The 288,358-nt window shown below is 48.6% G+C and overlaps 1 long non-coding RNA gene across 1 annotated transcript; it reads left to right on the forward strand.

Annotated features, from left to right (window-relative positions):
• The first annotated feature begins 23,277 nt into the window (after nt 1-23,277).
• LOC138283179 (uncharacterized) lies at nt 23,278-232,179 on the forward strand. Its single transcript, XR_011201110.1, has 5 exons — nt 23,278-23,620; nt 103,510-103,770; nt 104,536-104,637; nt 231,894-231,976; nt 232,144-232,179. It is a non-coding gene; the product is annotated as an uncharacterized lncRNA (long non-coding RNA).
• The last annotated feature ends 56,179 nt before the right edge of the window (nt 232,180-288,358 follow it).

Genomic DNA, 288,358 nt, shown 5'->3' on the forward strand with positions numbered 1-288,358 from the left:
GTTTCCGCGGGGGGAAAGGTTTCCTTCAACTCCAGTCCTTGAGCGGTTGAGTAGTCGGTTTTGGCTAAAGGGCCCCTCATTAAGGTGTTGTGTGTGCTTGTGTGTGTGTGTGAGTGCATGCCTTACAAACCTGTCTAATATCTGTAGCAAGCACTGAGCATTAATGCTGAGTGACTGCGAAGAAGTGAGTACCTGTAAATAACAACATTGTACTGCAGTGTTGCCTGACACATCGATTCTTGCCAAGTGTATTACATTTTACCTGTGTGTCCCTGGACCACAAGGCTATTTAAAAGTGTTATAATTACCTATGTGTACACATTACCACTATTGTTGTGAACCAGGATGCACCCTCTGTGTGGGATTGAATTAGAATAATTGCCCTGGTGGGTCTCATGCTGACAACGTTCGCACTGCATGAGGTTGCTGGGGGTAAAGTAGGATCTTTCCCAAAGTGTCCATATTACTGATGTTATTTTTACTCGGTTGGGCCTAGTACTGTGTGACCGGGTCGGCCCGATCTCCGCCGAGGCGCCTGCAGGACAAGAGTCGATTCCGCGTTCCCATGTTGCCATGGGAACGCTTTCACTGCGAGGCCGGCGTTCGGAGGTTGCCTCGGCAACCTCCGATGACGATGACTCCTCGGATTGGCCGGCGGGAGGCCAAATGCCGGGAAATCTCCCAGAGAGAGGAGGAGCAGGGCGAGAGGAGGACGACGGCGGCGGCGACAGCGGGAGAAGCAGAGAGTGGAAAGCGAGCAGAAAGGAACCCCGGGAAGGAGAGGAGAAAGGCGGCGGCGGCGGTCGGAAAGGGCAGCCACACCATCCTGACGGCAACCTCGTGGACGGAGGACATCCCCAGTGGTCAGAATCCTACGGAGACAACGCCAGGAGGAACAGAGCTGCACAGGAATCCAAGGGGACCAGACCAGACGACAACAGGACAGGAGACCAACGAGAGGACCTCCACAGAGCCAGCCACGGCCCCGGAGGGTCGTGGCTCGGGAAGGTACAGTCCTTGTGGACAAACCGAGGGGCACTGTAAAGGGAGACAAGCTGGGGAAGAGGGGAGGACAGGGAGGGAATCAGAGGGCACAACAAAGGAAGGGGCACGTAAAAAGCACCAAAAGCAAGCACATTTAGTATATAAAGTAATAGGCACATAGCCCACAGTCCTCACTGGCACCCCCCCACCTCCTTAACCCATTCCTCAGTATTTCAAATAATTAAGGGACGTATGTAAAGGCTTTCATTCCACTCACCCACGGTATTTGTTCCCTCTTTTCCTATATGGTACCCGGGACCCCATGAGGAAGATCCAAAACGACGCCTAAAGGGAAAAAGAAGAGGGATACCCATTAGGAAGAAGAAGCTCACCACTCAAAGAAGAAATAGATCCTAAACCGTTTTGAGGATCCGATACATCATTCCTTTGAAATTAACAAATAAATACTTACCTTAATAATCCAAACTTACCTCTACTGTGTGTCTATACTGTGGGGACTGCTACAGTGGTGTCAGAAGTGGGATTTCGTTAACCCCCCCCCCAATTGCAGTCCAAACAGTATCCACAATGAGTGAAAGTCCGTCATTAGAGACCATGGTCAAGCAGCTAGCAGAAGGGCAAAGACACTTACAGCTGGTATGGGAGGCCCAACAGTGAGAAGCCAAAGAAGATCGAGAGGCCCTACAATCTGCACTGAAGAGTCAGGCGACCATACTGGCGAATAACCAGCTAGTCCATGAAAGCGCGATGAAAAAACTAACTGAGACTATTGCCGCTAGCAAGGTACATCCGAATGTACCTAGTTCGGTACTACAGAAATATCAGGAGGGAGAGGATCCAGAGTCCTTTTTTACCAATTTTGAAAGAGTGGCTTCCTCCGCCCTGTGGCCGGAAGATAAGTGGGGACAGTATGTTGCTCCCTTGCTCACAGGTATCTTACAGTCAGCATATCAAGCAGCCAACCCGGGCGGTGTCACCCCTTATCAAGACATAAAAACTAGTATACTAGAAAGGGTGGGACACGACACAGAATATTACCGGGTTAAATTCCGTAAAATCAAATGGGGCGTCAATGAAGATCCCAGAACCTTTTATTTTCGAGTAAAGGATTTGGCATTGAAGTGGTTAGGCCATGTTGGAAATAGTCGGGAGGAGGTTATCAAAACCATCATACTAGAACAATATCTAGACGGTCTACCCCCATCCACAAAACACTGGATCAGGCAACACCCAAAGGTAGACACTGAGACGGCCATTGATCTCGCCTGTGCTTTCCATCGGTCTACCGATGTCAGGAACCCTCCAACGCGAAACACCCTTAAACCGATTCTTCCGAATCCAAAGCCTTTTTTTAAAAATCCACCAGACCACATAGTACCATGAAGATTTCCGGAAGGCCCACCCTCAATGGGACCCCAATGCTATAATTGTGGCGAATGGGGACACATTGCACGTATGTGTCCCCAAAAACAAGATATCGGGGAACCAATGGAGATAGGAATGACAAAACGAAGGGTACTATGCACGGGAAAGGGTGCCCTCAAATTTAAACTAATGATAACCGTTAACGGGAAAAGGGTGTATGCCCTGGTTGATTCCGGCTGTAGCCAATCGGTAATCAGAAAAGACTTGATGCATGATGACACAGAAGAGAAACAATGGGTATCTATATGTTGTATACATGGAGATAAGGCCCAGTATCCTATAAAGGTGCTCCCGATCGTGTGGGGACCCTATCAGGATTTCCTGCCAGTGGGAATAATGCCCCAATTAATCGAGGAGTGTATCATCGGGACAGACTATATCCACTTCCAAGAGTTGTTGGATCACGTCAGAGATAACAAGGTAGTCAAAGATTGGTGGAGAGAGGCTCCTTTTGCAGAGAGTTTCATTGAGTGTCCAGCTGATCGTAGAAAATTGTCACGAAGAGAAAAACGACATGAGAGGGAGGAATATCGGAAAACTACAGGTGAAAATTCTTGCGGAGAAATAGTGGCAGAACTCCATGAAGCTCCTAGTAGTTTTAGCCAACAACAGAGAGAGGACCCCTCCCTTACCCATGCTTGGAGGTCGGCCGTACCAGAGGAGACTGAGGAGGTGGGTCCCTACTTTGTAGTACAGAAAAACGTATTATATCGGGTAACTACCACCCGGCTGGGTGTACGTAAACACCAACTTCTAGTACCTACCGACTATCGGGATCATGTCCTCACACTAGCACATAATCACCCAGGGGGAGGACACTTTGGGAGAGAGAAAACCGAAGAATATTTGCTCAGAAAATTTTACTGGCCTGGGGTATACGCCCACATACGAAGGTATTGCGCCCAATGTCCCCGATGTCAGTTAACCGAACCTGGTAGGCCTAGGAAGGCACCTCTTTTACCCCTTCCCATTATAGACATTCCCTTCAAAAGAATAGGGATGGACTTGGTCGGACCCCTAATTCCTTCATCAAAAGGACATACCTACATCCTAGTCATTGTGGACTACCCCACACGATACCCAGAGGCTATTCCCCTGACGAGTATGACGACCAAGACTGTTGCCCAAGCAATGATTAATGTCTTTGCTCGACTTGGGTTTCCCCATGAAATCCTTACAGACCAGGGTACCCCTTTTATGTCCACCCTAATGAAACAAGTGTGCAAAACATTGGGGATAGCTCAGATCAGAACCTCCGTATACCATCCACAAACAGACGGACTAGTAGAACGATATAATCGAACCATTAAAACGCTACTTAGAAAAATTGTCAATGAGACAGGGAAAGATTGGGATCAAAAGTTGCCACTCGTTCTGTACGCCATACGAACACACGAACAAGCATCCACTGGGCATAGCCCATTTGAGTTGGTGTTTGGACGCCAACCTCGCTCCCTGCTAGACATGGCGGTAGAAACCTGGGAGGCTGAGGCTGAGGAAGGGGGAACTCCTTTGTTAGAATATGCTCAAAAATTGAGAAAACACCTACACAGCTTATGGGCCGACGTACATGCGAACATGGAACAGGCCCAACAAACTCAGAAGGTCCAATATGACAAAGGAAGCAAACTACGAGTTTTCCAACCCGAGGACCAGGTCCTAATAATGAGGCCCACCTCCGAACACAAACTCCTCGCCAAGTGGCAAGGGCCATATCGAATAGTCAAAGCAGTTTCCCCCGTCACCTACCTTATTGAAATATCCTCCCATCCGAGGAAAACACAAATATACCATGTAAACCTGCTAAAAAAATGGGAGACACCCGAACAGCCTGACCATACCGTAGAAATGGGTCAGTTTATGTGTCCCAACAAGACACTAGATATCGAGTTTTACCCTACCACCCCATCCACGGAGGTTACTCTACCCTCAGTGGACGATACTTTATCTGAGGGGCAAAAACAACAAGCACATAAAATATTAAAACAGTGGCAACCGTTGTTTTCGGAAAAGCCAGGAAAAACTTTCCTAATACACCATAACATACAAACAAATCCTGGTATTATCACTAGAGAGCGTCCATATCGCGTTCCAGAAGCTAGAAAACAATTAATTGAGGAGGAAATCAAAAAGATGTTAACCTTAGGAGTCATCGAACCGTCCAATAGTCCCTGGTGTTCACCAGTAGTCCTAGTACCAAAACCTGACGGTAGTGTCAGGTTCTGTATCGATTTCCGCAGACTTAACGCAAGCTCCCTGTTCGACACCTATCCCATCCCGAGGGTAGACGACGTTCTCGAAAAACTAGGAAGAGCAAAATACATGTCCACTATTGACTTAACAAAAGGATATTGGCAGATTCCCCTAGCTGCTCAGGATAAAGAAAAAACAGCCTTTTCCACCCAGTCAGGGTTGTATCAATTCACAGTACTACCGTTTGGGCTTCATGGAGCACCAGCAACCTTTCAGAGGTTGATGGATAGGATCTTAAAACCCTATCCTACATTCTCCGCCGCATATCTAGACGATGTAGTCATTTTTAGCAAATCATGGGACGACCATTTAGTACACCTACAGAAAATATTCCACGCCCTTAAAACAGCCGGCTTAACAGCCAATCCCAAGAAATGTATCATAGGTAAGACAGACATCTCCTATCTGGGTTATCGGATTAATCAGGGTACTCTCCAACCTCAAAATCCGAAAGTGGATGCTATTTTGCATGCCCCTCTTCCGCACACTAAAAAGGATTTACGCTCATTTTTAGGATTAGTGGGCTATTATCGACGTTTCGTTCCGCATTACTCCACCATAGCAGCCCCTCTTACGGACCTCCTCGCTAAACACCATCCCAATCGGCTTTTGCCTTTTTCAGAGACACAAAGTGCGAGTTTTGAACTACTAAGGAACTTCTTAACCTCTAACCCCATCTTACGCTGCCCGGATTTTACAAAACCCTTCCACCTTTACACCGACGCCTCGGATGTTGGGCTTGGAGGGGTTCTAACGCAACCTGATGATGAGGGGCATGACCACCCCGTCGTCTACATCAGCAGGAAGCTATTCCCTCGAGAACGCAATTACCCAGTTATTGAGAGAGAATGTTTAGCTATAAAATGGGCCATCGACTGTTTACAATACTACCTCCTGGGTCGGCCTTTTATACTATTCACGGATCACGCTCCTCTTACGTGGTTAACTGCACATAAGGATACAAACTCCAGAATACTCCGCTGGTTCCTTGAACTCCAACCATTCTCTTTTCAGGTCCGCCACGTACCCGGATCTCGCCAGGCCCCCGCGGATTATCTATCTCGGTTTCCCCTGTCGGCAACTGTCCTAGAGCAGGACAGTTCTTGGGGAAGGGTGTGTGACCGGGTCGGCCCGATCTCCGCCGAGGCGCCTGCAGGACAAGAGTCGATTCCGCGTTCCCATGTTGCCATGGGAACGCTTTCACTGTGAGGCCGGCGTTCGGAGGTTGCCTCGGCAACCTCCGATGACGATGACTCCTCGGATTGGCCGGCGGGAGGCCAAATGCCGGGAAATCTCCCAGAGAGAGGAGGAGCAGGGCGAGAGGAGGACGACGGCGGCGGCGACAGCGGGAGAAGCAGAGAGTGGAAAGCAAGCAGAAAGGAACCCCGGGAAGGAGAGGAGAAAGGCGGCGGCGGCGGTCGGAAAGGGCAGCCACACCATCCTGACGGCAACCTCGTGGACGGAGGACAGCCCCAGTGGTCAGAATCCTACGGAGACAACGCCAGGAGGAACAGAGCTGCACAGGAATCCAAGGGGACCAGACCAGACGACAACAGGACAGGAGACCAACGAGAGGACCTCCACAGAGCCAGCCCCGGCCCCGGAGGGTCGTGGCTCGGGAAGGTACGGTCCTTGTGGACAAACCGAGGGGCACTGTAAAGGGAGACAAGCTGGGGAAGAGGGGAGGACAGGGAGGGAATCAGAGGGCACAACAAAGGAAGGAGCACGTAAAAAGCACCAAAAGCAAGCACATTTAGTATATAAAGTAATAGGCACATAGCCCACAGTCCTCACTGGCACCCCCCCCCCCTCCTTAACCCATTCCTCAGTATTTCAAATAATTAAGGGACGTATGTAAAGGCTTTCATTCCACTCACCCGCGGTATTTGTTCCCTCTTTTCCTATATGGTACCCGGGACCCCATGAGGAAGATCCAAAACAACACCTAAAGGGAAGAAGAAGAGGGATACCCATTAGGAAGAAGAAGCTCACCACTCAAAGAAGAAATAGATCCTAAACAGTTTTGAGGATCCGATACATCATTCCTTTGAAATTAACAAATAAATACTTACCTTAATAATCCAAACTTACCTCTACTGTGTGTCTATACTGTGGGGACTGCTACATACTGCTAGTGATATTTCCAAATGTGATTTATGTCCAGAGATACATGATGTTCATGTTGTGTAAAGTAAGTTGTGTTGAATACAAACTTTATTTACATACACCTCAGGTGAAGTCTCTTTTGTGACGCTCATGTTATTTGTTGTGTGGGAGTTCTGTGCCAATGCTTTACACATTGCCTCAGTGACAAACCTGACTGCTCAGTGCCAAGTTACCCAAGGGTGAGCGCAGGTGATACCGTGAGTGCAATCACCCACCACTGACAGGAGTGGTAGGTTCTGCCTGGCTAGGGCCTCGCCTCAGCCAGCCAGAGCATGCCACCTCCAACACTAACCCGCACTAACATTACAACACTCAGAGCTCACCAGCCCACTGCAAACTACTTTTGACAGGCAGGTAAGTTAAGGAGGGCTGACCTATAGTTCGCCGGAGAAATAAATAGCTACATAATTTAATAAATAAAATTTCTGACCCACACTAATATTAGAACACTCAGAGGTCACCAGCCAACTGCAATTTACACTTCTTACATTCCCAGAAGATGTATCTGCTACAAGGGTTGCCCATCACCAGTTCTCTGCAACCAATAAAAAAAGCCATCACGAAATAATAAGCATGGAATAACTGAAGATGACTGTCACACACTGCGGGTCTATGGGAGGACTTTAATCTAGTCCAGGACTTGAGGATCCAAATATCTATACACTTTGGCCACTTCTTTACATCTCACAATGACACTCAGATATGGGATGACACTGCACATCCCAGCAAATCTCTCCACTTCTCTCTCTACCTTCACCCATGCTAGCTAAGGTCCACACTATACACAAGATTTTTGATTGGACAACCCAGTGCAGTTACCAACTAAGCAGAATGTAATCATGACAAATACCATAAAGGGACCTGAAAAGCTGTTCAGGTGTACTGAAAACCCATAAACCGTGTGTTTGTGTCTCTCACACCTCATCATCCACCACTTCTACATGCTGTGTCCCATAACACAATAACCATACCTCGGTAGTCATCACACATAACATGGAAACACTTCCCTTGTAGAATTACAAAACAAAGACAACTCCCCCCCAACCACACACTACTCTATATGGCGCAGTTAGCTGCCCATGTATATAAGTACTTCAGTGCCACACAGAGGTACTAAGTGATACACAAATGCTGCAATACAATATTTATCATTTGTGCATCACTGAGATTTATTTTGATCTTATTAGAATCTTTGTTTCCATCACACTTCAAAATTATAAAACTATTTGTGCTTCATTTTTGCTTTCATAATTGCTGATGTATGTGGTAATATTTGTACAGTTCTCATTTACAGGTATTTATATTTTTTGTATATTAGAAGTAGACAAACATCTATCAGTCTTTGTTTTTGCACTCCTTGTACAGAAAGCCACTGAAATTATGTGATTCTGCAGCTGCGGCACTTTATATATAATTATAAATTTGTGTATTTGCCACATAATCCATCATTTTCCACATAATCTACAGAGGTTAACAAAATACTTTTGTTTTTAGCTCAAGTGAATCAAAAGTTACTAAAACATGCTAAAACACATGCTGCTGCACGCTAGAAGGTCCTTCGCAAAGACTGACTTGTCACCCGTTAGTTACTTACAGCTGTGTTTGGATTTGGAACTGGTACTGATAAAACCTTTGGCCAAACAGTGCTAACGCGTAAAAGTTAGGGGAGGGTGGAATTTTTAATTTCACTAGCGAAACTGGAGTAGTTTAAGAATTACTATTCAATTCATCCGTCCTGCTGGCGGAATGAAATCAGCACTGTAAATGGTTTTAAACAGTGCTGGAAGAGGGAGCAGTCCCTCTATGTTTAAAAACCAATGCAGATTAAACTTTAATCTGCAGTGATTTAAGCATAGAGGGATTGCTCCCTCTTCCAGCCCTGTTGAAAACCACTACAGTGCAGCGCAAACCCCTCGGTGCCCTTACATAGGTATGTGAGGGCACCAAGGGGTATGCTCTGCTCTGGAGTGCGGTGCATATCTCTCAGTGCCCATACATAAGTATGTAAAGGCATGAAGGGGTATACCCTGGATTAGATACCCCTTGTTCCCTTTTTATATGAGGACACCGAGGGGTATGCACTGCATTACAGTGCAGCACATACTCCTTGGTGTCCTTACATACGTGTATATATATAAAGGCATCAAGTGGTATGCTCTGGAGTGGATACCCCTCTGTGCCCTCACATAAGTATTTAAGAGTACCAAGGGTATGCACTGAGAGGATCCTCCTTGGTGCCCTTACATACTTATGTAAGGTCTCCGAGGGGTATACACTGTACATTGCGGTGTCCACTCTGGCCCTTCTCAGAATTACTCAGAATGAAAATGTAATTTCGCAGAATGAAATTCCACCATTTCTACCCACCCCTAGTAAAAATGACAAAATTATGAAGTAATACTATCACAAGATATGCTGCATTAAGCAGCGTAATGTGTGTTTTCTTTCTGCCTAATTTAGTCAACCTTGTTCATAATTTGGGCCTCCCCAGCCATATCATTCTTGTGGTCACAGTGAGATTTTCGCACAGTTCACTTCACAAATCCTCTCACTTGCAGCGAAAAGTAAACAACATCACAACATTAAAAGAATAAGCAGCAATTTATCTGACATCGCCTGACATTTAACCTCTGTATTTGAACATGCAGCAAATGTAATAAGATATAAAGGCATTTTTTTTTGGCTCGTGCACCTTCTGAACTCCAGCATGCGTTTTTATGATTAGACTGTGTGGATTCAAACTTAAACTTGGGGCCAGATTTACGGAAAGTGGTGCTGCATCAAGTGCAGCACCACTTTCCCTACATCCCTTAGCGCCCCCCTTCTGCCACCACGTGTGCGCCATATTTAAAATACGACTCACCATGGCGCAAGGTAGGGGGCAATAGTGTCATTCTATGTGACGCTATTGATGTACTCTGTAGGAGTAGCGCCAAAATGTTGGTGCTACTCCTGCATAGTACATAGAGGCCCATTCTAAATAATGGAAGCCCCCTTTTAATGACTGCTCAAAGCAGGTGTTAAAAGTGCCAATAAAACTGGCGCAAGGAAATCTCATAGATTTCTTTGCGCCATTGTTTCGGTGCCCCTAATGGGGGAACGCCCCCTTTGCATACATTATGCCTAGCGCAGGCATAATGTAGCGCAAAGGGTTACAAAGTGGCGCAATGCACGCATTTCGCCACTTTGTAAATATGGCATGAGGACTTTGGCCTCGTTGGGCCACGTTAGCGTACAAAAATTACATTAATGTGGTGCAAGGTGGCACTAGGGGCTTATAAATATGCCCCTTAGTTTTTTATTAATACAGTGCGAGCTGCCTCAGTCATTTGGGAACCAAAAATTAGTATGGGCTGCCCCATCCCCTCTGCATGGCTACAGCCCTGGACGAGTTACGCCGCTGCTCACTCCCATCATTTCTCCTGACTCTCCTTCCAGTCCTACTGCCAGCCAGGAGACTCGGGGGCTGCGCAGGTCACAACAGCCTGCTTTGGAGTACTGCTGAGCGGCGGACCAGCAGAGTTGCAGTGCACTAGGTACGGGGCCAGAACCATAGAGTGCAGAAGCGGACAGCACAGTGGCTGGTGCGGCTTGGTGCCAGGGATTCAAGCGGCTCACGACGGCGTACCAATCCTTCTTACCTCCGCTTTCTCTGTCTGGTGTGTGGCTGTCAATCAGCGGAGGGCCCATGGGAAAGTGGGCCCTTTCTTTTTGCCTGAATGTATGAGTCTGTCCTCCGCTGTCCTGCCCTGCAGTGATCACCATCCTGGCTCATAACTCCCGCATTTGGCACACTACAGAGCAAGCATATATCATGCAATTCCTTAAATATGTCACACTGTATTACATGCATGAAAACAGACTTTGACAACGCCTTATGTAATGGATAACAATTGGCCACTTTATTAATATGGACAAGTGTGCGACTGCCCATGATAGTATATATTGAGCATAAGACCCAATCACTGTCAATCAACATTTGTAAATATGCCAATAAAACATCAGCTTATTCCTTTAACACATCTAAAGTCCAAACTTTTCACAAATTGCAGTGAGTGACTGGTGGGCCCTCAAGTCCTGGCCTCCATTTGTCACGTCTCCTTTTGCCCTTCGATTGTTTAGGCAGTCCCACCTTTCTTTTTGGAGGGGCTCACTCCAATAGAGTTTTGTTTTACCATGTTGTTTAGGGGGTAGCTTCAAGTTCTTTGGATTAGGCCCAACTCGCTACCTGGCGTGTCCTATGCCCTGCCATCCCACTTGGCGGGTCTGGGCTGCGAGTGCCGTGTTCCGCTTACTCCCCTTGCCTGGCCATCTTACACCTTGCCATAAGGCATCCCCAGGGTGTGGCTTTTGTTCACACACCCCCTTACTAGGTGTGTCTTCTGATCAATTATTTGGTAAAAACTTGTTTATTTACGCATTTACGCCCCTTGTATCTGTCCGGTGTTGCGACTGGTTGCCTTTTCGCCGGGGTGGACGGGTGGTGTTTCTCTTCTTCCAGGGTGCGAGCGCGTTGTCCCGATCGGATTGGATTGGGGGGTTTAAAAGATAGCGACCCCCCCCATTGGTTGTTTGGATCTTGATCTTCCCCTCCCGCCTGCTGGCACACTGGGGTGGGGGTGCGCCGCCACCTGGTTGTCGCGCTTCCTCGCTGAAAACTGGTTTGACCGGTCCCTTCCGGGCCAAGGCGGCTGTTCATTCCCCCTATGGGGGCGGCCTCTGCACTAACTCCCGCACTTGGCACACTACAGAGCAAGCATATATCATGCAATTCCTTAAATATGTCACACTGTATTTCATGCATGAAAACAGACTTTGACAACGTCTTATGTAGTGGATAACAATTGGCCGCTTTATTAATATGGACTAGCGTGCGACTGCCCATGATAGTATATATTGAGCATGAGACCAAATCACTGTCAATCAACATTTGTAAATATGCAAATAAAACATCAGCTTATTCCTTTAACACATCTAAAGTCCAAACTTTTCATAAATTGCAGTGAGTGACTGGTGGGCCCTCAAGTCCTGGCCTCCATTTGTCACTCCTCCTTTTGCCCTTTGATTGTTGAGGCAGTCCCACCTTTCTTTTTGGAGGGGCTCACTCCAATAGAGTTTTGTTTTACCATGTTGTTTAGGGGGTAGCTTCAAGTTCTTTGGATTAGGCCCAACTCGCTACCTGGTGTGTCCTATGCCCTGCCATCTGACTTGGCGGGTCTGGGCTGCGAGTGCCGTATTCTGCTTACTCCCCTTGCTTGGCCATCTTACACCCTGCCGTAAGGCATCCCCAGGTGTGTGGCTTTTGTTCACACACCACCTTACTAGGTGTGTCTTCTGATCAATTATTTGGGCAAACCTTGTTTATCTATGCCACGCTGCCAGAGAGGCTCAGGTCTCCTGGCAGCTCCCCCAGTTTCCACAATCCCCCTTTTTTTTTTTTTTCTCATTCTACTTCATTGTTGCTGCTAGATTGGACCAGAAAATTCCCATCCCTTCTGTCGATAAATGTACGCCGTCCGGCGCATAGAGCTCTGGTCGCCGGGGGTGGATCAAGCCATGGCGGATGCTTTCCAAGCCGTTAATTTTACAGTACTTGGCGACCGCGATGTTTAGCTTCCTCCTGGAGTTGTCTACTGCTTTGTCCGATGTTGCTCCCCGCCTAGTGATTCTGGGGATTATTTCTGACCAGATGATGGTGGTTTTCCCAAAAAGCCTAGTAAGGTTCCTTATTGCTCCCCTGATGTCATTCAGGAGTACCTTTCTTCCCAAAGTGGTCAAATCATTCCCCCCCAGGTGTATAATTAACGTACCTGGGTGTTTCTGCCCGGACTCTAATAGCTTGTGCAGGGTCGGTTGGAGCTGTGACCATTTCATGCCCGGGGAACCCATCCATCTGATTGAATCTGCTGGTCTTTCTCCTATGCTCAACTTCTTGTTTTGCTTCCATCATGCTTGTAGCTGTCATGACCACACAAACTTGCCAAATCAAAGAAGTGCATGAGAAAAGCAAAGATATATCCTCAGTGGAGACAGCAAAGCCCAAACTGGAAGAAGGTTTGCAGAGTAATCTTGCGCTTATTTCAAAGGAAGAATCAAGAAGAGAAGATCCAAGATGGCCGCTGTGAGTCCTGAAGGTTAGTTACAGTTCTAGTCTTGCAATCGGTTGGTTGCTAGGTTACGAGCTCTCCAGCTGGAAGCCTTGCACTTCAACTGAGGTCTGACAGGAATCAGCTGTGTGGAGATAGAGCGCGCTTCAGAACAGAAACTCCTGTGAGGTAAAATTACATTTGAAGATTATATTACAGAAAACGGATAAATATTGTCAAGGTTTATTCGAAGAGTTTGATAGTAGACCGTTCCCGTGGAAGTCGGCAAGGCTACAGAGTTAATGTATGAATTAACCTTATGTTTACAAGGTTCTTGTTTAAGATATTAAAGTCAAAGAAAAAATGAACTTTAAAAGAGCAAGTATCTACAAATGTCAAGGTTATAAACAAAGGCCAAGTTTAAAGGAGAAACAAACTGTTAACAAATAAGCATTTACAAATTCAATGGTAATAAACCAAAATAGAGTTTAAAAGAGAAACGAACTTAAATAAACAAGCATTTACAACTACAAGTTATCGACAGATGTCGAAGTAAGGAAGGAGAAACTAACTGTAATAAACAAGCATTTACAAATACAAGTTATCAACAAATGTCGAAGTAAGAAAGGAGAAACGAACTTTAATAAACAAGCATTTACAAATACAAGTATTGACAGAAGTCACAATAAGACAGGAGAAATTAAATAACATCAGCTGATTTGAAGAACGCATTATCACCAGCTATATATATATATATATAGCAACATATTCCCAATCTCTAACAAAGGTTGAGAAGTTCTTCCAGAATCAGTAATAAGCATTTTTTTAAGAAGAGCTATCATTTATAGAGAGAAGCAAGGCTACAGAGAACTCAGGGTGAGTGAAGAAATAATAGAATTAAAGAGAATTAAGTATTGAGAGTAGAAAGTAAAAAACTGATGTTGTATGTCCCTAGTAATTGCGACTGTGACTCTTGCAGGTGCTGTATCCAATCTTAGATGTGAAGAGGCAGACTGAGTACTGGCGTTCATCATCTCTGTGGCAGTCTCTCTACCATCCCATTCCCCTTTCCTCCTCCGGGGTACTCAGCACGAAGGATTAATATTTGTTGTGAGTAGCTCGGGTCGGGACTGAGGAGTTATCTTCTGCTTCTGAGGAAATCGAATTGAAGTATCCTGACAGATTGAAGTGCCATCACCCTAATTTTAGGGAAAAAACAGATTTCCTCCTGAGCTGAATGGCAGAAGGAATTGATATAAAAGCATTAGCCACCGTTTTGGAAGGGTTACAGAAACAATTAAATAACACCATAGAAGAAACAGTCCAAATAAAACAGCGAATAAATGAGTTAGGGAACACCGCTAAATCAAATGAATCTGTGTTTTCACAAATCCCTAGCCCTTCACAGTCTGCAGGTATATCCACTCAAGTAATTCATGCGGTTTCCCCTATTATTCCTTTGGCTCAACCCGAGCGCTTCGGTGGGGATCCAAATAAGGCGCAGATTTTTCTGACCCAATGCTCATTGCATTTTTTATGTAGACCAGTCATTTTTTCCGAAGACCAGTCCAAAGTGGCATTTATATTGTCTCATCTGATAGGAGATGCGGCCGCATGGTCCATGCCAATAATTTCCAGAAATGATCCTGTTTTATATAATTTCCAAAATTTCAAGGAAGAGTTCTTAAGAATATTTGATCGGCGAACTGCAGCTCAAGCCACTGACAATGAACTACTGGAAATCAGGCAAGGTAATAAAGATCTAGTAGCCTATCTGGCTCATTTCAATAAACTCATTGTAGAGACTGCCTGGCCGGAGTCAAAAAGAGCTGCCATATTTTATCGTGGACTGAGAGATGAATTGAAAGATGCCTTGGCACAAGTTCCAAATAGACCCACCGAAATTTCGGAGTTAATTGATCTTGTGTTACAGATTGACCACCGGTTAACTGAACGAAGAGCAGAAAAGAGAAGAGAGTATCGACCATTTCCCCTGAGAATTGATCGTGTAAGAAATGATCCTACCAGAGCCCGAGAAGGGATAACGTTAGAAGAACCAATGCAAATTGGTTCCATCCGAGGTCCTTTATCTAAGGAAGAAAAAGAGAAAAGAAGAATGAATCAACTATGTTTATATTGCGGTGCATCAGGGCATTTTGTTAAAAACTGTCCCAAGAAACCCAAAGCTCTTCAGTCGGGAAAAGGCCAGCTTCATCAGTAGAGGGAGTTGCCCTGATGAAAGCAGAACCCAAGACAACTCCTTTAGATCAACAAGTGGAGAATACCTTACAAACCGCAGCGCCACATTTGGTACAAACAGTATCAGTTAAGACCCTTGAGAAGGAAATTCAAGGGATCTCAGTTATGATAGACTCTGGAGCTACGGGCAACTTCTGTGATATCAAATAGGCTCGTAAAATGGGTATTCGATTTATCAAGAAATCTACTTTGGAAGTAGTAAGAGCTGTGGATGGAACCAATCTTTCTTCAGGACCCATTTCCCATGAGACCGAACCAATTCAGATGCAAGGTTTTGGTGGACATCAGGAGCAGATAATCTTTAATTTGATAGATGCTCCACAATTTCAACTCATTTTGGGTCTGCCCTGGCTTACAGAACATAATCCACAAATTGATTGGAGCAAAAGAACGATCAAGATGAATTCCTCTTACTGCAAAGAGAATTGCTTTCATGATGGAGTGGAAGTGTCCACCAAGTCCCAAGCGGCCTGTTTATCATCACACTCTTCAATGATCTGTGCACTAAAGACAGCAGAAATCCCAAAAGAATGTTGAGGATTTAGTCGCCGTTTTTGATGAAAAGGAGGCTGAGAAATTGCCACCACATCGACCCTACGACTGCAAAATTGAACTGGAGCCAGGTGCGATATTGCCATGTAGCAGAATATACGCATTGACCGAAGCAGAGAATCAACATTTAAAGGAGTATTTGGATCAATATCTTGCTAATGGTTTTATTCGTCCTTCTGAATCTCCAGTGTCATCCCCACTATTTTTCATACCAAAGAAGGATGGGAGTCTTCGAACTTGCATTGATTATCGAGCCCTCAATCAGGTTACCATCAAGAATCGATACCCACTGCCTTTAGTGTCAGTTTTATTAGATCAAGTAAAGAATGCTAGAATCTACACCAAATTGGACCTGCGAGGAGCATATCATTTGATTCAAGTGGCTTCAGGGGATGAATGGAAAACCGCTTTTCGGACTCGATCCGGATTATTTGAATATCAAGTGATGCCTTATGGGTTATGCAATGCTCCCGCTGCCTTCCAGCATTTCGTTAATGATATATTACGAGAATTCCTCGACCGGATTGCCGTGGTTTATATAGATGACATTTTAATCTTTTCCGACAATCTACAGGAGCACATTTCCCATGTTCGATCCATCCTCACAAGGTTGCAAGAAAACCATCTCTATGTAAAATTGGAGAAGTGTGCATTTCATGTGGAACGAGTTGAGTTCTTAGGATTCATTTTGTCACCAGAAGGAGTTAGTATGGATCCTGCCAAGATAAAGACAGTGCAACATTGGCCTTCTCCTTGCAATGTCAAAGAGATCCAGAGTTTCTTGGGGTTCGCTAATTTTTATCGAAGATTCATATCCAATTTTTCTCAAACAGTTACACCCATTACTCGATTGTTGAAGAAAGGAGTGAAGTTTGAGTGGACAAAAGAAGCTGAAAATGCTTTTAATTTTTTGAAGAATTCCTTCGTCTCAGCTCCAATCTTGCTCCACCCCAATCCAGATGAGCCATATTATGTGGAGGCAGATGCTTCAGATGTTGCCATAGGAGGTATCCTTTCCCAGCGTCATAAAGATACAGGTCAATTACATCCAGTGGCCTATTTCTCTCGAAAATTAACACCACCAGAGATAAATTATTCAATTGCGGATAAGGAGCTATTGGCAGTCAAAGAAACTTTTCGTGAGTGGAGGCATTACATTTTGGGAGCTAAGCATAAAGTGACCGTTTACACGGACCACCGAAATTTACAGTTTTTAAAATCAGCTCGAACTCTAACAGCTAGACAACTGCGTTGGTCCCTATATTTTGCAGACTTTGATTTTGTTATCACTTTCAGACCAGGAAAAGTAAATGGGAAGGCAGATGCTCTATCTCGAATTGATACCGGTGCAGTTAAAGAGCCTCCAGAAAAAGAATTGATTATTCCACAAGAGAAGTTCATATCTGCCATATTGTATGAAAATTTAACCAAAGAAATTCAAGAAAACTTAACATTCAAAGGAATGCTGAAGTGGTCCAAAGAAGGCCAAGGAAGAGAAATCAAAAAAGGTTTGCCATACTTTAAAGGTGCACTGTATGTTCCGACTGTGGAGCTGCAAGAAAAAATTCTTCAGGCTTATCATGACGATCAATTGGCTGGACACAAAGGAATTCAAAAGACTCAAAATCTAATACAACGAGAATTTTGGTGGCCAAAAATGAAAACTCAGATAAGACAATATGTGTCAACTTGTGACAAATGTCAAAGAGGGAAATCAAATAGAACAGCTTCACAAGGTCTGTTAAGACCTTTGCCCACTGCACCCCATGCCTGGCATACTGTTACTATGGATCTTATAGTGGACCTCCCTAGTAACCAAGGTTTTAACACTATCCTAGTTTTGGCCAACCACTTTCACTAAAATGGCGCATTTCATTCCTTTGAAAGAAATCCCTCGAGCCCCACAGGTTGCACAGTTGTTTACACAACACATAGTACGCGCCCATGGTATCCCAAAAATTCTAGTTTCAGACAGGGGGTCCCAATTTGTTTCTCGCTTTTGGAAGGCCTTTAGTAAAAGATTAGGAATTGATTCTCGTTACTCTACCAGTTACCATCCTGAAACCGATGGGCAAACAGAGAGAGTGAATCAAGAGTTAGAACAGTGTTTAAGACTCAATTTATTCGATAAAGAGAAGGAATGGCCCGAGTTGATGTGGGCAGCTGAATTTGCTTACAATAATGCTGTTCATTCCACCACTGGGTTCACCCCCTTTTATCTGAACCATGGTAGACATCCTAATGTAATGTTGGGTAAAGAAGATGATTCAGTGCCTGCAGTAGAAGAGATGGTGAGGGATTTGCAGACCACGTTAGTTAGGGCTAGAAAAAACATCATTCAAGCAAAAGACTCATATAAGACTCAGGCTGATGGAAAAAGAAGAGAGAGACCCATTTATTCGAAAGGAGACAAAGTTTGGTTATCCACTCATCATTTACGTCTCAAAGGAAATCGCAAATTTCAGCCACGATTTATAGGCCCATTCAAAGTTGACAAGATGATCAATCCAGTGGCAGTTAAATTGCAGTTGCCAGCTCATCTAAAGATACATCCTGTTTTCCATGTCTCCTTGTTAAAGAACAGTCCTCCAAATTTACGTCAAAACTCCCCTCCAATTCCTATCCAGATTAGCTCTGCAGAAGAGTATGAGGTCAATCAAATCTTAGATTCCATAATCCGTAATGGCCAGCTTTATTATCTAATTGATTGGAAAGGTTATGGTCCAGAGGAACGATCCTGGGAGCCGCACGAGTATGTACATGCTTCAAGATTAGTGAGAAACTTTCATAGAACCTACCTAAGCAAACCTAAATTGGAGAACTGTTCCTTGAGGGGGAGTACTGTCATGACCACACAAACTTGCCAAGTCAAATCAAAGAAGTGCATGAGAAAAGCAAAGAGATATCCTCAGTGGAGACAGCAAAGCCCAAACTGGAAGAAGGTTTGCAGAGTAATCTTGCGCTTATTTCAAAGGAAGAATCAAGAAGAGAAGATCCAAGAAGTAGCCTGGATATGAATGAGTGTCCTATCACCCAAATGAGTCTGGGGGGTGCATCTGTTACTGTAATGACAAGATACCATCACAATAGGTGTGGGCGAATGTAACCTTTGTACGCTTTTGACCACCATCTGCCAACCGCTTTGATTGCATTTGGATCTAGGCCTAAACTGGCGGCTGTGGTGGCTGCCCCGATGCGAAATGAATGTGAACTAAAGTCTGCTGGGAGCAGGCCACCCTTCCCTAGTGTTTTCCGCATGACCGCAGTAAATTGAAATCTGCTCAGGTAGTCCCCATTGGCATGTCTGAACAGGGGGCCTGGTCCCAGGGGCCGTACCTCAAAATATTCCTTCATGCTGCAGACCGGGCAATACTTTGTCTGTTAGGACAATGTCAGTGCCCCTGCCCAACTGGTCCGTTTTGGATCGTCTCAGGGTTAAGCGTACCCTGTCACATTCTAAGTGGCAATCCCTATTTGCAGGCAAGAGTTGCCCCCTGAATTTCTCGCTGCTGCCACCAGCTCGCCACCTCTAAATGCCCCGAAGAAGGCTATGGCGAATGCCGATCTGAACACTAAGAGTTCATTCCGGTTCTCTACTATGGGTTGAAGTAAATCTATTAAGAGGCTTAATTTGTTAAAATCGATGGGGTGTCTGGTGTCTTTTTGTGCCCTTCGAGGCGTTTCCATCCTTTCATTGCAGTTTTGATGTAGTGTGAGGCAGTGGGATCTGTGCCCGTTTGTAGCTTTGAAAAATGGGCAACCGCCGCAAGGTGTGCCTGTGCCCAGGACTTCGTTTTCCCCTGCTTGAAAGCCCACATGATGAAATGTTCTGCAGCTGCTCTGATTGCTGGCTGGTCGGTTAGGGACTCCAGCCCCCCAACGTCCATGAGGACCTTGGCGTATTTATTATATCTCCGTTGTGTCTCTGGTGTGAGTGCGCGCAGTACTAATAGGGACAGGTCTGTTCCGCCAGGTCCCACAGCCCTGCTGGAAAAGGTGTCATCCTGCTGTTTGCTTCTGGGACGAGCTTCCTGAACTTGTCCATCTGGGAACGAGAAAGGGCATCCGCCCGTGAGTTCTTTATGCCCTGGACATGTCTGGCCCTGATGTCCAGGTTACCTTTGAGCTGGATGTGTACCAGGCGCCTTAAAAGCCTCAGTGTATTGGGGCATGATGCGGACCCTTTGTTTATTGCCATGACCACACCTAGATTATCAGACCACAATGTTATTTTTAAGTTTTGCAACTGGGATTTCCAGATTGTCAAGGCGACCACTATGGGAAATACTTTCAGAAATGTGATGTTTCTGTTAATCCCTAATTCGGGCCACCTGGGAGGCCACTTGTCTGCGCACCATTCCCTGCCTAGGATGGCCCCAAAACCACAGCCCCCTGCGGCGTCTGTGTAAAGCGAGATCTCTCTAGCTGATATCCAGCCATCTCTCCAGATGAGCCGACCATTAAATTCCTCTAGAAAAGAGTGCCACATGGCGAGATCACCTTTGACCCCCCTACCAAGTCTCACGTGGTGGTGTTTCAAGCGCAGCCCTGCTGTCAGCCTGCTTAGTCATCTGGCAAAGACCCTGCCTGCTGGGATCACTCTGGTTGCGAAATTGAGTTTGCCAACCATGCTCTGTAATTCCCCAAGGGTTGCTTTCTGTTTCCCTAGCAAGGACTTGATATCTGCTCTTAAGTCTGCCACTTTCTCATCTGGTAATGTCGAGGTTCTGGCGACTGTGTCTAGCTCTATGCCTAGGAATACAAGTGATGGGGTAGGGACAACCGTCTTGTCACCTGCTAGAGGGACCCCCATCTCTTCCGTCAGTGAGTGAAGGGCTTTCAGTAAGCTGGAGCATGTTCCATCGTCAGCTCCCCCTACAAATAGGAAATCATCCAGATAATGCATTTTCCCCCCTGTCGGGTGCCTCCTGTGTAATGCCCATTCCAAAAATGTGCTAAATTGTTCACAATATGCGCATGCGATGGAACACCCCATTGGCATAGCTTTGTCCACGAAAACCTGGCCCTTGTGTTGGAAACCTAGCAGATGAAAACTGTCCGGGTGTACAGACAGCAATCGGAATGCTGACTCAATGTCCACCTTTGCTAACAGTGCCCTTTTGCCTGTTGCTTTAATCATGTTGATTGCATCGTCCAGTGTGGCATAACCCATCACACAAGCTTCTTCCGGGATGCTATCATTCACTGATGTGCCTTCAGGGAATGATAGGTGGTGTTTTAGTCTGAATTCGCCGGGCTCCTTCTTGGGAACCACCCCTAATGGTGAGATGATTAAGTCTGTGGGGAGGGGGGCGGGGAGAGGGCCCTCTATGCGCCCAAGCCTCAATTCCTTCTCAATTTTGTGGATGACTACCTGTGGGTGTTCTCTAGCAGATTTCAAATTTTTAGGGGTCCCACCAGCTATACGTCCTTTCACTGGGATAATGAAGCCTTCCTCAAAGCCTTTACTAATGTGCTTGCATCTTTTTTGTTATAATATTAATTTGCTAGTCTTCTCAGGATATCTGTATTGATTGGAGACTTGGCCAGTTTGAATTCCAATTGGTTAGTTTTAAGACTGGTGGGGGGGTTGGTACTATTGCTTCTTCTTCTTATCTTTTCTGTCTGACTTGTGCTTGTGCTTTCTACATGTGGACGCCGGGTGTTCGCCCCCACAAGCGGAGCAGGAGTGTCTAAATTTGCAGCTCTGCCCCCAGGAGCACTCGTCTGTCTCAAACTTCCAGCATATGACTTGTGGGCCAATGTCACCCTCTGTTTTAGTGTTGTGCCAGGTTTTGTGTCTATGTGATGTTTTGTATTTGTCATGCCTCCCCTTGTTGTGTGCATTCCGAAAGGACTGCTCCCCTTTGCCTGCCCATCCGCTCGCTTCTTTGCGACCATCATTTTGTGGATGTAGCTGGAGACATCCTCTTGGTTCCACTCCATCTCTGGGTGGGCTTGCATTTTTAGCCTAAAACTCTTACTCTAGCCAGGCATCCCCTGGGAACTGGCGGTGCGCTTCATGTATTTTAGATTCGTACAACCAGAGGTCAGCGGCGCAGCGTGGGAATTTCTCAACTATGACACAGGCCATAATTCTGAAAGGGTCTAACCAGTTCTCAAAATTCTTCTCTTTCCTAGCTCTCTTCCTCTCCCTTCTGTCATCATCTTTTTTGTCGCATACGGTAAGATCTAAACCTTCCAGTTGTATTTCTAGTAGTGTAAAGATATCTATAAATTATTTTCTCCATATACATTCCTTTACCGTCAGAGGGATGGCTGTTGCAAGGCCTGCTGCCCTAGTTGTCATGGACGGGGCACCCAGGGATAGTCTTGTGTAAGATTCCGGCGCGTTTCCCATGTTAAGTGTGGTATCTGGTACTTTTGTTGTCGCGCTCCAAGCTGCTAATGGGTCCCCAGAGGAATGGTGCTCCCTGGCCGCTGCATGGGTGCTTGCCTGCCTGTCTAAGGGTGCGATCCCCTCTGTGACTACCCCATTACCCCACAGCAGCAGTGGCGCAAGTGATTTAAAGCATTCTTGAATAATCGCGCTTATATGCTCACCCTCTGACGGCGCTCGTGCTATGCTGGACCCCGGTTTTGGCGCTGTGTCCTCCTCGGTGCTCCGAACCGCGACCCTTGGTCTTTTGGCTGTCTTCCTTGCAGGTTTCCCCTCAGACTTCTGCCGCTTGCTTGCCTTCTGTGATGGGGTGAACTCTGCTCTGTTGCACCCACCTCGTCCGGTAAATTCGCAAGTGCTGGGGCCTCGTGCGCTCGGGATTCTTCAGATGTATCCACCATCTTTGCGCGCAGCCAGTCCTTGCAGCATTTTAGAGCCTCATCACGCATGTGGGCAATCATCCTTTCCAAGTCGTCTTGCTGCTCAACCACCTGATCTTCCTCCATGGCGGGCTGGCTCAAAGGGGAAGTTTCTTGGCCTCTAGCCTAGGTGCTCAATAGTGTTTTGTCAAAGGCTGGGTTGGCTTGGATGATGCTGGAACCGTGTGGCACACAAGTGAACTTGGGCAGTGAGATCCGCCCCCTCACTGAATTGCTGTGTTCTTTCGGGGCACCGATGCAGGAGCTTCCACTAGGGCTTACAAGGATAGAAATCCCTTGGGTGCCCTTGGTCCCCACCGTAAAAGGATGCTGGTCCTGGGGGAGGGTGTAAAATGCTCCTGTTTGCTCGGGGTCGCGTCACACAACTGTTCTGTCCCCCGGAGCAAGTGCCTTATCTGTAGGTGCTCAACGGGGTCGCGTCACACAGCCGTGCTGTCCCCCGGAGCACGAAGGGTCAGTGGTGCCGGGGATCGGAGTTCCTTAAACAAGCCCTTTCGAAGGGCGGGCTTGGATGTTGCGGTTGGTCAGTTTGGGCTTAGCTGGGCAGCCCTTTCCGACCGCGGAGTCCGCGTCCGCCTTGCTTCCAGTTGACCCTCCTTTAGAGGAAGGGACCTTAGGCACTGCCCGCGTGCCAATGCTGAGGCTTCCTGCGGGGTCGCGTCGCTTGGTGAAAAGCGGTCCCCCACAGGAACGGCGGCTGGTTGCCTGTTGATCAGGCGCCGGAGCAACGAGGGGGTGGCAGCGGGTGAAACGAGGCATACCGGTCTATGGGGGTACATGGGAATTGCTGGAGCCGGTCTGGTGGTCCATAACTGTGCTTCTGGAAAAAGAGGCGTGCCGGTCTGAGAGTCCTCGTCAGCGGGGGAACACGGGGATTGCCTGTTCGCGTGCTGCTTTGCCGCGGTCCCATGGGGAAAGCTGGAGCTGGTCGGGTGGTCCGGAGGTGTGCTTCTGGACCCGATCTGCTGACCTGGAAAGCCGACGTTGGTGGTCCGGTTGCTGCTGTAGGGTCGCGTTGCTTACAGCAATCCTAGGTAGGTGATCTCGTCCGTTTCTCTTCTTCCAGGGTGCGAGCGCGTTGTCCCGATCGTGAATGAAAAACCCCCACGGGACCGCGCCCCTTAAATGCACCTTTCTTTGCCCCCATAGATTTAAATTTGCCATTTGGATTGGGGGGTTTAAAAGATAGCAACCCCCCCATTGGTTGTTTGGATCTTGACCTTCCCCCCCCGCTGCTGGCACACTGGGGTGGGGGTGAGCCGCCACCTGGTTGTCGCGCTTCCTCCCTGAAAACCGGTTTGACCGGTCCCTTCCGTGCCAAGGCGGCCGTTAAGGCGCCGGCCCTTTATGCCCCCTACGGGGGCAGCCCTTGCACTTCTTGTCCTTGTCGTCTTCACTGTCCAGACACAGCTACTGCCATATTTCCAGCAAGCAGGGCTTAGATGAGTTTCTTACACTTTACATGATTAACAACCATTAGCAACCGTTTTGCAGCAGTACCTGCCGGACACTGTTCATCAGTCTGACCACACACAAGCCCTCTTAAGTGCATTACAACTGCAGTTCTAGAGCTACCCTAATTATCTCTCATACCTTTGGATTGGCTCTCACATCAGTTTTCATCTTGTCCCTGCATCTGCACCGTCCATTGCTGTCCCCGTGCCCCCTCCTCCCTTCCTTTCTGGAGAAGGTGAACTTGCACAGAACCCCCAGAAGATAAATCGGGGGCTGAAACCCTAAAATCGCAGGGTGGGGAAGGGGGCGGAAGGAGAGACAGCAGCGAAATCTGTGACTGCGGCAGGACACAAGAATTCTGGGACTTTGTGCCCGCCCGCACCCCATACCTTGCATGTTCAGGTCTTTACGGCCACACTGTTGCGGAATGTATACAAATAGGTACGCAGACTTAAATGCAGTCCTACTATGCACTCCTACAAGCGTGGAAACTTTGGCATAAAATGCCAACAGGAGGCGTAAACAGGTGCGAGCCAAAAAGGCTCAATAGTAAGTGCCAACAAGTCACTGACTCTCAGTATCACAGACAAATGTCCCAAGTGCACCCAACGTCTGGCCCCATCAGCTGGATGACAGGCAATGTCCAAAGAGACGTCCAGAGACGCTTTGCCTACGATCAAGCACTACCCTCAGATTATTGAGCCTCCATCGGGTGCACCCATCCACACCATCCACTGCACAATTATACAAAACACTGACTCATATCCGGGCACGAAATCTGCAATCTTTCTATTATGTTTTTTTACCAATCTCTTTATTGACATTTAAAGTATTACAAAGGTCTACAAAATTGACATTGTCACGCATTACACCAAATCCTGAGCCCCCCAAGGCCCCTACACGTTCGCTTTTCCCTCGTCCCTCCCTCTAGGGAGAGAGTGCGTGCAGGGCATGCACGCTTCAGTTCAGTCGGTTGAGTGAGTCACATATATTGCCTCAATATATGTTTCAACCCAATCCTTCTATTATTGAACTCTCCTCGACATGGAGGCGTTCTGCCTCCATCCGTCTAGTACCAGCTCGGGTATGCTGATAATCATTAAGCTGATGCTGACTCCTTTAGGTCACCACATAGAGGTGACAGCACAACTTTATTAAATCCCTGGGTTGGCCAAGAGTCTAGGACGGCCCATGTATCAGACTCACCATTATACAGCCAATAATGAAAAAATGTAAGGGAGTTGCATCGAAGGAACTCTGCAAGCTTCCTACTCAATGATTCAGATGATAAGTTATTAGGAGTGATTGAACTTCCATCCACAAGCACAACCCCACCGGCGGAGAAACCTAGGTCAACTAGTGAAAACCCAATAGAGGCCACTCTGCAGTTAATCAACTCAACCCTCTTAGTTGCCACAAACGCTCTAACTTGGCAGTCTTAAAATCAGAAGCCCAGGTTGACTTGATGTAAACTCTTGCAGGTGCAATAATCAGTTTGGATTACAAACTAATTAACCTGGAAGCCCAGCTAGGTGCGCACCTCCATAACCAGCGGAGGAAAGATCTGCACTTGTACTCCAATACTGGATAAGCTGTGCACCCTCCCAGAATTACTTTAAATTCTTGTAGACAATCTTAAAACTAAGAACTTCACAAAGGATGAGCATAAAGCGATCGACCCTGGCACAGAATCATCTGTTTTAGAGGAGGAAAGAATGTCTGAAGTAGAAATACCTGAAGCAGTCCAAGGTAGTCCAGGGGTTGCTAGTTCTTGGTCAGAAGCAGTGGACCAGCCTGTCTCTACTACCAGTCCAGTCATAAACAGTAGTAAGATTGTACTCTCAGGGGGTTCTCAGCCAAATCTGCTTGCACCAGAGGCAACACAACGGTCCAAAGTGAAGACATGTGGTGTATTATATGGTGTGGTGTGCAACCTCACTGTGTAATACACTTACCAAACCCTTGGATTTTGTCTTTCAAACCCTCAGCTCAATCCTAAGTAGCTGTAGCACTGAGCCGCAAGACTTACACAGAGGAACAAGTGTTGAGCAGCACCAAAACAATTGCAGAGGAAATCAACACAACTCATAAGAAATCCAACACCAATTTATAAAAATAGGTTGTATTTTTATGAAATTTTAGACAACAAAATGAAGAAGAACCACCGGAGGGTTCTGAAGATATAGAATTTACATGAAATAATAAATTAGTGCAATTTTATTCAAACGTGAACAGGCCTTGGGAAAGTCAATGAATTGGACACTTAGAAACCTTTTTGAGGAAAACTTAGGTAGCTCTCAATGCGGTTGGTTAGAAATACCTGGGGCGACCTACTCTGGAAGGGAGCTAGTCAGGGGGACCAGCAAGGTCCCGAACAACAGCAACATTTACAGGAGAAGCAGTCCTTCAACAGTTCAAGGCACTTTATTTGCATTCCAATGGATTCCTTTAGAATGGTCCTGATGCAAGGGATGAAGGATGATGAAGATGCTCTAAGGATGCTGTATATGAGATGTGGTCAATGGGGATCATCCTGCATGGATTCCTTGGGTCACAAAGATGGTGAGGGAGTCCCGGATTCAGGGGTCAACATTCCACAAAGTCCTAACCGGTCTGGCCGTAGTCAAGTTGCCACTGTCCTACCAGTGGCCCCGCAGTTGCAGTCGCAGGCCAATCTGTCTGTCACTAACTTGCCTTTTGAGGGTTTCAGCAACTCTCCAACAGCACTCCAGGATTCACAGCACTCAGATGTCTTGGTCCTCCGTGCTGCATGGCGGCGGCGGTAGCGCCTTGAAGACTTTGGGCTACCAGCTACCTACTTGCCCCAGCATGACTGTTCAGATGTTGTGTTCCTGTGCTATGAACAGGAGGCCATTCAGTTGGCCCTTGTAGTCTTCTTGGCTTGACTAGGCTCCTGAGACAACTTCTCCTTGAGCAGGACACAGCAGGCACAGTCCCTCACTTCACTAGCCATGAGGTGCGGCAAGTGCATGCAGCCTCTCTTTGCTGGTACCCCAGTGCAGCAGGGCTGTCCTCCTTTGGTCATTCTTCCAAGTCCGTTGAGGTCTGAGGTCTAGGTGTCAGGGGTGCCCTTCTTATGCTCCGAAAATGTCCTAAGCACAGGATGTAGTTGGCAGCCAATTGGCTACCAGGACTTCTACCTGTGGAGTGTGGCATCTGGCTGGCACAAGATGCACCATTCTTCCCACTCCAAAAATTTTGAGACCCCTCTTTTGGTGCTCAGACCCTCCTAGCCCAACCCGTGGTTATACGCCCCTGAGAAAACCAGTTTAGACAGGTTGGTTCCCCATGCCAACCTGTCTACCTCAACCATGGGGCAGCCTTCCCCTAGTTTCCCACATCTGCTCTTCAAAGATGACTTCACCTTTGAAGCCTACATTTTGGGGCTAACACCCAAGTGGCTTCCTGCAGGATGGAGGTGACACCTCCCTGCCCTGCAGACCCTCATTGTTCTCCTCCCTGAGAGATGTTTGCACGTCTCTCCAAGAGGGCAGAAAGCTGTCTGGTGGAGCAGGCCCCATGTGTGCCTGTGAAGGCACAAGAGTCTTGAGGGAAACAAAGTGGCAGCTCAGCTAAAGCTGCACACTGCAACAAGTTACAATAATTTCTACCTGAGATGCAAGTCGGGCTTAATGTAATGTAAGTTGTTTGATACCTTGGAGTGCCCACTTTGCTCGTACCATTCAAGAGTTAGCACGGCTGAGGGGTTAGCATGTAACCATGTACTCGCCAATTGGGCGACCAAGTCTTTCCACCATAAAACAGGAATCTCATGAGTTTTTCCTGCCTTTAGGGCTCAGTAGGCCTGCCAGAGGAGTGAATTACACATGTGTACAGGGCAAACATTGGCTTTGCCATTGCTTTCAATGGCAAAGTAGGGCTTGCACTGCAGGACTGCTCTACCGGTCTGCAGTAGCGGATCAGGGGACGCGATTTGTGTAAAAGATCCTCAGAGTGGCACAATCAGTGCTGCAAGCCCTGGGGTACTCTCTAACTTACACGTCCTGGGTGCGAGGGTACCATTAAATAGGGATTTACAGGTAAGTTAACCATTTCCAGTTGGGTATAGCCAATTCAATACACACTTTCAGGGTCAGGGCACTGAGGTCTGAATAGCAGGCCTCAGGGAAGCCTAAGAGTTGAAAAACCAGCAGCATGAGTCAAAAGACATGGGTTTTACAATACAGAAAGAAGTAATTCCTTACAACCACCAAATCTCTATCTAGAAAGAAGAAGAAAAGGCTCAAGAAAAATAAGAAAAACCCAACCAGATTAGCAGGCTGGGTACCTGCCCTAAACTCAGACATCAAGCCCCAGATAATGGTTTCTCCCAGCCAAAATTGCCCTGAATCTCTCAAGCGGTTGTTACTACCCTTCCACTGCTCACAGCGAAAAAGGAAGGCTGCTTGAAAGGTCACACATCATTTCCAGGATTTTTCATGGAAACTGGCATGTGGCACAGCTTCTAAGGCGTACTCATATGAACTTTCATGAATAGGGAATAGTCATTAAAGTATAAGAAAGACAGAGATCTCTGCACATACTTTCCTGACTGTTTTGTTAATGGGGTCCTCAGTCTTATCTGCAAAATATTTCAGAAATTCTGCATAAACTTCACATTGGCCTAGTAATTCATTCTTGAGCTTCAAGGATGATTCCCTTTCAATGCTTTCCATCAGGCTAGTCGTGGGTCTTACAATGAGGTCTCAAAGTGGGCACAAACCTGTCCTTGTGCTCCCCAGTGCATTCTGATAAAAGCAGTTTAAAGACGTCCTTGCATTGTGTGTGTGGTTGTGTTTGATGGTTAAAGCTGAGACAGTGATGCATAGGCTTTGACATGAACCTTTAATACTTGTCAACTCTCAGGTGGGCAAAAACCATGCTGGCGAGCAATTTGACCTGCTGCTGAGTATCTGTGGGTAAGTGTCAAACACCTTTTAGCTGCTGACCTCTGGATCCAAAAAACAACCACCGGTTTCCCAACTAGTGTAAATATTATTAAGGGATTTAAAGGGATGAGTAGCACACTGGTCTTAAGCGAGTCTCAGTCCTCTGATATCAATAGCGTAATTTAACACTCAAGTGACCACAACTGAGTAAGGATGCCAAGGACGAGATAGTGAGACTATTTGTGGAATCCCTTGCTTGATGGCCTGAGGAAAAGATGATTCTTCTCAGTAGCCATAGTACCACTCCGCACAGACTAGTATATAAGAAAGGTGTCAGTTATACAATGAACAATAAGGGAACAAATGCATAGTGACACATCCGTTACTTGGCACTCTGCCTCCTCCCATATGATTCAAACAGGAACTGGCATTACAGGAAAAAGCTTCTGTCCATCTTAGATTGGGAACCTTGAATTATATCCTTAGGAATGACCTACATCTTTGGAAAGGAAAGGTTTTCAGGCTTGTCCACAGCCCTTTTCTGAAGGTCATAGGATTTGTTTGGTAAACATCCTTTGTTCCACACTCAATTAATCCCACCACCGACCTTCATGCCTGGTGCTTCAGGCAACCTTCAGATTGCCAGAAGATAGAACAATTCCTCCTGGAGGCTACTGTACCGGGCTGCATACAATTATGTATATTAAAGGTACAAGTGTCTAGTTAGGAGCTAGGAGAGAAAACCCATTAAGGGGAATATACCTCCTTGGCAATCTCATAAGACTTGATTAAAGATAAAGATCAATAAGGAAAAAAATAGTAAAGCCCAAGCAAAAAACTGAAAGCAAAGGGACAAGATCATAACTGAAAAAAAGAGAGCAGGGCATGACCAAGGGAGTTGGAAGATGTCAGCATCAACTCCTTTAGGCACTACTTGTGGATGGGAAAAAATTGTCATTGTTGCACATGGCGGAAGAACAGAAATGGGGGAAACAGCATGAGATGGGACCTGGGAGTACTGTAAGACTGGATTCAACGTGTGTGTGTGTGTGTACACCATGAATATCGACCCCAGAATATCGATGGGACACACTATTGAGAATATCGACAGAATATTGAAGGGGAAAACACTGACAAGTAAACAACTGTAGATTTTGTATACCTAACCCTTAATATATGTACCTATGCAGTGCATCTTTCTACAGGGTACGTAGATATGGAGTCAGAAATAGCAAATCTACACTTCCCAATATGCACTTACCTTCCAATATTTTGTTTGTTGATATTCTGCCATCAGTATTCTTGTATCATAATATTTCCTGGGGGTCAATATTCAGTATAATCATATTCAATAGTGGTCAGAAAAGACAAGGAGCAGTGCTCACGAAGAGAGGAGGTGCAATGTCTCTCTCTCCACTCACTGAGGTGGTAGTTAAGCAGGCCACAGTGACGAACATAAGCCAGGCCTGCGTTGTAATTGGTGTGGTGAAGGGCCACAGGCATGGGTGGAAAAGCTGCTGAATGCCTGTTTGCCAAGTCAGGGTGGTGAGTGGAGTGAGTGAAGCCCATGGCCTAGAAGGTGCAGGGAAAGGTGCGGTGCAGCGGAGGAGACAATCTGGCCCTCATGGTTGGGAGACCTTCATTACATCCAGCCACGCCTCTCGCCCAGCTGGGGCCACAAACAAAGGACCTAGGGGCATATTTATCAGCCTATAGTGTCTCCCTACGCCGCCCTAGCATCATCTTTAGCCAAACCACCAATGTCATAAAATGGAGAAAAGTACCGCCAGCCTGTTGGCAGTACATTCCTCCATATTAACGCCGACCGCCGGGGTCATAATGGCCCCTATAGTGTCAAAGTTCATATGATGTCACTTTCACAACCCCTGACATTTTGATGAATCAATGTCCATGGTGTGTGGTCCCTGCTCTCTGCAGATACAGGTAATTTTAAATTCAGTGGCAGTATGTCACTCGTAAGCATCACTATCTTATTGCAAGTACATTTGAAAAAGACTAAGTAGCATTTGTGTATAGGTATTGATGTTGTGCCGCGGTGGTCGCATTCTGATATTGTTTGCTCTGTTTTAATCATAATTAAGGCTCTCTCACAGTGTCACACATAAGGCATAGACTTTCACATATAGGCAAATTGAATTGATGGTAATGTCACACATAAGAAACGTGAAAGACTTGCAGCTGTGGGGAGAGAGGCCGGAAGACAAGGCCTAGCCTAGACCTGAGTTAACACACTCTGATGGGAATCACTGGAGAATATTGACCTGTGGTTGTTAGAAGCTGGCAGCAGGGATTGAATGGATTAATCATGGGCATCTAAATAGAGGATTAAGAGAAATTAAACAAGGTAGCACAGCAACACCCAGGCAGCATAGGGGAAAACAGACCAAAACAATAAAGGAGGCACTGGGGCAGGAAAGTGAGGTGGACGCTGCCACCTAAGTGATGATCAAAATAACACAAATCACTCACATAGGACCTGACACAGGCTGATGCCTGCAGACTCTAGGGAGTAATACAGGTTCAGTGATCTGAAACATACCACTAAAAGGCAGAGGGCCATTGTGAGGTACTAAATCTGGAAGCTACAGGCAATCAGGAGAAATGCCGTTGACTAAAGAAGTCCTGAAAGGGCTGCTGCAAGACTTTTGGAAGCAACAGAGAGGAGCAAACATGGTCAAAGATAGCTTGGCTGTTCACTCAGATGAGATAAGGATGGCAAAAGAGCAAATGGGTATGCTATTCGACAAGTGCAATGATTGGGAACGCTTTCTCCAGGCATGATAACACCAGGATACACAATATAAAAAAGAAAAGACAGAATGCAGCAATCCCAAAGAGTGTGTGTGTCAAGGCCCTATTTTCCCAGATCTTAAACCTCAAAAAAGGGTAAGAAATTGGTATTAACTGTATACGCAAAGTGGGCCAAAAAGAAGAAAAATATTGCAGCAAGACCACAAGATAGCCTTCTTTCCTCACAAGTAATTATTGATCAAAGAAGTCTGACGCTAAGCGCCTATAATATACAATGGTAACACACTAATTCTTCACCAAGTCCTATTGCAAACTACACTCATGAAGAGAAAGGCCTGGGAGGGCCGTGGCCGGCAGCCGATGAGGCTGCAAGCTTAGCACAGAGCTCCGGCCTTCAATACTACCGCGCAGAGCTCACTGAATCGTCCACTGTCCGCTGGGATCTTCCTCGGTGGACAGCTAGCATCTGAGGTGACCACGTCCTAGGAGATTCCACCCCTGCAGAAGTGGCTACAGGCGGGCTCCTAGGACGACCGGGGGGCAAAAAAATAAAAACAAAATGGCGACTGCATCTAGCGAAGCGGACGCTGAAGAGACAGGAGAGGTGCAGAGGCTTTGAGCATCCGCGACGGCCGAGAACTGGACGCCACGACCTGAGGAGTCCGCTAAGAGCAATTGGAGGCCCCGGTCTAATCGTTAGAATCCGGTGAGTGCGAGATCGCGTGAGCAGGGGAGAACGGTAAATCCCCGCCCGGGCTGGACTGGAGTCCGACCGCCCACAGAACGGGGTGAAAGTGATGGCCGGCCCCGGGGACCTTTGAGAGCCATAAAAAGTGTTGATTAGAGAGCGAGGGGCCCTCACCCAGCCTACGGCCTGAATAAAAGAGAAGACACAACCGGGAGGCGAAGCGTTGCGAAGTGAGGGGTGGGCCCATGCCCACCCTGCGTCAGGGGCCCTGGGTTGTACGGGGCCTCGGAGACGCCTTCGATCCGGGACCTCCCCCGGTGACTTGGTCTGGTTGACCCCCCGAGCAACCCCGGAGCTGTGAGAGGAGAGGGGGAATTGGAATGGGATACCCCTGCCCCTATGCTTGCACATTGTGGGCCCCAAAGCACTACCTACGCAGGTAGAATCGTAAACCACGTCACCTGCACCTGCGGTTGGCCTCCTGTCGTTGGAACGGTGGCTGGGCCGTTGCGGGGGACCCGCCGGCCCGGGGGAGGGCAGAACAGCTAACAGGGAATTCCTACCGAACACTCCTGGATGCCCTGGGAGGGTCTAGTACCCAAATACACTACCTGGAGGGCTGAGTCTAAGCCACCTGTGGTCCGTAAAACATACAAGACCCTAAGCTTAAAGGGGCACAAAGAAAGCGAAATCGCGAGCAGAAGACGACATCGCAACCTCCATACAGTGTTGGCTCAGAGGGGAACTGGTCATAGAACACTCCTCACATACCGACCACCCCACTATACCCGGGATCTGAAAGGATCCTACAGACGATACCAGCAAACGGAGGACATAGAGTGGAAAAGTGGGAGAGTCTCTCCTCCCCACTGATTGGAACCTGAGAGAGGAGGAAGACCAGGGCAAACAGAGAGGACCAGCTGAGCTGAGGCTGGTGACTTGGACCCCTACAGTGGTTTAGGCACACAAATCATCCCTCCCAGTCACAGCACAGTTTTAAACATGGGGAAACCTAAAAAGCGAGAAGACCAAACCCAAACGGAGTTTACAAATGTGAAAAACCCTACTCAACCCTTCAACCTGGCCAGCACAGGCAATTTGACTCCTCAAGAAACAACTCTGGACACGGTCCTCCTAGCTATTAAAGAATCCCGTGAAGCACTTGAGCAAAAAATTGATAGTCTGTCGTCGGACCTCTCACTGTTACGAGACGACCACCGTAAACTGAAAGAGAGAATGGGGACGAACTAAAAATCTCTATCCGCAGTCGCCCTAGCACAACAAACATCAACTAAGGAAATAGCACATATTACCGCCCGAATTAAGACATTAGAAACCAGAGCAGAAGATGCTGAAAACCGAGCACGCAGGAATAACGTCAGACTTATCAGGGTGCCGGAAGGTTCGGAATCCTCAGCAAACAGCACAGAATCCTTCTTGGAAAATTGGATTAGAAACACAGTGGCATCCGAGGGCCTTTCGGCTTACTTTGCAATAGAAAGAGCTCATAGGATCCCCAACAGGGCACCAGCGCCGGGAGCTAGACCACGCCCTATCATAGCTAAACTGCTGCATTACAAAGATAGAGACTATGGTGGTCATTCTGACCCTGGCGGTCTTTGACCGCCAGGGCGGAGGACCGCGGGAGCACCGCCGACAGGCCGGCGGTGCTCCAATGGGGATTCCGACCGCGGCGGTAAAGCCGCGGTCGGACCGGCACCACTGGCGGGGTCCCGCCAGTGTACCGCGGCCCCATTGAATCCTCCGCGGCGGCGCAGCTTGCTGCACCGCCGCGGGGATTCCGACCCCCCCTACCGCCATCCAGATCCCGGCGGTCGGACCGCCGAGATCCGGATGGCGGTAGGGGGGGTCGCGGGGCCCCTGGGGGCCCCTGCAGTGCCCATGCCACTGGCATGGGCATTGCAGGGGCCCCCGTAAGAGGGCCCCTAAATGTATTTCACTGTCTGCTGCGCAGACAGTGAAATACGCGACGGGTGCAACTGCACCCGTCGCACAGCTTCCACTCCGCCGGCTCGATTCCGAGCCGGCTTCATCGTGGAAGCCTCTTTCCCGCTGGGCTGGCTGGCGGTCTGAAGGCGACCGCCCGCCAGCCCAGCGGGAAAGTCAGAATTACCGCCGCGGTCTTTCGACCGCGGAACGGTAACCTGACGGCGGGACTTTGGCGGTCGGCCTCCGCCGCCCGCCAAGGTCAGAATGAGGGCCTATATACTCTCCCAGTCACGGCTACTAGGCGAAACTTTATGTAATAATCAGCGGTTCATGATCTTCCCGGACTTCACGAAAGAAACCCAGGCGCAAAGGGCCTCCTTTCACAGTCATAAACGCACTCTACGAGAGAATGGGATAAAATATGCAATGCTTTTCCCCGCCAAGCTCAGAATAGAACATGAAGGGAAAACGCATTTCTTCTTATCACCACAACTGGTGGGGGAGTGGCTGGATTCCCTGAACTTGACCGCCTCGGCCCTCCCCCCCAGCCCCCGCCACGAACTGGGGAAGAAACGCAGCCAATCCTCTAAGCGGACCACGGAGGCGGCCCCCTTAAAACATCAGTCCCTTCAGGAGATGCGTGCCGCCGTAGATGCAGCCGCTGCCCTCAGCGGGAGGTCCTGCCATAGACCTCGGACTTCCGGCAGCCTTTCAGACCTTGACTCTAGCTGCGGGGGCTCCTCAATATCCTCACGAGACACTACCACCAGCCTGCCTATAATAACTCCAGGAACCTCGGAAGAAATTATTTGACTCTACTGTGTGCAGACTGTTCTGTCCGTGAGTATCTAAGCGAAAACAATTAACTTTGACTATGGTCCCTGTTCAACTCTCGCCCCGGAACACTGCTTTAAAACTTTGAGACAAAAGCAGATACTATAAAGAAATGTCCATGATGCGGCCGGGCCCCGGGAGAGGCTTGGGTCACGTGCTCTCGGCCCCTGCCACGCCACCCACCTATAGGATTTTATAATAAGAATGTTAACGGTTTGGACGGGAAGAGTTTTAGTTTCCGGTCCTGGGGAGTGGGAGTTGGGATTTATGTTTATTCAATTAGATTTAGGGGAACATCGTGCACTGAGGCCTAGAGCGATAAATAACTCTCGAACCAAACGCTTGATAGGTAGTTGTAGCAGCAAATTGCCCTTGGGTCCTTCCCCTATTAGTAGCCAACAACTATTAAATCAAGACTATGACCTCAAAATACAAATTAATAACCTGGAACGTCAGGGGGTTAAATAATATAGCCAAGCGATATACTGTAAGGTGTACAGCTACCTTAAACGTAGAGGGGCACACATAGCTATATTGCAGGAAACTCACTTACTCGAGCAGGAGATTACGGCACTTAGAAAAAGACGAAGAGGCCAAATATTCGGTACCAACTATTCGGCATTTGCAAGAGGAGTTCTGGTTTGGGTGCGCCCCGGCGTCCCATTCCAGGCTCTACTCACAAACTTAGATAAAGACGGAAGATACGTTGTTATCAAGGGAAGGCTACATGGGAGGGTAATAACTATAGGGGGCATCTATGCACCGAATCAGGATCAAAAGAAATTCTTTGACACTTTGTCTAGGAACTAGGTCTGATTCTAACGAGCCCGAAAGTGATAGGTGGGGACTTTAATTGCATAACTGATATTAATATGGATAGATCGCACCCTCCCCTTTCACAAACTCAGACTCTAAAAACTGCTAAAGCTTTTACAGAATGGCAACAGCACTGGAAAAAAAGAGACTGCTGGAGACACCTCAACCCGTATAATAGAGAATATTCCTTCTACTCAGCAGTACATGACCTACACGTAAGACTAGACACAGTACTAGTTTCCCCGGAACTTCAATCCACAGTAGTATCAGCCGAGTATCTGGGCCGTACCATTTCAGATCACAATCCCTTACTGGTTTCATTGGCTTGGCATAGAGAAAATACAGTGATCCCCACGTGGCGACATGGGGCAGAGGCATTAGAGGATGAGGCCTTCAAACACTCCCTTTACAATAGTGTCAAAGACTATTTCAAACTAAACACAGGAACAGCATCCTCTAGATCAATAGAATGGGAAACCAGAGACAACTGTATTTGGGAAAGTGTAGGAGTGCCTAGATCTATCGGATCTGAGCTTAAAAAGCTCAAAGACTCCCTATGAGACACCGAACGTAAACATCCCGCGCACCCTGAGCTGACCCCCCTTTTGCGGGAAACTAAAACGAAAATAGTCGAAGAAAACATTAGGCTCTCTCGCTTCGACTATAAACAGTACTTAAGTAGGCAACACGCTGAAGGAGATAAGGCAGGTGCCCTGTTGGCATGGCTAGCCAAACCCTCCAAACAACAAACTATTATACTCAAAATTGAGAAGTGTCAAGGTGACAGCGTACTTGGCCTAAAAGAAATGAATACTTTCTTCTTCGAATACTACTCCTCCCTATATGCATCTCCCACCAACTCAATTAATACCACCCAGATCACAGAACTAGAAACACTTGCTCTCCCTAAACTAGGAGTCGAAGAAAGCGCGACCCTGGCTGCCCCTATTTCATTAGCTGAAATCAAAACTGCAATACAGAGCATGGCAAAGGGTAAAGTACCGGGGGCAGATGGACTCCCTTCAGAGTTTTACCAACTATATCAGGACACACTTGCTCCAAGACTCCGCACACTATACACAGAAGCGTGGCATAATAACAGATTACCCCAATCTACTAAAGAGGCCATAATGATCCCCTTACTTAAACCAGAAAAAACATCTACTGAGGTCCGTTCATACCGACCTCTATCTATGTTGAACCTAGATTATAAAATATTAAGCAGGATATTAGCCAATAGACTCTTATCCTTCATGACCTCATTGATTCACCAGGACCAGTTGGCTTTCATCCCACTACGTAGTACAGCACAAAACATCAGACGCTTAATCTCAATTCTTCACTCCGTGCCTGCTACTGTGCTTCAAGCAGCAATAATTTCAATAGACATTGAAAAAGCCTTTGATAGTTTAAGATGGGGCTACCTAGAGCAAGTTATGTTAAAACTGGGATTAGGAGAGGGTTTCACTCGCTGGATGAAACTATTATACATAAACCCCACAGCAAGAGTACGCACGGGTAGCACCTTCTCCGAGCCCTTCACTGTGGGAAGGGGGACTAGACAAGGCTGCCCACTCTCCCCTCTTTTATTCGCTACAGCGGTGGAACCCCTTGCGCAAACTGCAAGATCCAAAAAGTATTTTGAGGGCATTCTAATTAATAACTGGACACACCACATCGCCCTTTACGCCGATGACATGCTACTTTTTCTCAAGAACCTAGTTACGGACCTACCTGGGGCGATAGAAATTCTAGAAAACTTCGGATCAGCCTCGGGACTCCGGATTAATTGGAGGAAACCCTCAATTTTCCCATCGTTCAAAGGCACCCCGAGGCCCTCTGACACTAGGGGTTTACCCTGGTCACTGAATACATTTAAGTATCTAGGAGTCAACATTTATCATTCAGTAGAAGACTTGCTTGAGGGGAACATACATGGAGCAATTAGGGGAATCAAAGCTAGCATGCAATTCTGGAGCACCCTGCCACTAATGTCGCAGGAAGAGTTGCTCTGCTTAAAATGATAGTATTGCCCAGACTTTTATGTTATTTCTCCACGCTCCCACTAATAATCCTGAGTTCGGTATTTAGGAACACAGATTCTATAATTTCAAGCTTCATATGGGGACCTAGCAGACACAGAATAGCACTCCACACTCTACAAAGACCTACCTTGGAGGGAGGCCTAGCCGCCCCTAACTTAGAAATTTACTATTGGGGCGGGACAAGTACAATGGTTGGCAAAATTGATTAATAAACCCCCAGTCGCAAAAGATTTACAGATTCCATTAAATTGCCCACTAGGAAAAATCCTACATATAGTATTGAATCCCAGAAAACCGAAAGAGCCATTCCCACTGGAGTGGGAAGCTACTAGATACTGCTGGGATTACTACTTAAAAAGCTCTCATACAAAGACTCCCTACGCTTCTGAAATCCCTTCGGAGTCATTGAATTGCCTCCCAGGTAACCAAATCACCAAACATGTCAATAAATTAGTCCCTTATAATATTACGAAATTGGGTGACCTGTTTCTCAACGGAAAACTTTGCTCTTTTGTAGAGCTGCAAGACCAATTCGACCTCCCGCCCGGATTGTTCCTCACCCACAATGCCCTCAGTAGAACCATTCAAAAACTGTGGGGCACAGGAACCTGCGAGCCCCCGATCCACGGGGGTTGCGACCTCCTCTGCACCATAGGAGACCAAAGGGGGATAATATTAGGGGTATGTAGATTCATGCAAAGCGGAACCTGCACTCCGCTAAACAAACTCAAGACTAAATGGAAAATAGATCTTGACACCTCATTAGAAGATACCCAATGGGCTAGAATCACATCCCACATCTATGCAGTATCCAGAAACGCAAGATTTAAACTGATAAACGTACATTTTCCATAGAGCCTACTTAACCTCCCAAATGATAACTAAAATATATAACACAAATTACTCCTGTTGCCCGCGCTGCACTGAACTAGCGGCAGACCTAATGCACATGTTATGGAACTGCCCTCAAATTAGCTCGTACTGGATAGAAGTATTCAGGAAAATAGCCAGCTGCACTGAAAGACCACTATCACCAACCCCAATGGTTGCAATTTTGGGGAATTTCCCGCGCCCGTCGACACATAAAACCTCAAACAAATTCATAGACCTGGCACTGATTTTAGCAAAGAGAGAGACAACCTCACATTGGAAAGACCCAGGTGGTCCGCTAGTAAATAGATTGCAAGGTGCACTAGTAAAGTGGGCTGAAATAGAGGGCACAGTGTTAATGAAAGAAGCATTACGGGGCCAAAGACCCAGAGAAAATGTAACACAGTGGGACTCATTGCTGGACAATATAAAGGCTGTAGATGCCCCTTCTGCGGAGGAAGACAATTCAACATCGGACTCGGACTCCGAACAGATAGCTACAACTGCTTTATAAATATATTGGAACTACGCTCTACCTCAGGACTTCAGAGGTTTGTCGTAATAAGATCCGTATTTGATGTACTTAATGTACGATGGGGGGAGGGAGGGGTTACGCAGTTGGGGAATATCTTAATGGTTTTTGATTTATGCTATCATCTTTATAAAAGCAGTAAAAGATATATTTTAAAAAAATACAGGAGTACAGCAGAGCAAGCAGTAATAAGCATGAGTTGTATTGTGAGCTCTGTAGTTTGAGGGTGTGGTCTATTTACTGAGTGATTGGTAAGTGAGTGTTTGGTTCTTCTACGTCTGGTTGTGATTGTGGGAACTGACAGCATGGGGTGCTGGGTGAACACATGCAGGTACATGTTTATCGGCAAGTCTCAGTAGAACAGAAGTTCTTTCCCTTCATAGGGCAAACAGGCAATGCCCTTATCTCTGTCTACTCTTTGTGGGGCAACCTGGACAATGGGACTCCCTGAAGAGTTTGATGAAGTTGGAATGTCACTTCCTGTGTGTAAGGAAATGCCTCCTTGGCATGGTTACCCCCTGACTTTTTGCCTTTGCTGATGCTATGTTTTGAATTGAAAGTGTGCTGAGGCCTGCTTACCAGGCCCAAGCACCAGTGTTCTTTCCCTAACCTGTACTTTTGTATCCACAATTGGCACACCCTGGCATCCAGATAAGTCCCTTGTAAATGGTGCCCCTGGTGCCAAGGGCCCTGATGCCAAGGAAGGTCTCTAAGGGCTGCAGCATGCCTTATGCCACCCTGGAGACCCCTCACTCAGCACATACACACTGCTTGCCAGCTTGTGTGTGCTGGTGAGAACAAAACGAGTAAGTCGACATGGCACTCCCCTCAGGGTGCCATGCCAGCCTCTCACTGCCTATGCAGGTGTAGATAAGTCACCCCTCTAGTAGGCCTTACAGCCCTAAGGCAGGGTGCACTATACCATAGGTGAGGGCACCAGTGCATGAGCACTGTGCCCCTACAGTGTCTAAGCAATACCTTGGACATTGTAAGTGCAGGGTAGCCATAAAAGTATATGGTCTGGGAGTCTGTTCTACACGAACTCCACAGCACCATAATGGCTACACTGAAAACTGGGAAGTTTGGTATCAAACTTCTCAGCACAATAAATGCACACTGATGCCAGTGTTCATTTTATTGTAAAATACACCCCAGAGGGCACCTTAGAGGTGCCCCCCTGAAACCTTAACCGACTATCTGTGTAGGCTGACTGGTTCCAGCAGCCTGCCACAACCGAGACATGTTGCTGGCCCCATGGGGAGAGTGCCTTTGTCACTCTGAGGCCAGTAACAAAGCCTGCACTGGGTGGAGATGCTAACACCTCCCCCAGGCAGGAGCTGTCACACCTGGCGATGAGCCTCAAAGGCTCACCCCTTTGTGCCAGCACCGCAGGACACTCCAGCTAGTGGAGTTGCCCACCCCCTCCGGCCACGGCCCCCACTTTTGGCGGCAAGGCCGGAGAAAATAATGAGAATAACAAGGAGGAGTCACTGGCCAGTCAGGACAGCCCCTAAGGTGTCCTGAGCTGAAGTGACTCTAACTTTTAGAAATCCTCCATCTTGCAGATGGAGGATTCCCCAATAGGATTAGGGATGTGACCCCCTCCCCTTGGGAGGAGGCACAAAGAGGGTGTACCCACCCTCAGGGCTAGTAGCCATTGGCTACTAACCCCCCAGACCTAAACACGCCCTTAAATTTAGTATTTAAGGGCTTCCCTGAACCTAAGACTTTAGATTCCTGAAACTACAAGAAGAAGAGGACTGCTGAGCTGAAAAACCCCTGCAGAGGAAGAACAGAAGACACCAACTGTTTTGGCCCCAGACTTACCGGCCTGTCTCCTGCCTTCCAAAGAAACCTGCTCCAGCGACGCTTTCCAAGGGACCAGCGACCTCTGAATCCTCTGAGGACTGCCCTGCTTCAAGAAAGACAAGAAACTCCCGAGGACAGCGGCACTGCTCCAAAAGAACTGCAACTTTGTTTCAAGGAGCAGATTTAAAGACCCCTGCAACTCCCCGCAAGAAGCGTGAGACTTGCAACACTGCACCTGGCGACCCCGACTCGACTGGTGGAGAACCAACACCTCAGGGAGGACCCTCCGGCGACTCCGAGACTGTGAGTAACCAAAGTTATCCCCCCTGAGCGCCCACAGCGACGCCTGCAGAGGGAATCCCGAGGCTCCCCCTGACCGCGACTGCCTGAACTCCATTTCCCGACGGCTGGAAAAGACTCTGCACCCGCAGCCCCCAGCACCTAAAGAAACGGAACTCCTGTGCAGGAGTGACCCCCAGGAGGCCCTCTCCCTTGTCCAGGTGGTGGCTACCCCGAGGAGCCCCCCCCTTGCCTGCCTGCAACGCTGAAGAGATCCCTAGATCTCTCATTAAAAACCATTGGAAACCCGACGTGTGTTTGCACACTGCACCCGGCCACCCCCGCGCTGCTGAGGGTGTACTTTTTGTGCTGACTTGTGTCCCCCCCGGTGCCCTACAAAACCCCCCTGGTCTGCCCTCCGAAGACGCGGGTACTTACCTGCTGGCAGACTGGAACCGGGGCACCCCCTTCTCTCCATTGAAGCCTATGTGGTTTGGGCACCTCTTTGACCTTTGCACCTGACCGGCCCTAAGCTGCTGGTGTGATAACTTTGGGGTTGCTCTGAACCCCCAACGGTGGGCTACCTTGGACCCAAAACTGAAACCTGTAAGTGACTTACTTACCCGTTAAAACTAACATTACTTTACCTCCCCCAGGAACTGTGAAAATTGCAGTGTCCACTTTTAAAACAGCTTATTGTGTTTTATGTGAAAAGTATACATGCTAATGTAATGATTCAAAGTTCCTAAAGTACTTACCTGCAATACCTTTCAAATGAGATATTACATGTAGAATTTGAACCTGTGGTTCTTAAAATAAACTAAGAAAAGATATTTTTCTATAACAAAACCTATTGGCTGGATTTGTCTCTGAGTGTGTGTTCCTCATTTATTGCCTGTGTGTATGTACAACAAATGCTTAACACTACTCCTTTGATAAGCCTACTGCTCGACCACACTACCACAAAATAGAGCATTAGTATTATCTCTTTTTGCCACTATCTTACCTCTAAGGGGAACCCTTGGACTCTGTGCATGCTATTCCTTACTTTGAAATAGCACATACAGAGCCAACTTCCTACATTGGTGGATCAGCGGTGGGGTACAAGACTTTGCATTTGCTGGACCACTCAGCCAATACCTGATCACACGACAAATTCCAAAAATTGTCATTAGAAATTGATTTTTGCAATTTGAAATTTTTCTAAATTCTTAAAAGACCTGCTAGGGCCTTGTGTTAGTCCCTGTTAGCATTTCCTTTTAGAGTTTAAAAGTTTGGTAAAAGTTTGAATTAGATCCTAGAACTAGTTTTAGTATCTTAAAAAGTATTCCAACTTTTAGAAGCATAATGTCTAATACAGATGTGAATGTGGTGGAACTCGACACCACACCTTACCTCCATCTACAGATGAGAGAGCTAAGGTCACTCTGTAAACTAAAGAAAATAGCAATGGGCTCCAGACCTTCCAAACTACAGCTCCAGGAGCTGTTGGCAGAGTTTGAAAGAGCCAACCCCTCTGAGGATGGCAACACAGAGGATGAGTATAGTGACTTGGAGGGTGATTCCCCCCCACCAGTCCTATCTAGGGAGGACAGGGCCTCTCAAGCCCTGACTCCACAAATCATAGTCAGAGATGCTGGTTCCCTCACAGGAGGGACCAACCTCTCTGAAATCACTGAGGATAACTCCAGTGAAGAGGACATCCAGTTAGCCAGGATGGCCAAAAGATTGGCTTTGGAAAGACAGATCCTAGCCATAGAAAGGGAAAGACAAGAGATGGGCCTAGGACCCATCAATGGTGGCAGCAACATAAATAGGGTCAGAGATTCTCCTGACATGTTGAAAATCCCTAAAGGGATTGTAACTAAATATGAAGATGGTGATGACATCACCAAATGGTTCACAGCTTTTGAGAGGGCTTGTGTAACCAGAAAAGTGAACAAATCTCACTGGGGTGCTCTCCTTTGGGAAATGTTCACAGGAAAGTGTAGGGATAGACTCCTCACACTCTCTGGAAAAGATGCAGAATCTTATGACCTCATGAAGGGTACCCTGATTGAGGGCTTTGGATTCTCCACTGAGGAGTATAGAATTAGATTCAGGGGGGCTCAAAAATCCTCGAGCCAGACCTGGGTTGACTTTGTAGACTACTCAGTAAAAACAGTAGATGGTTGGATTCAAGGCAGTGGTGTAAGTAATTATGATGGGCTGTACAATTTATTTGTGAAAGAACACCTGTTAAGTAATTGTTTCAATGACAAACTGCATCAGCATCTGGTAGACCTAGGACCAATTTCTCCCCAAGAATTGGGAAAGAAGGCGGACCATTGGGTCAAGACTAGGGTGTCCAAAACTTCCACAGGGGGTGACCAAAAGAAAGGGGTCACAAAACCTCCCCAGGGGAAGGGTGGTGAGACAGCCAAAAACAAAAATAGTAAAGAGTCTTCTACAGGCCCCCAAAAACGTGCACAGGAGGGTGGGCCCAGAGCCTCTTCACAAAACAATTCTGGGTACAAGGGTAAAAACTTTGATCCCAAAAAGGTCTGGTGTCGTAGCTGTAGTCAGTCTGGACACCAAACTGGAGACAAGGCCTGTCCCAAGAAAGATACCACTTCTAACTCCAATCCAGCTAAAACTGGAATGGCCAGTCTCCAAGTGGGATCAACAGTGTGCCCAGAGCAAATCAGGTGTCACACTGAAGCTACATTAGTCTCTGAGGGTGGGGTGGATTTACCCACACTGGCTGCCTGGCCCCCTAACATGCAAAAATACAGGCAGCAGCTCTTAATTAATGGGACAAGTGTAGAGGGCCTGAGGGATACAGGTGCTAGTGTCACTATGGTGACAGAGAAACTGGTTTCCCCTGGCCAATACCTGGCTGGACAAACTTATCCAGTCACCAACGCTGACAATCAGACTAAAGTACATCCCATGGCTATGGTAACTTTAGAGTGGGGAGGGGTCAATGGCCTGAAACAGGTGGTGGTCTCCTCAAATATCCCAGTAGACTGTTTGCTTGGAAATGACCTGGAGTCCTCAGCATGGGCTGAGGTAGAACTGAAAACCCATGCAGCCATGCTGGGTATCCCTGAACTGGTGTGTGTCAAGACAAGGGCACAGTGCAAGGCACAGGGTGAAAACGTAGAGCTGGAGTCTGGAAGAAAGGCCCAGCCTACCAAGAGAAAAGGAAAGTCAGCTGGGAAACCAGCTGCAACACAACAAGAAAAAGGGAACCTCTCTTCTCAGGAAGAAGTTCTGCCCTCTGAGGGAACTGAGCCTATGGAGCTGGAACCTTATCAGGTTGAGCTCTTGGGCCCAGGGGGACCCTCAAGGGAAGAGTTGTGTAAGGGACAAGAAACCTGTCCCTCTCTTGAAGGCCTTAGGCAGCAAGCTGCTGAAGAGTCCAAAGGCAAGAGAAATGGAACACATAGGGTCTATTGGGAAGATGGACTCCTGTACACTGAGGCAAGAGATCCCAAACCTGGTGCCACTAGGAGAGTGGTAGTGCCTCAGAGTTTCAGAGAGTTTATTCTGACCTTAGCCCATGATATTCCCCTTGCTGGGCATTTGGGACAAACCAAGACGTGGGAGAGGTTAGTCAACCACTTCTACTGGCCCAATATGTCCCAGAAGGTTAAGGAGTTTTGCCTCTCCTGTCCCACCTGTCAAGCCAGTGGTAAGACAGGTGGGCATCCAAAGGCCCCCCTCATTCCACTTCCAGTGGTGGGGGTCCCCTTTGAAAGAGTGGGTGTGGACATAGTGGGTCCACTTGAACCTCCCACAGCCTCAGGAAATATGTACATCCTAGTAGTAGTGGATCATGCTACTAGGTATCCTGAAGCTATTCCCCTTAGGTCGACTACTGCCCCTGCAGTAGCCAAGGCCCTCATTGGTATCTTTACCAGAGTGGGCTTCCCTAAGGAGGTGGTGTCTGACAGAGGTACCAACTTCATGTCAGCATACCTAAAACACATGTGGAATGAGTGTGGAGTGACTTATAAGTTCACTACACCATATCATCCACAAACTAATGGCCTTGTTGAGAGATTCAACAAGACATTAAAGGGCATGATCATGGAGCTCCCAGAAAAACTCAAAATGAGATGGGATGTCCTCCTGCCATGTCTGCTTTTCGCTTACAGAGAGGTGCCTCAGAAGGGAGTAGGGTTCTCACCCTTTGAACTTCTGTTTGGCCACCCTGTAAGGGGACCACTTGCTCTTTGTTAAAGAAGGCTGGGAGAGACCTCTTCATGAGCCTAAACAAGACATAGTGGACTATGTACTTGGCCTTCGCTCAAGAATGGCAGAGTACATGGAAAAGGCAAGTAAAAACCTTGAGGCCAGCCAACAGCTCCAGAAGTTTTGGTATGACCAAAAGGCTGCAATGGTTGAATTTCAACCAGGGCAGAAAGTATGGGTTTTGGAGCCTGTGGCTCCCAGGGCACTTCAGGACAGATGGAGTGGCCCTTACCCAATCCTGGAAAAGAAGAGTCAGGTCACCTACCTGGTGGACCTAGGCACAAGCAGGAGCCCCAAGAGGGTGATCCATGTAAACCGCCTAAAACTCTTCCATGATAGGGCTGATGTGAATCTGTTGATGGTAACAGATGAGGAGCAGGAAGCTGAGAGTGAGCCTCTCCCTGATCTCCTCTCATCAGACCCTAAAGATGGCTCAGTGGATGGAGTGATCTATTCAGACACCCTCTCTGGTCAACAGCAAGCTGACTGTAGGAAGGTCCTACAACAGTTTGCTGAGCTCTTTTCCCTAACCCCTGGTCAGACACACCTGTGTACCCATGATGTGGACACAGGAGACAGCATGCCTGTCAAAAACAAAATCTTCAGACAGTCTGATCAAGTTAAGGAAAGCATCAAGGTGGAAGTCCACAAGATGCTGGAATTGGGAGTAATTGAGTACTCTGACAGCCCCTGGGCTAGCCCAGTGGTCTTAGTCCCCAAACCTCACACCAAAGAAGGAAAGAGAGAGATGAGGTTTTGTGTGGACTACAGAGGTCTTAATTCTGTCACCAAGACAGATGCCCATCCCATTCCTAGAGCTGACGAGCTGATTGACAAATTAGGTGCTGCCAAATTCTTAAGTACCTTTGACTTAACAGCAGGGTACTGGCAAATCAAAATGGCACCTGGAGCAAAAGAGAAAACAGCATTCTCCACACCTGATGGGCATTATCAGTTTACTCTTATGCCCTTTGGTTTAAAGAATGCTCCTGCCACCTTCCAAAGGTTGGTGAATCAAGTCTTTGCTGGGTTGGAGTCCTTTAGTGCAGCTTATCTTGATGATATTGCTGTCTTTAGCTCCAACTGGCAGGATCACCTGGTCCACCTGAAGAAGGTTTTGAAGGCTCTGCAATCAGCAGGCCTCTCTATCAAGGCATCCAAATGCAAGATAGGGCAGGGAACTGTGGTTTACTTGGGACACCTTGTAGGTGGAGGCCAAGTTCAGCCACTCCAGCCTAAGATCCAGACTATTCTGGACTGGGCAGCTCCAAAAACCCAGACTCAAGTCAGGGCATTCCTTGGCTTGACTGGGTACTATAGGAGGTTTGTGAAGGGATATGGATCCATTGTGACAGCCCTCACAGAACTCACCTCCAAGAAAATGCCCAAGAAAGAAAACTGGACTGTAGAATGCCAACAGGCCTTTGACACCCTGAAACAAGCTATGTGCACAGCACCAGTTCTAAAAGCTCCAGATTACTCCAAGCAATTCATTGTGCAAACAGATGCCTCTGAACATGGGATAGGGGCAGTTTTGTCCCAAACAAATGATGATGGCCTTGACCAGCCTGTTGCTTTCATTAGCAGGAGGTTACTCCCCAGTGAGCAGCGTTGGAGTGCCATTGAGAGGGAGGCCTTTGCTGTGGTTTGGTCCCTGAAGAAGTTGAGACCATACCTCTTTGGTACTCACTTCCTAGTTCAAACTGACCACAGACCTCTCAGATGGCTTATGCAAATGAAAGGTGAAAATCCAAAACTGTTGAGGTGGTCCATCTCCCTACAGGGAATGGACTTTATAGTGGAACACAGACCTGGGACTGCCCATGCCAATGCAGATGGCCTTTCCAGGTTCTTCCACTTAGAAAATGAAGACTCTCTTGGGAAAGGTTAGTCTCATCCTCTTTCGTTTGGGGGGGGGGGGGTTGTGTAAGGAAATGCCTCCTTGGCATGGTTACCCCCTGACTTTTTGCCTTTGCTGATGCTATGTTTTGAATTGAAAGTGTGCTGAGGCCTGCTAACCAGGCCCCAGCACCAGTGTTCTTTCCCTAACCTGTACTTTTTATCCACAATTGGCACACCCTGGCATCCAGATAAGTCCCTTGTAAATGGTACCCCTGGTACCAAGGGCCCTGATGCCAAGGAAGGTCTCTAAGGGCTGCAGCATGTCTTATGCCACCCTGGAGACCCCTCACTCAGCACATACACACTGCTTGCCAGCTTGTGTGTGCTGGTGAGAACAAAACGAGTAAGTCGACATGGCACTCCCCTCAGGGTGCCATGCCAGCCTCTCACTGCCTATGCAGGTGTAGATAAGTCACCCCTCTAGTAGGCCTTACAGCCCTAAGGTAGGGTGCACTATACCATAGGTGAGGGCACCAGTGCATGAGCACTGTGCCCCTACAGTGTCTAAGCAATACCTTGGACATTGTAAGTGCAGGGTAGCCATAAGAGTATATGGTCTGGGAGTCTGTTTTACACGAACTCCACAGCACCATAATGGCTACACTGAAAACTGGGAAGTTTGGTATCAAACTTCTCAGCACAATAAATGCACACTGATGCCAGTGTTCATTTTATTGTAAAATACACCCCAGAGGGCACCTTAGAGGTGCCCCCCTGAAACCTTAACCGACTATCTGTGTAGGCTGACTGGTTTCAGCAGCCTGCCACAACCGAGACATGTTGCTGGCCCCATGGGGAGAGTGCCTTTGTCACTCTGAGGCCAGTAACAAAGCCTGCACTGGGTGGAGATGCTAACACCTCCCCCAGGCAGGAGCTGTCACACCTGGCGATGAGCCTCAAAGGCTCACCCCTTTGTGCCAGCACCGCAGGACACTCCAGCTAGTGGAGTTGCCCACCCCCTCCGGCCACGGCCCCCACTTTTGGCGGCAAGGCCGGAGAAAATAATGAGAATAACAAGGAGGAGTCACTGGCCAGTCAGGACAGCCCCTAAGGTGTCCTGAGCTGAAGTGACTCTAACTTTTAGAAATCCTCCATCTTGCAGATGGAGGATTCCCCAATAGGATTAGGGATGTGACCCCCTCCCCTTGGGAGGAGGCACAAAGAGGGTGTACCCACCCTCAGGGCTAGTAGCCATTGGCTACTAACCCCCCAGACCTAAACACACTCTTAAATTTAGTATTTAAGGGCTTCCCTGAACCTAAGACTTTAGATTCCTGAAACTACAAGAAGAAGAGGACTGCTGAGCTGAAAAACCCCTGCAGAGGAAGAACAGAAGACACCAACTGTTTTGGCCCCAGACTTACCGGCCTGTCTCCTGCCTTCCAAAGAAACCTGCTCCAGCGACGCTTTCCAAGGGACCAGCGACCTCTGAATCCTCTGAGGACTGCCCTGCTTCAAGAAAGACAAGAAACTCCTGAGGACAGCGGCACTGCTCCAAAAGAACTGCAACTTTGTTTCAAGGAGCAGATTTAAAGACCCCTGCAACTCCCCGCAAGAAGCGTGAGACTTGCAACACTGCACCCGGCGACCCCGACTCGACTGGTGGAGAACCAACACCTCAGGGAGGACCCTCCGGCGACTCCGAGACTGTGAGTAACCAAAGTTGTCCCCCCTGAGCCCCCACAGCGACGCCTGCAGAGGGAATCCCGAGGCTCCCCCTGACCGCGACTGCCTGAACTCCATTTCCCGACGGCTGGAAAAGACCCTGCACCCGCAGCCCCCAGCACCTAAAGGAATGGAACTCCTGTGCAGGAGTGACCCCCAGGAGGCCCTCTCCCTTGTCCAGGTGGTGGCTACCCCGAGGAGCCCCCCCCTTGCCTGCCTGCAACGCTGAAGAGATCCCTAGATCTCTCATTAAAAACCATTGGAAACCCGACGCGTGTTTGCACACTGCACCCGGCCGCCCCCGCGCTGCTGAGGGTGTACTTTTTGTGCTGACTTGTGTCCCCCCCGGTGCCCTACAAAACCCCCCTGGTCTGCCCTCCGAAGACGCGGGTACTTACCTGCTGGCAGACTGGAACCGGGGCACCCCCTTCTCTCCATTGAAGCCTATGTGGTTTGGGCACCTCTTTGACCTTTGCACCTGACCGGCCCTGAGCTGCTGGTGTGATAACTTTGGGGTTGCTCTGAACCCCCAACGGTGGGCTACCTTGGACCCAAAACTGAAACCTGTAAGTGACTTACTTACCCGTTAAAACTAACATTACTTTACCTCCCCCAGGAACTGTGAAAATTGCACTGTGTCCACTTTTAAAACAGCTTATTGTGTTTTATGTGAAAAGTATACATGCTAATGTAATGATTCAAAGTTCCTAAAGTACTTACCTGCAATACCTTTCAAATGAGATATTACATGTAGAATTTGAACCTGTGGTTCTTAAAATAAACTAAGAAAATATATTTTTCTATAACAAAACCTATTGGCTGGATTTGTCTCTGAGTGTGTGTTCCTCATTTATTGCCTGTGTGTAAGTACAACAAATGCTTAACACTACTCCTTTGATAAGCCTACTGCTCGACCACACTACCACAAAATAGAGCATTAGTATTATCTCTTTTTGCCACTATCTTACCTCTAAGGGGAACCCTTGGACTCTGTGCATGCTATTCCTTACTTTGAAATAGCACATACAGAGCCAACTTCCTACACTGTGCATATGGATGATGCAGAATGCAGTGATGTCATTACCTGTACTGATGGGTGATAGGAAAGTCAGTGATGTCACTTTTTGTGTAGATGGATGATGAGAACTGAAGTTCTCTTGCATGGCTTTTTCTTTTAAAGATGGTTTTGACTGGGAAGCAGTGATGTCACTTCCTGTGCAGATCAATAATGGGAAATTCAGCATGGTTAACCACAATCTATGCATCAGCGATCAGGCCAAGACCTTTTCCCACAAAAAGTGTTGTACACACTGAAATGCTTTCAGAATGCAGTTATTTTTAAGGAAAGTTAATCAAGGAGTGGACCACGAAATGGAATGATCAGGTATGGGTGCATGAACCTCCAAACCAGTTTCCACAGAGCTGAGAGAGGACTTAACTGACCTGGGACTATAGGATGTGTGGAGTCACTCCATCCAACTGACAACGATTACACTACATTTTCACATGTACATCACACCTGCTCCAGGATAGGCATATTTTCCTTGTCACAGGAAACACTAACTGAGGCAGAGAATGCCAGCATGGTCTCTATCAAAAATGTAATCATGCACTGTTTACACTTGACGTACAAAGCGTACCAATCTGCCAACAGCTGGGAGGTGGTGCATGTGAAGGCACATTCTACAAGATGCAGCTAATAAGGCTGAACTTAGGGACTAGATCAAAGACTAATCATAACTCAACAACACCCAGGACATATTCATTAAGATGCTCTGTGATGCACTTAAGGCAGTGGTGTAGGGGAAAATGATAGCCCTCATGACGGCATCCTAGGGGAATAAGGAACTGGTCCCATAAACGTGAGCAATGACTAAAACAGGCAGAGAAAATACTTAAAAAATACAGGGGCTAGAAAAGACCTTAGATGGTTGATGACAATAAAGGGTCATTTAAAGGTGTTGCTGACAAGTCAGAAAGAGGCCTATGTCAAGTCCTGGGACCAGGTGAAGCACAAGGGAAGACAAACATGGCAGAGATGGCTCACAGGGTAATAGAAATAATGCAGTTTGATGCATAAATCTACATTTCCAGAAGCCACAGCCATAGCCACAGGGGGGCCAGTGCCCTCAGACGCACTTCCATATCACTAATGGCAGACAGAGCATTTAGGTTTGATGAACAATGAACTCCCTTGCCTGACAAAAATGGCTGTTGTGACTCCTCATTATTCATACTGGTTCACACATGGATTGATTTGTTCTCTCACATTTATAGTTTTTCTCCTGTTTGTTGTCCAGGGTTCTCCTGAATTCTATCCTCTTTTGACTTCTTAACTACCTAAATACCCTTTCTTTAGTTTGTATTTCCCATCCTGTCTTTCTCCATCCCACTGCTGCTGTGTTCTTCATCTTCGTCTCCTGCGTTGGTTTTGTGGTACACCAGGGTCTAACTTGAGTGTACCATCTTTAAGTTCCAATCTTTTTTATTTGCATGTCTTACCTCCCTTCTGTGGTAGGGTCCCTTTCTAATTTGTGTTCTCTCACCCATAGGTGGAAACCTAGCCTTGATAGTCTGGGCTTCAGTCTTGTACCTAAGGAATCCAATTCAGATCTCCCCACTACCAACTTGCAGGAGTGTCTCTCGGTCTCTCCATTTCTTCACACCATTTTTACTTTAGCCAGGTTCTACATTGACATCCATGAACTAATTCCAGAGGGTGAGTCGACCTTGACCTCTAAGTGGAGAGGTAGTGATTGGCTTCGACATCTTCACGTTCACACTCCCAAGTCCATGATACCCCAGTGGACCTCAATCACAAGGTCTATGAGACTGGCAACAAAGTACATATTCTATTGTCCAAAGTCCTGAAAGGAAAGCAGAACAAAACTGCTGTTGCAGGGATACAAGGTAGGCAAGGCACCTTGCAATACAAGGGTGTAGAAAAAACACACTTTTTCTGATAATACTAAAAAAAGCTATATATCAATGCCCTGCAATCGCCAGACAAACAGAAACTATTCCTAGGCAAATTAGCTTTCCCAAAATTAACAGCTCCTCAAAGGAAAAAGCACTAGGCCCCCATAATGACATCAGAAGCATCAGCTGTGATCAAATGGATTAAGTCATTTAAGTCCTCTGGACGTGACGACTTTGTAGGAGAATTTTATAGGACATTTGCCAGCTCCTTGACATCCATCTTTATAAAGGTTTACCAATTTATAGCAGAATGAAGTAGTTTAACACCGTCTATGACCAAAGGAGATGTGGTGGTGCTCCCCAATCTGGGAAAAGACCATAACCATGAGGAGACCTACAGCTCTCCTCAATGCAGATTATAAAATATACATGAAAATCCTCACAACCAGACTGATGGTGGTCTTAACTGAAATAACCCAGGAAGATCAGGCACGGTTCATTAAAGACCGACAAAGGTTTGACAATGTCGGAAGAGTATTCCAGCTTATCAAAAGGTATACAACAAAGAAACTACCAATAACTGTGATTGCGTTGTGACGTGTAAAAGGCATTTGACAGGCTGAAATGGTCTTTTATGGTGAAAACAATGAGCAGACCATTTAAATTTGAGGTTTTATCCATACCCCTATTCACAGATGATGCAGTGCTAACAATAACAGACAATCAAATACCCAACCCTAACGGCAATAGAACTTTAGGTAAGTATCTAGCTACAAAATTAATACAGAAAAGTTATTTTTGTTTGCAGTTAGACAAGATAGAACATGGAAGAACTTTTTTAGCTCCTCAAGCCCCTTCTAAGTAGCAACGGTGCGATCAAACTGTGATGGACTGCAAATGACGCTTAAACTAACCACACTTCATGGAGATGACACACCAAGAAGGAATGCACATATTGATCCCTTGAATTGGGAGTATAACAATCATCAAATCAACATTCTCTATAGACTAATCTTTGATTCACTATCCATCCAAAACATATACAAACATTTATTGACTTCTTGTGGCAGGGCAAACCACCACATGAAGTGATAGGACATCCTGACATAGGAGACTATTACATTGTGGCACTTGTGCAAACAGGGTGGAATGGACACAAGGACAGTTAAATGATTACAAATGGGTTGCACCATATTAGGATGGCACGCTGAGATATAGTTTGGCTACCAAAAAAGGTAGACCAAACTGACTAAATCATAGCCAACTCACAAGTACTTTCCTAGACCATTGAGACTCAATAGTGCTAGTTAAAAGTCTGATAACTTGCCCATCACAAAATAAGCATATACACTACATTCCTAACTTGACTCCAGCATGCGACAAAAGAAATACAAGAAGTGGAGAGACAGGGCCTTTAGACTTCTAGATGACCTATTTGAGAAAGGGCAAATTGGATTACCAGAAGAAGAACTGTTTAGGTACTATCAACTGAGGCACTGGACCATGCAGTCTGTTAATACAGAGGCAGCAGTGAAACAAAAGACCAAATTTGACAAAGCGGTATAGTTGTTTGCAAGTACTAAATGCTGTATATAAATGTTTTCAGTTTATATAAACTACTTACACATCCCACAGACATTGTAAAATGGAGATGTATGGAAAAAATGGGATGAAGACTGGGAAGGGACATTGCCTCCGAAAAATGGGACATCCCTGAATATTAGATTTAAACACAATTAGGCCCATATTTATACTTTTTTAGCACTGCGTTTGCGTCATTTTTTGACGCAAAAGCGGCGCAAACTTGCAAAATACAATTGTATTTTGTAAGTTTGCGCCGTTTTTGCGTCAAAAAGCGGCGCAAATACGGCACTAAAAAAGTATAAATATGGGCCTTAGAATCTAGACGAGTGTACGGGTGCACTGTCAGTTTGAACTGGCCAAAGCTAGCATGAGAGTTGAAACTGGATCATAAATTCAAAGCTGTTCCGAACAGGGGGCCCCGAAATAAGCTTGGCCCAGGGACCCGCAGATACCGAAAATGCCCCTGCACACGTGACAAAAGACTACTTTGTCCAGCATTTACCAAAGTCACTGGCGCAGACTGGGATGTTGCGAACCTTGCAGTGAAACCATAAAAAGCAGCACAGGACAAAGCCAATACTGCAGTATGCCCATGTAGCAGGCCCACTCACTTAAGCATGTATCTCGGAGCGTAGCAGTCACCAAAATCGTCTTCACACCAAGACCAGCTGGCCAGCACCAGAGGGCTATAATACACCCAGCCTTATTAGGAGTCTACATAAAAAGGAAATCTAGCTTCCCAGAAAGGACAGTGAGGATTGGCCTCACCCCGCCCAAGGGCCCTGGAGGGGATAAGTGGACATGCAGGGATAGTTTAAAAAATAAATACCCATCTCGAGGTGAAGGCAAGGGGGTTAGGGTGGCTATTGCCAACCACCTTGGACTTAAAAGAGGCTGGAAGGGTCACATTACACCTTGGCATCTTCTAGCTGTCTAGGTGCCAAAGTATTTTTGTTACCATTCGGCAAATGAGGAATCAGAAAAACCTTTCTAGGATTGGTGTATCGGAAAAACATTTTTATAGTCACAAACGCCGAATCGGAGCGTTTGAGACTACAAAAATGGTCAGTACATCCGGCCCATAGCTCTGTTCAACCTTCGAGCTATTTTTAAGCGCTGATGCAAAAGTGGATTTTCCCAACTATGTTTCTGCCTAGTTATCCCACGCCCCAGTCACACTGTGTCTGATTCTCAGGTATGTTGCTTGAGGCAAACATGTTCCTTAGCCCTTGCACACATAGCAATTAGCACCAGAAAGCAAGAATGCCGCCCTCCCCCGCTCATGCGTGCAGCACAACACACCTCTAGCAAAAAAAAAACTTTTCTGAAAGTAGCACTTAAATACCTCAGCTTACAGGAAGGATGTCAGAACCAGAGGAGGTCAGGGGACAGCTACTGAAAGCGGGGCAGGAAGTATGGCTTGAGAGAGACAGGAGGAGAATAAAGAGATACCAACAATGGTAAAAGGAACCATAGAGTGAATTAAGGAAGGCGAGAATGGATGAAGGATTGGGAGAAAAGAGAAATATAGAAGAGTAGTAGATGAAGTTAGTGAAATACGGGTGCATAACAGAACAGGAGAAGCTGGGGTGGATAAGGAAAGATAGAATGAGACTGAAAGAAAGAGGCAGGAAGTGAATAACTGAGAAAGAAAGAGGAAAAAACCTATAACCTTAGATACTTGAAGATTTACATTTGCCACTACATATCCAGCAGTATATGTCCCAGAATGCACAGGACTGGATGGGAGAACTACTTCTTTGTAACAAGACACAACCTACGTCTCTGTAAGAGATTCCATTTTTTGCATGAAGAGAAAGTGAACACAAAAAGGAAAATAGCATACTTTTTCAATACCTAAAATATTTTTGTTTTGTAGTTATGAAAACGAAATGCCAGCAGACAGTAGATTCCTAGACAGACTTCCCATGAAAGAGAGCGTCCAGATTGAGATGTGTTGATTGGTTTAGATTAAGAGGGATGCTTGCCCTGTAAATGCCTTCATGGCTTAGCTCCACTTCACTTCATGCAGTCTATTCACGTTCATGCACCCACTACAAATTTGAGAGGCGCCCATCTCCACCTGGTAGAGAGGCGCCTTGATACTACCCAAAGGAGAAAAGGCATTTTCTTACCAGATCCTCACTCGCTGGAATTCACTTCTTTAAAAAGTCAGGTACTGATTTATGTAAAGTTAGCGCTGCCTTTGCATTATTTTTTACGCAAAAGTGGCACAAACTTACAAAATATAATTATATTTTTCAAGTTTACGCCACTTTTGCATCAAAAAAATACGCAAATGCGGCACTAACTTTTCATAAATCAGGCCCTCAGTTCTTCTAAGGAGTGAAAATACATCAGTTCTCATTGAGCTGTTCACCAGGGGCATATTTATACTCCATTTGTGCCGAATTTGAGTCATTTTATTTTACGCAAATTCGGTGCAAAACCAACTCCATATTTATATTTTGACGCTAGACCCGTCTAACGTCAAAATATTGGAGTTTGCACCAATTTTTAGAAGCGTGAACCTGCCTTGCGTCAATGAGATGCAAGGTAGGCATTCCATCTAAAAAGTGGTGCTAACTCCACAACCCCATATTTATCCCTGTGCTAAAATGACACAGGGGTGGGAAGAGAGACTACATAATGGTGCAAAGCTTGCTTTAAACCATTATTTAATGCCCGGATGAGACCAGGCATTAGGGGACCTGTGGACCCATTTCCATGGTTAAACACCATGGAATGGGTCCACGGGTGCCCTCCTCAAGCCCCCTGGACACCCCTACCTACACCAGAGGGACACTGGAGGATGGGAGACCCCATCCCAGGTAAGTAGAGTAAGTATAGGAAAGCATTTTTTTATTAATTAAAGTGCCATCGGGGCCCAATTTGGGGCCCCCTGCATGGCACAGGGTGCAATGGCCATGCCAAGGGGACACAGGTCCCCTGTGCTGGTCATTAGTGTGGTGGGCATGACTCCTGTCTTTTCTAAGACAGGAGTCATGTGGTATGGATAATTTAGCGTCAGAAAATGACGCTAGGGTGGTTAGAGGCATTTTTTTGCCTCTAACCAGCCTAACATCATTTTTCAGTGCAAAATCCCCTTCTCCCATTCCGCCACCCACACCTAGCTAATGTCATTTTTTTTATGCTAGCCCACCCTTTACGCCGGCTTGCAGCATTCCATAAATTTGGCACCCGGCTGGCGCTCTGGAATGACACAAGCTGGTGCTATACGTTTTGATGCAAAACTGTGTTTGCGCAGTTTTGCATCAAAAAGTATAAATATGGGCCTCAATGTATAAAATGCTCCATGATTGGAGTAAATTAGTGCTGGGCTCTGAACTTCTATAGATTCCTGGCAAACAGAAAAAGACAGTTTCTAAGAGCCCCAAGTTGGTGTTTTTGGACGTCTACTGCACTGGTACTGAAACATTCCAGTTGAATCCAGATCTATTTTGGAATTAGTTGTTGGTGTTTAAATTTTATCAGTTTATCACGTAATTTACCCCAAATAATTTATTGTTTTCTTCAGTGTTCGAGTCAACTCAGAACAAGGTCATGCTGTTATTTTTAACCATTGTCTGAGCCATTTTTAGCAATGAGGCAGAGCTAAAATTTGAGAAGTAGACGTAGTTTCAATCTCTGAAGCACAACCTCATATTGGAAAGTTTTGTTTCTTTGAGTTCGCTTTTATCATGGGTCATATCTCACATGCTCCAGTCATCTCTCACACACCGAGCCTGGCAACATTCTCTAATACTTGCCCTACAGGTTTTTTTTGTTTTGAACATTGCATACTCCTGCATGTACGCATGCTGAAATGGAAAGAGCCACCCTGCCCCACGTCCGAGCAAACTGATCCTCTGTAAACTTACATCAACAGTGACAGTAACCCTAGGCCATTGTTTCCATTTCATAGGGACTTTGCAACAGGTCGAAGTTCCTACAGAACATTGCCAAGCGACGACATACTGGCTTTGCCAAGGAGCAAGGCATTTCATATGATGCATGATAACTGTTAGAAATTGGGTCTTTGTTGCTGTCAGGTTAACCCCTGTCCAAGGACCCTCACTCTAGTCAGGGTAAATCCCACACAATCCAAATTATCCTGTGCCCACCCTCTGGTAGCTTGGCACTGAGCAGTCAGGCTTAACTTAGAAGGCAATGTGTAAAGTATTTGTGCAATAAATCATGCAATAACACAGTGCAAACACCCAAAAAAATACACCACACAGGTTTAGAGAAATATAGAATATTTATCTGAGTAGATTAAGGTCAAAACGATCAAGATTTGATAAATACAAGTTGAAATATCACTTTTGTAATGATAAGATGAGGTTTAAGTTCTTAAAAACAACAATGGTCTCTTGCAAACATAAAGTACCTGTTTGGGTCTAAATTATCTGCGCGGGACCGCAGAGGAGGAGATGCGTGGAAGACAGGGAGATGTGCGTCGGTTTCTCCGGATGCACACAGACGATCCTTCAATGCTTTTCTACGCAGCAAGGGCTTTGCTTCGATTTCTGGCGTACAGACTTGGATCCTCCTCAGGTTGCGGGGTATTTGGATGCCCTAGGGACAATGCAGGTAAATCCTGGGCGTGCAGGACGAAGTCACAGGAGCTGTGTCGATCCGGTGGGCGATGCAGGGAAATATCTGTTGCACGGCAGGTGCTGCGTCGATTCCTCTCGCATAAAGCCGGGCTGCGTCGTTCCGGCTGGGCAATGCGTCAATCCGGTGGGGCGTGCGTCAAAGTTCCGGTCGCAACGCTGGCGCTGCGTTGATCTCCACTTGGGGAATCAGGCTGCGTCATTCCAGTTCAGCGATGCAGTGATTTTCTCACCGCAGGGCAGGCTGTGCATCGATTCCTGCAGTCTGTGTGTCGATTTTCACTGCACAAGGAGTTCTTTGCAGAGATGAAGTCTTTTTGGCCATCAGACTTCCGGAAACAGGAGGCAACCTCAATCCAAGCCCTTGGAGAGCACTTCTCAGCAGAGCCAGAGGGCAGCAAGGCAGCAGTCTTTTACAGCAAAGCAGTCAGGTGAGTCCATTGGGCAGCCAGGCAGCTTCTCTTAGCAGGTTGCAGGTTCTGGTTCAGAGTTCCTTTCCCAGTAGGTATCTTGTCAAGAAGTATCTGAGTTGGTAGGGTGAGGGACCCAGTTTATATACCCAAATGTGCCTTTGAAGTGGGGGAAGTGGGCGAGTGCACAAGGTCCCCTTTCAGTGGAATCCTATCTGGCAAGCTCCCAGTAGGGGGTTTGGCAGTCCATTGTGTGAGGGCAGGCCACGCTCCTTTGAAATGTAAATGTCAGGCCCTTCACCCTTCCTGCCCAGGAAGACCCATTTAGTATGCAGATGTGTGCAGGTGTGACTGAGCATCCTGTGTTTGTGGTTGTCTGAGTGAAATACACAAGGGAGCTGTCAACCAATCCAGCCCAGACGTGGATTGTAAGGCACAGAAGGATTTGAGTGTAGAGAAATGCTCACTTTCTAAAAGTGGCATTTCTAGTATAGCAATATTAAATCCAACTTCACCAATAGGCAAGATTTTCTGTTACCATTCTGGCCATACTAAACATGACCTGGTTACCCTTTTCAGATCATAAATTATCACTCAAAGAGTATATGAGGGTAGCCCTAATGCTATCCTATGAAAGGAGCAGGCCTCACAGTAGTGGAAAATTAATTTAGGAGTTTTACACTACCAGGACATATAAACTACACAAGCACATGTCCTGCCTTATACCTACATAGCGCCCTGCCATATGGGTTACCTATGGCCTACCTTAGAGGTGACTTATATGTAGAAAAATGGGAGTTTAAGGCTTGGCAATTACTCTTAAATGCCAAATCGAAGTGGCAGTGAAACTGCACACACAGGCCCTGCAATGGCAAGCCTGAGACATGGTTAGAGGGCCACTTATGTGGGTGGCACAACCAGTGCTGCAGCCCACTAGTAGCATATAATTTACTGGCCATGGGCACATGTCGTGCACTTGACTATAGACTTACAAGTAAATTAGATAAGCCAATTGGGTATGAGCCAATGTCACCATGTTTCAGGGAGAGAGCATATGCACTGTAGCACTGGTTAGCAGTGGTAAAGTGTGCAGAGTCCTAAAGCCAGCCAAAAAGGAGGTCAGAAAAAGAGAAGGAGGAAGGCAAAACGTTTGGGTGTGACCCTGTAGAAAGGCCATTTCCAACCATAACTATGGTAGATGAAATAGAATTTGTGCTCCAGATTAGAGGCTCACACTCACTGTGGACATCATCGACATTGTCAATCACGCAAACCTCCTCACTTACTTGTGACTAGGATGTAGGGATATAAGACTCCATCACTGGTTTAGACCACACCAGACAACCTTTCTAACTCTGGCCCTCATTATGAGTGACCTCTTTATTCTTATTGGAGTTGGTATCAAAATTAAGAGATCTGCGGGAACACCCAGATCTGTTTACTTCTACCTGGAAACTTCAGCTACTGAAAATGGCCAAAATCTCTGTGTAAAAATACAGAAAAAAAGGAAATTGGACCCAGAATTACAGATTCTCTGGTAATTCCTCATTTCTCAGATGGATTCTCTGGGGCCAATTTATAAGGGACCAGGTTTCCCCAGACCCAAAGTTACTAGTAGTCTCCATTGAAAAGTATCCCATATAATACTTCTGCTTCCCTTTTTTATCACTTATGAAGCATTGCACCCCTGCCAACGAATTCGACCATTTAAGCTAAATGTCCACCACTTCCCACTGTCGATCACCTACATTGCTTCTTGAACCCACCAGCAACTTTAACGAAATAAATCTGTCTGCATATTCCTTTTAATCAGCACATGCTCAATCTCAAATTTACTGTGAACAATAAATGAGCAGTTGCAACTGTACACAGATGCTTCCAGGCATGGGGGATTTGGAGCAATATTCAGTACAGCTTGGTGTGCCAGGGCATTGACAGCTGCTTGCCGCAAGTATAGCCTGACAGGGAATATAACAGCGTTAGAGCTCTTTCCCATCCTGGTGTCATTGCTGCTTTGGTCTAATAGACTGGGCAACAAGAAATTGGTCATACGGTCAGACAACATGGCAGCTATCAATGCCATTAATGTGCAAGCAGCATCATGCCCCACTGGTGTACAGACTTGGATCCTCCGCAGGTTGCATGGTATTTGGATGCCCTGGGGACAATGCAGGTAAATCCTGGGCGTGCAGGACGAAGTCACAGGAGCTGTGTCAATCCAGTGGACGATGTGGGGAAATTTCTGTCGCACGGCAGGCGCTGCGTCGATTCCTCTTGCAAGAAGTTGGGCTGCGTCATTCCGGCTGGCGATGCGTCAATCCAGTGGGCTGTGCATCAAAGTTCCAGTCGCAATGCTGGCGCTGGTAATTCCTCATTTCTCAGATGGATTCTCTGGGGCCAATTTATAAGGGACCAGGTTTCCCCAGACCCAAAGTTACTAGTAGTCTCCATTGAAAAGTATCCCATATAATACTTCTGCTTCCCTTTCTGATCACTATTGCAGCATTACACCCCAGCCAACGGATTCGACCATTTGAGCTAAATGTCCACCACTTCCCACTGTCGATCACCTTCAACGCTTCTTGAACCCACCAGCAACTTTAACAAAATAAATCTGCCTGCATATTCCTTTTAATCAGCACATGCTCAATCTCAAATTTACTGTGAACAATAAATGATGCAAGCAGCATCATCCCTCACTTTATTGGGACTGTTAAGGCATCTGGTGCGTACATATCTCCAACACAATATCTAAGCTAGGGCTAAGCATATGCTGGGGGTTCGGAATCAGGCAGCTGATGCTCTTTCTTGCCTCCAGTGGGAATGGTTCCAGGTAGAATGGCTGGAGGTAGAAGTGGAGATGATGCCCTTCCAAGAGGAGTTCTGGAAACTGATGAGCTAGAACTGCAACTTTAGAGCATGGAGGAGAAGACTCTAGCTGTTGGAATAAGGCAGTGGTACTGGCATTGCATGGAGACTTTTGCAGACATGGCACCAGGGGTTCCTGGCACAGAAGAGGATTTTGAGGTATTGGTGGTGCAGGTCAAGCAATTTGTTGTGTGGGCTAAGAATGCAAAGAAATCCAGGTTTTGAGTCTCTGAGCACTTGACAACAGTAACAAGGAAACGCTAAAGGGTTAAGAGGACTCCACAAAAGGATTTGTGCTCAGGGAAGCTTTGAATGGATAGGCCAAACATGAAAGTAAGAAACAAGTTACTAGGTCACCAATAGACTTTTCAACTGTACTGATTATCCACCTGCCCTTAGTGTGCCACTCACACTTTGAGACTATGCTATTTAGTACATCTTTCTCACTTGCCTTTTTTGGGGCTTTCAGTGGAGCAAGCTGGTAGTCAGAGCCAAAGGTGACCAAAGCAGCAGGGCCCTTTTGGTTAAGGATGTGCACTTGGACCCTCACAACGTGGCCATCCGAGTCAAGCAATTTAAGACAGATCAGACGGGCAGGGGACAAAGTATTATACTGAATAAGATGAAGGGGTACAGCCCATATTGCCCAGTTAGACTCCTGGCAGGGTACATACGTGAATAGGCAGGGGTCCAAGACGAGGCATACCTCCTCACTCACAAGGATGGGACACCTCTGACAATATATCAGTTTTAAAAGGTGTTGGCGTCAGCAGTTAAGATAGCGGGGCTCCCGGGGCACCACTTTACCACACTTTCATTTTGAATTGGGGAAGTCACAACAGCCTTCTAGGAAGGAATGTCTGCACATGCAATTAAAAAAAATAGGGACATGAGGGATCTGATAGATTCCGGTTATATATACGCCCAAGCATCGGGCAAGGAATGGGCAATTAGGATGCTGGTCCGTGGAGTGACTTGAGATTGATGGTGGCGTGATAATGTATGCTAAAATTAAAAGCTTGCTGAATGTAACAAATTCATTATTGTGGGCTCATTCTTCACTCCCCATTTTTTGAGTTTGTGTTCTTCTCCACAGAATACACAGCCATGTGAGTCGTTGGGCACTCTTACGTGTGCATGGCGGCAATAAGAGCTGGCATCATTGCGAGAAATCCAGTATTACTGTTTCAGTGCACAAGGGTGGAACGGTTTGGAAAGCTGTGTTGCAGTGGGGGGAATTGGAAGGTGTCATTTGGGCATGCCAAACCTGGGCAAGAAACCCAGACATTTTGATCATCCACTTGGGTGGGAATGACCTCCCAGCCATGGGTAGGGGTGAAATGTTTCAGGTTATGACTGACCTTGCCAGGATCATGGAGGCCACAGAGGTGGTATTGTCAGAGATCATTCCCAGGGGCTCGATCCCCAGGGGGTACAGAGTTGTCAAGAAGTAGACTAAACAGCTTTATGGACAAATTCCTGTGGGGGTGGTCGTAGGTTGGATTAAGCATAGTCTAATTATTTGAGGCAACCAGACTATCATGGTCCTGATAATGTGCACCTGTCGGACATTGGGGTGGATGTATTTCCAAAGAGTATAAGGGCGGCATTGAATGCAAGGGGTTGGCAGTACGTACAATGGAATCCTAGAGAAAAAATAGCAGGTTGCCAGAGGAAAACAGGCCACAAACAGATGACAGGAAAGAATCAAAGGCAGAGCATGTGGCCCGGAAGAATTTGGTGTATAGGTGAGTGGGTCAAATGGCAAAGAAGGGTGGAGACGTTCACCCAGGATATCAATTCATTCGTAGCCTGGAAGCAGACGCTTGTCTTGAATGAAATTAATAGTTACAACAGAATTGAATGGTGACCCAGCGGGCTAGAAGACGCTTGCCCAAAAGAAAGGTTTGGCTATGCTGAAACTGAAAGGTCACCTGGGTCGGTTGGAAGCAGATGCTTACCCGGAAAATACTGAGTGGTTGCACTGGAAGACAAAGGGCGCTTCGGCTGGGGCTGGAAGCAGACGCTTGCCCGGAATGTGAGTGAATGGTTACACCCAAGGTGATAGAACACCTGGAGCAGACTGGCTGGCACTGAATGTGGGACACAGAGCTTGTGGCTAGAACAAGGAGAACACAGGCTCATTGATTAAAGAAAGAAATGGTGGTTGAAGGCTCACATGCAAGTTGGAAAATTGCCTAATAAACTGCAACCTCAATTCTTCCATAAAAGTGAAATTGGTGTGGTCTGAGTTTGTGGGATGTGGGGTGCTGCCGCTATGGTGGTGAATCAGTCTGTCGCTCCACCTGTTCTCTCTTCCTGCAGTCTTCTTCTTCTCTTCAGCACGTCCTTAGTTGACCTCTGTTCACCTCGACTCTCACATCCCATCTTGTTGCTCTCCTTCGGCTCATACTCCTGTGGGCAAAATAAAAGTATTTTCATTGTTTTCTTGTATGACCTCGTCTCCACCACCTTTTGGTGCTCTTTCTATTACATTTTTTTCCCTTGCAGTTTGCAAGAGGGCTGGCCAGAAGGCAGGAGCAATGGTTGCATAGGTAAGTCATCAAGACCATCCTTTCCTTCACAGTCTGGTGCCCCTTTCTATATGAAAGGATGCAGGCATTGTGTCATTACTCCTTATGCATGTCTAAGGGTGTGTGTACAGGAGTTATACATATTGGTGGCAAAACTGGGCCAAAATTAATCCTCTCCAGAAGGAGAAACAGAAAGGGCCAATGCACGGATCAAAGTCGTTCTCGAAATCTATGGAGAACAGGGTTCGCTGCACCCTGCGATCCACTGACCTTGCTAGAATAGTAATAAATCATCTCAGGCACTGTTGTGTGTGACGACTGGGTAAGAAGGCATTTTGATCATCTCCCACCAGACTGCATATCACCATCCATGATCTATTAGCCAACACTTTGGCAAGTATCTTGGCCTCCAGGTTAATTAAGGATGTAGGACGATACATTTTGCAGTCAGTAGAAGGCTTACCTGGTTTCAGCATAACACAAGGTGTGTTCCAACTGCCGCAATGATACCGAAAGAAAACAGGTATCATTGAGAGTTCAGTGTGTTTTGAGTGTTCTGTGGCTGGGCAGAGTCTGGCCTTGATGACCTGCTGCTGACATCTTTGTTATCCCTTCCATCCAGACTAGACAGACTGTTTGTGCTGGGGTTCTCCATCATGCCATTTCTCAGTTCTTGTTTCCATGAGCCCCAACGCGTCCCATGTCAGAATGTCCGGGTGCTGCATATCTGCTCTATCCGGGCAGGCGATCTGTCTCGCACCACAACCCTGACACTCGGTTTCCATACTTCCAGCCAGTCCCAGACTTCTTGGGGTGTCTCAAAGAAATGCCATTTGCATGCAAAACTTTCCGTTTCGCAGGGAAGATGAGCATGCATGTAAGCTGCGTCACTCTCAGCTTTTGCTTAACCTACCTAAAAGATCTGCTAATCCGAGACTGGCGGAAGCTGGCATCTCTGTCAGCATAATTTATTAAACAGTGGATCAGGGCCCTTGGTGCTGCCCCGGGCAGTGGTCTAGGCCGCAGTGCCCAGTGAGCTCTCAATTATGAAACAGGTCTATAATGAGTTCACCAGGGCCCAGGACTTGGGCCAGGCAGTCAGGTAAGTTTCAGGGTGTGCTTTTACAGACCCTTCAGGGACCCCATACGATTTAGAGATTGTTTCATCATGACCTTCCTTTTGCATCCTCAGCCTTCCATTCCATATAGTCCACCACAGCTTTTAGATGGGCTACTTCAGTGGAAAATGTGTGCATAGTGTCCGCCGCTGTTAAGAATCTAGTTTTAGTTCCTGTAAATCTTTCCTCCAATTTCCTAAACTCATGGCCTCGGGCCATCAGGGCTTGAGGATTGGGGCTGCTCAGCCTCCCATACCTCACAGCCTACTTCACTGCGTACCGCCACCTCCTACATGGCAGTCAGTCCAAACGACCCCGATTGTCTGGGTGGTCATCAGCGGGGCCTAAAGGACAGTCCGCTGGCCGACTTAACTGGGCAGGTCAGAAAAAGCAACACGATGGGCAGAGGGGCTCAGCGGAGCTTCTCTAAAACATGTCCACCATCCTGAGCACTTGGCCTCGCCCTCTGGAAAAACTTTATAATAGTTTTCAAACAAAGAAGGACCATAATTCAAGACTGTTCTTCTTTCAAACTTAGATTGGACTCACAGTTTCTATAGAGGAATCCCTCTGTGTCTTTACTGGCTTCAGTAAATAGGTATACATTGGTCATAATTGTGGCCTGCTAGCCCATTTCATACGCCATTAAAACATGGCAGACATTCCCTCCACTGTATTACAAAGTGCATAACAGTCAATGCACCACACATAACAGTGGACAGGACATTGTCAGCGTGCCCTGTCCGCCCAACCCAAAGATACTTGGTATTTTTGGAAGTTCTTTTTAAGGAGCTCAGGAGAGCCTGACCCAGAATTTTTATCCGAGTTTTCGAATGTAGTTATGCTCACAATATCTGAGGAATGGGCCGCAGATCCTACTCGCACACCCCCAATTTACTACCAAACACTGGGCTTGGTTGGATTTTTGAGTACTTTAAAGGTGCGTGAAAGAAAAGCCTTTGTGGGCCTCAGCATGGTCCTCACCCCACCAGATTCTCAGAGGAGTTTAACCATGGCAGAGATGGATTAGTCTCCACAGTCATCAAACTACAGTGAAAACAAATTTAAATAGGATGGGTAGGTCTCGGCGGTAAGGGAACTATTGCGACCAAGTTCCCTCTCCACCAGGACATACATCAGGCGCTGTATCCATCAGATACACAAGTGTTGTATGTGTGAGGATTATGTAATAACGTTTCACATGTCCTCATTGGTTACAAAGTTTTATTGCAGATTAGCTCCAGAGGTGGAAAGGGCACCTCTATTGTCATTTACAGGCTACTACTATTGCCAGTTTTTGCCCTCCCGGTTGTACTGAAGTTGACCTTGGCATTTAGATATAGGATTCCAGATGTTTCTTCTGTCCTGTATACAGGATGATAAGAGGTGGTAGTTTAACTCACTCGGGGGTTATATGTTTGTTCTGGAATGAAATAAATCCTGTGGTTCCTGAGCTGCCCAAGAGGTAGTTGAGTGGTACTAGCCTTATGTTCATGCTTAAATTGAGTTTAATAATTGTCGTCTTCTACGTAAAGTAGTGGACATCTGCGGTTTCTTCTAAGAGTGGTATGATTAGCTGAGTGGTAATCTGGAAGCATAGTGTCCTCACTGATGGGTGTCATCTCACCGTTTCACCAAGTGGCAGAAGGAAAGTTCCAGTTACTCACCATCCTCCCGAATTCAAGTAACTTACCTAAATGCAATGAACGCATTTAATGACAAGTCAGACACCTTCGGCGTAGATTAGAATTTAGGAGAAAGAACCCCTTCGTTATTCTCTCCGTTCAAGTCACTGTTTTATTTATTTTCTAAACCCCATGTCTCTTTACTGTCAAAAATGTGACAATATACTGTAATATGTTATTTGCCCACTTGATGGCGCTCTGGTTTCACACCGAATACCACATGACCCCCTTTCGTTAATCGCTCTGATGTGATTCCTTTACATTATCGCACTATACAATTACATTTAGTCTTTCGTTCATTGAGGATCGTGGCTATGTGAGTTACCAGGGAATATGGGGTACACGCTGTGTATGTCCAGCCCCCTAAGAACATTATACTCCTTCTATAATTGAGACCTCTCACCTCTGAAAACACCTATATTCTGTATGGTTTTAAGAATGATTTTGTCTCTAGTTTTGTTGAAAAAATGAATTTGTTCCGTTTTTAATGTGTATGACATTTTCTTATGCTTAACTTGCAACGGATATAGACAATACATAAAATGTAACTGCAGTATGCTCCGGTGTTGCCAATGACAGGTTCTAGTGACATAATAAACCAAGCAGGGCCGGCTTTTGGACGGTGCGACCGCACCGGGCGCTGACCCCTGGGGGGGCGCTGTGTTTAGCATTAACTTCCGAAACTTGCGATTTAAAGGCACTTGCTGAAAAGTTGATTGTGCGTTTAGCCTTCAAGAAACAGTTAAAATGTCAAGATACCTCTTGTGATTAATGTTCCTGCTAGCGAGAGATGGGAGTTTTGCCTAGTGGCAGCTTTGACTCAACATAAAGTACCATAGAGGGTTAATATGCCTGCTGCAAAAAACAGAACTATGGGTCATATTTAAGAAAAGTGGGGCTGAACAAAGTGCAGCGCCACTTTTGTTGCACTCCTTAGCGCACCCCTAACGCCACCATGTATGCGTCATATTTAAAATACGGTGCACCATGGTGGTAGTTAGGGGACTAGCATCAGAATGTTTTACGCTAGTCCGGCGCTTTGCACGATTACAGTAAAAAAAATTGATACTAATCTTGCAAAGCACCCAGAGGCCCATTGTAACCAACGCTCTGAGCAGGCGTTCAAAGTGCAGGAAAAAAATGACGCAAAGAAATCTGACAGATTTCTCTGCTCATTTTTTGGGGGATGCCCCCTTTGCATAGATTATGCCTGGCACAGGCATAATGTAGTGCAAAGGGTTGCAAAGTGGTGCAATGCATGCATTACACCTCTTTGTAAACATGGTAAATTGGTCTTCTAACACCGCATTTGTGTAAAAAATTACACTAATGTGGCGTTAGAATGACCCTAGGGGCTCTTAAATATGCCCCTATGGCAGTGTTCAATTTGTGCTTGTTGTTTCCGGTGAAGAGCACCACACTTATTTTTGAGGGCTAATGTTTATTTTTCTGCCTCAAGCATTTACTGTGAGAAAAAGACACATATGGGAAAGACGGAGGAAGAGAAAAACGAAAAAGCATCACAATGGGAAAAAGCAGAAATCCGCAAGAGTGAGCTGAAGGGACAGAGAGTGCCTGTAAATGGATTGAAGAGGCCCAAGATGGTTTCAGGATTACGCTGCCTCTGTATTCCGTGTTCACACATTTAATTGCACCAGCCACATGTTTAAGAGGAGAGTTTAGGGCACTAGCACCTTTTTATTTACAAATTAAGCACTTCCTTATGGGGCATATTTGAAAAAAGTGGCACTGCACACAGTGCTGCGCCACTTTTATTGCTCCCCTCAGCACCCCCTAACACCACCACATGTGGTTCAGATTTAAAATACGGTGCACCATGGTTGTAGTTAGGGGACTAGCGTCAGAATTTTTTTGCTAGTCCTCTGCTTTGCAGGATTAGCATTAAAATTGTTGACGCTAATCCTGCAAAGCACCTAGAGGCCCATTGTACCCAACGGAAGCTTCCATTTAATGACTGCTCTGAGCAGGTGTTAAAAGTGTTGGAAAAAAATGACGCAAAGAAATCTGTCAGATTTCGTTGCGCCATTTTTTGGCCCCCTAAAGGGGGGATGCCCCCTTTGCATACATTATGCCTGGTGCAAGCATAATGAAGCGCAAAGGGTTACCCAGTGGCGCAATGCATGCTTTGCGCCACTTTGTAAACATGGTACAGTGTTTTTGGCCTTCTAACACCACATTAGCTTAAAACAAATTACACTAATGTAGCATTAGAATGGCATTAGGGGCTCTTAAATATGCCCCAGTGGGGCATATTTGAAGAAAGTGACACTGCACACAGTGCTGCACCACTTTTCTTGCGCCCCTTAGCGTTTCCTAATGCCACCATGTGTGCGCTGAATATAAAATACGGTGCAACATGGTGGTAGTTAGGGGACTAGTGATAGAAGTTTTGATGCTAGTCCAGCGCTTTGCAGGATTTGCGTAAAAAATGTTGATGCTAATCCTGCAGAGCACCCAGAGGCCCATTGTAACCAACAGAAGCCTCCTTCTAATGCCTGTTCTGAGCAGCCTTTAAAAGTGCCAGAAAAAAATGACACAAAGAAATCTTCCAGATTTCTTTGTGTCATTTTTTTGGCCCCCCTAAAGCGGAATGCCACCATTGCATACATTATTCGTGGTGCAGGCATAATGTAGCACAAAGGGATACAAAGTGGCGCAGTGCATGCATTGCGCCATTTTGTAAATATGGCACAGTGTTTTTTGCCTTCTAACGCCACATTAACATAAAAAAAATTAGGTCCATATCTTACATGTTACTCGTTATGTATTTTTTGTATTACATGATTTGATAAATAATTTTAGTAGTGTGTAAAAAGGTTTAGTTGGAGCGGCGTGGCCAGTGAGCTTTTGGTGAGGATTTAAAAATGTGGTGCTCCGTCCGGACTGCAGTAAAGCAGGGAACTCAGCACTTCCAAGATACCACAAGGACATCCCAGCTGAAAGCTTGCTGCGAACCTAAGCATTACATCAAACAAAAAGGGGACACACCAGAGAGCACTAAAACCCTACGACATGCTGTCTTCGGCGGCTGCTGGGAGGAAAGCCGCCATCTTTTCTGGGCTTGGACACCTCATAGCAGTGGCTCCTGTTATGTCTGCTATTTTGCATATGCCTCAATGCGGCGCTCCGGTTACCATTCATAAATAATCACTCTCACATTCTGTACTGATGTTGTGCGAGCACGCGGTCCTAGAGGGCCATCTTAGAGCCAACTCGTGTGCCCTGTGATCGCTGCTATTCCATCCACACGCCGCAGCTACTGACCCCCTAGACCACGCCCTCCGTTTATTTATAACCCCGCTCTCTAACCCGAGAGCAAACCATTCCAATACAAACCAGAGGTGGGGCACACCTCAACACATCCGGGGCTCACAGACTCTTAATGAGTTGGAGTCACCCGCAATTAGTCTGACCTGTGTCACGTGGGCAGTTAACGCACAGCCCAGCGACACCACATTCCTCCAAAAAGACAACAAATAAAAACAAACACCAGTGTAATTAAAGTCACACATCTACTAAATGGTCACGGAGACGAATTGAAGGGCCAGGATTACTGCGAAGGTTATACCTGGTAGACTCAGCCCGACCACCAACTGGAACAGGCTCCCCTGAACTATTCGGGGAACTCACTGACTCTTCGGCCGCAACTCCTTCCTGACCCGTCACCGGAACAGGATGACCCTCGCCACTCGGGGAGGGAACTACCGGCGGGAGATCATCTTGGCGGTCGTCAAGTACATCAGGAAGTCTATCCCCTGATGGGACAAATCGTTTAAACAGAGACACGTTCCTCGTGACTACCTCTCCACCTCGCCGGGCTACCACCGCAGATCCTTTCCGACGGATGACCACCCAAGGGGTGGGGCTGTACGTCATGCGAAACTTACTTCCGCTGGAATGGTTCTTCAACAGCACAGCATCACCCACAGCAATATCCGAATGAGCTGAACGCCTGTGCACACTGACGCGCTGGTTGGAGGCCAACCGTCTTTCTTGGACCTGATCCGGGTTGGGAGGTAGAGGCATCCACGACGGGTGGTGAGGAATCAGATCGGTAGCCACTCTCCCGAAGGACATGTGACTCGGAGACCGATTAGTCGTAGAATGAGGTGTTTGCCTGTAGTTTCGCAGGAAAGAATATATGGCATAGTCCATCGTTTGGTGGTTGGCCTGAGCGATGCGAATCACCTTGTTCAAAGTCCTCATGAATCTTTCCACCTCGCCGTTGGCCTGGGGCCACCTTGGGGTGATCCTCCGGTGCCTTGTGCCAACATTTGCTAGATATTCAGAAAACTCACGACCTTGAAAGGGAGGACCATTGTCTGTCTTGACCTCTGAGATGATGCCATGGGTGGCCATGACTTTCTCCATACTTGAGATCACTACATCGGCGGTGAGGGATGAGATGATCTCCACTTCAGGATATTTTGAAAAGTCGTCGATGATGACCAGGGTGTGCCTGCCATCCGGCAGACTGCCAAAATCCAGACTGGCCGACACCCACGGACCTTTTGGAGCAGGCTCAGTCTCAATGGGTACAGGCCTTGGTGATTCTCCTGTAGCCTGACACCATATGCACGATCTCACCACTCTCTCTACCTGCTCGTCCATGATGGGAAACCACACCTTGGAGCGCAACCGACTTTTGGTCTTGACCATACCCTGATGACCATTGTGGGCCAGTTCCACTGCCTTGCCCGTGAGGCTCGAGGGAAGAACCAATCGAGTGCCACGTAGCAAACACCCTTCTTCATCCATCGTGAGCTCGTCTCTTACATGAAACAAGCTCTTCAGAATGCGCTGGGACTCGGAGTCCAGTAGAGGTACTTGCTTCATCACAGAGTGCCATTTGTTGGGTCGCACCGCCATCAGTGCCTTTTGCAAACACTCATCTTCGCTAGTGGCCTGAACGATTTCAGCAATCGACATTGGGAGTGGTCGGGATCGGTCAATGACATATCTGACGTACTCTTCCGTCTCTCGTGCGTCTGACATTTCTGATTCGGAAGCGGTTCTCGGGTGACAAGACAAATAGTCTGCGGGATTTTCCGCCCCGGGGTGATACTCCAGTCTACATCGATAGTCCTGTAGCTGTAGCATCCATTTTTCGATCCTTGGTGGCGGCTTCGAGGCGGTGCCATTGAAAAGGGGTAACAGGGGTTTATGGTCAGTGGTCACCACAAAAGGGCGGCCATATACGTAAATGTGATAATGTTTACAACCCCAATGCACCGCAATGGCTTCCTTTTCTATTTCGGAGTATCGTTGCTCCGTATCGGTAAGAGATCGGCTGGCATACGCTACAGGAGACCACACTCCTCCCAATTGTTCTTGGAGCAGCACGGCCCCCAAACCCTTCGGTCCCGCGTCAACTGCAATCTTTGTATTTTTTTGGGGATCGAAATATCTCAGTGTTGTCTCACTGGAGAGTGCCTCCTTGATGGCCTCAAATGCCTTTTGTTCATCTGGCCCCCAGTCCCACGACTCAGAGTTTTTGGTTAACCTCCGGAGAGGTTGGGAAAGATTCGACAGGTCTTTAATAAACCGGCCACAAAAATTTACCATCCCCAGAAAGCTTCTGACCTCGGTGACGCTGTTGGGCGGTGGGGCAGATCTGATGTCATTCACCTTGGCCGGGTCCGGGTCAACACCGTTGGCAGAGAAAATGTATCCAAAAAATTGAATCCGATCTTTTAAGAATTCGCATTTGCGGCGGTGTAAAGTGATTCCTGCATCCTGTATGCGCTGGAGTACACTTTGAAGGCGAACGTGGTGTTCGGCCATCGTGGGGGCAGGAATGAGAATGTCATCACTCACGTTAATTGTTCCCGGTAGGTCAGCCAACAGTTCCTGAATGACATTTTGGAACACCTCAGCAGCGCTGGACACGCCGAAGCTCAGCCGTTTGGATCTCCTCAGCCCTATGTGAGTGGAGAAGGTTGTGATGTATCTCGACTCTTTGGCTAGTACTAGCTGATGATACCCTGACCGAAGGTCGAGCTTGGAGAACCAACGCGATTCGCTGAGTTCACCCAGGATATCGTCAATGGTAGGCGTTAAATGCCACTCCCTTTTGATGGCGGCATTGGGGAGGTGCATGTCCACGCATATGCGGACCTCTCCCGGCTGTTAGGGTTTTCGTGCTACCACAATCGGTGACACCCACGGTGTAGGCCCTGATACCTTCTCGATGATGCCTGCTTTTTCCAATTGATCTAGCTCCTTCTCCACCTGTGGCCTTAGGTGGAAAGCCACCCTCCGATGTCGGAGAGCGACCGGTTGGACAGTTTTGTCAATATGTAACTTTATTTCACGGCCTTTTAGGCACCCAATCCTTTCGAACACTTCTTTATATCTGGCCAGCAGGTCTGCCATCGATTCTTGATGAATGCTGAATGCGAAGGTAACTATTCCTAGTTCTTCCGCCGCCTTGCACCCCAGCAACATGCCTTGTCCCTCCTCCGTTACATACACTCTGGCTGGGATAGACTGTGAGCCATGAGTGATGTTAGTCTGAAACGCCCCTAATAGGGCCAGAGGCTGGCATTGTCCGTAGGCGTAGACCCTTACTTTGGCTTTGGTCAGTGTCGGGGCTGGTACCATTCGCCGATATTCTTCTGCCGCAATGAGGTTAATTGACGCCCTGGTGTCTACCACCGCAACAGTCTCATGGGTGCCAACCTGGACTTGGCACCTTGGGAGCTTCGCCTTCCTGCTGTCAGTGTTCCCTACTGTGAATATGGCATGTACCACATGCACGACATTCTCATCTTCATCCATGTCGCTGCCATGTTCTGACTTGCTCGAGGCTGTATTGATGGAGGCGCTGCCTGGTCTTGCCTTCTTTGACCGACACACCCTCGCAAAGTGGTTTGTCTTTCCGCAGTTTGAGCACGTTTTGCCTCTCGCTGGGCATTCAAACGGTCTGTGTGTTCCCCCACAGTACCCACACTGTCTCCTTTGCGATCCGCTTGGCTTCGTCCTTTGCCTGTTTGCGGGCGCCATGACTGCATTGACGGCCTCTTCTTTGATGTGGTGTTGCAATGAGGCCTCCATATGGGATGCCCGAACTTTCGAGAGTTCCTTTGTTCTCCCCATTTGTAGGATGTCAGGCAGTGACTTTCCTGATTCTTCCAGTATGCGATCCCTGAGTTTCAACGATGAGCACCCTTGTATTATTAGTCCTCTCACCTCCTCCGTTTCGTCCGTAAATCTGCATGAGCTTGCTAGGTCTTTAAGCCGCAGATGGAATGCATCCAGTGATTCCTCTGCTCTCTGTCTGGCCTGTCGGAATATGAACCTCTCGTAATCTGTGTTGGCCATGGGTTCGAAATGTCTGTTTAGTGCGTTAGTAAGCGTGGCATGTGTTTTCGGGGTATCCTCTACCAGATCCTTGGATATTTTGTAGATATCCCTTCCTGCCATATGGAGTAACATGGAGTGTTTCTCCGCATTTCCGACCTTTGTTGCTTCAAAATAGAGAAGTGCTCTCTCTACCCAGTCTTTCCATTTGGGTGCCTGCACTGAGGGGGCGCCTCCAACTACGCTATAGCTGACATGGTGGTATTGCGTTCTCACCGATGGCTGACACTGTTCACCTCCGGGGAGAAGCGTGACTTGCCTGTCCTGTGATTACTGTTTTGTGTCACTTTGTGCGCAACTTGTTCACGTCGGAGTGGTTTATGTCGTCCCTCATATAATGTTCTCACATTGGAATTGTGGCTTAGCTTACTGGGCGTGTGATAGTGTTGGCTGTGTTCTTAATTTGTGGTCTACGCGTTGGGCGTCATCTCTCTGGCGTCCCCTGCTGCTTAGTGGTATCGTACTAGTAGTGGCCGTTTTCACACCTGAACAGCACGAGCACCACTCGATGAGTAGCCGCCGTTCTAGGTGTGTTGTTTTCTCGTTTTTTTTTTTTTTTTAACACGTGGCACGAGTACCACGTGTCCAGTGGCCACCTTGTGTTGTGGGCGAAGAGCGCTGTCGAACGCACTCTCCGCGCGAGCGCTGCTCACCGTTATGTCGCACGTGCATTAGGCTGATCCACTGGGGCCGCAGCGTGGCTCCATCCGCCCTCGTCGCCAAATGTTATGTCTGCTATTTTGCATATGCCTCAATGCGGCGCTCCGGTTACCATTCATAAATAATCACTCTCACATTTGGTACTGATGTTGTGCGAGCATGCAGTCCTAGAGGGCCATCTTGGAGCCGACTCGTGTGCCCTGTGATCACTGCTATTCCGTCCACACGCCGTAGCTACTGACCCCCTAGACCACGCCCTCCGTTTATTTATAACCCCGCTCTCTAACCCGAGAGCAAACCATTCCAATACAAACCAGAGGTTGGGGCACACCTCAACACATCCGGGGCTCACGGACTCTTAATGAGTTGGAGTCAACCGCAATTAGTCTGACCTGTGTCACGTGGGCAGTTAACGCACAGCTCAGCGACACCACAGCTCCCACAATTCAGTGAGAAGGGCGGCGAGCCGCTCGGTAATGATCACTGGTGAAGAAAATTAACCCTGAGTAAGCTCCGACTCTGTCGTCACTAGGCAAGGAGCGATCAAGGCCTGGGTTCTTTCTGAATCCAATGACCGTAAGGAGGGAGAGCGGTTGTGAGACCAGACTGCTAGTCCCAAAGGGGACATCCATCCTCGTGGCAGTATTAAGAAAGAGCGGAGCACACTGCCTTGTATCGCACGGTGCCCCTAGACGGCTGGTGGACAACCGCAGCAATGACAATGGATGGTGTAGGCCTTGTAATGTTACAGCGTAGTTCTTGGCAGTATGACCTCTAGTCACCAGTGTGATCCCGGTAATGCACTAATTACATCCTCTGGCCAGGCGTGGCCAGAGACTATATATAAATCGGGGAAAGGCTGCACTGGGTCTTCTGCCCGAGGTTATGTCACAGTGTGTGTGTGTATTACTCAGTCTGCCTCCAGTGTTATACTGCTACACGGTATAGCTGTGGCCCTGTCAACGAGGCCTCTACATTGGCGACGAGGGTCCCTGCCCACGAGTCCTGCTGGTAAGCTGCCTACATCCTCGTTAGCCGCCCATACCAGCCCCAGCAGAAGCCACGCGACTGGAGTGTGGTGCCCGCACCCTCGTGGTTAGGCACACCACGTTCCAGCACAGCCTACCTGCCTTCTGACACCTGTATTGGACGCCACTGCTCTCCCCATGCACGGTCGGCACACTGCCTGAACATCAGCCCATGCACCTGTCTTCCCCGCAGCCTGTTCTGCCTGTCAACGCGGCTGGCTCTGAAGTCCGCCCGAGGCCGCACCAGAGCAACCATAGGCCCAGGAGAGGCTCCCACAGCAAATCCCAGTGATCCGCTGCCATCAGGACGACACAGTGCTGATTTTGCCTGAAATCATCTGCATTCATGATTCCCTGATGATGGCCTGCACGTTGGTGATCTGAGGCAAGTGAATGGGTTTTGTCTGTTGTCAGTGGATCACTGCACATGAGCTGTCCTGCCTGCCAGAAGTTGCATATGATCTTGCATAGCACGCCTGTTGAATAGCTCTGTGCACTGTCACGGCCTGCTGCCGCCTCACACAGTCAAGTGGGTACTGTGGCAACGTCATGATTATCATTGTTCCTTGTGTCACCATTCTGGCTGCTAAGTAGATTCAGGAGTGAAGTGAGAGGCATACTACATACCTGGTCTGCACAGCAACACTGTGACCACCAGAGACTTTGTGGTGCACTACAGCTAAGTATCATTGTCGGGGGCTGCTTATTTATCAGCCATGGCAGGCGACCCACCGCCAGCAGCCAAACTGCAACAATCGCAACAACACACAATGGTGGGGGCACTCCCTAAATTTAGTGAACCAGCAGACCCCACCACTGCATCCCCTCACTGGAGAATATGGGTTGGCAGGTTGGAAAATTATTTTGCTGCCACTCATGAGCATGATGGATCAGTTAAGAGGTCCCTTCTCCTACACTTCGGGGTAGACAAAATATATAAACTCTTCAGACACCTCCCAAACAATGGCACCAATAACGACTACGATGCAGCAGTGAGGGCGCTTAATGCTCATTTCGACCCAGAACTCAATCAAGACTTTAAGCAGTTTAAACTCAGCCGGGCACATCAGAGAGAGGGGGAGTCAATTGATCAAGTTTACGCTCGGCTTAGGGACCTTAGGAAGCTTGCGAGCACATGCACGGAGGATGACCAACCAAAAGGGATATGTGTGTGTACAGATCATCCAAGGGTGCTGAAACAAAATGCTCAGAGGCCTCATCCTGAGGCATTCTGAGTCAAACATCAGCCTTGATGACATTTGATAATGCCGAGATAACATGACCTATCAACAACCAAGGCCACTGAAATGGACTTAGCGATTACACAGGAAACTGAAAAAAAATCCTCAATAAAAACAGAACCGCCCGATGCGATGCAGACACAAAGTACAAAAGGGAAATCCAGGCTCTACACCCTAAATGAACAAGGGGCACGCTACACATATTGTGGAAAGGAAGAACATGCTCCAAAAGACTGTCTGGCGCAAGGAAGGGTATGCTCCAATTGTGGAAAATTGAATCACTTTTCAACTGTCTGCAGAGGTGGCACCAGAGGTAGAGGAGCAAGAAGACACGCTCCCACAAGAGCGGTCAAACACCTGTCACTGGAAGACCTGCCGTTGCATGAAACGCACTCCTGATGACTCATCTCAAGATGAAGAAGTATTACTCATATCGTTCATGAATGACTTAAAGCGCCACCGGAGACCACAGCCAACCTAAGTGATTGAAGTAGCATGATCTCAGGTAAAGGCCCTCATAGATATAGGAGCCTCAGTCAACGTAATGGGCACGCAGCAATATTGGCACCTTCAACCACTTCCAACATTGGTACCCTCTACCACAAAAGTCTTCACATATGGGAGCCTCACACCCTTGCCACTAAAAGTCAGATGGCAGTAAGAGTCAAGTCGGATGATAAGGAGATTTAAGCCATGTTTCACATTGATGATGCCCTTCTGGGCAGCCATTCAGCAGAAGATCTGGGATTGGTGTCATTTTCCAAAAGTGTGAAATCATTCCAGTTAGAAGAACTGTTGAACCAATTCCTGGAATTGTTTGTTGACCTAGAGTGTTTAAATGCAAAAAGAACAGATGATGGACGGAATGCGGAACAAATCAAACATTCACTCCCGTCACAGATATGGGTTTCATCCATCATTTTCTTTTTGCATGCCACGCCACTCGAGTTTGGACCCAGCCATATGTAAATCAGTCTTGACCCTGCTCCCCATGAGACCAGTCCAGCCCGGACTACTAGGCCAGGTCCACTCTGGACCAGAAACAAGCATCCTGGGTCCGGTTTCAGGGTATCACCCCTCATTAGCCAGGCTAGCTTGAATCTGGTGGCATAGCAAGCACGGGACCCACTTCTGGGCATACCCTTCCCACTTAGGGCGACAAATGCAAAAAGAACAGATGGTGGACGGAATGTGGAAGAAATCAAATAGTCATGCTTGTTTCTGGTGGTTCATGATTTGCCAGACCAATTAACTAGGAAGCTGTTTTGACACAGGAAGTAGAGCCTGGCTGGTAGGCAGCACTCGCTTTTGCGAGCAAAGCATTAGCACAAACTGAAAAGTGCTACGTGGAGATTGAAAGAGAAGCCCTCACTATAAAATGGGCTTGCGTACATCTTCACCTTTATCTCTATGGAAGAAAGAAAAAAAGGGGGTGTAATAACAGGGGATTAGTGGCGCTCAGGAAGTCACTCGGCCTAGTGTTTCATCAGGGGTTGCCTACACAAGGGAAAACGCCCATCCCTTAAAGGTTTTAAACAAACCCAACAATAATTGACACAATGTGAGGCCCCCTTAGCCCAAATTATACATTCACAAGTAAAATAGGTCAAAAATCAAGTGAGTAATGTTGCAACACAAGTAAGTCAAATCCAAGTGAGTTAAATTCTCAGGAATGCAGTCCAAAATTTCACATCAATTAATAAACAGTCCAATCAAGTCCAGAGATTTATTAGATCATATCTTCTACTTTACAGCATCATCCAAAGACAAACATTCCGAGCCAACACGTGTTTCGTCATGGGGAAGTCCTCTAGTTCCCAACGACTTCTTCAGGGCTCTTATGTATTTCCCAATCCTGAATAATATTTTGTAGCTTCAAGAAGTAAGTAATGTTCCAATTGTGACTATCAGGTATAATACCAAGCACGGCGATTTCCTCGAATATCGAATATTCAATGCTTGAGAAACCGTTATGTTCAATGCTATTTATTTAGCAATCGATCCAGGTACGGCGTTTGCAAGTTGAGAGAGTCACTGACCATCAACCACTAGTGCCATTTTTCAAGGGTACTGCACCACATCCTCTCCCGAAGTAAGAAGGCTGGGCCATCCAGCTTCAACAGTAATGCATAGAGGTAGCATTCTGTCCTGGAGCGAGGAATCCGTCTGACTACTTATCACGACACCCGCCGCAACCAGCTTAAGAAAGCATGACTGATGACAAGACGATTGAGGAACGTGTGCAAGTGCTAGCTCACAACAGTTGTCCTAGAGCCCTCGACCTGAAGGAGATCTACGATGCTGCAACTGATGATGCATTCTTGCTGAACGTAAGGAATGCTTAAGATGGTGGCTCCTGGCATGATTTTCTCAAAAATCCCAATGATTGGACAAGCCCTCATAAAGCCAGGCTGACAAAATTCTGGAGAATTTAGACTGAGCTCAGCAAGACCCAGGATGGTCTCATATTAAGGGGCCAACCGTAGATGATTCCCATCATCCTCCAACAACGAGTGACCATGCTAGCACATGGAGGACATCAAGGCACAGCGAAGATGAAGGCACACATGCGAGAAAAGGTATGGTTTCCTGGCTTTGAAACCACAGTGGATAACTTTGTGAGGTAGTGCCCGGCCTACCAATTGAGAAGCACCCTTGATGTGCCGGTGCCAGTCATGACGGACGAACAGTGCACGATAACTTCGTCCAAGGTCATCTTGATTTTGTGAGTTTCCCAGATGGAAGGACCACGTTAGTTCTGATCGGTGGGTACTCATAGTATCCCGTGGTAGAGGTCATTGACTCCACCGCTTTCAGCAAAGTCACGTCTGTCATCAAGAAGATATTTGCAATGTTTGGGCTCCCTGGAGAGATTCAACAGACAATGGGCCCCCTTTTCAAGGAGCCAAATTCCAAGAACTGATGAGGAGATTGGGCATCCAACACTGACGAATCACCCCTCAGTGGACACAGGCTTCATGCGTACACTTAACAAGGCTCTACGGATTGCCACACTTGAAGCCAATGATCCAGAGCTCAGCCTTCAGCATTTTCTGAGGCAGAACTGTGGAATACTTTACTGCACCACGCAACAGGCTCTGTGGTCGCTGATGCTATAGGGGGAAAGATGGGGCACTATCCCAACTTATCCAGGGTGGAAGCCACCTCCCTAATGCTCCAAACAGACACAAGCAAGACGGTGAGAGACGAATGCTCAAGCAAGCCAGAGAAGACGTGCAGTGACGTGGCATCTACATCTCGGTAATCAGCTGATCATCAAGGACCAGGGACCTGGCTGGAAGTTCAGAATGCCCTATGAGCCTGGGGTATGGATGGTCACTGGTGTCACCAGCACTATGATAACGCCAAAGAAGGGAGTTGAGAAAGTATCCTGGATCATTTCATGGTTTCCGAAGGCAACCTTTGCCGAAACCTTAGGCGAGATGTCAGACCTCAATGACACCAATTGGGGACTACCACTAGATGAACAAGATCCCAGAGACCCGACAGCCAGTGACACCGTCCCTGGCAGGAGCCTGCCAGGACATCAGTCAGACAACCATCCTGTGAACCAGTAGGAGGCAAGCCAATCTCGTCACCAGAGGTGTAGTCTCCCGCCCAATCCACTACCCAGTCAGAGACTAAGGGATTTTTGTGTGTTACTTAATTAGTTGAACATTCAAGCCAAGTTGTGGAGGGATGTAATGATGCCACCCAGTTCTTGGCGAAATGTCCTCCAGTCACCAGTGTGATCCCGGAAGTGCACTGACTGTATAGACCCTTTTAATTAGAAGCACTTTCCTATTTGTTACATGTTGCAGTTGTGAATGTGCTTTCTTAAGTAGTTCTAAATTTGAAATATTTTGGGGACTATTCCTTATCTGATAAATGATAGTTTATGTGTTAGATGTTTTATATACATTTACAGTGGGAGAATATGTATAAATATATGTATTTTATTTATTTTTATAGGTTTCTTCAATATTTTTGTTGATGCTATTTCTGTCTTGATATTGTGATATTGTTTTATTACTGTGCTTAAAAGTTAACATTTCTTCTTTCTGTATTTTTGTGGTGAACATTATGTTATAGAGGATACTTTAAACATTTTTGGTATAAATATTATTGTATTTTGTGAAGAGAGTTTAAAAATTCAATATTTTTGTACTTACTGTTTTGAGAATGATATTGGGCGAGAAGGCACACAACGATCAATGCTCAGACATTGTTAAGTGGTAAAAGGCTGCTTTAATAGAACAGGTCTGGCAACTTTATTACCAAACTTTGACAAATGCCTTACAGAACTAACCAACCTCACTAATACATTGAAACAAACCTAACACTCAATCCACCCCTCTAAGAAATCCTCCCCTCCCCACAGATTATCCTTTCCACTCCAACCTTGTACCCCAAATCCTGTACCTCTCTGCTATGCTCTCCACCTTCCGTTGTTACCCTTGCCCCTCCATCCCTTCGGTCAATATCCCTGCCATCTTATTGCTTTGACTTTAGGACCCCCTCCCATCCAACAAATACCTTCTAGCCTGCCCAATGCCAGACTTAACTAACAGCTGCAACCTCCCCAGATGCCTAGAGATCTATACTTGGTATTGACATCTGCAATACAGAAGGTTTTCGAGCCCTTAGCCACACTTCTGTGTAAATAAATGTTGAAAGAGCCAGTCAGGAGGTAAGGTTCATACAAGGTGTCCATGAATGTGGACAATACATTACTATATTTGAAGTGTCCCCAGGAAATGGTGCCATATTTGTTAAATGCCTTTATTTTGGAGATGGAATACAGAAGGGTTTCGAGCCCTTAGCCACACTTCTGTGTAAATAAATGTTGAAAGAGCCAGTCAGGAGGTAGGGTTCATACAAGGTGTCCATGAATGTGGACAATACATTACTATATTTGAAGTGTCCCCAGGAACTGGTGCCATATTTGCTAAATGCCTATATTTTGGAGATGGTTTTTGTGAAACAAAAAGGTTTGCTGAGGAACCACATGAAATATGGTAGCCTCTCAGCAAATATTTTGTGCCTTCAGAGAAGTCACTGTAGTAGCTTCTATTTTGAAGACAGAGTTCTCGAAATATGGTGGACATAAGCCCAAAAAGGAGGCAGAATGAATGGCCTATGTCACCCTGGTGGACGGCGGCCACAGATCAAGCTCTAAATGAGGCCATTGCATCTCTCTCTTTAATATCTTATGCCCAGAGGTTGCACTGTGCTCTTCCTTTTATTCTGGTATGTTGAACAACATTCTGCAGCTTTGTGTGGTTGAGGAAGCGATGTGATCAGATAACAGCATTTTTCATCCCTGCTCTGCTTATGCCACACATACGTTATTCCCACACAGTAATAAGTAGCTCAGGTCACGCAGGAAGCACTGAAAAAGAAAGAACAAAGTGAAAGTTTGACCAGATGTTAATGGCTCCCAGGTAGGCCAAGAGGACCCCTTGGGAACTAAGTTCACTAGATGACTCCATATCACCAAGGATATAGTACTCTGGACTTGCATTATCAATCAAAAGCCAAATGCATACAGTGAATTGTAGTACAGTTGATCTAACTGAACTGACATAGCTGAAAACAAAGATATGCAAAACAAAAGCACAGGACTGGCACACTGTTTCCTTGATGAAACTGAGTCAGCTGGTAAACTTTCGGGATGTCCTAGCCTAACTTATCATAGGCTCATCAGATGACTGACATTTCACCAGCAACGTTTGTAATTCCAACTCAAGATCGGTGATGCCACAAACACCAGCAGTACATTGTCAGGTAGTTCTGTTCATCTCTGCCTTTGCAATCATAGAAGCACTTGCTGCAGCCCTGCCCTACTTTCAATATAGAATCCACTCAGTCTGAACTTTGTTAGTTTGTGCATAAACGAAGCAGCAGCTCCTTCTATGGTTTAAAGCCTTCAGAGGCTGTCGGCCTAGTGTCCACTGCATCGTTTTGAAGATAGTTCTCTGAGATAAAGGCCCGTATTTATACTCCGTTTGCGCCGAATTTGCGTCGTTTTTTTCGACGCAAATTCGGCGCAAAACTAACGCCATATTTATACTTTGGCGTTAGACGCGTCTAGCGCCAAAGTATGAAGAAAGAGCGTCATTTTTTAGCGTGAACGCCTTCCTTGCGTTAATGAGATGCAAGGAAGGCGTTCCCGTCTAAAAAAATGACGGCGACGCAAATGCGTCGTATTTATACTCCCGGGCAAAAATCACGCCCGGGAGGTGGCGGGTCAAAAAAAACCGCATTTGCGCCTGAATTTAACGCCTGGGTCAGGGTAGGCGTTAAGGGACCTGTGGGCTCAGAATGAGCCCACAGGTGCCCTCCCCTGCCCCCAGGGACCCGCCCTGCCACCCCTGCCCACCCCAGGAGGACACCCAAGGATGGTGGGACCCATCCCAGTGAAGTACAGGTAAGTTCAGGTAAGTATAATTTTTTTTATTTTTTTATTTTTTTTGTGGCATAGGGGGGCCTTATTTGTGCCCCCCTACATGCCACTATGCCCAATGACCATGCCCAGGGGACAGAAGTCCCCTGGGCATGGCCATTGGGCAAGGGGGCATGACTCCTGTCTTTACTAAGACAGGAGTCATGAAATGGCGTCTGGGCGTCGAAAAAATGGCGCAAATCGGGTTAAGACGATTTTTTAGCGTCAACCTGACTTGCGCCATTTTAAGACTCCCTAACGTAATTTTTTCCCAACGCCGGCGCTGCCTGGTCTACGTGGTTTTTTTCCACGCACACCAGGCAGCGCCGGTCTGATTGCGCCGTCTAACGCCATTCCATAAATACGGCGCCCGCATGGCGCTTCAGAATGGCGTTAGACGGCGCAAAAATTTTTGACGCTAAACTGCGTTAGCGCAGTTTAGCGTCAAAAAGTATAAATATGGGCCAAACTATTTTGAAAGACTCGTTGATCGGAGTCAGCAGTCTCTCATTACTCAAAACAGGGCAAGGAAGGCTTCACTGCTTATAAGTATAAATTCATAAAGCAGAGTGATTACTCTGGAACATTAAGCCCTAGCACAAATATCCTGCTCCCAACATCAATATCCTGCTATCAGCATGAAGACATGAAAAAGACTGATAAAATATGCCAGTAGTCAATGAGCCAGACATTCATACTCTAGTGGGACATAAGTGGTTTTATGTACACCTAAGCATGTGAGGCAGAGTAGTCCAGGCCTTTGCAGTGATTACACCAAAGGCAGGACCACTAGGTCTGGACTTTTTTTAAACCTAGAACCGTCCAGAAGATAAATAAAAGAGAAACATAAAGGAAAGCCTAGGGTCAAGCTAATGAATCTCTGTCCAAGGAGGAGAGGCCTCTCCTTGAGGATGGTGTGATGACACCGACACATGGAATAAACTGGCAATAATCCTTTAGAATTTGGGGCAAATGAAGAGAGTTAAGGTGGGCAGAGATGTGGGAATCTCTACTCAAACCAATCATGAGGACGGTAGCAGCATTTTGGGACACTTAGAATGACCCCAGTTCGCACTTTTGGTAGCCCATAAACTTATACATTGGCAAGTGAAGGGAGTGTTGAACCTGACTCAGGTCAAAAATGTGACTCTGGCTTGGCTCTGGAGCCCAACGCGAAAAACAGCCACAGATGAACCAGGGGACTGCTATCTCCCTCCCTCTTATTTGCATGGGAATTAAAAGACAATGATTTGTCAAAATGAATCCGAAGCTCCAGACCATTTTAGTCAGAGCAGACACATCCCCTAGTTTTGTGAGCCACCAGATGGCTGAGGGTGGTGATGAGGGATTCCCAAGAGTGAGGATTCTGTTTTATCAGAACTGATAAGCAGGATGTTCATTTCCATACAATACACAATGGCCAGGAGGCAGCGTTTCAGACCCAGTTGAGTACTGGCTACATCATCCTGCGTGAGGATGTTCAATTGCTATGCCATCACCAGAGGTATAAAAGTCAACCCTGGGAAGTGGATGAGAGCTGCACAGGGTGACAATTATACATTGAGGGTAGGGCTCAGGACCTTGAGTCAGTTTGCAGGTCAGGCTTTTAGGTGAGAACTTAAAAGGAAAGAATAACTGACTGTTGTCGGACCTAAGAGAGCTAATTCACTGAAGGGCTGTTATGCCAATAAAACACAGCTGATGCGGGCAGCTTAAGTGCTCTCATCAAGAGCAAGGCAGCAATCGCTGGAGCCACTAGTAGAACACCTTTAGTCACATAGAAGGGGCAGAGTTTTACCTGTGCTGAATCTGGGATTGTCCTTGGCATATGTTCTCTATGACTGAAGGGTCTCCAATTCTAGTTGGGAAATTAATTCAAAGGAAAAGTGTAATTAAATGACTCTATTTCTGTGGTCACCCTCATGTTTTTTGACTATGCTGCTGGTTTTTGGACTCTGCGAGTGCATTGAGGCCTGCTAATTAGACCTCAGTGCCTGTGCACTGTTCCTAAAGTGTATGTCGAATTAGCTGTTGCCAACTGGAAATGGCTAACTTACCTATAAGTCCCTAGTAAATGATACCCTGGTACCCAGTGCATGTAAGTTAATGGGGAACCCCAAGACTTGCAACTGTGCTTGTGCCACCCTGGAATTCCTCCAAGTGAAACAAGCCCTCCAGCCTGCCACTGCAGACTGGTAAAGTAGTCGTGCACTGCTAGCTTGACTTTGCAATTAAAAGCAATGCCAAAGCCACATCTTCCCCTGAGCATGTGTGAATGTCACCCCTTTGGCTGGCCTACGAGCCCTAAAAGGCAGGGTACAGTATATGACACGGACAGGAGATGTAGTTTACATGTTCTAACAGTAAAACACAAGAAACAACTGTTTTACTATGGAAAGATTTGATTGCCCATTTGACAAGTACAGGATTACAAGCTGACCCATCAGTTGTGCTAACTTCTGAACAACGCAACCAAAGTAGACAACTCATTACATTAAACTCAACTTGTATCCCAAGTCGAAATCAATGTAACTTGTTGCTGTGTGCAGCTTTAGAAAAGCTGCCACTTTGTTGCCTTTAAAACTCTTTTGCCCTCTTGGGCACACATGGAGTCGGCTCCATGAGACAGGTTTCTGCCTTACTGGAGAGATGAGCCAATGACTTTCAGGAAGGAGAACAATGAGGGATTACAGGCCAGGGAGGTGTAATCTCCCTCCTGCAGGAAGCCATTTAGGTGTTAGCTGCAAAAGGCAGGCTTCAAAGGTGAAGCCGCCTTTAAAGAGTAGATGTGGGGCACCAGAGGGGAAGGTTCCCCCTTGCTGAGGTAGACAGGCTGGCACGGGAAGCAGAGGGGGGAAACCAGTTGCCAAACTGGTTTCCTCAAGGGCATGTAGCCCTGAGGTACCCAGTAGCCTGGAGTGAGCTAGGGAGGTTGGTGTACCAAAAGATGAGTCCCGCCATCTTGGGAGTGGGCAGAATGGTGCATCCTGGGATAGCCAGATGCCACACTCCAAGTGGGAAGGAACCTGGTACCCCACTGACTACCAACTTCATCCACCCCAGCGAGCACTTTTGCAACATAAAGGGGGAACTCCTGGCACCCAGACTTCAAATCTCGACCGACTAAGGGAGAACGACCGAAGAAGGACTGCCCTGCTGCACCGAGGGACCAACAAAGAGAGGCTGCACCAACAAGGTCTGCACCTGCTGCACCTAGTGGCTTGGCTAGTGAGAAAGGGACTGTGCCTGCTTGCCCTGCTCAGGGAGAAGCTGTCTCATAGCCCAGTTAAACCAAGAGAACTCCAAAGGCCAGCTGACTGACCTCCTGTTCACAATACAGGAACACAACAGCTGAAGATATCTGCTGGGGCAAGTTGGTAGCCTAAAGTCATCAAGCTGCTACCCCTGCCTCTTTGCAGCATGGAGGGCCAAGACCAAACAACGAGTTGTAACCAAGTTTGCTGAACCTGGGAGTGCTGTCAGAGAGTTGCTGTGGCCTGTGACTGCGACAGTCGGCGACTGGTAATCCAGTGGCGACTGGACTTTGGCCAGACCGGAGAGGATTTCATGGGACGTCCACCCTGCAGGAAGACCCCAACAATGGTGTTGCATCCACGGCATCCTTAGAGCATCTTCAGCATCCTTGACCCCTCGCTTCAGTGGAGTCCAGTGCAACACAGATAAAGTGCCTGGAACTCTTGAAGGACTGCTCCCCCTGTGAAGGCAACTGGTCTCCCTGACTGGCTCCCTGCTGGAATAGGTCACCCCAAGCACCTCTAACTGAGCACATTGACACTTACCTAAGTTTTCCAAAGTCTAACTGTCCAGTTCATTGACATTGCCAAGGCTTGTTCGCGGTTGAGTGAAATTGCACTGATTTATTATTGCTTGAAAATCTATAGCTCTGATGTCTAAATTCATCTAGAAATGCAACCTATTTTTAAAAATTGGTGTTAGATTTCTTGAGCTTTGTGTTAATTTCTTCTTCAATTGTTTTGATTCTCTTTAAATGCTTAACACCTCTCCCTCTGTGTAAGCCTTGCTGGTCAGTGCCGCAGCTGCCCAGGATTGAGCTGAGTGTTTGACAGACAAAATCCAAGGGTTCTAAAGGGGTTGGTAGGTATATTACATGATGAGGTTGCACTACAACACTGTATAATACACTGTATTCCCTCACAGAAAGTGTCCCCACCAGCAGTTGGTCCTGGCGGTATAAGTACAATTTTGCTTACAAAAACATTGCATGGTGATCTTCCGTGTTCTTTATGCTATTTGATATGATTCTTTTATTAGGCTGCACTCCTTTGAGCTGGGAGGGCACATTACATTATGCAAGCACAAAAGTGGTTCTTTTGACAATCAAGTCTAGCATATGATGATTCCAGTGCTATACAATGGTGAGAACATGTTTGTCAATATACTGCTGCAGGTTCTAAAGAGCTGGGATACTAGAATGTACCCTTAGTATTTAGTAACATAGCACCTTGGCATACACTAAACACACAGCAGAACTTGAGTATGTGGTTTGCCGATTTCTCTTCTGCATTTGATGAGGTCCATGGAGCTCAGCTTTTATAGTTACTACTCAAAATTGAAACTTGACCTCAAAAAGCTGAGGATTTTGGCTCAATTTTAAGGCAGATGGGCACATTTTAATATAATCTGTCCCTTGGCTCCGTTTTAAAAAATATTTTTCTGTCTGCTCTCCTGACAAGCATTTGTGAACTGAAACCTCGGGTCCCACAATTCTAGCTATTTACTGTATGTGGGAGACTTTACCCTGGAGTCACAGATCCCCATGTGGATACAAAAACATATTGGTACCACAACTATTTTTTTTAGTTAAAGACCGTAAAATTAGTCTTAAAAAACTGCAGTAATGAACATCGAGGCTAATCCTACTAATGGTAAATAGTCAACTGGTGGACGAAATCCAAAAAAGTAACTATTTTGGCGTGATATGAACTGGCAGAAGTTGGGTGGCACACATAAACTATTGTGCATATCTTATACTAAAACCAAGGGCAAAGGCTCAATCATTCCCATGATGAGAGTCTATTTGGGGAGGGTATGCCAGTAGCAGTAAATGGAGCCAAAGTATGGAGGGTGACATTAGAAGAAGAATCTTTGTATCTGGACCGGTGCATGATGAGTCAGAAAGAAAATTCTGCAATTCTCTTCGGACTTTAAGGAACAGCACTCAATAACTCCAATTTGTTACAAAAAACGAAAGCGATGCTGCTTAGGCAGCAGTTAGTTTAAAGTTACATCTTTCTAATCATATTGAATGAACGAATCATCTTTAAACACATTAAACATGCATAGCTGCTAAGTAAGAAGGCATCGTACAACATCACACATGGATACTATCAATAAATATCACAACAGCAATTTAATCCAAATAATATTAAACCTAAAATATATTAAATATTCATTAATTTGTGCCAAAATAAGACACTTTAAAAAAAACAAGCCCCAACAGCAACAGACAGCCGGCTCCGATAGCATTTGGAGAAATAAAAATGCAGGTCTACGTTGGCGAAAGCCCGGGTTGTAAGAATTGGCAGCAAATACCTGCGCTTCAAGGGGACATAATACCGGCAGAAAAGAAAAAAATGCTCTAAGGACTGTAGAGAGTTATCGTCACAAGGGGAGACCAATATGGTGCTGGGGTCAAATTGGGCTGATGGAAAGCACAGGTGAGACCTAATCATACCCAATCAAAACATTGTTAAAAGAGATCTTTCCCATTGGTTTCTAATCAATCAGAAGTAAGTTTTGGTGCCATGGCTGGTCTTAATGACCACATAATCTCTCGGGGTTGACTTCCCCAAAACCATTCTCTCTCTCACTTCCGAGGCATGCTTTAGGAATAGTTGTTTGACATGCGGGCGGTCACCTTTGCTATCTCGTTGAGGAGAATAAAACAGGTCTGGCCTACCCAAGGTTACTGTGACTCTCCTAACATAATCTAACCAAGGGATTTTAAGGCCAAGCTCACAGTTAAGGCAATCTTCAATTACATCACAATTGAGAGCGGTGTGCTGGCAACTCAGACTGCTATCCACAAGAGGAGCAGTACAAGTTTAATAAAGTCCTTCATATAGCCTAGGTTCAGTTCTTCATGATCAAAACAACTAGAGCTAGTGGGACCCAGGCCCAGCAACCTCCTGCAAAAGTGATTCTCCTCACACTGTAAATTCGAGCAGTCCCAATATCCCCAGCACCATAGATCAAAACAGGAAAACACTTAATTGTGTACACTTCTAGCAATGGTAAAATGGGTTTGCTGCCAACACTTGCAGCGAATCTGAACAAAACTTCACAGGCTTCATTAAAGCGCAGGCACCGGTTAGCAAGAGAGGGTAATCAACCATTCTGTGAATCTAAGATGACCCCCAAGTGTTCTCCTTGATGGATATTGACCTTATTGTGAAGGACTGCCTCCCACATGCCATGTAATGCGTTTTAGCGAAGTTTGTATCCAAATCTAAGTCATTCATGTAAATTCAAAAGGCCAGGGCACTCGTATGAAATAAGATAAGAGTCTGTGCAGTTAGGTTCTTGGTCTTCAGAGAATCAATATATAACCCAAACAGAGTTAAAGTTCAGTGTCTTTATTCTTGTGCGAGGTTTTCATACATGTTCATCACATCAGAAAGATTCCATATGTGGTCATCACAACAACATCCAACAGCCAACACGTGTTTCGTCTCCGAGAAATTAATCTCATTGACTTCCTCAGGGCTGTAAGAAACATAATAATGAGCTTGGTCATAATCTGTAGTTATACATGATTATGGAAAATGAATACCTGGCACTAAAATCGTGGCCAAGTCCTTCACCAGTACCGCGTGAGTGTCTAAAATCATCAAGTGACATTACCAAACGGAGCCACAGAGAGAAAACTGTGATTACAGTCTACCACAAGTGATAAAATTGTTATTATTATAAATATCACCAAATGTTTGATGTGCACGTGAAACGAAGTAGAAATTGAGAATTAGAAATAGGGATAAAGACTCCCACTAGACATGTGGCAATGAGAAACGGAAACTAAGGTTGAGAAATATACTCTTAATGACAGGGTGTCATTGGGAAAAAGGGAACAAAAAGGCGTCATAACACCTAGGAAATTGGTGAGTGAGTGTGCTAAATTAAGCATTCGCAAGTGTGTCTGAATAAAAAAAAATGTACCAAAGTATAAGTAAGGTGTTAATATGAGTAAATGGCTTATCCTAATCAAGTAAAACTCTTCAAGATAATGTACGATCTGAAATAAAATGATTGTAAGTCATTAGGAGGAAGATAATGAGGAAGCTGAATTTAAAAGGAACTAACAAACGGACTATCACGTACCAATAATGAAAGAGTAGAGGGAATCACGTGACGGGGGCAAAACACTATTATCCCCGAGTCTTCGTGAGGGAGTACTCATAAGTCAGCAAGTATGGATCCAAAACCTTTTACTTTGCGATCCAGAAGAGAAGATCGCTATGCTTAGAAAGTAGTGACAAGCATAAGCAATATGGCATAATTCTAAAAGTAAAAGTTCACGTACCTATAAACATAACAGTTCTTTTGGGTAATTTCTTGTGTTGGGGGCGCTGTGTCTTGCTCCCCGATAATTAAGCTGGTGTGTATGTAGAGAAAAAGGACGTGTAAGCCCTCCTTCTCATCTGAAACCGATGTAACAAAGATTATAATCTTATGTTGCTTCTAAGTTGAGCAAACCGACTAAGCACCCTCAGAATAAAGTGCAAATACATAAGTTAACATTAATGTCACCTACCTAGAGGTATAAGGTATAGAAGAGACACAGAGTAAGGTCTCAGGAGTGTGTGTGAAACTCCTCAGCATGACAGGCAGTATGTTTGTTTGGTCCTTCTTTTATTCGATGATGAGAATCATCAACTGGTTCGAAATAGAAAAAGGACAGAGTTTTGAAAGAAAAAGTGGGCGCCATCTTGGAATGTGAAAGACACAACTAAAAGACAGTGTCCAACTGAGTGGATGAAATTTTATTACAAGACAGGAGGCTCATATTATGCTTTTCTTTTCATGTTTTATTTTAAACAGCAGCCAAGAACTACAAATCCCAGAATCCCTGGGAAAAAAAACGACCAAACTGCATCACAATGGGGTCCTCCAATCACACGATGAGCCCCATAATAACGATCTTGACTGAGAGCAACAAGCCCTCTTTTCTTGCTGCTCGCAGTCAAGATAAGTACACTGCTCGCTTTCTTATGTATTATGTATATCGTATTATAGTATTTGGTGTCTTTATATATATATATTTTCCTTTTATTATGTCTCCGTTCCCGTGGGAATTTATGTTGTATTTAATTGCCTCCCTAATAGTTTAGTTTCCTTAAAACGCGCTCGCGCGTTCCGGTGAGCACTTTCGCGCTGACAGGCCGTCTGTCAGAACGTTCGGTAAACGTTCTGACAGCCGCGCCTCTAGCAACGGCATTCTTGTCATTCCTGCGTCACACGCGGCAGCTTCGGCTTGGGTTTAACTTCCTTCACGCTCGGTTTGGTTTTACGAGCGTCTGTTTTCAATCCTTTCCGCTTCAACAAGCGGCTACAGCGTGTTCAGCTTACACGCTTGACTGCCTGCTCATTCATTGATTTTCTCCAAGGAAATTGCTCGGCCCTCACACGCTTTGCTATATTTCAATCGCGTTTTCTCTTGAGGTTAGTGCCACACCCCCTCACACCCCCGGCCAGCCTCCCCTGTCCATTTAACCCTTTCCCAATTATTTCTTTAATTTAAACAGGATTTTTTCCTGTCTTTTCTCCTTATTATACATTTTAACTATTGTTCTTTCTTCCCACCATGTCGGAAGACGATCAAACCCAGTCCATTAAGGACAATTTAAAATCCTTCATTAAGGATTCAGTCCAACACGCTGTCTCAGTGTCTATGTTGGACGTTTCAAAGAATTTGGAGGCCTCTATTTCAAAAATGCTTCACGCACCCAGAGTAAACCCTCTTTTGAGAGGTAAGAAACGTGTGTCATATTCTAAGGACAGTTCTAAAGGCATTTCTCATAAATTTGGGCCTCCAACCCGAAAGGCGAAATCTTCGGGTCTCCCCTCTTCCCCCCTTAATATCCTTCACTTACGGGACACAGACAGTGATGGGGATGATGATGTCTTACAAGACACTATAGATGACGATTATTTTGATGGGCCTTCGGAGAAAAGGCGAAAAATTTCTCCTAACGAGTATTCCCCTCACTTAGTGCCCGAGGACCTGGTTGACCCAGTTGGCGAACCTTTGTTCGACCCTACTTCCATCCATCATCCCAACTCCTCTGAATGGTTCCCCTCTGATCACGTTTCAGATTACGTCTCTTTCTATCTCCGACACCCCCTGGATAAATCATCCAGAAATAAATTAAAATCCGAATGTCCCAGACCTTCCCTCCCATGTAAAGTCACAGATACCCCTGCCATTGATCCTAATATGCTCCTTTTCTTCACGAAATTCGGGAAAGACCCCAAGAAGGGAGTTGACCGCGCCTGGTCAAATTGTCAAGACAGGCTCCTAGACTTAGTGGGTCCCCTCACCAGGATATTCGACCTTGCTGAGGACGCCAAGTTGGAGGGCTCACATGTGGATCCCGACACCCTCTCCAACTGGGCTCAACGGGCAATCTGTATGTTGGGCAACGCCAACTCTTACATTTCCCAGGAACGTTGTAAAAGCCTCCTCCTCAGGATTGATCCAAAGAGATGGGCAAGTACGTCTCTACTTTTAATTCTCTGGACAAAGCCCATTATTCAATGAAGAGGATATTTTCCAATCAGGTTTTTGGAAGGGCCGGCAAAGGAAGGAGCCGTTTTGCCGGCCGCTTCTCTGCAAGAGGTCAACCCCTCAACAGAGGCTCCTACACCCAGTCTAACCAGCTTGAAGTGTATCAAGGATACAAGCCCCAATTCTACCCCCGCAGATTCCGCGGTGGCCGCAACAGGGGTTATAGAGCCAAAGGAGAGCAACTTGTAGGTAAGAACTTTCAGTTCTGGCCTTCCTCCAGTAGGAGGCAGACTACCTTTGTGTTTAAACGCTTGGTTGTCAATAACTTCCGATCCTTGGGTAATTCAAGCCGTCCAAGGCTATTGCATAGAGCTTTACCAGACTCCCTTTCAACCCTTCCTTCCTCACCCTCTTCGGTTTTCTCACGATCAATCTCGCCTCATTCAAGTCGAGATACAAGATTTACTGTCAAAGCAAGCGATCGAAGAAGTGCCCTTCGACGCTTCGGGGTTTCTCAGCAATATCTTTTTGGTTCAAAAGAAAAACAAAAAACATCGCCCGGTCATAAATTTGAAGGAGTTCAACAACTTTGTAGTGTATCATCACTTCAAGATGGAAACTATTCTCCATCTCAGGGATATCCTTCTTCACAACGACTGGTTAGTTCGTATAGATCTCCAGGATGCCTATCTCTCGGTACCGGTGCACCCTTCATTCAGAAAATTTCTCCAGTTCCGGTGGGAAAATACTTTCTTCCACTTCAAAACTCTCCCCTTCGGTCTTTCTTCTGCCCCTTGGTGCTTCACCAAGATACTCAAACCAGTGGTAGCCTTTCTCAGGGCTCAAGGGATACGCCTTATCGTCTATCACGACGACTTCCTATTGATGGCCCAAGACCAGTCTTCCTTGAAAGCCCATCTAAAAATTTGTCAGGACCTCCTTTCTCAGTTGGATTTCCTTATAAACTTCCAAAAGTCATCCCTTGTTCCTTCTCAGACTCTCGAGTTCTTGGGATTCCTCGTCAACACCGCCGAATCGATTCTCCAACTTCCCCAGGACAAAGTTTATTTGATAAAGAAAGAAATTTGTCGTGCCCTGTCGCTACCTTGTACTTCCCTCCGGGCACTAGCTCGTCTTGTAGGCCTCCTTTCCTCTTCCATTCAAGCCATATTTCCAGGCCCTCTTCATTACAGAGCCCTTCAGAGGCTCAAGATCCGACACCTTCAACAGGGTCTGTCATATTCAGATCAGGTTGTTCTCGACGCGGACTCCAGGGAAGAACTCACATGGTGGATGAGTCATTTAGACGCCTTAAACGGGAGAACGATTTTCTCTGCCGCCCCGGATCTTGTCTTAGAGTCAGATGCAAGTCTGACAGGATGGGACGCAACATGTGGTCCACACTCGACTGGCGGACCATGGTCCGTTCAGGAGTCGTCAATGCACATAAATTGTTTAGAGATGCTTGCAGGTTCCTTTGCCATCCAGTCCTTTACCAAAGACAGAGTAAAATGTTCCATTCTTCTCAGAATGGACAATCTTTCGGCAGTAACTTACATAAACCGTTTGGGCGGGACTCGCTCCAAACCGTTAGCTCTCTTGGCCAAGAGTCTTTGGGAGTTTTGTCTGCACAAAAATATTTCGGTCAGGGCGGAATATCTCCCAGGCAATCTCAATGTGGTGGCCGATTGGTATTCAAGGCACTCCCACGACTCAAGCGATTGGCGACTTCACCCTTCTATATTCAAGCGTCTTTCTTCTATCTTCGGCACAATGTCCATAGACCTCTTTGCCTCAAGACTCAACTCCCATCTTCCCAAATTCTTCAGCTGGAGACCAGATCCCTTAGCATTAGCTACCGACGCTTTTCTCCAACCGTGGCCTCCTGCCCTGTTGTACGCCTTTCCCCCCTTCCTCTTTATTGCTCGGGTCCTAGCACATGTCCGCCGTCAGGGCTCCTCCCTAGTGTTAATCACCCCTTTCTGGCAGTCTCAACCCTGGTTTCCGACCCTTTTAGAACTCTCGTCAGATCTTCCAGTTCTCATCTTCCCTTTCCCAGATCTTCTCCTGAATCCCCAAGGACATCCTCACAACCTCATAATACAAGGTTCCCTATCCCTCATAGCTTGGAGAGTTTCGGGGCTTCCTGGAGAACCCCAGGAATTTCGCAACAGGCTGTCCAATTCATCCAATAATCTTGGGCTCCGGGCACCTCGAAGGTTTATCGAGCGGCTTGGGCAGTATGGTGCAGCTGGTGTGTGGACAGGGATTCCGATCCCGTTTCAGCTGACGTTACCTTAATCGTAAATTTCCTAGCTTCCTTAGCCTCTCAGGGCAAGGCGTATCGTACCGTCAATACATATAGATCAGCAATTTCTTCAAAACACGTCAGAGTGGAGGGTAGACCAGTGGGAGAGCATCCCTTAGTTTGTCGCCTATTAAAAGGAATACGCTTTTCCAAACCCCCAAACCCCAAATATGGGTCTATGTGGGATGTAAATTCCATCCTCCATCTTCTTATTTCTTGGCCCGATAATTCAGAACTTTCGTTAAAATATTTGTCTGCTAAAATTACCATGCTCCTCTGTTTGGTCTCTATCAAACGAGTTTCTGATGTTAAAGCTCTGGATGTTTCCTCCTTTCATTTTTCTGCCTTCGGTGTGTGTTACAATGTGGCTAGGCGTACCAAGACTAATTTGTCTTCTGTGCTTTATCCCTTTTTTCCCTCCCAACCTAAGTTGTGTGTGGCTAATTGCTTAAAAACGTATGTTTCACGAACTGCAGATCTCAGGACAGCCTCTTCTTCTCAACTGCTGATTTCCTATAAAAAAAACCATAAACCTGTCTCATCTCCCACTTTAGCCCGTTGGCTCAAGTGGCTGATGAATTTGGCTGGTGTCCCTATTGACATTTATGGTGCCCATTCCGTTAGAGGAGCTACGGCTTCTAAGGCCTTCTTTGCGGGGGCTAGTTTACAGGATATCCTTAGATCTGCAGATTGGTCTAACGTCAATACATTTAGAACGTTCTATTGTAAACCAGTTGATCATCCTATACAAAATGTTGTTTCATTGCTTTGAACAAGCATAATATGAGCCTCCTGTCTTGTAATAAAATTGAGATTTTCCTAGCCTTGGTGTCAGAAAGGCTAGATTTTATTAAAGACAAGGAGGCGAGTATTATCCCGCCTCTTCTAACCCTCCCTGTTCTTTTATTCTAGTTGCCTCAACCGCAACCAATAGCAACGCTACTGTCCGACCAGCTTTCTTCAGCTCCCCCTTCTGGACCTTTTCTTCAACCAACAGGATCTACACAAGGTCATCCTTTCCTCAAGGCCTTCGGTTTGGATGTACTTTCCGCATTTTTGACTCTTTATGGTTTACTGTTGTTTTTCTTGCATCGTTATATTGACTGACTTTAGCAAGAAAAGAGGGCTTGTTGCAGTTTGGTAGTTTTTTTTCCCAGGGATTCTGGGATTTGTAGTTCTTGGCTGCTGTTTAAAATAAAGCATGAAAAGAAAAGCATAATACTCGCCTCCTTGTCTTTAATAAAATCTAGCCTTTCTGACACCAAGGATAGGAAAATCTCAATTGCTAAGCATTATCTAATGTGAATAATCTTAGGCGCTTACACAAATTGATAGAAAGACATCGAATAAGGACCTACACGACACAGAGTAAGGTCTCAGGAGTGTGTATAAAATTATTCGGCATGACGGGCAGTATGTTTGTTTGGTCCTTCTTTTAATCAATGATGAGAATCATCGGCTGGCCCAAAACAGAAAAAGGACAGAGTGTTAAAAGAAAAAGTGGGCGCCATCATGAAATTGCTATGCATTATTTAATGCGAACAGCCTTAGGCGCTTACACAAATTGATAGAATGGCACCGAATAAGGTGTCACACGACACAGAGTAAGGTCTCAGGAGTGTGTATAAAATTCTTCGGCATGACGGGCAGTATGTTTGTTTGGTCCTTCTTTTAATCTATGAAGAGAATAATGTAACTTAGAAGTAATTTGTTTGAAGGGTCCCGAGAATAAGAGATGATACAAACTAGTAAAACAAAGTGTAATCAGCCAAGTAATCCTAAGTAGTCATCGTCCTAATTATTAATTTCACGTGAACATCAAAGATTGGTGATACCTACCAATTGATACCAAATAAAAGTGTGAATTCATATATAATGTAAATACTGTAATGATAGTAACACTTCACATTTGAACAGAATTCACCATCTTAACACCAGAATTAAACTGGGCTCATTCTTCCATATTAGGTAGTGTTGTATACTATGTTGATAGAGTTTGACAGTAATGATTAAATTCATACTGTGTACAAATTATACGTTATTATGATAGTAAAATTAATCACCTAGGAAGTACTCCATTTCATAATTTGTGTTAAGACCTTCCTCCACTGCTCTTAATTTGAGGATCCAAGTACATTCACATCTTCTAAGGTGTAATTCTATATTACCTCCTCGTGGGTCTTTGGATATACTCTCAAACCCATAAAATTCAAAGCTTTTGGTTAGGCCCTGGGCCGGGCATTGATTGATATGTATTGCCACAGGATACCGACTGTCATTTTGTCTCACTGCTCGATAGTGTTCGCTCATTCTTATTTTGAGGGATCTGATAGTGCTGCCTACATAGTATTTGCTGCACATGCAAATGATCATGTAAATTACAGGTAGCGGGTCAGTTGCCTGTTGACGATCTTCTCGATGACCTTCACTGGGAACGGAAGCAGGGAGATGGGCCAGTAGTTTTTGAGGTCCTTAGGGTCAGCCTTAGGTTTCTTGAGTAAGGTGTTGATCTTGGCATGCTTCCAGCTTTCCGGAAAGGTGGCGGTCTTGAAGGAGCTATTGATGATCATATGGAGTTGGGGGTGATGATGGAGCTCGCTCTGTTGTAGATGTAGTGCAGGCAGAGGTCAGGAGAGCTGGAATGAATGGTGCTCATTACTTTGGTGGTGCCAGCGTCATTGACATGTGTCCAAGAGAGCAGGAGGTTGGTATGATTGGGGGGCGGTGAGTCGGAGGTGTTGGCAACTGCTGGTGGGGTCTTGGTGTTGAAGCTGTCATGGATGTCTGTGATTTTTTGGTGAAAGAAAGTGGCGAGGGAGTCGCAGAGGTCTTGCGACGGTGGGACAGGCAGAACACTCAGCCTGCAATGGTAGTGCTTGGTGCTTCTGGACACATGGCTCTAGATGGTGGCACAATCTGTACTGCTGCACTCAGGGGCCTACCCTTAGTACCCCAAGCCCTGGGTACCTAAGTACCATTTACTAGGGGCCTATAGTGGCAGCTAAAGGTGTTGCCAGTTGTGCCAATGCATCACAACAGTTTGACGGAAAGAGATCTGGCCCAGGGAGCCTGGTTAGCAGGGGCCCCAGGCACTAACAACTTTGAGGTTGAGACCACATCAAATACCAGGCAAACGTGGGGGTTAATCAAGACAAAAGAGATCTTTTCTCACACCAAATGAAGATGACATGATGAAGGACACTGAAACAGAACAGCAAAGGATAATTACTGATTCCAAATAATAACTTTGACTCAACTAACATGTTAGGAGGACACATATACTTAGGACAATCAAAGTTAATATATGGCAACAAACCCATTAGTCAATGTAGGCAAAGTCTGATCCACTAACATCTTTGCCTTGGACTTTCCTGAACTGACCATTCCTACAAAATTACCATTATAGACGGATATGTTGCCTATGTCACAAGTTGTACTGACATTGGAGATTACAATATGTAAAGGCAGACTTACACTCAGGTGAAGAAGTGGTAAAAGACATCTTAACGTAGGTCATTTACTTCTTCACCACTGTCATCTTCATTGGGCATTTCAACATCCTCACCCGGTGGCTTTCCGTGGTCTCCCTCCCCTGCAATTATTGGGTTGCTCCATCATTGGGCTATGTTGTGGAGCATGCAGCAGGCAATCGTGATTTGGCACACCTTATTGGGTGAATAGAGGAAGGTTCCACTGGTCTTGTCCAGGCACCTAAACCTGGCCTTGAGGAGCCCAAAAGCCAGCTCCACAGGCCTCTGTGTTCTTCCATGGGCCTCATTGAAGCAGACTTCCCCTGGTGTTGTTGGATTTCTCAGCGGTGCTAACAACCATGTGATTTGCGTGACTGGGCTGGCCAGGGAGGTCAGGGGGCCAAGGGCATGGGCAGTGCGAGGACTCCCCTGGGGCCACCGGCACCCCGTCTCTGCCTGCATTTACATGGCGGTGCAACCGCCATGTAAACGGCAGTGGAGAGAGGGATCGTAATCCCCAGGGCAGCACTGCTTGCAGCGCTGCCCTGGCGGATTGAGACTGCCGGCACCACCAGGCCATCAGCCAGCAGAAATGTTGAGGTGCTGGCGGTCCAACTGTGGCGCGTTCGCCATGGTTGTAATGTCACGATTGGACTGCTGCTTTGGCAGCGGTCTGAAGACCGCCAGCCTCATAATGGATGCCTGAGGCTCTTACATGGAAGCAACATATCAACAGATTAATATCATAACAAGCCACTGTCCCTTCCTAAACTAGGATTCAAGCAAATGATCCTCAAGTCATATTTACTTACCAACAAGCCTGGCCCTCTCAGGTCCAGGTTGTGACATATGCATGGGCATGGTGCTGCTCCAGGGTACAAATGAATCATGTGTTGACCCAGGAAAACAGGTACACACACTTGACATGTACAAATTTGGTTAGCAGACAACTTGCACATTGATGGAATGGAAGTACTTCTGATTGTGGTAAATCTGTTCCCTTGCGTGTGGTGGCATCAAGGCAATTTGTGTGCCATATATTGCTCAAACCACATGTGGTAATCCACCCAAAGCATAAAAATCTCTCTTCACAGTGGCCAAATCCTGTTGTCGTGGGAACTGGGTGTAGCTGTTGATGTGTCTCAGCAGTGAAGACAGAACTTCTTGTAGCACACCACTAAAAAGTTGGTTGGGACATGCCCCCAGATACTGCCACAGTGTATTAAAAAGAGCCAGTGGCCACAAACTGAAGTACTGCCATGAGTTTCACTATTGGTGTTATTGCTGTTGTATTCCTATCGTGAGGCAGGAGATAAGGCTCCAGCTGGTGACACAAATACAGGATAGTTTGCCTATTTAGCCGAAATGTTTTTATCACATCCCTCTTCTCCATGGTGGCAAGGTCTGGAAATGGCCTGAAGACAAGAGGCCATCGTCTCCAAACCATGCCTGGGTTTAAATGTCTGCATGTATGAAAAGAAAACAGCTTAACTGGTCACACCATACCTTGATAATAAATAAATAAATCTAGAATTTGTAAAGTGCTGCAAATCACCTGTGAGGGTCTAAAGGCGCTGATCAGGCACAGAGAGATTAAGGGGCCTATTTATGAGCCCCTAGCGCCACCAAAGCATCACTTTACATGACGCTCCGGTGGCGCTAAGCCCTGCGCCGTATTCACAAGGTGGCGTTAAGCCACTTTGCGTGGCTTAACGCCTCCTTGTAAATACGGCCCCTTCACACGCAGCACTTTGCATGGAAGGGGCATGCAATGAGTGTTGCTGTGGGCGTGCCACAGCAACACTCGTTGCATTTTGAAGCTGCCCCAGATTTACATGTCTTCTTAAACTTGCAGTAGCACCAAAATCCATTGTCACACCAGAGGTGGCGTAAGCAAGGCACAACGAGGAGGAATACTTTTATTTTTCCTAGTTTTTTACTTTTTCTATGTGTGCTGCATTCTGCAGCATGCATAGAAAGACCAAATGCCAGAAATTATTGTTTATGTGCGGGAAGGTGTCCCTTTCTGCACATAAACAATCATTTGAAAATGACGCTTTGGCACTTCTGCATGAGCTGCATTCTGCAGTACACACAGAAGTGCCAAATTGCTTTGAGTGATTGTTTATGTGCAGAAAGGGACACCTTCTGTCATATAAACAATCACACCCCTCAACGCAGACATCCTTGCATGATGGTGCAAGGATGCCTGCATTGGCACTGGCAGCTAAATTTAGTGCCAGAGCAGGGGACAACACAGGGGTGCACCGTATTCAATTAAATATGGCGCATACCTGCATTGTAAAAATGACAGAGCGTGGCACTGCCAATTTTGGCGCAGCGTCACACTCCCTTATTTTCCCATAAATATGGGCCTAAGTGATTTGCCCAGGATCACAGAATGTTGAGCCAACGCCGAGACTCAAACTTGGTTCCCCCAGCTCCGAAGTCAGCAGCTCAGGCCATTACGCCACATCCCTTCCCTCTGATAATGAGCAGACATCTGGTATCTTTATAACATTATTCATCTCATATGTACATACAATGTTTTGAAATATTTTCTAGAGTCAAAAAACGCTTCTTTCCCTGTCTATTGTTTTTAATATTATGTGCATATAATACATTTGTAATGTATTATTTGCACATAATTATTATTATTATTTTTTTCAAAATAGCATCAACGGACGTATTACTTCCCCCATGGCACTATCGATGTCAAACACAGTCACGGTTCACCTTTAATTTGTCATATCTTGTCAAAAGCAGTGTCATTTGTATCTGACATTTATAAATACACTTGCCTCCATTTTGAGCGCTGGATACGCACTAACAATTAAAAAATGCACAGCTTCATGCCCTAAACTGGCAGATGTCTGACCATGCCATCAGGACATTGGTGACCCGACGGCCATTGGCGGAGGTTGACTGCATAGTAGGTGGTACCCTCCAGGACGATCCCTCCAATAGACTAACATGTGTGACGGCTATGCAAGAAAGCCAGTGGCTCTGTCCGCCTCGTCACGCATCACGTCGGCCCTGTACTTGTATGTGGCGTCTTGATAAAAACTCAGTTGCCTCCTATCACTGCAGCCAACAACCTCCTCCTTTTTTGCTGTTGTTACTGACTTCTGGGAGCCAGGTGAGGTCTTATACAGCCAGCTCTGTGGAATAGGTACATGTCTGACTGGGAAATGTTTGACTAACTAACTGGTTCCTTTTTTTGACCACTGCCTAATATGTTTCTTTTTGTTCATGGTTGAAGTGTTGTGATTAGAGTGAGGTGAACTGAATGATTTTGGTGTGGACGAATGTTGTTTGCCAGCGTTAGAAATTTCTGTGCATGGACATGTAAATCACCTGAAAGGAGAAGCTGTAATATCTGTCTATGTAAATCACAATTTCAGTTTCATCAGACAAACTGCACAAATCAGACAGTGTACCAGTAGTATGTGTGACAACATACAGTCAATAACAAAATGATAGTAATGTTAAGAGGAAGAAAATGTTTTAAAGTTATGGAGTAGTCTGATGCTGTCCTGTAAAGTGGGATTACAGCCTATGTTGTAGAATGGGATGCTCTATATGGTTTTAGACATGTCAATGTGCCACATGCAGGGAAAGTTATTTCATGTGCAGCAAGTTCAAATGATCCAGGCACTCAATCATCCACACAAGTATTTCCCATTCCTACACACACTTGTTCATACACCCTCCAAATCCCTGCTCTCGCTGATACATAGCTGCCATTTCATACTGCCCTTAGGTATTTAGGCATGAAGCCAATGTAGCTGTGCGTTGGGTTATGCGCAAGGATTGTACAGGTAGTTTAGCCTTAGTACCTCATACTGATTGTGAGTAATCAGGAGTGGGTCTCACAACAGGAAATGGTACCTAGCCCTGGCCTAAATGATGTTTTTGGGATGAATTGGTAACATGACCAGATAGAAAGTGTTGAGGGTGCTCAAACGATCACTGCAAATCAGTATTTCCTAGGAACCTCTAAATGTTTTAGGAAAAGATAATAAATGCATGTGAGCGATGCAACAAAACTGTGTTGCAGTATTACAGCCAAACCAAACCACTCAACACTTCTCTTCTTGTTCGTTTCTATCATCCATACAGGTCAAAGTCCATCAAAAGTGGGAAATCTGGAAGGTCATCAAAAGAACGTGCAGACCCTGGGGGTCCATAAGCGGCACAGCCTACATTGTCTGTAGAGGCTGGAGGACCTGCAACACGCGACAAGGAAGTCTGCAGAAGGGCAGCTCAGGCAGTCCTCCCAACGATCTCACCATATCCTGACCCCTCTATTTGCCCACATTCTTGCAGTGGCCTACCCGGAGCTTCATGGGCAGCTGAGGGCCCAACATCAGCATCAAGGGGGTAAGTTATTGTCTGTAGCTATTTTTGTTTGTATAACCTTTTACATTTTCAGCAATGATGTATGGCATCAACATGACGGTTGACACATGTCCAACACACATGAGGATTTCTGGAGGTATAAGTTAATCAGACAGTGTCTGATGCCGTGTCTGGTGCATTGTTTTGTGCTAAAGGTTGCCACAAGGTTCTTCATCACAAGCCACGTACTGTTTTGAGCAGACACATGGCTGCATGCTTACAAAGGGGTGCCTGAATTTTCTCTATGTCATGAGGGACTGTTGGACCAAACATGCTCCATTTAATGATCGGGTCCGGTGGGATGCTCCATCACAAATTTGAGTAGGTAATGTAGGCCCTATTTTTCACAAATGTGTAGGTAAGCCAGTGTGTGTGAAACAACGTAAAATTTTATGCCAAACTGTATTGATTGCAACAGCCAGGAATGTGTCCACATTGGTGAGAGAGTTACACGTCCCCCAAACAACATTTTGGTGTCCTTAATTCTGCCAGATGAGAAATCAATGATGGTGAAAAATGTGATACTTAAAAGGACGTGCAGATGGAAGGTTACATCAAATAAATGTTGTGGCATCCGATCTTGAGAAGTCAATTCCCAGCACAACATATAGATAAGAGGCAAAGGCATACATTATATAGGAGCTAGCATAGAGAATTTCTATATTTTGAGCAAATGTTGTGTGATCAAAGTTCATGTCGAATTGTATTTGCACAGATTCCCTCACACTGATTTATCTATCTTTTCAGCATCGTCTAGGCAAGGTGAAGGTGACAGCGGCCATGTCAGCGGGGAGGAAGCTGGACACTGTGGCTATGGTGTGGATACCACTGACATTGAGAGAGCCAGAGGTACGTAGGGGGAGGAGACTGGCACAGAGGCCACAAGTGACTCTACATCTTCTTCAGAGGCCTCCAATGAAGACCAGTCCTTAGTGGTGGCCGTACCCTAGAGTGACTGTTAAACCTGTGTCGTCGTCCGCCACCCTCCCTCTTGCTCCTCCCAACTGGCCGCAGCCGCTCCCCTAGAAGGTGTGGCATTACCTTTGCTGCAGGCACCTCCCCCTGCCCGGGTGTCCCAGGCTATGCTCAATCAGGTGGCTGTTGATCTTTCAAGGAATATCGCTGTAGGCTAGACCACATTACTGAATGCCATCCAGGGGCTGGCCGGCCAGAATACCCAGATGCTGGTTTACCTGGATGGCATTCACGGTGCCCTGTCTGGCCTACAGTGGTCATTCCAGGGTCTTGCCTCCTCTTTGAGCGCAGCCTCCCACTCACACCAACCTAGTGTCCAGACTCCCACCCCTTCCCAATCCCAAATCTCTCCACCCAGCCCTATCCCAAGTAGACTCAAACATTTGTACGCACCCACTACAACAACCACAAGCAGCACATCCTCACACTGACATTTCAAGAAACACAGACACACATGCAGACACCACACACCCCACCACCACAAGCATACTCACAGGCACCACACCCACGCCGACACAAACACATCCACCCAACACCTATACACGTGCAGACACCACACCCACCATGACACAGACATCCACACTCACCACCAGCACACCCACAGACACCTCACCTACCACAACACCAGCACCCACACACACCACCAGCACACCTGCCAGACACTACAACACACACTACCTCCACACAGACACAGACACCCACACACACACACACACAGAACACAAATGCCCACACTCACCCACCCAACAGATACCAAGTAAGAAACACAAATCAAAACATACAGCAAATATGCCAGACCCTCAGGCACCCACACCTTTAAAAGACACATGCATATCAGACACTTCCACTCCCTCTACCTCCCAACTGGAAGTCCCTGCCAGCCTCCCTACCCATTTACCCAAAGAAGACCTTCTTTTTCTCCCTGGCCCTAACCCCTTCCACATCCCAATCCACCCCTCCCAAACATCTTTCTACCCCTTCCAAATCCCAACCAACTGTTCCAAAATGTAAATCCACCCCTCCCAAATATCTTACCACCCCTTCCAAATTCCAACCCACCCCTTCAAATCCCAAACCACCCCTTTAAAATCCCAACCCAACCCACCCCTCCCAAACCCAAACCGTAACCCAAACCCAATCCTCCCAAACCCAAACCCGACTCTACCCTCCCAAACCCAAGGACCCCCCCCCACTGACATCACTGAGGTGCCTGCTGTCTGCCCACACATACCCCTTCCAAATGAGATTTATTTTGGCACTGATATTAGGAGGCACGTTGTGGACATGCAACCCATGCTATGGACTGATGGTCTACTGGCTTTGTTTCTTTCCTTGCTGTATTCCACATTTTAATTATAAGAGAGTTATCTTGTTACATAATTCATTTTTATTTCGAGAATACCTTTGTCCTGGCCTTATTTAATTCTGAAAATGTTATTTCTGCTAATGTGTGTGCCATGAACTTACTCTTATTTGTGACAGTGACCACCAAAGTTTGTGAATTTTAATTATTTTTTGTTTTTAAATGCATACATTAGTGTTGTAAATTTGTGATATACATATTTATTTTGGTGCAAGAATACATCTTGTTACTGGACAATTACACCAAAATGAAATGTGTTTCTGTTATTGTGACTGGAGAATTCATATATGTTAATTGTGACATGATGTGTCAATGATATACACAAATGCATTACACAGGGAACCTGGCACTTTACAGTTAAGTGACATCTAATATTTGTGCTATATTGTACATACCAAAGGGACATGTGACCTTCGTACATCTCAGTCATGTTTGCAGTTTAGAGGTAAGATTGGTAGTACATTCTGTGTACATCCACTTGTAGCATGCTGTAGTGGAATTGGTACATTATCATGGGATTGAGTAGCTTTATTGGAGAATTATTGGACACATTCATATTCGTGATTGCTGTGACTTTTTGTGTAGGTGTTCATTGTCATTAAGGCAGTTCATACCAGATTAGTGGGTGCTACTAATATCTTGGGTGTGATATGATACAATTTCTAAGCAGGGCTGGTTCCTCTATAGGAAAGTAGGGTCGTCAGTTCCCTGCCCCCACTGCATGCCACTACATCCCTATCTCTTTATTTGAAAAAATCCAGATTAAAATACTTTCCCTCTTACCGTGTCATTCATTGCTTCCTTAATGGGGGCGGGGACACACAGAGCTGTCTCTCTGAGCAGCAGGCATGGTTGATTGGGGCTGTGTAACTGAACTGTGTACGTCAGATTTACTGGTATTTTTCTGTGGCCAGCCTGACGTGCAGTTCAGTCATCCCTATTCAGCACTGACAGGGGCCTAGGAAAGGAGAAACACTGTCACAAAGGTCTTGGCTGGAGCACTGTGTCCACCTGTCCTAGCCAATCCTGGCACTGCTCTTATGCTGTTTATTAATATAGACCAAATGAGAGCAGTACTTGGATTGGCTGGTAGGGAGGCGTGGCGTTTAGTTTTGGCGGGTCTTCCATGCAGTCCTTTACAGCTACGCAGGGAGCAACGGGTGTATTTTTAAAGTGGTGGCTTGCTGCGGTATAACATTTAAAAGTGGGTTAAGATTTTTATTTCGAGACTAGGGTACCCAATTCACAAACACGTCTCTTTCCCCCGCCGTCCCATACTTTTCAATTTACACAGATGAGTCTGTTCAAAATGAAAATACAACAGTGCACCTTAAAAAAGACAGTGGTGGTCATTACAACCCTGGCGGACGGTGTTAAAGCTGCGTAAATACCGCAAACAGGCCGGCGGACAAAAAAAGGGAATTATGACCCTGGCGGTAACTGCCAACAAAGACAGCCACTTTAACACACCGCCCGCCACGGCGGTACAGACAAGCAGCGCGGCGGTTACCGCCAACAGACAGACGGGAGACAATGTACCGCCCACACTATTACAACCCGCCACCTTTTCCAGGGCGGATTCACCGTGGATAAAAACACGGCGGAAACAGCTTTTGCTATGGGAAAACGCTCACCTCAACACATCCCACGAGGAAAGAGGACACCATGGAGCCCGAATTACAAATCCTACCTGCCCTTGTCTTTCTGCTCCTCTACGACCACCAGCTACGTAGGCGCCGAAGACACCGGTGAGTACTGCACCTACGACACGGGGGGAGGCAAAAGTTAGGGGGACACCCAACAAACACCCCCTCCCCCACCCTCGCATACTACAACATGCACACCAATGCAGTCACAAAAATCACAGTAACAACCCACAATCCCCCCGGAAGAATGAAAACACAAAGCGAATTTCGGGCAAACATTGTAATGTGGCAATATACATGTCATACAAAAATATACAGATATATATATCTCAAAATCACTCTTATTTACACATACAATCCGAGAAGTAGTGCAGATATGTACACAACAATGTCCGTGCACCAACAGTCCAAAAATGCATGGGCGAGGCCCACAAACTATACCTGAGCAAAATCAGAGAGAACACTGCTGGGGCATCAGATAGAAACACTACAGGCACCTCAGGGGGAAGGGAAGGGGGGGCACCTCAGCCACATGAATGCAAAGCCAGATCCACGACGATGCTCCATGCCCATTGATGTATCCTGGGGAGTGCAAAGCCACAGTCTCTCAAGTCTCTACAGTGGGTGGGTTGCCCACTGTGCCATCCTGGGGAGTGCAAAGCCACAGTCTCTCAAGTCTCTACAGTGGGTGGGTTGCCCACTGTGCCATCCTGGGGAGTGCAAAGCCACAGTCTCTCAAGTAGATGCAGTTCTCTACTGGTACTGGGTGGGACTGGTGCCCAGACTGGATGAGTCTCCCCGTGAAAGTTCATGTCCTGCCACTGTCCCAGCTGCACATGGGAGAAGGATGCCTGATGTGGCGGCCTCTTCATTCCTACACGGTGCATGCCCTGTTCAGCGGTGCTTTGCCATGGCGGTTCTGGACTGTTCAGCGGTGCTTTGCCATGGCGGTCTTTGCCCTGTTCAGCGGTGCTTTGCCATGGCGGTTCTGGACTGTTCAGCGGTGCTTTGCCATGGCGGTCATTGCCCTGTTCAGCGGTGCTTTGCCATGGCGGTCTTTGCCCTGTTCAGCTGTGCTTTGCCATGGCGGTTCTGGACTGTTCAGCGGTGCTTTGCCATGGCGGTCTTTGCCCTGTTCAGCGGTGCTTTGCCATGGCGGTCTTTGCCCTGTTCAGCGGTGCTTTGCCATGGCGGTTCTGGACTGTTCAGCAGTGCTTTGCCATGCCGGTCTTTGCCCTGTTCAGCGGTGCTTTGCCATGGCGGTCTTTGCCCTGTTCAGCAGTGCTTTGCCATGGTGGTCTTTGCCCTGTTCAGCGGTGCTTTGACATGGCGGTTCTGATACAGACATTGGTGTGTGGCATGACGATCTCTACACTGGGCATTGGTGTGTGGCATGACGATCTCTACACTGGGCATTGGTGTGTGCCATGATGTTCTCTACAATGGGCATTGGTGTGTGGCATGATGTTCTCTACAATGGGCATTGGTGGGTGGCATGACGTTCCATCATTGCCCAGCGGGGCTGTGGCATCCGGGCCCCTCCTGGGCACTGACTCCGGCGATGGTCTCCTGACCAGTAACGATACTTGGGCCCTCCTGTGCTGTGACTCCGGCGGTGGTCTCCTGACCACTGACGATACTTGTGCCCTCCTGGGCTGTGACTCCGGCGGTGGTTTCTGGACCAGTGACGATAGTTGTGCCCTCCTGGGCTGTGACTCCGGCGGTGGTCTCCTGACCAGTAACGATACTTGGGCCCTCCTGGGCTGTGACTCTGGCGGTGGTCTCCTGACCACTGACGATACTTGGGCCCTCCTGGGCTGTGACTCCGGCGGTGGTTTATGGACCAGTGACGATACTTGGGCCCTCCTGGGCTGTGACTCCGGCGGTGGTCTCCTGACCAGTAACGATACTTGGGCCCTTCTGGGCTGTGACTCCGGCGGTGGTCTCCTGGCCAGTAACGATACTTGGGCCCTCCTGTGCTGTGACTCTGGCGGTGGTCTCGTGACCACTGACGATACTTGGGCTCTCCTGGGCTGTGACTCCGGCGGTGGTTTCTGGACCAGTGACGATACTTGGGCCCTCCTGGGCTGTGACTCCGGCGGTGGTCTCCTGACCAGTAACGATACTTGGGCCCTCCTGGGCTGTGACTCTGGCGGTGGTTTCTGGGCCAGTGACGATAGTTGTGCCCTCCTGGGCTGTGACTCCGGCGGTGGTCTCCTGACCAGTAACGATACTTGGGCCCTCCTGGGCTGTGACTCTGGCGGTGGTCTCCTGACCACTGACGATACTTGGGCCCTCCTGGGCTGTGACTCCGGCGGTGGTTTCTGGACCAGTGACGATACTTGGGCCCTCCTGGGCTGTGACTCCGGCGGTGGTCTCCTGACCAGTAACGATACTTGGGCCCTCCTGGGCTGTGACTCCGGCTGTGGTTTCTGGGCCAGTGACGATAGTTGTGCCCTCCTGGGCTGTGACTCCGGCGGTGGTCTCCTGACCAGTAACGATACTTGGGCCCTCCTGGGCTGTGACTCTGGCGGTGGTCTCCTGACCACTGACGATACTTGGGCCCTCCTGGGCTGTGACTCCGGCGGTGGTTTCTGGACCAGTGACGATACTTGGGCCCTCCTGGGCTGTGACTCCGGCGGTGGTCTCCTGACCAGTAACGATACTTGGGCCCTCCTGGGCTGTGACTCCGGCAGTGGTTTCTGGACCAGTGACGATAGTTGTGCCCTCCTGGGCTGTGACTCCGGCGGTGGCGGTGGTCTCTGGACCAGTGACGACGGAGCTGGCGGTTTTGTCTGGACCGCCGGAAATGATGGCGCACTTCTCCGCCGTGACACTCACAACTGGCTGGGCAGACTTCCTCTGGACCTTCCCCACCTTTGTTGGAGTTACACCTGACTCACCAATCCCCTTCGAACCCATGTCACTTGTTGTCCCACCAGGAGTCTTAACACGGTCCCGTCGGCCACTCTCCAATTTTAGAGCCTTTACAGGGGGTGGGCTGCCAGTGCCTTGGCTCCGGGTCCTACTGCCTGCCCTGGTGGCCGGTGCACTCCACAAACCTTGAACAGGCACCACTGGTATTAGAGGCTTTTTGGCTGAGGCGCTACGACGGTTACTGATGAATTGGATGGGGGGGTGGGGGCAAAAAGGTCAATTTGACATAGGGACAGTTTCTGACGGACACTGGGATGGGTAGCTGGAGGGGGTCTGGGAGTGGAGGAAGAGGAGGTGGTTGTAGGAGGTGTCACTTTAGGTGTTTTGGGTGCAGGTGCAGGTACTGGAGGATGTCGTGAGGTGGATGGATGTTGGGTGAGTGATTGCCTGCGTTTGTGTACTTTGGGAGGGGGCGTCACAGACACACTGGGAGAGGACACATGGGATGTGTAAATGGCAGTGGAGGTGGTGAGTGCAGGTGAGCGGCTTGTGGTGCTGGGTGTCCTAGTGCCTGTAGATGTGGTGCATGCAGGTGTGTGTGTAGACAAGACTGGGAGGGAGGAGGGAGGAGGGAGAAGAGGAGGAGGGGGACACAGTGGAGACAGTGGATGTTGCTGTGTCTGTATGTGGGTGAGGCTTGCGTGAGTGCCTGTGGTGTGTGTGGTGCCTATGTTTGCTTGAGCTACTTGTGTGTGTTGACTTGTGTGTATGCTGGTCTGTAGGTGTGCTTGGGATGGGCTGGGGTACAGGGGATTGGGTCTGGGTGGAGGAAGTTGGAGGGGGGAGGCTGGACACAGGGACAATGGCTGCCATCAGTGCTGAGGCCAGAGATTGCAGGGTTCGCTGAAGGACAGCCTGACCAGAATGAATGCCCTCCAGGAATGCATTACCATGTTGCAACTCTCGTTCTACACCCTGGATGGCATTCACAATGGTAGACTGCCCAACAGTGAGGGACCTGAGGAGGTCAATGGCCTCCTCACTGAGGGCAGCTGGGGTGACTGGGGCAGGGCCGGAGGTGCCTGGGGCGAAGGTGATGCCCACCCTCCTGGGTGAGCGGACACAGGGCGAACGCTGAGGGGCTGCTGGGAGGGCGGTGCTGGTAGGGGAGGTGGCGGCTGTACCTGTAGAAGTGGGGCGCACAGATGGTGCCACCACCACAGGGGAGCTCCCATCGGCGGACGAGTCCGTGTCGCTGGTTGGTGATCCGGTGGCCGACATGAAGCTTCCCTCGCCCTCCGTCCCAATGGTGCATTCAGAGTCTGTGGTGTGGCCCTCCATGGCCATGTGGGATGCAGCTCCCTCGTGCTCCGGTGCCACTGCACCTCCGCCTGATGATGCTGATGTACAAGATGACAGGGAGAGCAGGAAAAGGGGGGGAGACAGAAGAAAGAGAGTTTTAGTGCATGGCATTCCGCTACCGTTGGCGGACAAGACAGACACAGCAGCCCCCTGCATAACGCCGTGCTCCTGCCCTCTGCACATGCAATATCTGGGATATGGCCTACATGGCAATGGTGGACATCTGCGCACATGGATGCCACAGGGGCAACTATACCTCAACTTGGCACTCTGCTGTGGTGGGGTTGAGTGCCACATGGCCTACATTACGGAGGGGCCTTGCCTACCAAATTCGCCCTGGCCTAGGGACACCCACAGGCCACCTCCCCCACCCAGACCCCTCCACTGCACGCAAAGTCCGCAGAATGAGGTTGTACTCACCCCCTTGTGTCTGCTGTGATGTCCTCAAGTGCCCATCCAACTCCGGGTAGGCCACCGCCAGGATCCGGAACATCAGAGGGGTCATGGTGCGACGGGCACCCCTCCCACGTTGGGAGGCCATCCCCAGCTGAGCCTCCGCCGTCTTCTTGCTGCAGCGGCGAATGTCCTCCCATCTCTTCCGGAAGTGGGTGCCCTGTCTCTGGTGGGCCCCCAGGGTCCGGACCTCCTTGGCGATGGCACGCCAAATGTCCCTCTTCTGGTAGGCGCTGACCTACATGACATGCACAAGGGAAGAGGAACAGTCATTACCAATTGCACCGTCAATGTGAGTGGCCCCCTCCCTACTCTGGCCATGTGGCCCATTCATTCACATGCATTTATGTTCTATGTACTCTGCCCCCTTCCCTCTTCCACCCAGCCCTCTCCACCCAGGCCTATCCCATACACCGTGCTCCCTGTGTACTAACCTGTTGGTCTGGAGGACCGTAGAGTAGCATGTACTGGGGGAGGACCCCATCCACAAGTTTCTCCAACTCCTGTGCAGTGAAGGCAGGGGCCCTTTCCCCAGACGCAGCAGCCATCGTCGCTTCCAGATCGAGGTCACAGCAGCACTAGCAGTGTAGGTCCTCTCCTGTCGAAGGTCAGGTATCTAGTGATTGAACAGATAGAAAATGGCGGTGACGTCCGCGGCGGTGCGCATCATCACCGCCGGCGCACCTGTTCATTGGCTCCTGGGACTTATAGGATCCAATGTTAACCAATGCAGCATCGCGCCGCGGTCTACGACCGCCTACCGCGACGGTGTGCAACGCCAGCGCAGTTACCCCACAATCCCATTGTCCCAGTTTAGAGGTCAGGCAGCCGCCATTTCAGGGGCCCACATGGCTTCATTTACTACTGCGTCACACATAGCTAGGCCTACACTCAACACACATACAGGAAGGGTTTTGTGTCTGGTGTAGTCTTGTGTGTAACTGTGGGTACATACCTGGAGGAATAGTGACTGGTTCTTCGCTGTTGTCCTTCGTAGGCACCGTCAGCTGGAACATATGAGAAGATGGCGGAATCCTCTGGTGTACCGACCGCTGGTGGACCTGTCGACAATGGAAGAAAGACATGTCATTGTCACCTACAGGTTTGACCGTGCCACTATCCAGGAACTATGTACCCAGTTGGAGCCAGACCTGATGTCACCGATCCGCTATCCGACTGGAATCCCCCCTGACGTGCAGGTGCTGTCAGTGCTCCATTTCCTTGCAAGTGGGTCATTTCAGACAACAGTGGCCATGGCATCAGGGATGTTCCAGCCTATGTTTTCCAACGTCTTGTCCAGAGTGTTGTCTGCCCTGCTGAAACACGTAAGGAGATACATCATATTCCCTCAGGTGGAGGATTTACCTACAGTGAAAGGTGACTTCTATGCCCTTGGACATATCCCCAACGTCATAGGTGCCATTGATGGGACCCATGTAGCTCTGGTCCCCCCCAACAGGAGTGGACAGGTGTACAGGAACAGGAAGAGTTATCATTCCATGAATGTCCAGATGGTGTGTTTGGCAGACCAGTACATCTCGCAGGTAAATGCTATGTTCCCTGGCTCTGTGCATGACGCCTACATCCTGCGCAATAGCAGCATCCCTGATATGATGGGTCAACTCCAGAGGCACCGTGTATGGCTATTGGGGGACTCTGGTTACCCCAACCTTTCTTGGCTATTGACACCAGTGAGGAATCCCAGGACCAGGGCAGATGAACGGTACAATGATGCCCATGGGCGGACTAGGAGGGTTATCGAACGCACCTTCGGCCTCCTTAAGGCCAGGTTCAGGTGCCTCCATATGACAGGTGGATCCCTATTCTACTCACCGAAGAAGGTGTGCGACATCATCGTCGCCTGCTCCATGCTCCATAATTTGGCATTGCGACGCCAGATGTCTTTTCTGCAGGAGGATGATCCAGATGACGGTGTTGTAGCAGCTGAGGAGCCTGTGGAGCCTGTGGACAGTGATGAGGATGAAGCTGAGGAAGAAGAAAACGACAACAGGGAGTCAGTCACACAGCAATATTTCCAGTGACACACAGGTGAGAACATTTTCTGATTTGACATTACATTAACTTTCACACGTCTACCTCTATCCTGTACCTACATTTCACTCACTATTTGTTAATTGAGTTGTACCCTTCCATTTCAGTTTCACAAGTGTGGTAACCTACGTGTCAACTGCTTGCATCCTTCAAGGGCTTGTGATGTGTGACATAGGTATGTTAGCCTTACAATGGGTAACCCATTATGACAATGTGATTGATAATACAAAGTACCAAATCATAGACTGACTCCAGATTTTTTAGTGTTTCAAGGGTGTTTATTTAAGTGCTCATAAAATGATGGGGGGTTGCAAAATGGTGATGGGTGATGGTAGAGGAATGTCCATGGCAGAGTCCAGTCTATTAGTCTCACAGGTGCACTGGCCATCTGGGCATTGGAAGTGGAGCTGGGGCAGTTCGAATATGGACAGGGTAACAAAGTGGGACAGTGGGCGGACAATCAGGGTGGTCTTATTTCCTGGCGGGGGTCTTGCCATCTTGCTCTGTCCTGTTCCTGGATCTCAGGGACCGCTTGCGTGGTGGTTGTCCGTCTGCTGGGGGTGGGGTGCTGGTGTGGTGGTCCTGTGGCGGGGCGTCCTGTCCACTAGCGCCGGCGGAGGTGGTGGGCAGTTCATCGTCCTGGCTAGTGTCAGGGGCCCCTTGGAGTGCCACGGTGTCCCTCAAGGTCTTTTGAATGTCCGTCAGCACCCCTACGATGGTGCCCAGGGCGGAGCCGATGGTCCTGAGCTCCTCTCTGAACCCCAAATACTGCTCCTCCTGCAGACGCAGGGTCTCCTGCAACTTGTCCAGGACCGTCGCCATCGTCTCCTGGGAGTGGTGGTAGGCTCCCATGATGGAGGAGAGGGCCTCGTGGAGAGTTGGTTCCCTTGGCCTGTCCTCCCTCTGTCGCACAGCAGCCCTCCCAGTTCCCCCTGTGTTCCTGTGCCTCCGTCCCCTGGACCGTGTGCCCACTACCACTGCCCCCAGGTCCCTGTTGTTGTTGGGGTGGTGGGTTAGCCTGGGTGCCCTGTAGTGGTGGACACACCGCTGATTGACCTGTCCTAAGTAGGGAGGTTTGGGCCCGTAGGGTGGGTGCTGTGCTGGTGTTACCAGAGGGTGGAAGCTTGGTGTTGGGCTGTGGCTGGGCAAGGGGAACTGACTGTCCTGAGGCACACGATGGTCCGGGCTGGTCATCAAGATCCAGTGGGGCAGAGCTGCTGTCGTCACTGTGGGCCTCTTCTGGGGGTGGAGTGGTGTTGTCTGGACCCTCTGGTGTGGTGACGGACCTTCGGGTTCCTGCAGGGGTATAAGTACATGATTATTGCATGTGTGTGTTTCATGGTGTGCAATGGGTAGGTGTGCATGAACCCCAGTGCAGGCATTCCTGTGTGGGGGCTTGTGTGATGATGGTTGGGGGGGTGTTCTGGGTATGTGCAGTGAGCATGCTTTAGTGAGGGGTGACCATGCTTAGTTGTGTCATGCAGGGCTTGGTGTTGGGATGGGTGGTTTGTGTTATGGGTAGATTAGTGAGGATTTGGGGTGATAGGGGAGGGTGTAAGGGTGGGGGTGTGTGATAGCATGCAGGTAGGGTGGGGGATGTGATAGTTAAGAATTGACTTACCAGTGTCCCATCGTCCACCGACTCCTCCGAGGCCCTCAGGATGCAAGATGGTCAAGACTTGCTCCTCCCATGTTGTTAGTTGTGGGGGAGGAGGTGGGGGTCCGCCGCCAGTCCGCTGCACCGCGATGTTGTGCCTGGAGACCGTGGAATGCACCTTCCCCCGTAGGTCGTTCCACCTCTTTCTGATGTCCTCCCTATTTCTTGGGTGCTGTCCCACGGCGTTCACCCTGTCCACTATTCTGCGCCATAACTCCATCTTCCTGGCTATTGATGTGTGCTGTACCTGTGAGCCAAATAGCTGTGGCTCTAGCCGGACGATTTCCTCCACCATGACCCTGAGCTCATCCTCAGAGAAGCGGGGGTATCTTTGGCGTGACATGAGGTGGTGTGTGTGAGGTGTGGGGTGGTGTATGTGGTGATGAGTGTGGTGAGTGTAGTGGTATGTGGTGTTTTGTGCGTGGATGTTGTGTGGGTGATGGTGTTGTGTGCCTCTGTGTGATGGGGTTGTCAATAGCTGTGCTCTCTCTCTCGCCTTCTCTCAGAATTTCTGGTTGTAGGGGTTTGTGGGTGATGTGGGTGTGTATTTTATATTGTGTTAGGTGTGTGGGAGTGGTGTGAGTTTGTGTATCAGGTGTGTGTATTTGTAATTGTCCAATGTGGCGGTGTTTTGGAGCTGTGTGTGAATTTTGAGCGCGGCGGTGTGTACCGCCAATGGAATACCGCGGTTGAATGACCGCCGCGTGGATTCGTGGGTCGTAATAGCATGGGCGTGTTTCTGTTGGCGTGGAGGTGGAGGATTTGTTTCCGCATGTTTATCGCTGACCTTTGGTGTGGCGGTGTTGTGTGGGTGTCTGAATTTTGGCGGATTCCGTGATGTGTGTCATAATAGCTGTGGCGGTCTACCGCGGCCGCGGCGGTGTATTGGCGGTCTTCTGCACGGCGGTAAGCGCCTTATACCGCCAATGTTGTAATGACCCCCAGTGTGCTGTCATGGAACACACAAGAAGCGGCAGAACATAGCAAGCTTTATGAAAGCGTTGTATATTTGTGGCACCTCTGCAGCAGGAGACACTCTCCATGCACATCTCGGACATCGAATTGGACTGGGGGAGACATCGACCACTGCTTAAGTGCTGCTGTGTTACCTGTGGTGATCTACCTGTCAGACTACACATGGACCCTTCTTGTGGAGGCATGTATGTAATCTATTAGGTCTCAAAAAACAATCCTGCCAGACCCAAAAGGCTTTTCATCCTTGTGTGTGTGTGTCCTTGTGTGTGCATGAATGTGTGAGTGAGTGTGTGAATGCGTCTATGTGTGTTGTGTTGTTTGCGTGGTTGTATGCGTGTAAGTGAATGCGTGTAAGAATGGTGAAGTGAGTGCGTGTCTGCATGTCAGTGTGATTGTGTGTAAAATGTGTGCGAGCATGTCTGGAAGTATGCGTGTATGAATGCGTGTATGCCAGTGCGAATGTCTGGGTGTATGCCTGGTGCGTGGCTGCGGTTGTGTGCATGTATGGGGGTGGGGGGGTGAGTGAGAGGATCGGAGGGGGTAGGGGTGTATGTGTTTGGATCAGAGGGGATGGGGGTATGTGTTTGGATCAGAGGGGGTGGGAAGGTGTGTGTTTGGATCAGGGGGATGAATGGGTATTTGTGAATGTCAGGGTGGGGTTTAGTGAGTGTATGGGGTGGGGCTTTGGCTGGAGGGGGTGGGGGTGTCAGGTGTGTGTTGTGGGGGGTGGGGGTCGGGGAGCCACCTACAGTTGACAGGGAAGGAATTCCCTGTCACCAGTAGGGCCTACCACCATGGTTTTCGTGGCGTTGCTAATGCCACGAAAACCATGGTGGTAGGCAGGCTCATAATGCCGCCGGCAGTACTGTGCTGGCCGCCGGGCTGGACATTGATATCCCCAGCCCGGCGGCTCATACCGCCAAGGCGGTATACCGCCAGCCTGTTGGCGGTACTACCACCACATTTACACTCACCGCCGGGGTCATAATGACCCCCTAAGTCCCCTGCTAGATAACCCATGTGCACAAGAGCACAGTGCAACCACCAAATACAGTATCGGGTACAACGGTTCGGCATAAAGCTGCATTGATCAGGATGGATCAGTGCCGGGAGGACCGGGTGGACCCTGATCGCCCGAATCTTGGCATAGATTTTAATGTCAGTATTATTTAGGGAGATGGGGCAATAGTACCCATGGTCGGGCGAGGGCGGGTGGTTTTTGGAATGACGACAATAGTCGCTAAATCTAGGTATTTTGGTAATTACCCCTTTTCAATGGCCTATGTATAGATTTGAAGTAAGTGGGGAACCAGTTGGTTGTAAAATGTGGAATAATATTCAAGAGGGAAGCGTCTGGGGTCGGCTACTTCCCAGCTTTAAGGTATCTAATGGCAGCATGAATTTTGTCTTCTATGATTGTTTCCTCCAGGGCTTTCCACTGGGCCGAAGTCAAAGAAAGGAGCAGGATATCATTGAGGAGCGGTTGAGTATACTCCATGGGAAGTTGTGGGTAAAGCCACAGGTAGTAGGCTGCAAACATCACTGCGATTTCGAGGGCTGCCTGGATCATAGAGCCTGAATCATCTGTCAATGTGGGGAAAAAGTGGGAGGCGATGCCTCGAGTAGCAAGTCTACATAAAAGCATCCGATTCTTGTCGCCGTGCTCATAAATGCATTGGGTGGTTGCCCTGCAACAACAGCATGTCTCACATGATAGTAGCTGCCATAGTGCGGTCCTTTCTATATCCATTTGGCGGGTGAGTGTCTCAGTGATCACTTGGGTCAACCTAGATTCACTGTCGAGTATGCGCGTCTCCATTTCTGCAATGTCATGTTTCCTATCTCTGTCTTTATGTTTGTCATAGCTCCTCACCCATCCACAAAAAGTTGGTTTGTTTGCTGCCCAGACAGTGCCAGAGTCTTGTACAGAGCCAGTATTAATGTCAAAGTAGGACATGGGCTCTTCAGCCAGATATTCCACCAACCCCTCGTCCCTCAGGAGCAAAGCATTGAAGCGCCACATGGGGCAACCAGAGGGAAGCAAGGCCTCCAGTCGGAGAACTTGTGGGGGGTGATTGGAAATATCTCGGGTAGCATAGATGTGCCTGCAGTGGCGGAGATGTCCCTTGCCAAAAGGAAGATATATTCAAGGCAGGACAGTGATTCAGTGGAGGCCGACATATGGGAGAAGGGCATCTCAAGCAGATTCCAGACCCTCAAAACATTGCAGAGATCCAACGAGATCAGCCAGCCTTTCAAGGAACAGGACCAAGCTCATCGGGCTTGAGAAATAGGATCAGATATGTCTAGGAGTGGATCAGTTACTGCATTAAAGTCTCCCCCAACAGTCAGGGAGTTGCAGGACAAGTTGACCAAGAGCTTACGTCTTGGAGTGTCTGTGTTTGCAAGTGTGGAGAAACATAAACGCTTAAGACATTGTATTGCCCCCAACCCATCCACTACCCCCACGTATCTACCTTGCGGGTCATTGAATGTCTGGGTGACCACAATCAGAAAGTTTTATGACGGCGGGTCTCTATACCTTGCAAGCCTCTAGGAAAGCCAGCGTGGAAGACACAATTATACTCAAATCTGCCAAGGAAGGAGCATTTAGTGCCCATGAGATGAGTCTCCTGTATTAAGAGTATATCTGGGCGGTGTCGATGTAGAAATTTGAGGACCACTGTGTGTTTAATAAGGTCTAGGATACCATTGACATCCCAGGAGAGGAGGGTGCTTCTCATTATGGGGCCAATCAGGAAAACCCAAAAAGCAAAAGCCAACCACAAAGTATTCGAGCAAAGCCCACAAAATTACTCCCAACTCCACCCCACCCCACACCTTCAGCCCAGAAGCATCTGTCGCCCAACAACGGCCTTTGAAGAAGAAAACCTCCTCCATACAAAAGGATTAATGTAAAGCAGGTGTCTCCAACCAGTCAATCCCAACCTACTGGTAGCTCAATGACACCTTCAGAGTAGCTCACACCCTTGAGTTCATTTTCAAATAAGCACAAGGTCACATTTCCCTTTTAAAGTTAAGTGAAGGCTGTGTTTATTATACAATATTATCTTCATGCTGCAGATAGCAGGACTTAATACCTAGCATTGATGGAGTCATATTTATGACCCAAAGGCATAAAGGTGAAGAAATAAAGCACTGAGGCATTTAAATCTTAACTAAAAGTCTTTGCCTGCCAGTGCGAGAACAAAATGGCTGTATGTTTATGCTGTACGTATAATGGTTCCGCATATGGGGAAAGGTATGTCCTGTGCCATACGCACACACCACAAAGGCTCTCTTTCACCTATTCACATATATCCCATTCATACGCACACAAAACCACGCTCTCACTGGCACACGTCAGCCCTGTCATAGTGCCCCTAGTCAAAAAGTATTTTGTTCAAACCATAGTTTCTGGCTGTATGGACATTCAACTTAGTCAATTAGCTGGGTAGTAACACTGCTTGAGTGTCTTGGTCTTCAGTAGTTCACAATGATTTTTACTGATCAGAAGAACCTCTCTGTAGGAAGTTGGCTCTGCATGCACTAGTTCAAAGTAAGGAATAGTATGCACAGAGTCCAAGGGTTCCCCTTAGAGGTAAGATAGTGGCAAAAAGAGATAATACTAATGCTCTATTTTGTGGTAGTGTGGTCGAGCAGTAGGCTTATCAAAGGAGTAGTGTTAAGCATTTGTTGTACATACACACAGGCAATAAATGAGGAACACACACTCAGAGACAATTCCAGGCCAATAGGTTTTTGTATAGAAAAATATCTTTTCTTAGTTTATTTTAAGAACCACAGGTTCAAATTTTACATGCAATACTTTGAATCAAAGGTATTGCAGGTAAGTACTTTAGGAACTTTGAATAATCACAATAGCATATATACTTTTCAAATAAAACACATATAGCTATTTTAAAACTAGACACATTGCAATTTTAACAGTTCCTAGGGGGAGTAAGAGTTTGTTAGTTCTTGCAGGTAAGTAAACCACCTACGGGGTTCAAGTTTGGGTCCAAGGTAGCCCACCGTTGGGGGTTCAGAGCAATCCCAAAGTTACCACAGCAGCAGCCCAGGGCCGGTCAGGTGCAGAGTTCAAAGTGGTGCCCAAAACACATAGGCTTCAATGGAGAAGGGGGTGCCCCGGTTCCAGTCTGCCAGCAGGTAAGTACCTGCGTCTTCGGAGGGCAGACCAGGGGGGTTTTGTAGGGTACGAGGCTACAAACCAGGGCAGTCAGAGTCAGACAATGTGGCAGATCGAGCAGGGCCCCCTTCCTGCCCCTGGATTTGTGGCATCGATGAGAGAAGGAGGGGGCTACTGATGGTTGTGAGGAAGTTGAGGTCCCCACATCTCCTGAGAAGTCATGACTGCAAAGGGCCCACTGCTCAATCTCCCATTCCCATGCTGCCTCCTTGGTGTTGAAGAAATATATATGAGAGCCATGCACCACTTGCAGTCTGGCAGGGAAGAGCAGCACATAGGGGCCGTACATGGCCCTGAGCTTCTGCTTCACCGCATCGAAGGATTCGCAATGCTGGTGAGTTGCCCTTGTATAATCAGGAAATATCATGAGTTTCTAGGATTGATATGAGTGTTTCTTGGGAGCAGGCCTCATGCAAAATTGCATCACGGTCACAGCAGTTGAGGATTTGAATGATCAATGGGAGTGGAGGGGCCTGAGGTGGGGGTTTCTGCACCAGTGAGCCCGTTCCCCATGAACGACGCTGATCATAGCCATGACTCCAGAAAGGTCGTCGAGCCGGAGGTCTCAACCCCCCCAGGGAATCCTACCAGGCGAATGTTACTTTGATTGGAGTGGTTTTCGGTGTCTTCGGCTCTGCCTTTAACAGTCTGAATTGTGGCCTGTAGAAACTTTGTCTTTAACGTCTGAGGATTCGTCTTTAAGAGTGGATAGGTAAATCTCTGTCATCCCGCCACATTGTGACGATCTTGCTGCAACAAGGCCATATCTATTCCAATCGCTCCGATTTTAGTTTCCTGGGCCTCCTTGGATGCCTGGATGGCTTGGAGGATATGATGCACAGGGGAGACCATGTCAGAGAAGGGGGAGGGTGTCCCTCCTGCGGATTTCTTCTAGTGATCAGTTGCAGAGTTAGCAAATTTGTCAATCTTGGATTGCAAGCTCGAGTTGGACGGTTTGTCGTTCCCTATCCTTGCTATTGCCAGTCAGGATTGTGGGCTGGTCCTTGAGATAAGCGCCCACAAAATAAGTTCATGCAGGATTGATGATATGTGACTCTTTGAGAGATGTTTTGTCCGAAGTATCTCACAGCAGTTATGTCCATGTAATGTAAAAAAGTAAAACAATAAGCAATTGTCAACTGGCATTGTGTAGCTTGGACATGTCTGCACTAAAATTAAGGTATGGGAAGGGCATTACTATGCCTCCCACACACCATCCTACAAAACTATACACAACAAACATTCATGGCCAACACAAGCTCTTTGATAAACATAGGGCCAGGATTATTGCATTAACAGTCGTTATTTTAAGTATTCTTCCCATCACTGCCCTCCTTTTGTACCAATTACGAGAGCCAAAGGTAAATATAAGAATGAAAGTGGGACTTGATGACCTGAGGAAAGACGAACTGAAGGGCTGTCTAATGAGGCTCCTACAAAGCAGTTATAATTCGCCATTTGTTGTTTCATAACAATCATGCAACCTTTTGTTGAAGCTGAGATGCTTTGAAGTAAGAGTTCATCCAGTGAATAGTTCTACACCTATTTAAGCCTGTGAAAATATTTACATTTTTTTAAATATCTAGAGTCAGATTAAAATATAAATAAGCATTGGTAATGCCAATAGGTCTGGCTATAACAAAATGTTGTATGGTAATGTGAAGCATTACAAGTAAATAGCATGGGTATGTATATTATTTGTGTATAGGCAAAAATTATAGAATAATATTGGTGTAGGTCAAAAGGCCAAGTGGCAGTTGAACTGTCAAGCTAGACCTAAACATCCTTGTAAGTTAATGACTGCCCTTCGCACATCTCTGCTACCCACCTGAGAAACACACAATGTCATGTGTATTTGCCTGAAAGTTCAAACTCAGACAGCAGGATAAGTAAACAAAATGATAATAGCTCTGTGTGTGTGAGGCAGGGGGGTGACTGGGGGAGGCAAGCACCTTTTTGTGGTAGCACACAACTTTTGCCTAATCAAAACATGTACTCCTGATTACCAACATGTGGGTGGAGCCAAAGCGTCTCTCTAGTGACACTGACATATGTGGCGACAGCTGCTGTGTCAAACCAGACCAAAGTTAAAATTAAACCTTTTAACTCTTAACAGTATTAGCACTGGGAAATGTAGCACTTAGAACTTTGTGGAAAAATCGTTCACTTTGCTCATCATGCAGTACAACTGAACACCTCACTTGTTACTTCAGCATCAGCACTCATCACACTGCTGTTAGTACTGGCACAAAGAGAATCCATGCAGGCTGCAGCAAGCTATGACACAGTGTGCCATCTCTCAGTAGTATTATCTAAATTGTACATCCACTGCAGCTCTGCCAAGTGCCAGACATTGTGTGACACCCTCACACTTTTCGGGGATGCAGACAAATTATGAAAAACCTTTAATCTACCACAATATGTGTGGCACTTGGCAGGGCTTGAGAAACACTGTAGACTTGATGGATAACGTTTGTGATGATGGTGGTTGTTTCTTCTTTACATTTATGAGATTTGCAAAGAAAAACCTAGCCCTTGAGGGAAACGGTCTTAAACAACACGGGCCAAGCCATGCGTGCCATTTCAACGCAAGCATAAAAACACTTGCCTGAACCACGACTCTCCAGATCTTTGCCTTAACCACGTATATGCCTAAACCATGTACGCGGGGTTAAGGAAGAGAGCGGTCTGTGGTCTAGCTGTGGGGATGGACGGAGAAGAACAGGAAGGATCGGGAGAGGTAAGTGGGGCTGGGGCCGGGTGGATTTTAGGAGTAGGGACGGTTTTAGGACTGAGCGTGGGGTAGTATTTTAGACAGGGGGCAGGGTTTTAGGATTCAGGGCAGGGGGATTGGGGTAGTTTTCAGGGGTGGGGGCCAGTTTTAGGGCTGAGGGCGGGTGGGCTGGGGTCAGGGTAGTTTTAGCAAGGGGCCAGAGAGTGGAGAGAGGAACAGGAAGAATCAGGAGAGGTAAGTGCAACTAGGGTCGGGTTGGGGGGGTAGTTTTTCGGGGCGGGTGGTTTTAGGTGCTCAGGGCCTGTGGGGGGTTAGATAGTTTTTTTGACAGAGGCAGGGTTTTAGGGCTCAGGGCGGGGGGGTCAGGTAGTTTTAAGGGGTGGGTTTTGGGCCTCAGGGCAGGGGTATAGGAAGGGGTAGTTTTAAGGGCAGGGCGGGTCGGTTATAGGGCTCAGGGTGGGGAGATTGGGATAGTTTTAAGGGCAGGGTGGGGTCAATTTTAGGGCTCAGGGTGGGGGTCGGAGGAGTTTTATGGGCAGGGCGGGATGGGGGTGTGGCAGGGTGCAATTTACCACATATAGGGCCAGATGTAGGAAAATTGCAAATTGCGACTTGCAATTTGCGAGTCCTTCCGACTCGCAAATTGCAAGTCGCAATTTGCAATGCAGAACGGTGTCTCAGACACCGTCTGCGAGTCGCTATGGGGTCGCAGAGACCCACCTCATTAATATTAATGAGGTGGGTCGCAAATTGCGGCCCCATACTGACTATAGGCACTCGCAAACATGGAGGCCTGCTGTAGTCAGCAGACCTCCATGTTCGTGACTGCTTTTAAATAAAGCAGTTTTTTTTTTTTAAGTGTAGCTCGTTTTCCTTAAAGAAAAACGAGCTGCACTTAAAAAAAAACCCGAAACCTTTAGTTTCGGTATTTTTTCAGGGCAGGTAGTGGTCCCTTGGACCACTACCTGCCCTGAAAAAATAGTTTGGGGTCCATTCACAAACAGGAAGGGGTCCCATGGGGACCCCTTCCAATTTGCGAATGGGTTACCATCCACTTCAAGTGGATGGTAACTGCGACACCATTTGCGACCGCATATGCGGTCGCAAATGGTATTGCATACCACTCCGAATCGCAAATAGGAAGGGAACACCCCTTCCTATTTGCGATTCTGAAATGCATTTTGCGAGTCGGTCCCGACTCGCAATATGCATTTCTGAATAGGAAAATGCGATTTGCGAGTCGCAAACGGCAATTTTTGCCGTTTGCGACTCGCAAATGCTTTCCTACATCTGGCCCATATTCCTTTATCAATCATGCTTTTACAGTGAAATTCATTGTGAAGGCATGCATGGTAAATGCAAGCATGGTAAAGACGTTGTCGTGGTCCTACTGCATTGTTTAGGCATGCATGGTTAAGGCATGCATGGTTGTGTCATATAACCAGCCCTTTAACTTTCAGATAAATAAAGGGCTTGGTTAGTCCTGGTAGGTTGGAGGTTTTATGGGAAGAGTAGTTTATATATTTAACTGTTTTGGATGTCTGTTGTTGTTTTTCAGTAAAGAAAAGAGAAGCATAATCCTTACCTCTGTGTCCTTAACCCATTCTGTGCCTTGGACGAGGTGATCTGGTCCAAGGCACCGGTTCCCGGGTGCCTTGGACGAGATCACCTCGTCCTGGACCCGGTAACCGGGGGGAGCTCTAGCGCTCCCCCCATGGGCTCCACACCACCCGGTCGTGGATGGAAGGGGAATCCCTTCCCCTTCCACCTCCAACACCCGCCATCCCCCCGTGACGTCAGCGCGCGATTGCGCGCTGATTGTCACAGAAGCCTCCTCCTTCGCGGATTTTGGGTCAATCTGCCCCCAAGGGGGGCAGAAACCACTAGGCACCAGGGATCTTTTTTTTGCGCCAACGTCACTCAAGGGGAGTGACCCCGTAGGCAAGGGTCGCTCCCGAGGGGGGTGAGCAAATTTATTTTAGGCCATTTCTACCCCCCCCGGGGGCAGATCTGCCTATTGTTATTAAGCCGATCTGCCCCCAGGGGGGGCAGAAACCTCTAGGCGCCAGGGCAAATTTTTGTTTGCGTTTTGTTTTTTTTTTGTTTTTTTTTAGAGATGGGGAGCGACCCATTAGGCAAGGGTCGCTCCCCTGGGGGCAAATTGTATTTAGACCATTTCCGGATTTTAGGTCAATCTGCCCCCAAGGGGGGCAGAAACAACTAGGCACCGGGGATTTTTTTTTTGCGCCAATGTCACGCAAGGGGAGCGACCCCGTAGGCAAGGGTCGCTCCCCGGGGCGGTTGGGGGAGTCAGGGGGACAAATTTATTTTAGGCCATTTCTGCCCCCCCTGGGGGCAGATCGGCCTATTGTTATTAGGCCTGGTTACGCCCCCACCTCAACTGAAGGAGGTAACAGTCTTTCAGCTCTCCCCCGCACTCTAAAACATCTTATCCCACAGCAAGCAAGAAGGCATTTGATTATTTTGGGTTTTAGTTTTACATTTGGACCATGAGAACTTGGCTTACTCTCAAAATCGTCCCACTTGGAATGGTGAGGGCTGCACTTTATGGACTTTGGGACGCTGCCATGTAGAAAAATCCACAAGACCTAGACACATCTGAAAACTTAACATCTGGGTGATTCCAGACTGGTGTGTTTCACATGCACCCGCACCATTTTTGTACCCACAATCCCCTGCAAACCTCCAACTTTTCTGGAAATCACACATTTTTCCCACGTTTTTGTGATGGAACCTTCCGGAATCTGCAGAAATCCACAAAATTCCTACCACCCAGCATTGTCTCATCTATACCGATAAAAATTCTGCTGCACTTGTCAGCCTAAAAATGTTTTTTTGCAAACTGCCCTTTTGGACCTCCTTTGTTCCCCCTCAATATCAACATGTTTTTGGCTCTTCCCTTTCACAAGCATTTGGCCCACCTACACAAATGAGGTATCATTTTTACCGGAAGACAGAGGGGAACATTGGGTGATATTGCGGTGATCCCACACAGAAATGTGGGAAAAAGGTGATTTTTTACCAAAATTTGAGGTTTGCTGAGGATTCTGGGTAAGAAAACATTGGGGGATCCACGCGAGTCACACCTCACTGGACTCCCTTGGGTGTCTAGTTTTCAGAAATGTCTGGGTTTGGTAGGTTTCCCTAGAAGGCTGCTGAGCCCAGGACCAAAAACGCAGGCGCCTCCCTGCAAAAACAGGTAGTTTTGTATTTGATCATTTTGATGTGTCCACGTTGTGTTTTGAGCCATTTTCTTTCGTGGGCGCTAGGCCTACCCACACAAGTGATGTATGATTTTTATCGGGAGACTTGGGGGAACGCTGGGTGGAAGGAAATTTGTGGCTCCTCTCAGATTCCAGAACTTTCTGTCACCGAAATGTGAGGAAAATGTGTTTTTTTAGCCAAATTTTGAGGTTTGCAAAGGATTCTGGGTAACAGAACCTGGTCAGAGCCCCACAAGTCACCCTATCTTGGATTCCCCTAGGTCTGTAGTTTTAAAAAATGCACAGGTTTGGTAGGTTTCCCTAGGTGCCAGCTGAGCTAGAGGCCAAAATCTACAGGTAGGCACTTTACAAAAAACACCTCTGTTTTCGATCAAAAAATGTGATGTGTCCATGTTCTGTTTTGGGGCATATCCTGTCGCAGGCGCTAGGCCTACCCACACAAGTGAGGTATAATTTTTATCGGGAGACTTGGGGGAATGCTGGTTGGAAGGAAATTTGTGGCTCCTCTCAGATTCCAGAACTTTCTGTCACCGAAATGTGAGGAAAATGTGTTTTTTTAGCCAACTTTTGAGGTTTGCAAAGGATTTTGGGTAACAGAACCTGGTCAGAGCCCCACAAGTCACCCCATCTTGGATTCCCCTAGGTCTCTAGTTTTCAAGAATGCACAGGTTTGGTAGGTTTCCCTAGGTGCCGGCTGAGCTAGAGGCCAAAATCTACAGGTAGGCACTTTGCAAAAAACACCTCTGTTTTCTGTCAAAAAATGGGATGTGTCCACGTTGTGTTTTGGGGCATTTCCTGTCGCAGGCGCAAGGCCTACCCACACAAGTGAGGTATCATTTTTATCTGGAGACTTGGAGGAACGCTGGGTGGAAGGAAATTTGTGGCTCCTCTCAGATTCCAGAAATTTCTGTCACCGAAATGTGAGGAAAATGTGTTTTTTTAGCCAACTTTTGAGGTTTGCAAAGGATTTTGGGTAACAGAACCTGGTCAGAGCCCCACAAGTCACCCCATCTTGGATTCCCCTAGGTCTCTAGTTTTCAAGAATGCACAGGTTTGGTAGGTTTCCCTAGGTGCCGGCTGAGCTAGAGGCCAAAATCTACAGGTAGGCACTTTGCAAAAAACACCTCTGTTTTCTGTCAAAAAATGGAATGTGTCCACGTTGTGTTTTGGGGCATTTCCTGTCGCAGGCGCTAGGACTACCCACACAAGTGAGGTATCATTTTTACCTGGAGACTTGGGGGAACGCTGGGTGGAAGGAAATTTGTGGCTCCTCTCAGATTCCAGAACTTTCTGTCACCGAAATGTGAGAGAAATGTGTTTTTTTAGCCAAATTTTGAGGTTTGCAAAGGATTCTGGGTAACAGAACCTGGTCAGAGCCCCACAAGTCACCCCATCTTGGATTCCCCTAGGTCTCTAGTTTTCAAAAATGCACAGCTTTGGTAGGTTTCCCTAGGTGCTGGCTGAGCTAGAGGCCAAAATCTACAGGTAGGCACTTTGCAAACAACATCTCTGTTTTCTGTCAAAAAAGGGATGTGTCCACGTTGTGTTTTGGGGTATTTCCTGTCGCGGGCACTAGGCCTACCCACACAAGTGAGGTATCATTTTTATCGGGAGACTTGGGGGAACATAGAATAGCAAAACAAGTGTTATTGCCCCTTGTCTTTCTCTACATTTTTTCCTTCCAAATATAAGAGAGTGTGTGAAAAAGACATCTAGTTGAGAAATGCCCTGTAATTCACATGCTAGTATGGGCACCCCGGAATTCAGAGATGTGCAAATAACCACTGCTCCTCAACACCTTATCTTGTGCCCATTTTGTAAATACAAAGGTTTTCTTGATAGCTATTTTTCACTCTTTATATTTCAGCAAATGAATTGCTGTGTACCCGGTATAGAATGAAAACCCACTGCAGGGTGCAGCTCATTTATTGGCTCTGGGTACCTAAGGTTCTTGATGAACCTACAAGCCCTATATATCCTCGCAACCAGAAGAGTCTAGCAGACGTAATGGTATATTGTTTAAAAAAATCTGACATTGCAGGAAAAAGTTACAGAGTAAAACGTAGAGAAAAATTGCTGTTTTTTTCACCTCAATTTCAATGTTTTTTTTTTTCTGTTGCTATTTTCTGTAGGAAACCCTTGTAGGATCTACACAAATTACCCCTTGCTGAATTCAGACTTTTGTCTACTTTTCAGAAATGTTTAGGTTTTTGGGATCCAGCATTGGTTTCACACCCATTTCTGTCACTGACTGGAAGGAGGTTGAAAGCACCAAAAATCTTAAAAATGGGGTATGTCCCAGTAAAATGCCAACATTGTGTTGCAAAATTGGGTTTTCTGATTCAAGTCTGCCTGTTCCTGAAAGCTGAGAAGCTGGTGATTTTAGCACAGCAAACCCTTTGTTGATGCCATTTTCAGGGGCAAAACCACAAGCCTTCTTCTGCAGCCCGTTTTTCCCATTTAAAAAAAAAAAACTAACTTTTCATTCTATTTTGGCTAATTTATTGGCCTCCTTCAGGGGAACCCACAAAGTCTGGGTACCTCTAGAATCCCTAGGATGTTGGAAAAAAAGGACGCAAATTTAGCGTGGGTAGCTTATGTGGACAAAAATTTATGAGGGCCTAAGCGAGAAGTATTCCAAATAGGCAAAAAAAGGCCTGGCACAGGAGGGGGAAAAGGCCTGGCAGCGAAGGGGTTACTAGAGCTGAAAATTCTTGACGTATTTGCTAGAATTTCTTTTATTTTACATTTAAAATCCTTGTGTCACAATAAGCTACAATAACCTGTCAGGGCAGCTCTGTCCTAGGCCCAGCAGTGCTTACATGCTAACCCTTCTAATTCAAGCGGTGGACTACCGATTTCAAGGCTAGCCTCCCGCCTCCCGATACCTGCATGCAGAAACCCCATTCGGAATTTGTAAAACTGCCAAAATTAAAACGTGTAATGCACACTCCAATCTCCCCTTTCAAGAATTACCTCTAACATCAGTTCAGAGCTTCGTTTTTATTTGCACTATGTTATTAGACTTTCGTATGGCAGGTGGAGAGGGTTTGGTTTTGACCTTGGAAGGTGGGGGATTGGGCTTGGAACGGGGGCGTGGCAGATGGACCTGGTTCAGCACGGGGCTTCTTCCTCTCTGGGGAAGGGGCACGGGAATGGGAAGGGTGGACAGGGGTGGGCTGTGACGTGGGAGGAGTGGACAGGGCAAGGAGGTGAGCAAGTTTAGGGACGAGATGGGGTGGGCCAGTGGGTTGGAATAGGTCAACACGGGAGAGGAAAAGTTAGGTGCAATTGGGGTGGACCTGGAGGAAGGCATGGGAGTGGAGGTAGAGGGAGTAGTCATGACAGGTGTAGATGTGCGTGATGTGGGTGCAGGTGACTGGACAGTATGCTGACGTGTGGATGTGTGATGGGTGTGTGTTTTGGTGCATTTGAGTGTCTTGGGAGGAGGGGGTAGACACAGTGGGACAACACAGGCTGCCAGTGTAAATGGATGTTGTCTCGGTGTCTGCTAGTCTGGTGAGTGTGCCGCATGTCTCAACTAAAGTCGTTGTGGTGAGTGCAGGTGTGGTGTCTGGGGTGCATGAATGGATGTGTGCTATTGTGGTGACTGCAGGAACAGGGTCAGCAACATTGAATGAGGGTGCAGTGACTGTGGGTGTGCATGTAGAGGGGACAGACAGGGAGGCGGAAGAGGTGGACACACTGCGGGAAGTATATGTTGGTGTTTGTGCATGTGTATGTTGGCTGTGTGTCTGCTTGTGGTGGGAGGTGTGGTGCTTGTGTTTTGAAGTGTGCTTCTTGTGTGTTGAGGTGTGTGCCTGCGTGTCAGAATGTGTGCTTTAGACGGGTGAAAGGAGTGGGATGCTGGAAGGGGTAGAGGTGGTTGGAGGGGGGACGGAATGACCAGGGACACTAACTGCCGTCCAAGAGGAGGCAGGGCCTGAAAAGATCTCTGTAGGCCAGAAACAGCACTGTGAATGCCATCCAGATAGGCATTGGTCTGCTGCACCTCTGATGCTAGCCCCTGGATGGCATTGACAATTGTTGTCTGCCCTACAAAGATGGTTCTCAGGAGGTCAATAGCCTCCTCCGTGAGGGCAGCAGGACTGACTAGGGCAGGGGATGAGGTGCCTGGGGCGAAGGAGACGCCCACCCTTCTGGGAGAGCGGGCACGGGCAACTCGGGGAGCAAATGGGAGGGTGGTGATGGTATGGGGGTGGCCGAAGATGAAACAGTAGGGGTGGGCCCACTAGGGTCCGCCACCACCAGGGAGCTCCCATCGGAGGAGGTATCGGAGTCACTACCTCCAGTGGTAGTTGCCTCCCCCGTGGTACTCCCCTTGCCCTCCAACCCACTGGTCCTCATGGCGTCGGACGACTCTGCCTCCGAGGATCAATGGGCTGCTGCCTCCCCACTCGCCGGTGCCTCAGCTCCCTCGGCAGATGATGCTGATGTACACAGACAACATAAGAGAACAGGAATGGGGAGACAATACAGGAGAGACACTTGTAAATAGCTGAATGGAGGTACATTAGTGGGTCACACATCCACCCACCCAGAAAACCTTCAACCAGGCAGCACCTACCGCTATACACATGGCTATGCCCCTGACCAGTGCTCAGAACCCTGATCTGCAGCCATTCTCCAACTAACTTAAGGACCTGACATACTGCAGACTTGACCCAAACACCCCTACTCCCCACAGGGGCCATTATGTAGATGGACATCAGTCGGAGTCTCTGCCACTAGACAGCCTGAATACGAATGCACACACACACATCCATCAAGGGGCCAGAACATGGTATATGTACTCATCCCCTTGTGACTGCTGTGCAGCCTTCAAGCGCCAACCCAGGTTCGGGTACGCCACCGCCAGGATGAATTGCATAAGGGGGGTCAGTGCCCGACGGGCACCCCTTCCTCGTTGGGAGGACTTCCCCAGCTGGGCCTCGCAGATCTTCCTCGTCCAGCGCCGCAGGTCCTCCCACCTCTTCCTGCAATGGGTACTCCGCCGGTTGTAGACCCCCAGCGTACGCACTTCCTTGGCGATGGCATGCCAAAGTGCCCTCTTCTGGTGGGCGCTGACCTATGTGGGACACACAGAAAAATAACACTGAGGTCAGACACTGGCCAATAATATACAGCTGGCTGTACGTCCACTATGGGACAGACATTTCAAACAGCCTAATAGCACACACATGAAGCATGTCAGGAACCCTGGACAATACAGTGACACAGGTGCACACATGTATGCAGCCAACACCCACCACTACACACATCCATGCCCCCAACACTCCTACTCACCTGTACCTCTGGCCATCTGTAGAGCATGGCGTACAGGGGCAGGACCCCGTCCACGAGCTTCTCCAATTCCTCGTTGGTGAAGGCTGGGGCCCATTCCCCTGCAACACTTGCCATTTCCATGACCAGAGGCAGGACACAGCAGTACACTCAGTGGAGTACCTGCATGCATGAGATCAGGGAGTCAAGTGAAGTTGAGGTGACGAGTTCGTGTAAGCACCCCAGCGGTGTGCACCGTCACCACCGGCGGCGATCTTGATACGCTAAGATTGCCCATTGACAACCATGTTAACCAATGAATTTGCGCACAGCAGTAAACACAGCCATACGCTATTACGTCAACCGCTAGCAGTATGAGGTTACTTCCACCACAACACTTCTGGATTACAGGGGGCAGACATTTTGGCCTTAACTACGCAGTTAGAAAACCCTCATCTGCACAATGCAGGCCCTATTGTCCCCTAAACACCCATAGGCATGTAACATTATACATTACCTCACCTGACTATTCCTGATATATCATTCTGGTCATGTTGCTGTAATATCTCACACACTAAGCATTAGTGTCGTCTATAATCATGCCAGCTGTGCTGAATGAAAAACAATGTGTGCAGAAGTATGTCTGTTCCTCACACGTGTTTTAAACTCCTCCTACGTACAGACCCTTGTGGCGAGGAAGGACCCCATCGGTGTACAGACCACTTGTTGATTTGCAGACCATGGTGGAGCGTCACATTATTATCAATTACAGACTCACTCATGCAACTATTCATGAACTGTGTGCATTACTGGATCCAGCACTGGCACCGGCAAATCGTAATCAGCATGCCATCCCTACTGAAGTGCAGATGCTCTCTGCACTCCATTTCCTGGCCACGGGCTCATTTCAAGTGACAATGGGCATGGGTGCAGGTTTTTCACAGCCAATGTTTAGCATAATATTGGCCAGATTCCTGAATGCATTTATACGACACCTACAGTCCTATGTGAGGTTTCCCCAAAGTGCTGACCTCCCAGCCATCAAGTCGGATTTCTGTGCCTTTGCCAACATACCCCATGTGATAGGTGCCATCGATGGCACCCACATAGCTATCATCCCCCCAAGAGTCAGTGAACAGGTGTACAGAAACAGGAAGAACTTTAATTCCATGAACATTCAATCGGTGTGTACTGCAGTGCATCTCACATGTGAATGCCATGTTCCCTGGATCAGTCCATGATTCCTTTGTGCTGAGGAACAGTAGTGTGCTATACAAGATGGAACAACTACAAGAGGACAGAGGGTGGATCATAGGTAGGTGTTTCTGACACTTATTGCCACATAGCAGACAGCCAGGCTGTCTGCCTCTGAGGGTTGTCAATGAATGTACTGTTTTGCACCTTTTTCTAAGTGATTCTGGCTATCCCAACTTGTGTTGGCTCCTGACACCAGTGAGGAATCCTGGAACAGATGCAGAAAGGAATTACAATAAGGCCCATGGACGTACTAGGAGGTGATAGAGCGTACAATAAGTCTCCTGAAGGCTAGATATTGTTGCCTACATATCTCTGGCGGTTCCCTGGCCTATGTGCCTGAAAAGGTGTGTAGAATAATGGTCGCCTGCTGCATGCTGCACAACACGGCTGTGAGAAATTATATCCTCCTCTTGGAGGAGGAGGGTGCTGTATATCCAGACCAGCTTCCTCAGAGAGGGGATGAGAGTGATGGTGATGATGAGGTGGGGGAAGATGTTCAGACCAGCACCCAACTGATACAACTCTACTTCCAGTAACTTTGTGGGACACTTGGATGAGATTGCTGTCTGCATCATACTGTCAGTGTGCCTTGTCATCTATGGGGGTGTTGGGTCAATACTCATTGCCACTGTGACCAGGTCTGCATAGGCCTGATTACAATATAGTATAACATTTCAACACATCTGTAGGCACAACAACATGTAAGGCGTTTGGTGCATTTCCTGCTAATCAGATACCAATAAAAGAATTATCATACGGTTGCATCCATACTTCACTTTGTTTCAACTTAATGACAGGGGATATTGTAACAGCTGAAAAGGTGTTTTATTTGGTGCAGGGATAAAACTGTGCAGATTACAGTGATGGGAGTGGCCTACTTGTGGTTGAACAATATGGCAACATGGTCGCAGCAATGTTGGCAGTAGTGGTAGGTCCATCAATGTTTACAGGAGTTTGTTGTTGTTTTCAAACGGTCTGGTGGTTGATTCAGTGGGACACTTGGAGGACAGTTCTCGCCAGAGTCACTTCTTTGAGGGGGCCTTCTTTTTGGCAGGTGTTCCTGTGCCATATCTGGGCCTGAGGATCAGTTTGGGCACCTGGTGGTGGCCGGTACAGGTTGAGATGGATGTCCCCTGTGTGTCCTGAGACGGTGGTACATGTGCAGCTGCTGCTGATGCTGCTGTTGTTCGGTCTGTATCCTGGCCTGTAGTAGGGGCTTCCTGGTCTGTGTGGGCCTCAGGCTGTGTTGGGACAAGGTGCAGCAGCGCACCTGCTATGCTGGCCATTGTGGCATTGTGCAGTTTCCACTGCTCCATGGCCTCTTAGTGGTGTGCTAGCTGCATCCTTTGACTCTGCTCTAGGGTGGATACTATCTGGGCCAATCTGTCCTGGGTATGGTGATATGCTCCCAGGACCTCAGAGATCTCATCATGGGCTGCAGCATCCATCCTGTGGCCTCCCCCTGGGCCACTGATGCCCTCCCACTGGGGCTAGCCCCCTGGGTCCCCTGCACAGGTATGGCGGTACCACTTGTACTGGGACCATCGTCTTCCTGCCTGTTGGTAGGTGGTGACTGTGGCCTCTGTACTTGTGTTCCACCAGTCGGTGGCCTGGATACACAGGTGTGGGGACGGTTGGCCACGGCTGATGTTGTTGGCTGGGTGGTATGGGTGTCAGTGGTATCCTAGGTGGGGGCTACTGGATGGTGACAGTCCAGGACTGTGTGAGGTGCCAGGGTGATCGTCAGTGTCCAGGGTTCCATTCTCTGCGTCCTGGGAGGTGCCTCTGTCTCCCTGTGGGCCACTGCCACTCCTTGTCCTGTCCATCAGGGTGGCATCGGTGGTGGTGCCTGTTGGAAGGAATGGACATGTCTGTTACATTAGCAGGATCGAATGGGGTGTACAGGATGGGGCGTGTTTGTGCAGGTTTCACACTTTGGGGCCATGCCGGTTGCTTTCGTGAGGTTAGCATTGCTTTTTAGCTTAGGATGTGGAGGTGCATTGCGGGTGCTGTAGGCCATTGTGATTCCTTGGAGGGGTGTGTGGCTGTGCACACGGGACGGGATGTGGGCCTGTTGGTGGGTTTGTGGGCTGGATGTAGTGATTGTGGCGTGGGTGGGGTAGTGGTCCTGGTGGTAGTTGGAGGGGTGAGGTGGTGCATGCATTCCAGGTGTGATGGCTATGGGGTAACTGTAGATGACTTATCCGAGTCCATTACTCCAGTGAGTCCAGTGAGTCCCTCAGGGTGCAGGATGGCCAGTACCTTTTCCTCCCAGTCAGTGTAGTCGGGTGGTGTTGGTGGAGGTCCTTCCCCAGTCTTCTGGACTGCAATGTGGTGCCTGGAAGCCATGTACCTGACCTTCCCACACAGGTAGTTCCATCTCTTGCGGATGTCATCCCTGGTGCGTAGATGGTGTCCCACTGCATTGACCCTGTTGACTATCTGCTGCCATAGCTCCATGTTCCTGGTGATGGGTGTGTGCTGGACCTGTGCCCTGAATAATTGCGGCTCCACCTTCAGGATCTCGTCCACCATGGTCCTTAGCTCCCTTTCTGTGAAGCGTTGGTGTTTGGAGGGTGCCATGGTGAGTGTTGTGAATGTTTTTTTTTGGGGGGGATCTAGGTGATGGTGCTCTTGTGTGGTTGGGTGTCTGTATCGTGGATTGTGGCGTTCAGTGTCTGCTTCTGGAGTTCTCTGTATTGGTTGGCCTAATATGGTTGCAAAGGATTGTAGGGTGTGTCTGTGTGTGTTTTATAGTGTTGTGGATGTGTGTCAGGTGTGTGAGTTTCAAACTTACCAATGTATGCATTTCTTACTGTTGGGTCCACTTGCTGCCCGTCAATGGTCGTTCGGCTTCCACTAACTGCTGCAGTGATTTGTGCTTCATTCTTTGGAGGGTGGGGTGTTTGTGTGCTCGGCAGTGGCGGGGTGGGAGGTCCAGCATTTCCGCCGACAAGGTCCTGGCGGTGACTGGTGACAGGGAGATTTTTGGCGTTTCTGATTTTTGCAACATTATATGGCGGGTTTCTGTTCACCGCCAATGGAGGGCTTCTGTTTACCGTCGCCACGGTGGTCGGCGGTGTTTACCACTGTGTTCATAATGAGGGCCTTATTGCTGAAAGAAAAAAGCTTTGATGTTTGGACTTTTAGGGACTGCTGGACAAGAGGTCTTTGATAACCTACCTGAAGTGGATCCAACTTATGGACAACTTGTGCATGGGGATGAGTATACCGAGGCAGTCAAAAGAATGGAGAAACAGTATACTGAAGAACCAAGCGTCATGGTGAAAAGACATACATTTTTCGTAAGGAGACAATGCGAGCATTGAAGAATATATTGCAGCTTTGCATATTTAGGAATCCTTATGTGAATTTAGGGATATTAGTGACCCTTACATTAGAGATCAGTTTGTTCTACACTGCCACTCCCAAAAAAATACAATAAAGGTCATCAGCGTGTAGAAATCCAACACTGTCTGAGGTAGTTGATATTGCTGAGGGAATAGAAAAGTCTACGGTATATGCGAAAGTATTAGCATCTGAAAACAAGCAAACATCTACTGTGTATGTTATGAATAATAAGAAACTTACAATGAAAAAGGATTCCTTACATGCAGCGTTTGCTCTTAATGAAAAATTCAGAAATAGTGAATCGCATACAAAGAAACAAAGGTTGTGTTACAGATGTGGTGCCTACTCACATCTGGGTAACAATTTGGTGTGTCTAACTTTAAGGAAAAAAAGTCTCAGACACCAAGCAATTGGTAATTTTGCTATGGTATGTAGAAGCAAAAGACTATGAATATTTCTTCTCTTAAGCCATATGATTCCGCTGCTGAAAATATTGTAACAGTTGATGCTAGTGCGTTTGGATTGGGTGCTGTTTTCACTCAAATATTTAATGCGGCCAACGCCCGGCTGAGTTACACAAACCCTAGAAATTCACTAAAAAAAACAAAGGTTATAGGGACATTATAGTTGGGAATTAGCATTTAAAAAACCTTGGAAATTCACTGAAAAAACAAAGGTCACAGGGACATTATAGTTAGCTTCTGAATTTACACACAGAAAACCATAGAAATTCAGCAGTTATAGTTAGAGCTCTCGCCATGCACAGCTAAGTACCCCATAAATTACATTGGTCATGACATTTTCTATAGAATCATTGATATTATCACTGCAACCCTTGCAATAACATTATTGATGAATAAACTGGGCATGGCGGGGGTGCGCATTATAGTTACCTTAGGGCACGAGCTATGTTACTTGAAATAACTGATGTAGTCTAAATTTAAGTAGGATCCCTTGTGTCACAAAGGTCATCAGAATGTGATAATTTATGCCTTATGTTAATAAAAGTATGAACAGTAAAACGTAGAAGTTGCACTGACACGCAATTTGTGAATTTGATTGTCTTGCAGAGTTCAATTTAGGTAGTATTTTAAGTAAATTACATGTTAGTGAAATGCATTAACAAAGCTTTTCGTTTAAAATTAAATGTATTACTCATAATAATGAAGTGTTAATAATGTTGAATTCATAAGTTTGCATATTACACTTTTTTAATTAAAACACACTAATTGAATGTAGTGTCATGATTTCTTGTTTTAGCATAAGTGAGGCCTGCAGAGTTTGTATTTTGTGACCGTGTTAGAATGCTGATTAATTTCGTACTGTGAACTCTCTTTTAGGCTACGTTCCCATGAGAAGCCTGGATTTTGATAACAGACCCCCATTGTTTAGACAAAGAGAGAATGTATTGTAGTGTCCTTGAAAGTAGTACATTGTGGAACATGGACTGACTTTGTCTGCAATTGATTCAAACATATATGGATGGAAGATGTTCTCATGGAAAGCTTAAGAAGTAAAGCATATGTTTCAACTTGGAGTTGGGTGATCCATAGTATTGGATGATGCTTCTTCAACGTGACATGGATTGATACATTTGGCGAATCAGAATGCTTTGTGACTTTTGATATGACAGTATCCAGTTGGAATTTGGTCAGATGCTGTCCAGATGCTTGCAGGTGCTTTACTGATTCCAGATGCTTTGTTGATGAAGAGTCTCTGAATGCTGAGCCCCTTGGAGAGGTACCTTCCTTTCGGTCTGTGCCCTTTGAGATGTCCCTTTGAGACTTAAAAATCTTTTCTAATCCCCTTTCAGAAGACTCTTGATCAAGCTTCTGATAATGCTGACGCTTTCCCCTTTTTATTGATCTTTTGTCTATCCTAGTTAGTAACCAATAGAGATTATCTTTTTCAAAATTATTTTTACCCTTTTTGTTGCTTTTTGTATTTTGCCTGCATGTGTTTCACCCCACATGTGTATTTCTCTGATTTGTTTAGCTGTAGGGTTTTCATCACGCAGCCTAAATTATGACTCTTCTACATTGAATTGACTAATGATTGCTAACGCTGAGCAGCGCACTGTTAGACCTAACAACCTTGGGTTGTTAGGTCCCCCAACTTTTTTCCCTACCTCCCTCCATTTTTCCTACCCTATTTTTGCTGGTTTTAGGACTCTATGCACGTTACCTCTGCTGACCAGTGCTAAAGTGCATGTGCTCTCTCCCCTAAACATGGTAATATTGGCTCCTACCCAATTTGCATATTTAATTTACTTGTAAGTCCCTAGTAAAGTGTACTAAATGAGGAAGGGCTAGACCAAACAGCAGCCTTCAGTAGCAGGAGGTTGCTTCTACAGAAACAGAGGTGGAGTGCCAATGAAAGAAAAGCATTTGCTGTAGTCCGGGCAAAGAAGAAGCTGAGGCCATGTCTGTTTAGGACTCACTTTCAGGTTCAGACAGACCGCAGGCCCCTCAGATACCTCATGCAGATGAAGGGGTGAAAATCCTAAACTCTTGAGGTGGCCCATTTCCCTACAGGGAATGGACTTTACGGTGGAGCATCACCCGGGGGCTGACCACGCCAATGCTGATGGTCTCTCCAGATCTTTCACATTAGTGGTGGGAGCTCCCAAGGGGTTGGGTAGCTCTCCCCATTTTCAGCTGGGGGGGACACGTTAGACCTGACAGCCCTAGGATGGTTATCCCCCAACTTTTTGCCTGCTTCCCTCCATTTTTCTGACCATGGTTCTGTTGGTTTTAGGACTCTGTGCACTTTACCACCACTGACCAGTGCTAAAGTGCATGTGTACTCTCCCCTAAACATGGTACCATTGACTCCTACCCAATTAGTATATTTCATTTACTTGTAAGTCCCTAGTAAAGTGCACTAGAGGTGCCCAGGGCCTGTAAATTAAATGCTACTAGTGGGCCTGCAGCACTGAATGTGCCACCCACATAGGAATCCCATAACTATATCTCATGCCTGCCATTGCAAGGCCTGTGTGTGCAGTTTCACTGCCACTTTGACCTGGAATTTAAAACTACTTGCCAAGCCTTGAACCTCCCTTTTTCTACATATAAGTCACCCCTGAGGTAGGCCCGAGGTACCCCATAGGGCAGGGTGCTATGTAAGTAAAAGGCAGGACATTGGCCCTCATTATGACATTGGCGGTAAATCCAACATACCGCTGCGGCGGCAGATATCCGTTCACAATATTATGACACACACACACCAATCTGTCACTATTCAGCCACAGACACAAGTCCGCCACACCAAAGGTCAGTGATAAACTGGCGGTACCAAAACCCACACCGTTACGCCAACAGAACTACGCCCACCACATTATGACCCATGAATCACCACGGCGGACATTCAATGGTGGTAAACCATTGGCGGTACATACCGCCGCACTCAAAATACGCATACACATACAAAACAACACCACATTGGTCAATTCAAACTACACACACCTGACATACATACACACACCAACACCACTATAAAACACACACCCTCATTACCCACAACCCTTTACGATTACAAAAAATTGCCACGAGACAGACACCCCAACCACAGGCAAGACCAGAGATACACACCACCTACACCTATACACAACCGACGCACCCCACATCACACACCCCAACATATCACCCTACACACCATCACCCACAATGCTCACACAACACCTATGGCACCACAACGACACTCCAGATTCTCTGAGGAGGAGCTAAGGGTCATGGTGGAGGAAATCATCCGGGTAGAGCCACAGCTATTTGGAGCACAGGTGCAGCAGATATCCATTGCTAGGAAAATGGAGCTATGGCGGAGGATCGTAGACAGGGTCAACACCGTGGGACAGCACCCCAGAACAAGGGATGACATCAGGAAGAGGTGGAACAAAGGTCTGTTCCATTGCAGCAAGACACTAGCTTGCAGTACAGAGGACTGGCGGTGGGCCCCCACCTCCTCCCCCACAACGAACAACACAGGGGGAGCAAGTCTTGGCAATCATGCATCCTGAGGGCCTGGCAGGGGTAGCAGGAGGAATTGACTCTGGTAAGTCAACTCTTTACTACTTTCTTTCACCCCCCTACCTGCATGGCATCACATACTCCCACCCTCACTCCCATCACTCCACCACTTCCCACACACCCCACCATCACATCTCACTCATTCCAATGCAAAGCCCTGCATGCACCACCAATGCATGGACACCCCTCACAGACCTGCATGGACACCTATCACCAAAGCATGCACACTAGAGAGAACAAATCATCCCACCATACACCAACGTACACAAGTGAAAGCTGTCAGGGCAATAACAACCATAGAGGCCAACCCATCCATGCACAATATGTCACACATAGAAACAATAACACTACATTTACATTCCCACAGGTATCCCAGCCAATGTCACCGGAGCATAGGTGCCAGCAACATCCAGTTCCCCCACAGAAGAGGCCCACAGTGACGACAGCAACACTGCTCGCCTGGATCTGGATGACCAACCTGGCCCATCAGGGACCTCCGGACAGTCGGTTACCCAGGCACAGTCACATACCACCACAGAGCCTCCCCCCTCAGGAAACACCACCACAGCACCCACCCAGTGTGCCCACACCTCTGTCACCAGGACACGTCAATCAGCAGTGTGTCCACCACTACAGGGACCCCAGAGCACACCACAAACCCAAAACAATCAGGGACCTGGGGTCAGTGGCAGTGGGCACACGGTTCAGGGGACAGAGGCACAGGACAACAGTGAAGTTGGGAGGAGTGCTATCTGCCAGGGGGAGGACAGGCCCAGGGAACCGACTCTCTAGGAGGCACTCACTGAGATCCTGGAAGCATACCAACAATTCCGGGATACACTGGGCCAGATCCTGGACAACGTGCAGGAGAACTGGCGGCTGCAGGAGGGACAGTACCAGGGGATCAGGGAGGACTTGAAGGCCATTAACACCACCTTGGTCTCCATTGCAGGGGTGCTGGCAGACATGGGCAACATTATGAGGGAGGCAGTGTCGTACCAGCGAGCCCCTGCCACTAGCCAGACTACTGAACAGCCCTCCACCTCTGCTGCCACTAGTGGCCAGGAGGCCCCGCCACAGGACCAACAGGCCACCAGCACCCCCCCCCTACAGAAGGAGAACCACCCCACAAACGTTCCCTGCGATCCAGGCAGAAGCCAAAGACTATTACCAAGACCCCAGCCAGGAAATGAGACTCTCCTGATTGTCAGCCTTGTGTCCCACTCAGTCACCCTGTCCATCTTGAACTGCCATTGCTCCCCTTCCCATGTCCCCATGGACACTGCACCTGTGCTACAAATAGACTGGAACTATACCCTGGACTTTCCTCCATCATCCCCCAGCCCATTGCACTTCTCCATTTTCTTCATAGCACAGCAATAAACACACTTTGAAAAAATACAAGCATGGAGTATGACAAATGATTTCAGTATGTATTTGTTTAACAAGGTTTAAACATTGCAATTCAATTGTTCAGTAATGTTTACATAGGAAAGACCTGTAGTTGGCTGCAGTGAACACACCAGGAGCGAAAGTGGGGCACCAACATCTGCAAAAAGAGTTGCCAAAGGGTACAGTGAGTGGCCATAGAAGTGGGAAATCACAGCCTGCCAGTTACAATGGGAAAAAAACTGACAATGAAATGTATAAGTTAAACTGTCTTACCTGTGTGTCATTGGAAGTATTGTCGTATCTCTGCAGTTCTGTTGTCCTCATCCTCTGCCTCCTCACCTTCACTGTCCACAGGGTCCACTGCGGCCACATGGCCATCGCCAGCCTCCTCCTCCTACAGAAAAGGCACATGGCGTCTCAAGGCATGGTTATGCAACATGCAGCATGCCACGATTATCTGGCAGACCTTCTTGAGTGAGAAGCACTGGGATCCACCAGTCAGATGTAGGAACCGAAACCTGCCCTTGAGGAGCCCAAATGTACGTTCAATTATCCTTCTTGTTCACCCATATGCCTCATTGTAACGTTCCTCAGCCCTTGTCCTGGGATTCCTCACAGGGGTCAGTAGCCATGATAGGTTGGGGTAACCTGAGTCACCTGCAAATATCGTTAGACAACTGTTAGCCACACACTGTTCCTTATGGCCCACACCATACACCAACATACACTGGATGGGAACCAGGGCTCACCTATTAGCCACACCCTGTGCCTTTGTAGTTGCCCCATCACATTTGGGATGCTGCTATTCCTCAGCATAAAGGCATCATGCACCGACCCAGGATACTAACATTGACATGGGAGATATACTGGTCCGCCAAACCATCTGCACATCATCGAGTGAAAACATTTTCGATTTTTGAAGACCTGTTCATTTTGCTAGTGGACAAATGCTATATGTGTTCCATCAATCGCCCCAATTATGTTGGGGATCTGTCCCATTGCATAGAAGTCAGCCTTCACCGTAGGCAAATCCTCCACCTGGGGGAAAACAATGTAGCTGCACATGTGTTTAATCATGGCAGACAACACTCTTGTCAGCACTATTGAGAAAATTGGCTGTGACATTCCTGCTGCCAAGCCCACTGTCACTTGGAAAGAACCAGTTGCCAAGAAATGGAGCACAGATAGGACTTGCACAAGAAGGGGGATCCCAGTGGGGTGACGGATAGCAGATATCAGGTCAGGCTCCAATTGGGCACACAGCTCCGTGATTGTGGCCCTGTCAAGTCTGTGGGTGAGGATAATGTGCCTGTCCTCCATTGTTACCAAGTCCACCAGGGGTCTGTAGATGGGGGATGTCTCCATCTCATATTCATCCTCAGCGGTTGCAATCTATGGGGCAAAAGAGTGAGGAGCCTGTTAAAAACTGTACATTGTCACCACTACAGTTCAATGCATGATGTGAATTTTAAATGTATTAGTGACATATGTCCTGTATGTACAATTGTGATCTGTGACGCAGTTATGATCCATGCACTGCCCCCCGCCCCGAAATGGCGTCTGCCTGTCTTGTATGGAGGGACAGGTGGAAGTGAGGTAATCCCGCTGACACTGTGCACTGTTGCGGGAGGCGGTCGGGATCCGCCATGCAATGCCTCATTAGATAATATTGGGCCCTATGGGGTACAGTGGCCAATGGTGATGTATGCACCGTTACGGATGTCACCGCCATTTTCTGTTCACTCACTTGCTACCTGACCTTCAACAGGAGAGGACCTACATTGCATGTGCTGCTGTGACCTATCTGGAACCTACCATGGCCCGTGTGACTGGGGAAAGGGCCCCTACCTTCACCTCGGTGGAGTTGGAGAGACTAGTGGATGGGGTCCTACCCCAGTACGGACTGCTGTATGGGCCTCCAGACCAACAGGTGAGTACACTGTGAGCACGATGCATGGGGCATGAATGCATGGAGTGCTGTGTGTGAAGGCCTCATGTGCGAGGGGTTGGTGGATGGGCCCTGGGCAGCGTGCACCATGTATGCTGGGCCATGACTGTGTGAAAGGGGATGGGAAGGGCTATGGTGGGCCAAGAGTGTAACATCCAGGACGGTCTACTTAATACCTTTCCCTGTGTGTATTTCCTCTGCAGGTCAGCGCCCATCAAAAACAGGGTATATGGTGTGCCATCACCAAGGACGTGTAGACCCTGGGGGTCTACGGCAGGCGGGGCACCTACTGTCGGAAACAGTGGGAGGACCTGAGGCGCTGGGCACGGAAGACGGTGGAGGCCCAGCTGGGGATGGCCTCCCAATGAGGAACGGGTGCCCATCGAACCCTGACCCCCCTGATGGCCCGCACACTATCGATGGCCTATCCGGAGCTGGATGGGCGCTTGAGGGCATCACAGCAGCCACAAGCGGGTGAGTACAGTGACTATCATTACTACTTACGGATGGTGGGGTGGTATCCGGGTGGGGGATGTGTGTATGTGGGTGCCCCTAGGCCAGGCCTGACATTGCAGAATAGGTTCCATGCTGGGCAGGGATCTGATGCGTAATTCCTCCAACCTAGTTAGTAGGCATCCACTACTGGGCAGGGCTGTGTGGGTCCCAGGTATACTGCAGTTGGCGGTATGTGTCCCTCCCCATGCCCTGGTGACTAGCATTGTTACTGGTAGTGCATTGCATAGTGCGTAGGGCTGTTCCCTGTGTGTGAGGGTGCTGTGTATGCCAACGTTGGTGCTGGTGCAGCCATTGACCCAGTGTATCCTTTGTCTCTCCCCCCTTTTTGTTTTATCATCCTGTCCTTATGTGCCTTAGCATCATCTGGCGGAAGAGCAGAGGCACTGGTGACGGAGGGAGCTGCATCCCACAGGACCCAGGAGGCAGAGTCCACCGACGGTGAGGGCAACAGTGGGACAGAGGGCGAAGGGAGCACCATGGCGGAGACAGGAGGGGACAGTTCGGGCACGGATACCTCCTCCGATGGAAGCTCCCTGGTGGTGGCGGACACCTCTGTGACCATCCCAGCTACAGGTACAGCCGCCACCCCCCGTACCAGCACCGCCCTCCCAGCAGCCCCTCATTGAGTTGCCCGTGCCCACGCCCGCTCACCCAGGAGGGTGGGCATCTCCTTCACCCCAGGCACCTCAGGCCCTGCCCCAGTTAGCCCTGCTGCCCTGAGTGAGGAGTCTATTGACCTCCTGAGATCCATCTCTGTTGGGCAGTCAACCATTGTGAATGCCATCCAGGGGCTGGCAACCAAAATGCAACAGACAAATGCATTTCTGGAGGGCATTCACACTGGCTTGGTGGCCCAACAGAGATCAATCCAGGCTCTGACCTCCTCTCTGATGGCAGCCATTGTCCCTGTTTCCACCCTCCCCCCTCCAACTTCCTCTACCCAATCCCATTCCCCTCAACCCCAACCTATCCCAAGCACACAGGCAGACAAGAATGCACACAGGACAACACACAAGAGTGGCACAAGCAAACACAGGCACCACACTTCATCCCACAGGCACTCACACAAACACCATCCAGATGCAGACATACCAACATCCACTGTCTCCATTGTGGCCCCCTCCTCCTCGTCCTCCGCCTCCCTCCCAGTTGTGTCTACACTCACACCTGCATGCACAACATCCTCATCCACTACCTCCATCACCAGCACACCTATCAGAACACACACCTCACTGGCAGTCACCACCCCAACATCCCTGCACACATCCCCTTTGTCCTCTGCCACTGTGTCTGTCCCCCCCACAAGGTACACAAACGCAAGCACTCAGACACCCAACAGCCATCCACTTCACAACAGCATCCAGCCCATGCAGCTGCACCCAAACACAGCAGACAGACACCTCCGACAACCACTTCCTCTTCCTCCACTCCCAGACCTTCTCCCTCTTCCTGCCCCAATGTTCCTAAGAAGCTTTTCCTCCACACCCTTGACCTCTTTCCGACCCCTCCTCCGTCCTTCATGTCTGGCCAGGGTGGGTAAAACCCAGGCAAGCACCTCAGCCCCCCAGTCCACGGGCCCAGTAGTGTCCACAGAAACTCGTGGTGGGAAAGGATCCCGGGCACCAGGCAGCCCCACGGAAAGGGTGTCTGCCCCAAGTGCTGCCAGGAAGGGCAAGGAGCTCCCCCAGCTGCGGTCAGGAAGGTCAAGGTGCCACCCCCAGCTGCTGCAAAGAAGGGCAAGGAGCCACCCCCAGCTGCTGCAAGGAAGGGCAAGGAGCAATCCCCAGCTGCTGCCAAGAAGGGCAAGGGGCCTGCACCAGCAGGCAGAAAGGACAAGTTGCCGAGACAGGGCCACTCTCCTGAAAAGCTGGATGTCTGCAGGTATGCCCCCGACCTCCTGGAACACCTCTCGGCAGTTCCTGGTGGACACAGAAACCCCGGCAGATGTCCCAAAAGGAAAGGGGGAGTGGAAGAGAAAGAGACAAAACACTGCCACATCTTGCCAGTCCAGCCAGGCACCCTGTATCTTCGGTTCACTCAACTTCCTGAATCTCTCTTTCTGATATGGGCACGGGAGCGGTAGAAGAACACCGGGTTGCTCCTGCACTTTTCTTGGATAATAATAACTGTTGGCACAATTACTAACACTGCATTACCAAAAACCCAAACTGAGTACCATAACAATAAGTACTGCAAAACTAGGGCTGGCTTCACAGAGATTCACTGTTGCACACTACAATTAGAACTGTGGTTGCACTTATCATGCACAAGAAAGACAAACAAGGGCATTAATTGTATCACGTATAACTTTCCTGCATGCATAGGGTTAAACTAAAAGGAACAAAAACGATCCAAGAAATACAAATGTCCACTCTGGGTTTAAACAGTTAGGGTGGCACAGTTTGATTTGGTTTCACTGTGTGTGTGAAAAACCCTTCAAAAGCATATTCCTCAAACCTGAAACACAGGCATCAATGACACAACTTAAATCCAAGAGTAATGCTATTAGAGAAAGAAAAGTCATGTAAATGCTCTTTTAAAATTGCACTGTCACTTTTTGTAGTACTTGAGCTCAAGCAGATTTCCTGAACCACATTTAGGCAAGTAACTACAATAATAATGTAGAATGTTCAGAAGTGCATTTGTCTCTTCAAGAAAAGCACTCTGCCAAAATACGAGGTCTGAAATACACCAGCTGTTCTAGGAAAACACGGCGTTCAAAGAACAAACTCCCTGGCGAATACTAGTCACTTAGCTGCAGTTTTTTCCAGAGTGCTGGAGGAATGCCTGGTGTCAGCTGGTACAGGAATGAAGAAAAGAATTGCCTCAAAAGTCCTGAATACGAGGATGACAGCAGGGGCTGGACTGCTAAATCAGATGCTGAGATCAGAAAGCAAAACAAAGCCAAGCAGGGAGGCATGCTTCACTCTACTATTTATAGCCAATCAGGAAAGCAGTTGAGTTTCCACATGTGGATGAGTCACCACACCCAATTAGAAGCACATGTCTATACCACACCCAATTAGAAGCACATGTCTACACCTGCTCACATTAGCGAACAAGCATTGATAAAACCAATTGTGTAACACAGCACATTATGTTTACTTAGAAAAATGAAGGTTTAACCAAGAACAGAGATATGATTTAACCCTAATCCCTGGGGATGCTGACAGATAACGCAAGAGGCACCTTGGGGATTCCTGACACAAGGGGCCCGGTGCTGGGACTCAGTGGGAGCCCCCACCACCAACCATGGTGGTGCAGCCGTCTGAGGCTGCAGGGGATTGGCAGGAGCCTCCCCCCACCACCACTACCAGCAGCAGCACCACCACCAGCAGTGGGCAGCCGTCCACGGCTGCAGGGGATGGGCAGGAGCCTCCCCCACCACAAACAGCAGCAGCACCACCACCAGCACCACCATCAGCAGTGGGCAGCTGTCCGAGGCTGCAGGGTATGGGCAGGAGCCTCCCCCCACCCACCAGCAGCACCACCACCAGCAGTGGCCAGCCGTCCGAGGATGCAGGGGATGGGCAGGAGCCTCCCCCAACCACCACCACCAGCAGCAGCATCAGCAGCACCACCGCTGAGCAGTCTTCACTGCCGGCGGACAGTATGTAGTCATGTGTCCACGGGCTGTTGTGCGGCATTCCCCCTGCATATCCTGTGGGTAGGGCACCCACCTGAGAGACTGTGACCTTGCACTCCCCAACATCTGCATCATGGGTCTCGATGCCCCCTCGAGAACCAGTGGGTATGTCACCAACTCACCCTATCCTCCCCAGGCTGAAGATCACAGGGCACAATGACCCCTCCAGAACCAGTGGATATGGCACCCACTCACCCCATCCTCTCCAGGATGAAGATTACAGGGCACGATGGCCCATCCAGAACCAGTGGTAAAGACACCCCCCCACCCCATCCTCTCCAGGATGAAGATCACACGGCAGGATGCCCCCTCCAGAACCAGTGGTATGGCACCCACTCACCCCATCCTCTCCAGGATGAAGATCACAGGGCACAATGTCCCCTCCAGAACCAGTGGGTATGGCACTCACTCACCCCATCCACTCCAGAATGAAGATCACAGAGCACAATGCCCCCTCCAGAACCAGTGGTAAAGACACCCACTCACCCCATCCTCTCCAGGATGAAGATCACAGGGCACAATGCCCCCTCCAGAACCAGTGGTAAAGACACCCACTTGAGAGACTGTGGCCTTACACTCCCCAGGACCAAGCACAGGGCATGCTGCCCCCTCCAGAACCAGTGGGCAAGTCACCCAGTTGAGAGACTGGCCTTGCACTCCCCAGGACCAAGCACAGGGCATGTTGCCCCCTCCAGAGCCAGTGGGAAAGTCACCCACTTGAGAGGCTGTGGCCTTCCACTCCCCAGGACCAAGCACAGGGCATGTTGCCCCCTCCAGAGCCAGTGGGCAAGTCACCCACTTGAGAGACTGTGGCCTTGCACTCCACAGGACAAAGCACAGGGCATGTTGTCCCCTTTAGGCCCAGTTATGTTGTTCCATCTGCCGGCAGAGGTGCCCCCCGTTCCCTGCCCCCCTGAGGTGCCTGCCTATTTTTGAAAGGATGCCCCTGCAGTGTTCTCTCCGTGTTGTTGCAGGAGTCAAGTGGGGCCTTGGACTTTGTAATTCGTCATTGGTGTTCGTAGTGGAACAGGACGTAGAAAATCATGGGGAAGATCTGCAGTTCAGGCTCCATGGCGGCATAGTTTTTCCTTGAGTCTCCAATGGTGAGTTGTTTCCCTTCTGTGCAGTGTTTCCGCCAAGCTTTTGATGTCGTTGGTACCGCCCCGGAACAGGTGGCGGATTGGCCCGTCATAATACAGTGGGCAGAACATTGTCTTCCACCTGGCTGTTGGCGGCTACCGCCGTGGTGCCTGTTGATTCCACCCTGGCGGTCGGTGTGGTAAAGTGTATGTCTGTCTGAGCTTTTTCCGCCATGGTCATAATTTGGCGGTATTTACCACCAGCCTGTTGGCAGTATTACCTTCGCTTTATCACCGACTGCCAGGATTGTAATGAGGGCCATATTCTTGTGTGTTTTACATGTCCTGGTAGTGAAAAACTCACCAATTAGTTTTCCACTATTGTGAGGCCTGCTCCTCTCATAGGAGGCCCTTATATATTTTTAAGTGGTAGATTCTGATCTGAAATGAGTAACCCTGTCATGTTTAGTATGGCCAGAATGGTAATAGAAAATCATGCTTACTGGTAAAGTTGGATTTAATATTATTATTTTAGAATTGTCACTTTTAGAAAGTGGGTGTTAGACTTTTCATCCTTGGCGTGGTCTCCCTTAACTTTTTGCCTCTGTTCCCCAGGTTGTTGATGTGTGCTGGACTCTGATTTTACTGTTTTTGTTACTCTGGGCACTTTACCACTGCTAACCAGTGCTAAAGTGCAAGTGCTCCTTTACAAAATGTGTATGTAATTGGCTTATCCATGATTGGCATATTTGATTTATTAGTAAGTCCCTAGTAAAGTGCACTAGAGGTGCCCAGGGCCTGTAAATCAAATGCTACTAGTGGGCCTGCAGCACTGGTTGTGCCACCCACATACGTAGCTCTATAATCATGTCTCAGACCTGCCACTGCAGTGTCTGTGGGTGCAGTTTTAACTGTAAATTCAACTTGGCAAGTGTACCCACTTGCCAGACCTAAACCTTCCCTTTTCTTACATGTCAGACACCCCTAAGGTAGGCCCTAGGTAGCCCCAAGGGCAGGGTGCAGTGTATGGTTAAGGTAGGACATATAGGGGGTCATTACAACATTGGCGGTAAAAGCCGATTACCGCCGTGCAGAAGACCGCCAACACACCGCCGCGGCCGGGGGATTCCGCCACAGCTATTATGACCCACATCTCGGAATCCGACAAAATTCAGACACCCACACAAGTCTGCCACACCAAAGGTCAGTGATAAACTGGCGAAAACAAAACCTCCACCGTCACGCCAACAGAAATACGCCCACGCTATCACGACCCACGAATCCACGCAGCGGTCTTTTAACCGCGGTATTCCATTGGCGGTACACACCGCTGCGCTCAAAATACACACACACATACAAAACACCGCCACATTGGAGAATTCGAAATACACACACCTGATACACATACACACACCACACCCACACACCCAATACAATATAAAACACACACCCACATCACCCACAAACCCCTACTACCAAAAATTCCAAAAGAAGGCCAGAGAGAGAGACACCACCATCCACAAACTAGCAGCCACAGCACTCAACACCATCACCCACACAACTTCCACGCACAAAACACCACACACCACTACATATCACCACACTTATCACCACACACACCACGCCACACATCACCCACACCACCCCATGGCATGGCAAAGACACCCCAGGTTCTCGGAGGAGGAGCTCAGGGTCATGGTGGAGGAAATCGTCCGGGTAGAGCCACAGCTATTTGGATCCCAGGTGCAGCACACCTCCATAGCTAGGAAGATGGAGCTATGGCGAAGAATAGTCGACAGGGTCAACGCAGTGGGACGGCACCCAAGAAATCGGGACGACATCAGGAAGAGGTGGAACGACCTAAAGGGGAAGGTGCGTTCCGTGGTCTCAAGACACCACCTTCCGGTACAGCGGACTGGCGGCGGTCCCCCACCTCCTCACCCACAACTAACAACATGGGAGGAGCAGGTCTTGGTGATTCTGCATCCTGAGGGCCTTGCAGGAGTCGGTGGAGGAATGGACTCTGGTAAGTCAAACCTTTAACTATCATATCCCTCACCCCACCTGCATGCTATCACAGACCCCCACCCTCGCCCCCTCCCCTATCACTCCAACTCCTCACAAATGTACTAATAACACTAACCACACATCCCAACACCAAGCCCTTCATGACACAACAAAGCATGGACACCCATCACTAAAGCATGCCCACTGCACATACCCATAACACCCCCCTCAACCATCATCACACAAGCCCCCACACAGGAATGCTAGCACTGGGGTACACAGTCACCCACCCATTGCACACCATGACACACACAGATGCAATAATCATGCCTTTACACCCCTGCAGGACCACTACCCAACGTCACCAGACAGGAGGGTCCAGACATCTCCACCCCACCCACAGAAGAGGCCCACAGTGATGACAGCAGCTCTGTCCAACTGGATCGGGACAGTTGGTTCCCCTCACACAGGCACAGCCCACCACAGACCTTCCACCCTCTGGTAACACCAGCACAGCACCCATCCAGCGGGCCCATACCTCCGTCCCCAGGACAAGTCAATCAGCTGTGGGTCCACCACTACAGGGAACCCAGGATAACCCACCACCCCAACAACAAAAGGGACCTAGGGCAGTGGCAGTGGGCACATGGTCCAGGGGACGGAGGCACAGGAACACAGGGGAACTGGGAGGGCTGCCGTGCGACAGGGGGCAGACAGGCCAAGGGAACCCACTCTCCACGAGGTCCTCTCCTCCATCATGGGAGCCTACCACCACTCCCAGGAGACGATGGCAACGGTCCTGGCCAAGTTTCAGGAGACCCAGCGCCTGCAGGAGGAACAGTATTTGGGGTTCACGGAGGAACTCAGAACCATCAGCTCCGCCCTGGGCACCATCGTAGGGGTGCTGAAGGAAATACTTAACACCAGGAGGGACACTGTGGCACTACATGGGGCCCCTGACACTAGCATGGACGATGAACTGCCCACCACCTCCGCCGGCGCTAGTGGACAGGAGGCACCGCCACAGGACCACCACACCAGCACCCCACCCCTTGCAGATGGAGAACCACCCCGCAAGCAGTCCCTGAGATCTAGGAACAAGACAGAGCATGATGCCAAGACCCCCGCCAAGAAATGAGACCACCCTGATTGTCAAACCACTGTCCCACTTTGTAACCCTGTCTATATTGGAACTGCCCCAGCTCCACTTCCTATGCCCATATGGGCAATGCACCTGTGAGACTAATAGACTGGACTCTGCCATGGACATTCCTCCACCATCCCCCTCACCATTTTACAACCCCCTCCAATATTGAGCACTTCAATAAACACCTTTGAAGCACAAAACAATCTGGAGTCAGTCTGTGATTTCAAAATTGTGTATTAGCAATGACAGTGACAAAATGCTTTTTCAAATGTAATGTCAACATACCTATGTCACACATCTCAAGTCCATGAGGAATCTAAGCAGATGACACATGTTGGAAACCACACCGGTGAAACCGTAAGGGATATTGACAACTCAGTGACCATACACTGGTTGAAATCGACAGACAGGATAGAGGTAGAAGTGTTAAGGTACTTGTAGTAGGCAGGAATGTTTTCTCACCTGTGTGTCACTGGAAATATTGCTGGATGACTGAGTCCCTGTTGTCAATGTCTTCTTCCTCTGCTTCCTCCTCATCACTGTCCACAGGCTCCACAGCTGCCACAACACCGCCATCTGGACCATCCTCCTGCAGAAAAGGCACCTGTCGTCGCAAAGCCAAGTTGTGAAGCATACAGCAGGCCACGATGATCTGGCACACCTTCTTTGGTGAGTAGAATAGGGAACCACCTGTCATATGGAGGCACCTGAACCTGGCCTTCAGGAGGCCGAAGGTGCGTTCGATCACCCTCCTAGTCCGCCCATGGGCCTCATTGTAGCGTTCCTCTGCCCTGGTCCTGGGATTCCTCACTGGGGTCAGTAGCCATGACAGGTTGGGGTAACCAGAGTCCCCTAATAGCCACACCCGGTGCCTCTGGAGTTGACCCATCACATAAGGGATGCTGCTATTGCGCAGGATGTAGGCGTCATGCACAGAGCCAGGGAACATAGCATTTACCTGGGAGATGTACTGGTCTGCCAAACATACCATCTGTACATTCATGGAATGATAACTCTTCCGGTTCCTGTACACCTGTTCACTCCTGTGGGGGGGGGACCAGAGCTACATGGGTCCCATCAATGGCACCCATGATGTTGGGGATATGTCCCATGGCATAGAAGTCACCTTTCACTGTAGGCAAGTCCTCCACCCGAGGGAAAACGATACAGCTCCGCATGTGTTTCAGAAGGGCAGACAACACTCTGGACAACACGTTGGAAAACATAGGCTGGGACATCCCTGATGCCATGGCCACTGTTGTTTGAAATGACCCACTTGCAAGGAAATGGAGCACTGATAGCACCTGCACTTGAGGGGGGATTCCTGTGGGATGGCGGATTGCTGACATCAGGTCAGGCTCCAACTGGGTACACAGTTCCTGGATTATGGCACGGTCAAACCTGTAGGTGATGATCAAACTTCTTTACTCCATTATCGACAGGTCCACCAGCGGTCGGTACACCGGAGGATTCCGCCATCTCCTCACATGTCCCAGCGGACGGTGCCTATGAAGGACAACAGCGACCACAGAGTCAAACAACTCAGAGGTATGTACCCACAGTCTACACAGAACACCATTCATACACAAAATGTGTCCTGTATTTGTGTTGTGAGACAAGGCCTAGGTATGTGTGACGCAGTTGGTAATTAGGCCATGTGGGCCCCTGAAATGGCGGCTGCCTGACCTCTAAACTGGGACAATGGGATGTGAGGTAACTGCGCTGGCGTTGTACACCATCGCGGTAGGCGGTCGAAGACCGCGGCGCAATGCTGCATTGGTTAACATTGGACCCTATGGGTCCCAGGAGCCAATGACGATGTACGCCGGCGGTGATGGTACGCACCGCTGCGGACGTGACCACCATTTTCTAGCTGTTGAATCACTCGATACCTGATCTTCGACAGGAAAGGACCTACACTGCAAGTGCTGCTGTGACCTCAGTCTGGAAGAGACAATGGCTCGTGCGTCTGGGGAAAGGGCCCCTGCCTTCACTGCAGAGGAGTTGGAGAAGCTCATCGATGGGGTCCTCCCCCAGTACACGCTACTCTACGGTCCTCCAGACCAACAGGTAAGTACACAGGCAGCATGTTGTGTGGGCTATGCCTGTGTGGAGAGGGCTGGTTGTAAGAAGGAAGGGGGCACAGTTCTGCGTGCATGAAGGACTGTGAATGCATGTGCCACATGGCAAGGGTAGGGATGTGGGCCACTCACTTTGACGGTGCAGTTGGTAATGACTTCTTTTCTTTCCCTGTACATGTCATGTAGGTCAGCGCCCACCAGAAGAAGGATATTTGGCGTGCCATCGCCAAGGACGTCCGGACCCTGGGGGTCCACCACAGATGGAGCACCCACTGCCGTAAAAGATGGGAGGACATTCGCTGCTGGAGCAAGAAGACGGCGGAGGCTCAGCTAGGGATGGCCTCCCAACGTGGGAGGGGTGCCCGTCGAACCATGACCCCCCTGATGTTCCGGATCCTGGCGGTGGCTTACCCTGAGTTGGATGGGCACTTGAGGGCATCACAGCAGACACAAGGTGGTGAGTACACTATCATTCAGTGGACTTTGCGTGCAGTGAAGGTGTCTGGGTGGGGGAGGAGGGCTGTGGGTTTCCCTAGGCCAGGGCAAGTTCCGTAGGCTAGGCCCCTCCGTAAGGCAGGCCATGTGGCACCCCACCCCACCTCTGTAGAGTGGCAAGTACAGGTATTCATGCCCCTGTGTCATCTATGTGTGCAGATGTCGTCCATAGCCTTGTAGGCCATTTCCCAGGAACTGCATCTGTAGAGCCCAACAGCGCGACGTAGTGCAGGGGGCTGCTGTGTCTGTATTGTCCGCCAACGGTAGCGGTAAGCCATGCACTCAACCTGTCTTTCTTCTGTCATCCCCCCCTTTTTGTGATCTCCCTGTTCTTGTGTGCATTAGCATCATCAGGCGGAGGTACAGTGGCACCGGAGCACGAGGGAGCTGCATCCCACATGGCCATGGAGGGCCACACTATGGACTCAGAATACACCAGTGGGACGGAGGGCGAGGGGAGCACCACGGCGGTCACAGGATCTGCAACCAGTGACACAGACTCATCCTCCAATGGGAGCTCCCTTGTGGTGGCGGCAACATCTGTGCCCCCAACTTCTACAGGTACAGCCGCCCCTGTGCCCCCCTACCAGCACCGCCCTCCCAGCAGCCCCTCATCCTTTGCCCCGTGCCCGCTCACCCAGGAGGGTGGGCATCACCTTCGCCCCAGGCACCTCAGCCCCTGTCACCTCTGCTGCCCTCAGTGAGGAGGCCATTGACCTCCTCAGGTCCCTCACTGTTGGGCAGTCTACCATTTTGAATGCCATCCAGAGTGTAGAAAGTGAGTTGCAACACACAAATGCATTCCTGGAGGGCATTCATTCTGGTCAGGCTGCCCTTCATCGAACCCTTCAAACTCTGGCCTCAGCACTGATGGCAGCCATTGTCCCTGTGTCTAGCCTCCCCCCTCCAACTTCCTCCATCCAGACCCAATCCCCTGTACCACTGCCTATCCCAAGCACACCATCAGACCAGCCTGCACACACCTCACCACACAAGGGAAGCTCAGGCAAACATGAGCACCACACATCCCACAGGCACTCATGCAAGCATCACACACATACAGACACACCAACATCCACTGCCTCCACTGTGTCCCCCCTCCTCCTTGTCTCCCTCCTCCCTCCCAGTCTCGTCTACACTCACAACTGCATGCACTACCACTACAGCCACTACGTCCCGCACCAGCAGACCCATCACCACACCCCGCTCACGTGCACTCACCACCCCAACTACCATTTCCACGTCCCCTGTGTCCTCTCCCAGTGTGTATGTGACGCCCCCTCCGAAGATACACAAACGCAGGCACACACCCACCCAACAGCCATCCACCTCACAACAGCCTTCAGCCCATGCACCTGCACCCAAATCCACAAAAGTTACAACTCCTACAACCACCACCTCTTCCTCCACTCCCAAACCCCCTCCAGCTACCCATCCCAGTGTCTCCCAAAAACTTTTCCTGTCCACCCTTAACCTATCCCCCCCGTCCAACTCATAGGTCCCGTACTAGCACCTCAGCCAAAAAATCTCCGGGACCAGTGGTGGCTGTTGTTACAGGTATGTGGAGTGCACCGGCCACCAGGCCAGCCAGTGTGGCACGGAGCCACAGCACAGCCAGTCCCCCCCTGTGAAGCACCAGAAGTTGGACAGTGCCCGGCGGGAGAGGGGGAAGACTCCAGCCAGCAAAGCTGCTCACAGGGGTCCCGGGGAGAGTGTCGACTCAGCTGTGACTCCTCCCAAGGTGGGGAAGGGGCAGAAGAAATCTCCAAAGTCTGGGAGGAGCAGCACGGCGGAGAAGACCACCATCATCCCCGCTGCACAGGAGGCCTCCGCCAGCCCCATCGTCACTGCCCAGGAGGCCACCGCCAGCCTCATCGTCACTGCCCAGGAGGCCACCGCCAGAGTCACTGCCCAGGAGGCCACCGCCAGCCTCATCGTCACTGCCCAGGAGGCCACCACCAGCCACAGCCCAGCTGGCCAGGAGGCCACCGCCAGAGTCACTGCCCAGGAGGCCACCGCCAGAGTCACTGCCCAGGAGTCCACCGCCAGCCCCATCGTCACTGCCCAGGAGGCCACCACAAGCCCCATCGTCACTGCCCAGGAGGCCACCGCCAGCCCCATCGTCACTGCCCACGAGGGCACCGCCAGCCTCATCCTCACTGCCCAGGAGACCACCGCCAGCCCCATCGTCACTACCCAGGAGGCCACCGCCAGCCTCATCGTCACTGCCCAGGAGGCCACCGCCAGAGTCACTGCCCAGGAGGCCACCGCCAGCCTCATCATCACTGCCCAGGAGGCCACCACCAGAGTCACTGCCCAGGAGGCCACCGCCAGAGTCACTGCCCAGGAGGCCACCGCCAGCCCCATCGTCACTGCCCAGGAGGCCACCGCCAGCCACAGCCAAGCTGGCCAGGAGGGCCTCGCAAGCCACAGCCCAGCTGACCCATGAAGGACCGTCAGCCACAGCCCTGCTGGGCAATGAAGGACCACCTTGGCAAGGACCGCTGAACAGGGCAAAGACTGCCATGGAAAGCACTGCTGAACAGGTCTGACACTGGGAACTCAAGCACCGCTGAACAGGCCAAGGAACGCTGAACAGGGCAAAGACAGCCATGGAAAGCACCGCTGAACAGGTCTGACACTGGCAACTCAAGCACTGCTGAACAGGCCAAGGACCGCTGAACAGGGCAAAGTCCGCCATGGAAAGCACTGCTAGCCCAATTGCGGCAGGGCCAGTGACGCAACTGGGACCGTCACGGGGTGTGTGCTGCACTCTGGGCACCAGTCCCCCTCCAGAACCAGTGGAGAACAGCATCCACTCCGTCTGTCCTGCACAGGATGAAGCACTCTGGGCACCAGCCCCCCTCCAGAACCAGTGGAGAACAGCATCCACTCCATCTGTCCTGCACAGGATGAAGCACTCTGGGCACCATGCCCCCACCAGAACCAGTGGAGCACAGCATCCACGCCGTCTGTCCTGCACAGGATGAAGCACTCTGGGCACCATGCCCCCTCCAGAACCAGTGGAGAGATCCATCCACTACCTCTGTCCTGCACAGGATGAAGCACTCTGGGCACCATGCCCCCTCCAGAACCAGTGGAGAGATCCATCTACTACCTCTGTCCTTAGCAGGCTGAAGCACTCTGGGCACCATGCCCCCTCCAAAACCAGTGGAGACTGTTATCCACTTGTGAGACTGTGGCTTTGCACTCCCCAGGATTGAACAGTGGTCAACCCACCCACTGTAGGGACTTGAGAGACTGTGGCTTTGCACTCCCCAGGATTGAACAGTGGGCAACCCACCCACTGTAGAGACTTGAGAGATTGTGGCTTTGCACTCCCCAGGATGCAGCAGTGGGCAACCCACCCACTGTAGAGACTTGAGAGACTGTGGCTTTGCACTCCCCAGGATACATCAATGGGCATGGAGCCCCCTCGTGGATCTGGTGTGGTGCACTCATCCGGCTGAGGTGCCCCACCTTCCCTTCCCCCTGAGGTGCCTGTTGTATTTCGATCTGATGCCCCTGCAGTGTTCTCTCTGTTTGGATCGGGTATCTTGTGTGGGCCTCGCCCATGCATTTTGGGCCCAGTGGTCCACGGACTATGAATGGTGCAATACCTGCACTACTAATCGTGGTGTATATTTTGTTTATTGTGTATATATATATATATATATATGTATATATATGCTTACTGTATTTTTATATATTACAATGATTCCACTCATTTCCTTTTGTCTTTGCATTCTTCCGGGGGGGGGTTGGGGGGTGTTACTGTAATGTATAGATAAGCATTGGTGTGTGTGTTGTAGTGGGTGAGGGTCGGGGTGGGCGTTGGGGTGTTGAGTGTGTGTGTCCCTGTGTTTTTGCCTCCCCCCTCCCCTATGTCGTAGGTGCAGTACTCACCGTGGTCTTCGCCGTCGGCGTTGATGATCCTCGTAGAGGAGCAGGAAGACTAGCGCTGGCAGAATATGGAGTTCCGGCTCCATGGTGCCCTCCTTCCTCGTGGAGTGTGTAGAGGTGAGCGTTTTCCCTTTGAAATGGCTGTTTCCGCTGTGTTTTTATCCGCGGTGAATCCGCCCCGGAAAAGGTGGCGGATTGGTAGGTTGTGATACTGTGGGCTGTACATTGTCTTCCGCCTGTCTGTTGGCGGTGCCTGCCGCGCTGTTTGTTTATACCGCCGTGGCGGTCGGAGTGTTAAAGTGGCTGTCTTTGTTGGCGGTTTCCGACACGGTCGTAATTCCAATTTTTTTACCGCCGGCCTGTTGGAGGTCTTACCTCCGCTTTAACACCGTCCGCCAGGGTTGTAATGACCACCATAGTAATGTGTTTTATATGTCCTGACAGTGAAATATTGCTAAATTAATTTTTCACTGTTGCAAGGCCTGTCCCTCTCATAGGTTAACATGGGGGCTACCTTTAAATCTGATTAAAGTGTAGATTCCCTTTGGGAGCGGATGGACATGTGGAGTTTGGGGTCTCTGAGCTCACAATTACAATTTATAAAAATACATCTTTTAGTAAAGTTGATTTTAAGATTGTGTGTTTGAAAATGCCACTTTTAGAAAGTGAGCATTTTCTTGCTTATACCATTTCTGTGACTCTGCCTGTTTGTGGATTCCCTGTCTGGGTCAGTTTGACAGTTGGGCTGGTTGCACCTCACACTAGACAGTGAAACAAAGGGAGCTGGGGTGTAGCCTGCATATCCTGATGAGCCATCTGTGCTAGGAGGGAGGGGAGGAGTGGTCACTCACACCTGAAAGGGCTGTGCCTGCCCTCACACAATGCAGTCTCCAACCCCCTGGTGAGTGTCTGGGGCCTGGCCTGGGCAAGGCAGGATTTCACATTCCAAAGAGACTTTACTTTGAAGTAGGCCTACTTCAAAGGAGTAATTGGGTATAAAAAGAGCATCCAAAACCACAGACTTTAGAAACACTTCTGGAACCAAGAGGAACCTCTGCCTGGAGAAGAGCTGAATAGCTGAGGAAGAAGAGCTGCCCTGTCTGTGACTGTGCTTTGTGGAGCTATCTTGCAGTTGCTGCTTCTGCCAGAGTAAGAGGGCAAAGACTGGACTTTGGGGGTCATTCTGACCCCGGCCGGCGGCGGTAGCCGCTGGCCTGGCTGGGACCGCCAGAAGACCGTACCGCGGTCAAAAGACCGCGGCGGTCATTCTGGGTTTCCCACTGGGCTGGCGGGCGACTGCCAAAAGGCCGTCCGCCAGCCCAGCGGGAAACACCCTTCCACGATGAAGCCGGCTCCGAATGGAGCCGGCGGAGTGGAAGGTGTGCGACGGGTGCAGTAGCACCCATCGCGGATTTCAGTGTCTGCTGAGCAGACACTGAAATTCAAAGTGGGGCCCTCTTACGGGGGCCCCTGCAGTGCCCTTGCCATTGGCATGGGCACTGCAGGGGCCCCCAGGGGCCCCACGACACCCCTCACCGCCATCCTGTTCCATGGCGGTGAGGGGGTCGGAATCCCCATGGCGGCGCAGCAAGCTGCGCCGCCATGGAGGATTCCCATGGGCAGCGGAAAGTCGCCGCGGTCAGAATGCCCGGCGGAGCACCGCCAGCCTGTTGGCGGTGCTCGGGTCGGAATGACCCCCTTTGTGTGCCTTCCATCTTGAGAAGAAATCTCCAAGGGCTTGATCTAGAGCTTGCCTCCTGTTGTTTGAAATCTCAGGGACAGCAAAGACTTCTCTCTGCCAGCACCTGGAGTCTCTGGAGAGACTCCTACTCTGCCCTGTGGTGCCCACCCAGTTCCTGGAACCCTGAAAGGAGAAGCTGGCAGCCTAAAGACAAGAAATTCCACGCACAGAGCACCGTGCGGGGAAAAGATTGACGCAAATCCGATCGTCGGCTGAAAAAACGACACGCTGCCGGCTCCGCAGCTGAAAAACAGCGCGCAGGAAACGCGTCCGAAGAATCGACGCACGGAGCAGGAGAAACGACGATCAGCATCGCTGACAGAGGCTGGGAGATCACAACCTGCGCTGCAGGATTTTCGGATCATCGTGCGGCTGGATTTTTGACGCACACCCGCCTGTGCAGGGTTATTTTTGACGCGCTAGCAGCGCTAGTGTGTGTTTAAATCTACTTAAAGACTTTTTTTGCATTTTTATTGATACTTGACTTGTGTATGGTGGATTTTTGTCATTTTGGTCTTCTTTTGTTTAGATAAATATTTCCTATTTTCCTAAACTGGTGTTGTGTCATTTTGTAGTGTTTTCATTAAGTTACTGTGTGTGTTGGTACAAATACTTTACACCTAGCACTCTGAAGTTAAGCCTACTGCTCTGCCAAGCTACCAAGGGGGTAAGCAGGGGTTAGCTGAGGGTGATTCTGTTTTACCCTGACTAGAGTGAGGGTCCTTGCTTGAACAGGGGGTAGCCTGACTGCCAACCAAAGACCCCATTTCTAACATTGGGGATCAGCAGTTGGGATTTGCACTTGTATTTGTACTTGACATACAGTAATTAAGGGCCAGATGTAGCAAGCCGTTTGCATGTCGCAAACTGCAGAAATCGCAGTTTGCGCCATGCAAACGGCCGAACGCGATGCACATTCACAAATTGCGAGTCGGTAACGACTCGCAATTTGTGAATGCGACTCGCAAATAGGAAGGGGTGTACCCTTCCTATTTGCGACTCGCATCGCTATTCAGAATTGCTTTGTGACCGCGAATGCGGTCACAAAGCAACTCGCAGTTACCACCAGTGTCACACTGGTGGTAACTCATTCGCAATTCGCAACCCTTTGTGAATGTCGGCAAAAATATTTTTTCAGAGCAGGCAGTGGTCCTATGGACCACTGCCTACTCTGAAAAAACAAAACCAAATGGTTTCGGTATTTTTTTCATTGTGCGACTCGTTTTCCTTTAAGGAAAACGGGCTGCAAAATGAAAAAAAAAACTGCTTTATTTAGAAAGCTGTCACAGACATGGAGGTCTGATGACTTCAGCAGGCCACCATCCCTGTGAGTGCAGGGACTCGCTACAGGGTCGCAAAATGACGACCCACCTCATGAATATTGATGAGGTGGGTCTTTGCGACCCCATAGCGAGCCGCAGATGGTGTCTGAGACACCGTTCTGCCTCCGAGATTGCAACTCAGAAATTGCGAGTCGGACAGACTCGCAATTTCCGAGTCGCAATCTCGGACTTTACTACATGTGGCCCTAAGTGTACACTACTGTTTTGAGTGCAGACCACTACGTGACCACATACGATTGTTTGGTGATCGTTTGATTTTTCTCTTTGGAACTGTTTTTATTCTACTCCATTTTTTTATAGCTGATCCCTTGATTTTGGGAACTTGTTTTTCTGCCTTTGGAACTTTACACTTGCTTTTGAATCTTCATCATGTCCCAAGCTGGAGATGCATCAGGTGGAGCTGACTTTGACCTTGAGAAATTGGAGGGTTATACCAAGGCTCAGTTGAAGCAGTTCTGTAAAGGTTTTGACTGTCCCATTAAGAGCTCATCCAGGAAGGAGGAGCTGCAAAAGGCGCTGAGGGCCTGGGTGACAGCCAAGAGCACTGAAGGGCACACAGAGGATGAGGGAGATGAGGAGGAGGAGGAAGAGTGTTCAGTACACAATGGAATTGTGGGTGGGCCTGTTTTGTCCAGGGGGAAGGTCTCCAGGGCAGGTAGCAGTGTCTCATCCAAGGGTCTGACACCTGAAGAGTTGCAGGACAGGCAGGCAGAAAGGGAGTACCAATTGGAGCAGAGAAGGCTAGCTCTTGAGGAGAGGAAGATACAGATGGCTCATGAGCGTAGCTTGAAAGAGATGGATCGGAGAAGCCAGTCCAGTAGAGATAGTGGCAGTAACCCTACACTGCAGCCTGAGAGGACGGTGCACATTCCTAAAGACCTTGTGAAAGATTACAAGAGGGAGGATGACATATGATTGTGGTTCAAGGGGTATGAGTCTGCTCTCCACATGAATCTGGTCCCTGAAGCTCATTGGGGGGTGGCTCTGTGGAAGCACTTTGATGCAGAGGGGAGGGATACACTGACAGCCTTAGGGGATGCTCAGAATCTCACCTACTCTAACATGAAGGATGCCTTGCTTACAAGGTATGGTCTTACCCCTGAGCAGTAAAAGGATAAGTTTAGGTCCTACAAGAAGAAGGAATCCCAAACATGGTTGGAATGTGTTGATTCTTATTGCAGGTCACTGGATGGTTGGGTGAAGGGCAGTAAGGTAACTACGTATGAGGGGCGTTACAATCTGATTGCTTGGGAGCACTTGTACAGTTTGGGGGTCATTCTGACCTCGGCGGTAAAAGGCCCTTACCGCCGGTCAGAAGTCCGCCATACTACCGCCGCGGCCGCGGTAGACCGCCATGGTCATTCTGACCACCAACTGTGAAACCGCCAAAAATCCGACATCCAAGGAAGGCCGCCACATCAGCGGGCCGCGGAAAACTGGAGATGACCAAACCTCCACTGTCACGCCAACACAAACACGCCCATGCCATTCTGACCCACGAATCCACGCGGCGGTCTTTCAACCGCGGTATTCCATTGGCGATACACACCGCCGCGGTCAAAATACACACACAGCACCAAAACACTGCCACATTGGACATTTTGAAATACGCACACCTGAGACACATACAAACAACGCTCCACACATCCAATCAACTATAAAACACACACCCACATCACCCACAAACCCCCACTAGTTGGAAATCGGAGCGAAGGCGAGAGAGAGAGAGATAGAGATAGCGAGCACAGCATTAGAAAACCCCAACACACACAGGAACCCAACTTCATCACCCACACCACATCTACGCACACATCACCACATATCACCACGCACATCACCACAAACACCACCCCACACCTCATCCACACCACCCCATGGCACCCCAAAGACACCCACGGTTTTCGGACCAAGAACTCCGGGTCATGGTGGAGGAAATCATGAGGGTTGAGCCCCAGCTCTTCGGCACAAAGGTGCAGCACACCACCATAGCAAGGAAGGCTGAGCTATGGCAAAGGATCGTAGACAGGGTCAACGCTGTGGGACAGCATCCCAGAAATCGGGAAGATATCAGAAAGCGATGGAACGACCTACGGGGGAAGGTGCGCTCGATAATCTCCAGGCACAACATCGCTGTGCAGAAGACTGGTGGCGGACCCCCACCCACCCCACCCCAATTCACAGCATGGGAGCAAGAGATGGTAAACATCCTGCATCCTGATGGCCTTGCTGGAGTACACGGAGGAATGGACTCTGGTAAGTTGAATCTCAACTACTTCACCCCCCCCAACCACCAGCATGCCAACCCCCCCCCCCAATATCACCCCCCAGCACATAACCTCCCTGCCAATGTCTCACCAGCACAACCCACCCTAAACAACACCAACCCCTGAATGCCAACACAAACCATAGACAGCCAGCACCAAAGCATGACCATTGCACATACCCATACACCCCCCCCAAACCCTCACAACGCCTCCCACAAGGGAATGCCAGCACTGGGGGACAAGGGCACCCAAAACGCACGCCATGGCACACACAGAAACAATAACCATACTCCTTCACCCCTGCAGGGCCCGAACGCCAACAAACCGCCACGGAGGGTCCAGAGATGTCCATCCCACCCCCAGAACAGGCCCCCAGCGAGGACAGCAGCTCTATCGACCTAGAACCTGACGACCAGCCCGGACCATCGGGGACCTCTGGACAGTCGGTTCCCCACACACAGACACAGGCCACAGCAGACCCAAACCCCTCTGGGAACACCAGCACAGCTCCCACCCAGCGGGCCCATGCCTCTGTCCCGCGGACGCGTCAATCAGCGGTGTGTCCGCCACTACAGGGCACCCAGGCTGACCCAACACCCCAACAACAACAGGGACCTGGGGGCAGTGGTAGTGGGCACACCGTCCAGGGGACAGAGGCCCGGGGAAACAGGGCAACTGGGAGGGCTGCTGTGCGACAGGGGGGGAGGACAGGCCCAGGGAACCGACTCTCCAAGAGGCCCTCACCACCATCATGGGAGCATACCATCACTCCCAGGAGACGATGGCGACGGTACTGGCCAGGTTCACCGAGATCCAGGCACAGCAGGAGGAACGGTACATGGGGTTCAGCAATGAACTCCGGGACATCGCTACCGCGTTGGGGACCATAGTCCAGGCCCTCAACCGGATAGAAACCACATTGCGGGACCATGTGGCACCGCAAAGGGCCCCTGTCACTAGCCAGGAACAGTCTACCACCTCCGCCGGCGCTAGTGGTCAGGAGGCCCCCACAGAACGACGGGCCACCAGAACCCCACCTCCTGCTGAAGAACAACCACCCCGCAAGAGGAACCTGAGATCTCAAAGGAAGACAGAGTAGGATGCCAAGACCCCCGCCAGTCTAATATCCCCCCGGATGTCATTCCACTGTCCCACAGTGTCACCCTGTCCAACCTTGAACTGCCCCTGCTCCATCCTTCCACAGCCATATGAACAATGCACCTGTGCGACCGAGAACTGGACTCTGCCATGGACATAACTCCACCCTCACCCTTCACCGTTTTAATATCATGTACCAAAATATAGCACTAAAAATAAATCACTCATTGCACATAAATCATTCTGGAGTCAGCCTGTATTATTTACAAATGTATAACACATTACTTATCAATAATGTTCTGTTATTTATGTGTGGACAACATACCGATGTCAATAAGCATTAGTCCATGGGCTAACCAAGCAGAAGTCACGCAGTGCGTCATACAGCACTGAAAAGGGAAGGGAAAAGTAAACTTCAGTTTAAAAGAACTGGGGGGAAATACACAAAGTAAAGATGCAGGGGGCATTCAGTAAATGGTAAATGGCGTGGGTAATTCCTACCTGTGTGCTACTGAAAATACTGATGGATAACTCTGTCCCTGTTGTCTGGGTCGTCCTCTTCGTCTTCCTCCTCTTCACTCTCCGCAGGCTCCACAGCTGCTTCAACACCACCATCTGGACCATCCTCCTGCAGGAAGGGCACCTGACGTCGCAATGCCAGATTGTGAAGCATGCAGCAGGCCACGATGATCTGGCACACCTTCTTTGGTGAGTACATCAGGGATCCCCCTGTCATATGTAGGCACCTAAACCTGGCCTTCAGGAGGCCGAAGGTTCTTTCAATGACCCTCCTAGTTCACCCATGGGCCTCATTGTACCGTTCCTCTGCCCTGGTCCGGGGATTCCTCACTGGGGTCAATAGCCAAGGCAGGTTGGGGTAACCAGAGTCACCAATTAGCCACACACGTTGTCTCTGTAGCTGTTCCATCACATAAGGGATGCTGCTATTTCGCATCACATACGCGTCATGCACTGACCCAGGGAACATGGCATTCACATGGGAGATGTACTGGTCAGCCAAACAGACCACCTGAACGTTCATCGAATGGTAACTTTTCCTGTTTCTGTACACCTGCTCATCGTCTTTTGGGGGTACTAAAGCCACATGGGTCCCATCAATGGCACCAATTATGTTGGGAATATGTCCAAGGGCATAAAAATCACCCTTCACAGTGGCCAAATCGACCTCCTCAGGGAATACAATGTAGCGCCGCATGTGTTTCGTCAGGGCAGACAACACTCTAGACAAGATCTTGGAAAACATAGGCTGAGACATTCCAGATGACATGGCCACTGTTGTCTGGAATGAGCCACTTGCCAGAAAATGGAGGACTGACAGAAACTGCACTAGAGGGGGAATTCCTGTGGGTTGGCGGATGGGGGACATCAGGGCTGGCTCCAGCTGGGCACACAGTTCATGTATAGTGGCTCGGTCAAGTCGGTATCGTAGTATGATGTGGCGTTCTTCCATTGTCGACAGGTCCACCAGTGGGCGGTACACGCGAGGATTCATCCTTCTCCTCGCAAGTCCCAGCGGACGGTGCCTAGGAAGGACAACATGGAGCACAGAGTCATGCAAGTCACAGGTACGTTCACCACTGCATGCACAGTACACGAAAAGGTATGGATGGCTATGTTTGGATGTGTGGCAAAGCAAGGCCTAGGCCTGTGTGACGCAGTTGAAATTAAGCCATGTGGGCCCTTGAAATGGCGGCTGCCTGACCGGTGAAGTGGGACAATGGGATGTGAGGTCAATGCGCTGGCGTGGCACACCGTGGCGGTAGGCGGTCGAAGACCGCTATACGAAGCCGCATTGGTTAACATTGAACCCTATGGGATTCAGGAGCCAATGACGATGTGCGCCGGCGGTCGCGGTACGCACCGCCGCGGTACGCACCGCCGCGGCCGTGACCGCCATTTTCTATCTGCCTAATCACTCGAGACCTGATCATCCACAGGAGAGGACCTATACTGCAAGTGCTGCTGTGACCTCGGTCTGGAAGTGACAATGGCTGCTGCGACTGGGGAAAGGGCCCCTGCCTTCACGTCTGAAGAGTTGGAGAAACTAGTGGATGGGGTCCTCCCCCAGTATGCGCTACTCTACGGTCCTCCAGACCAACAGGTGAGTACACTGAGTGCACATTGAATGGGTTATGCCTTTGTGGAGTGGGGTGGATGTAAGTTGCTGGGGTGGGGAGAAAATGAGGAGTGCAACGCACGACAGATGAGAGAATGGGCCACATGGCAAGGTTGGGGAGGGGGGGGCATGTACTCCAAACATGCCGAAATTTCATGTTTTCTCTTTCCCACCCTGTACATGTCTAACAGGTGAGCGCCCATCATAAAATCGACATTTGGCGTGCCATCGCCAAGGAAGTCCGGGCCCTGGGGGTCTACAGCAGACGAGGCACCCACTGCCGCAAGAGGTGGGAGGACATCCGCCGCGGAACCCGAAAGACCGCCGAGTCACTGCTGGGGATGGCCTCCCGACCTAGGAGGGGTGCCAGTCGTACCCTGACCCCCCTGATGTCCCGGATCCTGGCGGTGGCCTACCCTGATTTGGATGGGCGCTTGAGGACATCACAGCAGACACAAGGGGGTGAGTACCTGCACATTCTGCTATCCTTAAGCGCAGTTGAGGCGTCTGGGTGGGGGAGGAGGGCCGTGGGTGACACTAGGCCAGGGCGCTTTCTGTAGTGTAGTCCCCTCCCTTAGATATGGCCCTGTGCCCCCGCCCCCCACCTCTGTAGGGTGCCAAGTGCAGCTATCCATGGTCCTGCATCACCCATGTGCGCGTCTGTTGTCCCTAGACCTGTTGGCCTAGTCAGAAGTACTGAGTAGTGTACCCCAATTTCGCGGCTTAGTGCATGAGGCACCTGTGTCTGTCCTCTCCGCCAACGGTATTGACAAGGCATACACTCAACTTTGTTTTATTTCTCCCCCCACCCTTATTCTTTGTCTTCTTGTGCATTAGCATCATCAGGCGGAGGAGAATTGGCGTCGGAGCACGAGGGAGCTGCAAGTCACAATGCCCCAGTGGGCACTGGAACAGACACCGAGGGCACCAGTGATCCGGAGGGCGAGGGGAGCACCACAACGGGGACCGGTGAAGACACCAGCGACACGGACACGTCCTCGTTTGGGAGCTCCCTAGCGGTGGCGGCAACATCCGGGCCCCCCGCCTCCACAGGTACAGCCGCCACCCAGCGCTCCAGCTCCGCCCTCCCAGCAGCCCCTCAGCCTTCGCTCCGTGCCCGCTCGCCCAGGAAGGCGGGCGTCTCCTTCGCCCCAGGCACCTCAGCCCCTGCCCCAGTTACCCCTGCTGCCCTCAGTGCGGAGCTCATTGACCTCGTGAGAACGCTCATTGTTGGGCAGACTACCCTTTTGAATGCCATCCAGGGGGTGGAAAGGGAGGTGCATCGGAGCAATGCCTACCTGGAGGGCATTCATTCGGGTCAGGCTGCCCATCAACGATCGTTCACTGCTCTGGCCTCAGCACTGACGGCAGCCATTGTCCCTGTCTCCAGCCTCCCTCTTCTAACTGCCTCCACCCTTTCTCTGTCTCCTGTTCCTCAGCCTATCCCATCCACACCATCAGACCAGCCTGCACACACCTCAACACCCAAGGCCAGATCATCCAGACACAAGCACCACAGGACACACAAGCATTCACCCCAGCAACACCCAGATGCAGACATTCCAACAGTCACTACCACCTCTGTGTCCCCCTCCTCCTCGTCTCCCTCCTCCCTCCCTGTGACGTCTACACTCACACCTGCATGCACACCACCATCAGCCAGTGCTTCCATCACCAGCACACCCTCCACTACAGTCCTCACACGTGCAGTCACCACCCCCACTGCCATCTACACGTCCCCTGTTTCCTCTCCCACTGTGTCTGTCACCCCCTCTTCCAAGACACATAAACGCAGGCAGACACCCAAACAACAGCCAACCACCTCACGACAGCCTACGCCTCAGTCACCTGCACCCAAAGACAGCACACCTGACTCTCCTACAACGACATCCTCCACTTCCATCACCACTACTCCTACCCTTTACCTTGGTCCTAAGAAATATTACCTCTCTAATCTTAACCTCTTTCCCTCCCCTGACCCAACCCCTCCATCGGTTAAGAGTCCCAAGAGCACCTCAGCCACCACCAGCCCAGCTTCGAGTGTCCAAGTGGTGCATGGCTTCTGGAGTCCACCCTTTGGCGGCAGTGACACTTCACTGAGCAGCAAGGGGACATCCAGCCCACCCCCAGGCAAGAGGACACGTAAACTGAAGGGCCGCCGTGAGAGGACTGAGACGGCTGCCCCCAAGGAGCCAACAACGGCCACTTCACCTGCCACAACAGCCAGGGGAGGCAAGGGCCCGAGAGCCACATCTAAGGAGCGAAAGGGCAGCAGGGCGGAGAGGTCATCCATCAGGAGCGCGGAGCTGGAGGGCCCCGCAAGCCCCATCCCGCCTGCAAGGGACGACAGCAAAGGGCCCAGGACTCCATCCCCGAAGGGGCCTGCCACTGCACAGTCGGAGGGCGAGTGAGCAGGGTGTCCAGCCCAGGTCTGGCTCCCTAGACTTCCTGGAAGAGCACCGCTGAAGAGGGCCCCGCCGTGAAGACAGGCACCGCTGAACAGGGCCCCGCTGTGCAGAAGAGCACCGCTGAAGAGGGCCCCGCCGTGAAGACAGGCACCGCTGAACAGGGCCCCGCCGTGCAGAAGAGCACCGCTGAAGAGGGCCCCGCCGTGAAGACAGGCACCGCTGAACAGGGCCCCGCCGTGAAGACAGGCACCGCTGAACATGGCCCCGCCGTGCAGAAGAGCACCGCTGAACAGGGCCCCGCCGTGCAGAAGAGCACCGCTGAACAGGGCCCCGCCGTGCAGAAGAGCACCGCTGAAGAGGGCCCCGCCGTGAAGACAGGCACCGCTGAACAGGGCCCCGCCGTGCAGAAGAGCACCGCTGAAGAGGGTCCCGCCGTGAAGACAGGCACCGCTGAAGAGGGCCCCGCCGTGAAGACAGGCACCGCTGAACAGGGCCCCGCCGTGAAGACAGGCACCGCTGAACAGGGCCCCGCCGTGCAGAAGAGCACCGCTGAACAGGGCCCCGTCGTGCAGAAGAGCACCGCTGAAGAGGGCCCCGCCGTGAAGACAGGCACCGCTGAACAGGGCCCCGCCATGCAGAAGAGCACCGCTGAACAGGGCCCCGCCGTGCAGAAGAGCACCGCTGAAGAGGGCCCCGCCGTGAAGACAGGCACCGCTGAACAGGGCCCCGCCGTGAAGACAGGCACCGCTGAACAGGGCCCCGCCGTGCAGAAGAGCACCGCTGAACAGGGTCCCGCCGTGAAGACAGGCACCGCTGAACAGGGCCCGCCGTGCAGAAGAGCACCGCTGAACAGGGCCCCGCCGTGAAGACAGGCACCGCTGAACAGGGCCCCGCCGTACAGAAGAGCACCGCTGAACAGGGCCCGCCGTGCAGAAGAGCACCGCTGAACAGGGCCCCGCCGTGCAGAAGAGCACTGCTGAAGAGGGCCCCGCTGTGAAGACAGGCACCGCTGAACAGGGCCCCGCCGTGAAGACAGGCCCCGCTGAACAGGGCCCCGCCGTGCAGAAGAGCACCGCTGAACAGGGCCCCGCCGTCTCAGGCACCGCTCCGCTGGGCCCTTCCTGTCAAGCACCGCTCCGCTGGGCTCCACCGTCTCAAGCACCGCTCCACTGGGCCCTTCCTGTCAAGCACCGCTCCGCTGGGCCCCGCCGTCTCAAGCACCGCTCCGCTGGGCCCTTCCTGTCAAGCAGCGCTCCGCTGGGCCCTTTCTGTCAAGCACCGCTCCGCTGGGCCCTTCCTGTCAAGCACCGCTCCGCTGGGCCCCGCCGTCTCAAGCACCGCTCCGCTGGGCCCTTCCTGTCAAGCACCGCTCCGCTGGTGCCCCGCCGTCTCAAGCACCGCTCCGCTGGGCCCTTCCTGTCAAGCACCGCTCCGCTGGGCCCTTCCTGTCAAGCACCGCTCCGCTGGGCCCCGCCGTCTCAAGCACTGCTCCGCTGGGCCCTTCCTGTCAAGCACCGCTCTGCTGGGCCCCGCCGTCTCAAGCACCGCTCCGCTGGGCCCTTCCTGTCAAGCACCGCTCCGCTGGGCCCCGCCGTCTCAAGCACCGCTCCGCTGGGCCCTTCCTGTCAAGCACCGCTCCGCTGGGCCCCGCCGTCTCAAGCACCGCTCCGCTGGGCCCTTCCTGTCAAGCACCGCTCCGGTGTGCCCCGCCGTCTCAAGCACCGCTCCGCTGGGCCCTTCCTGCAAACACAGTTCACGGTTCACTGTGGCCATCATGCATCCTCCTTGACCAGTGGAGCAATTCCTCCACCTGATGGACTGTGGCTTTGCACTCCCCAGGATATGGCAGTGGGCAATCCAACCACTGTAGAGACATTGAGAGACTGTTGCTTTGCACTCCCCAGGATATGGCAGTGGGCAATCCAACCACTGTAGAGACATTGAGAGACTGTGGCTTTGCACTCCCCAGGATATGGCAGTGGGCAATCCAACCACTGTAGAGACATTGAGAGACTGTGGCTTTGCACTCCCCAGGATATGGCAGTGGGCATGGTGGCCCCTTCGTGGGTCTGGCGTCGTGGACTCATGTGGCTGAGGTGCCCCCCCTTCCCCCTGAGGTGCCTGTAGTTTTGTCATCAGATGCCCCTGCAGTGTTCTCTCCAAAGGACTCAGGTCTCGTGTGTGGGCTTTGCCCTTGTGTTGCTACACTTTGGCCCACGGACAAATCGTTAATACGTAAAATGTGCAGGACTGATTTCTTCAGTTGTCCACTGCTGTGTATATAGACTTTTTAAATGTAAATATTCTGGCTAGTTGACCAATACTTATCGGAGGCTATTTTGGACATAAATATTTATTGTCAATTTTGAAATGTCATTGCATTTTTTACGGGGGTTTGGTTGGTGTCACTGTGACTTGTTGCTCTGCATTGGTGTGTACATATTGGGGGGGAGGGTTGCATATGTGTGTGCCCGTAACCTTTCGTCCTCCCCCCTCCCGTGTGTCGTAGGTGCTGTACTCACCGTTGACGTCTGCGCTGGAGTTCGTACTCGTGGTAGATGAGCAGGTAGACGAGAGCAGGTATGATGTTCAATTCGGGTTCCATGCTGTCCTCCGTACTCGTGGAGTGCGTAGAGGTGAGCGTTTTCACATTCGTAGTCTGTTTCCGCCGTGTTTTTATCGGCGGGGCTCCCGCCCCGGAAAAGGTGGCGGATTGGTGGGTCGTGATGGTGTGGGCGGTACATTGTCTGCCGCCTGGCTGGTGGCGGTGACCGCCGCGCTGTTTGTTTGTCCCGCCGTGGCGGTCGGAGTGTTAATGTGGCGGGCTGTGTTGGCGGTTCCCGCCAGGGTCAGAATTCCATTTTTTGGACCGCCAGCCTGTTGGCGGGTTGGCCGCCGCTTTATCACCGACCGCCAGGGTTAGAATCACCCCCTTTATGTTTTCCAGAGCTGCTCCAGCACCTGATTGACAGCAAGCTGACTGACCCCAGGAAGCTTGCACAGGAAGCGGACCGCTGGGAGAGCACCAGGGTCCAAAAGAGGTATGGGGAGACCACACCAAGGGTGGGCAGGGTCCCTCTCAGAAGAAAGGGGGGGTAAGGGTAAACAGGGGGAGTTTTCTAAAGGGCCCCAAACTGATTCCCAGGGTAAGGATTCCCAACCCCCCAGTGAAAAAAAGCCATGGTTCTCCAAAGGGAAGCCAGTGGCAGGTGGTGCCCCACGTAAGTGCTATGCATGTGACCAGGTGGGTCATGTGAGGGGGGACCACAAATGCCCCAAAAGTACACCGGCACCCACTGGTGCGCCGTCCCAGGGTTTGGCCAGTGTAGCGCTTGGGGAGGAGTTGGTTTCATGTGGGTGGGAACCAGCTGAGATGACCCTTGTCTCACTAGGGGACAGTGAAATGGTCCAGAGAACCCTAGTGCCTGAAAACACTAAGAAGTACAGGCAGTGGGTGACCATTAATGGACAGAGGGTGGAGGCTCTAAGAGACACAGGAGCCAGTGTGACTACAGTGAGGAGTCAGCTGGTGTCTGAGGAGCAGATTGATCCCCGGGTACTTCACCAAGTAGTTGCAGTGGACAACTCAGAGTGCCTGTGCAGAGTGGCGCAGGTTCCCTTTGAATAGGGGGGGTCCTCAGGTTCCTTGAAGGTAGCTAGCTGTGAGTCCAACCATGCCTGTTGATTGTTTGCTAGGCAATGACATCGAGGATTCCCCTTGGAAGGAGCTGGAACCCAGAAGCCATTCCTTTGAGATCAATCACTTCCCCTGTGGTGGGTCGTGCACTGATGGGGGATTTTACCCGCATGGGGTTCCCCAAGGAAGTGGTATCTGATAGGGGCACCAACTTCATATCCACTTATATGAAGTCTCTGTGGAAGGAGTGTGGGGTAACCTACAAGTTCACCACCCCTTACCACCCCCAAAGTAATGGTCTGGTTGAGAGATTCAACCGCACCTTAAAAGGTATGATCATGGGCCTGTCAGAGCCCTTGAGGCAGAAGTGGGACATCCTCTTGCCATGCCTTCTGTTCGCCTACAGGGAGTTGCCTTAAAAGGGACTTGGGTTTAGCCCCTTTGAGCTGATTTATGGCCACCCTGTGAGGGGACCTTTGAGTCTGGTTAAGAAAGCTTTGGAGAAAGCTCCTAGTTAACCCCCCAGGATGTATTCAGTTACATGCTGGCTTTGAGAAACCAGACTGCCCGCTTCAGGAGTCTCGCTCAGGAGAACCTGGAAGCAAGCCAGGAGGATATGGAACGATGGTATGACCAGAATGCCACTCTGGTCGAGTTTCAACCTGGTCAAAAAGTGTGGGTGATGGCACCAGTAGAGCCTAGGGCGCTCCAGGATAAGTGGACTGGGCCATTTGAGGTGGTGGAGCGCAAGAGTGAAGTCACCTACCTGGAGGACTTGCGGTCTCCAAGGAACCCTTTAAGGGTCCTGCATGTCAACCGCCTCAAACCTCACTTTGAGCGGACTGAACTGTCCATGCTCCTTGCGACAGATGATGGGGTAGAGGAGGAGAGTGAGCCTCTTCCTGAACTCCTGTCTGCAGGGGAAAAAGATGGGTCAGTGGAGGGAGTGATCCTCTCCCCCTCCCTGACTGAGGAGCAGCAAGGTGACTGTCGCCACGTGTTGGGACAGTTTTCCTCACTGTTTTCCCTGATCCCAGGAGTCACACACTTGTGCACACATGATGTGGACACTGGGGACAGTACACATATTAAACAGAAGGTTTACAGGGTGACTGACAGGGTCAGGGCATGCATTAAGGATGAGGTATCCAAAATGCTTACCCTAGGGGTTATTGAGCACTCCAGCAGTCCTTGGGCCAGCCCAGTGGTATTGGTCCCAAAGGCTGCTGCACCTGGTGCCACCCCAGAACTCAGGTTCTGTGTGGACTACCGGGGACTCAATGCGGTCAGCAAGACTGACGCACACCCCATCCCATGAGCTGATGAGCTCACTGACCGGTTGGGAGCCGCCAAGTACCTCAGTACGTTCGATTTAACATCTGGGTAGGGCAGATTGCCTTAACTGAAGGGGCCAAGGAGAGGTTAGCATTCTCTACACCAGATGGACACTTTCAATTTAAAGTGATGCCATTTGGGATGAAGAATGCCCCTGCCAGCTTTCAGAGGTTGGTCAACCAGGTGTTGGCAGGACTGGATGAGTTCAGTGCCGCCTACCTGGATGACATTGCTCTGTTTAGTTCCACATGGGAGGAACACCTCTGGAGAGTATTAGAGGCCCTGCAGAAGGCAGGCCTCACTATTAAGGCGAGCAAGTGCCAAATAGGGCAGGGTTCTGTGGTGTACTTAGGACACCAGGTGGGGAGTGGCCAGGTGGCACCCCAACAGCCTAAAATTGACACAATTCTGGCTTGGGAGCCTCCCAAGACCCAGACTGATCTGAGAGCCTTTTTAGGTCTCACAGGATATTACAGGAGGTTTGTTAAGGGATATGGTACCATTGCTACCCCTTTAACTGAGTTGACTTCTAAGAAGCAACCCAGGAAAGTGATCTGGACAGAGGCTTGCCAGAACGCTTTTGATGCCCTGAAGGCTGCCATGTGCACAGCATCTGTGCTGAAGGCACCTGACTACTCCAAGGAGTTTGTGGTGCAAACAGATGCCTCAGAGCATGGTACTGGAGCAGTACTCTCACAGCTTAATGAAGAGGGCCTAGATCAACCCGTAGCCTTCATTAGCAGGAGGTTACTACCCAGGGAACGTAGGTGGAGTGCCATAGAACGTGAAGCATTTGCTGTGGTCTGGGCACTGAAGAAGCTAAGACCCTATTTGTTTGGGACTCACTTCCGACTTCAGACCGACCACAGGCCCCTCAAATGGTTAATGCAGATGAGGGGTGAAAATCCAAAACTGTTGAGGTGGTCCATTTCCCTACAGTGGATGGACTTTACGATGGAACACCGTCCTGGTACAGAGCACGCCAATGCTGATGTTCTGTCCAGGTTCTTCCGCCTTAGTGATGAGAACTCCCATGAGGTTGGGTAGTTGCTCCCCACTTTCACCTGGGGGGGACACGTGTTAGACTTTTCATCCTTGGCGTGGTCTCCCTTAACTTTTTGCCTCTGTTCCCCAGGTTGTTGATGTCTGCTGGACTCTGATTTTACTGTTTTTGTTACTCTGGGCACTTTACCACTGCTAACCAGTGCTAAAGTGCAAGTGCTCCTTTACAAAATGTGTATGTAATTGGCTTATCCATGATTGGCATATTTGATTTACTAGTAAGTCCCTAGTACAGTGCACTAGAGGTGCCCAGGGCCCGTAAATCAAATGCTACTAGTGGGCCTGCAGCACTGGTTGTGCCACCCACATAAGTAGCTCTGTAATCATGTCTCAGACCTGCCACTGCAGTGTCTGTGGGTGCAGTTTTAACTGTAAATTCGACTTGGCAACTGTAGCCACTTGCCAGGCCTAAACCTTCCCTTTTCTTACATGTCAGACACCCCTAAGGTAGGCCCTAGGTAGCCCCAAGGGCAGGGTGCAGTGTATGGTTAAGGTAGGACATATAGGGGGTCATTTTGACCTCGTCGGTCTTTTTGAAAGACCGCCGAGGGACCGCCGTGCGGAAGACCGCCAGTGGTGGCGGTTTTCCGCTCGGCCTATTATGACCGTTGGCAGCTCTCCGTCCTTTTTCGGACGGAGAGCTGCCAACAGCTATACTGCCGGTGGGGGGGAAGTGGAGGTTGCTCCACCGCCACGCCAACAGAACACCGCCCAGCGAATCACGTCCTGTGATTCGCCGTGGCGGTGTTCTGTTGGCGGTGTGGTGTCAGCGGAGCTGCCCCCAAGGCTCACCTCCCCTCCCGGAGGATCGTCGGACCAGGTAAGTCGATCGTCCGTGAGGGGAGGGGGGTGGGGGGTGTTGGGTGTTGTGTGCGTGCATGGTGGTGTGCGTGTGTGTATGTGAAGGGGGATGTGGGTGCGTGTATGCTTGCGGGGTGTTGTGTGTATGGGAATGAGTGCGTGTATATCTGTGGGTATGTCAGTATGGATGTGTGCATGAATGTTTGAATGTGGGTGTGCGTGTCTGCCTGTGTGTTTGTATGTAGGTATGTATGTTGGCGTGTGTGCGTGTGAGTGTGTAGGTGGTGCGTGCGTGCGTGTCGTGTGGGAATGGGCGATGTGATGTTGGGGGTCGGGGTGGAGAGGGGGACCCTGCCACCTTTGGGTGGTGGGAGGGGTGGTGCGGGGGTAGAGGAGGGAATCGGGGTGGGGGGTGGGGGAGACCCCTATCAGTGCCAGGGAAGGAATTCCCTGGCACTGATAGTGCTTACCGCCATGGATTTCATGGCGGTTCAAACCACAGGAAATCCACGGTGGTAAGCCGGGTCAAAATACAGCTGGCAGTATAGTGAAGGCCGCCGGGCTGGAGACCCAGGTCGCCAGCCCGGCGGTCGTCTCCGTCCTGGCGGGTGGAACGGAGAACCGGCAGATGACCATGGCGGTAACCGCCATGGTCATAATTCCATGAAGGGAGACCGCCGGTTCTCCGCCTTCCGCCAGGGTCGTAATGACCCCCATAGTAATGTGTTTTAAATGTCCTGACAGTGAAATATTGCTAAATTCGTTTTTCACTGTTGCAAGGCCTGTCCCTCTCAAAGGTTAAATTGGGGGCTACCTTTAAATCTGATTAAAGTGTAGATTCCCTTTGGGAGCGGATGGACATGTGGAGTTTGGGGTCTCTGAGCTCACAATTTAAAAATACATCTTTTATTAAAGTTGATTTTAAGATTGTGTGTTTGAAAATGCCACTTTTAGAAAGTGAGCATTTTCTTGCTTATACCATTTCTGTGACTCTGCCTGTTTAAGGATTCCCTGTCTGGGTCAGTTTGACAGTTGGGCTGGTTGCACCTCACACTAGACAGTGACACAAAGGGAGCTGGGGTGTAGCCTGCATATCCTGATGAGCCATCTGTGCTAGGAGGGAGGGGAGGAGTGGTCACTCACACCTGAAAGGGCTGTGCCTGCCCTCACACAATGCAGTCTCCAACCCCCTGGTGAGTGTCTGGGGCCTGGCCTGGGCAAGGCAGGATTTCACATTCCAAAGAGACTTTACTTTGAAGTAGGCCTACTTCAAAGGAGAAATTGGGTATAAAAAGGGCACCCAAAACCACAGACTTTAGAAACACTTCTGGAACCAAGAGGAACCTCTGCCTGGAGAAGAGCTGAATAGCTGAGGAAGAAGAGCTGCCCTGCCTGTGACTGTGCTTTGTTTAGCTATCCTGCAGTTGCTGCTTCTGCCAGAGTAAGAGGGCAAAGACTGGACTTTGTGTGCCTTCCATCTTGAGAAGAAATCTCCAAGGGCTTGATCTAGAGCTTGCCTCCTGTTGTTTGAAGTCTCAGGGACAGCAAAGACTTCTCCCTGCCAGCACCTGGAGTCTCTGGAGAGACTCCTACTCTGCCCTGTGGTGCCCATCCAGTTCCTGGGACCCTGAAAGGAGAAGCTGGCAGTCTAAAGACAAGAAAATCCACTCACAGAGCGCCGTGCGGGGAAAAGATTGACGCGAATCCGATCTGCGGCTGAAAAAACGATGAGCCGCCGGCTCCGCAGCTGAGAAACGACGCTCGCAGGAAACGCAACCGAAGAATCGACGCATGGAGCAGGAGAAACGACGATCAGCATCGCTGACGGAGGCTGGGAGATCACAACCTGCGCTGCAGGATTTTCGGATCATCGTGCAGCTGGATTTTCGACTCACGTACCGCCGCGCAGAGTTAGTTTTGACGCACAACCGGCCGTGCGGGGTTATTTTTGATGCGCACCAGGTACATTTTCACGCTAGCAGCGCTAGTGTGTGTTTAAAACTACTTAAAGACTCTTTTAGCATTTTTATTGATAACTTGACTTGTGTATGGTGGATTTTTGTCGTTTTGGTCTTGTTTTGTTTAGATAAATATTTCCTATTTTTCTAAACTGGTGTTGTGTCATTTTGTAGTGTTTTCATTAAGGTACTGTGGGGGTGATTCTAACCCTGACGGGCGGCGGAGGCCGCCCGCCAGAGTTCCCCCCTCCAGAACACCGCTCCGCGGTCATTAGACCGCTAGGGTGATTCTGGCTTTTGCACTGGGCTGGCGGGCGGCCGCCAAAAGGCCGCCCGCCAGCCCAGTGCAAAAGAGCCTTCCCACGAGGACGCCGGCTCAGAATTGAGCCGGCGGAGTGGGAAGGTGCGACGGATGCAGTGGCACCCGTCGCGTATTTCAGTGTCTGCAAAGCAGACACTGAAATACAAAGTGGGGCCCTCTTACGGGGGCCCCCAGGGGCCCCACGACAACCCATACCGCCAGGAACAGGATGGTGGTATGGGCTGTTAGAATCCCCATCCGCCATGGAGGATTCTAAAGGGCAGCGGAAAACCGGCGGGAGACCGCCGGTTTTCCGCATCTGACCGCGGCCAAACCGCCGCGGTCAGAATGCCCTGCGGGGCACCGCCAGCCTGTTGGCGGTGCTCCCGCCAACCCTGGCCCCGGCGGTCCATGACCGCCGGGGTCAGAATGACCCCCTGTGTGTGTTGGTACAAATACTTTACACCTAGCACTCTGAAGTTAAGCCTACTGCTCTGCCAAGCTACCAAGGGGGTAAGCAGGGGGTTAGCTGAGGGTGATTCTATTTTACCCTGACTAGAGTGAGGGTCCTTGCTTGAACAGGGGGTAACCTGACTGTCAACCAAAGACCCCATTTCTAACAGTGGGCTTTTTGTCTTCACTTACTGGCATCTGTGGCGTACAGCCTGTCTCCAATCCATGTCTGGTCTGTTCTGGTTGACAGCTCCCCTTGTGCATTCCACCCAGACAGCCATAAACTCAGGACACTTAGTCACATCTACATTCATCTCCATATTGAATGGGTCTCCCTGGGCAGGAAGAGTGGGGGGGGGATTTTCTCTTACTCTTCAAAGGCCAGTGGCCTGCCCTCACACAAAGGACTGATAACCCCCCCCCCCCAAAGGGATCCTGGCAGACTGGGCTGGGTTGAAAGAGGAACTTGTGTACTTCAAAACCACTCTTTGAAGCTTCCCCCACTTCAATGGCATATTGGGGTGTATATATACTAGGTCTCTGACCCCACCAAATCAGACACTTCTGGACCTGCAACTGGCTCTGTCAGAGGGACTGCCTGGCTGCCCAAATGACTCATCTGGACTGCTTTGCTGGGAAGGACTGCTGCCCTACTTGTTGCCCTGCTGCTTTCTGGCCCCTGACTCTGCTGGAAGGACTCTGCCTTCCCCACAAGTGCTCTCCAATGGCTTGGGTTGAGCTTCCCTCCTGTTCTGAAGTCTCAGGGCCAAAAAGACTTCACCCAAGAGAAGAAAATCTGAGTGTGTTGAAAAATCGACATAACGCCTGCAGAAATCGAAGCAGCACATGCCTTGTGGCTGAAAAATCACCTCATCACCTACCAGATCGATGCTGCACCTGCTCCTTCTTATCAGCATATCAAGGATTTTCAATGCATCATACCTGGGCATCAAAATATCCCCTCATCGCAGTGAAGAACCAGGGCTGCGCTAATAAATATTTAATATTATGCATAGTTCTGGAATTCTTAGTTTTGTTAAACTTAGTTTGTCTGAAATTATTTCGTCACCTTGGACAACCCTTGGTGATTTTGTATCTTTATAATTTGGTACTGAGAATAATTTACATGACTTTTGGCTTGTGTTGGTAATAAATCCCTTAAATAGATTTGTGAGTGGAGTTTTTCTTTTGTGGCCACATTGGTCATGGTCTTTAAATTAATTGAGTTTGTATCAAAATTGTGTTAGCGGTTCTACCACACCATTTACTGGGTCTAAAAGTCCAAACACCTCGATGAGCATTGATTCCTGCAAAGGATGAAAATGCTCCATCAGTTCTGGTTGTAGAGGTATGGTTTGTCCCATAATGGGGGAGAAGCATTTCTGTTCACTGTTGGAGGGATAGGATTAAACTCATGCGATTACCCAGTCCAAAAAGTGTTCACCCCAGAATCTATCCCATGGTTCATTCCGAAGACTGATGAAGTTCCAGCGTTGTGTCTACAAGTGAAGGAGTGTGAGTATCATTAGGTTTTGCCCTTGCATTGCTTTTGGCTTGAAGATTGCAGTGAAGTGTGATGTTGTGAAGTGTTTTGCAGAATTGTCGTACTCAAAGTGATTGTGGGACCTTTTGCTCACAAAATGTCAGCGGTTGTTGTTTTTAATGGGTCTGTCGTGGCCTTGTATCCCGGGATAACGCAAAAGTGAAGAAGACACTTGGTTAATTAATTGTCTGCAGTGGGGTACTTGTCATGAGATATTGTTGACAGTGCCAATAGTTTCCTTGAGTGAGTGTGAGTTATTGGTTGGCATTAAGTGAATCCTGAGTGCACATGGATGATCTGTATCAACCGTAGTGAGAATTGCTGGCCAAGTTTCACTTGTTGTGTAATTGTGAAAGCAACAGCCTGAGAAGTCTAAGCCTGTAGAGCTTTGAAGTGATTGAGTTCCTACCCGTAGTGTGTAGACAGGTTGTTGGTTTTTGTTTGCAATATTTTGCATTAGGTGTGTGAGTGATTGTGTGAGACAATTGTGAAGTGACTGCAGCTACTGAAAGAAGGGAGTGTGATGTCATATTGTGCCGCGCTGGTATAGGTTGGTTAGTGTGAAGCCGCACTGGTATTGGTGGACATTGCTGCACTGCTATTGGTTGAAAACAGTGAGAGCGAAGAATTGTGGGATTGAAGTTATTTCCTGATGCGATCGAAAGCTGTTGTGATTAATTGTATTTGACTGAAAATTACGTTTTTCAAGGCATTTAAAAATGCATTAAGAGGAGATGTATTTATTCCAGTGAGAAAGGATATAGAAACGCCTCCAGAAGGAACTCTAGGTTATATTATGTTGTCTACCAAAGGCTTTCATGCATGTACATGGCTTGAACAATGGTGCAAAATCACTGAGAAAGAAGGTGCTTCACCTGTGCCCCGATATGGAACAATTAATTTGAGAATTTTAGACAACTTGAGGTGATTAATGTATGAAATGAAACCACCTCCAGTACCTGCACAATTTGAAGCCCTTAGTATTTGGGAATTTGCTGTCAGTGAAAGAAAGAAATACGAGAATAGGATGCAGAAGGCAATTGAGACAATTTCAGAAGCTAGATGGAATGCAAAGCAGAAAAGGTGAAGAGCAGATATATTAGATAGAGTCAGAATGTAACCAGCGATGTCAAGGAAGGTGATGAAAGTACAAAACCTAAGACTCGAATGAAACAGATAGAAAAACCAGAACAGACAGCGGAAGCTGAGAGTAAAAAGACCTTAACTTATGACAGTGATTCAGATGATGAATTCATAAATCAGCTTTTGATGAATCGTCCACCACTGTATCATTCATTTGAGGTAGGAGCGAGATGTGAAGCAATACAAAATGTAGTGCCAAATGTGGCAACTACTCCAGTTGCACAAACCCTGAATCTGATAATAACAGGTACACCTGTAAGTTCTGTGACACAAGTCAGTGGTTTATCCACTAGTTCCCACTGTTAGCACAGTTTAGCCATAACAAGTCCAGCTATAAATCAAGTCGTTCCAGATCCCAATGTGAGTCAAATGGTGCAGCCAACTTATATGACTTAGCTTGTTCAAAATTGTGCCCCGCAACAACCTGTTCCAACATTTAGTCCAGTTCAGTCAATGTCAATGTAACCCCGAGTCAAACAGGCCAAACTTTCAGTACTGTCTTAAGAGTGCAAAGTGTTGGAATGACGATTCCTCAGAATCAGACAAATCTTTGGGGTCCAATGTATTTACAGTTCCCGTAGCTACAGGTCCAGTTGTTCCCTTGTACGCTTCAGGCAATTCTGGAAGTAATGTTCATTCAATGAATGTCCCAACTGTTCCTGATATACCAGTTACATCTGTTGAGATATCACTAATTGGTATGCAGAGATCAGTATATTCAAACAATTCAGAGATGGAGAAAACTGCTTCTCTTGTTCCACCTTTGACCCCTACACAAATAGCAGGACCTAACCGTATGGTAAATCAAGCAGAATACATTCCAGAACCAAGGTTTCCTCAGGGAACCACACCTCATCCCATACTCAGACCAGATCAGATTTCAAATGTATATTGCAATACTCTGCAAGTAATGCCTCAGAGAAATAATATTAGTTTGCAAGGTTTCACAGAACAACAATTGACACATTGGTTAAACAGTATGTGTCCTCAAGGTGCAACAGGATTGACTAATTGCAATGCCAGAACAGAAGAGACACCAGAGAGAGCTAGATCTGTAAATGTGCACAGATTTAAATTGGAATTAAATTAAATGATTTTTAGGAATGTAGACATAGCCCAATTGGAGACTTACACAGAAGATGAACTGCGGTTCATGTGTAAGGATGTTACTCAACGACCTGGACAAGCTTACAAGGGATTGTTTGAGATGGCTGAGAAATATAGGGGGTTATTCTAACTTTGGAGGAGGTGTTAATCCGTCCCAAAAGTGACGGAAAAGTGACGGATTTACCACCAGCCGTATTACAAGTCCATTATATCCTATGGAACTCGTAATACGGCTGGTGGTATATCCGTCACTTTACCGTCACTTTTGGGACGGATTAACACTCCTCCAAAGTTAGAATAACCCCCATAATGTTGACCTAGAAAAATCAAAACCCTTAAAGAGAAGTTGCAGATTAGAGTTTAGTTCAAAGGACACAGTTAACATGAGAGCACCTGGAATAAAATTGTAAAATAAGGAATTGATCACATACGTGCAGACATTGGGAGCCTTAGATAAGTAGGAAGGCAGATGGTTAGATAAATAGGAAGGCAGATGGGCGAAGCAGAGAAATCAGAATCATTCAAGGTCAAATGTGCCTATGGCAGGAGCTAATCAAGCCAAGGACAATGTGAAAATGATGCCCATGAGAGAAATTCCAGATGGAGGTTATGTAAATGTACCATGCAGTAAAAATGATGTAATGTCATTCACACATGATTACCCGATATTGAGCGAAAACCCTATGGAACGGTACAAGCAGAAAGAGAGATTTGTGAAAATTTCAAAATACCTGTGAGAAGCCTTGAATACATTGTTTGACATTGTGGGTCCATGTTATTTGTGGACTGCATGTAAAGTGCATGTTGATTGGCCTGACAGTAAGCCTCAGAGAAATCCAGTAATAGGCATGCCATCTGAGGAGGTAATGAAAAACTATTACATCGTGACAGAGTCTCTGAAAAATAAAGGGGGTTATTACAATTTTGGAGGAGGTGTTAATCCATCCCAAAAGTGACGGTAAAGTGACGGATATACCACCAGCCGTATTACGAGTCCATTATATCCTATGGAACTCATAATACGGCTGGTGGTATATCTGTCACTTTTGGGACGGATTAACACCTCCTCCAAAGTTGTAATAACCCCCAAAGTGTCTCTGAAATATATTTATTGGGAGAAAATTGACAGAACCGCCCAGGAGTTGAAAAAGTCGATTCATGCTTAGTACACAAGATTATTGAAAGCTTTAAGTGAGATGATTCAGCAGCATCTGTTATGTTGGCAGAATAAACTGATTGATGAGATCTTGCGCTATGCAAAATACTGTAGTGATGAGCTGAAACAGAAGAAGCTTAAAGAAAAAGTTATTGTTTTGCAATTGAAAGCTGCACAAAATGCAAATCCACTGATGAGGGTGAACACTAGTGTAATGCAAGGAGTACCACAGCAGGTAACATGTAGTTCAGCCTAGAGGTACAGGACGTGGTGTCCAGATGGATCAAAGTGAAGGTGTTCTCGATATCCAGGCTTTGAAGAAAACTAATCCATGTCACATATGCAGAAATTTGGGTCAATGGGGACGGGAATGTCCAGTGGTACTGAGACCATAGAAGCTAAAGATATGGGTCATTTTGTGTTCAGATTTGTGCAGGGATTGAAGCTAGACATAAGTGAGATGATTCAGCAGAACCTGTTATGTTGGCAGAATAAACTGATTGATGAGATCTTGTGCTATGCAAAATACTGTAGTGATGAGCTGAAACAGAAGAAGCTTAAAGAAAAAGTTATGGTTTTGCAATTGAAAGCTGCACAAACTGCAAATCCGCTGATGATGGTGAACACTAGTGTGATGCAAGGAGTACCACAGCAGGTAACATGTAGTTCAGCCTAGAGGTACAGGACGTGGTGTCCAGATGGATCAAAGTGGAGGCGTTCTCGATATCCAGGCTTGGAAGAAAACTAATCAATGTCACGTATGCAGAAATTTGGGTCAATGGGGACGGGAATGTCCAGTGAACTGAGACAATAGAAGCTAAAGATATGGGTCATTTTGTGTTCAGATTTGTGCAGGAATTGAAGCCAGACATAAGTGAGATGATTCAGCAGCACCTGTTATGTTGGCAGAATAAACTTATTGATGAGATCTTGCGCTATGCAAAACACTGTAGTGATGAGCTGAAACAGAAGAAGCTTAAAGACAAAGGCCCTCATTATAACATTGGCGGTAAAAGCCGATTACCTCCGTGCAGAAGACCGCCAACACACCGCCGCGGAATTCCGCCACAGCTATTATGACCCACATCTCGGAATCTGCCAAAAGTCAGACACCCACACAAGTCCGCCACACCAAAGGTCAGTGATAAACTGGCGAAAACAAAACTGACACAGTCACGCCAACAGAAATACGCCCACACTATCACGACACACGAATCCACGCGGCGGTCTTTCAACCGCGGTATTCCATTGGCGGTACACACCGCTGCGCTCTAAATACACACACATTTACAAAACACTGCCACATTGGACAATTCAAAATACACACACCTGATACACATACACACACCACTCCCACACACCCATTACAATATAAAACACACACCCACATCACCCACAAACCCCCATGACAAAAAATCAGAAAGAAGGCCAGAGAGAGACACCACCAGCAAGAACAACAGCATCAACAGGCACACAACACCATCACCCACACAACTTCCACACACCTCACACAACACACCACTACATATCACCACACTTATCACCACACACTCCACCCCACACATCACCTACACCACCCCATGGCACGGCAAAGACACCCCAGGTTCTCGGAGGAGGAGCTCAGGGTCATGGTGAAGGAAATCATCCGGGTAGAGCCACAGCTATTCGGAGCACAGGTGCACCACACCTCCATAGCTAGGAAGATGGAGCTATGGCGCAGAATAGTGGACAGGGTCAACGCAGTGGGACAACACCCAAGAAATCGGGAGGACATCAGGAAGAGGTGGAACGACCTACGGGGGAAGGTGCGTTCCATGGTCTCAAAACACCACCTGGCAGTTCAGTGGACTGGCGGCGGACCCCCACCTCCTCCCCCACAAATAACAACATGGGAGGAGCAGGTCTTGCCGATTCTGCATCCTGAGGGCCCGCAGGAGTAGGTGGAGGAATGGACTCTGGTAAGTCAAATCTTAACTATTACATCCCCCACCCTACCTGCATGCCAGCACATACCCCCACCCTCACCCTCACCCCCAGCACCCCAACTCCTCACAAATGTCCCAACATCACAAACCACACATCCCAACACCAAGCCCTCCATGACACAACAAAGCATGGACACCCATCACCAAAGCATGCCCACTGCACATACCCATACACCCCCCTAAACCATCATCACACAAGCTCCCACACAGGAATGCTAGCACTGGGGTACACGGTCACCCACCCATTGCACACCATGGCACACACAGATGTAATAAACATCCTTTTATACCCCTGCAGGACCCCTACCCAACGTCACCGGACAGGAGGGTCCACACATGTCCACACCACCAACAGAAGAGGCCCACAGTTATGACAGCACCTCTGTCCAACTGGATCTAGATGACCAGCCCGGACCATTGGGGACCTCTGGACAGTTGGTTCCCCTCACACAGGCACAGGCCACCACAGACCTTCCCCCCTCTGGAAACACCAGCACAGCACCCACCCAGCGGGCCCATACCTCCGTCCCCAGGACACGTCAATCAGCTGTGTGTCCACCACTACAGGGAACCCAGGATAACGCACCACCCCAACAACAACAGGGACCTGGGGGCAGTGGCAGTGGGCACACGGTCCAGGGGACGGAGGCACTGGAACACAGGGGAACTGGGAGGGCTGCCGTGCGACAAGTGGCGGACAGGCCAAGGGAACCCACTCTCCACAAGGCCCTCTCCTCCATCATGGGAGCATACCACCACTCCCAAGAGACGATGGCAACGGTACTGACCAAGTTTCAGGAGACCCAGCGCCTGCAGGAGGAACAGTATATCGGCTTCAGGGAGGAACTCAGAACCATCAGCTCCAACCAGGGCACCATCGTGGAGGTGCTGAGGGAAGTACTCAACACCAGGAGGGACACTGTGGCACTACAAGGGGCCCCTGACACTAGCATGGACGATAAACTGCCCACCACCTCCGCTGGCGCTAGTGGACAGGACACCCCACCACAGGACCACCACACGAGCACCCCACCCCCTGCAGAGGGAGAACCCCTGAGATCCAGGAACAAGACAGAGAACGATGCCAAGACCCCCGCCAAGAAATGAGACCACCCTGATTGTCATCCTACTGTCCCACTTTGTCACCCTGTCCATAAATAAACTGCCCCAGCTCCACTTCCTATGCCCATATAGGCAATCAAATCAAATCAAATCATTAACATTTATAAAGCGCGCTACTCACCCGTGCGGGTCTCAAGGCGCTAGGGGCAAGGGGGGGGGGGTTACTGCTGCTCGAAAAGCCAGGTTTTTAGGAGTCTCCGGAATGCGGAGTGGTCCTGGGTGGTCCTGAGGCTGGTGGGGAGGGAGTTCCAGGTCTTCGCTGCCAGGAAGGAGAAAGACCTCCCACCCGCCGTGGAGCGGCGGATGCGAGGGACGGCAGCGAGTGCAAGGCCAGAGGAACGGAGGAGGCGGGTGGGGACGTAGAAGCTGAGGCGTCGGTTGAGGTATTCCGGTCCCTTGTTGTGGAGGGCTTTGTGTGCGTGGGTGAGAAGTCGAAAGGTAATCCTTTTGCTGACTGGGAGCCAATGCAGGTGTCTCAGGTGTGCGGAGATGTGGCTGTTGCGGGGTACGTCGAGGATGAGGCGGGCCGAGGCGTTTTGAATGCGTTGCAGGCGATTTTGGAGTTTGGTGGTGGTCCCAGCGTAGAGTGTGTTGACGTAGTCCAGGCGGCTCGTGACGAGGGCGTGGGTCACGGTTTTTCTAGTGTCGGCGGGGATCCAGCAGAAGATCTTGCGGAGCATGCGGAGGGTGAGGAAGCAGGCGGAGGACACGGCGTTGACTTGCTTGGTCATGGTGAGAAGGGGGTCCAAGATGAAGCCGAGGTTGCGGGCGTGGTCTGTGGGGGTCGGTGCGGTGCCGAGGGCCGTGGGCCACCAGGAGTCGTCCCAGGCGGACGGGTGTTGCCGAGGATGAGGACTTCCGTTTTGTCAGAGTTCAGCTTTAGGCGGCTGAGCCTCATCCAATCTGCGACGTCCTTCATACCCTCTTGTAGGTTGGTCTTGGCACTGGCGGGGTCCTTGGTGAGGGAGAGTATAAGTTGGGTGTCGTCGGCGTAGGAGGTGATGATGATGTCGTGCTTGCGTACGATGTTGGCGAGGGGGCTCATGTAGACATTGAAGAGTGTCGGGTAGACAATGCACCTGTGAGACTAATAGACTGGACTCTGCCATGGACACTCCTCCGCCATCACCCCTCACCATTTCACTACCCCCTCCAATTTTGAGCATTTAAATAAACACACCTAAAGCACAAAATGATCTGGAGTCTGTCTGTGATTTTGAAATAGTGTATTAACAATTACAGTGACAAAATGTTTTTTAAATAGTAATGTCAACATACCTATGTCACACAGCTCTAGTCCATGAGGAATCTAAGCAGATGTCACACAGCGGGCCCTACATCTGTGAAACCGTAAGGGAAAGTGACAACTCAGTGACCATACACTGGGTGAAAACGACAGACAGGAGAGAAGTAGTAGTGTTAAAGTACATGTAGTGGGCAGGATTGTATTCTTACCTGTGTCTCACTGGAAATATTGCTGGATCACTGAGTCCCTGTTGTGCATGTCTTCTTCCTCTGCTTCCTCTCATCACTATCCACAGGCTCCACAGCTGCAACAACACGGCCATCTGGACCATCCTCCTGCAGAAAAGGCACTTGGCATCGCAAAGCCAAGTTGTGAAGCATACAGCAGGCCACGATGATCTGGCACACCTTCTTTGGTGAGTAGAATAGGGATCCACCTGTCATATGGAGGCACCTGAACCTGGCCTTCAGGAGGCCGAAGGTCAGCTCGATCACCCTCCTAGTTCACCCATGGGCCTCATTGTAGCATTCCTCTGCCCTTGTCCTGGGATTCCTCACTGGGGTCAGTAGCCATGACAGGTTGGGGTAACCAGAGTCACCTGCAAATGGTGAGGGGCAACTGTTAGACACACACTAACCTGAAGGGATAACCCCAGACCCAGACAACTATTCCCACTGACTTGCTTCCAGGTGCTCACCTAATAGCCACACATGGTGCCTCTGGAGTTGACCCATCACATAAGGGATGCTGCTATTCCGCAGGATGTAGGCCTCATGCACTGAGCCAGGGAACATGGCATTCACATGGGAGATGTACTGGTCTGCCAAACATACCATCTGTACATTCATAGAATGATCACTTTTCCGGTTTCTGTACACCTGTTCACTCCTGTGGGGGGGGACCAAAGCCACATGGGTCCCATCAATGGCACCTATGATGTTGGGGATATGTCCCTGGGCATATAAATCACCTTTCACTGTAGGCAAATCCTCCACCGGAGGGAAAACGATGTAGCTCCGCATGTGTTTCAGAAGGGCAGACAACACTCTGGACAATACGTTGGAAAACATAGGCTGGGACATCCCTGATGCCATGGCCACAGTTGTTTGAAAAGAGCCACTTGCAAGGAGATGGAGCACTGACAGCACCTGCACTTGAGGGGGGATTCCTGTGGGATGGCAGATTGCTGACATCAGGTCTGGCTCCAACTGGGTACACAGTTCCTGGATTGTGGCACAGTCAAGCCTGTAGGGGATTATCAAATGTCGCTCCTCCATTGTCGACAGGTCCACCAACGGTCGGTACACCGGAGGATGCCGCCATCTCCTCACATGTCCCAGCGGACGCTGCCTATGAAGGATAACAGCAAGCACAGAGTCAAACAACTCAGAGGTACGTACCCACAGTTTACCCAGAACACCAATCATACACAAAAGGGGGCTTGTATGTGTGTTGAGACTAGGCCTAGGTATGTGTGACGCAGTTGAAAATGAAGCCATTTGGGCCCCTGAAATGGCAGCTGCCTGACCTGTAAAGTGGGACAATGGAATGTGAGGTAACTGCGCTGGCGTTGTACACCGTCGCGGTAGGCGGTCGAAGACCGCGGCGCAATGCTGCATTGGTTAACATTGGACCCTATGGGTTCCAGGAGCCAATGACGATGTACGCCGGCGGTGACGGTACGCACCGCCGTGGACGTGACCGCCATTTTCTATCTGTTCAATCACTCGATACCTGATCTTCGACAGGAGAGGACCTACACTGCACGTGCTGCTGTGACCTCGGTCTGGAAGAGACAATGGCTCATGCGTCTGGGGAAAGGGTCCCTGCCTTCACATCGGAGGAGTTGGAGAAGCTCGTGGATGGGGTCCTCCCCGAGTACACGCTACTCTACGGTCCTCCAGACAAACAGGTAAGTGCACAGGGACCAGGGCTATGCCTGTGTGGAGAGGGCTGGATGTAAGAAGGAAGGGGGCAGAGTGCTGCGTGCATGAAAGACGGTGAATGCATGTGCCACATGGCAAGGGTAGGGATGGGGGCCAATCACTTTGACGGTGCAGTTGGTAATGACTACTCTTCTTCCCCTGTACATTTCATGTAGGTCAGCGCCCACCAGAAGACAGATATTTGGCGTGCCATCGCCAAGGACGTCCGGACCCTGGGGGTCTACCACAGATGGAGCACCCACTGCCGTAAAAGATGTAAGGACATTAGCCCCTGGAGAAAGAAGATGGTGGAGGCTCAGCTGGAGATGGCCTCCCAACGTGGGAGGGGTGCCCGTTGCACCATGACCACCCTGATGTTCAGGATCCTGGCGGTGGCCTACCAGGAGTTGGATGGGCGCTTGAGGGCATCACAGCAGACACAAGGGGGTGAGTACACTCTCATTCTGCAGACTTTGCGCGCAGTGGAGTTGTCTGGGTGGGGGAGGAGGGCTGTGGGTTTCCCTAGGCCAGGGCGAGTTCCGTAGGCAAGGCCCCTCCGTAACACAGGCCATGTGGCACCCCAGCCCACCTCTGTAGAGTTCCAAGTACAGCCATTCATGGCCCTGTGTCATCTATGTGTGCAGATGTCGTCCATAGCCTTGTAGGCCATTTCCCAGGAATTGAACAGTGGAGCCCAAGAGCGCGGCGTAGTGCAGGGGGTTTCTGTGTCTGTCTTGTCCGCCAACGGTAGCGGTAATCCATGCACTCAACATGTCCTTCTTCTGTCGTCCCCCACCTTTTTGTGGTCTCCCTGTTCTTGTGTGCATTAGCATCATCAGGCGGAGGAGCAGTGGCACCGGAGCACGAGGGAGCTGCATCCCACATGGCCCTGGAGGGCGAGACTACGGACTGATAATTCACCAGTGGGACGGAGGGCGAGGGGAGCTTCACGGCGGGGACAGGAGCTGACACCAGCGACACGGACTCGTCCTCTGATGGGAGCTCCCTTGTGGTGGCGGCAACTTCTGTGCCCCCCGCATCTACAGGTACAGCCGCCACCCCCTCTACCAGCACCGCCCTCCCAGCAGCCCCTCAGCCTTCGCCCGTGCCCACTCACCCAGGAGGGTGGGCATCACCTTTGCCCAAGGCACCTCAGACTCTGCCCCAGTCACCCCTGCTGCCCTCAGTGACGAGGCCATTGACCTCCTCAGGTCCCTCACTGTTGGGCAGTCTACCATTTTGAATGCCATCCAGGGTGTAGAAAGGCAGTTGCAACAAACTAATGCATTCCTGGAGAGCATTAATTCTGGGCAGGCAGCCCTTCACCGAGCTTTTCAAACTCTGGCCTCAGCACTGATGGCAGCCATTGTCCCCATCTCTAGCCTCCCCCCTCCAACTTCCTCCACCCAGACCCAATCCCCTGTACCTCAGCCTATCCCAAGCACACCATCAGACCAGCCTGCACACACCTCAACACACAAGGGAAGCTCAGGCAAACATAAGCACCACACATCCCACAGGCACTCACGCAAGCAACACACACATGCAGACACACCAACATCCACTGCCTCCACTGTGTCCCCCTCCATGTCGTCTCCCTCCTCCCTCCCAGTCTCGTCTACACTCACACCTGCATGCACTACCTCTACAGCCACTACGTCCCTCTCCAGCACACCCACCAGCACACCCCGCTCACGTGCAGTCACCACCCCCACTACCATTCACACGTCCCCTGTGTCCTCTCCCAGTGTGTCTGTGATGCCCCTCCCAAGATACACAAACGCAGGCACACACCCACCCAACAGCCATCCACCTCATGACAGCCTACAGCGCATGCACCTGCACCCAAAGTCACCAAACGTACACCTCCTACTACCACCACCTCTTCCTCCACTCCCAAACCCCCTCCAGCTACCCGTCCCAGTGTGTCCCAAAAACTTTTCCTGTCCAGCCTTGACCTTTTTCCCACACCTCCCCCACCCCGTCCATCTCATAGGTCCCGAAGTAGCACCTCAGCCACAACATCTCCGGGACCAGTGGTGCCTGTAGTCACCGGTATGTGGAGTGCACCGGCCACCAGGACAGCCAGTGTGGCACGGAGCCACAGCACAGACAGTCCCCCACCTGTGAAGCATCAGAAGTTGGCCAGTGCCCAGCGGGAGAGGGGGAAGACTCCAGCCACCCAAGCCGCTACAAGGGGTCCCGTTGGGAGTGTGGAGTCAGCTGTGACACCTTCCAAGGTGGGGAAGGGCCACAAGAAACCCATCAAGTCTGGGAAGAGCTGCACGGCGGAGAAGACCGCCATCATCCCCGCTGCCCAGGAGGCCACCGCCAGCCCCAGCCCAGCTGCCCAGGAGGCCACCGCCAGCCCCAGCCCAGCTGCCCAGGAGGCCACCGCCAGCACCATCCCAGCTGCCCAGGAGGCCACCGCCAGCCCCAGCCCAGCTGCCCAGGAGGCCACCGCCAGCCCCAGCCCAGCTGCCCAGGATACCACTGCCAGCACCAGCCCCGCTGGGCCATGAAGGACAGCCAGCACAAGCCCCGCTGAACAGGGCACCGCCAACTAAAGCACCGCTGAACAGGGCACTGCCAACTCAAGCACCGCTGAACAGGGCACCGCCAACTCAAGCCCCGCTGAACAGGGCACCTCCAACTCAAGCACCGCTGAACAGGGCACGGCCAACTCAAGCCCCGCTGAACAGGTCACCGCCAAATCAAGCACCGCTGAACAGGGCACAGCCAACTCAAGCACCACTGAACAGGGCACCGCCAACTCAAGCACCGCTAGCCCATGAGCGGCAGGGGCATTGATGCAACTGGTCCCCCTCCAGAACCAGTGGAGAGATCCATCCACTACCTCTGTCCTTCACAGGATGAAGCACTCTGGGCACCAGTCCCCCTCCAGAACCAGTGGAGAGATCCATCCACTACCTCTGTCCTTCACAGGATGAAGCCCTCTGGGCACCAGTCCCCCTCCAGAACCAGTGGAGACTGTTATCCACTACCTCTGTCCTTCACAGGATGAAGCACTCTGGGCACCAGTCCCCCTCCAGAACCAGTGGAGAGATCCATCCACTACCTCTGTCCTTCACAGGATGAAGCACTCTGGGCACAAGTCCCCCTCCAGAACCAGTGGAGACTGTTATCCACTACCTCTGTCCTTCACAGGATGAAGCACTCTGGGCACCAGTCCTCCTCCAGAACCAGTGGAGACTGTTATCCACTTGAGAGACTGTGGCTTTGCACTACCCAGAATTGAACAGTGGGCAACCCACCCACTGTAGAGACTTGAGAGACTGTGGCTTTGCACTCCCCAGGATATGGCAGTGGACAACCCACCCACTGTAGAGACTTGAGAGACTGTGGCTTTGCACTCCCCAGGATTGAACAGTGGGCAAGCCACCCACTGTAGAGACTTGAGGGACTGTGGCTTTGCACTCCCCAGGATTGGACAGTGGGCATGTGGCCCCCTCGTGGATTTGGTGTCGTGCACTCAAGCGGCTGAGGTGCCCCCCCTTTCCCTCCCCCTGGGGTGCCTGTTTTCTTGCTGCCTGATACCCCTGCAGTGTTCTCTCCGTCATGGTTGGGGATCTTGTGTGGGCCTCGCCCATACCGTGTGGTCCCAGTGTTCCACGGATTTTCTTTGTGCAGTGCCTGGACTATTATGCCTGGTATATATTTTGTACATGGTGTATATATATATTTCTGCCTACTTGTTTGTAATATATTCTGTTGGTTACACTCACTTTATTTGGCCTTTGCATTCTTCCGGGGGGGTTGGGGGGTGTAACTGTGATGTATTGATATGCATTAGTGTGTGTGTGTTGTAGTGGGTGAGGGTGGGGGTGGGGTTGTTGAGTGTGTGTGTCCCTGTTTTTTGCCTCCCCCTCCCCTGTGTTGTAGGTGCAGTACTCACGTGGTCTTCGCCGCCGGCGTTCGTGCTCCTGGTAGAGGAGCATGAAGTCTATCGCAGGTAGAATTTGGAGTTCCGGTTCCATGGTGTACTCTTTCCTCATGGAGTGTGTAGAGGTGAGCGTTTTCCCTTCGAAATTCCTGTTTCCGCTGTGTTTTTATCCGCGGTGTATCCGCCCCGGAAAAGGTGGCGGATTGGTAGGTTGTGATACTGTGGGCGGTACATTGACTCCCGCCTGTCTGTTGGCGGTGACCGCCGCGCTGTTTGTTTGTACCGCCGTGGCGGTCGGAGTGTTAGAGTGGCTGTCTTTGTTGGCGGTTTCCGCCACAGTCGTAATTGCAAATGTTTTACCGCCGGCCTGTTGGCGGTCTTACCGCCGCTTTAACACCATCCGTCAGGGTTGTAATGACCACCAAAATGCAAATCTGCTGATGATGGTGAACACTAGTATAATGCAAGGAGTACCACAGCAGGTAACATGTAGTGCAGCCTAGGGGTAGAGGACGTGGTGTCCAGATGGATCAAAGTGGGGGTGTTCTTGATGTCCAGGCTTTGAAGAGAACTAATCCATGTCATGTGTGCAGAAATTTGGGTCACTGGGGACGGGAATGTGCAGTGATACTGAGACAATAGAAGCTAAAGATATGGATCATTTTGTGTTCAGATTTGTGCAGGGATTGAAGCCAGACATAAGTGAGATGATTCAGCAGCACCTGTTATGTGGGCAGAAAAAACTGATTGATGAGATCTTGCGCTACGCAAAATACTGTAGTGATGAGCTGAAACAGAAGAAGCTTAAAGAAAAAGTTATGGTTTTGCAATTGAAAGCTGCACAAAATGCAAATCTGCTGATGATGGTGAACACTAGTGTAATGCAAGGAGTACCACAGCAGGTAACATGTAGTTCAGCCTAGAGGCAGAGGACGTGCTGTCCAGATGGATCGAAGTGGAGGTGTTCTTGATGTCCAGGCTTTGAAGAGAACTAATCCATGTCATGTGTGCAGAAATTTGGGTCAATGGGGACGGGAATGTCCATACAGTAATGTATATGTTCAAGTGCAGAATGCTGAAATTGCTCAGACACAAGGTAATTTTCAGGTTCAAATTTAAAGAGTTCAAACACCCTGAGTTCAAAATGTGAATGTGTCTACAGGACAGCAGAAGCAGATACCACAAGCCCCGATGACTCAACATCAAGTGACTGTTCCTCAGAAAACATGAATTAAATGCCAAATGCAAATGTGAACTAGATAGCATCAGAGTTTCCCTTAACTGACCTGAGTGATGAGGTATTCACAGAAATATTTCACAGTGATAGCTCTGATGATGAGGATTGCATGCTAGGTGCATCCTTAGAAATAGATCAACGTGGTCCCTATGTAAATGCCAAAGTTATGGGCCATGATGTATCAGTCTTGGTTGATACTGGAGATGCACGTTCCACGGTAGGAACAACTGAAGTGCCAAATTTCCCCTTTTCAGGAAAAAGATTCCAAGTGGTAGGAATTGCAAATAAGCAATTGACAAATCCTGTGACAGAGTATGTTCCTGTACAAATTGGTTCCTTGGAAGATGAGCACCGATTTGTGATCTGCAACTCAAGTTCCATAAGTTTGTTGGGACTTGATACGTCATGTAAGATGAATAGTTCCATTAGCTGCACACTCAGAGGAAAAGCAATACAGACAAATGAGGAAGATGTTCCTGCAAATATTCCACAACAGTATCTGAGTGTCACATTGAACTCAATGATGACATGTAATGATTTGTCTGAAGATTTAAAAGAAACCATGACACCTGTACTTTGGGATTTTTCAGGGAAAGAGATAGGACTTAATGAATGAGTTGAGCCCATTAAAATAACAGTGAAACCATATGCAGTGTATCCAAAACCACCCCTTTATAATATGTCCATGAACACAATTGTTGAAATAATTCCTTTGATTAATTGTTTGATCGAGGAGGGTATCTTAAAAGAAATTATGAGAAGTTCATGCAACAGCCCTATTTTAGGACTGCGCAAGGCAAAGGGAAAGTACTGAATAGCTCAAGATTTGAGAAAAGTGAACAAGGCTGTTGTTCCATGTTGTCTCTTGGTACCAAATCCAGCAGGGATTTTATTTCAGATTCCCTGTGATGTTGAATGGTTTACAGTCATTAATCTTTGCCAGGCATTGTATTTCATTCCTCTTCATGAGGAAAGCCAATTCCTTTTTGCATTTAAATTTGACAATCATGTTTTAGCATAGTGGCAAACTCTTCTAGGGTATACCAAGTCACCATCCATTTTCAATGAGATTTTGAAAAAGAATCAGGAATCCCTTAAAATACCCTATCATTTATTCTTAGTGCAGTATATTGATGATCTGTTGGTTGTGTCAACTACCCAAGATGCATGCAGAAGAGATACAATTGCCTTACTGAATCATTTAGAAGAGAATGGTCAGTATTGCATCACATTGAAAAAGTTGTGAGGAGAGTGACACAAGAGAGTATTTCAACAATCATGAGAATGAATTCTCCTGGAGCATAGAAAGAAGTCTGGATATTTTTCAGGAATGGTTGGCTACTGTCGTCAGTTGATGCCAAACTTTTTCCTTTTGGTCAAGCCTTTACAGAGGCTAACACACAAGGATGGGTCTGATCCAGTATCATTGATGACAACTGCATAAGTGCCTTCACGGAGCTGAGAGAAAGTCTATGCTGAGCCCCAAATCTGGGAATGTGTGATTATAATAAATGTTTTCCTTGTTTTGTTGCGAAAGAGATGGATGTGCTCTCCCAGTTTTGACACAGTTGCATGGAAATGCAAACAAGCCTGTCGCCTATTTTTCTGCTACACTTGGTCCTGTAGCAACAGCGTTGCCTGGTTGTTTAAAGGCAGCTGCAGCACTCAGCATCAGCATCAAACAGTGTGAAGGCTTTGTTATGGGACACCCACTGAATGTTTTTATTCCCCATTCATTGGAGATTTTGTTAACCCATACCAAGAAACAATATTTGTCAAGTGCGCATCTGACTCATTGCGGGCAGACTATACTTGCTTCGTCCATGTTATGGCTGAATTGTGCACCAAAGCAAGACCTGATATTCAAGATGGTCCCTTAGGCATAAATGACTATGTCATGTTTGTTGATGGTTTGTGTTTAAGGGATAAAGATGGTACCCTCAGAGCAGGTTATACAGTATGCACAGTCTCAGGTGTGATAGAAGCCTCCTGGCATTGAGGAGTCTTTTCAGCCCAAGTAGCCAAATTGGTTGCTCTTACCAGAGCATGCTGTGCTTCTGAACAGCTTAAAGTGACAATTTTCACTGCTATTCAATATGATTTCGGTACCGTTCATGATTTCGGACAGTTATGGTCCCAGAGAGGTTTCTGACCTCTTGTAGTTCCCCAATCTGAAATGGTGACAAAAATTATCATCTGTTGAATGCATTACAGTTGCCAGCAAAAATTACTGTTGTAAAATGTATGGCACAATGGAAATCAACTGATTAAGTAACATTAGGCAATCCCTATGCAGACACAGTCGCTAGATACTGCTCCCTTAGTTGTACCTCCTGTAATGGAAAGTGAAACAGTGATTTACAAGATGAGACATTTCCTTCTGACTGCTGTTGACACATGGGAGGAACTGAAAAGATTGGAGGAAGAAGTGTAAGAGGAAGAACAGCAAAACTGGGTTAGAGCAGGATGTGTCAAGAGAAATGAAGATAATGTTTGGGTTCAAGTGATGAAAGACCAGTATTGCAAATAGTTTATTGTCCACGATGGCAAAAAAATATTATAGACAGGCCCAAGTAGGTAGAGACGCAGTGATCAGAACATTGAGGCAAACATGGTTTAACCCTAGGTTTAGAGGGCCTGTAGAAGCCACATGTCACAGAAGTGTCAACAGATGAATGTAGGAAAATGCACAGCAGTTACATTGAGTAATATTGGCAGACCAGGGGGACGTTTCAATGGAATGCAGCTGGATTTTATTGAGCTGCCAGTGTGCAATGGACTGAGATATGTTTTAGTCACTGTATGCATATTCTCCCACTGGGTGGAAACTTATCCTACTAGGAGAAATGATAGTCTCACAGTAGCGATTCGGTTTGCTGACTTCACTAGAATCGGACCAAGGAATACATTTCAACAGTGAGGTCCTTAAAATGTTGTGTGCAGCATTACAAGATGAGCAAAGAGTGCATTGCAGTTACAGACCAGAAGCTTCAGGACTTGTAAAACAGATTAATGGAACCCTGAATTCTAGACTGGTGAAGGTATGTGCATCCACAACATTGAAATGGCCAGATGCGTTGCCTCTTGTTTTGATGAGTATGCGCAGCACTCCTGACAAGAAGACAGGTTTGTCACCTCATGAAATGATCATAGGGCGAGCTATGAGATGGCCAGTAGTACCTGCAAATGTGCTTGTGAACCTTTCGGATTACTTGGTACTTGATTATTGCAAAGGACTGGCTGATATGGTACATTTGTTCTCTCATCATGTTGGAGAAGCCACAGTACAGCCGCAGCAAGAACCGTGTCATCACCTATGTACACGCGACTGGGTTATGATAAAGAAGCATGCAAGGAAGACATGCTTGGAACTGCGTTGGAAAGGCACTCACCACTTCAGCAGTAAAGTGTGCTGTACTCCGGAACATGGTACATGCAAGTCACACTCGCAAAGTTCGTGGTCCACTTGATGAAACAGCACCTGTTCCAGAAGGGTCGATTAGAGTGATTGAGCAGGATCAGGTTAGCCAAGCTGCTGGGGTGGACAAGTAGCTGTTGCAGCACAGACTCGATCTGATGGGGTTCTGGGCAAGTCGACAACAGTGGATTCTAGACAGAATCAGTTGACTCATGCAAGCTCGGATGCTGACGAAGGATCAGTCGTGCTAGATAAAAGAGTTGTACCCAAAGAGAATTGGCCTAAAGAGAAAACTGTACCTGCTGTTCAAGTGCCTTCAACTATTGCTCAAGAAACTGAAGAGTTGAGTCAAAGTGACAGTGATTTAGAGAGTCAAGTAAATAGAATGAGTGCCAAGTCGAAAGAACTCAGCACCAAAATGAAATATCTTTCTCCTGAATATTGGGAGCAGGAGTTTATTACCTTTTGTGCTAACAATTCAAATCCAGCTCACTATTCTTGATTTGGAATTGAGTTGGAGCTGAACTTTCAAATATCATTGCCACTTGATTAACAAACACATTAAGAGGGTCATTCTGACCCTGGCGGGTGGCGGGAGCCGCCAAATGGCCGCTCCGCGGTCAGAAGATCGCGGATGCCTTTCTGGCTTTCCTGCTGGGCCGGCGGGCGACCGCCAAAAGAGTGCCCGCCGACCCAGTTGGAAAGGCCCTGCAACAAGGAAGCCGGCTCCGAATGGAGCCGGCGGAGTTGCAGGGGTGCGACGGGTGCAGTTGCACCCGTCGCGATTTTCACTGTCTGCTAAGCAGACAGTGAAAATCTTTATGGGGCCCTGTTAGTGGGCCCCTGCACTGCCCATGCCACTGGCATGGGCAGTGCAGGGGCCCCCAGGGGCCCCACGACACCCGGTCCCGCCATCCTGTTCCTGGCGGTAAAAACCGCCAGAAACAGGATGGCGGGAAGGGGGTCGGAATCTCCATGGCGGCGCTGCTTGCAGCGCCGCCATGGAGATTCAGCCCATGCAGGGGAAATCCGGCGGGAAACCGCCGGATCCCCTTTTCTGACCGCGGCTTTACCGCCGCGGTCAGAATGGGCTGGGAAGCACCGCCAGCCTGTTGGCGGTGCTTCCGTGGTCCCCGGAAGACCGCCAGGGTCGGAATGACCCCCTAAGTTTTGAAAGTGAATATCAGGGATTGCCAACTGTGCCATTATTAGAAACATTTGAACTTTTAGTAGAGGTTTTTGTACATTTGTAAGTAGAGAAAACTCTTGATGAACTTTCTAGAAGATTAAGGAACTTTGTGAAATAATGCATTTTTTAAGAAAAAAAAAGCGTGGAAAAGAGACAGTAATGAACAAAGCCCCTTTGCATTTTTGATTTTGGAATTCTGACGTTTTGGGCTGGAATTAGAGAACTTATGGTGTTGAATCGAAATAGAAGTAGTAAATGTAAATCCATTTGTATAGGTTTAGCAATAGTGACAGTTATCATGATTATATTATTGTTTATAGGTTTGGGTTTGCCCATAGTGAGGGATTCAGAAAAGATTGCACCCACACTTGCCCTGAATTTAGCAAACTCCCTTGCAGATTAAAATCCATTTTACAGTGATGAGAAGTATTTACACACTGATGGTTCCAGTGGTGATTTATCAGCAAATGTGTGTTATAAACTGTTGGTTGAATATGTAGAAATCAAGGAAGTTAGAGACTGCTATGTGTGTACGCAGTTGCCTTCATCAGTAAGTGAAGGGATTACATATCACAGTTGATCCCTAACTTATGGGATTTCCTGTAGTCTGTTATTAACATTATTTTATCAGCAGGAGTATTATCAATATTTCTATCCAAATTATGATTTGGTGTTTCCAATTGTTCCCGTCATGAAACACATGAATAGCATTGCGAAGCCAAAGAACATTGATTATGTGGGAGGTTTCTTTGAACCACCATTGACATTTGGAACAGCATACACACAAAATAATAATTTGACCTGAATTCTTAGCTCAGTAGAAGTTCATTGGACAAGTTGAGGAGAGAAAAAGAGCAATGGAACCCAAAATAGAAAAAGGAGCAGTTTTGCGAAATTGGGAAAAAGATGTAACGCTTTCAGTGGCAGGAAATTAAGGATTCCTGACTACAGACTGGCAACATGTAGGGAAGCTATGTATATATAGGTCGAGATCAAAGATTGACACACATTTTGTAGGTAAGAGTGAGTGAAGACATGTATTTTTGTTTAAGAGTGTTTGGACTTTTATGCTGAATGGTCAAGACCCTGCTATACCAGGTGCATATTTCATATGTGGAAAAAATGCCTATTACAAGCTGTCGAAAGGATGGTATGGGACATGTTACTTGGGAGTAGTTTTCCAAAGATTTATCCTGTGGAACATTTTAATGATACAGTTTGGAGTGAGAAATCAAACACCAGAGTTAAAAGAGGAGCAAGTGGTTCAGAGGTTGTAGGGGATATTGCTGGTGCCATAATTCCATCAGTGTGTGTGATCCTGAATGATCTCAAGTTTAGAAAGTTGTCAACGATAATGGATAAGTTATCTACAGATGCAGCAGGTGCCATATTGTTAATGGGCATAGAGATGGCAGTTATGAGATCAATAGTTTTGCAAAATCATCTTGCTTTAGATATATTACTCGCAAAAGAAGGCAGTGTTTGCAAAATGTTACATACTGCATGTATAAATGTTAAGAAAGATAAGAAAATACATTGCAGACATGACTGACTTGAAACAAGACCTGAAAGGACTAACAGCAACAGTGCATGGAAAGCTATAGGTAATGGTTTTACAGCCATTGGTAGATGGTTTGGTAATCTAGGAAGATGTACTGTGGGAACTATTTTAAGACCCCTACTGATCGTGGTCTTGTCTGCCTTAGTTGCGGTTGGATTATAAAAGCTATACAAGAAACAGAAGGAGAAAAGAACCAAGAGTAGACAGAGAAAAGAGGAGATAGAAATGGAGACTATGAGAATGCTGTATTACACTAAAATCAAGCTGTTAGAGGATTTCAGAAGATCTTACCTGAAATAAAACTCTGAAATTTTGGGCTGTCTCACTGAAAATGAAAGTGGGAGTATTTTATGATCGCACAGTTGCCATCAAAGGGGAGATTGATGTAGTCTAAATTTTAGTACATTCCCTCGTGTCACAAAGGTCAGCATGTTATTGGTGGCCAGGTCTATACAAACAGACTAAGCAGTATGTCCTTTGTTGTGGCATCTGTCAGCAAATAAAAGGGTCCACGGTCAAACAGCCATCACAGACACTACTCTAAATTTCCAAACAAACCTCTACAATGTAAGTACCTGGACCGCTGAGGCCCCTTGACACCTGATGGTGCATTCAAATATATCCTAGTCGCTGTCGACTCATGCTCCAGATTTCAGTGGGTATGGCCACAATGCTCAGCTGATGCTCAAACTCTTATTAAGATTTGCAAGTCTTTATTGGCACATATGCAGTTGAGGCTCTCCAGATGGACTATGGTCCTGCTTTCGCCTCAAGTGCATCCAGGGACACCATGGCTTTGTTAGGGGTCAAACTATATTGCTCATCTCCGTATCATCCAGAGGGAAACAGTGTTGTGGAGCGAAGAAACCGGGACTGAAAGCAATCCTTAACAGCTAAGAGTATTAGGCATGGGTCGCAGTAGGCTTAATAACTTGCATGGAGTCCAGTGAGCACTTATTAATGTACCCGGAATGTCCCTGGGAGGGTGTACCCAATACGAATAACTGTTTGGAACACAAATGTATGGTCCAGATCTTGATGGTCCTGGTGTGGAGGTGGCAGATACACCTTTTGACATAAATGAACCTGTCATTGTCTTGCAGGACTGACATCAGTTCTGTGATGACAACGCAACTGCCAGTGCCGTCTCCTTGAAAATAAAGGATGCACCAGTAACACCTACTGGCTGGATTCCAAAAGTTGGGGATCTAGTGCGTTAAAAGATTGCTGTTAAAAGGGAGTTTGGTCCTTCTTATCATACACCTGTTCCAGTCCAGGGAATACACGGTACCAGAACTATTATTCTATCAATGCTGCCTGGTTCTAAAGAAAATAGCTTTCTCTCCATCAACAATGTCAAGCTACACCATATGGCCGATCCTGCACAGCAGTCCTAGAGGCCTCTTGCATAGTCCCCTACTCTCTCTCACTACAGACCAAGATGTTCCTCTACAGGTTTTGAGAAGCAACGCTGCCACCTCTCCGAGCATGGGGAGGATGGAAAATGATCTTTCATTAGTCCAACTAACTTCTTCTGTGACAAGTAATGTCAACAATATTAAGCGATTTTACTCAAATTCAACTCAAACTGATGGAATAGTTTACTATGAACCACCAAGGGAGACTTATGCTAGTTCTCCTCTTCCAAACATGGTTCCAGTTTTTGCAAGAACTGCTTCTGGATATTTTGCCGACGTCAATGACTCTTTCACTGACTCATAAGCCTTTTATACAACAAGACTGTCATGAACATGTAAGCTGATATATTGGTTCAAAATTATCTATCTCATTCATCCATGGAACTATCTGTGGCTCTTATTAACTATACTCACCTTCCTTCTTTAGATTGGGTTTGTCATCATCCTTTTCCTATTAAAATATGGTCATTACTTTCCTGAACGCTCTACAGTTGAACAGGTGGATGAGGTTCTAAAACCAAATTTTTCATCCCATAATTTTCGCAGAGTCTTGTAGTTACTCAATATTTCAGCTATGCTCATGGGGTTCTTTGAGATAAAGTATATTTTAATATATATGGCCCAGAGGTGTAGGAAAGTAGCCTCTTTATAGCTTGGTTACTCTCACTTTTGGCCTGTTTGTCAGTGTGTTTGACTGTTAACCAGGACCCCAGTAGTTATGCTCTCCCCCCTAAATTTAGTTGTTCGTAATTACTACTACTGTATTTCACCCCATAATTGGCACACTGATGCCCCATTATAAGACCCTAGTATATGGTACCCAGGTAATTGAGGTTCCATGGGATCTCTAAGGGCTACAGCATACATTTTGCCACCCATAGGGAGCCCAAGCAAAGGGTTCTGCAGGACATCTATTGCAGCCTGCGTGAAAAGGTGCAAACACCCTTTCACTGCCACTTTTCACTGCATCAGGTCACTTATAAGTCACCCATATGACAGGCCTTCTAGCCCAGAGTGCAGGGTGCAAAGTACATGTGTGTGAGGGCACCCCTGCACTAGCAGAGGTGCCCCCATGAACTCCAGGCCCATTTTCCCAGACTTCGTTAGTGCGGGGACGTCATTTTATGCGTGTACTGGACACAGGTCAATACCTATGTCTAGCTGATGATGGTAACTCTGAACATAGGCATGTTTGGTACCAAACATGTTGGAATCATACTCCAATGCTTTTGCAAACATTGGTTGTAAGATTCCATGCACTCTGGGGGCTCCTTAGAGGACCCCCCAGTATTGCCAATACAGCCTTCTGAAGGTGTCCAGGCAGCCCAAGCTGCTGCCACCTCTCAGACAGGTGTCTGCCCTCCTGTTGCTTGTGAAGCTCACGCCCAGGAAGACAGAACAAAGGATTTCCTTTGGGAGAGAGGTGTTACACCCTCTCCATTTGGAAATAGGTGTTACAGGCATGGGAAGGGTAGCCTCCCCAAGCCACTGGCAATGCTTTGAAGGGCACCTTTGGTGCCCTCCTTGCATAAACCAGTCAGCACTGGTTCAGGGACCCCCCTGTCCCTGCTCTGGTGCGAATTTGGACAAAGAAAAGGGAAGTCACCACTCCCCTGTCCATCACCACCCCAGGGGTGGTGCTCAGAGCTCCTCCAAAGGATCCCTGTGTTTTGCCATCTTGGATTCAAGGTTGTCAGGGAACTCTTGGAGCATCTGAGTGGCCAGTGCCAGCAGGTGACGCCAGAGCCCCCTCCTGATAGGTGGGTACCCAGCTAGGGGACCAATCCCCCTTCTAGGGCTATTTAGGGTTTCTCTTTTGGGTGGTTCCTCAGACTCGGATTGCAAGACTCCAGCAGGAATCCTCCACACCCTACACTTCAACATCTGACCGAAGAAACTGCATCTGGACGCTCAAGGACCGACAAGCTGCTGCAACATTGTAACCACAGCTCCTTCCAGCAACTGCAAGATTTCCCCAGTCGTGCATCCTCTGAGGACAGCCCATCTTCAGCCTGCATCAGAAGGAAGAAGGAATCTCCGTTGGGGTGAAGGAGTCACTCCCCTGCTTCTGCAGGTACCAACTGCAATGACGACAGGATGCATGGATCCCCTCTACTGCTGAGCTGTGTGTATAATGAATCACAGGTGGTTGACTGAAGTGGTCCCGACGGTCCTCTCTTTCAGCTGTCCAACTTGGGATGAGGTAAGCCCTTGCCTGGCCACACAGGACAGTACCCCTGTGAACCGTGTCCTTTGCAGCTGCCAAAGCTTGTTTGCATATTTTCCATGAGATCTTCAGGCATCCTGAAGCTCCAGCCCCCAGTACTTCATCCTGTGACGCACAGCTCCCTGAGTGGTTCTCCAGCGGTGTGAGAGCCCTTTTCGTAGTGCTGCATCAGCCTCTTTTGTGACTTTTGGGTGCTGCCTGGGCTTCTGTGGGCTCTCGGTGTTGCTGAGGGCCCCCTCTGACTCTCCCTCCTGGGTAGAGTCCACCTGGTCCTTCCTGGTCCCCGGCAGCTCCACTTTCCGCTAACCGTGAGTTTTGCGTGTGCCAAGGCTTGTTGGCGGACTGCGAAGACGCAAACCCAACTGCAATCCTCCTTCCAGCGTCAGACATCACCTGCATCCTCCAGGTACTTGACTTTGGGGGTCATTCTGACCCCGGCCGGTGGCGGTAGCCGGCGGCCTGGCTGGGACCGCCAGAAGACCGTACCGCGGTCAAAAGACCGCGGCGGTCATTCTGGGTTTACCACTGGGCTGGCGGGCGACCGCCAAAAGGCCGCCAGCCAGCCCAGTGGGAAACACCCTTCCACGATGAAGCCGGCTCCGAATGGAGCCGGCGGAGTGGAAGGTGTGCGACGGGTGCAGTAGCACCCGTCGCGAATTTCAGTGTCTGCTGAGCAGACACTGAAATTCAAAGTGGGGCCCTCTTACGGGGGCCCCTGCAGTGCCCATGCCATTGGCATGGGCACTGCAGGGGCCCCCCGGGGCCCCACAACACCCCTCACCGCCATCCTGTTCCTGGCGGTCGAAACCGCCAGAAACAGGATGGCGGTGAGGGGGTCGGAATCCCCATGGCGGCGGAGGATTCCCATGGGCAGCGGAAAGTCAGCGGTACACCGCCGACTTTCCGTTTCTGGCCGCGGCTGTACCGCCGCGGTCAGAATGCCCTGCGGAGCACCGCCAGCCTGTTGGCGGTGCTCCCGCCGGCCCCGGCGGTCCTTGACCGCCGGGGTCGGAATGACCCCCTTTGTCTTCTTGGGTGCAGTGCTGACTCTCCTTCTTCAACGTCAACTCACCTTTTGCACCTTCAGTCTGGTGGGTAGGGGCTCCTGCACTTCCTGGACTCTGCTTTGCTTCTTGGGCTTGGTCCCCTTCTTCCACAGGTCCTCTTGTCCAGGAATCCACTGTTGGTGTCTTTCAGTCTCTTCTGGGTTTTGCATTCTTCTGCCAAGGACAGAGGTAGTGGATGTGATACTCCACGGGTTCTGGAGGGGGCTTTGTGCCCAGAGTGCTTCATCCTGCCAAGGACAGAGGTAGTGGATGCCTTTCTACAATGGTTATGGAGGGGGCTTTGTGCCCAGAGTGCTTTATCCTGCCATTGACAGAAGTAGTGGATGTGATACTCCACTGGTTCTGGAGGGGGCTTTGGGCCCAGAGTGCTTCATCCTGCCAAGGACAGAGGCAGTAGATGCCTTTCTCCACTTGTTCTGGAGGGGGCTTTGTGCCCAGAGTGCTCCATCCTGCCAAGGACAGAGGTAGTGGATGTCTTTCTCCACTGAAGGTGTTGCATCATGGAAGCTGCCCAGGCTCCTGGAACTGACCACCAGGCTCGGTCGACTGACCACTGGGGATGGCAGCCATGTCTGCGGTGGTGCCACTAGTTCAGGACATCGCGGGGCCGCTGGCGGTGCTTGCGGCGGTGTCAGTAGCGGCGGTGCTTGCGGCGGCCTCTGTGGCATCGGTGTTGGCGGCGGACTCTGTGGCAGCGGTGCTTGGGGCGGCCTCTGTGGCATCGGTGTTGGCAGCGGACTCTGTGGGAGCGGTGCTTGTGGCAGCCTCTGTGGCATCGGTGCTGGCGGCGGACTCTGTGGCAGTGGTGCTTCTGGCGGCCTCTGTGGCATCGGTGCTGGCGGCGGGCTCTGTGGCGGCGGTGCTGGTAGCGGACTCTGTGGCGGCGGTGCCGGTGGCGGTGCTTGTGGCAGGCTCTGTTATGGCGGGCTCAGTGGCAGCAATGCTGGTGGCGGGCTCAGTGACTGCGGTGCTGGTGGTGGGCTCAGGGACTGCGGTGCTGGTGGCGGTCTTCTCTGCCGTACCGGTTGGCGTCGACGTGGACAGAAGGTGTGACAATGGTCCCATAGTCAGTGCCACCATGCCCTCTCCTGACCTGCCCTTGATTTTCTGGCCCTTCCCCACCTTGGATGGTGGCGCAGCTGTCTTGCCACCATCCCCTTTTGTTTTCCCTGAGCCCTTGGTGGCAGGTGTTTTCGCCTTCTCCCTCCGTGATGCGGGCAACTTTTTTACTTTCGCAGGTGGCGGAATGTCCTTGCCCTTGCTTCGTGGCACACTGGCTGCCCTGATGCTTGGTGCACTCCAAAAGCCTGCTGTTGCTGGGACCACTGTGCCCGGTGATGTGGTGGCTGAGGTGCTGGGTTGGGGACGGGGGGAGGTGTAGGGAAGAGGTCAATGTTAACAAAGACATTTTTTTACATACACTGGGACAGGTAGATGGAGTGGGTTCGGGAGTGGAGGAAGAGGTAGTGGTTGTAGGACGTGTACGATTGCTGAATTTGGGTGAAGGTGCCTGGGCTGGAGGCTGTTGTGAGGTGGATGGCTGTTGGGTGGGTATGTGCCTGCGTTTATGTACTTTGGGAGGAGGGCTCACAGACACACTGGTAGAGGACACAGGGGATGTTGAATGGTAGTGGGGTGGTGAGTGCACGTGAGCGGTGCGTGGTGATGGGCGTGCTGGTGATGGAGGTAGTGGCTGAAGATGCTGTGCATGCAGGAGACGAGACAAGGAGGAAGGAGGACGACATGGAGGAGGGGGACACAGTGGAGGCAGTGGATGTCGGTATGTCTGCACAGGAATGAAACTTGTGTGAGTGCCTGTGGGATGTGTGGTGCTTATGTTTGCCAGAGCCACCCTTGTGTGATGAGGTGTGTGCATGCTGGTCTGATGGTGTGCTTGGGATAGGCTGAGGTACAGGGGATTGGGTCTGGGTGGAGGAAGTTTGAGGGGGGAGGTTGGACACAGGGACAATGGCTGCCATCAGTGCTGAGGCCAGAGCCTGAAATGCTCTCGGTTGGGCTGCCTGGCTAGAATGAATGCTCTCCAGGTATGCATTTGTTTGTTGCAAATGCCTCTTGACACCCTGGATGGCAATCGCAATGGTAGATTGCCCAACAGTGAGGGATCTCAGGAGGTCAATAGCCTCCTCACTAAGGGCAGCAAGGCTGACTGGGGCAGGGCCTGAGGTGCCTGGGGCGAAGGAGATGCCCACCCTCCTGGGTGAGCGGCCACAAGACACACGTGGAGGGGCTGCTGGGAGGACGGTGCTGGTAGGGGGGGTGGCGGCTGTACCTGTTGATGCGGGGGGAACAGAGGGGCCCGCCACCACAAGGGAGCTCCCATCAGAGGAGGAGTCGCTGATGTCACCTCCTGTCCCCACCGTGGAGTTCCCCTCGCCCTCCATCCCATTGGTGGCTTCAGACTCTGTTGTCTCGCCCTCCAGGGCCAATTGGGATGCAGCTCCCTCCTTCTCCGGTGCCACTGCTCCTCCGCCTGATGATACTATTGAACACAAGAACAGGGAGACCACAAAAAGGTTGGGGGAAAGACAGAAGAAATACATGTTCAGTGCATGCAATACCACTACCGTTGGCGGACACTACAGACACAGCAGCCCTCTGCACCATGCCATGCACTTAGAGTTCCTAGATTAATCACATGCCCTTGGGGTACAAGGCCTATGCCCGATTGCTGCACACATGGAAGTCACAGGAGCCTGACTAGGTGTAGATGGCTCTTACCACTGGTGGGGTTGGGGTGCCACATAGCATGCCTCACAAAGGGTCCTTGCCTACAAAGCTCGCCCTGGCCTAGGGTAACCCACTGCCCACTGTCCACCCCCCCCACCCAGACACCTCATAATGCGCACAGAGTCAGATGGATGTGACGGTACTCACCCCCTTGTGGCTGCTGTGATGCCCTCAAGTGCCCATCCAACTCCGGATACGCCACCAACAGGATCCGGAACATCAGGGGGGTCATGGTGCGACGGGCACCCCTCCCACGTTGGGAGGTCATCCCCAGCTGGGCCTCCGCCGTCTTCTTGCTCCAGCGGCGTATGTCCTCCCATCTTTTACGGCAGTGGGTGCTCTGTCTATGGTGGACCCCCAGGGTCCGGACGTCCTTGGTGATTGCACGCCAAATATCCTTCTTCTGGTGGGCGCTGACCTAGAGGAATAGTACAGGGGAAAAGGAAAAACTTTAACTGTCTGGACCGTCACAGTCATTGGCCCACATTCCCACCCTTGCCCTGACGCACATACACTCACCGTCCGCACATGCAGGCCTCAGTCTCCCCCCATGTATTTTCCATCCACACCACTCCAAACAGGTATTGCCCATGCAGCATGCTCACAGTGTACTCACCTGTTTGTCTGGAGGACCGTAGAGTAGCGTGTACTGGGGGAGGACCCCATCCACTAACTTCTCCAACTCCTCCGAAGTGAAGGCAGGGGCCCTTTCCCCAGACACATGAGCCATCCTTGCTTCCAGACTGAGGTCACAGCAGCACTTGCAGTGTAGGTCCTCTCCTGTCGAAGGTCAGGTATCAAGTGAGTGAACAGACAGAAAATGGCGGTCATGTCCAGGGCGGTGCGTACATCGTCATTGGCTCCTGGGACCCATAGGGTCCAATGTTAACCAATGCAGGATTGCGCTGCGGTGTTTGACCACCTACCGCGACGGTGTAGAATGCCAGCGCAGTCACCTCATATCCCCTTTTCCCACCTTACAGGTCAGGCAGCCACCATTTCAGGGGACCACATGGCATTAATATTAACTGCGTCACACCTATCTAGGCCTTGCATATACACAGTAACAGGCACATTGCGGATTTACAAATGTTTGCTAATGACATTTAGTAATACCTCAGTGTTGGCTGACTCTCTGCTCGCTGTTTTCCTCCATAGGGCACATCCGCTGGGGCAGGTGGTGAGATGGCAGCATCCTCCGGTGTACAGACCGCTGGTGGACCTGTCAACAATTGAAGAGAGACACGTAATAGTCACCTACAGACTTGATCGTGCAACAATCCATGAACTGTGTGCCCAGTTGCAGCCAGACCTGATGTCAGCAATCCGCCATCCCACAGGAATCCCCCCTCTAGTACAGGTCCTGTCAGTACTCCATTTCCTGGCAAGTGGGTCTTTTCAAACAACAGTGGTCATTGCATCAGGGATGTCCCAGCCTATGTTCTCAAACGTGTTGTCCAGAGTGTTGTCTGCCCTGCTTAAACACATGCGCAGCTACATCGTTTTCCCTCAGGTGGAGGATTTGCCTACAGTGAAAGGTGACTTCTATGCCCTGGGACATATCCCCATCATCATAGGTGCCATTGATGGGACACATGTGGTCTTGGTACCCCCCCCGAGGAGGGAACAGGTGCACAGAAACCGGAAGAGCTACCATTCTATGAATGTGCAGATGGTGTGTTTGGCCAACCAGTACATCTCCCATGTGAATGCCAAGTTTCCTGACTCAGTGCATGGCGCTTACATTCTGAGGAATAGCACCATCCCTTAATTGATGGGGCAACTCCAGAGGCACCGTGTGTGGCTAATAGGTGAGGACAAGGACCCTATACTCTGTGAATAGTTGTCTGGGTCTGGGGTTGTCCCTAAGGGTTAGTGTGTGTCTAACAGTTGTCCCTCGACATTTGCAGGTGGCTCTGGGTACCCCACCCTGTCATGGCTACTGACCCCAGTGAGAAATCCCAGGACAAGGGCAGAGGAACGCTGCTACAATGAGGCACATGGGCGAACTAGGAGAGTGATCGAAAGGACCTTCGGCCTCCTGAAGGCCAGGTTCCGGTGCCTCCATATGAAAGGTGGTTCTCTCTACTACTCACCAAAGAAGGTGTGCTAGATCATCGTGGCCTGCTGTATGCTGCACAACCTGGCTTTGCGACGACAGGTGCCTTTTCTGCAGGAGGATGGTCCAGATGGAGATCCTGTGGCAGCTGTGGAGCCTGTGGACAGTGAAGAAGAGGAGGCAGAAGAAGAGGATATCGACAACAGAAACAACGTTATCCAGCAATACTTCCAGGGAGACACAGGTAAGAAGATATCACTGCCTCACACCTCTCATACAATTGTTAGACCCATCATATGTCTGTCACTTTCACCTAGTGTATGGACCCTGACTTGTCACTTTGCCTTTCCATTTCATGGATGTGGGTCCCACTGTGTGACCTCTGCTATATTACCTCATGGACTAGAGCTGTTTACATCGGTATGTTGACAATACAATTGACATTGCTATATTCCATAGTTATTGCAAATACACATTTGTGAAAGCACAGACTGACTTCAGCTTGTTTTGTGATTCAAGGGTGTTTATTTCAGTGCAAAATAGTGGAGGGGGTTGTAAAATGGGCAGGGGTGATGGTGGAGGATTGTCCATGGCAGATTCCAGTCTATTTGTTTCACAGGTGCATTGTCCAAAGGGCCATAGGAAGCGGAGCTAGGGCAGTTGATGGATGGACATGGTGACGAAGTGGGACAGAAGGATGACCTTCAGGGGGGTCTCATTTCCTGGAGGGGGTCTTGGCATTGTTCTCTGACTTTGTCCTGGATCTCAGGGACCGTTTGCCGGGTGGTTCTCCTTCTGCAGGGGGTGGGGTGCTGGTGTCGTGGTCCTGTGGTGGTGCCTTCTGTCCACTAGCGCCGGCGGAGGTGGTGGGCTGTTCATCATCCAGGCTAGTGTCAGGGGCCCCTTGTTGTGCCACAGTGTCCCTCTTGGTGTTCACAAGGTCCTTCATCACCCCTACAATGGTGACCAGGGTGGTGTTGATGGACTTAAGTTCCTCCCTGATCCCCAGATACTGTTCCTCCTGCAGGCGCTGGGTCTCCTGAAACTTGGCCAGTACCGTTGCCATCGTCTCCTGGGAATGATGGTATGCTCCCATGATGTTGGAGAGGGCCTCGTGGAGAGTGGGTTCACTGGGCCTGTCCTCCCCCTGTCGCACAGCAGTCCTCCCAGTTCCACTGTTTTCCTGTGCCTCTGTCCCCTGAACCGTGTGCCCACTGCCCCCAGGTCCCTGATTTTCTTGGGTTGGTGGGTTTGCCTGGGTTCCCAGTAGTGGTGGACACACTGCTGCTTGACGTGTCCTGAGGACAGAGGGTTGGCCCGCTGGGTGGGTGCTGTGTTGGTGTTTCCTGAGGGGGGAGGCTCTGTGGTGGCTTGTGCCAGTGTCAGGGGAACTGACTGTCCCGAGGTCCCAGATGGGCCGGGCTGGTCATCTTGATCCAGTTGGACAGAGCTGCTGTCATCACTGTGGGCCTCTTCTGTGGCGGGAGTGGACATGTCTGGAACCTCCTGTCCGGTGACGTTGGGTAGGGGTCCTGCAGGGGTGTAAAGGCATGATTACTGCATCTGTGTGTGCCATTGTCTGCAATGGGTGGGTGACCCTGTACTCCAGTGCTTGCATTCTTGTGTAGGCCCTTGTGTGATAATTGGTTTGGGGATCTGTGTGGGTATCTGTTGTGGACATGCTTTGGTGATGGGTGTCTATGCTTTGGTGTTGCATGCAGGGCTTGGTGTTGGGATGTGTGGGTTGTGATAGTGGGACATTTGTGAGGTGTTGGAGTGATGGGGGTGAGGGTGGGCTATTGGATAGCATGCAGGTAGGGTGGGGGATGTAATAGTTAAGATTTGACTTACCAGAGTCCATTCCTCCTGCTACTCCTGGGAGGCCCTCAGGATGCAGTATAGCCAAGACCTGCTCTCCCATGTTGTTAGTTGTGGGGGAGGAGGTGGGGATCCGCCGCCAGTCCTCTGAACTGCAATCTGGTGTCTTGAGACCACGGAACGCACCTTCCCCCGTAGGTCGTTCCACCTCTTCCTGATGTCATCCCGTGGTCTTGGATGCTGTCCCACTGCGTTGACCCTGTCTACGATTCTGCCCCATAGCTCCATCTTCCTAGCTATGGAGGTGTGTTGCACCTGTGATCCGAATAGCTGTGGCTCTACCCGGACGATTTCCTCCACCATGACCCTGAGCTTCCTCCTCAGAGAACCTGGGGTGTCTTTGCGGTGCCATGGTGTGGGTGATGTGTGAGGTGGTGTCAGGTGCGATGTGTGAGGGGATGTGTTTGTGTGTGTTGTCTGAGGTGCGTCGATGTTGTGTGAGTGATGGCGTTGTGTGTCTGTGGATGCTAGTGTTGTTGATGGTGGTGTCCTTCTATGGGCTTCTTTCTCAATTTTTGTCATAGGGGTTTGTGGGTGATGTGGGTGTGTGTTTTATATTGTATTGAGTGTGTGGGAGTGGTGTGTGTATGTGTATCGGGTGTGGGTATTTCGAATTGTCCAATGTGGTTGTGTTTTGTAAATGTGTGTGTATTTTGAGCGCGGCGGTGTGTACCGCCAATAGAATACCGCGGTTGAAAGACCACTGCGTGGATTCGTGGGTTGTGATAGTGTGGGCATATTCCCGTTGGCGTGACGGTGGAGGTTTTGTTATCCCCAGTTTATCATTGACCTTTGGTGTGGCGGACTTTCGTGGGTGTCCGGATTTTGGCAGATTCCGGGCTGTGGGTCGCAATAGCTGAAGCGGAATTCCGCCGCCGCAGCGGTGTGTTAGCGGTCTTCTGCACGGCGGTAAGCGGGATTTACTGCCAATGTTGCAATGAGGGCCTGAGTGTTTTCTTTCATGTGTGTAAGTATTAAGTATGACTACAGTGGTATTGCATGAGCTTTGCATGTCTCCTAGATACGCCTTGGCTGCTCATCCACAGCTACCTCTATAGAGCCTGGCTTCTAGACACTGACTACACTAGTAAGGGATACCTGGACCTGGTATAAGGTGTAAGTACCATAGGTACTCACTACACACCAGGCTAGCCTCCTACAGGAGATTATTCAAATTCCTTATGTATTTAAACTTTCAGTTAATGATATAATAACTCCTGGAGTTGCTTCTGATGATTGGGATGTAAAAACAGTTCATTTTATGTTATCTAAACTAGAGTATTTCACTGTATTTAAAAGTGAAGATGTTTATCAATCAAAAGAAAATTATGGAGACATGTTCTGTTACAATTATTATGGACATCATTACATTCATAGAGCACATCCCCCAAAAACTATTTTTAATTACACACAAGGGGAACATTGTCCAACTCAGCTAATGGGGAGTTCTAAAGCATACTCTGAAACGTTTGCATATTTTTCTCGGCACAATGTTAAAAATGCTGAGTTGTTTTATTTTAATTTGCCAATAATGGAAATGCACCACATTTTATTGACTGATATAAAATTGATTTGTTCTAATTCCTATGTTTCCCAGTAGGCTATAGAAGGCTATGAATATTGGCTGAAATCGATTGACTTAAAGAGTGTATGGGGAACTAACAATTGGCAAATAAGGGAAAAGGAAGCTATATATAGAGCATGCCTAAAAACCTGTTAAAATTATATTTTTTAATGAAACTATACAACAGACAAGTTGTTTAGGCTTTGCAAAAAATAAGAAATGAAATGCGCCCAGTATCCCCGCCCCTGTTAAATTTTATAAATGGAAAAGATAGATTCATGCAACTGAAGATCAGCTCGATGGGTGGGGCCAAACTGGAACATTTAGCACACCACTTTCAGGTCCTGGTGAGTGGTTATTGTGTCCAGTGAACAGAAATGGTTGCCATGCGTGTTTTGTGAACTCCATGGGGGTGTTTAGAACAAATAGACCAGACCCTAGTGTCGTAGTTCGGACTCTTGCTCTGAGCAAGACTGCTGGTCTCAGGATTACAGTACTTTCGTTCGTAGGTGACTAAGTCTCTTCCTACAACTATTTGTAACTGTTGTCCAAACCTTACCGGCTTACTAGCAGTACCTCACCGAAAACACAATAGTAAAAGGTGATTTGTAGCAGTCGCTTACGCATGGACTCAAAATACAATATCTCAGGGTTGTAGTGGTTAAACGGAAATTACCCTTTTCTCACAGATCTATAATGTCTCATACAAACAAAGGCAATAACACAGATGCAGTAAAGTTATAATAGTTTTTATTCAACATAACTGCAATTTGTGATAAGTTGCATGAACTGCAATGATTAGGATAATGAATATACCAAGCAACAGTATTGTAAAGAGGAGAGTCATTGTTATAAAGACCCCCACCATTATGCAATATAAGATAAAAATATATGTATATGTAAAAGATGGAATAAGCCCTAATACCCTAAGGAGAGTAGGTCTAACCTCCTACCTAAAAAGGAAGAGCTGGGTTCGTTAAACCTAATCTGCCAAAACCGTGTCCATGAGAGGAGCCCCCAACCCTCATTACCTTGGAATGAGGTCTCTATCTCAGACTCCGCAGGGACACGAAGACTGGATCAGTGTCAAGATGACTGCAGCATCGGTATCAGCGATGGTGGCGATGCCCTCTGGTCGGAATCCCTCTGATTATCTGTCTAAAAGTGTGTTGTATTTATACAGATCTACAAGGTCCCCTGACATAAGTGTTATTCATAACAATAGATAACAGGCATGCTTGGGACGGCAATTAATATCAACAATCCATCGAAAGTATAGAGAGGGAAAATCCCTAAGTGTGAATGCCTACTGTATGTTTGTCTTTCGTGCTTGATCTTGACGCCTTGGCGCAGTGACACTGATAATAGAACCCATAACAAGTGGCCTAACTATAAACAAGGCCGCCATTTTAAAGGAAATAAATAATTAAATGGACTAAGCCAGAGCAAGCTAAGTAGGTTAAAAGTCACTGGGTGACGGGGGCACGAGTTTACAAGCCTACGGCTAAGCTAACTCCTGTTAACCCGTTAAAACAAACTAGGATTCACTACACCCTCCCCATTGCCGTAACAGGTATGATGAAGGTAAAGAAAACCCAATCGCTAAAAAGCTGCTACTGAACTAAAAAGCCAAAAAACTTAACGAAAAAATAAATGCTGTGTTATAAAATTCGTTTTTTTTAAAAACATCTCAGAAATTTTAATATCAACCATGACAAGTATAGCAAACTTTTAGTATAATTGCTTCTTTTATTAGAATCGGGAACTGGCAAGCTAATTCATCAAATTATGTGCTATATGCAGGATCTTGAAGAATGTCATCGAAGTCACCATTCAAGGATCTCAAAAATGAGTCAACATCGTCAGAAGTGAAATTGAGAGCTGGGCGGACAAACGGATCCACAGAGCAGAAGTGAGCCATATTCATCGGTGCATCGACACTCGCTGCAGCGTCCTCATCCATGTTAGTTTGTATAACAGAAGGCTCATAGGTGGCCTCGCGGAGCAACCTCAGTCTCAAGGGGCATGACCGTGTATGAACCCTCATCGGGGACATCAGCAGTTCGTGGTCCACAGGAGATGTCGGTGCAACAGCAAGACAGACCATAGGCAGATGTTCAAAGAGACACCATATGCAGCGGAACACCGGTTGTACACACCAAAGTAGAGGCCGGAATGACAATGACCAGTCAAACTCTAGTTCCACCAGCAAAGGTGTACCGAAGATCCGAACCATGCGTTCACGGCACAGCGGGGTTGACGGGAGCGGCTCCATTGCTCTGTGTCGCTGGAAAGAAACAACCACCGCAAATCAGAAAATATAGCAGTAGTAGTCCGCCAATTAAAGCCAAAATAATTGGAAAGCCACCAAACACACTGGAAAAGAGTGAATGGATGGCTGATGGGATGACTCCGAAGACAGTCTGGAAGATGGACACGAAACCAGACCCGACAGCCTTAAAGAAATGAACAATCCCAGTGGTGCTTGAAGCATTGAATATTCTCGATACCAACTCTCCAAAGTGTAAGGGGAAATCGGTATTTAAAAGGGATTGTATCTCGGCTGATGATCTCGCAACCTGGAGAGCATACGTCTCTTTTGCGGATGTCAAGGCGACCTGTTTTTTAAACAATAGCGCCTTCAGTCTACTCAACTTGTCATAGTTCACATTAATAGTATCAATGTGGGGCCACATTTCAGATACTTGTATCTCTCGTGTGGGGGGAAACAAAACATGGCCACAACACGTAACAACCTTCGTGACTGAGATTGCGTAGGCAATTCCAGGTCGCAAGCCGCAACAGCTGTCATCGCTCAGAAGAACATAACTCCCATTAGAAAGAACATGAAACACTGAACGAATCAAGGGGACGGGAGTACCCTTCAGAAAACAGGCCAAATTTGCGACCCCCGCATTGCAAAGACCGTGAAGAGACACCTGTTTGCATATCATGGAATGACGAACATTAGTCTCACATTCACTTCCGCTAATAAAGACCTCTTGTTCGCCGTTCAGACATCGATACTCAAAGGGCAACTCCCACTCTTCCTTAATAAAGCTATCTCCTAGCCGTTCATATCGTCCCACTGCAAGATGTTTCAGGCAGCTCGAGAAACGAAACGTTGAAAACTGTAAATTAATAATGCCGTGTAAGAGCCAAATAGTCGAAGGACTTTCTGCAACCGTGAAGGGCAACTTATATAAATTAAAAGCAGCGAATAGTTCACTCCCATTAAGGTATTTCCATGGAATGTGGCCACTTTTCAGCGTCTGCAATGCCCAATTCAGCTGCATGATGGAACGCAGCTGTGTTTGCCCATGATATAACCGAGACAAATCAGTCTGAGTGATATCAATAGCAGATGACACTATATTCGACAGGGAATAAATCCTGTTGGAAAGCGTGTTCATGCCATTGTCGACAACAGCCAATGTATTTTCCAAATTCTCTTTATCAAGTTGCCGTAAACGTGCAGCAGCCTCAAGTTGAGAAAGTTTCCAAATTTCATTATACATGGCATATAAAAAACGTTTCGAGCGTTGCTTTCTAGGACCTAATAGGAAATCTTGTAGGTCTATACTGTCAGAAAGAGTATTCAGGTGTTGTTTCACCACTGTTAAGGTGTTCGTTTGTATCCATTGTTGGCAAAGCTTGCCCACACTGTATGTCGTAATTATACCAGCATGCTGACCTGACAAAAAGCGAGGGTCTGGTCTATGAAGGGAAAACCCCCCTGAAGAGTTCAAAAAACGCCTTTGACACTCATCAGTATCGGTGGGCCATACCAACCATCCCCCGGGACTGGAAAGTGAATAATTATAGTCACCAGCCTTAACCAATGCATCTAGCCTATCCCCAGAAACATTTAGAAAGTGTTGCCAATCTGTACATTTTGTCGGTGTAGGGATACTGGGTGTGTTTAGATCCTTTATTTTAGCTAATCCCAAACATGATGTCTGCTCAACAGTGTCATTTAAAAAAATCATTTGCACAGGAATTAAGCAAGCTCGAAACAAAGCCTCCCTACCCTGTATCTGCCAATCTTGCGTCCCCCATACACTCTTCAAATCGATAGTGTTCTTCCAATATTCATAACCCTCAATCGAAAGTCGGGAAACAAAGGGATCTGAATAAATCAGTTTTGTATCTGTTAACAACAATTTTCTAATGTGTGTCTTAGGTAATTTAAAATAATAAGATTCAGCTTTTGTTGTATCATGCCCAGAAAAGTATGTGAATTTGTCACTGTAATACTTTGGACTCCCCACTCGTGGTGTTGAACAATGTTCCCATTGTGTGTAGTTAAAAAGAGGCCTATATCTAGTTGCACGGTGCAGGTAGTGATGTCCCCAATTATTATAGCAGAACATTTCACCATAATTCATTGTAAAATCATATACATCATCACTTCCAAAAGCGGTGTAGTCCTTCATTTCAGTTAGCATGGAATCCCAATCATCAGAGACAACATTAGGTGTAATAACATCAGACATAGAAATTTTGAACACGTATGGTATTTGAATTATCTCTGTAGGCCCGTATATATCGAATGGAACTTTGTCCCAAACAATCCCATCTGAAATCGGAATAGCTGTAATATTGACAGGGGACAAATCACGTCGGACCTTATGTGATGAATGATGTGGTGTTAAAATTACATCAACAGGCTCCACTGAGGAGCGATCAGCAATATAGTGACCATTAATTAGTAAAAAGAAAACAGTCACAAAACCAATCCATAATAACAATGCAATAAATGTCAAACAGAACCAGAGATAGTTCCATGGATATATCAAATAGTTCTTTTTAAGCCATTGATAGAACTTGCTACCTCTGGAAAGTTTGTCAGTCTCAGTTGAAGATGAATCTGAAGAAAAATCATCAATGTCCACAAAATAGCCAGACGAAGTCTCCGCAAACACAGGACTCATCGAATTCCCATCCACTGTTCTTGGAGGTTCATGATAGATGACGTTACCAGTCGTGGAAGTGTTCGTGTAAAATACAGCCAAATCCTGTAGCGGTGTGTTCTCCGAAGTTGTTACAGGAACCAACAAAAGTTAATTTTCTGCCCTCCCCATGGTCGAGGAAGTGTCCGGAACAGCAGCTGACATAGTTGTATAGTCAGTAGTAGCGATGGTCATCCTACTATGTAGAGGGATGTCCTGTTGGGTAGTGAGAGGGGATCGGGAACTACCCAAGGGACCTCCTGGTCTACTGTGAAGAATCGGCCACATGGTGTAATTTGATGTCATCAATGGAGATGAATCTGTTTGATTTGGAACCAGACAATGGCGGAAGGATGACAGTCCTGGTGCCTTTTATTCCCAAGACCGGTACAGGTGCTCTGTATGCGGGACTAAACTCTTTTCTCACAGCGGTCTTCTCACGAACCAGATCCCCAACGTTAGGAATCCAGCCAGTCGAAGTTTTCGCCAAATCCCTTATTCCCAAGGTGGCAGCGCTTGCAGATGATTTATCATCACGGAACTGTTGAAGCTCCTGTAAAACAGCGAGACGTTCTTTTATGTCAAATGGTGTTTCTGCTGCCACCATACCAGGGGCATCAAGATCGGGAACATACATAGTTGTCCCAAAGAGAACCTCATATGGAGACTTGCCCCTCAAGGACTGTCTTGGCAGATTATTCAGTGCTCTCTGGACCCCATATAGGTGATGTAACCAACTACGGCCTGAACCTAATACTCGAGCTGTTAAGGACTGCTTTAGATAACGATTCCGCCTCTCCACGACCGAATTTCCCTCGGGATGGTATGGTGAGGAGTAATGGAGTTCAACACCCATCGTCCTCATGGTGTCCCTGAAAGCCTTAGAGGCAAATGCAGGGCCCTGGTCCGAATGGAATGCCGCAACCGCATATGTACCGATAAAGATCAGCAAATCTTTTATAACAGTCCGGGCGTCAGCCGACCGCTGTGGCCATACCCACAGGAATCTAGAACAGGAATCTACAGCCACTAAAATGTATTTGTATGCACCATCAGGTTGCAAAGGACCACAATGGTCCAGGTACACACAATGGAGTGGTTTGTCTGACACTAAAACAGATGTCTGCGGAGGGCGCGTGATAGTCGAGCCCTTAATCTGCTGACAAATGTCACAGCAAAGGACATACTGTTTAGTCCGTCTGCATAGACCAGGCCACCAGTACCGTTGTTGTAGAATGGTGATAGTGGCCTGTATACCAGCATGTGCAGAAGCGACACCCTCATGTGCAGCTGTAATCAATTCCAATCTCTGATCTTCATTTGGGATCACTCGATCACCAACATCTGGAATTGTTGCAAAAGCAACATTCTGTGCACTGATATGATATGTATAGTTTGTAGGGTATCCTTTTGGAAGGGGCTTGTCTGCAGCCGAGGCTTTAACGGCAAGCAGTATTTCATTATCCAACCTCGTTCGAGAACAAATCACTGCAGCCACAGAAGCCGTAGCTACTGAAGCTTTGGCTGCTTCGTCAGCCAATGTATTACCGGCAACATGTATTCCTACACGTTGGTGCCCCAATGTATGAACTACATGGACACATGGCAGCTTATCCTTAAGATCAGCCACCCTTCCCCACAATATTTTGTGTTTAATGGTGTTCCCTTTAGAATCTCTAAACCCGTTCAGTATCCAATGATTGAGATATTCATTGTATGACTGGACGCAATAATAGGAATCACAGACGATCAAAGTCTGTGTTCCTGGCTCTGAATGTTCGAGCGCTAGAAGAAGAGCCTTAAGCTCGGCCAACTGGGCTGTGCAGTCCCCTAAGGTCTGAGTATACGTGTTATGAGGATGAAAAACTCCGTCTTCCATTACCCCGCACACGGCTGCGCAAGCTGCCGAGTATTGATGTTTAGTACCCACAGCCGGTTGTGCCGATCCGTCAGTGTAAATGATGGTATCATAACTGTCTATTGGCAATATGTGTAAGGGAGCGGGGTACTCCTGTTCATACTGGAGAAATTCTTGTGTCTGAAGTCTGGGGTCAAACACATAATCAACATCAGTGGTGGTCAGAGATGTTGCCCATTGAATCCAGCGTGGATGCAATGCCTTAGCGTTAGGAACGCTCGCTTTAGTGACAGCCTCTAAGGCCGGAACCGGGGAGACAACAACAATGCGTTTCCCCTGGGCAAGCGGTCTCTCCTTTATGACGGCAATCTGAACTGCCGTCAGAATTTTTTCAGTAGGAGCAAAATGTTTTTCTGCATTGGAGTACAAATGTAATTTGTATGCTATTGGCACCGTGTCACCCTCATTAAAGGTGACATAGGTAAATCCTAGGGCACCAGCTATTATTCTGATGACCAAATTTGTTTTATTGTCCCGTGTGTACAAGTGTCTAGCTTCTAGCATGTCTCGTTGTATGTCCCTTAGGATGTGTGTGTGTTCAATTGTCCATCGCCTGCCAGAATAATTGGGCTGAATTAAGTCATATAGTGGTTTTATGCGTTCAGCATAATATGGAATATATGTTCTGCCAAAATTAAAGAAACCCAGTAATAACTGCAATTTCTTAAGCGTGTTCGGAGGCTGTAGCTGAGCACACTTCTCTAGGAAGTGTGGGGCCAGGCTCTTCCCCTCGTTTGATAGTTCATATCCTAGGAACAATACACTAAGAAATGCTATCTTGCTTTTCTTTAAATTAAATTTATAACTGAAGGCGGCAAATCCCAAAATAATCCGATCAACCCTGGCAAGATGAATGTCAAGGGTGTCATCAGTGAGATAGATATCATCCACATATGACAATGCCTCGGAATCAAGCTCCTGTAAGATTGATGTGACACGGGCCGAAAACAGTCCTGGGCTGTTTTTATAGCCTTGGGGTAAACAACAAAAGCGTTTCTGAGAACCATAGGAAAATGCACTTAGGTCTCTACTTTCATGTGCCAAATTCTGGCAGAAAAACCCATTAGATATATCCAATGTAGTTTTGTATTTTTTACGCACTATATTATTAATTAGCGCTGTGCTGTGTGAATTTTGTATAGCATAAGTGCGTGCATGACTATTCAAGTGCCTATAATCAACCACTATTCTATATGAATGATCAGGTTTCGCAACGGGAAATAGCGGATTATTCATTGCCGATGTACAGGGCTCAATTACTCCCTGGTATTCAAGTTGTGACAGTATCTCCGTCACTGGAGCTTTTGCTTCATGTTTAACAGGGTATTGTGGCTGCGGGTGTGGTGTAGACCGAACGGGAATAACATGGCAAGGAGAGTCCTTGTCCCATCCTACATGATTACGGTATAATGCAGGTGCCTGCGCTAAAGCCCATTCAGCAGCTAATGCTCGTTTGTCTGTCTCCGGAACAAGATCAGAGAAAGAAGGCAAAATGACATCTTCCCCATGTGGGAGCATGCGGACATGTTCCGGTGGCCAGTCTCTCTCGGCCAACAGGATATCACTAGTAAGTTCATCCCAGAATATTACACTAATAATGCGTTCCACGTCTCCCTCTATCTGAATTGTTAAATCAAAAACCCGATCGGGTGAAAGTACGCGGCCATCCGCCGTTTCAACTGCGATGTAATCGCTACTTGCTGTCGCATCCAGAAGAACTTTCAGATTCTGGCGACATATTGTGACCTCTGCCGCGCTGTCCAACAGAGTCACTGCCCACTTCTTGTTCCTCAACAGTGTTCTCAATACTACTGGTATTTTTAATGGTCAGTGCAGCCACTTTTTTCTTTTTAAATTGTGGCTTTTGTTGAGGAGTCTTTTCTTCTTTTTTAACAGTAGACTGTGGCGAGTCTTTCTTTTCTTTCACGTATTCCAGACGTCGATCTTGACGGCCCCCTCTCTCGCTACGTCTATCCGGTGCGTCCTGAAAGGAACGAGAAGGACGTGAATCAGTATATCTATCTGGAGTTCTAATGTTATCCCTATTTTTGAGATTATGGGGGTGATTCTGACCGCGGCGGACGGCGGTCGCCGCCCGCCAAGCAGTTCCCGCCGAAAGACCGCGGCGGTCATTCTGGCTTTCCCACTGGGCTGGCGGGCGACCGCCGAAAGTCCGCCCGCCAGCCCAGCGGGAAACACCCTTCCCACGAGGAAGCCGGCTCAGAATGGAGCCGGCGGAGTGGGAAGGTGCGACGGGTGCAGTTGCACCCGTCGCGAATTTCAGTGTCTGCAAAGCAGACACTGAAGTTCTTTGTGGGCCCCTGTTACGGGGGCCCCTGCAGTGCCCATGCCATTGGCATGGGCACTGCAGGGGCCCCCAGGGGCCCCACGACACCCCATACCGCCATCCTGTTCATGGCGGGTGAACCGCCAGGAACAGGATGGCGGTATGGGCTGTCAGAATCCCCATGGCGGCGCAGCAAACTGCGCCGCCATGGCGGATTCCCATGGGCAGCGGAAAGTCGGCGGTACACCGCCGGCTTTCCGCTTCTGGCCGCGGCTGTACCGCCGCGGTCAGAATGCCCGGCGGAGCACCGCCAGCCTGTTGGCGGTGCTACCGCCAACCTCCGCCATGGCGGTAATTACCGCCAGGGTCAGAAGGACCCCCTATATCTCCTTTCGGAGTACTCTGGATGAGGAGAATCAGCTCTTCTGTTTCTCCTATCCTTGAAATCTTTTTGTTTTTCCCAGCGTTTCTTAGAGCCCTCTTGTGCCTGCTTCGTACCTTCCTTATGGGTGGTACTTGGTATGTACAATTTTTTAGGTTTGGCTCCCAGCCCATCCCGTCCTATACTAGTATAGGTATCAGAGATTATTTTTGGCAGCTGTCTCTCTTGTTCCTGGTGTGGAGTTTCCCGGAGACGCTGGCGTATCGCCAGTGCTACTGCTTCCCCTTTAATATTACTCAATATTATCGAGGAGACGGCGTCAAAATTACGCATCAATTTCATCCCCAGATCTAGGGCTGGTGCAGCCCCATGCTCATTTTGTATTTGTTTCAATACTTCCGGCAAATTGGCCAGTGTAGGGGTACCATGCGTGGTAGTATAAACGGCAGCGAAGACTGTACCCCAAGTGGCACATTCATCAACCGAGGGAACCATCCCGAATGGCAAGCACATAGTGAGCAATCTATGTTTCTCCTGTGGCCCCGTATGTGGGAACACAGCTTCCAGCTGATTTGTTTTCTGAGCAATCCAGAACGGTATTTTTTCTCGATCCGAGGGCACTTTACCCATAATGGTATGCACCGTTTGTGGATTAATCCCAGTAGCCAATTGATATCCACCAGCTACTGGCGGTGCTGGACGCGCTGGTGTAGTGTTCAATGTTCGCATTACGAACTGGACCAATCGTCTATATAATGCCACTAACTCATTATATAATATCCTTAAATCTACAAGCGGCATAGTCTGTATGCCTGGGTGAGGTGTGTATGTGGCAAACATGGGCCACGTAGGCCCTTCATTACTTAAAGGACCTAGCCTCACCCGCCGCAGTATATGTGGTAGGGCGCCTTCAAACCAGTTTTGATGCTCCTGATTTGTGAGCGATATTTCATGATACTGGTATGCTTCATACCTTACGGGTACGTCCGCAATGTCATAAGTGTGAAATGTGTGCGTACGTTGGTCAGCCTCAGGAAAGGCAACCCAACAATAAAATGTTTCCGTTTGGTATGCTTCAGTTGCTTCTATAATCAAAGTAACTTCCCCGCCCTCTTCTGTAAGGCCATGCGCTAATAAATGTTGTGTAAGTGCATGTCTAGCATTTGCAGGAATGTCTATGGTATTAGCCATAGTTGTTTAGAGAAACGGAACACCAAAATAGGTGAAGATTTTTTCCTTTTGTTAGTTCGAGCTCGAACAACCTACAGCCTAAGCAGGTGTTACCTGTTTGGCTGAGGAGGATTCTCCCAAAGACCACGGACGTCTCCGTATAATGGTACTGAGGGTACCTGTTGTCTGTGAGACAGTGATAGTCAGGGTATCCGTAAATTAGTGCCTAAACACCATCGTTGGGGGCGCCATGTCGTAGTTCAGACTCTTGCTCTGAGCAAGACTGCTGGTCTCAGGATTACAGTACTTTCGTTCGTAGGTGACTAAGTCTCTTCCTACAACTATTTGTAACTGTTGTCCAAACCTTACCGGCTTACTAGCAGTACCTCACCGAAAACACAATAGTAAAAGGTGATTTGTAGCAGTCGCTTACGCATGGACTCAAAATACAATATCTCAGGGTTGTCGTGGTTAAACGGAAATTACCCTTTTCTCACAGATCTATAATGTCTCATACAAACAAAGGCAATAACACAGATGCAGTAAAGTTATAATAGTTTTTATTCAACATAACTGCAATTTGTGATAAGTTGCATGAACTGCAATGATTAGGATAATGAATATACCAAGCAACAGTATTGTAAAGAGGAGAGTCATTGTTATAAAGACCCCCACCATTATGCAATATAAGATAAAAATATATGTATATGTAAAAGATGGAATAAGCCCTAATACCCTAAGGAGAGTAGGTCTAACCTCCTACCTAAAAAGGAAGAGCTGGGTTCGTTAAACCTAATCTGCCAAAACCGTGTCCATGAGAGGAGCCCCCAACCCTCGTTACCTTGGAATGAGGTCTCTATCTCAGACTCCGCAGGGACACGAAGACTGGATCAGTGTCAAGATGACTGCAGCATCGGTATCAGCGATGGTGGCGATGCCCTCTGGTCGGAATACCTCTGATTATCTGTCTAAAAGTGTGTTGTATTTATACAGATCTACAAGGTCCCCTGACATAAGTGTTATTCATAACATTAGATAACAGGCATGCTTGGGACAGCAATTAATATCAACAATCCCTCGAAAGTATAGAGAGGGAAAATCCCTAAGTGTGAATGCCTACTGTATGTTTGTCTTTCGTGCTTGATCTTGACGCCTTGGCGCAGTGACACTGATAATAGAACCCATAACAAGTGGCCTAACTATAAACAAGGCCGCCATTTTAAAGGAAATAAATAATTAAATGGACTAAGCCAGAGCAAGCTAAGTAGGTTAAAAGTCACTGGGTGACGGGGGCACGAGTTTACAAGCCTACGGCTAAGCTAACTCCTGTTAACCCGTTAAAACAAACTAGGATTCACTACACTAGCTATGTGTCATCAGAACATTCGGATACAGTAACAACATATAATGTAGGGAAATTGGGCCAGCATTGGTTAAAAAGTTCCTCACTAGAAGCTGTTGAAGAACACCTCAGTCTCCTGTCTAATAACACAGACTTGCAGGATTTCCTGTTACGCCCAGAAGACAACAGAAAACAAGCTTCTTATATGCAGTTTATATTGAAATTTGGAAACTTTCCCAACAAGACGTTGCTGCCCTGTTCAGGCAAATAGATCAGGGAAATTTACAGAAAGCATTAGCCATTGTAGATAATGGGATTAGCACCTTGTCTGACCGCATATACACTTTAAACAACATTGTTTCATCTGCAATGGACATTGTGCACAGTGATGTGTCATTTTTACAACATGGACAGAGCCTGCTTAGGTCCATTATGCAGTTAGGATGGACACTACAAATGCTGAAATCTGTTTGCATTCCCTGGCAACATGTCAGCGTGAGGGACATTTTTTCAGCATTTAATTGGACGTGACAGCAACAAATAATGGCTAAGAAGGATGTGACTTATGTTAAACATCGAGAAGTTAGAAAAGTTGCTTTTTACTGTGTCTGAAATACAATCTGCTGTATGTTAAATACATGAGGTTATCAATCTGCCTATTCAACACTGCAATTCACGTCATGCTTAACCTCTTCGCTGCCAGGCCTTTTCCCCTCCTGTGCAGATCCTTTTTTTGGCTATTTGGGGCAGTTCGCGCTTAGGCCCTCATAACCTTTTCTCCACATAAGCTACCCATGCAAATTTGCGTCCTTTTTTTCTAACATCCTAGGGATTCTAGAGGTACCCAGACTTTGTGGGTTCCCTTGAAGGAGATCAATTTAGCCAAAATACAGCGAAAATTTCATTTTTTTCAAAAAATGGAAAAAAGTGCTGCAGAAGAAGGCTTGTGTTTTTTTCCCCTGAAAATGGCATTGTTAGAAATGGGGTTTCTGGTTGGCTAGGGTATGCACCTCAGCCAAGCAGAACTTACCCACTCTAGTCAGGGCAATGGAGTTACACGTCCAAGATAACCCCTGCTCACCCCCTTGGTAGCTTGGCACGAGCAGTCAGGCTTAACCCAGAGGCAATGTGTAAAGCGTTTGCAGAACACACACAACACACGTGACGCAATATCCCCACCACAAAGGAAACACAACACCAGATTATATGAAAATATACTGTATTGTACACAAGGCAATTATCAGACCAAACATCACATATCAGTACTATCCTGCTACCTTAGCAGTTGTCAGAACGTTACACATTAGTTACTCTGCAACCTAGCAGTAGTCACACATAACACACAGGTTACTCAGTATTCTGCAACATAAGCAGTAGTCAGGAAAACACGTTATTACATCACAGCACTTGTCATAAGAATATCATAAAATGCCCACAGTAGGAACATCAGAAAACATATGGCAAGTTAGAAAAACATATTAGCAAGCATGTCCATAAAAGGAACATTTGCATACACATATGTAAAAACATCAAACGCAGGTAGGTAATATATGAATCAAACAAAAGTCTGTAGAAAGAACTTTGTATTGCAACTACATTGGTCCTTTAAACAGTACCTGGTTGGATGAAGGCAACTCCAGTGCCTAGAAGGTGAACAGTGGGGCCCCCGGCGCTCCTATGCGCAAAACGGTGGCCTCCCTTATACTCTGGGGTCAGAGGAGGGCGACATGCACCTCCTCTCTTTTATAGACAGGCCCCTCCGGGGACCGTGATTACTGGGGGCCCCCCAGGGCCTTAACCGGCCCTTCCACCAAGGCAGCAAAAACAACTTAGGGCAGGAGGGGGGCACCACGCACCCCCTCCGGTTTAATGACAGGCCCCTCCCGGGACCCGCGATCTCTGGGGGGCCTCCCGGGCCTCCACTGGCCCTTCCACCAGGGGGGGGCCCACAATAATGCCCGTTTTACCTAACAGCAGAAAAGGAGTGTCCTGCTCCTAATGCAGAGGCCAGGGGGAATGGGGCACTCCCCGCACCTTCCCCTGGTCCTGCCGTGAAGCCACAAGAAGATCAGACCCCTCCTGGGGCCCGAGCAGACACGCGCCTGGACCCGATGCGGTGTGCGAGTGTTCTTCCAGCTTCCCGGGCTGCTGCGGTGATCTTATTTAAAGGGGCACAATGCAGCAAGGAAACTACGAGGTCCCAAGGCTCCATAAGCGCGCTGCAATCAGCGCTATGGCAGCCGCAACCACGGAGAAGCACCCCTCATGAAGAAATGGATGCAGGGGTCAGGGGCCACAGCACCCTGCCCCTGGGGAGCAGAATCTTAAGACAAGGTCCTCAGGTGGAGGGCCCAGCTACAGGCCAGCACAAGGGAAAGGCAGCAAGTGGCAAGTCCTTCACAGTGACCAGGCAGGTCACAGGTCAGCACAGCAGCAGCAGTCCATGGCGGTTCCTGGTGAGTCCTTTCAGCCTTTAGTGTCCAGTTCCAAGATGATTCCAAGAGTCTCCAAATTGTGGGGAAAATTCCCCTGTACTTATAGTAATTTCTTACGGTCTTTTACAATGGTAGGGAGAGGAGGTTCCAGCCAGTTACAACTGGTTCTGGGAGTGCCCCCTCTCTCCTTTCAGCACAGGCTCCAAACATCAGAAGGGGGTTAACGACCCTATTGTGTGAGGCCAGGGCACAGTCTTTACAAATGCAGGTGTGCCCCGCCTCTCCCTTCTCTCAGCCCAGGAAGACTATTCAGTATGCAGATGCAACTCTGTGACACCTCCACCCTCCCTGTGTACAGGCTGTCTGAAAAGTATGCACAAAGCCCCAACTGTCACTCTGCCCAGACGTGGATTGGAGTCAAACTGCAAAACACCAGGGTCATAAGCACAGATAAATGCGCACTTTCTAGAAGTGCCTTTTCTGTGATAGTAATAAAAAACACCCCCACACCAGTAAGCAGCATTTATTATCACCATCACAACCATACCAAACACGCCTATGCTACCTCTCATAAATCAGACAATACCCCTTACACATAAGGCAGGGCATTTCTAATGCAATCCTATGAGAAGGCAGCACTCACAGCAGTGAGACACCAAGTTAGGCTGTTTGTCACTATTAGGACATGCCATGCAATATGGCACGTCCTGCCTTTCTACATACATGGCACCCTGCCCATAGGGCTAGCTACAGCGTGCCTTAGGGGTGACTTACATGTAGTAAAAGGGGAGTTCAGGGCCTGGCAAGTAAATTTAGATGCCAGGTCCCAGTGGCAGAAAACTGCGCACACAGGCCCTGCGCTAGCAGGCCTGAGACAGGTTTGAAAGTCTACTTCAGTGGGTGGCGCAAGCAGCGCTGCAGGCCCACTAGTAGTATTTAATTTACAGGCCCTGGGTATAGAGATACCACTGTACAACGGACTTATAGGTAAATTAAATATGCCAATTAGGTATAAGCCAATCATACCAACTTTAGATGGGAGAGCACCTGCACTTTAGCACTGGTCAGCAGTGATGAAGTGCTCAGAGTCCTAGAGCCAACAGCGAGAGGTCAGAAAAACCAGGAGGAAGGAGGCAAAAAGACTGGGGATGACCCTGCGTAAGGCAAAAAGTTTAACACACATCAACAAAGGTTTTGAGGTGGTAAATTCACCATCTTCCCAGCTTTCAGGAACAGGCAGACTTGAATGAGAAAACCCCATTTTTCAACACAATTCTGACATTTTACTGGGACATACCCCATTTTTACTATTTTCTGTGCTTTCAGCCTTCTTCCAGTTAGTGACAGAAATGGGTGAGAAACCAATGCTGGATCCCAGACAGCTAAACATTTCTGTAAAGTGGACAAAATTCTGAATTGAGCAAGGGGTCATTTGAGTAGATCCTACAAGTGTTTCCTACAGAAAATAACAGCTGAAATAAGAGAATATTGAAATTGAGGTGGAAAAACAGCCATTTTTCTCCATGTTTTACTCTGTAACTTTTTCCTGCGATGTCAGATTTTTGAAAGCAATATAGTGTTACGTCTGCTGGGCTCTTCTGGTTGCTGAGATATATAGGGCTTGTAGGTTCATCAAGAACCCTAGGTACCCAGAGCCAATAGATGAGCAACACCTTGCAATAGGTTTTCATTCTACACCGGGTATACAGCAATTCATTTGCTGAAATAAAAAAAGTGAAAAATAGGTATCAAGAAAACCTTTGTATTTCTAAAATGAGCACTAGATAAGGTGTTGAGAAGCAGTGGTTATTTGCACATCTCTGAATTCCTGATGGTGTGGTGTTTGTCAACTGTCGAAGCATTTGCATTTGTGATAAAAAAAAATTCTCCTTTTTGTTCTAGTTCAAAGCTTTTGCTTTCTTTGCTGTGGCTCCTTGCAGTTTTGGCGGTGGTTAACCTGCTGTTTGCATAGTTGCATGTTTTAGGTAAGTAAAAACAATTTACTCAAAAGGAGGATTGTTGCCATGCATGAATGACATGTTTGTAGGTGATGTACTAAATGCAGGATTGTGGGTGAAATTGTCCTTAGATTTGAGCACAATGATATTTGTGTTGTCTTATTTGTAATTTGCTTTTCTTTCTTTCTTTTTAGTGGGATATCATTGGTGATTGCTGTGTCTATGCAGAGTAGTTACTGGTGAGTCAAGCTTTTTCAGGCAAGTGAGCGGTATAGTTTTTGAGTTTATAACTCTTACTGATAAAGCTACACTTTATTACTTATCTTACACAGTGCTGGTTGTTGGTGGTGCATTTGTCCAGTTACTTTTCATAGGAAAGATCATGGCTAGCCGCAGGATGACCGCTCAGCAGGTGGTTGGTATGCTTTTAAAGTCATTGTCTGATCATGATTATGAGACGGACTCTGCATCTGAGGCAGAGGAGGAAGTGAGAGATTCTGTCAGTGAAGTTTCTGTCGGAGAGGAATCTTCTGATGAGGAAGCCACTCTCAGTGCAGATGAAGGGCCTGTTTTATAGGAGGACACTGATGTGCCATTGGTGCAGAAACCTGGGGCTGAAAGGTTTCTGGTTAGAAGACCTGAACTCTGGGTTGCCCCAAAGATGGAGCGGCCAAAGTTGCCTGCCTTTACTGGTCTCCCGGGGTGCAGAGTCAATACAGAGAACTTTTTGCCTGTCAATTTCTTTGAGTTACTTGTGGATGATGTGTTTTTGGAAGGAATTGTTGAGCAGACTAATTTGTATGTGGAGCAGTATTTGAGGGACAACGCTGCTAGACTTAGGCCACACTCTAGAGCTACTTAGTGGATTCCCACAAATTTGGAGGAGATGAAAAGGTTTTTGGGTTTGACTCTTTTGATGGGGTTGATAAGGAAGCCATCAGGGGCTTCTTATTGGTCTACTAGTCCCTTGATGGCAACAGCTATATTTCCTGCAACCATGAGTCGCAATCGATATTTGCTTCTTCTTAGGATGCTGCATTTTGTTGACAATGCATTAGCCTTGCCACGAGATCACCCTGATTCTGACCGTCTTTTTAAGATTAGGCCTGTCCTTGATCATTTTGTAGATCGGTTTTCAGAGGTCTATGTTCCAGGCAAAGAAATAGCCGTGGACGAGTCTTTGGTCATCTTCAAGGGTCATTTGTTTTTTTGGCAGTACATTCCTAGCAAGAGGGCACGATATGGAATTAACTTGTATATGCTGTCTGAAAGTAGTACAGGATATGTGTATAGTTTCCGTGTCCAAACTGGTATGGATTCCAGTATTGACCCCACTGGTTGTCCTCCCACTTCTGGAGTTACTAAGAAAATTGTGTGGGAACTTGGTAGACGACTGTTCAACAAAGATCACCATTTGTATGTAGATAACTTCTACACTGGAGTGCAGTCATTCAAGGAATTGTTTAGAGTGGATACTGTTGCTTGTGGCACAATTATTTGTAACCGGAAAGGCTATCCAAGGGAGCTTGTCTGTAAAAAACTGGAGAGGGGACAGTGCAGTGCCTTGCGGAATGATGAACTGATAGCTTTGAAATTTTCAGACAGGAGGGATGTCTACATGCTAAGTACCATCCATGATGAGAGTACTTCCCCCGTGACTGTTTGGGGCCAGGTCACTGAAATCCGCAAACCTTTCTGCATTTTAGATTATAATAAACACATGGGAGGTATAGATAGAGTTGATCAGAGGTTGGAACCTTATACTGCTATCCGTAAGTCTTACGTTTGGTATAAGAAGTTAGCAATTCACCTCTTCCACTTGGGAACTTTTAATGCTTTTATTGTGTTTAAGGATAGGTCTCCAGAGTCAAAGATGACATTTGTGAAATTTCAGGAGTCAGTGATAGAGAGCCTTATTGTGGTGGAACAGACAAGAGTTCCTAGAGAACTAGTGGTGGAGGATGTGGTTAAATTGAAAGATTGCTGCTTTGCTGCGCACATTCCTCCCACGCCCAAAAAAGACTTTTCAGCTAAGAAATGTAGATTCTGTGCTCAAAGGGGTATCCAGAGGGAGACTTGAATGTACTGACCAGATTGTACTTCAAAGCCTGGGGTGTGTGTGGGTGGTTGTTTCAAGAATTACCACACCCAGAAGAATTACTGGGAACTACCATGAGTGTAAACTGCCTGTTTTATATTTTCATGTGTTCAGTTTCATGGTTGGCATTTCTGTCATGTACTTAGTTAGAGCTTTTGTGTTTGTAGTTTTGTAATCATTTCTAATTAGTTAGTGGTTTTTAAAACAAAAAAAAAGTGATGCCATTGTGTGTGTTTAGTGGCGCTTGGCTGACAGTATACTTATTGACTTGCTGTTGGCTACTGCAACACACTGCCAGCCAAACGGCAGTCCACACTGTATCAGGCATGTGGGCGTATGTAAGCGATGGGCCCTTAAGTGGCGCTGTCTGTCGATGCGAGTGTTGTAATGTGCTGGGCCCGTGGCTGGCAGCGTGAATGGTCTTGTGCATGTCATGTATGAAAGGTGTGTGAATGGACCGGAAAGCGGTTGGTGCCTTTTCGTGGCTTTACAGCTCAAGAGCTGTGAGTCATTGGTTCAGTTTTTTGGCCTTTCAGTTATTAACAGTGCATTTCATTTTTGTGGAATTTCTTGTTAATAACATTTGATCCACTGAACCATCACTCACCCTCGTGCCAAATCCAACCAGTGTGCTGTAAAAATGACAAAACCTGCTCCGCTGTGATCAGGCATCACAGCACACCTGTGACACGCTAGGTGTCTCAGGTGGGACCCCGATGATGAAGCATGCCACCAACTTGGTTTCTTTTCACAATTTTAGTGTTTTGGAACATCACATAAGTATGTGGACACACCAAAATGATCTATTGCAAAACTACCTGTGTTTGGGGGGGGCACCTATGTTTTTGGTCCTGGGTGCGGCCTTTATCTAGGGAAACCTACCAAACAGAGACATGTTTTAAAAATAGACATCCCAAGGAGTCCAAGGAGGTGTGGCTTGCCTGGATCCCCCAACATTTTCTTACCCAGACTCCTCTGCAAACCTCAAAATTTTCTTAAAAAAGCATATTTTCCTCACTTTTCTTTGTAGGATCACCGCTGTGGCACAAATTTCGGACCACCCAGCGTACCCCTCAGTCTCTCACGTAAACAGATACCTCACTTGTGTGGGTCCCCAAAGCAGAGTCAGCCTAAAAGATACATAAAAGAAAAATATGTGCTTAGCAGCTCACTGTGCTATCCCTTCAATCTCTACAGGTTGTTGGCATTCTTCTGTTGCAGGCACCTGGACCACCCACACAAGTGAGGTATCATTTTTATCAGGAGACTTGGGGGAACACTGGGTGGAAGGAAATGTATGGCTCCTCTAAGATTCCAGAACTTTCTGTCACTGAAATGAGAGGAAATAGTGTTTTTTTGGTCACATTTTGAGGTTTGCAAAGGATTCTGGTTAACAGAACCTGGTCAGAGCCCCACAAGTCACCCCATCTTGGATTCCCCTAGGTGTCTAGTTTTCACAAATGCGCAGGTTTGCTAGGTTTCCTTGGGTGCCGGCTGAGCTAGAGGCTAAAATCCACAGCTAGGCACTTTGTAAAAAACAGCTGTTTTTTTTTGTGAAAATGTGATGTGTCCACGTTGTGTTTTGGGGCATTTCCTGTCGCGGGGTCCTCTCAGATTCCAGAACTTTCTGTCACCGAAATGAGAGGAAAAAGTGTATTTTGACCAAATTTTAAGGTTTGCAAAGGATTCTGGGTAACAGAACCTGGCCAGAGCCCCACAAGTCACCCCAACTTTGATTCCACTAGGTTTCTAGTTTTCACAAATGCGCAGGTTTGCTAGGTTTCCCCAGGTGCCGGCTGAGCTAGAACCCAAAATCCACAACTAGGCACTTTGCAAAAAACAGCTCTGTTTTCTTTTTGAAAAGGTGATGTGTCCATTTTGTGTTTCCTGTTGCGAGCATTAGGCCTACCCACGCAAGTGAGGTACCATTATTATTATCAGGATACTTGGGGGGAAAACAGAATAGTAAAACAAGTATTATTGCCCCTTGTCTTTCTCTACATGTTTTCCTTCCAAAGTAAGACAGTGTGTAAAAAAGACATCTATTTGAGAAATGCCCTGTAATTCACATGCTAGTATGGGCCTATCTGCCCAAAGGGGGGCAGAAAATACCTTTAGTAGTGTGTCCCATGGGGAGCGACCCTTGCCCAAGGGGCCACCCCCCATCCACTAAACACACACACACTATCCCTGGTGCCTAAGTGTCTTTTACCACCCTTGGGGACAGATGGGCCTAAAACAAATAGGCCGATCTGTCCCCAAAGGGGGCAGAAATGGCCAACAGTTCTATGCCCCCCTCGGGGAGCCGCCCCTTGCTCAAGGGAGCACCACCCCACATGAATAAACAAATAAAAAAACATCCCTGGCGTTCCAGTGGTTTCTGCCCCCCCTTGGGGGCAGATCAGCCTAAAAATAATAGGCAAATCAAAATGGGCATAAAACACATGCCCCCAAAGGGGAGCGAACCTTTCCCAAGAGGCCACCCCCCATCTACTAAACACACACACACACCCACACTATCCCTGGTGCCTAAGTGGCTTCTGCCCCCCTTGTGGGCAAATGGACCTAAAAAACAAATAGGCCAATCTGCCCCCAAGGGGGGCAGAAATGGGCAACAGTTCTATGCCCCCCTTGGAGGGTGCCCCTTGCCCAAGGGGGCACCCTCCCACATAAATGAACATATAAACAAACATCCCCGGCTTTCTAGTGGTTTCTGCCCTAGGCCGATCTCTGCCCCCAAGGGGGGCAGAAATGGCCACAGCAAACATGCCCCCCAAAGTGGAACGAACCTTGCCCTTCCTGACACAGAAACATAGAACATAAAAAATAACAAAAAATCCCTGTCGTCTAGTGGGCATTCCTGCTGCCCGTCCGCAAACACTTTCCTTTCCCCCGATGCCTCTTTGATTGAGACCTCCCATCCGCCGGAGCAGAAACTCACCTGTTTCCCCGAGGTTGGGCTGGAAGCAAATGGCTTGGAAGGGGGTGCTTCCTCACAGCTCCATGCCGAGGACGTAATGGTTACATCCTTGGCACAGGAGCACTGTGCCAGTGGACGTAACCGTTACAGAAGGGGTTAAAACACATTCTAGTTGGCAGATCTGAAAAGCTAGGAGATAATTACATTCATATGGTGTGGGAGCTACCCTTTTCGCACAAATGTCGCAATAGCATGAAAGAGGTCTTTCTTAAAGGCAGTGAATGCAAGACTTCTGTGAGCCATTCCATGGTTTGTAGGCAGCTGTCCTTGCACGGGGCGTGTAACGCTTCAGTGACTAATTTAGCTTGCTATCTGAAGAAAGTTCCAGTACCCTTGATTAGACCAGCGTTCTAGATGCTCTCTAACAGAAGTTATATGCTTCTTAACAGTGAGAGCAGACCAAAGTTGCAGATATTTGGCCCCACATTGCTGCTTCAAATGTGAATTTTGACAAGTCACGCAGACTAAAGGCTTTATTGTTTAAAAAACACCTGGCACTGAAATCTGCATGCAAGACCTATGCGCTCCAAGTGCTGAGGCCATCTGCAGAAATACAGTTCGTTTTAAACACAATTTTTCCCGAGACACTTTTGTGAACTTGTGGGATGGGTTTCTAACACGTCTAGTGCTTTACTGATTGTACATTTCTTTAAGGCTGTTGATTCTGTTTTCCTTAACAATTTCTCTTTTATATTTGGCATAATATCTTCAGCCATACACTCAATATTTTCGAGGACATGAACTGATGTGAAATACTGCTAAATTAGGTTTTCACTATTGCAAGGCCTAGCCTTAATATCAGGATTGCCTTGAAATACCTCTTAAGGATAATTTCCCATTGGGAGGATATAGTGATATGGAGTTTGGGTATCTGAACTCACAATTTAAAAATACATATTTTGGTAAAGTTGGTTTTTAAATTGAAAGTTTAAAAATGCCACTTTTAAAAAGTGGGCATTTTCTTGCTTAACCATTCTGTGCCTCTGCCTAGCTGTGGAATACACAGCTGGGTCGGGATGACAGTTGAGCTGTTTGTGAATTCATTCCTGGAATTCATTCCCCTGCAATTCCTTGTGTGAAGTCACACAAAGGAAGCTGAGGTGTGTCCTGCATGTACTAATGGGTCTTCCTGGCCTAGAGTGGTAGGAGAAGCTGACACTTGCACCTGAATAGGGCTGTGCCAGTCCTTACACAAAGCAGTCTCCAAACCTCTGGAGTGTGTCTGGGGCTAGGGCAGGAAAGGCAGGGTCCTGTGCACTACAAAGACTTTCCTTTGAAGTTTGCCTACTTTAAAGACATCAATGAGTATAAGTATTGAGCCTCTGAGGCAACAACTTCAGAACAGGACCGGACTTTGCTTTCTACATCCTGCTTTCCAAGGGTCTCCAAGAGCTTGAACTGAGCTTGCCTAATGTTAGAAGTCTCAGGGACATCAAAGACTTCATCTGCCAGCACCTAGGCTCTCTTGCTCGGAGGCCTGACAAATCCAGTTCCTTGGCCCTTGGGAGTGAGTTATTGTGTAACCAAGAAGAAACCAAGTTCATCGACTCCAGAGAAACTTCAGAACCAGCACCGCTGTCTGGCTACATGCCACTGCCTGCACCAGGAGGCCTGGTCCCCTCTGAGTGCAATGACTGCAATAACAACCCTGCAGCGCCTCCGAAGTCCCACAACAGTGTGAGTCCTAAATGCCATGTCCCCAATGTCCGGGACACCTGACTCTGACCCGCCGCAGCATCTGTGGTGTGATCACAACACCGCAAAGTCGATGCCCCACGTCTTGATCTGTTGGATTCATCGACCCTCCCAGATCTTAAGGATCCATTGCCTCACCACTGATGTCGCATCTCCTCCCCTGCAACTGTAAGGAACCGACGCTTCACCTTCCCTGCCTTGCAGTAATGAACTGATGTTTCACCTCCCCGGTAGCAGTATGGAATTGACGCTGCATCGGCTCCAGCGACACCCTACCTCCCTGATTCCATGCAACGTCTTTGTTTCATCATTTTCCAAAACTATTGTTCCTGTGGTCCTTGTGACTCTGTGACCGACCCACACTTCCTTGCGACTGATGGAGGACTATTAGGAACAACCCCGTCAATGACATTGTGATAGCCCCAGTTGGAGCTATTTTGTTTCCAAGCGCTTTATAGAGATTTAACTGGTAAAAATGTGTATCTTGGCTTGTGTATGTTGGATTTTTGTTGTTTTCGTATTGTTTTATTCAGATAAATATTGGCTATTTGTCTAAACTGCTGTGGAGTGCTTCTGAGGTATTTTCACTGTGTTGCTGTGTGTGGCTACAAATACTTTACACATTGCCTCTGAGATAAGCCTGACTGCTTTTGCCAATCAACAAAGAGGGTGAGCGGGGGTTCTCTTAGCTGTGTGGCTCCCTTGCCCTGACTAGAGTGAGGATCCCTACTTGGACAGGGAGCAAATCACTGTCAGCTAGAGACCCAATTTCTAACATTGGTAATCAGCGGTGAGGATAAGACTTGTATTTGTACTTGAAAGACAGTGACTGGTGTACACTACTTCCATATCTCAGACCATTATGCAACCACTTACTGTTTTTACTTTTTGTTGGCCTTCTCAACTTTTGGATTCTCCACAATCATGTCTCAATCTGGGGAGCCATCAGCAGTTGCTGCAGATGTTGTGTTTGAGCAGGAGTGCCTTAGCTCAAAACGTTCTGTAAGGAGCTCAAGTGTCCTATTAAAGGCCTTACTAGAAAGGAGGAGCTGCAAAAGGCACTGAGGGCTTGGTTGGCAGCAAGGAAGGCTGATAAGCCCACAAAGCAGAATGTTGTTGTGCAGGGAGAGGAGGAGAACATGCATGAGGTTTTGGTGGATAAGCAGGATCTGCCTAGGAGGAAGGCATCTTCCAGGGCAAGCAGCAATGTCTCCACAAGAAGTCTGACCCCAGAGGAGCTTAAGGACTGGCGGCTCCAGATAAAAATGGAGAAGCTGAAGCTGGAGCATGAGAGGGAGCTTCAGTTGGAATTAGCAGGTTCAAAAGGGAGGCAGAGAAGGAGAAAAACACTTTAGAGAAAGAGAAATTGTCATAGAAGAGGAAAATGTTTTTTGCTCAAGAGCTGAGCTGGAAGGAACTGAATCTAAAGAGGAGGACCAGCACAAATGGTGGCAGCAGTACTACTGTGGGTCTGAGGGGACAGTGAAAATACTCAAGAATGTGATAAAAGATTTTGTTGTGGGGAATGACATAGAGCAGTGGTTCAGGGGTTATGAGGTGGTGCTGAGGATACACAGGGTCCCTGCGAGAGATTGGGGCCTGTGGAATTATTTTTCAGTGGAGGTGAGGGACACCTTGTTGGCCTTAGAAGTAGAAGATCAGATGAGGTACCCTGCTATGGTCTCACCCCAGAGAGTTACCGGGTCAAGTATGGGGAGAGTGCTAAACTTGGGTCTCAAACTTGACTGCAGTATGTTGATTCTTTCTGCAGAGCACTGGATGGTTGGGTGTAGGACAGTGAGGTAACAGGATATCAGAAGCTGTACAATTTGATTGCATGGGAGCACTTGTCTTGTTTTCCAGAGCAGCGCCAGCACTTGATTGAACGCAAGCTTACTGACCCCAGGAAGCTTACCAAAGAGGCGGACAGCTGGCTCAGCACCCGAGTCCAAAAGAAGTTGTATCTGGGAGACTCAGCCCATGGTGGGCAGGGTCCTCAACAGAAGAAGGAGGAGGGGGCAAAGATAAAGGGAAGGAGTTCTTAAAAGGGCACCAAACCAGTTCCTAGGACAAGTTTTCCCAATGCCCTGTTGAGAAGAAAAGTTGGTTTGCTTCAAGAAAGCCTGCAGGGAACAAGCTCCTCTAGTGTTTCGCCTGTGGTCAGGAAGGGCATTTCAGGGGGAGTCCCAAGCAGGCACAGCCCCCCACCGGTGTGCAGGGGGTGGTGAGTGTAGCGCTTGGGGAGGAGTTGCCACCAGTTAGTGGTGGGGAGCCAGCTGAGTTAACTCTAGTCTCCCTGAGTGAGGGTAAAGTGGTCCAGAGAACCCTCATGCCTGATAACACTAAGAAGTATAAGCAGTGGGTGATTATCAATGGGAGGAAGGTGGAGGCTCTGCGAGACATAGGAACCAGTATGACAACTGTTCGCTGTCATCTGGTTTCTCAAGAGCAGGTAGTCCCTAATGTGGTCCACCAGGTTGTAGCAGTGAACAACAGTGAGCGCCCCTTCTGGAAGAAGAAAAGACCGTGGGAATTAACCCTTAAAAATGTGGTAACGCACTGTGAGCAATTTAAGAACATTTAGTGCTAAAACTTGATACTTGCTGACTTGAAACTTGATACGTGAATGTTCCAGGATGCGTTGCACCTAAAAGGGCAAATCTTAGGTTTTTAAGGTCATTGGGATGTTCGCCGCTTGTCATGCTATAACGCTTATTGTAGTTGCTTGCATTACACCACAGAGAGTTTCTATTGAACAATTATGATGAAAACAATATACTGTGAATACAATTATTATTGCTGAGTTTAATGTGGCATTACTATTGTTGTTAGCAATATGATGTACTGTGAATACGTTTATTATGACTGAGTTCAAAGTGGCATTTGCATTATTTCAAATTGTTGCTGGTGATGCAGAACAATCTGTGTTTGGCGATTAAACAAAGTTGAAGCTTATCTTTGCCATGCTCAAAATGACGCTGTGATGTAACAGTGATAAGCTGGTTGTTCATGAAGTTGAACAGTATTGATTAACCCTATGTTTTCATAGTAATACCACGTGAACCGCAATCCTTAATATTAACCCTATGTTTTCAATGTGATTTAAACACTGAATTGGATTCCTCGCAATACTAGCACAGTACAATGATTAACCCATGAATATCTGGAGAATCTAATTCCCTGAGAGTTTGTTCTTATTATTGTTGCCTATGTAAATGTCTAGGAGTCGAGTGAGTCAGCATCTTGGGAAATCTCATCAAGGTAAAACATGCAAGATAGCCACTGAACGTCTAGGAACGTCAAGCCTACGTCTAGGTAGGCTTAACTGAGGAAACAAGGGACTAATCTGGAATCACAGTAGGAGTAGGCATAGACAGTATAGGAGGTTCAAGACTCTTATTTAATTACAGGTAATCCTTATTGTAGGAACATGCCTGTCATGGCATGGTTACCCCCTATATTTTTGCCTTTTGTTGATGCTAGTTATGATTGAAAGTGTGCTGGGATCCTGCTAACCCGGCCCCAGCACTAGTGTCCTTTCCTTAAACAGTACCTTCCCACAATTGGCACAGCCCTGGCACACAGATAAGTCTCTTGTAACTGGTACCCCTGGTACCAAGGGCCCTGTGGCCAGGGAAGGTCTCTAAGAGCTGCAGCATGTATTATGCCACCCTGGGGACCCCTCACTCAGCACATGCACACTGCCTCACAGCTTGTGTGTGCTGGTGGGGAGAAAATGACTAAGTCGACAAGGCACTCCCCTCAGAGTGCCATGCCCACAACCCACTGCCTGTGGCATAGGTAAGTCACCCCTCTAGCAGGCCTTACAGCCCTAAGGCAGGGTGCACTATACCACAGGTGAGCACTATGCATGAGCACTATGCCCCTACAGTGTCTAAGCCAAACCTTAGACATTGTAAGTGCAGGGTAGCCATAAAGAGTATATGGTTTGAGAGTTTGTCAAATACAAACTCCACAGTTCCGTAACGGCTACACTGAAATCTGGGAAGTTTGGTATCAAACTTCTCAGCACAATAAATCCACACTGATGCCAGTGAGGGATGTATTGAAAAAATGCACACAGAGTGCATCTTAGAGATGCTCCCTGTATACCAGTCCAAGTCCAATTCCTAGTGTTAGGCTGACCAGTTCCTGCCAGCCTGCCACAACCCGACGGGTTTCTGGCCACATGGGGTGAGCGCTTTTGACACTCTGTGGCCAGGAACAAAGCCTGCACTGGGTGGAGGTGCTTCTCACCTCCCCCTGCAGGAACTGTAACACCTGGTGGTGAGCCTCAAAGGCTCATGCCTGTTGTTACAGCGCCCCAGTGCATCCCACCTAGTGGAGATGCCCGCCCCTCCGGACACAGCCCCCACTTCTGATGGCAAGTCCAGAGGAGATAATGAGAAAAACAAGGAGGAGTCACCCACCAGTCAGGACAGCCCCTAAGGTGTCCTGAGCTGAGGTGACCCTGCCTTAAGAAATCCTCCATCTTGGTTTTGGAGGATTCCCCCAATAGGAAAAAGGGTTGTGCCCCCCTCCCCTCAGGGAGGAGGCACAAAGAGGGTGTAGCCACCCTCCAGCGCAGTAGCCATTGCCTACTGCCCCCCAGACCTAAACACCCCCCTAAATTGATTATTTAGGGCCATCCCTGAACCCAGGAAATCAGATTCCTGCAACCTGAAGAAAGAAGAAGCACTGCTGACCTGAAAGCCCCGCAGAGATGACGGAGACAACAACTGACTTGGCCCCAGCCCTACCGGCCTGTCTCCAGACTCAAAGAACCTGCACAGCAACGCATCCAGTGGGACCAGCGACCTCTGAGGGCTGAAAGGACTGACCTGCACCTAAAGGACCAAGAACCTCACGAGGACAGCAGCTCTCTCCAGAAACACCAACAAAGAAAGCAACTTTAAAGAGACTTAAACTTCCCGTCAGAAGCGTGAGTCTTCCCACCCTGCACCCGACACCCCCGGCTCGAGTTCAGAACAACCACCACTGCAGAGAGGACTCCCAGGCAACTCCAACAACGTGGACACCCTGAGTCAACCTCCCTGCACCCCCACAGCGACGCCTGCAGAGAGGATCCAGAGGCTCCCCCTGACCGCGACTGCCTGGTAACAAGGGAACCCGACGCCTAGACCAAGCACTGCACCCTCAGCCCCCAGGACCAAGAGGAACCACCTACCAGTGCAGGAGTGACCAGCAGGCATCCCTCATCCTAGCCCAGTCGGTGGCTGTCCCAAGAAGCCCCCCAGTGTCCTGCCTGCATTGCCAGAGTGAACCCCAGGTCCCTCCATTGTTTTCAACAATAAACCCGACACCTGCTTAGCACACTGCACCTGGCCGCCCCTGTGCATCTGAGGGTGTATTTTGTGTGCCTGTGTGTGTGTTCCCCCACATTGCTCTACAAAACACCACTGGTCTGCTCCCCGAGGACACAGGTACTTACCTACTAGGAGACTGAAACTGGAGCACCCCTGTTCTCCATAGGCGCCTATGTTATTTGGTGACTCGTTTGACCTCTGCACCTGACCGGCCCTGTGTTGCTGGTGCTGAGGGTTTGGGGTGCCTTGAACCCCCAACTGTGGGCTGTCTATGCCCAGGAGACTGAACTTGTAAGTGCTTTACTTACCTGAGAAACTAACCAATACTTACCTTCCCCAGGAACTGTTAATTTTTGCCCTGTGTCCACTTAAAATAGCTTTTTGCCATTTTTGCCAAAACTGTGTGTACTACTGTTTTAAATCAAAGTGCTATACTTACCTGTGTGAAGTACCATACAATTTATATAGTTACCTAAATTCAGAATCTTGTGGTTCTAAAATAAATTAAGAAAATAATATTTTTCTATATAAAAACCTATTGGCCTGGAGTTAAGTCATTGAGTGTGTGTTCTCATTTATTGCCTGTGTGTGTACAACAAATGCTTAACACTACCTTCTGATAAGCCTACTGCTTGACCACACTACCACAAAATAGAACATTAGTATTATCTAATTTTGCCACTATCAACCTCTAAGGAGAACCCTTGGACTCTGTGCACACTATCTCTCACTTTGAGATAGTATATACAGAGCCAACTTGCTACACACATTGTTTACGCAAATTCCTAGAGAGAGACCATCAAAAGCGGGAAAGGGGACCACAATATGTACATCTAGCTTGCACACCATAGTATAACAGTTGGTGGACCATGCCACCCTGTATCTGGAAGCTATCCCTCTGCGGACAATGGCTGTGCCCACAGTGGCCAGGGCACTTATGGGGATCTTTACCCATGTGGGTATCCCCAAGGAGGTGGTGTCTGACCATGGTACCAGTTTTATGTTGTTGTACATGAAGGCCGCATGAAGGTATATAGAAGGTGTGTGGTGTTACCCACAAGTTCACCATGCCTTACCACCCTCAAAGTAATAGGTTGGTTGAAAGGTTCAACCGTACTCTGAAAGGCATGATTATCGGTCTCAGAACAAATGAGGCGTAAGTGAGATGTCCTCTTACCACACCTGTTGTTTGCCTACATGGAGGTACAGCAGAAGGGGGTTGGCTTCAGCCCTTTTGAACTTCTGTATGGGCACCCTGTGAGAAGGCCTCTCAGTTTATTGAAGGATGGCTGGGAGCAATTACCCAAGAAGCTACCCCAGGATGTATTAAGTTACATGCTGGCCTTCAGGAACTAGACAGCCTGCTTCCGGAAACCCACCCAAGAGAACCCAGAGGCTAGTCAAGAGGACATGAAAGAGGACATGAAACGTTGGTATGGCCAGAATACCACTCTGGTTGAGTTTCAGCCTGGCCAAAAGGTGTGGATGATGGCCCCGGTAGAACACTGTGCTGTCCAAGACCGTCTGTCTGGGCCTTTTGAGTTGAAGGAACGCAAGAGTAATGTCACCTACCTGGTGGACATGCAGGAACCCTTTGAGGGTCCTGCACATGAACCGCCTCAAGCCACATTTTGAGAGGTCTGAGTTGACCATGCTCTTGGTCACAGATGACGGGGTGGAAGAGGAGAGTGAGCCTCTCCCCGACTGCCTCTTGTCTGCCAGAGAACAGGATAGATCAGTAGAGGGTATGAACCTCTCCCCTACTCTGAGCTTAGAATAGCAGAGGGACTGTCACCGGTTGCTGGGACAGTTCTCTTCTATGTTATCACTCACCCCTGGAGTCACCCAATGGTGTACGCATGATTTGACACTGGGGACAGCCTTCCTGTTAAACACAAGTCTTACAGGGTGACTGACAGAATGACAAACAGCATCAAGGAGGAAGTCTCTAAGATTCTGGAGTTAGGGGTGATTGAGCACTCCAACAGTCTTTGGTCCATCCCAGTGGTTCTGGTCCATGAGGCTGCTCCACCCGGTGTCACACCTGAACTGAGGTTCTGTGTTGACTAACAGGGGCTCAATGGCGTCACTAAGACTGACGCGCACCCCATCCCCTGAGCTGATGATCTCATTGACCAGTTGGGAGCTTCCACGTTCCTCAGCACGTTTGATCTAACGTAGGGGGCATTACCAGTTTCGTGTTATGCCTTTTGGGTTGAAGAACGTCCCTGCTATCTTCCAGAGGCTGGTCAACCAGGTCCTGGCTGGGTTGGAGAACTTCAGTGCCACCTACCTGGATGACACTGCTGTCTTCAGCTCTAGATGGGAAGACCACGTGTACCATCTCTAGGGAGTGTTGAGATCTCTACAGAGAGGCCTCACTATTAAGGCCATTAAGTGTCAGATAGGGGAAGGGTAGGTGGTGTACTTGGGACAACAGCTAGGGAGCGGCCAGGTGGCACCCATACAAGCCAAGATTAATAATATTCTGCCTTGACCACCCCCCAAGATGAAGACCCAGACAGAGGTGAGAGCCTTTTTAGGTCTCACTGGGTACTACAGGAGAGTTGTCAAGGGGTATGGCACCATTGTTGCTCCCTTGACAGAGCTGACTTCCAAGAAGCAGCCCCATCAGGTGGTATGGATTGAGGCATGGAGGACTGCTTTTGACACCCTGAAGGAGGCACAGCATCCATGCTCAAGGGTCCTGACTTCTCCAGTTTGTGGTGCAGACAGATGCTTCAGAGCACGGTGTGGGATCTGTACTCTCGCACCTAAATGAAGAGGGCCTAGATCAACCTGTAGCCTTCATTAGTAGGAGGTTACTTTCCCGGGAACAGAGGTGGAGCACAATAGAAAGGGAAGCCTTGGCTGTGGTCTGGGCACTGAAGAAGCTAGGACCCTACTTGTTTGGGACTCACTTCTGGGTTCAGGCAGACCACAGGCTCCTCAGATGGTAATGCAGATGGGAAGTGAAACTTCTAAACTGTTGAGGTGGTCCATCTCCCTACAGGAACTGGACTTTATGGTGGAGCACCACCCTGGCACGGAACACTCCAATGCTGGTGGCCTGTCCAGGTTCTTCGGCCTTAGTGATGATAACTCCCATAACATTGGGTAGTTTCTTCCTACTTTCAGCTGGGGGGACACGTGTTAGACCTGTCAGCTCTTGGTGTGGCTTCCCTATCTTTTTGTCTTCTGACCTCCTGTTTTGATCCTGTGCTCAACTTTGTTTTTGCTGGCGTTTAGGACTCTTGGCACTTTACCACTGCTGGCCAGTGTTAAAATGAAAGTGCTCTCTGTCTAAAATGGTACAGGTAATTGGTTTATTCATGACTAGCATATGTGATTCACTAGTAAGTCCGTAGTATAGTGCACCATGTGTGTACAAGGCATGTAAATCAAATGCTATTAGTGGGCCTGCAGCACTGATTTTGCCACCCATAGGAGTAGCTCTGTAAACATGTCTCAGACCTGCCACTGAATCGTCTGTGTGTACAGTTTTTACTGCTGGTTTGCCCTGCCAAGTGCACCCACTTGCCAGGCCCAAACCTTACCTTTTACAACATGTAAGTCACCCCTAAGGAGCCCCAAGGCAGCCCTATGGGCAGGGTGAAGTGTATTTAAATTCAGTTTTCACTATTGCAGGGCCTATCTCTTCCATAGGTTAACATGAGGATTGCCTTGACATATCGTTTAAATGTAATTTTCCATTGGGAGCAGAGGGAGATATGGCATTTGGGGTCTCTGAACTCACAATTTAAAAATACATCTTTTGCTGAAGCTGTTCTTTTTAAATGTGAAAATGCCACTTTTAGAAAGTGGGCGTTTTCTTGTTTAACCATTCTGTGCCTCTGCCTGGCTGTGGAATTCACGTTTGGGTCAGGATGACAGTTGGGCTGTTAGTGAGTTCACTCTAGAAAGCCATAGAAAGTGAGCTGGGGTATGTCCTGCACATCCTGATAGGTCTTCCTAGGCTAGAGTGGTGGGATGAGCTGACACCTATACCTGAATAGGGCTGTGCCAGTCCTTACACAAAGCAGTCTAAATCCCCTGGAGTGTGTCTGGCGCAGGAATGGCAGGGTCCTGTGCACCACAAAGACTTTCCTTTATAGTATGCCTACTTCAATGGCAGGAAAGCGTATAAATATTGGGCCTCTGAGACAACAACTTCAGAACACTTCTGGACTGAGGACATTATGCCAGGAAGAAGAGCTAGATGCTATAGAAGGGACTGCCTCTCTGCCTGTTGCTTTGCTGAGCTGGTCTTCTGCTTGCTGCTTCTGTCCTGGGAGTGAAAGGACTGCACTTTGCTTTCTACATCATGCTTTCCAAGGTTCTCCAAGGGCTTGAAGTGCTTCTGTCCTGGGAGTAAAAGGACTGCACTTTGCTTTCTACATCATGCTTTCCAAGGTTCTCCAAGGGCTTGAACTGAGCGTGCCTCCTGTTAGAAGTCTCAGGGACATCAAAGACTTCATCTGCCAGCACCTGGGCTGTTCTGCAGAGAGTCCTGACTTGCCAAGTGGTGCCAAATCCAGTTCCTGGCCCCTTGGGTGTGAGTTCTGGTGCAACCAAAAAGAAACCAAGTGCATCAACTCCAGAGCAACTTCGGAACAGACGCCACTGTCTGACTACATGCCGTTGCCTGCACCAGGAGCTGTTGGTCCCACTGAGTGCAATGACCATGACTGACGCCATAAGCCCGATGCCGCTGCAGTTCCTCTGATGTCCCGCCACAGCGTGAGTCCTGAGTGCTGAGTCCCCGATGTCCTGGTCACCTGACTCTGCCGCAGCATATGTGGCCCTGTAATGTGATCACGACACTGCAAAGTCGATGCCCTGTGTCTTGTCCAGCTGGATTCATCAACCCTGCCAGATTATAACGAACCAATGCCTCGCCACTGATGCCGCATCACCTCCCCTGCAACTGTAAGGAACCGACACCTAACCTCCCCTGCCTCGCAGTAAGGAACTGACGCCTCACCTCCCCAGTAGCAGTAAGGAACCGAAGCCCCATCGGTTCCAGCAACACCTCACCTCCCCGACTCCATGCAATGTCTTTGTTTCACCGTTTTCCAAAAGTATTGGGCCTAGGGTCCATGCGATTCCGTGATTGGTCCGCACTCTCTTGCGAGTGGCGTCAGACTGTTGGGAACGACTCCGTCAACGACTTTGTGAGAGCCCCAGTTGGAGCTATTTTGTTTCTAAACACTTTATTGAGATTTAACCATTAAAAATATGTATCTTGGCTTGTGTATTTTGGAATTTTTTACGTTTTGTTCTTGTTTTATTCAGATAAATATTGGCTATTTTTTTAAACTGGTGTGGAGTACTTTTGTGGTGTTTTCACTGTGTTGCTGTGTGTGGGTACAAATATTTTACACATTGCCTCTGAGATAAGCCTGACTGCTTGTGTCAAGCAACCAAGGGGGTGAGCAGGGGTGATCTTAGCTGTGTGGCTCCATTACCCTAACTAGAGTGAGGGTCCCAACTTGGACAGGGGCAAACCACTGCCAACTAGAGACCCCATTTCTAAGACTTCAAACTTGTGTGGAGTCACACAGATAGAAGATGTTCTTATGGAAATCTTGGGAAAGAATGCACGTTTCAACTTGAAAATGTGTGACTGATTATTATTGGATGATGCCCCTTCAGTGTGACATGGACGGATACCTTTGGCGAATCAGAATGCTTTGTGACTTTTGATATGAAAGTGCTCAGTTGGACTTTGGTCGAATGCTCGCAGATGCTTGCAGACGCTGATAAAGAGTCCCTAAAAGCTGAGCCCCTCTGAGAGGTATCTTCCTCTCTGCCTGTGCCATTTGAGATGTCTCTTTGAGGCTTAGAAATCTTTTCCAACCCCCTTCCAGAAGTCTTTTGATCGATTTATTTATATGCTGAAACTTTTTTATTAAAATTTGGTCTATCCTAATTAGTAACCAATAGTCTGAGATTATCTTTTTCAAAACAATTTTTACCCTTTTTGTGCTTTTTGTTTTATACCTGCATGTGTTTCGTCCCACTCATGTATTTCCCTGAATTGGTTAGCTGTAGGTTTTTTATTGCCCAGCCTAATTTATGACTGAGCTAAATTTAATTGACTGATGATTGCTAACCCTGGGCAGCACATCATTTCTGTATCCAAGGTATTTCATTTAATATATGCATAGTTCCTCTTGAATGCTTAGTTTTGTTAATGTTAGTTCGCCTGAACTTATTTTGTCGCCTTGGACAACCTTGGTTGTTACATATCTTTATAATTTGATGTAAAGAATAATCTACATGACTTCGAGCTTGTGTTGGTAATAAATCCCTTAACTTTATTTTTGAGTGGAGTTTTCCTTCTGTGACCACATTGGTCATGGTGTTTAAATTAATTTAGTTTTTACTGGGTCTAAAGATCCATCCACCTCAATGAGCATTGATGTCTGCTAAGGATGAAAATGCTTCATGATAACTCTAACTATAACAGCTGAATTTCTACAGTTTTGTGCATGTAAATTCAGAACCTAACTGCCCCTGGGACCGCAACTTCCCTGTGGCTAAATAGATTAAGAATACAGCCCCGGGGACGGTCACCACCCCGAGCAAACATACAAAAGTGTGTGGGAAGCACGGTTCCCCCTGCAGCCCCAGGGACCACCACCTCCCCGGGGCTACCAGGGGAGTAGAACGTTGGAGGGAGGTTGTGACCCCCTTTGAAAAGCCACAGATTTCCCTGCAGACAGACACCTTCCAGGGCAGGTTCCTGCTATGTCCCGAGGTGCCCAAATAGCTGTTTGCTCTCACTTGGCGGGATCTTTGAAAGCTCCCACCAAGTCAGAGCAAAGACTCGCACTTACAGGAAGCAGAGTTTTCATCTGTTTCCCTGCACGCAAATATGCGTGCAAGAAAACAGATGAAAACATTGCTCCCACAAATAGGGAGCTACTATTTAAAGCAGCTCCCTGCCTGTGGGAGCAATGCTGGCTCCCCCAGGATGTGGGGGGCCAGATAGGACCTCAGGGATCTCGAGGCTCCTCCCAAAGTCCTGTCACTCCAGATGGAAGAGAGAGATTGTTGTTGCTATGGTTACTCCATGCAATGACTTCAAAGCGTCACTATAGCAAAATGTTTGGCTAGAATGTTATACTTACATTTAGGCACAGCAGAACAGGGTCACTTTTGGCCTAACAGTAAAGCTCTTGGACTGTCAATAGGCTGATGGTTCAAATCATTGTATCTCATGGCAGTGGGTCTGTTTATTTTCCAGTGTTTTGACTATTAAACATTCCTAGTGATGTAACATTGAAGTCTTTTTCCACTCAAAATCTTTGGGTTCAATGTCAGATAGGTCTGGAGACTACATGCTAAAGAGGTGGTTATGGTCTCAGACCCATACACTGAAGTTTGAGAGGTCAATTGTATGTGTGTCTATGGTCATTTTCCTGGGTCACCGGGCCGAAATCGGCCCGGGTTGGGGCTGCGTAGCCTCCTAAAAAAAAAAAATGTTAGAAGGCCGGGTTCTGAATGGGGCCCCCGGGGACGAAATAGGCTGGGGGTGGGGGGCACGCGGACCTGCAGCCAACTCCCAGTGCATAATGCCAAAAGCCGTGTGCAGCATGGGGTTGGGTGGTTAGGGATGTTGGCCTGGCCACAGGCCATACGCGGCAGTGGTTGGATTTATGTATAGTAATGAAAATTACTTGATCTTAAAACATAGCAATTCACTGAAAAAAACAAAGGTTACAGGGAAGTTATAGTTACGAAATAGAATTTAAAAAAACATAGAAGTTTACTTCAAGAAACTAAAGTTACAGGGACAATATAGTTAGGTTCTGAATTTATTATCACAAAGCCAGGTGTTACAGATACGGATAGGCTTGGGACACTCTGCACGTCACAGCCGAGAAAGTGTTTTACGGCTTTGGATCCTTGGCCTGAAGTTGCAGCTTATGTCAGTGCGGGTGGCTCTGGTGCAGCGCTGGACCGTTTGGACAGCCGGCAGGGGACAAGATCAGCATCTGCCCTGCTCAGTTTTGACCCATCCCAGGATTTGTACCCTACCCAATTTGGAGATGGTGGTGTGGGTGACGTTGAATGGCCAAGTACCAGTGCTGAGTGTGGTGTGACTGAGGGTGTGATGGAGTGGGACCTGGACTATGATGAAAATAAATGTGAAGAGGGGTAGATTGTGGAGGAGTAGGACGATGACTGGTGGGCAGCACAGTGTGCATGTGTGGCGAGGGAGCCCTAAAGGGGAGAGGAGACCTGGGTGGTCATTACAACCCTGGCGGTCGGTGTTAAAGCAGCGGTAAAACCGCAAACAGGCCGGCGGAAAACAAATGGAATCCCGACTGTGGCAGAAACCGCCAACAAAGACAGACACTTTAACACTCAGACCGCCTCGGCGGTACAAACAAACAGCTTGGCGGTCACCGCCAACAGACAGGCGGAGGACAATGTACCGCCCACAGTATCACAACCTACCAATCCGCCACCTTTTCCGGGGCGGATTCCCCATGAACAAAAACATGGCGGAAACAGGACTTCGAAGGGAAAACGCTCACCTCTACACACCCCATGAGGAATCCAGACCCCATGGACCCCGGGCTCCAGATCCTGCCAACCCTTATCATCTTGCTCCTCTACCAGGAGCACGACCGCCGGTAGTGAAGACCACGTTGAGTACTGCACCTACGACACAGGGGAGGGTGGGGGGAAAAAACAGGGACACACACACGCAATACGCAACATCCCCACCCTCACCCATGACAACACACACACTAATAAATATTGATACATTACAGTTACACCCCCCAACTCCCCCGGAAGAATGCAAAGACAAAAGGAAATGAGGGTAACCATTGTAATATATTAAAATCCAGGACGCAAAAATAAAATATATATATATATATATATACATTGTTAGACCTGACAGCCTTAGGGTAGTCACCCCTAACTTTTTGCCTGCCTCCCTCCACTTTTTGGACACTGTTTTTGCTGGTTTTTAGACTCTGCGCACTTTACCACTGCTAACCAGTGCTAAAGTGCATATGCTCTCTCCCTTAAAACATGGTAACCTTGAATCATACCTGATTAGACTATTAAGTTACTTATAAGTCCCTAGTAAAGTGCACTTCATGTGCATAGGGCTGGTAAGTTAAATGCTACTAGTGGGCCTGCAGCACTGGTTGTGCCACCCACTTAAGTAGCCCCTTTTTTCCTTGTCTCAGGCCTGCCATTGCAAGGCCTGTGTGTGCAGTTTCACTGCCACCTCGACCTGGCCCCTTGTGTGTGAGTTCTGGTGCAACCAAAAAGAAACCAAGTGCATCAACTCCAGAGCAACTTCGGAACAGACGCCACTGTCTGACTACATGCCGTTGCCTGCACCAGGAGCTGTTGGTCCCACTGAGTGCAATGACCATGACTGACGCCATAAGCCCGACGCCGCTGCAGTTCCTCTGATGTCCCGCCACAGCATGAGTCCTGAGTGCTGTGTCCCCGATGTCCTGGTCACCTGACTCTGCCGCAGCATATGTGGCCCTGTAATGTGATCACGACACTGCAAAGTCGATGCCCTGTGTCTTGTCCAGCTGGATTCATCAACCCTGCCAGATTATAACGAACCAATGCCTCGCCACTGATGCCGCATCACCTCCCCTGCAACTGTAAGGAACCGACACCTAACCTCCCCTGCCTCGCAGTAAGGAACTGACGCCTCACCTCCCCAGTAGCAGTAAGGAACCGAAGCCCCATCGGTTCCAGCAACACCTCACCTCCCCGACTCCATGCAATGTCTTTGTTTCACCGTTTTCCAAAAGTATTGGGCCTAGGGTCCATGCGATTCCGTGATTGGTCCGCACTCTCTTGCGAGTGGCGTCAGACTGTTGGGAACGACTCCGTCATCGACTTTGTGAGAGCCCCAGTTGGAGCTATTTTGTTTCTAAACACTTTATTGAGATTTAACCATTAAAAATATGTATCTTGGCTTGTGTATTTTGGAATTTTTTACGTTTTGTTCTTGTTTTATTCAGATAAATATTGGCTATTTTTTTAAACTGGTGTGGAGTACTTTTGTGGTGTTTTCACTGTGTTGCTGTGTGTGGGTACAAATATTTTACACATTGCCTCTGAGATAAGCCTGACTGCTTGTGTCAAGCAACCAAGGGGGTGAGCAGGGGTGATCTTAGCTGTGTGGCTCCATTACCCTAACTAGAGTGAGGGTCCCAACTTGGACAGGGGCAAACCACTGCCAACTAGAGACCCCATTTCTAAGACTTCAAACTTGTGTGGAGTCACACAGATAGAAGATGTTCTTATGGAAATCTTGGGAAAGAATGCACGTTTCAACTTGAAAATGTGTGACTGATTATTATTGGATGATGCCCCTTCAGTGTGACATGGACGGATACCTTTGGCGAATCAGAATGCTTTGTGACTTTTGATATGAAAGTGCTCAGTTGGACTTTGGTCGAATGCTCGCAGATGCTTGCAGACGCTGATAAAGAGTCCCTAAAAGCTGAGCCCCTCTGAGAGGTATCTTCCTCTCTGCCTGTGCCATTTGAGATGTCTCTTTGAGGCTTAGAAATCTTTTCCAACCCCCTTCCAGAAGTCTTTTGATCGATTTATTTATATGCTGAAACTTTTTATTAAAATTTGGTCTATCCTAATTAGTAACCAATAGTCTGAGATTATCTTTTTCAAAACAATTTTTACCCTTTTTGTGCTTTTTGTTTTATACCTGCATGTGTTTCGTCCCACTCATGTATTTCCCTGAATTGGTTAGCTGTAGGTTTTTTATTGCCCAGCCTAATTTATGACTGAGCTAAATTTAATTGACTGATGATTGCTAACCCTGGGCAGCACATCATTTCTGTATCCAAGGTATTTCATTTAATATATGCATAGTTCCTCTTGAATGCTTAGTTTTGTTAATGTTAGTTCGCCTGAACTTATTTTGTCGCCTTGGACAACCTTGGTTGTTACATATCTTTATAATTTGATGTAAAGAATAATCTACATGACTTCGAGCTTGTGTTGGTAATAAATCCCTTAACTTTATTTTTGAGTGGAGTTTTCCTTCTGTGACCACATTGGTCATGGTGTTTAAATTAATTTAGTTTTTACTGGGTCTAAAGATCCATCCACCTCAATGAGCATTGATGTCTGCTAAGGATGAAAATGCTTCATGATAACTCTAACTATAACAGCTGAATTTCTACAGTTTTGTGCATGTAAATTCAGAACCTAACTGCCCCGGGGACCGCAACTTCCCTGTGGCTAAATAGATTAAGAATACAGCCCCGGGGACGGTCACCACCCCGAGCAAACATACAAAAGTGTGTGGGAGGCACGGTTCCCCCTGCAGCCCCAGGGACCACCACCTCCCCGGGGCTACCAGGGGAGTAGAAAGTTGGAGGGAGGTTGTGACCCCCTTTGAAAAGCCACAGATTTCCCTGCAGACAGACACCTTCCAGGGCAGGTTCCTGCTATGTCCCGAGGTGCCCAAATAGCTGTTTGCTCTCACTTGGCGGGATCTTTGAAAGCTCCCACCAAGTCAGAGCAAAGACTCGCACTTACAGGAAGCAGAGTTTTCATCTGTTTCCCTGCACGCAAATATGCGTGCAAGAAAACAGATGAAAACATTGCTCCCACAAATAGGGAGCTACTATTTAAAGCAGCTCCCTGTCTGTGGGAGCAATGCTGGCTCCCCCAGGATGTGGGGGGCCAGATAGGACCTCAGGGATCTCGAGGCTCCTCCCAAAGTCCTGTCACTCCAGATGGAAGAGAGAGATTGTTGTTGCTATGGTTACTCCATGTAATGACTTCAAAGCGTCACTATAGCAAAATGTTTGGCTAGAATGTTATACTTACATTTAGGCACAGCAGAACAGGGTCACTTTTGGCCCAATAGTAAAGCTCTTGGACTGTCAATAGGCTGATGGTTCAAATCATTGTATCTCATGGCAGTGGGTCTGTTTATTTTCCAGTGTTTTGACTATTAAACATTCCTAGTGATGTAACATTGAAGTCTTTTTCCACTCAAAATCTTTGGGTTCAATGTCAGCTAGGTCTGGAGACTACATGCTAAAGAGGTGGTTATGGTCTCAGACCCATACACTGAAGTTTGAGAGGTCAATTGTATGTGTGTCTATGGTCATTTTCCTGGGTCACCGGGCCGAAATCGGCCCGGGTTGGGGCTGCATAGCCTCCTAAAAAAAAAACATTTTTGAAGGCCGGGTTCTGAATGGGGCCCCCAGGGACGAAATAGGCTGGGGGTGGGGGGCACGCGGACCTGCAGCCAACTCCCAGTGCATAATGCCAAAAGCCGTGTGCAGCATGGGGTTGGGTGGTTAGGGATGTTGGCCTGGCCACAGGCCATACGCGGCAGTGGTTGGATTTATGTATAGTAATGAAAATTACTTGATCTTAAAACATAGCAATTCACTGAAAAAAACAAAGGTTACAGGGAAGTTATAGTTACGAAATAGAATTTAAAAAAACATAGAAGTTTACTTCAAGAAACTAAAGTTACAGGGACAATATAGTTAGGTTCTGAATTTATTATCACAAAGCCAGGTGTTACAGATACGGATAGGCTTGGGACACTCTGCACGTCACAGCCGAGAAAGTGTTTTACGGCTTTGGATCCTTGGCCTGAAGTTGCAGCTTATGTCAGTGCGGGTGGCTCTGGTGCAGAGCTGGACCGTTTGGACAGCCGGCAGGGGACAAGATCAGCATCTACCCTGCTCAGTTTTGACCCATCCCAGGATTTGTACCCTACCCAATTTGGAGATGGTGGTGTGGGCGACGTTGAATGGCCAAGTACCAGTGCTGAGTGTGGTGTGACTGAGGGTGTGATGGAGTGGGACCTGGACTATGATGAAAATAAATGTGAAGAGGGGTAGATTGTGGAGGAGTAGGACGATGACTGGTGGGCAGCACAGTGTGCATGTGTGGCGAGGGAGCACTAAAGGGGAGAGAAGACCTGGGTGGTCATTACAACCCTGGCGGTCGGTGTTAAAGCAGCGGTAAAACCGCAAACAGGCCGGCGGAAAACATATGGAATCCCGACTGTGGCAGAAACCGCCAACAAAGACAGACACTTTAACACTCAGACTGCCTCAGCGATACAAACAAACAGCTTGGCGGTCACCGCCAACAGACAGGCGGAGGACAATGTACCGCCCACAGTATCACAACCTACCAATCCGCCACCTTTTCCGGGGCGGATTCCCCATGAACAAAAACATGGCGGAAACAGGACTTCGAAGGGAAAACGCTCACCTCTACACACCCCATGAGGAATCCAGACCCCATGGACCCCGAGCTCCAGATCCTGCCAACCCTTATCATCTTGCTCCTCTACCAGGAGCACGACCGCCGGTAGCGAAGACCACGTTGAGTACTGCACCTACGACACAGGGGAGGGTGGGGGGAAAAAACAGGGGGACACACACGCAATACGCAACACCCCCACCCTCACCCATGACAACACACACACTAATAAATATTGATACATTACAGTTACACCCCCCCAACTCCCCCAGAAGAATGCAAAGACAAAAGGAAATGAGGGTAACCATTGTAATATATTAAAATCCAGGACGCAAAAATAAAATATATATATATATATATATATATACATTGTTAGACCTGACAGCCTTAGGGTAGTCACCCCTAACTTTTTGCCTGCCTCCCTCCACTTTTTGGACACTGTTTTTGCTGGTTTTTAGACTCTGCGCACTTTACCACTGCTAACCAGTGCTAAAGTGCATATGCTCTCTCCCTTAAAACATGGTAACCTTGAATCATACCTGATTAGACTATTAATTTACTTATAAGTCCCTAGTAAAGTGCACTTCATGTGCATAGGGCTGGTAAGTTAAATGCTACTAGTGGGCCTGCAGCACTGGTTGTGCCACCCACTTAAGTAGCCCCTTTTTTCCTTGTCTCAGGCCTGCCATTGCAAGGCCTGTGTGTGCAGTTTCACTGCCACCTCGACTTGGCATTTAAAGCTACTTGCCAAGCCTAGAACTCCCCTTTTTCTACATATAAGTCACCCTTAATGTGTGCCCTAGGTAACCCCTAGAGCAGGGTGCTGTGTGGGTAAAAGGCAGGACATGTACCTGTGTAGTTATATGTCCTGGTAGTGTAAAACTCCTAAATTCGTTTTTGCACTACTGTGAGGCCTGCTCGCTTCATAGGCTAACATTGGGGCTGCCCTCATACACTGTTGAAGTGGCAGCTGCTGATCTGAAAGGAGCAGGAGTGTCATATTAAGTATGGCCAGAATGGTAATACAAAGTCCTGCTGACTGGTGAAGTCGGATTTAATATTACTATTCTAGAAATGCCACTTTTAGAAAGTGAGCATTTCTTTGCACTTAAATCCTTCTGTGCCTTACAATCCACGTCTGGCTGGGCTTGGTTGACAGCTCCTTGTGCATTCACTCAGACACACCCCAAACACAGGGTACTCAGCCTCACTTGCATACATCTGCATTTTGAATGGGTCTTCCTGGGCTGGGAGGGTGGAGGGCCTGCTCTCACACAAAGGACTGCCACACCCCCTACTGGGACCCTGGCAGACAGGATTGAACTGAAAGGGGACCTGGTGCACTTCTTAGCCACTCTTTGAAGTCTCCCCCACTTCAAAGGCACATTTGGGTATAAAACAGGGGCTCTGCCCTACCTCATCAGACACTTGCTGGAGAAGAAACCTGAACCAGAAACTACATCCTGCCAAGAAGAACTGCCTGGCTGCTCAAAGGACTCACCTGTCTGCTTTCTACAAAGGACTGCTGCCTTGCTGTTGCCCTGCTGCCTTGCTGAACTCTTGTCTGGCTGTGAAAGTGCTCTCCAAGAGCTTGGATAGAGCTTGCCTCCTGTTCCCTGAAGTCTCAGGACCAAAAAGACTTCTCTCTTTCACTTGGACGCTCCGTGCGCCGAAAATTTCGACGCACAGCTTGTTTCGCGGTGAGAAAAACGCCGCACTCCGACGCTGATCGACGCGACGCTCTTGGGATGATCGAAGATCCGACGCACGGCCTCGCAAGGACAACGCCGCCCGACCTCTAGAGGAGAAATCGACGCGACGCCTGCCGTGAGATCGTAATTTCAACGCGCAGCCCCGCAGATGGAAGTCTAGAGGAGAAATCGACGCGACGCCTGCCGTGAGATCGTAACTTCGACGCGCAGCCCCGCAGACCGACGCGCAGCCGGAGAACAAGCAGGAAAATCCCCGCACAGACCCGGGACATCTGGTAATCCCCGCGATCCACAGAAAGAGACTGTCCGCGCGCCGGAAAACGACGCCCGACTTCCCCGCGTGGAAAATAACGACGCAAGTCGTGTGTGCTGGGGAGAAATCGACGCACACACCCGTTTTCCACGCACCTCTTCTTTTGTGGCCCTCTGAGGAGATTTTCCACCAGAAACCAGGTACTTTGTGCTTAAAAGAGACTTTGTTTATATTCTAAAGACTTAAGACACTTTATATCACTTCCCTGTGATATTTCTACAATTTTCCATTGCAACGTTATTCTTTTTGACCTACAATTACCCTGATAAATATTATATATTTTTCTAAACACTGTGTGGTGTATTTTTGTGGTGCTATATGGTGGTATTGTATGATTTATTGCACAAATACTTTACACATTTCCTTCTAAGTTAAGCCTGACTGCTCGTGCCAAGCTACCAGAGGGTGGGCACAGGATAATCTTGGATTGTGTGTGACTTACCCTGACTAGAGTGAGGGCTTTTGCTTGGACAGGGGGTAACCTGACTGCCAACCAAAAACCCCATTTCTAACATTGGTGATCAGCGGTGAGGATAGGACTTGTATTTGTGCAGTGACATACAGTAGCTAAGTATTTCACTACCTACCCACAGTTGAAGGTCAACTTGGTTTTTATCTCTTTTTGAAAACCTGATTTTTTTTCCTGACAATTTTCAAAAACTAAATCCTCACTCAACATGTCTCTGACTGGGTCTCAGACAGGGGACTTTGACCTAGTCCAGTTGGATACATATACGGTCAAACAACTAAGAGGATTCTGCAGGGCACTGAGGGTACCCACCCAAGGGGCCTCCAGAAAGGAGGACTTTCAAGTGGCGCTGAGGGCCTGGGCAGAAGCCCATTTAGAGGATGATGAGGAAGAGGAGCCAGAAAATGGCACCTCAGAGGAATTTTCACTATCTGTGGATGGTGTTACCACTGCAATTGTGCCCCCTTCCAGACCAGGGACCAGTGTCTCTATGCAAAGCCTGACCGCAGAGGAAAGGAGAGAGGAAAGGGAGTTCCAATTGCAAATGGCAAAACTGAAAATTGAGGCTCAACAGGAGGAGAGAAGGGCAGAGAGAGAAGCCAAACAAGCTGAAGCTGAAAGAACAGCCAAGCAAGCAGAAGCTGAAAGAGCAGCCAAACAAGCAGAAGCTGAAAGAGCAGCCAAACAAGTGGAAGCTGAAAGAGCTTTGACTGAAAAGAAACTATTGCTGGCTCATGAACTGAGTCTCAAGGAGCTGGAGATCAAGGCGAGACAGTCTGAATCCAGCAATAATGGTGGCAGCATACAGACAGGACCTGCTGGAGAAAAGAAGGTTCGTATACCCAAAAATGTGGTGCCCAGTTTTGTGGTGGGAGATGACATAGATAAATGGTTAGCTGCTTATGAAGTTGCACTAAGGGCTCATGAGGTTCCTGAAGGGCAATGGGGGGTAGCTATGTGGGGTTATGTGCCGCCATTGGGGAGGGACACACTTCTCACATTGGATCAACCTGATCAAAACACATACCCACTTCAGAAAGCCATTTTACTTGCCAAGTTTGGGCTGACCCCTGAGGGATACCGTCAGAGGTTCAGGGACAGCACCAAACAAACCACACAAACATGGGTGGATTTCTTTGATTTCTCCAGTAAGGCACTGAATGGATGGGTGCGGGGCAACAAAGTAGCAGATTATAAAGGTTTATATGACTTGATTCTGAGAGAGCATATGCTTAATGTTACTTATACAGATTTGCGCCAGCACCTAGTGGATAGTAAGCTGACTGATCCCAGGAAGCTTGCTGAGGAGGCGGATCTCTGGGTTAGCACCAAAGTGTCCAAGAAGGTACCTGGGGGGGACTCCCACAAAGGTGGTCAGGGTTCCCAACAGAAGAAAGAGGGGGGAGATAAACTTGCAGATAAGGAACTCTCTAAAGGCCCCCAAAAGAATTCCCAAGGAGGGGGTGGCAACCCTTCCTTTTCCAAATTTGGGAAAAAGCCAGGGACATATGACAAGTCAGGGAAATCTAGCCCCAAATGCATGGAGTGTTACCAGTATGGTCACTACAAAGGCGATCCACAGTGCCCCAAGAGGGCACCGTCCACTACTGGACAGGCACCTGGGTTGACTAGTGTAGCGCTCGGGGGGGAGATGGACCCAAGTAGCTTTGGGGAGCAGGTAGAGATTTCCCTAGTGTCCCTGGGAGAAGGAGAAATGGTGCCCAAGGCCCACATGCCCAGAAATACTTCCAAGTACCGGCAGTGGGTCACCATTGATGGGCAGAAGGGGGAGGCTCTGCGTGACACAGGAGCCAGTATGACTACTATCAAGAGTCAGCTGGTGTCAACAGAGCAGATAGTACCTAATACATTCCACCAGGTCAGAGTCGCTGACAATCGCGAGAGTCACCTACCGGTGGCTCTGGTTCCCTTTGAGTGGGGGGGGGGGGGTCTCTGGTACTCTGAAAGTAGCTGTGAGTCCTGCCATGCCTGTAGATTGTCTGTTAGGCAATGATCTTGAGCACACTGCTTGGAAAGAAGTGGAGCTCAGGTCTCACCTGGAGATGTTAGGGTTGCCTGAGTGGGTCTGCATGACCACACGGTCCATGGCTGACCGCGAGGGAAGTCAAGGGCATCTGGAGCCTGGAACGATGGCCCAGAGGGCTGCCAGGAGGAGGGACCAGGGGTGCGGGAAACCGGCCCCAGAAGTTCCCACAGTAGCTGACGGGGCTCCTGAGGAGGATGCTCCCGAGCCAACTGGGGAAGACATTGCCGCCCTAGGTGACTTACCTGAGCTTGCTGGCTGGCAAGTTGAGGGTGGACCCACCAGGGAGGAATTCTGCAAGGCGCAGAAAGAATGTCCCACTCTGGAAGGTTTGAGGAAACAAGCCTCAAACCAGGCAGCAGGCGACGCCTCTGGCGATCACCACCTATATTGGGAGAATGATCTCCTCTACAGTGAGCCTAAGGCTCCGGGCTTTGGGGCAGCACGTATGCTGGTGGTCCCCCAATGTTACCGAACCTTCCTACTGGGTCTGGCTCACGACATTCCCCTGGCAGGACATTTGGGGCAGGACAAGACCTTTAACAGGCTTGTCACCCACTTTTATTGGCCCAAAATGAGGACACACTCAGATAAGTTCTGCAGATCTTGTCCTACCTGCCAGGCCAGTGGTAAAGCAGGAAAAAGGGTTAAAACCCCCCTGATCCCACTTCCTGTCGTTGGCACCCCCTTTGAAAGGGTGGGCATCGACATTGTTGGTCCCTTGGACCCCAAAACTGCCTTAGGCAACAGGTTCATCCTAGTTTTGGTGGACCATGCCACCCGTTACCCAGAGGCAATCCCTCTGAGGACCGTAACTGCACAAGTGGTGGCCAGAACCCTGATGGGGATATTTACCCGTGTGGGATTCCCCAAGGAAATAGTGTCTGACAGAGGCACTAACTTCATGTCTGCATACATGAAGTCTCTGTGGGATGCGTGTGGTGTGACTTACAAGTTCACCACACCCTATCACCCCCAGTCTAATGGTCTTGTGGAGAGATTCAACAAGACCCTGAAAGGCATGATTGGTGGCCTCCCTGAGGCCATGAGGCGTAAGTGGGACGTCCTCTTACCATGCCTTCTCTTTGCTTACAGAGAGGTCCCCCAGAGGGGGGTAGGGTTCAGCCCCTTTGAACTTCTCTACGGGTCCCCTGTCAGGGGACCCTTAAGCATTGTCCAGGAGGGATTGGAGAAAGCTCCAAAGACACCCCCGCAGGATGTGGTCAGCTATATGTTGGCCCTCCGCAACCAGATGACCCGCTTCTGGAAAGAAGCCCAAGATAACCTTGAGGCCAGTCAAGAGGTGATGAAACAATGGTATGACCAGAAGGCCACCCTGGTAGAGTTTCAACCTGGAGACAAAGTGTGGGTAATGGAGCCAGTAGAGCCCAGAGCTCTGCAGGACTGCTGGTCTGGCCCATTTGAAATAAAGGAGCGGAAAGGGGAGGCCACTTACCTAGTGGACCTCCAAACCCCTAGGAATCCCCTAAGGGTGCTCCATGTGAACCGACTAAAAGCTCATTTTGAGAGGTCAGAGATCAACATGCTTCTGGTCACAGATGAAGGAACGGAAGAGGAGAGTGAACCTCTCCCCGACCTCCTCTCTGCCCAAGAAGGTGATGGGTCAGTAAGCGGGGTCATTCTGTCTGACTCCCTGACTCTAAATCAGAAAGGAGACTGCTATGAGCTGTTGGAGCAGTTCTCCCCCCTGTTCTCCCTTACTCCTGGACTGACCCACCTCTGTGTTCATGATATTGACACTGGTGACAGTCTCCCTGTGAAAAACAAAATTTACAGGTTGTCGGATAAGGTGAAGGCCAGCATCAAGGAGGAGGTCTCCAAGATGTTGACTCTAGGGGTTATTGAGAAATCCAGTAGTCCCTGGGCCAGCCCAGTGGTGTTGGTCCCTAAGGCTACTGCCCCAGGTGCGAAGCCAGAACTCCGGTTCTGTGTGGACTACCGGGGTCTCAACTCAGTTACACGGACTGATGCTCACCCCATCCCCCAAGCTGATGAGCTCGTGGACAGACTACGCGCTGCCAAGTTCCTGAGTACGTTTGATCTTACTTCAGGGTACTGGCAGATCGCCCTGACTGAGGGGGCTAAGGAAAGGTCCGCATTTTCAACCCCTGACGGCCATTACCAGTTCCGGGTGATGCCGTTTGGGCTGAAAAATGCCCCCGCTACCTTCCAACGGTTGGTTAACGGGGTCCTAGCTGGCAAGGATGCCTTCTGTGCAGCCTACCTGGATGACATAGCTGTCTACAGTTCCAGCTGGGAGGAACACCTGCTTCACCTCAAGGAGGTGCTTCAGGCCCTGCAACAGGCAGGCCTGACCATCAAGGCTAGTAAGTGCCAGATTGGGCAGGGTTCCGTGGTGTACTTGGGACACCTGGTGGGTGGTGGCAAGGTGCAGCCACTCCAGGCCAAGATTGAAACTATCAAGGCCTGGCAACCACCACGAACGCAGACTGAGGTGAGAGCCTTTTTAGGCCTCACCGGATACTACCGCAGGTTTGTCAAGGGCTATGGTACCATTGTGTCACCCTTGACAGAACTCACTTCCAAGAAACAACCTAGGTTGGTGAATTGGACAGAGGCTTGTCAGAAAGCCTTTGACACCCTGAAGGAAGCCATGTGCACGGCCCCGTGCTCAAGGCCCCTGACTACTCCCAGGAATTTATCGTGCAGACAGACGCTTCAGAGCATGGCATAGGGGCAGTCCTAGCACAGCTAAATGAGGAGGGCCAAGATCAACCGGTAGTCTTTATTAGCAGAAGGCTATTACCACGGGAACAGAGGTGGAGTGCTATTGAGAGAGAAGCTTTTGCTGTGGTCTGGGCACTGAAGAAGCTGAGACCCTACCTGTTTGGGACTCACTTCCGGGTTCAGACAGACCACAGGCCCCTCAGATGGCTCATGCAGATGAGGGGTGAGAATCCAAAACTCTTGAGGTGGTCCATTTCCCTACAGGGGATGGACTTTACGGTGGAACATCGCCCAGGGGTTGACCACGCCAATGCTGATGGTCTCTCCAGGTACTTCCGCCTTAGCGATAAGAGCTCCCAGGAGATCGGGTAGCTCTCCCCACTTTCAGCTGGGGGGACACATGTTAGACCTGACAGCCTTAGGGTAGTCACCCCTAACTTTTTGCCTGCCTCCCTCCACTTTTTGGACACTGTTTTTGCTGGTTTTTAGACTCTGCGCACTTTACCACTGCTAACCAGTGCTAAAGTGCATATGCTCTCTCCCTTAAAACATGGTAACCTTGAATCATACCTGATTAGACTATTAATTTACTTATAAGTCCCTAGTAAAGTGCACTTCATGTGCATAGGGCTGGTAAGTTAAATGCTACTAGTGGGCCTGCAGCACTGGTTGTGCCACCCACTTAAGTAGCCCCTTTTTTCCTTGTCTCAGGCCTGCCATTGCAAGGCCTGTGTGTGCTGTTTCACTGCCACCTCGACTTGGCATTTAAAGCTACTTGCCAAGCCTAGAACTCCCCTTTTTCTACATATAAGTCACCCTTAATGTGTGCCCTAGGTAACCCCTAGAGCAGGGTGCTGTGTGGGTAAAAGGCAGGACATGTACCTGTGTAGTTATATGTCCTGGTAGTGTAAAACTCCTAAATTCGTTTTTGCACTACTGTGAGGCCTGCTCCCTTCATAGGCTAACATTGGGGCTGCCCTCATACACTGTTGAAATGCCAGCTGCTGATCTGAAAGGAGCAGGAGTGTCATATTTAGTATGGCCAGAATGGTAATACAAAGTCCTGCTGACTGGTGAAGTCGGATTTAATATTACTATTCTAGAAATGCCACTTTTAGAAAGTGAGCATTTCTTTGCACTTAAATCCTTCTGTGCCTTACAATCCACGTCTGGCTGGGCTTGGTTGACAGCTCCTTGTGCATTCACTCAGACACACCCCAAACACAGGGTACTCAGCCTCACTTGCATACATCTGCATTTTGAATGGGTCTTCCTGGGCTGGGAGGGTGGAGGGCCTGCTCTCACACAAAGGACTGCCACACCCCCTACTGGGACCCTGGCAGACAGGATTGAACTGAAAGGGGACCTGGTGCACTTCTTAGCCACTCTTTGAAGTCTCCCCCCACTTCAAAGGCACATTTGGGTATAAAACAGGGCCTCTGCCCTACCTCATCAGACACTTGCTGGAGAAGAAACCTGAACCAGAAACTACATCCTGCCAAGAAGAACTGCCTGGCTGCTCAAAGGACTCACCTGTCTGCTTTCTAAAAAAGGACTGCTGCCTTGCTGTTGCCCTGCTGCCTTGCTGAACTCTTGTCTGGCTGTGAAAGTGCTCTCCAAGGGCTTGGATAGAGCTTGCCTCCTGTTCCCTGAATTCTCAGGACCAAAAAGACTTCTCTCTTTCACTTGGACGCTCCGTGCGCCGAAAATTTCAACGCACAGCTTGTTTCGCGGCGAGAAAAACGCCGCACTCCGACGCTGATCGACGCGACGCTCTTGGGATGATCGAAGATCCGACGCACGGCCTCGCAAGGACAACGCCGCCCGACCTCTAGAGGAGAAATCGACGCAACGCCTGCCGTGAGATCGTAATTTCAACGCGCAGCCCCGCAGATCGAAGTCTAGAGGAGAAATCGACGCAACGCCTGCCGTGAGATCGTAACTTCGACGCGCAGCCCCGCAGACCGACGCGCAGCCGGAGAACAAGCAGGAAAATCCCCGCACAGACCCGGGACATCTGGTAATCCCCGCGATCCACAGAAAGAGACTGTCCGCGCACCGGAAAACGACGCCCGACTTCCCCGCGTGGAAAATAACGACGCAAGTCCGTGTGTGCTGGGGAGAAATCGACGCACACACCCGTTTTCCACGCACCTCTTCTTTTGTGGCCCTCTGAGGAGATTTTCCACCAGAAACCAGGTACTTTGTGCTTAAAAGAGACTTTGTTTATATTCTAAAGACTTAAGACACTTTATATCACTTCCCTGTGATATTTCTACAATTTTCCATTGCAACGTTATTCTTTTTGACCTACAATTACCCTGATAAATATTATATATTTTTCTAAACACTGTGTGGTGTATTTTTGTGGTGCTATATGGTGGTATTGTATGATTTATTGCACAAATACTTTACACATTGCCTTCTAAGTTAAGCCTGACTGCTCGTGCCAAGCTACCAGAGGGTGGGCACAGGATAATCTTGGATTGTGTGTGATTTACCCTGACTAGAGTGAGGGCTTTTGCTTGGACAGGGGGTAACCTGACTGCCAACCAAAAACCCCATTTCTAACATACATATATATATATATATATATATATATATATATATATATATATATATATATATATACTATAAACAAAATATACACCAAGAATAGTACTCCAGGTAGTGCTCCATTGAAGTCCGTGGAACACTGGGCCCACACGGTATGGGCGAGGCCCACACTCAATCCCCGACCATGACGGAGAGAACACTGCAGGGGCATCAGATAGCAATAAAACAGGCACCTCAGGGGGAAGGGAAAGGGGGGGGCACCCCAGCCGATTGAGTGCACAACGCCAAATCCACGAGGGGGCCACATGCCCACTGTTCCATCCTGGGGAGTGCAAAGCCACAGTCTCTCAAGTCTCTCTACAGTGGGTGGGTTGCCCACTGTACCATCCTGGGGAGTGCAAAGCCACAGTCTCTCAAGTCTCTACAGTGGGTGGGTTGCCCACTGTTCCATCCTGGGGAGTGCAAAGCCACAGTCTCTCAAGTCTAACAAGTGGGTGGTTTGCCCACTGCTTTATCCTGGGGAGTGCAAAGCCACAGTCTCTCAAGTCTAACAAGTGGGTGGTTTACCCACTGCTTTATCCTGGGGAGTGCAAAGCCACAGTCTCTCAAGTCTTTACAGTAGGTGGTTTGCCCACTGTTCCATCCTGGGGAGTGCAGAGCCACAGTCTCTCAAGTCTCCCAAGTGGGTGGTTTGCCCACTGTACCATCCTGGGGAGTGCAAAGTCTCTCAAGTCTAACAAGTGGGTGGTTTGCCCACTGTTCCATCCTGGGGAGTGCAAAGCCATAGGGGGTCATTCCTAGATTGGCGGGCGGCGGTCGCCGGCCACCAAGCGGGAACCGCCAGAAGACCGTACCGCGGTCAAAAGACCGCGGCGGTCATTCTGAGTTTCCCGCTGGGCTGGCGGGCGACCGCCAGAAGGCCGCCCGCCCACCCAGCGGGAAACCCCCTTCCACGAGGATGCCGGCTCCGAATGGAGCCGGCGGAGTGGAAGGGGTGCGACGGGTGCAGTTGCACCCGTTGCGATTTTCAGTGTCTGCCACGCAGACACTGAAAATCTATGTGGGGCCCTGTTAGGGGGCCCCTGCAGTGCCCATGCCAGTGGCATGGGCACTGCAGGGGCCCCCAGGGGCCCCACGACAACCGTTCCCGCCAGCCAGGTTCTGGCGGTGAAAACCGCCAGAACCAGGCTGGCGGGAAGGGGGTCGGAATCCCCATGGCGGCTCTGCTTGCAGCGCCGCCGTGGAGGATTCCCTGGGGCAGCGGGAAGCCGGCGGGAAACCGCCGGCTTCCCTTTTCTGACCGCGGCTTTACCGCCGCGGTCAGTATGCCCCCGGAAGCACCGCCAGCCTGTTGACGGTGCTTCCTCCGTCACCTACCCTGGCTGTCATAGACCGCCAGGGTAGGAATTACCCCCATAGTCTTTCAAGTCTAACAAGTGGGTGGTTTGCCCACTCTTCCATCCTGGGGAGTGCAGAGCCACAATCTCTCAAGTGGATGTCTTTCTCCACTGGTTCTGGAGGGGGCTTTGTGCCCAGAGTGCTTCATCCTGCCAAGGACAGAGGTAGTGGATGTGATACTCCACTGGTTCTGGAGGGGGCTTTCTGCCCAAAGTGCTTCATCCTGCCAAGGACTGAGGTAGTGGATGTGAATCTCCACTGGTTCTGGAGGGGGCTTGGTGCCCAGAGTGCTTCATTTTGCTTGTGACGGACTCAGTAGCATCAGTGCCCTTGGCGCCCATGGGCCAGCGGTGCTAGTGGCGGCGGTGCCCTGTTCAGCGGTGCTAGTGGCGGCGGTGCCCTGTTCAGCGGTGCTAGTGGCGGCGGTGCCCTGTTCAGCGGTGCTAGTGGCGGCGGTGCCCTGTTCAGCGGTGCTTGTGGCGGCGGTGCCCTGTTCAGCGGTGCTTGTTGCGGCGGGGTTCTCTGCAGTGACTCAGCTGCTGGCGGTCCTGTCTGGCCCAGCGGGGCTAGTGCTGGCGGTCCTGTCTGGCCCAGCGGGGCTGGTCCTGCCGGTCCTGTCTGGCCCAGCGGGGCTGGTGCAGGCGGTCTTTCATGGCCCAGCGGGGCTGGTGCTGGCGGAGGCCTCCTGGGCAGCTTTGCCGGTGGCGGTCGCCTTCTGGGCAGCAGGGCTGGTGCTGGCGGTGGCCTCCTGGGCAGCGGGGATGATGGCGGTGGCCTCTTGGGCAGTGGGGATGATGGCGGTGGCCTCCTGGGCAGCGGGAATGATGGCAGTGGCCTCCTGGGCAGCAGGGCTGGTGGTGGTCGCCTCCTGGGCAGCAGGGCTGGTGCTGGCGGTGGCATCCTGGGCAGCGGGGATGATGGTAGTGGCCTCCTGGCCAGCAGGGCTGGTGGCGGTGGCCTCCTGGGCAGTGGGGATGATGGCGGTCTTCTCCGCCGTGCTGCTCTTCCCAGCCTTGCTGACTTTCTTGTGGCCCTTCCCCACCTTGGTAGGTGTCACAGCTGAATCCACACTCCCACCTGTACCCCTGGGAGCGGCTTTGGTCGCTGGAGTCTTCCGCCTCTCCCGCCAGGCACTGGCCAACTTTTGATGCTTGACAGGTGGGGGACTGTCCGTGCTGTGGCTCCGTGCCAAAATGGCTGCCCTGGTGGCCGGTGCACTCCAGATTCCGTTGACTACAGCCACCACTGGTCCCGGAGATGTTGTGGCTGAGGAGCTAGGTTGGGACCTGGAGAGTCGGGCCCTAGGAGACGGACGGGGTGGGGGAGGTGTGGGAAAGAGGTCAAGGTTGGACAGGGAAAGTTTTTGGGGAACACTGGGATGGGTAGTTGGACCCCTAGCTTACCCAATCCCAAGGGACTATTTCCCTGATACTAGGTACAGTGTGTACCCCTAGCTAGTAAGTGGTCTTTCCTGTGGAAAGTACCAAGTGACAGAGTGACAAGGCAATTGCAAGTGCTTATCCCACCGCAGCACCACCAATGTAGGAAGCTGGCCTGGAGTGTGGTGGGTACCTAAGGTACTGACACCTTATATCAGGTCCAGGTATCACCTATTAATGTAGTGTAGAGAGGCCAGACTCTCTAGAGGTAGCTGTAGATGGGCAGCCAAGGCTTATCTTGGAAACATGCAAAGCTCATGCAATACCACTGTAGTCACACATCACTTATGCACACGAAAGAAAACACTCAGTGTTACAAAAATAAATGTACTTTATTTTAGTGACACAATACCAAAAAGTACTAGAGCGGCAACCCTCCAATTGGAGGTAAGTAACACACTAAGGGCCTGATTTATACTTTTTGGTGTAAAAATGCACCAACGCAGTTTTGCACCAAAAGGTTTAGCACCGACTTGCACCATTTCTGTGCACCAGCCAGGCACCATATTTATGGAATGGTGCAAGCCGATGCAAAGGGTGGGCTAGTGTAAAAAATATTTTTACGTTAGTCGGTTGGGCTGCCACTATGAAAGAAGGGTGTTTTGCACCACAAAATGACGTTAGGCAGGTTAGAGTAAACAAAAATGACTCTAACCTGCCTAGAGTCATTTTCTGATGCAAAACCATCTATACCACGTGACTACTGTCTTAGAAAAGACAGGAGTCATGCCCACCACCTCAATGGCCAGCACAAGGAACCAGGGTCCCCTGGGCATGGCCATTGCACCCAGTGCCATCGAGGGGGGCTCATTTCAGGGCCCCCCATGGCACTTACAAAAATTAAATGCAATACTTACCTGTACTTACCTGGGATGGGGTCCCCCATCCTCCTCCATCCCTCCGGTGTTGGGGGGGATATCCCTGGGGCATGGGGAGTGCACCTGTGGGCTTATTCCATGGTGTTCCACAGGTTCCCTAACGCCTGCCCTGACCCAGGCATTAAAAACTGGGGCAAAGCAAGCTTTGCACCATTTCTTGGCCCCTCGTTTCTCCTGTGCGTCATTTTTGCATGGAAGTATAAATATGGCGTTAAGGCCATAAAGCAGAGGTTCCCAATCTGTGCGCCGCAGCACCCCAGTGCGCTTTCAAAGCTACCCAGGGGTGACACATGAAGCACACAGCTTGGGAACCACTGTATGACTCCCACTACAGTACTGGGACAAAATCAATAAAATGACGTATGCCATTGTTCACTCGAGAATTCCCACTTTTTGCTTCAGATGTTTTAAGCCCAAGCTTAGAAGAAAGTCATAATTGAAAGTAATTGTTAGCTAAAAGATAAAGGGGGTGATTCTGAGACTGGCGGGCGGCGGAGGCCGCCCGCCAGTCTTCCCCCGACAAAATACCGCTCCGCGGTCGCAAGACCGCTGAGGGTATTTTGAGATTTGCCCTGGGCTGGCGGGCGGCCGCCAAAAGGCCGCCCGCCAGCCCAGGGCAAATCTACCTTCCCACGAGGACGCCGGCTCAGAATTGAGCCGGCGTAGTGGGAAGGTGCGACGGGTGCAGTTGCACCCGTCGCGTATTTCAGTGTCTGCTTTGCAGACACTGAAATACTTTGTGGGGCCCTCTTACGGGGGCCCCTGCAGTGCCCATGCCATTGGCATGGGCACTGCAGGGGCCCCCAGGGGCCCCGCGGCACCCCCTACCGCCATCCTGTTCCTGGCGGTAGACCCGCCAGGAACAGGATGGCGGTAGGGGGTGTCAGAATCCCCATGGCGTCGGAGCGCGCTCCGCTGCCATGGAGGATTCTCCCGAGCAGCGGAAAGTCGGCGGGAGAACCGCCGCGGTCAGAATGCTCGAGGGAGCACCGCCAGCCTGTTGGCGGTGCTCCCGTGGTCGGTGACCCTGGCGGTCACCGACCGCCAGGGTCAGAATGACCCCCAAAATGTCTATGTATTGTTCAGAAATCACTGACGGGTTTCACACTCAGTTTGACATGTTTGATGCAGCTTGAATGTTTGACAGTATTCAATCTAGAGGCGAATACCAAACCAATGTAATGTTGTGGTGAAAAGAGAAAATGAGAAAGGCAGAAAAGGCAGAAAAAGAAGCAGAAAAGAAACATTCCTAATGCCCTTCGAGAGACAGCAGAGGCCCAGCAGTTGAAAAGCCTTTATTTTGTCCTATTTTCTCACTGAAAGGCTGACTGAATTTTTCCATCCATTACAAAACCTTGACTGGAATTTTGACTTGCAGTATATGCACATTAGAACATATAGGTTATGTTTAAATATATGTAATAAATATGTCTCACATCACCATTATAAAAACATTTGATAGCTGACTGATAAGGCATCTACCGTACCATATGAACACTGGATATACTGGCAAAGTTGTGCACCTACACTTCCTGATGCATGAAGCCACTTAGCATGAAGATGAACTATTCTGAAGTGCGACTATTTTATTAGCTTAAAACTGAAACAGACTGCAACTTCAAAACGTTTTTAAACAGTTTGCTATGCAAAATATGAAAAAGCAGGCAGATTGTGTGCATCACATGCAATATATTGCAAAAGGGGGCTTTGTTGTAATTACCGTTGTATATGAACCTTTGAGCAGCAGCCAGTAACTAGTGTTTTATTTTTATTTTTATTTTTTAACAAGGTCCGATCACACTACTGCACTCAGCATTACTGGCAATGTAATGATTATACAGTTGCACACAACACTTTGCACATTCAAGTTTTAAATAGTTTTAACCCCTGTGTATAACTGCATATTTGTAACCTCAACGCATTTTCGCATACAATGAGCTCTGTGACTTGCAGCATCTTAACGTCATTCCCATCACCTTTTTCTCTCAGATGGTTCTTTGAGGCGCAGGATCGGCTTCGCATGCTGCTGCAGCAGTTAGGAGTGTTGCGGGACTCCTGCTGTTTTGCCATTACTTTTTTGAAGTTTTATATAGCGCAAACTCGACCCAAAGGCATGGGAGTGTTTTACATGACCACCAGTTACATTAAACAAGGACATATTCATTTTTTATGGGCACAGGGAGATTACGTGATTACGTGATTTGCCCAGAATCACAGTATGCTGAGCGGACGCTGAGACGAGAAACTGGTTCCCCATTTCTACAGTCAGCATCTCTCGCCGTGATGCCATATACTCCCACCACATTTCATCATACAGCTTTGTTGCAACGATTCTTCTCCTCAGTTTCACATCTGCCCAAGTCTATCTTAGCCTCTAACAAGCCTGTCCACTAACCCTGTGTTTTACTGCCCACTAAAAAAGCGCCTCAACGCACCGTCAGGCACAGTAAGCACTATAGTATTTGCAGTACAGTTACTACAAGTAAACAATGAGTTTGAGAAAGCGCCACGTTTAAGAGGAGGTGGGCCTAGGTGGACGGCTATCAAAAGAGCCTACTTCTACGGCCTGTGTGCAGGACCTGTGCAGGTCTAGATGCTAGTTCCCTGTGGGCATGGTCTTAGATTTGTGGGTGTAATTCCAGGGCAATTGGCATGTTTCTATGGCTGTCAGACCACAATACGATTACATCTATGATCATAATACATTCATCAGCTTTATCCCAATTATTTTCAAGGAGTAAAATGGAAGTACTCCCAAGGCCATGCTCACATTTCACCCCCCACCCCAGCCAAAAAAAGTAACATATGGGGAGCCACAGTCAAGGGCCAATAGGTCAAGGGAGCCACGGGTCAAAAAAGTTTGGGAACCACTGCCATAGAGTAATTTTTTGCACGGGAACGCCTACCTTGCATCTCATTAAGGCAAGGTAGAGTTCCACTTCTAAAAAATGACTAACTGCATGAATTTGGAGCTAGACAGGTCTAGCGCCAAAGTATAAATATGGAGTTAGTTTTGCACCGAATTAGAGTAAAAAAGAAATGACGCTAATTCGGTGCAAACAGAGTATAAATATGCCCCAAAATATATACACTTGTTATCAGCAATAGGCAATAGCCTGCAAGAAACCTGCGGTGGATTCCTGAAGAGGAAGACCTGTGGAAGAAGGGGACCAAGTCCAGTAGTCACAGAAGAGTCCAGGAGGAGTAGGAGCTACAATCCACCCAGCTCTAGATGCAGGAGTTGGTCGACAGTGATGTGAAGGTCAGCACTGCAGCCCTGGAGTCGGTGAAGAGTTCCTGAGGGATGCAGGGGACGTCCCTTGCTGGAAGAAGAATTGCAGTTGGGTGTTGGTGCAGGAATTCCACCAACAAGCCTAGGCAAAGGCAAATGTCACGGTTGGCGGAAAGTGGAGCTGCGGAGGACCAGCAAGGCCCAGTAGGACTCAACCCAGGAGGGGGATTCAGAGGGGAACCTCAGTGACACAGAGAACCCACAGGAGTCCCACATGAGGGGGCACAGGAGTCACAGAAGAGCCAAGGCAACACAACTTAAGAATGATCCCAGGCTGCAGGAGAATCACGCAGAGGGCTGTGCGACGTGGGAAGGAGTGCTGGGGGCTGGGACTAAACATAGCCTGTAGATCCCTTGGAGGAGATGCAAACAAGCCTTGGCAGCTGCAAGAGACGCAGTGCAGGGGGTACTGTCCTGCGTGGGAAGGCAAGGCTTACCTCCACCAGAGTTGGACAGCTGGCAGAGAGGACCAAAAGGACTATTACGGACCACCACTTCCGGACTATGCAGGATCCACGCAGGTCAGGATGAGAGGAGATCAATGCAGCCGGTCGTCATTGCAGTTGGTGCCTGCGGATGCAGGGGAGTAACTCCTTCACTCCAAGTGAGATTCTTTCTTCCTTCTCGTGCAGACTGAAGACTTGCCGCCCTCAGAGGATGCACAGCCAGGGAAATGTTTCAGAATCTGGAAGAAGCCATGGAAACAATGTTGAAAGAAGAGTCTTCTTCGAGGATGCAGATTGTCGGTTCCTGGAGGGTCCAGTTGTGGTTCCAGTGGCTAGAAGTCAAAATAAGGTTGCAGAGGAGTCCTGCTGGTATCTAGCAAGCCGAATCATAGGTCCCACTCAAGAGAGACCCTAAGTAGCCCTGAAAGGCGGATTGGTCACCAAACCAGGTGACCACCTATCAGGAGGGGGCTCTGACATCACCTGCGTGGCCTGGCCACTCAGATGCTCCCAGAGCTCCCTGCCAACCGTGGATTCAAGATGGCAGAACCAAGGGACCCTCTGGAAGAGCTCTGGGCGCCAACCCTGTGGTGGTGATGGACAGGGAAGTGGTCACTCCCCTTTCCATTATCCAGTTTCATGCCAGGACATGGACTGGAGGTCCCTGAACCAGTGTAGACTGGTTTATGCATGGAGGGCACCAAATGAGCCCTTCAAAGCACACCAGTGGCTGGGGGAGGCTACCCCTCCCAAGCCATGTAACACCTATTTCCAAAGGAAAAGGGTGTTACCCCCTCTCCCAAAGGAAATCCTTTGTTCTGGCTTTCGGGGCTTGAGCTGTTCAAGCAGCACGAGGGCAGAAACCTGTCTGAAGGGTGGCAGCACCTTGGGCTGCCTGGAAACCCCAGGAGGCTGGTAGGAGCAATGCTGGAGGTCCTCTAAGGAGCCCCCAGAGTGTATGGAATCATACTTCCAATACTGGCAACTGTATTGGGGTATGATTCCGACATGTTTAATACCAAACATGCCTAGGTTTGGAGTTACCATTATGTAGCTGGACACACAAAGTGGCATCCCCACACTCACAAAGTCCAGGAAAATGGAACTGTAGTTTGTGGGGGCACCTCTGCTAGTGCAGGGGTGCCCTCACACACAGGTACTTGCACCCTGCCCTCTGGTCTCGGAGGGCCTGCCATAGGGGTGACTTACAGTGACCCCTGGTGCATTGACCTGTAATGAAAGAAGGTGCATGCACCCTTTCACGCAAGTTGCAATGGCAGGCCTGCAGAACATTTTGCATGGGCTCTCCATGGGTGGCATAAAACATGCTGCAGCCCATGGGGATCCCCTGGTACCTCAATGCCCTGGGTACCTAGGTACCATATACTAGGGACTTACATGGGGGCACCAGTATGCCAAATGTGGGTGAAAAATAGTAAAAGTTACCAAGTTAGAAGGGAGAGAGCATAATCACTGGGGTCCTGGTTAGCAGGATCCCAGTGAACACAGTCAAACACACTGACAAAGAGACCAAAAGTGGAGGTAACCATGCTAAAAAGAAGCTACGTTCGTACACTCAGTATTTGTTTTACAGCGCCTAGATGACAGTAAGCTGACTGATTCCAGAAGCCTGCTGAGGAGGCGGACCTCTAGGCTAGCACCAGAGTGTCCAAAAAGGAATCTGGGGGACACACCCACAAAGGTTGTCAGATTTCCCAGCAGAAGAAAGAGGGGGGAGAAAAAATAAAAAATATGGAGTTTTCTAAAGGCCATCAAAATAATTCTGAAGTGAACAGTGATAACCAGTCCCAGTCTGATCCTAAGAAGAAAGGGGTCTTTGATCACAAGACAGGGAGGTTTGAACCCCAATGTGCGGAGTGCTCCAAGTATGATCACTCTAAGGGTGACTCCATTTGTCCAAAGAGGGCACAGCTCCCCAATGGGTTGGCTAGTGTAGTGCTCGGGTAGAAGGTAGTCCTAGATAGCTTTGGAGAACAGACAGAGGTAACCCTAGTGTCTCTGGGGGATGCATAAATGGTGCCAAAAGCCCACATGCCTGCCAATACATATAAGTATAGGCAGTGGGTCACCATTAATGGGCAGTGGGTGGAGGCTCTGCATGACAATGGAGCCAGCATGATTACGGTCAAGGGTCAGCTGGTGTCAGCAGAGCAGGTCCTACCGAACACATTCCACTAAGTCATAGTCGCTAACAATCGCGAAAGCCATCTATTGATGGCTACGGTTCCCTTTAAGTGAGGGTGGGTGTCGCTGGTACTCTGAAAGTAGCTGTGAGTCCTGCCATACCTGTAGATTGTCTGTTAGGCAATGACCTAGAGCACACTACCTGGAGGGAGGTAGAGCTCAGGTCTCACTTGGAGATGATGGGATTGCCTGAGTGGGTCTGTATGACTACACGGTCCATGGCTACCCGGGAAGGGAGCTAAGGGTGTCTGGAGCCTAGAAGAATGGCCCAGACAGCACCCAAAGAGAGGGGCAAGGGGCATGGGAAACCAGCTCCCATGGTGGAGATTGACCTGGTCCCTGAGGAGGAGGCCCCTGAGCCATCCAGGGAAGACATTGCCACCCTCAGTGACCTGCCTTAGCTTTCCGGTTGGCAAGGTGAGGGTGGGCCCACCAGGGAGGAATTCTGCAGCAGGTTAAATCTCTGGGGAGCACCTAATTTACTGGAAGAATGATCTCCTATTTAGAGAGCCTAAGGCTCTGGTACTGGGGCAGCACATGTGCTGGTGGTCTTCCAGTGTTACGGGGCCTTCATACGGAGTTTGGCTAAAGACATACCCCTGGCAGGACATCTGGGGCAAGACAAGAACTTTGACAGGCTTGTCACCCACTTTTATTGGCCCTGAATGAGGATAGCCTTATATACATGCTGTAGACCCTGTCCCACCTGCCAGGCCAATGGGAAGTCAGGGAAAAAGCTGAAGGCTCCCTTGATCCCACTTCCCGTCGTTGGCACCCCTTTTGAAAGGGTGGGCATCGACATCATTGGTCCACTGGACCCTTAGACAGCCCAAGGCAACAGGTTCATCCTGACAGTGACTGCACCTGTGGTGACCAGAGCTTTGATAGGGATCTTTACCCATGTGGGGCTCCCCAAAGAGATAGTGTCGGGCTGCGGCACTAACTTCATGTCTGCATACATGAAGTCCAATTGGGATGCATGTGGTGTAACTAACAAGTTCACCACACCCTCTCACCCTCAATCCAATGGTCTAGCTGAGTGATTCAACAAGATCTTAAAGGGCATGGTTACCAGCCTACCTGAGGCCATGAGATATAAGTGGGACGTCCTTTTGCCATGTCTTCTCTTTGCTTTGGTGTCCCAGAAAGGGGTAGGGTTCAGTTCCTTTGAACTTCTCTATGGCTACCCTGTTAGGGGGCCCTAAGCATTGTAAAGGAAGGGTGGGAGAAAGCTTCCAGGAGCCCCCACCCCCCCTCCCCCCAGGATGTGGTCAGCTACATGTTGGCCCTCCCCAAACAGATCACCACTTCTGGAAAAAGGCCTAAAACAACCTTGAGGCCAGTCAAGAGGTAATGAATCGCTGGTATGACCAGAATGCCACTCTGGTGGAGTTTCAACCTGGCGACAAAGTATAGGTCATGGAACAAGTAGAGCCTAGCACTCTCAGGATCACTGGACTGGCCCATATGAAGTAAAGGAGCATAAGGGGGAGGCCACTTACCGAGAGGATCTCCAGACCCCTAAACCCCCTGAGGGTGCTCCATGTAAACAGACTAAAGCCTCACTTTGAGAGGTCTGCAGTCTGCATGCTCCTTGTGACAGATGAGGGTCAACCTCTCTGACTCCCTGACCCTAGACTAGTGGAGTGACTGTTACCAGTTACTGGGACAGTTCTCCTCTCTGTTTTCTCTCACACATATGTGCATCCATGATATTGACACTGGAGACAGTCCCCCTGTAAAGAACACAATTTACAGGTTGTCAGACAGGTGAAGGCCAGCATCAAGGAAGAAGGTGCCAAGATGCTGGTTTTAGGGGTGATTGAAACCTCTAACAGTCCTTGGTCCAGCCCAGTGGTGTTGGTACCTAAGGCTGCCCCACCGGGTGCCAAACCAGGACTTTGGTTCTGTGTGGACTACCAAGGTCTCAACTCTGTCACTAAGACTGATGCACACCCCATGCTCAGAGCTGATGAGCTCATTGACAGGCTAGGCACTGCCCAATTCCTCAGTACCTTTGATTTAACATCAGGGTACTGGCAGATCACCTCGACTGAGGGGGCAAAAGAGAGGTCAGCACTCTCAACCCCTGAGGAACATTACCAATTCCAGGTGATGCCCTTTGGCTTGAAGAATAACGCCTGTGCTACCTTCCAATGGTTGGTTAACAAGGTCTTGGCTGGTAAGAAGGCATTCTGTGCCACTTACTTAGAAGATATTGCTGTCTGCCAGCTGGGAGGAACACCTGCTTCACCTCCAAGAGGTGCTCCAGGCCCTGCAAAAGGCAGGACTGACAATCAAGTCAGTAAGTGCCAGAATGGGCAGGGCTCCGTTGATGTACTTGGGACATCTGGTAGGTGGTGGCAAGGTGCAGCCCCTTCAGGCGAAGATTGAAACAATCATGGCTTGGTAACCACCTAAAACCCAATCTAAAGTGAAAGCCTTACTAGGCCTCACTGGTTACTAATGGAGAATTGTTAAGTGATATGGCATCATTGTGGCCCCCTTAACTGAGCTGCTTTCTAAAAAGCAGCCCAGGTTGGTGATCTGGACAGAGGCTTGTCAGAAAGCCTTTGAGTCCCTCAAGGACGCGATGTGCACAGCACCTGTGCTCAGGGCCATCATTACTCCAAGGAATACATAGTGCAGATGGACGCTTCAAAGCAAGGCATAGGGGCAGTCTTAGCACAGCTGAATGAGGAGGGCCTAGACCAACCAGTAGCCTTCATTAGTAGGCGGTTACTTCAACAGAAACAGAAGTAGAGTGCCATTGAAAGCGAATCATTTGCTGTGGTCTGGGCACTGAAGAAGCTGAGACCATACGTTTGGGTCTCAGACAGACCACAGGCCCCTAAGATGTCTCATACATATGAGGGGTGAAAATCCTAAACGCTTGAGGTGCTCCATCTCCCTATGGGGAATGGACTTTACGATGGAGCTTCGCCAGGGGACTGACACACCAATGCTGAGGGTCTTTCCAGATTCTTCTGCCTTAGTGATAAGAGTTCCCAAGGGGTTGGGTAGCTCTCCCTATTTTCAGCTGGGGGGGACACACGTTAGACCTGACTGCGCTGATTATGCCACCCACATTTGTAGCCCCTTCACCATGTCTCAGGCCTGCCATTGCAAGGCCTGTGTGTGCAGTTTCACTGCCACTTCGACTTGGCATTTAAAACTATTTGACAAGCCTCAAATTCCTCTTTTTCTACATATAGGTCACCCCTAAAGTAGGCCCCTAGGTAACCCATAGGGCAGGGTGCTATGTAAGTAAAATGCAGGACATGTACTTATGTGTTTTACATATCCTGGTAGTGAAAAACTCACAAATGTATTTTCCGCTATTGTGAGGCCTGCTCCTCTCATAGACTAGCATACGAACTGCCCTCATATACCTTTAAGTGGTAGATTCCCATCTGGAAGGAGTAGTCCTGTCATGTTTAGTATGTCCAGAATGGTAACAGAAAATCCTGCTAAATTGGTGAAGTCGGATTGAATGTTACTATTTTAGAAATGCCACTTTTAGAAAGTGGGCATTTCTCCGCACTTACTGCCATCTGTGCCTTACAGCCTGTCTCCAATCTACATCTAGTCTATGCTGGTTGACAGCTTTTGTAGGAAGCTGGCTCTGTATATACTATATCAAAATGAGATATAGTGTGCACAGAGTTCAGATAATACTAATGGTCTATTTGTGGTGGTGTGGGCGAGCAGTTAGGCTTATCAGAGGGTAGTGTTAAGCATTTGTTGTACACACACAAGCAATAGAAGAAACACACACGCAATGACTTAACTCCAGACCAATAGGTTTTTATATAAAAAAATATATTTTTGTTACTTTATTACTAGAACCACAAGATTCAGTTCAGAAGCAGTTTCTTCTTCTTTTCTTTTCGACAGGTCTGCTGTCCACGGGAGTTTCTTGGTCCTCGGTGATGCAGGCAGTCCTCTGGAAGTTTTTCAGGGGTTGCTGCACCTGCAGGACGCGACACTTTTATTTTGCAGCTCTTTGAAGCAGGAGACGGGCCGGTAAGGCCAGGGGCTGAGTCACTTGTTGTCTTCTCTTCTCTGCAGGGTTGTCAGCTCAGCAGTCCTTCTTCTTCTGGTGAGGTGATCAGGAATCTGACTAGCTTGGTTCAGGGAGCCCTTAAATACATGTTTTAGGGGTCAGAAGGGAGTAGTCAATGGCTACTGTTCCTGAGGGTGGCTACATCCTCCTTGTATGCACTCCCTTTGGGGACGGGGCAAATTCCTAGCCCTATTGGTCCCTGTCCTTCAAACTAAGATGGAGGATTCTGCAGGGAGGGGGTCACTTTAGCTCTGGACACCTTACGGGTGGTCCCAGCTGAAGTGGTCACTCCTCCTTGTTTTCCTCAAGTTTCCAGCCGAACTGGCCGTCCAAACTGTGGGCTTGTCTGGGGGGCGGGCATCTCCACTAGCGGGAGTGCCCTAGGGGAATGTAACACGAGGCCTGAGCCTTTGAGTTTCACCGCCAGGTGTTACAGTTCCTGCAGGAGGGAGGTGTAAAGCACCTCCACCCAGAGCAGGCTTTGTTTCTAGCCTCAGAGGGCACAAAGACCCTCACCCCATGAGATCAGAAACGGAAACTTGTCTCTCAGTGGCAGGTTGGCATAGACCAGTCAGTTCTACACTAGAGGGTTGGGTAAAATACAGGGGGGGTATCTCTAAGATGCGTGATCTGTTCCTGTCGCAGGCACTAGGCCTATCCACACAAGTGAGGTACCATTTTTATCGGGAGACTAGGGGCAATGCTGGGTGGAGGGAAATTTGTGGCTCCTCTCAGATTCCAGAACTTTCTAACACCGAAATGTGAGGGAAAAAGGTTTTTTTTGCCGAATATTTAGGTGTGCAAAGGATTCTGGGTAACAGAACCTGGTGAGAGCCCCACAACTCACCCCATCTTGGATTCCCCTAGGTGTCTAGTTTTAAAAAATACACAGGTTTGGTGGGTTCCATTAGGTGCCAGCTGAGCTAGAGGCCAAAATTCACAGCTAAGCACTTTGCAAGAAACAGCTCTGTTTTCTTTGGGAAAATGTGATGTGTCCGTGTTGTGTTTTGGGGCATTTTCTGTCACGGGCACTAGGCCTACCCACACAAGTGAGGTACCCTTTTTATCGGGATACTTGGGGAAACGCTGGGTGGAAGGAAATTTGTGGCTTCTCTCAGATGCCAGAACTTTCTGTCACGAAATGTGAGGAAAAAAGTGTTGTTTTGCCAAATATTGAGGTTTGCAAAGGATTCTGGGTAACAGAACCTGGTGCGAGCCCCACAAGTCACCCCATCTTGGATTCCCCTAGGTGTCTAGTTTTCAAGAATGCACAGGTTTGGTAGGTTTCCTTAGGTTCCGATTGAGCTAGAGGCCAAAATCCACAGCTAGGCGCTTTCCAAAACACACGTCAGTTTTCAATGTAAAAATGTGATGTGTCCATGTTGCGTTTCCTATCACGGGCATTAGGCCTACCCGCACAAGCGAGGTACTATGTTTTATCGGGAGACTTGGGGGAACACAGAATAGCAGAACAACTGTTATTGCCCCTTGTCTTTATCTGCATTTTTTCCTTCCAAATGTAAAGCCAGTGTGTAAAAAAGACGTCTACTTGAGAAATGCCCTGTAATTCACATGCTAGTATAGGCACCCCGGTATTCATAGATGTGCAAATAACCACTGCTTCTCAACACCTTATGTTGTGCCCATTTTGCAAATACAAGGGTTTCCCTGATACCTATTTTTCACTTTATATTTCAACAAATGAATTGCTGTATACCCGGTATAGAATGAAAACCCATTGCAAGGTGCAGCTCATTTATTGAGGAAAAAGTTACAGAGTAAAACATGGAGAAAATGGCAGTTTATTTCAGCTCAATTTCAATATATTTGTATTTCTGCTGTTATTTTCTGTAGGAAAACCTTGTAGGATCTACACTAATGTCCCCTTGCTGAATTCAGAATTTTGTCTACTTTTCAGAAATGTTTAGCTTTTGGGGATCCAGCATTGGTTTCACACCCATTCCTGTCACTAACTGGAAGGAGGCTGAAAGCACAAAAAATAGTAAAAATGGGGTATATGTCCCAGTAAAATGCCAAAACCTTGTTAAAAAATGTGGTTTTCTGATTCAAGTCTGCCTGTTCCTGAAAGCTGGCAAGATGGTGATTTTAGCACCACAAATCTTTTGTTGATGCCATTTTCAGGGGAAAAAACCTACAAGCCTTCTTCGGCAGCCTTTTTTTCTCATTTGTTTTTAAAAAAAAGAACTTTTTGCCCTATTTTGGCCAATTTCTTGGTCTCCTCCAGGGGAACCCACAAACTCTGGGCACATTTAGAATCCCTAGGATGTTGTAAAAAAAAGGATGCAAGTTTGGCGTGGATAGCTTACGTGGACAAAAAGTTATGAAGGCCTAAGTGCGAACTACCCCAAATAGCCAAAAAAGGTCTCAGCACTGGGGGAGGGGGGAAAGGCCCAGCAGCTAAGGGGTTAAAGTGAATTTCTATGTTTTTTAAATTCTATTTCCTAACTATAACATCCCTGTAACCTTTGTTTTTTTCAGTATGTGTATATATATATATATATATATATATATATATATATATATATTTATTTCAGTTTAGAAACCTGAAGTTAAAGTAACATTATAGTGCACTGCTTCACTGCTTATGACCTCACAAATTACATCACTCAATACATGGTATATGGCATCAATTATGACATCACTGATGATATCTCAAATGACATCATCCAGTGAGTGTATTAGATTATTTTGTAGCTCCCATATTACTTTCCTACCTAATTTTGTACAACCTGTGTCCTGCTAATAGGTGTAAGAAATCAAGTGACCTTCCAGATTTACAGTCTCTCATTTCTCATTGTAATAACGACGACGAGAAAAATTGGACATCGCGAGGGAGGAGGCCACCAAGAAAAATATTAATTTCTATTCAAGGCATACTGTTGTTGTCGTAGTCAGGAGTGTGGCACATTGAGAAATCAGCATTGTTATTACAAAGCAAAAAGAAGTTGCCACTTGAGCTGAGTGAGAATCCCAGGCAAAACGACTGCAGGGGGCAAGGCAGAAACTGCGTGCTCAGAGGAGGATATAGCAGTCATTTCAGGGTCCGTGATCACTCGGATCTGGAGCATTCCTGCTGTTCTGTGACCCAATCAAGCATCACAGTATTCTTTGCGTTGCAGCAGAAAAGCTAGGGAGGCAGTCTAGTTCCTGGTTACGCCATCACGCATCAATTCTTTGACATCCTGATGGCCATTTTGTAGCTGCAGCAGATGCATCATGAAGCTGTCCAGTTGTTTTTGACACTTTCATGCACCGTGTCATCGACACTCAGACGGCCATTTTGGAGTTACAGTGTTTCCACAGCAGCGCTGCCTTGTTGGATAAACATCGCCTCAACATCGAAGTAACCGACACAGTCAAAGGCAGCAATGGAAGGGTCAGAAGTCATTCAGGAATACGATGAATATTTCGTTTGACAGCATTTCTCAGATTTTAACTCTATGAGTCAAATGTGATATTTCGGTCACAAAGTGTGAGCATAAGTTTCCTGTATTTAGGATCACGATCTATGTGTTGTTACATGGTGTGTTATAATACTTACCTGCTACAGTGTATGATAGATTTTATTAAATAAATCTATAACAATTTACTGTAAAGCATTACTAGTTAAGGTACAAAGTACAATTATGTAAAGTAACTAAGTTACAGAAATTCACTTGCATATATTTATATAATAATATATTCTCACATCACTCGGATTTCCAGAAATAAGTGATTGTGTTACTATGGCCTCTAGTGGGGCAATTCAACTACAACCTCATTTTTACCTCACCAGGCAAACCAATATACAAATGGACACAATGGTGTTGTGTGCCCGAAAATTATCTTGTAGCAAAGATGCTATCAATTATACACCTGCTAGAAAGACTACATTAATATTGAAATGTTATGGGGCAAAAGATATTTGATCATTTACCTGTATTATAAGCTTGAAGCAATAATGAGGGCGGTGATGTGGAGGTGTGGAATATTTAGATTGAGGCCAAGAAGGGGTTGTCTCTCAGCTTTACTGAGAGGCCTAGTATACTATTGGGGAGGTTAAATTTTTATTCAGGGAAACAATCCATTACAGAATCCATCAATCAGTGCGTGGCAGCTTTGAGAATATTAGTGAGTTTGTGTACCTTTGATACAAATGTGGATCAGTATATCAGAGGCTGGATGTCTACAGGATCCAATGGATGGCCAAGTGGTAACAACAATCGTAATCGGATAGGGAACACAGGATCCCTTTCTTGTATTGTATATGGTAACCGGCCATCTGGATGATACTAACAGTACGCGTAGTGGCATTGGGCAGCAACGTGAAAAATGTATGATGTACTTTATAGCCTGGGGTTTTGCTGTATTTGAAAAATTAATATAAAGTTATTTTATTTTTATTTTTTTGTTTTTGAGGAGGAGAGGAGATGTAGTGATGCATTGAGCCTGAGCGTATGTACTGTGTCACATGAAGATATTAATGATTCCAGTTCTGGAATCTGGTTTCCATCTGTTTGACAGTTGGGGATCGGATTCCAATGCTGGTGGATGTGGGTTGGTGGGCTCTATTACAGACTTTCAATGAAGGAGAAATTAAACGGCATTCTGGATGTAGAATCTCATTTATCATGGTAACAACTAACCTATGTACATGTGCTGCTTTTGCTTCAGAAGATGGGCTATTTGTAACACAGTATGAAGGCTGCAGGTAGTATGATCTATAGCACCTTCAGACCTTGATAATGTTAAGCAAATAGTGTCTTCTTTGACGAGTGTTGCACACAGTGTACACTGTTCTTATTAAATACATTTTTTAAATATCCTGTGGTGTATTTCTCATGAGAATTTCACTCTCTGCAAACAGTTTGGTAGAGAGTAAATTGTCTCTATAGAGTATACAGTATACTTTTGTACTCACATCAACTTCATTTCTTAATGTAGGTTCAGTGACTTTGAGGGATTTGATACAGATAAATGCTGTCTGTAGCAGGGCATTCATTTTGGAACAGACACTGAGTATCTTGAATTGAGTATCTTGAGGAACTTGGTTTTCTCTGAACATCTGTACACAGATTGAGCACTGTGAGCAGCAGTGATTACCTATCCATCTGTGGTTGATTGTTAATGTGAACTCGGCTTCCCAAGAAGTGTACGTTATAGGGTCAATGTTGTGCATTACACATGCTTGCTACACCTAAAGGAGTTATATCTGTGATTGCATTAATGATGCTTCATATTATTCTGAGCTATTTTGCAGTTACTTTCAGGCCTCTAATGCCATACTTGTTTATAGAATAATATGTATATTAGAAGCTTGGATGATGTCATCAGCAATGTCCTAGAACTTGTCATGAGTGACGTAAGGTGTTTGAGTTAGCTCAGCTAACTAGAAGGTTGAGTTTCTGTGTATTTATTTTAGTTCAAAATGTTAATGTTGTTACTGATATATTCATCTAATTATGTTACTTTCACCTTTGTTTTTTTCAGTGAATTTCTCCTCTTTTAAAAACAAAAACACATCTTTTTATCACACCTAACTATAACGTTACCTTAACATTTGTTTTTTTAGTAAACATCTAGGGTTGTATTTTTTTTTAGCATAAATTAATATTTTATTTCCATACGTAAAATCTGTCTATGTGCGGCAGAAATTTGGCCACAGATCCTGCTCCAAACGCCCCACACGTAGCCAATCCCACGCTGTGCATGACCTTCGGCTGTGCACAGCAGGTTGTTGGCAACAGGGTATGGCCTAGCAGGCTGCTAACCCAACTCAGTGCACAGTCTTTGAGTGTGCAGGTAGGTTTGGCCTTCTTGCCATTGGGACTCCATTCCCTGGGGCAAAACATATGTATTAAGGGGGAGTGGGACCCCAGGGGCCCCATCGTCAGGCCCAGTTCTAATAAAAAGGGGAGGGGAACCGTGGGGCCTCCCTCCCCAAGCCTTAAAAGGCCCTGTGGACCCTAACACCGGGGGCTAAATACAATTAAACAGAGGTGAAGGCGTGCAGCTTCCCAATCTGAACCCTCAGAGGCCCCAGGGACCCTCTCTCTCAGGGGACATACAATGAAAAAGGGGAGGGGGACCACGCGTCTCCCCTTCCCGAGCCTTATTAGTCCCTGGGGTCCCCATTCACTGGGCCTGTTCATTTTTTAGGGGCGAGAGCAAAGCAATCCGTCCTGTGTTGTAATCTCTCTTTGGGCTTCAAACCACGCCCATGTCATGTCAGTTTCTTTCATTGGTTCGTGAGCCTGCCTTTCAAAACCTGCTTGCTTTCATTAGTGAAAGGCATCCATAAGTCATGCCTTTTCCAGTGTTTAGACCTCCTCGAGCGCAGCGACTAAGTACTGAAAACATACGAGGCTCCACGTTTTCCGTCCGGTTTCTGGACTACTTTTTCTTTTTTTTCCCAGCGCGATCTCGCTGGCCAGAAGTCGAGCGCTTTGCATGACATTGACCCTGTTACATAGTTAATTGCGCTTTTGCCGGTTACGTAGATAATTGCACTACGAGTGAACTTTTATTTCCTTTTGTGTGTCAGCTCGCTTATGTGAAACTTTTACTTTTCAGTTTACATGGCAAGAGAAGTCCAATTAGTTATGTAAAACAGTTTTATTTTCATTTTCAATTTATGAGGCAAGAAAAGTCCGGTTAGGAGTTTACAATGCTAATTGCTCTAGTTCAACCAAACGCGAGACCCAGTTGCATTGCAAATGCTTGTTTTAAAAGAGGAGGAGGGGCATGCAGCTCGTTTCCCTAAGCCTCTTTTAGCCTCTGGAACCCCAACCACTGGGGCCGTCCGCTTTTTAAAAGGGGAGGAGGGTCGCATGGCAACCCTCCCAGCCCTATTAGGTCCCAGAGACACCTTTCCTGAGTCCACATTAAATTATAAAGAGGAGAGGACTGTATGCCCCCCCTCCCTAAGCCTTTGTGGGCCCGAGGGCTCCATCCTTTACATCACTTTAAATCAGCGGGTCCCTCTTCCCTGACCTTCTCAAGTCCTGGAGACCCCATCCCTCCAGGAATATTTTTAGAAAGGAGATGAGGGGGCACGTGGATCAAATGCCCAAGCCTATTATGACCCCAGAGACTCATCCACCAGTGCCTGTCTTTAATATAGGTGGGTGCCCTGGTGTCCACCCGGGAACCCACACATATGTTCGGGGCTGCAGGGTGAACCCCACGCCCTTGCAGCCCCAGTCTGCTTCCCACATGCTGTTGGAGCCAATAGTGCTCCCCTCCTGACGGAGAGCTGTTTATACTGCTGCCTCTGGGTAGGAGCAATATCTTGCTTTTGCACTGATGCAGACAGGGAAACAGATCTCAAGACGGCTCCCATCTTTGTGTTTGCTCCCGTTTGGCAGGAGATATGGAAATGCTCCTGCCAGACTGGAGCAAAAACATGTTTCCCTGCCTGTGTTAGTGCAGGCAGGGAAACTACTGTGTCTCGGGGATGGGCTCACCGGGACACAGCATGTGAGCCAACCCCAGGGATGGAGTCCCTAAGGCCATTAAAGGC

The sequence above is a fragment of the Pleurodeles waltl genome, chromosome 3_1 (genome assembly GCF_031143425.1).
Source record: "Pleurodeles waltl isolate 20211129_DDA chromosome 3_1, aPleWal1.hap1.20221129, whole genome shotgun sequence".
In the NCBI taxonomy this organism is placed as follows: domain Eukaryota; kingdom Metazoa; phylum Chordata; class Amphibia; order Caudata; family Salamandridae; genus Pleurodeles; species Pleurodeles waltl.